We start from the raw sequence: 224732 nt of genomic DNA on the forward strand, positions 1-224732 counted from the left end.
TCTAATTTTGTTCTTCTTTTTCAAAATTCTTTTGGTGATTTGGGACAATTTGCAATTCCATATGAATTTTAGGATCAGCTTGTCATTTTCTGGAAAAAAAAATCCAGCTGGAATTTTGATAGAAATGGTATTGAATCTGTAGATCCATTTGGAGAATATTACCATCTTAACAATATTAAGTCTTTTGATCCATGAACATGGGATATGTTTCCACTTATACAGGTATTATTTAAATTTTTTCAACAATATTTTATATTGTTGAAATATAAGTTTTGCAGTTCTACAAGTTTTGTAGTTCTTTTGTTAAAGTTATTCCTAAGGATTTTATTCTTTCTGATGCTACTGTAAATGGATTTTTTAAAAATTTCATTTTGTATCATTCATTGCTAGAGTACAGAAATACAATTGATTTTTTATATTGATTTTGTATACTGCAACCTTACTGAATTCATTTGTTAGTTCTATTTTTTATTTTTTGTAGGGATGAGGTCTTGCTATGATGCTGATCTCAAACTCCTGGCCTCAGGTGATCCTCATGCCTTGGCCTCCCAAAGTGCTGGGATTACAGGTGTGAGCCACCATCCCTTGGTCCACGTATTAGTTCTAATAGGTTTTTGTTTTTGTTTGTTTTTAGATTTCTTAGGATTTTCTATATACAAGATCATGTCACCTGCAGATAGAGATAGTTTTACTTCTTCCTTTCCAGTCCAGATGCCTTTTCTTTTTCTTGATTGCTATGGCTAGGACCTCCCATACAATCTTCAACAGAAGTGATGAGAGAAACATCCTTGTCTTGTTCCTGATCTTAGGAGAAAAATGCCTTTAGTCACATTAAATATGTTGGGTGGGGTTTTTTTTTCTGAGATAGCCTTTATCAGATCGAGTAAGTGCCCTTCGTTTTTTAACTTGAGACAGAGGCTGGCTCTGTCACCCAGGTTGGAGTGCTGTGACATGATCTTGTCTCATTGCACCTCTGCCCCTCGGGTTCAAATGATTTTCCTGCCTCAGCCTCCTGAATAGCTGGGATTACAGGTGCGCACCACCATGCCTGGCTAATTTTTTAATTTTTATTAGAGAAAGTATTTCACCATGTTGGCCAGGCTGGTCTTAAACTCCTGACCTCAGGTGATCTGCCTACCTTGGCCTCCCAAAGTGCTGGAATAACAGGCATGAGCCACCGCACTCGGCCTGGAGTTCCCTTCTGTTCCTAGTTTATTGAATGTTTTTTTTTTATCATGAAAGGGTATTAAATTTTGTCAAATGCTTTTCCTGCATTTATTGAGATGATCATGGTTTTTCATCCTTTGTCCTGTTGATATGATGTATTACATTAATGGATTTTCATACATTAAGCCAACTTTGCATTCCTGGAATAAATCCCACTTGGTTATAGTGTCTTATCCTTTTTGTATGTTGCTAGATTTGTGTTGCTAGTACTTTGTTGAGGAGTTTTCCATATATATTCCATCTTTATTTCAATAAAGAAATTAGTCTGTAGTTTTCTTTCCTTGCAATGTCTTTAATCATCATTTTTATAAAGCCACATCATACTATCTTTTTTTTACAGTTGATTTTCTTTATTTTTGGAAATTTTATTTCATTTCATTTCTTTGGCTGTGAACACATCATACTGTTTATGGCAATTTTGTTTGTTATCTGCAGTTCCCTCCCGCACTGGCCAAGATGTTGGAAGACCTGGAGTGGACCTGAACCTGTGTTAACACAATTGCATGGTGCGATTTTGAATTCGTATTCTCTGGACTTCAGTCTCCTCTTCTGTAATTATGAGATTGTAAGCTCTTCAAAATTAGTCTTTTTTTTTTCTTTCTGTTCTCACAAGCTGTTCTCAATTTATAGAGTTTTATAGCTAGCATGTATTCCCAGTCCAGGGCTCTTTCCCTGGGATCAAGTCTGAAAGGGTCTTCAGTGTCCTGATAAATAAGGGAGACCAGTGCTTTTAAAACAGTGCGCACGTGAACATGTGTATGAATCAGCACGGACTCTTAAATGCAGATGCTCATTCTGTAGATCTAGATTCTGCATCTCTCACAAGCTCTTGGGTAATATTAATGCCGCTGGTCTATGGACCCACTTTGAGTAACAAGGAACCAGAATATTGTTTCCTAAGCTTCATTCACATAAGAGCCAATTTCATATTTTTTTGCCATATTCATCTTGCATCTATGCAATTAAATATTTTTTTCTTTTAATTAACTAGCAATTAAATCCCATCTTTGGGTAAAATTTAGACTAATTCTAGGCAATAATATACATCAAACCACAGGTGTTAGATACTATATATATATATATGTTTTTTTTTTTAGATGGAGTCTCGCTCTGTCATCCAGGCCGAAGTGCAGTGGTGTGATCTCAGCTTACTGAAGCTTTGCCTCCTGGGTTCAAGCAATTCTCCTGCCCCAGCCTCCCAAGTAGATGGGATTACAGGTGCCCGCCATGACACCTGGCTAACATTTTTGTAGTTACATATTTTTCATGCACATTAAAAATGTCTATTCAAATTTAAAAAGACAGTCATCTGGGTACCATCAGAAATGATCCCACGTACCACTTGACCATGCATCCCCTGTGGTAAGCGTTGCTTTATAACTTCCTAGGGTCTGAGAACGTGGTTCTTGCCCTTTAAACACCATCACACTTTAATTGGACACTTTTGACTTGCATCTCATAATTTTGCCCCCCAACCCTTTTTTTTTTTTTTTGAGACAGAGTCTCGCTGTGTCAACAGGCTGGAGTGCAGTGGCATGATCTTGGCTCACTGCAACCTCTGCCTCCTGGGTTCAAGCAATTCTCTTGCCTCAGCCTCTGGAATAGCTGGGACTACAGGCGTGCACCACCACACCCCGCTAATTTTTGTATTTTTAGTAGAGATGGGGTTTCACCATGTTGGCCAGGATGGTCTCCATCTCTTGACCTCGTGATCCGCCCGCCTCAGCCTCCCAAAGTGCTGGTATTACAGGTGTGAGCCACTGCACCTGGCTGATTTTGCCCCATTTTTCTCTGCTGCAATTTGGCCAGTGATTCCTGTCTTTCCCTCTATTATCCACTCTGATTAACTCAGCTGCACCTGTCAGCCTTTATTCCTGCAACCGAGAGCGGGTGGAGCGAGGCGTGCTGAAGAAGTCATTAAAATGCATGAGTTTGATCATATTCACTCTTTCCTGTCCGGAGCATAGGGGGCTAAGTCCCTGGGTCCCACATCTAAGCTTCATTTGGCAGGCCTGGGGCTCATGGCCTAGGGTGAGGAGGCCTATGGGAACCAGTGGTGGCAACCTGCAGGCTTCATCTAGTGGACACTACCGGGGGCTGGGTCTCCGAGATCCTGTGAGTTTCTCCTGGGGTGTCTGACATCATCCACTGCAGGAAGCAGGGATGAGGTTGTTCAGTGAATTTTCCCTGTATTCTCTGGAAGAGGTGCTTATAAAGATGGAATAATGTGAGTTTAGAGAATTTTGATTCCTCTTCCTGCTGCTTATTTCTTCCAGCCTCTTTGTCTTCATCTGTAAAATAGGGATAATAATAACTGCCCACATGAGGTGGGAGGAGCAGTAGTGAAGAATTCAGGTTTTGGGCCCGGAGCGGTGGCTCACGCCTATAGTCCCAGCACTTTGGGAGGCCAAGGCAGGCGGATCACCTGAGATCATGAGTTCGAGGCCAACCTGGCCAACATGGCGAAACCCCGTCTCTACTAAAAATACAAAATTTAGCTGGGCGTGGTGGCTCACACCTGTAGTCCCAGCTATTTGGGAGGCCGAGGCAGAAGAATTGCTTGAACCTGGGAGGTGGAGGTTGCAGTGAGCTGACATTGAACCACTGCACTCCAGCCTGGATGACAGGGCAAGACTCCATCTCAAAAAAAAAAAAAAAAAATCAGGTTTTGATGTCCAACAGGCTGGTTCTGTCATTTATAATTTATAATGTGTAGGACCTGGAGCAAATCATTTTACCTACAGGAGTCTCAGTTTCCTCCTCTGTAAAGTGGAGATAACATCTACTTTCTAGGGACAGTGCAGGAGGATGAAGGAGCGCTGAGCCAGTGGCTAACATAGGCTGAGCACTCAGTGGATGGCAGCAATTGTCATTATCATCATTATCACATCACCACATCATTACAATATAAAATATTGAGCAAATCTGGGATATTTTGGTACTTAACATTTGTTTCCTCTTCCTTTCTCCCTACCTTTCTCCCTCCTTTTCTTCCTTCCTCCTTTTTCCCTGTCTTCTCACCTTCTTTTATTCCTCTTCTTCTCACTTTCTTCTCATCCCTCCTTGGTACATCTGGTTGCAGCTGCAAGGAGTGGCAGGAGCTTACACAGGAAAAGGAGGTGTGGTCAGATCCTGGGGGGACTTGAATGTCAGAGGGAGTCTGATCTTCAGCCTAGGGGCAATAGTGAGTCACTAAAGCCTGCGGTGGAGCAGAAACAAGCTGTGGTGAAAGTGGGGAAGTGAGCCTGGCAGCAGAGATTGGGAAGGGGCTGTGAGGGCAGAAGCTGGAGCCAGAGAGGTGAGCTATCCAGGGAGCCTAAAGGTCAAGTGAGAGAGATGGGGAAGCAGAGGCTGCATCTCTGTCTAGAGCTCGCCTGGGAGAAGTAGCCTCATTCTCTACGTTCACCTTGCCCACAAAACCCAGCCGGAGCACCCACCTCTGTGTGACCTCAGACAAGTGCTTAACCTCTCTGAGCAGCAGTAAGGCCATCTTAGCTCTTGGTGACACCCCCTGGCTTCCCAGCAAAGACACTTCTGGATCCTACAGGCTTCCATCATCTTCCAGGCTGCTCTCTGCTCAGAGACTAATTTGTTTACTCCCTTGCCTGGAGATGAACCGAGGGAACTAATCGTCCATCAGCGCAGGCTCCCCCAACCTCGCCCCGCCCCGCCCCAAATGTCCATTTTCTGGCAAAATATGTCCTTGCCGCTGACAAGGCTGCTTGGGAAATGCTAATTTTATCCTCGAATTAAAATTTGTTCCCTTACCCTCGTTTTAATAAAAATGAAGCATCCGGAAACATTGCCACGGTGCAGAAGAGAAAGATCTGACATAATTTTTAAAATGCCTTCAATCACGCTGACTTCTGAACGGTCTGTCCTCTAACCCTGACCCCCTCCCTATCTCCCAACCCCCTGAGACAGCATTTACATTTCTTAATAACCCCTCATTAATATTCATGAGAAGGGGCGGGTAATAATGGCTGAGCACACCGCACTAATTCAATTTCCACCCGCCTCAGCGTGTTTACTTAATCACCAAGGGACCCGGGTTACTCAGTACAATTATTTATTCGGAATTAGATCTGGAGGCATCTGGACTGGAAACAGGGAACCAAGAGGAAAATGAAAATCGAATTCTCTTCGTCCTCCCCTCCCAGCCGCCTCTTCCTGACCGTGTGCCAACGCTCCAGGCAGCCAGCAGGGCTTAGAGGACAAGGCTCCGTGCCCGCCGGGCAGCTCCTGAAGGAACTGGCTCGTGAGGAGCTGAATGTGTTCCAGATGCTCTGGCCCCGGCAGGAATCTCTCATCAACAGTAGACTTGGAGTTATCTCAAGGCCCAGCAGTGGGCCAGTTGCACCGTCCCAGCCAAGAGCATGGCCAGCCAGAGTTAGGGTGTTCAGGAGACGCTGGGGTATTGGCCCAACCTGGACATGCAGTGAGGACAGACTTTTGATCACAGGCCCTGTGGAGGCGAGAGTTTGTGACATGGGGTCTAAATAACACCTGCTCATCCTCGAACCCCCGCTTAACTGTCACCTCCTCCAAGAAGCCTTTCCTGGTCCCCAGACAAGGTTAGCTTCTCCTATTACACACACCTTCTGTTACAACCAGGATGGGCTTGGTCATAGCACCTTGCCCACTGTGGGTGTTCACACAACGGTTTCTAATTAGTTGTTCAGGGTCTGTTTCTCCCAATAGTCAGTTCCGTGGGAGTAGGTCCCATGGCTGTCCTGGTCACGTGTCCCTAGCATCTAGCAATGCCCAGCACAGAGATGCTCAACAGTATTTGTTAACTCCTTGACTAATTGATTCTACTATTGACTCCTGATTCTCAAGCCTCTGTTTCCTTATCTGCAAAATGAAGCTAAGAACATTCATCTTGTAGGATTGCTGTGGGGACTCAGTGTTTTCCATGTAAAGAGGATGCAGAGGATGTTGGTGTAAAGTGTTGAGCTCAGTCCCTGACCCACGATAAACACCCAGTTCACATAAGATGCTATTATTATTACTGTTATTTCTGATGGTGGTGGAGCACAGGCAAGTTAACTGTGGGAGGCCTAGGTAGACCCAGAGGAGGCTGGGCTTGGAGGGAGCTCTTCTGAGTCTTGAGACTCTGAGATTCAAAGTCTTGAAATGCCTTTCCCAAGTTCACACAGCTAGTAAGGTCAAGCCTCCATCCTGCTTATCCTTTTAAGCATTGGATGACCTTAGCAAGTTGTTTAACTTTTCTGAGCCTCAGTTTCCTCCTCCGTAAAATGAAAATAATAATGGCAGCTGCCTATTGGATTGCTAGGGAAGATTCAGTAAGGTCCCTCGTGCAATTTAGCATGGAAGCTGATACATGAACTTAATGAAAAGGGGTACTGTTACGGCAGATGTGGTGAGTCCAGGCAGAGGGAATAGCATGAATGTATTTATCTATTGATTCACTTACTAATGTATTTGGTTATGCATTTAGCATGCATTCATTAGCCCTTACCAGGTGCCTGCCCCAGTGCTAGGCTCTGACAGGGAGCAGAGAGGTGCAGAAAGCACAGCTCCCTAGGACTGGAGCTCCCGGCTGATAGAAAAAGTGACTCAGGAAGGCCCTCACTGGCACATCAGCAAATGCCAAGGCTGTGAGGGTACATAGGAACCGTGGCTTCCACCTCTGAGGTTTAGGAACAGGTGACTGAAGGGGTGGCATTTGGGGCAAGAAGAAGAATTTGGGCCAGAGTGAGGGGGCGGAGCATCCTACGAAGAGGAACAAGCAAAGGTATAGACCTGGCAGTGGGGATTTTCTGTTACAGCCAAAGCATCCTCAGTTGATACACTTTGTGTATGTTACCCCTACTACTTGGACTACACCCTTCTACCTTGATGCTCAGCAAACTCCTACTCATCCTTCAAAGCCCAGCGCCAAATGACTTGATTGTCCAATATTCTGACATCTCTTGGCAAAGCCACAATTCTTTCCTTGTGTTCTCCAGCACTGTGCTCCTACCCAGTCCTCAGACTTCTCATGTAGTATCATCTGCTTACCCACCTATCCCTGGTTCTTATCCTTCTGCCCCTCTGCTCTGTATTCCAGGGGGCTGGGTTTGGCCAATGGGAGGTGCTGGTGGGGGGCTACAGGGCAGAAGGAAGGGAGAAGTCCAGGTATTTCTCCTCTCCATCTTGGGCAGCATCTCCAGCAGCGGCTGTGTCTCCTCCATGTCTCTAGCTCTCCTGGAGCTCCACCGTGGTCCCATATTCCACGAAGTGACCCTCCTCCTGGGCTGGGGTGGTGGCAGCCTCTTGCTATTACTCGTCTTTGGGCTGCTTTGCCATGTCCAGTTGTCTTCTCAGACCTTCTGCCACCTTCCATTCCCTGGATTAAAGTTCCTCTTTTGTAAATACTCAAGTGTTTCCTGGTTAGACACTGACCCATACACTTCCCTACCAGGCGACAAGCTTCCTGATGGGAAGGGCCCTGCCTTGTATCCCCAGGGCCTGGATACAGAGAAGCTGCCCAAAGGTTAATGAATGAATGAATGAATGTCTTTTGATTACATGGCTTGTCTAGCCAGATTCTACTCTCATTTAGCGAAAGAGAAGAGGCATAAGGGAATGAATTGCTCCCTGGGGTTAACAAATGTTTGTATGAAACAATATTAGGCCAGGCGCAGTGGCTCACGCCTATAATCCCAGCACTTTGGGAAGCTGAGGTGGGCGGATCACGAGGTCAGGAGTTCGAGACCAGCCTGGCCAATATAGTGACACCCCATCTCTACTAAAAATACAAAAATTAGCCAGGCGTGATGGCACGCATCTGTAGTCTCAGGAAGGCTGAGGTAGAAGAATCGCTTGAACCCGGGAGGTAGAGGTTGCAGTGGGCCGAGATCACGCCACTGCACTCTAGCCTGGGTGACACAGCAAGACTCCACCTCAAAAAAAAAAAAAAAAAAAAAAGAAAGAAAGAAAGAAAAGAAACAACATCAATAATAATAGTACTAAAGAAATGATGTGTAAATAAGAAAATACTTTCTAAATAATGCTAAGCCTGTAAGTTTCTTCGTAGACTGTAAAATTCAGCATCCACATTGGATTTTCCTGTTTCAGCCCATATCAGTGTTTCTGCTGAGGTGGCTGCAGAGTGGGAGGCCAAGAGATAAAAGAGAAGATAATGGATCGGGGGCCATGTCTCAGCCCAAGAACAAAAGGCAGAGAGGAGTGCAGGGGACAGCAGATGATTTAATCATTACAGACTCATTTAGAGAGGCCCCTTCCCTCCCTTCCTGCCTCCAAAGCACCTGGACCCTCACGTGCCCAGACAAGTTCCCAGAACTGGGGCTGTGTTGGAAGACAATGAAGGCCTGCCAGCCTGTCTGCCAGAGAAGTTCAGAGGGCTCTGGGAGGGGGCATTTCTCTAGAAGTCAAATGGGAACAGCAGGATGGGCGGATTGTGGGATTCGGAGAGGAGAATGAGTGAAAGGGAATTTTAGAGATGCAAGGAACTGGCGCAGCCTGTCTTAGGTTGGGTTCCCTGAAAAGCAGAGACTAAAACAAAGACTTGAGTACATGCTTGGGTACATATTTTATCTGGGAGATGCTCATAGGAAGTAGAAGCGAGGGAACCAAGAGAGCAAGACAAGGAAGGAGCTGGTTGCTGCAGTGGATAATTGGGATTTGATTGTGCAAATAGCCTCTGAGTATTATGCAGAAGTCATCTCAGAATTGTTCACCCAGAGGATAGAAGGCTGGGGCATTTATCCTCTAACTGCTATTCCCCCAAGGGATAAGCATTACCCCAGGTAGGTCATTAACTTTCCACACCTGAGCTGTGCCTATGGGTCACAGAACCAGGGACCAGGACTTCCAAGACAGCCTTGAGGCTGCAAAGCTGAGAGACTAGGCAGGCACTTGAGGTGGGAATCTGCCAGCATGCATGGGAGCTGTGCAGCCCAGCTGCAGTTGAGGTCAGAGGTGGGGCACAAGGTTGTAGCATGGTGGCACTCACAGCATCTACCACACTCTACTATCCCTGCTGCACACAGCCTGAGTCCTCAAGCTCCATGGCCATTCTTTCCTTCCTTTATTCACTCAACAAACACTTCCCGAGCACCTACTCTGTGCCAAGAACTGTGCTAGGTGCCAGGAAGAGTGTGTGAGCAAGACAAACATGGCCCCTAACCACACGCTGCTTGTATTCAAATTCAGAAGGCAGAAATAAATAAACGTAAGTGCAAATTAGTAAGATGCCTTCAGAGAGTGATAAGTGTTCTGAAAGAAAGAAACAGGGGTGATATGGTTTGGCTCTGTGTCCCCACCCAAATCTCACCTTGAATTGTAATAATCCCCACTTGTCAAGGATGGGACCAGGTGGAGGTAATTGAATCATGGGCATGGTTTCCCCCATGCTCTTCTCATAATAATGAGTGAATCTCATGAGATCTGATGGTTTTATAAATGTCTGGCAATTTCCCTGCTTGCTCTCATTTTCTCCTTCCTGCCACCATGTGAAGGACATGTTTGCTTCCCCTTCTGCCATGATTGTAAGTTTCCTGAGACCTCCCCAGCCATGCTGAACTGTGAGTCAATTAAACATCTTTCCTTTATAAATTACTCAGTCTAGAATATGTCTTTTACTTTTGTTTTTGTTTGAGAAGGAGTTTCGCTCTGTCGCCCAGGCTGGAGTGCAATGGTGCGATCTCGGCTCACTGCAACCTCTGCCTCCTGGGTTCAAGCAATTCTCCTGCCTCAACCTCTTGAGTAGCTGGCATTACAGGCACGTGCCACCATACCCAACTAATTTTTGTATTTTTAGTAGAGACGGAGTTTCGCCATGTTGGTTAGGGTGGTCTCGAACTCCTGACCTTGTGATTCTCCCGCCTCGGCCTCCCAAAGTGCTGGGAATACAGGAGTGAGCCATCACAACCAGCCTCGAATATGTCTTTATTAGCAGCATGACAGTGGACTAATACAAGGGAGATGGAATAGAAAGAAAACATAGGGAAAAGGAGGGGACCTGCTTTAGGCAGGGCCATCAGGGAGGGTCACTCTTGATAGGTGACCCCTGAGCACAGCCCAAATTGTTGAGAAGGAATATACACATCTTCTGCCACCAATGGCTTGTGACTCAGTGGTTCTGAAAATGTGAGGTTTCAGGGACTATACAATATAAAAGTTTTTTTTGAGAACTAATATAGGGTTGCTAACTATTTTGCCAAATAAAAACAAAAAACAATTCAACTATGAATGGCCATTTACTATCGCCATGATTTCATAAATGAAAGGACATTTAAAACACTCCCAAACTAGGAAGAACATGACCTCAGAATAAAGACAGTCTTTTAAGTGAAATAAATTTAGCTTTATTAAAAACCCTCTTCTTTTCTTCATTTTGTCCCCGAACTCTTGGAAATTTCTCTCCATCTCAAGGTCTACCTTGAGGGCTCAGGACACATTGTTATTCTCTTTGTTTTCTCGGCTTGGGGATTTTGGTAATGGGAGATAAAGTGTGAAATTGCATGTATATGCCCATGTCCATCAGTTTTTCCATTTGCAAAGTTGAGTAGTTGCTTGAATTATTTCTAAAGTATAAACTAGAAAGTCCAGAGATCTTAGCAATTCATTCATTTAACAGTCACAGAAACTGCATAGAATTCCTTTCTTCTCACCACCACCTTCTCTGCGGGGGAAACTCCTCTTCTACTCTCAAAACCCAGTTCAAATATCCTGTTCCTGGGCTTCTCTCTGCAATCAGTCAGCCATCCTCCCTGCAGAGAGTCTTGGCCTATATTGAGGACATAGCCCCTATCCATTGTGATAGGTGATTGTTTCTGGGTGGGGGAAATTGGTCCTGTGTCTCCCTTCCAGAAAATCTTTTCATTTCTCAGAACTCCTCAGTATAAATGTGGGTAACGCAGAAATGCAGGAAATAGAGATTTGTGAGCAGAAGAGAAGGGGAGGGGAAGTAGCATTTATTGAGTATCTGCAATGCACCTGTCAGGTGCTTCACGTGTGTATTATTTCATTGGAAGCTCTTACTTACTTTAATACAGTCCCTCCCACCATAACTACTGCTCCTTATCCCATTCCTACACACACACTGCTCTTTCCATCTGTGACACCTGTGCTCCTGCCATTTCTCCTGCCCAGGAAACCTCGCCTCCTAAGTCCTCCTGGATTCTTCCTGTGTGCTCTTGACTCCACGCCTGGGACCTGGCAGCCTGGGGGTTTGTCTGCCCTGTTTAGACGAAAATGGTCATTGCATCCAGGCCACATAGTTAGGGTCAGAGTTCAGGGAGACAGAAGCTCAAATGAAGAGGCTGCCTGGCCCTTTCTAGCCTGAAAACACTGAGATCCTTTAAACCAGAGACTCCCTTGATCCAAGACTCTAGAGTTGTTCGCAGTTTTGTGTTCATGGCTGGTCCTGGAATGCTGATTCTCACTTCCAAGATTCTAGAACTCTGAGATTCTACAAACAGTGGAGAGAGCCTCTGCTTCAGGACTTGAGCTGTCTCTGCTGCCTCTCCAGGGGCCACCTGGCCTCAGGACCCCAGGCAAGCACCGTGGGTTGGGAACCAACCTGGTGGAAAACTAAAATCAGCCCATCTTCAGGTCTACCGTGGCGGATGAAGCCTCACGCAGAACAGATACAGTTGCTTGGCAAGCAGGGGGCTGCAGGTGTGTGGAGGTGGAGAGGATGCCCCCCGAGAGACCTTCCTCTCCCCTCTGAGACTGGAGCTGCTGTGCCAGCCTGCAGGCCCTTTTCATGACAACAGTTGCTTAGCGCCTGCCAGTCCTCACACCAACTTCCCTCACCTGCCCCTCTTTCCTTTTTTCCTTTCCTCACTCAAGGAGCCAATTTTCACTCAGTAAACTTTCACCACTTCATCCTGCATGCCAAGTGCTGGGTTAAGCATTTGGCATCTATCACAGATTGGGCTCTCACAAGCCAAGATTGCGCCACTGCACTCCAGCCTGGGCGACAGAGTGAGACCCTGTGAGAGAGAGAGAGAGAGAGAGAGAGAGAGAGAGAGAGAGAGAATGGTCAGAGTCCTAATCCCAGGTACTTGTGAATGTGATCTTATTTGGAAATGGGGTCTTTAATGATGTGATTAAGTCGAGAATCTCAAGTTGAAATCATCCTGGATTTAGGATGAGCTCGCAATCCAATGACGGGTGTTCTTATCAGAGAAAGGAGAGAGAGTTGAGACACAGACACAGAGAAAGGCCATGTGAATATAGGGAGCAGAGGCTGAGACAAGAGAGATGTATCTGCAATCCAGGGAACACCTAGGCTTGCCCACAGCCGCTGGAAGCTGGGAAAGAGGCATGAAACTGATTCTCCCTCAGGGCCTCCAGAAAACCAACCCTGCTGATCTCTTGATTTTAGACTTCTGGCCTGTAGAACTGTGAGAGAATACACGACTGTTGTCTTAGGCCCCCAAGTTTGTGGTAATTTGTGACTGCAGCCCTGGGAAACAAGTCCAGAGGCTTAGTGTATGCTGTTCCATTGCCTGGAACATGATGCTCTTCTCTTTCCCAAACAGTTTCTCAACTTTGCCCTTTGGTGCTTGTAAGTGGACAAATCTGCAGAGAAGAAAGGAGACATTTTCAAAGAATTGCTCTTACTGCCTCCTCCTTGTCCTGTGGCTCTCAGCTCAAATGGCACCTCCTCCAAGAAGCCTTCCCTGATTTTCTACCCTTCTCTGTGCTCCCAGTTTCCTGGACTGCCCGTGCCACAGACGTGCTGGCACTGTCTGTTGACATGGCTTGCTCTCTACTTCCCCACTGGACTGGGCACTCTGCAAGGGCAAAGACTGTGTTTGGCCCCTCTTTGTGGCTGCAGCTGTGCCTTGCACAGGTTCAGGCACAGTACGGGTGTTCACTAATGTTTGCTGAATGAATCACTGAACAAATGTTCCCTTCCAGTTCTGCTCCACCTCTGGACTCCTGCCCTACAGGGGAGAAACCCTTTTTGAAAGCACCTGTGACATAGTTCAAGATCACCAATGTCGGGCGAGGGTAGGACATGCACTCTGGAGTCCAGCCATACCTCAGCACAGCCCTCCTGCCCACATCGCCAAGGCCCTGTCAGAGGCATGACAAACAGCTTGGCTGATGGCTTATAATGTCAAAGATGATGGAAACAGGGAGGCGACGGCTGAAAGAATGGGTTGGGGACGCTTGTCATAACTTTATTTGTGGGAGGTGAGTTTCTGTCGGCTGGGTGATGGATGGTGGCAGGGCAGGCACAATACAGACCCTGCCACTGCCTCTCTCCCCTGTCTCTAAGCCAAATGACTTTGGGGATGAAAGATGACTTTCTTGGGAGAAGCTGGGGGAGGGGAACTTCATTCAGGGTGAGGGGGCTGTCTGGTCAGCACCTTGGAGTGACTTTTGCTTTTTTTTTTTTTTTTTTTTTTGCTGAGAGTTGACTTTTTTCTGGGACAGTCTGATCATTTCTTTCCTTCCTTCTTGCTTCCCTCCCTCCCTTGACAATAATCACAGACACATTGTCTACCTTGATTCTCCAAACTGCCCTAAAAAGAACATATACTTTTACAGAGGAGGAAACCAAAGCTTGAAGAGGAGAAATGACATATCCAAGTGCCCCATGAAGTAAGTGGAAGACCTGGGAGTTGAACCTGGGTCCAGTTGCTCTAAAGCCTGACCTCTCTCCACAATCATGTGATAAAAAGGCCACAGGGCCGGGCATGGTGGCTCACGCCTGTAATCCCAGCACTTTGGGAGGCCAAGGCGGGCAGATCACCTGAGGTCAGAAGTTCGAGACCAGCCTGGCCAACATGGTGAAACCCCATCTCTACTAAAAATACAAAATTAGCCGGGCATGGTGGTGCACACCTGTAATCCTAGCTACTCGGGAGGCTGAGACAGGAGAATCACTTGAACCCGGGAGGTGGAGGTTTCAGTGAGCCGGAATTAATGCCATTGCACTCCAGCCTGGGCAAAAAGAGCGAAACTCTATCTCAAAAAAAAAAAAAAAAAAAAGCCACAGAAGTAGCAGCATGTGCCATGTTCCCTGGAAGCACAGTGAAGACAGCAATTAATCCGACAGGAGGAAGTCAGGGAAGGCTGCCTGTCAGAGGTGACATTTCAGTTGGTCCTGAAAGGAGGAGCAAAATGTTAAATGATAGAAAAATAAGGCAACAATTTAGGAAGAGAGGGTTTTGGGAGTGAGAAGAGAAATAGAGAGGATTTGCATACATTTTTGTTTGCTTACCCAAAACCAGACACTGTCCCCTTTCTCCTTTCTATTTTTTTTTTTTCCTGTGTGTGACAGTGTGACAGAGTTTTGCTCTTGTCACCCACGCTGGAGTGCAATGGTGCAATCTCGGCTCACTGCAACCTCTGCCTCCTAGGCTCAAGTAATTCTCCTGCCTCAGCCTCCCAAGTAGCGGGGATTACAGGCGCCCGCCACAATACCTGGCTAATTTTTGTATTTTTAGTAGAGACAGGGTTTCACCATGTGGCCAGGCTGGTCTGGAACTCTTGTCTTCAGGCGATCTGCCCTCCTCAGCCTCTCAGAATGCTGGGATTACAGGCATGAGCCACTGCACTTGGCCTCTCCTTTCTAATAGAGCCACCATTTTGGGGGAGGTGGTAATCTATCCTTCTACAAAGAGCCATGGGCTTTACCAAGCCATTCATGAGGTTCTAATTCCCTTGTGAGTGGCTGGTTTGGAAACAGGAATGAGAACAATTCTGCTGAATGAAATAAGAGGAATGTTTGCTCAGGGGCTTCTGGAAAAGACTTTTTGTTTGTTTGTTTTCTTTTTTTTAAACAGGATCTCACTCTGTCACCCAGTGCTGCAGAGGCACAATCACCGTTCACTGCAGCCTCAACTCCCAGGTGCAGGTGATGCTCCCCCCTCAGCCTCCTGAGTAGCTGGGACTAAAGGTGTGCACCTCCACACCCAGCAAATGTATTGTATTTTTTTTGTGGGGGGGGGGGGGGGTGGGGTTTGTCATATTGCCCAGGCTGGTCTCAAAATCCTAGTCTGAAGCAATCTGCCTACCTCAGCCTCCCAAAGTGCCGGGATTACAGGCATGAGCAATTGTGCCCAGCTTTTTTGGTTTGTTTTCTGAAAGAGAAAGCCCCTCCTCTTTTGCAGGACATGGTCACATGCATGCACGATGCCTGGAAGTGTGGCAGCCGTCTTGTGACTACATGATGGAACTAATACATGGGTGATGACTCAGTGGGAAGATAGGAAGGACATCATTAAACCTCTGAATGAATGACTGCTACAGCCACCGTACCACAGAACTTAATCTTTGAGTTGATACATTTTTCTCACTGTTAACCAGCTGGATTGGTGGTTTCATTTTTGCAGCCTAAAGTATTCTGGCTGATAGAAGAAATAAAGAGGGTGTCAAGCCTCCTAAAGGTCCCCACCTCTTAATACCATCACACTGGGGATAAGGTTTCAACATATGAATTTCAGGGGACACAAACATTTGGACCATAGCGGAGGGCATGTGCATCGGTCACATTGCCTTGGTCCGAAATCTGACTACACCTGGCTGTGTGACCCAGACAAGTTACTTAACTCCTCTGAGCCTTGGCTCCATCATCTGTAAAATGGAAATAGAGAGGATGTTAGGATTAAATAAGTGCTGAGCGTAGCACTAGCATGTGGAACAACCACAAAAAATTGAGATTTGAGGCCGGGCGTAGTGGCTCACACCTGTAATCCCAGCACTTTGGGAGGCCAAGGTGGGTGGATCACAAGTTCAGGAGTTCAAGACCAGCCTGGCCAAGATGGTGAAACCCCGTCTCTACTATAAATACAAAAAATTAGGCGGGTGTGGTGGCAGGCGCCTGTAATCTCAGCTACTTGGGAGGCTGAGGCAGATAATTGCTTGAACCTGGGAGGCAGAGTTTGCAGTGAGCTGAGATCAGGCCACTGCACTCCAGCCTGGGTGACAGAGTGAGACTCCATCTCAAAAAAATAAAATAATAAAATAATTAATTAATTAATTAATTAAGATTCGAGCGTCTAAGGAGTTAGTCAAGGTCACAGAGTCAACCAGTGTGGTGGAAGCAGGCTGCATCTCAGGCCTGAGCTCAGAGCTCTGTGTGTAACCGTTGCATCCTCCTGCCTCTGGAAGGCAGATTCACGGAGCCAGCACAAAGGCCAGGACCCAGAGCTCAGGGTTGGATTTCTGGCTGCTGAATTCATGCTGTACTCCCTGGCATTGTCTCAGCCAACTGTGGCTAAGAGTTGACTTTGCTTCCCTGCTCTGTGTACCTGCCTTCCACCCCCTCTCCTGAACAGTATTTCCCTGGGGCTCCCATTACCAATTTGCAGAGCAAAGGCATGCACAGGCAGTTCAGGGGTGGCGCAAGCTCAGCGACTCTGGTATTGTTTTTAATTCAATATTTTGTCCCTGTGCGCCAGCCTCCTTTATTGGATAAGAACACTGTTATTGGATCCTGCCCTGCAGGAGAAAATGCAGGCTTCCCCGGACGATGGCAGCTACCTTGTTCTAGAGTCTGATGAGTCAAGGCAGGGCGAGGAGACAGAAGAGAGTTCCAGAAAATCTGGTGGTTACAAGCTGTTCTGTGACACGCACAAAAAAATTAACATATGTATTATTGACCCTTCTTCTTCCCCTCTCTTCTAGGGAGGACAAAAGCCCAGGAGGCAGCTGTTGCATCATCCTCTTCCTTTCCCTGCACATCCGCTACATCCCTTGGTCCTACTGATTTCACCTGCCGTTTCCTCTATGTCCAATGTTACTGAGTCCAAGTCCCCAAGCATTTCCTGCCTCGACAGTTGTTCTACCCCATCCTCCCCTGCTGCTCTCAAACTCCTCCTTCTTCTTTTTTTTTTGAGACAGACTCTTGATGCCCAGGCTGGAGTGCAATGGTGCGATCTCGGCTCACTGCAACCTCCGCCTCCCAGGTTCAAGTGATTCTCTTGCCTCAGCCTCCCAAGTAGCTGGGATTACAGCGTGCGCCATCATACCCAGCTAATTTTTGTATATTTAGTAGAGATAAAGGGTTTCACCATATTGGCCAGGCTGGTCTTGAACTCTTGACCTCAGGTGATCCACCTGCCTTTGCCTCCCAAAGTGCTGGGATTACAGGCTTGAGCCACTGCGCCAGCAAACTCATTCTTCTTCTTACAGACTCTCTTATTTGAGTTCACCTAAAAGCCTGAGATAAGGAATTGGATGTACAGAATTTATTTGCATGGCCATCCCAGGAGACACTTGGAAGTAGGGGAGTGGGAAAGGAAGACAGGGAGGGGTAGGCAGCCAGGAAAAGGGTTATCGAGCAGGTTACACTGTGGATAACGGGGGCTTGATTCCACCAGACCTCTGGGAGCCCATGAATAACACCTCGGAGTTCTCCTGCCTGCGGAGTTGGGGAGCAGGGTATTTATCTACTAGGTCCTATGGGGGCAGGGGTGTTCATTCTCAGGCACCTCTGACCTGCTTCACAGGCGGGAAGAGTGTGCTCCAGAGTTGTTAAAGAAAGTCTTTAGGTAAAGAGACACAGTGGGCTGGGCACAGTGGCTCACGCCTGTAATCCCAACACTTTGGGAGGCCAAAGTGGGTGGATCACCTGAGGTCAGGAGTTCAAGACCAGCCTGACCAACATGGTGAAACCCCGTCTCTATTAAAAATACAAAAATCAGCTGGGAGTGGTGGTGAGTGCCTGTAATCCCAGCTCCTTGGGAGGCTAAGGCAGGAGAATCACCTGAACCAGGGAGGCAGAGGTTGCAGTGAGCCGAGATTGCGCCACTACACTCCAGCCTGGGTGACAGAGTGAGACTCTGTCTTAAAAAAAAAAAAAAAAGAAACAGTGCTGGCAATTGGAAGTCTGCCCAGTGCACACTTAATTGTGAGGGTCGGGGGTGTGGGTGACGAGGCGCTGGCAGCATCTCTTCTATTAGACACAGTCTTTGACTTAAAGCCCGCTGATGGCTTCCCTCTGCTCTTTGGAGTAAAGACTCAAGTTATTTGGGTGTTTGTTTTGTTTTGTTTTAGAGGGAGTTTCGCTCTTTCACCCAGTCTGGAGTGCAGTGGTGTGATCTTGGCTCACTGCAACTTCTGCCTCCCAGGTTCAAGCAATTCTCTCACCTCAGCGTCATGAGTAGCTGGGATTATAGGTGCATGCCACCACACCCGGCTAATTTTTGTATGTTTAGTAGAGATGGGGTTTCGCCATGTTGGCCAGGCTGGTCTCGAACTCCTGACCTCAGGTGTTCCACCCGTCTCGGCCTCCCAAAGTGCTGGGATTACAAGCTTGAGCCACCGTGCCCAGCCTTTTTTTCTTTTTTGATATAGTGTCTCACTCTGTCATCCAGACTGGAGTGCAGTGGCTCAATGTCAGCTCGCTGCAACCTCTGCCTCCCGGGTTCAAGCGATTCTCCTGCCTCAGCCTCCTGAGTAGCTGGGACTATAGGCACCCGCCACCACACCCAGCTAATTTTTGTATTTTTAGTAGAGATGGGGTTTCACCATGTTGGCCAGGCTGGTCTTGAACTCCTGGCCTCAGGTGATCCACTGCCTCGGCCTCCCAAGTGCTTACAGGTGTGAGGCACTGAGCCTGACCAGCTTTTCTTTTTCTTATATCTTGTTTTCATTTATGCCACCTTTTTGTGCTTTATGTATCTTTGTCAGCAATCTTAAATTCTTTCTGGAATAATGTGGTGGTATAAATAAAAACATACAACATAAATATAAATAAATATAAAATGTAACAAGCTCTATAAAAACCTGTTCCTAAAATATCAACAGTGCTTGTTTTTTTGCAGAAAGAAATAAGATGATTAGTGATGTGCTGGGGGGAAATGTGCATCCTGTGGGGGCTGATGTGTGTGATTTTACGAAACCCAAAGTGTAAGCATTACAGATCACTTTAAGAAATACCATGGAGATAAAAAAATTATTTTTTTCCTACTTTATTATTTATTTATTTATTTATCTTGAGGCAGGGTCTCACACCCATCAGTCAGGCTGGAGTGTAGTGGTGCAATCGCGGCTCACTGCAGCCTCAACTTCCTGGGCTCAGGTGATCCTCCCACCTTAGCCTCCCCAGTAGCTGGGACTACTGGTGCGTGCCATGATGCCTGGTTAATTTTTTCCATTTTTAGTAGAGACGGGGTTTTGCCATGTTGCCCAGCCTGGTGTGGAACTGCTGGGGTCAAGCAATCCACCCGCCTCGGCCTCCCAAAGTATTGGGATTACAGGCGTAAACTACCACATCTGGCCAAAAATTATTTTCATTATTTACTCTTTTATAGGTATAGATTTAATGTATTTCTTTTATTATTTATTTCTCTAATACTTGTTCATGGTAGAAATTGAGGAAATACAAATAAGCAAAAAGGAACAAAATAAAAGCCATCTATATTTCACTAGTCAGAGATCATCACCACTAACTTCTTTAGGTGAAATTTGGATAGGGGGTAAAATTTTTGTATTTTTTTGTAGAGACGGGGTTTTGCCATATTGCCCAGGATGGTAGCGATCCTCTGCCTCAGCCTCCAAAAATGCTGGGATTACAGGCATGAGCGTTCGCACCCGGCCTTTTGATTTTCTTTACTCAAGATTTGGAGAGGGGTTCCCAGCAGGGCTTGGAGCAGGGCTTGGGGTCTGATGGATTAATGCTCCCCCACTAGGTAATGGGGGATGATGAAGAAGAGGAGAAGGAAAAGGAGTACAGGAGGAAGAAGAGGAGGAGGAGGAAGGGAAGGAAGAGGGAGAAGGTAATGATGGGAACAGAAAGAATCTTTGAGGCTTGTGTGTGTGCCTTTGAGGCATATGAGGGTAAATTGGGAATTGAGAGGACCAGACAGTATCTGCTGCCTGGTCTGATTCAGGGATGAAATCTAACCATCCTAGGGTGAGATGTTGTGGACAGAAGAGGTGAGAAACAGGATAGAAGCAGAACCGCCTTGGTGCCCAGACAACTGTAACTCAGCACTGAGGATGGCTGCCTGTACCCCCTGTTTCTACAGGGCACAATACGACTCTGCTGCTAGGGGCACCCAAGTAGAAGGCCATGCCACTTCAGGGTCCTGCAGCTACTGAAGTGCCTGGGAGCAGTGCCCTAGGTAAGGCAGCAGTGGCAAGGGTGAGGCTCCCCTTTCAAGTGACATGGGGGCTGCAGATGCCAACGCAGCGCCTGAGCAGAGGGCCCCTGGAGAGGAGTATACATAAGACAGGAGTATACATGAGCTTAAGCACATGCAGAAAGAACACGGTTGTTCATGACAGCTGGGCTGAGATTATTTTACTGGTGCATGTGGAAGCTCTTGGGTCAGAGAAAGTTAATGAACATCAAGGTAGCATCATGTAAGTGCTCAGAATGTCAGGCTTGGAAAAATTTAGATCTTTTAAATATATACATAGGCATTTAATTAATTACTTTAGAGACAAGGTCTCACTCTGTTGCCCAGGCTGGAGTGCAATGGCACTGCTAGCTGTAACCTTGACTTTCAGGCTCAAGCCATCCTCCTACCTCAGCCTCCCGAGTAGCTGGGACTACATGTGTGCACCACCACACCTGGCTAATTTTTTTCTAAACAAAAACTTGTGATTTCTATGTTTTCAATGTCAGGTTTATTTTTAACAAAATGAAAGAACAGGAAAAGATGCACAATTTTCTGAAACTTCTGAGGTTGAGGTAGATGAGTTTTTCTTAAGGTGTGTCTTTCATAACACTAGTTCCACAGGATGCTAATAGGTGTTAGATGAAAAATGGCTTCTGTTATCAAATGGACTTGGAAAACATTGGGTGAACAGTTAAACAGTTTTCTTCCTACAAGACTGCACAGAGCTTCTCATATATTCATGTGCATAATGAGTCTCCATGAGAAGATGTGAGTTTAACAGCTGCCCCTCTTCCCAATCTGAGGCGCAGGAACATTCTTTGCTTTCATTGTTGCTCGTGTTAATTTCACTGATAGCTGCTGGGAATGATTCAGGGCATCTAATTGGTGTTTATCAATTGCTCTGTTTATCAATAGGTCACAGCGGCTACCAATGACAGAAATGTCACTTTTTGGTACCTAACCTGCTTGGACTTTGTATATCTCTTCCTGCACAATAAATTGCCTAAAAACATAGGAGGTTAAAAACAACAAAAAGCAGTTATTATCTCACTGTTTCTGTGGATTAGGGATTTAGGGATGGCTTAGATGGGTGATTCTGGTTTCGTATGTCTCATGAGGTTGCAGTCACCTGAAGGCTTGACTGGAGTTGAAGTCTCCACTTCCAGGATGGTCCCAGTGAATCTCACCTCCTGGTATTCATGCCCTGTGTGGTTCCCTCCCATAATGAACAGGCCTGAGTTCATTGAGTGTAATGAACACTCCATAGGATATCATAGAAATGATGGACTGTGAATTCTGAGGCTAGATCACAAAAGACACTGACTTCTGTCCTGTTCTCTCTTGGATCACCTGCTCTGGAGGAAGTCAGCCACCACGTGAGAACACTCAGCCAGCCTGGTAAGGAGACCTATGCATCAAGGAATTGAGGTCTCCAGCCAACAACCAGTACAACTTACTTGCCATGTGAATGAGCCATCCTGGAAGTGAATGACATCGTGACTACAACTTTATGAGAGACCCTGAGCCAGAACTATCCTGCTAAGCTGCTTCTAAATTCCTGATTCACCAAAATTTTGTAACATAATACATGTTCTTAGTTATTTTAAGCCACTAAATTTTGGGATAACTTGTTACACAGCAATAGATAACTAATACACATACTTAGTGCCAAGGCTGTGTAATAAACAGCCGATTCAGCTCACTAGCTAAGGAATCTGCTTACTTTCCAAGCCAAAAGTGGTCTTGACCAATGTCCTTTGACTGACCCCAAATGGTAATAGCACAAATAGTTCTCCCTATCCTTTCATACTAAAGCATCTCTGAAAGGTCTGACTCATGAGGGTCATTGGTATGGGGCATTGATGACTGACACTTCTCAGAATTAGGGGTTTATGAAATTTGTTTGATTCTTATGAGTCATTGTGAGTCTGGTTTCATGGTTTTTCCAGCTCAACATCTTTTTTTTAAATTTCTTTTTCAAAATTGGCTTTCTCGGGGTTGACAGCCCAACATTTTTTTTTTTTTTTTGAGATAGGGTCTCTATCGCCCAGGCTGTAGTGCAGTGGTACAATCACAGCTCACTGCAGCCTCCACCTCTCCTACTCAGCCTCCCAAGTAGCTGAGACTACAGGTAGGCACCACCACGTCTGGCTAATTTCGGTATTTTTTGTAGAGATGGGGTTTTGTCATGCTTCCCAGGCTGCTCTACAGCTCAACATTCTTGGCCATGGAATACTTTCTTTGTGCAATGGACATAGTTGGTCCTTACCAGCATTCCTTCTCCCTTCTTTCCAAGAGAGAGCCCCAGGAAAAGATGATCTCTCTTATTCTTCTTGCTGTTGTTGTTCTTGGAATTGCTGCTGCCATCCTATTTCCAGAAGAATAGTAAAATGAGCTCCAATGTATCTGTCACCCACCTTCAGCAATTACAACTCACCAGTAATTCTTTCATCTATACTTCCACTCAAATCCATACCTCTCCCACCTCTGGCAATTTTGAAGCAAATTCTAGTCATCACATTATTTCATACATAAATTTTAGTATGTATCTTAAAAAGATGAGGACTCTGAACACAATCATACCTCAGACTATTTTTCCCTCCCACACCAAATAATTCCTTTTCGTTGCATATCCATGACTATTGAGTTTTTACTTGGCTCACAGTCTGTCTAGGAACATAAATTCTCCTTGTGTCTAATTGAGACCTGTGCCTGCTGGGAGAGATAATTACTCGTTAGCAGTCAATAATCTCCTGTGCCTGGATCATAAGTGTCAGTACTATTTGAAAGGTTAACTGAGCCCAAATCCCTACTGTGAAACACGTAGTCAGACAGACTTGGATTAGAGTCTTGCCAGTTACTAACTATGACTGTGGGCAAGTAGCTAAACTCCAGATCTCAGTTTTCACAATTATTTAAAAATATGACAGTACAGGGGACCCATGGACCTGGATGTTGGGAATAAGAAGCAGAGGGAACAGACTCTTCCTGAGCCCCCAAAATTGCATTCTGCTCCCCAGAAAACAGGTTCCCCTTTCCATTGCTCACTCTGTAACTCTTCCCCACCCATTCAGGCACTGATTGGAAGAGTCAGGATTTCTTCAGCAGTCTCGTATGTTTCAAATCAACCCAAGGTTGTAGGGTAGGAGCTCAATATTGATGATAAATATATTTTATGAGTGTGTTTTTGAGAATATTTTCTTAAAGGCTCTTCCAATAAATAATTTACTGGGCAATGAAAAATGGAGAAGGTGACTCTGATTACACTTTGGAGCATCTAAAGCGTGAAGTTTAAGGAACCTAGGCAGCCCATGGCTATTTAAAAGCTTTCTGGAAGGGGTAATTCTTCCACATTTTTTTTAAAGGTTACAGCCCAGCAGTTGGTCTCTTGAATGGTGCTCTTCTCCTAACTCCCTCCTGGATGCCACTCTGAAATCATTATCGTCACGATTTCATTCTGCTTGGTGCATAGCACATAGCTCTTCTGAGCATTCCTTTTTTTGTCTTTAAAATTGAAATAGTCACATTGTTAGGATTTTGGGTGAGAAGTAAAAAAAAAAATTTTTTTGAGACAGGATCTTGCTCTGTTGCCCAGGCTGGAGTGCAGTGGTGTGATCTTGGCTTACTGCAGCCCCAACGTCATTGGCTCAAGCGATCCTCCCACCTCAGCCTCCTGAGTAGCTGGGATTCCAGGCACATGCCACCATACCCAGCTAATATTTTTATTTTTATTTTGTAGAGACAGGGTCTTACTTTGTTTCTCAGGCTGGTTTCAAACTTCTGGCCTTAAGGGATCCTCCTGTCTTTGTCTCCCACAGTGCTGGGATTATAGGTAGGAGGCATCACACCTGGCCTTTGGGTGAGAATTTGAAGGTATTTGAGATTGTTATGACCAGGAATTAATGAATCAATCAATCAGTAGATTAGTTGGTTCATTTATTAAATCAACAACTAGTGAGTAACAATTAAGTGCCAGGTACTGTGTTAGGTTCTGAGTTTACTGTGGTAAATGATACAGCAATCTTTGCCCTTCTGGAGCTTAGAATCTGGAAGGGAAAGCAGTCCACAAATGGGTAAAAAGCAAACAAATATAAAAACAAAAACAATATGTGTTCTGAAGATAATAATGGTCAGGAATGCTGATAGAGAATCTTGAAGGGGAGGAACTGTCTTAAATCTTGTGGTCAGGAAAGATTCCTCTGATGTGTGCAATTAAGCTGAGACCTGAAGGGTGAGCGCCCCAAGTCTCATTCCTGGGGGTTCCCAAAGAATTATTAATGGACCCTCTCATCAAGATAAAATGAAAATATCTTAATCTGGCATTCAAGTTTCTCCAAGATTAGGGTTGCCAGATAAAATAAATAATGCCCATTTAATTCTGAATTGCAGACAGAAAACATTTTTAGTATGTTATTAAATATTGCATTAGACAAATTTATAAAAAATTCATTATTTGTCTGAAATTCAGATTTAACTGGGTGTCCTGTATTTTTATTTGCTAAATCTGTTAACCCTCTTCGTGATCTTCTCCAGCCAGCCTCTCTTGCCTACTCTCCACCTTTTCTTCCACACATTTGAAGCTCTGTCCACAAGGAAGGGTCCAATTGCCTTGTCTTTGCTCATGCTGTTCCCTCTGCCTGGGTCACCATTCTCCCACTGTATCTTCTTGGTAAACTCTTCTTTCCCTTTAAACCCCTGTCCAGATGTTACCTTCTCAGGGAAACCTCTAGCAGAGCACATTAGCCCCAGTTCAGGGTGCTCACCAAACCTGGTTCTTATAGGATTTTGCCTTATAATTCTGTGTTTTAGAACTGGTCTCTACAAAAACAGACAAGACTGAATGCCTAAAAAGGAAAGGTTATAAGGAATTCTCTCATTCTTCCTGCCCTCTCCCTTGCCCCTATCCCACTCAACTCCTTTTTTTTTTCTTTTATTTTTTTTGAGAGACAAGGTCTTGCTTTGTCACCCAGGCTGGAATGCAGTGGCACAATCTTGGCTCACTGCAACCTCTGCCTCCTGGGCTCAAGTGATTCTCCAGCCTCAGCCTCCTGAGTAGCCGAGACTACAGGCGCGTGCCACCACATCTGGCTAAATTTTTTTTCTATTTTTTTGTAGAGACAGGGTCTCACTATGTTGCCCAGGCTGGTCTCGAACTCCTGGGCTCAAGGGATCCACCTTGGTCTCCCAAAGCTCTGGGATTACAGATGTGAGCCACCGTGCCCAGCTGCCCACTCCTTACAATATTAATATAAGACACACAGCACTTTTCTGTGCCAGGCACTGTGCCAAGTGCTTTGCATACAGCATTTCATGTAAACCCTCCATAACCTTATGAGGTAGATTTGGTTGAATCTCCACTTTGCAGGTGAGAAAATCAGGCATGTAGAGGTGAAGTTCATTGCCACTGTTTCCACATCTGTAAAATAAGACTCATATCAACATTTTCTCCACGAGGTTTTCTCCCAGACTAGAATGTAGGTTTCCAGAAGGCAGGAGCTTTGTTTTATAAACTTCCATATCCTCCGAGCCCAGAATTGTGCCTAGCATTGAGTAGGATCTCAGTAAATACTTGTTGAATGAATGAATGAATGAATGAATGAGTCATGTTACAGATAAGGAAAGTGTAATTTAGGGACAGAGTAAGTAACTTACCCAAGGACCCATGGCTAGATGTGGTGGAACTTCCACTAGAACCAGAATCAGGGTGTGTTGGTAGATGTTTAACAACTGGCTCGGCTGGGTGCAGCGGCTCATGCCTGTAATCCCAGCACTTTGTGAGGCCAAGGCGGGGGGATTGCTTGAGCTCATGAGTTTGAGACCAGCCTGGGCAGCATGGTGAAACTCTATTTCTACAACAACAGCAACAACAACAACAACAACAAAATAAGCCAGGCATGGTGGCGCACGCCTGTAGTCCTAGCTATTTGGGAGGCTGAGGTGGGCTTCAGCCCGGGAGGGGGAGGTTGCAGTGAGCTGAGATCCCGCCACTGCACTCCAGCCTGGGTGATAGAGCCCAAGCTTGTCTCAAAAGCAAACAAAGAAACACAAAAACCCTACAAGTAGCTCTCTGGAAAAACAACAACATTAACAACCCTGATTTGTAGCATTTGCTGATTTACATTGTATAAATACTCCTAGCATGGCTGATTTCAAGCTATCAACCTGGTGTCAATCAGCTTGCAAGTTTCCTACAAATTTAACCATGGGCTTTTGTAAACCTGTCTATGCAAGCTGGCATCAACATACCATGAACTAGAACACAGGCGTCTGGGTCCAAAGGGTACACCCTCACCATTACTCTCTCCTGTCTTCCCAAACAAGGCACAGTCTATATTCTATTTTTTTTTTTTTTTTGAGACGTAGTCTTGCTCTGTCGCCAGGCTGGAGTGCAGTGGTGCCATCTTGGCTCACTACAATCTCCACCTCCCTGGTTCAAGCGATTCCCCTGCCTCAGCCTCCCAAGTAGCTGGGACTACAGGCACGTGCCACCACACCCGGCTAATTTTTTGTATTTTAGTAGAGATGGGTTTTCACCATGTGGGCCAGGAAGATCTCAATCTCCTGACCTCGTGATCTGCCCTCCTCGGCCTCCCAAAGTGCTGGGATTACAGGCGTGGGCTACCACACCCGGCCGGGCACAGTCCATATTCTTATATAAGTAGGAGGGGGAAAGACACCCAAATAGACTGAATTCAATGCAGATTGCATAGGTGATCCTTTAAATACATAAGCCCAGTCACAAAACTACCTCGCTTAAAACTTTACTTATGCCATTAGCATAAAATCCAATCTCTCTCTTTTTTTTTTTTTTTTTTTTGAGACAGAGTCTTGCTCTGTCACCCAGGCTGGAGTGCAGTGGTGGAATCTCAGCTCACTACAGCCTCTGCCTCCTGGGTTCAAGCGATTCTCCTGCTTCAGCCTCCCAAGTAGCGGCATGTGCCACCATGCCCAGCTAATTTTTGTAATTTTTAGTAGAGACGAGGTTTCACCATGGTGGTCAGGCTGGTCTCAAACTCCTGACTTCAAGTGATCTGCCCGCCTTGGCCTCCTAAAGTGCTGGGATTACAGGCGTGAGCCACCACGCCCGGCCACGCCTAGCCAAAATCTAATCTCTTTACCATGGCACACAAGGCCCATTATGAAACCTCTCCCTCTACCAGGCACTGTACTAGGCTTGGGGGATACAGTGGTGAACATGACACACACATGTCCTGCTTGCATAGAGCTTGCAATCCAGTAAATGAGGCTGTCAAGAAACAAATAGTCAACCATTAAGCACAAAATTACAGAATGAGATATATACGTAGTGGAGCAGGTACTTGGAAAAAGAATAATGAGGAGAGAGGTTGATTACCTGGACCAGGGTGAGTTGAAGAAGCCCTTGTAAGAAAGTGACATTTGAGACCTGAAAGATGAGAGAATTGGATGAGGTATGGTGCTGATGGCCAGGCAGAAGGGGAGAGGATTTGTCATTCTGAGGAATAAGAATAATTTCTGTATAATTGGAGCCAGTGCAGATGGGATGGGGACCAAAATTATAAATATGAAGGGCATATAAATATAATACATAAATATAAATATAAAGGACAGGGGCTTATGGAAGGAGGTTTAATTTCCTTTGAAGATGGAGCCTTAAGTCCCAGGTGCATTCTGATCTTGTTTAAGATCAGATGCACTCTGAATGATTCTCTTCCAATTATGGGCAACTTTCTACTCCGGAAACCTTTTTATATCACCTGGGTAGCAACGGGATCATCTAGTGACCGTTAGACTTCGCATAGATGAGCAGACACAAGCCTAGAGAGGGACATGTGATCACCAACAGTTTCTCAGCCAGTAATAGTTGTACAGCCTTGGGACAAGTCACTTTTTGAGCCAGCACTATCTGATAGAAATTAATGGGAACCACAAATGAGAGCCGCATGTGTAATTTAACACTTTCTACTAACCACATTTAAGAAGTAAAGAGAAACAGGTAAAATTCATTTTATAATATATGAATTTGACACAGTATATCCAAAATATCATTTCAACCTGTAATCAATGCAAGTCTTAGAAATCTGGTGTGTATTTTATTTACACTTATGGCACATCTCACTTCGGAGTAGCCATATCTCAAGCGCTCGGTAGCCATATGTGGCTAGTGAGTTAAGTATTGGATGGTGCAGTTGGGAGCGTCAGTTTCCTTTTCTGTGAAATGAGGATAAATCACTGGAAGCTCGTGAGAGCGCACACGAAACACCCGGCACTCCGCCCTGGACACTAGGGACGTGCAATCAAATTTGGTTTCTTCTGGTCCCTGCTCTCCCCTCCCGCCCCTCCTCTAAGTCTCCGCCCCCTTTCCCCGCCCCCTCAGGCTCCAGGCGGAAGCAACCCTGTTCCAAATGCAGCGCGCTTTACGGCGGCGCGTCCTTTTACCGCGGTGTGGCGGGCTCGCTTGTCGCTCTCCCTTTTGCCCTATTGGCTCTGCGGCTCTGCTCGCCGCATTTTACGGCAGTGTGGCTGGAGCCGCGGCTGACGGGCCCGCGGTCTGGGCGTGAGTGCAGGGAACCGCAGTGTTTGCTGGGCCGGGTACCATGGACGTGGGCGAACTTCTGAGCTACCAGGTATGAGGGGCAGGGGGGGCCGAGCGACCGCGTTCTCACCTGGGCAGGGGTCGCAGGAGCCAGAGCCCTTTCATCTCACCTCCTCTCGTCTCACTCCCTGGCCCTCTAACTTCTCATGCCACCCGGGGTCTCAGCCCCTCGTTTTACTTTGCTCTCCGAAGCCCTCCTGGGCCCTTTCGATTCATCCCTTCTCAAGACCTGAGCCCTTCACCTCCTCTTCCTCACCCTGGGGCCTGGTTCCCTGAAACTCCTCTGAAACCCCAGACTATCCTTTTTTTCACAACCATGTCCTCTCAGCTCTCATGTCCCCCCAGTCATTGAGGTGATGGTGGTGGCGGCGGTGGGAGTGCACTGGTCTCACTTGGATTTGATCTCCAGCTTCTCCACTGACTGGCTATGTGGCTTTTGGACAAGTCATTCCCCCCCTCTTTGAACCAAGTTTTTGTATCTATATGGTGGAGACACTAATAACTGCCTTAGTAGGGTTGTTTGAGGACTGTACCAACTGATATGTATGAAAGCTGGTTTTAAAGTGTGGAAAGCTGTGCTTGTGTTTACTGCGATTTGCAGGAGATGTTGGGAATTCTAGCATGGAATGAGTTTCTAGGAATCTTGCTCAGGGTCCCCCTTGCCTAGGAAACTTGTGGGGAAACTGTATGGGACCTAGAGAGCAGAAAGGGCTTGTCCAAAGTCACTCAGAAACAAGGAGCTGGAATTTGAGCTCAGGCGTACTGACTTCCACCCCAAAGTTTTTCCCCCGCTTTGATTCCATAGGAGGGTCATTGCGAGGGGCAGTAGAGCTGCACTGCCGAATGTCGTAGCCACTAGCCACATAGGCTGTTGATTGCTTGAAATGTGACTAGTCTGAATTGAGAAATACTGTAAGTATAAAGACACATTTGGGTTGGAGACTAGTATGGAAAAAGTGAAATTTTTATATTGATTACATGATCGTACTGATTATATCAGTTACATTGGTTATTGGTCATATTGATTAAATGATCATATTTTGGATAATGGGTGAAATAAAATATAGTTAATTAATTTTTAAAATTTTATTTTATTGTTATTTAGAGACAGGATCTTGCTCTGTCGCCCATGCTGGAGTGCAGTGGCACAATCATTGCTCACAGTAGCCTTAAACTCCTAGGTCTAAGGTATCCTCCCAAGTAGCTAGGACTACAGGCAGGCATCACTGTGCTTGGCTGATTTTTAAATTTTTTCTAGAGACAGGGTCTTGCTGTGTTGCCCAAGATGGTCTCAAACTCCTAGCCTCAAGCAGTCTTCCCACTTGGCCTCCCAAAGTGCTGGGATTACAGGTATGAGCCACCACACACCACACCCAGCCAATAAAATATGTTTAAAACCAATTTTAACTGCCCCTCTTGACATTTTAATGTGTTTACTAGAAAATTTAAAATAACATATATAGTTCAGCTTATATTTTTGTTAGACAGCCCTGCAGTCAAGAATAGGTGATTAAGAGCCATGAGTCTGGACGCCTAGGTTGCTGGCAGTCTCTGTTTTGCTACTAACTGGCTGCTGTAACCTTGAACAAAATACTTAATTTCTCTGTGCCTTGGTTTCCTCATCTGTAAATGGGGGACAGTGACGGTAGCTGCCTCACAGGGCTGTTGTGAAGCTGTTGAGAAATGGAAAGTCCTTAGACAATGCTTGCCAAAGAGTAAACATTCAGTAAATATTAGCAGTTATTTTCATACCACTCCCTCAGCCAAAGTATAAGAAATTGACCCTGGACACTTAAGACATCATGGGAAAGAACAGTTCAGCAATGGGGAGCTATATAGCCAAGAGATTTTTCTTTTAAAGACAGTTTAATTGATAGTGAAAGATGAAGGGAAATAGGCAAGTTATTAAATCAGTGATTGTATGCCGGCTTGGAATTTCTAGAATGGCTAGGCCATTAAAGCTAGAAAAGTTTCATTCATTTGCTCAACAAATATATATTGAACACCTACTGTGTGCAAGGCAGTCTATCCACTGGGTATACAACACTGAATAAAAGACAAGATTCTTGCCTTTGTGGAGCATCTGGTGGGAAGTTACAAGATAATAAGTAAACAATGCATTCAGTTTGTGGTAAGTGCTGGGAAGGGAATATAGCAGAGTGTGCTATAAAATTGCACTGCTTTGTATAGTAGCCACTAGGCACATGTGATTACTGAATACTTAAAATGTGACTAGTTTCGAATTTAGATCTGCTACATGTGCAAAATACACACTGGATTTCAAAGATTTAGTATGAAAATAATGTACAATATCTTTTTTTTTTTTTTTTGAGATGGAGTTTCGCTCTTGTTGCCCAGGCTGGAGTGCAATGGTGAGATCTCAGCTGACTGCAACCTCTGCCTCTTGGGTTCAAGCGATTCTCCTGCCTTAGCCTCCTGAGTAGCTGGGATTACAGGCATGCGCCACCACGCCTGGCTAATTTTGTATTTTTAGTAGAGATGGGGTTTCTCCATGTTGGTCAGGCTGGTCTTGACTCCCAACCTCAGGTGATCTGCCAGCCTTGGCCTCCCAAAGTGCTGTGATTACAGGCGTGAGCCACCGCCCCTGGCCACTTGAAAATAATGTACAGTATCTTAACTTTTATGCTGATTACATGTTGAATAAATGATAACACTTATGATATATTGGATTAAAGAAAAAATATTATTAAAATTAATGTTGCTTTTTAAAAAACTTTTAAAATGTGGCTACTAGAAAATGTAAAGTGGGCCGGGTGCGGTAGCTCATGCCTGTAATCCCAGCACTTTGGAAGGCTGAGGCGGGTGGGTCACCTGAGATTGGGAGTTTGAGACCAGCCTGACCAACATGAAGAAACCATGTCTCTACTAAAAATATAAAAAATTAGCCGGGCATGGTGGTGCATGCCTGTAATCCCAGCTACTTGGGAGGCTGAGGCAGGAGAATTGCTTGAACCTGGGAGGTAGAGGTTGCAGTGAGCTGAGATCGTCCCATTGCACTCCAGCCTGGGCAACAAGAGCGAAACTCTCTCTCAAAGAAAAAAAAAAAAAAGAAAATGTAAAGTTAGGTGTTTTGTTTGTGGCTTTTGTTGTATTTTTATTGGACAACACTCCTGTAGAAAATAACCCCTGGGAGTTGGGGACAGGACCTTTTACTTTACGTAATGTGGTCGAGGAAGGACACAGAGGAATGGGCATTAAAGGACTGAAGGTTGAGAGGGAGCCAGTCATGTGAAGGGAGCAGAATGATGGAGGCAGCAAGAACAGCAAGTATGGACATAGGCTATTGGTAGAAGCTGGTGCAGCCTCACAGGGGACCAGAAAGAGGATCTATGTAGCTGAAACGGGAAGTGAGCAGGGGAATGGTAAGTGACAAAGCTGAAGATGTAGGCACATGACAAGACTATGTAGGCCTTCCTTGTGGGCCATGATAAAGACCTTGACTTTGAGAGATACAGTAGATACCTTCATTCAACCGACTTGTTCACGGATGAAAGTGAACCTTAGTCTGATAAAGGGACTCACCTGAGGTTGTGGGCCAAGGTGGTGGCCAGAGTTGAAACTAGAATCCTGGTCTCCTTATTATTATTTTTTAATGTTTACACATCTTACCACATTTAATCTTAATGGCAGTACTTAATATGTTAATATAGGAACCTTCATTTTAAAGATGAGGGAATAGGTATAGAGAATAAAAAACGTGTCCAGATTCACACAGGTGAAATGTACCTCAAGGATTCCAATCTAGGTAGCTTTGCTTTGTGATCATAAACATTTGTTTATTGTGTCATTCCAAAAGTATTTCATTTTGTCAATCTGACCCCTTTCCCCCTCACCAAGAGCAAATATGCCTAGTGCCTACAGGTAGATTGGGGTTGCCACAGGCTAATTTTCCTGAACTACAAAATATTACTTGCCTTCCTTATCCTGGATCTTGGCCTTTACATTTTCTATTATATCTGAGGGTTCAACCTAAGAGTTTTAAAATGCAAACATGTTGGTTGCACAATAAGGAACTACAATAGTAGAACTCATTTAATTCAGGTTGACAACACTGAACTGAACCGGCAACAGGGCTGAAACCTCCTAAGTCTGCTACTGGAGAGCACTTTGATCTCGCCAGCCTAGGGCGGGCATGCTCATGTCCAGCTGGCTAGCCAGGAGCATCACCTTCCCCATCGCAGGTTCCCCACTTTGGTTAATTGGCCGGCTAGAACCATTCGAGAGGTGAGAGGCCCACCCGTTAGGCACCAAAAACCAGCTCTAGGCCTTTGCTCAGCGAAATATCCTCAATTCAAGGCTAAGTTTCAGAACCCAAATTCAGAATCATGGTCTAAGGCTTGGAAAGCAGCACCGGTCCCAAAATCCACCTCACGACCTTATTCAGGCCCTGGCTTCCTTACACCACCTGGCCCTTATCTCAGAATCCTGGTCTCCTTATTTCCAGCTCTGTACATTCCCCATGTGTTCTGTTCATTCAGTTTTCTTTTGGTAAGATCCATGTTCACTCTTCCTGTTCCTAAAAGATGGTAAAGGCTGGAATGTAGTTCATAATCGGTTGCAGCCATCCTCTTGCAGAAAGTCATGAGTTTATGGATGCAAAAGTTCTTTGAGGCCAAGCGTGGTTGTTCACCCCTGTAATCCCAGCACTTTGGGAGGCCAAGGCAAGCGGATCTCTTGAGTCCAGGAGTTCCAGACCAGCCTGGGCAACATGGTGAAAACCTGTCTCTACAAAAAGTATAAAAATCAGCTGGGCATGGTGGTGTGTGTCTGTGGTCCCAGCTACTTAGGAGGCTGAGGAGGGAGGATTACTTGAGCCTGGGAAGCAGAAGTTACACTGAGCCAAGATCGTGCCACTGTGCTCTAGCCTGGGTGACAGAGCGAGACCCTGTCTCGAAAACAAAAAACAAACAAACAAAAAAACTCCTTGAAAACAGTAACATTTTATAGACATGAAAGATGCTTTACTAACCAGCATGATCGATCTAAATCCTCATAACAACCGTATGAGGAAGGTACTGTTGTTAATCCCTGTTGTACAGATAAGGAAACTGAGGTACAGAAAAGAGCACCTACCTTAAGGCATCTAGCTAGGTAGAGGCAAGGCCAGGGTACCCGGGCAGTCTTACTTCATAGTTGGAGCTCCTAACCACTGTGCCATACTGCCTGCCTGCTAATATGCCAGATGCAGAACCAAAGTGTTTTCAGACAAGTTATCACATTTAATTCTCAACATGCCTTCTGAGGTTGGCAGCATGTCTGTATTATAGGAAAGGAAACTCAACCTAGGGAGGTCAAGCTACCTGCCGAAAGCCAGACAACCAGTAAGGAGCAGGGCCAGAACTGAAACCAGCTGAACACTCAGAGGTAGTTTTCCATTTTGTTTTCAGATTTGAAAACTTTTTAAAGTTGAGGTATAGTCCACATGTCGAATAATACACACATCTTATGAGCCTTTGGTTATAGTTATCATTTACAAAGTAGACTCAGTACGACCACTGAAGTTTGCTTCTCGGGGACATAAGGGAACAAAATTGTCTGATTTGAACATCCCCATCCCTAGAGTTTGATTCAGTCTCCTGTGGGACTTTAGATTCTGCATTTCTAACCAGATCCCAGGTGATGCTGATGCTGTACTTTGTGATCCCCTGGTCTAAAATGATCTCCCTTCCTTGAAAAATTTTCCCCAGCTGAGACATTCTCTTCCTCTCTTGTGGGCACTGGTTTGCAGATTTTTGAGCTTAAGTTGTACTTTTTCCCTGCCATTCAAGATATTGAGAGCAAATCACTTAATCTTCCTGGGCCTCAGTTTCCTCATATGCCTAATGAGGGGATTAAGTACGCGACTCTCTCTGAGGCCCCTTCTAGCTTTAAAATTCTGTGGTACTAATTATTTAGACCGGGGCTCCAGAGATTTCAAGGGATAAAAACGCTTCATGTGGTAGACTGAGTGGGGCTGAGAATCTGGGAGATTTGGGTTTTAATCCCACTTTTATCATTACTTATCTGGGTGACTCAGGACAAGTCACTTTCCCTTTCTATACATCATTTTTTTTCAATCGCTTGTAAAATGAGGAGACTGAGCGATATGACTTCTGGTTCTTTTCATTTCCAAAACTCAGAGACTAAGATGGATGCCGTTTCTAAAATTCAGAGACTAAGCCAGGAAAAATATCATGCAGTGTCAAGAAATGTTTATTAAAAGTATTTAACATTTTTTGGGTGCTTACTACATTTCATTTTTGGGGCAACTTGGTGGGAAGATTCCAATTTTCTGCTGAGATTGGTTCTTCTACAAGTAATAGAGATAGGCACTAAGCGCCTCAGTATATGCCGTATATCCTTGACATATGTTAACTATTCATTTGAGAAGACAGGAGAATTACAATATGGGCAGGAGGTGGTGGAAAAAGTCTTCAAGAGGGAACCAGTTATGTTCCCAATATGTAAATGTACTTTTTTGATGCCTTCAGGCTTAGACATCTCATCAAGAAGTGTGCCCAGCAGTGCCTTGGCTGAGAAGTTTCTGCTGGCATAGGCGCGTATATGAACTCCAGGGCACTCTCATTAAATCTGATTCCACAAGATGTCTGGAAAAAGTTCTTACCTCTGAAGTTTTCCAATAAAGAATTCACATTTAGTATGGCTTGTGACATGAGAGGTATTCTTTTTGAGGCAAATTGGGGTCAGGGACCCTTGGTTTTGGTGATATTGCAGACACCCACTCCTCTTGTCCTCTATTAGTAATATCTTAGCATATCTCTTGGATTGCAGGAGCTTACAGAAATATCTAAACTTGCTCCTTTTCCCCTCTTAGTTTTTTCTTTTGAAATAAAATTTTAAATGATAATAAAGTGATAGAAATAGTATTAAAGAAAATGCTTGAGAAGAGGAAAACTATTATCCTAATTCAATCAATATTTTTCTGTTCCCACAGTCCTTATGTATTTTGTGAGGCTGGAACCATTGCATATATACTACTTTATGTTCTATGTTTTTAATTTAACATTGCCAGGAATATTTTCTGTGTTTCTACATCTCCTTCATGTTATTTTTAATATTTGCATACTTTTTGCTTGAGTGATAGACCATTTTCCCTAAATTGTTCTTCTACAATTGGATGTTTAGGTGGTTTTCCGGTTTTTGTTCTTGGAGATAACATTGTAGTGAAGTGCTTTGTTCATGTAGCATTTTTTTCCTTCCCATCTGTCATTAGTAATTACCATGTGCCATCTCCTGTGCCAAGTATTGCATGCACTAAAATTATTATGACATGGACCATGGACATTAGAGAAGAATTCATAATGTAAGGAGCAAGACAGACATTTAGAAAACTAACTCTATGAATAAAAGTATTATGGGAGCACAGTGGAAGGAACGGTTGGATATGGAAAGGGGATATATCGATGGGGATGGATTTGGTTTGGTCATTGAAGAAAAGGGAGATGACACTGGAATCCTAGCCTTGATGAATGGGTAGGGATTCTGTGGGTGGTAAAGGACACTGGGGACAGTGATTCTTGATTGGGATTATTAAGAGCAAAAGCAGGGTAGTGAAATGTTCAGAGCATAGGGTAAATGCAGCAATGGGTAAAAAGCAGGGAGTGGTCGGAGACGATGGGGGTCATCTCAGCTGCAGATGTGTGGCGTAATACATCGTACACACGTGGAATGAATCGTTGGTTGTTTTACAGTGCTAACAGTATACTGTTTGTGTGTGTTCCAATTTTATTACAACCTTTTTTTAAAAAAATAGAATCAGGGTCTCCCTATGTTGTCCAGGCTGGTCTTGAACTCTTGGACTTGAGCTATCCTCCTGCCTCAGTCTCCCAAAGTGCTGGGATTACAAGCGTGAGCCACTGTGGCTGGCCCCAGTTTTATTACAATCTTGATAGTACTAGTTCATAATTTATTTTTTCCACTAATCTACTAGGTATATTAAAGACTAGTTCAAGGTTGCTTTAATAAGCGTTATTTTTTTCTTGTGTGAGTTTATCATTTGTATTATTATGTGCCTCATAAGGTAGTCGTTGTAATTTCGTAATTGAGTTTTTCTGTTTTATGGGTTTTTTGGTTGTTGTTGTGTGTATAAGAAACATTACTGAAAATCTGAAAACTGGTGCTCAGATACATCCTTCATTCCGTGAAGGCCTCATCCCAGTAGCCCTAAGAATATGATTCTAATCATGAAGTCATTTTATATAGGCTCTTTTTGCATGTCAGTTTAGTACATTTTGAAGTTACTTTTTGTTGGAAGTGTGACTATAACAGATAAGGAGGACCAGAACAGATACAGAGCTATTCTCATTGATAACATTTCAGACTGTTTTTCTCTTTCATCTCATGAGTGATTTTTTTCCTTAAGTTCACTTCCTCCCTCTGCATTCTTCTCATCATCTCTTTCTTCTGGACCGTTCTTCTCACACTTACAAAACACATTCTATTTATATGCCTCCTTACACACATTTTTTACTAAACTGTAGACTTAGAGGCAAGGACCAGCACCTAGCAGAGCATCTCAACTGTAGTTAATGTCTAATACATGGTTGTTTAATGATTGAATGAACTGGGACATGCCTTTGTATATGCCCTGGTTGTTTCCCCTTCTGGAAAGCTCTTGCTCTACTATCTTGTTAGCTTGTTGGCCTACATCTCTGTGCTTTCATGTCAGACTTCAAGAAAATTGGGTTCACACCTGATACTTCAGTTGCTTAATCATTTTCCTCTTCTTTATTATCATATCTTGCCACTCTTGCTACAAAACCTATATTCTTTGCTTTTTAACTTTTTATTTTGAATTTTAAACTTAGAAAAAATTATAAAAATAGTAGAGTTTCCATATATTCCTCATCCAGCTTCCCCTAAAGCTAACATCTCATATAACCATTATGTAAAGATCAAAACTAGGGAATTAACATTCGTGTAATACTAGTAACTAAACTGCACACTTAGTTCAGATGCCATCAGAGATGTCTGGTCATTTTTCTGTTCCAGGTTTCTATCCAGGATCCCACATAATGTTTGACATATTTCCTTAGTCTTCCGTTATCTTTCATGTTGAAGAGTACTGGTCAGCTATTTTGTAGAATGTCCAAAACCTACATTCTTGAACTTGTCAGTGCTGTCTTTTGCCAAAGATTTTCTTGGGCCTCATTATTCTGGAATCTTCACTAGAATTTGACTCTGTAACCCTCTTCTTCATCATTTTAGAAGAACTCATTCATTCTTTTCCTTTCAGCATCTTTTTGCAGACAGCTCTTAGTTCACCGTCCCTGATTAACGTTTCATGTGTGTACTGAACATTCTGGCCAGATGTTCAGATATCACATAATTCTCTGCTTCCTCCCCTGCCTATCCCCATGGCCAGCTTTGCATTTTAGTCAGGGGTGTTGATGTTCAGCAGACTTGAGAGGAGCCTTGAAGCTGTTTCTCAAAGATGAAAGGGCTCAAAGATGAAAGACAAGGTTCTTTACTTTTTTTTTTTTTTTTTTTTTTGAGACAGAGTTTTGCTCTTGTTGCCCAGTGCAATGGCATGATCTCGGCTCACTGCAACATCTGCCTCCTGGGTTCAAGTGACTCTCCTGCCTCAGCCTCCCGAGTCGCTGGGATTACAGGCATGCACCACCACGCCTGGCTAATTTTGTATTTTTAGTAGAAACGGGGTTTCTCCGTGTTGGTCAGGTTGGTCTCGAACTCCCAACCTCAGGTGATCTGCCTGTCTCGACCTCCCAAAGTGCTGGGATTACAGGCATGAGCCACCGCCCCCAGCCATGGTTCTTTTCTTCATGGGTGGTACAGGCTCATGAGCACAGAGCCTGCCTCTCTCTCAGAGTAAAGAAGGTGTTAGGATGTGAAAATGATTAACTCACAGTTTTTGCTCTCCTGGAGCTTGCAGTCTAATGGGGTATACCCCAGATTTGAAATCCAAGTACAGAGTGTCAGTGCTGTCAGGGCTGTTATGGTGCCATGAACAAGATGTGGTGGCACAAAGACACAAGCAGCTCTACTGCTGGGAAGTTGGAAAAGGCTTTATGAGGGAGCGCTGCACCTTCAGGAGTCTTCTCTCCATCCCTTCCTTTCTGTTCCAACCGCCACCACCTTAGTTTAGACTCTTAAAACTTTGTTGACAGGGTGTAGTGCTTCACACCTGTAATCCCAGCACTTTGGGAGGCTGAGGTGGGAGGATCTCTTGAGCTCAGGAGTTTGAGACCAGCCTGGGCAACACAGTGAGACATCGTCTCAAAAAAAAAAAAAAATTTGCTGGGTTTGGAGGTGCGCGCTTATAATCCCAGCTACTGGGGATGCTGAAGTGGGAGGATTGCTTGAGACCAGGAGATTGATGTTGCAATGAGCGGTGATCACACCACTGCCCTCCAGCCTGGGTGACAGAGCTAGATCCTGTCTCAAAAAAAAAAAGGGAAGACTGTCAAATAAGTAGCCTCCTGGGTGGTCTTACTTTTATCATTGTGGATCTCATATTGGCATGGTGAGATCCAACAGAGGCCAACAGAGAACACCGTTCTTCAGTCATAGACTTCAGTCCTACCTAGTTCAGCTTCCTTGGAGACAGGTCTTCTTACTAAGTTGCCTTGCTAATTTTGAAGGTGAATTTGATGAAGACAGCCATGCCTTTCTGCAGTCTCAGTAGTTGTCATTGTTTAAATTGAGGGATTGAATTTATAAGGTTTAACCAATTAGAGAAGTTTTCCTGTATAAAAATGACTTCATTGGAGAATGTGGATGGTTCACAATAGCTTGTCAGCACTGTGGGAGAAAATACGTCAAAGCCTGTTAGGCATCCCTTAATGTTTAGCTTAGTGCATGAACATGAACTCTGGGTCAGATGGCCTGCATTGGAATCTCAGCTCTGCTACTTGCTAGCTATGTGACCTTGGGTCCGTTAATTAAGCTCTTTAAGCCTCAGGTCTTCATCTTTAAAAATAGAGATTGTATGATAGTGTCTATCTCTGCCCAACCATCTTTAAAAAAATTTCTGCTTTACCATCTTTCTTAAAAATAAAGGATTAAATGAGACAATTTGGATAGTGCTAAGTAGTACGGTGCCTGACACATAGTGAGTGCCCAGTAAGTGTTAATCATTAATTTTCGTTATTTATCTCATTACTAACAACACACATGCTACAGCAACATGGCAAAAAAAAAATTTTTTTTTAATTCTACAAAACTGCCTCAGTATTCCCAAGGTCATTGGTCCCTTGGAGATTAAGGTTCAGAATCCTATATAAAGAAATGAGAACAGTTTGTTACCCACACATGCCACCGTATAGAAATGTTCACCGTAGGTTAAAATACAACCTTATTCCACCACAGTTAGCAGTCATTGATATCAAGAATTATGTCATCACCATAGTAATTATTTTCCTGCAGTCTCTTTAATATTACTAAGATATCTTAGTTTTCCTATTTTCTAGCGCCAAGAATCTCGTTTACAAATTACTCCTTCCTTTGTCTTTTTTTCCACTTAGTGTCCTAAAGGAAGTGGTTGGGTTTGGTCTGAGTCTTGTGTAGCTGTAGAGAAATTGGAATCAGGAGAAGATGTAGTAGGAATTCTGATACTGCTTTTACCTTCTCCAAGGTCAGCCATTTAGCTCTTTAGTATTTCAGCTGAATATTGGCATCCGTTGGAGATATTAAGGGTTTGGTTCCAAACCACTCCAGTAAAGCAAGTCATACAAATCTTTTGGTGTCCCAGTGCATATTAAAGTTCTGTTTATACTATACTGCAGCCTAATAAGTGTGCAATAGTATTGTGTCTAAACAATGCACATACTTTAATTAAACATGCTTTGTTGTTAAAAGCTGCTAACCATCATCTGAGCCTTCAGCAAGTTATCTTTTTGCTGGTGGATGGAGGGTCTTGCCTCCTTTTGCTGGCTGCTGACTGATTAGGGTGGTGTTTGCTGAAGGTTGGGGTGGCTGTGGCAATTTCTTAAGACAACGATGAAGTCTGCTCCATCTGTTGGCTCTTCCTTTCATGAAAGATTTCTCTGTAGCAAGCTGTGCTGTTTCATAGCGTTTTACCCACAGTAGAACTTTTTTCAGAATTAGAGTCAGTTGTCTTAAACTGTGCTGCCAATTTATCATCTAAGTTCATGTAATATTCTAAATCCTTTGTTGTCATTTCAACAATGTCCACAGCGTCTTCACTAGGAGTAGAGTTTATCTCTAGAAGCCACTTTGCTCATCCTTAGGAAACATTCCATTCAAGTCTGATCATGAGATTGCAGCAATTCAGTCACATCTTCAGACTCTGCTTCGAATTCTAGTTATTTTACTGTTTCCACCACATCTGCAGTTAGTTCTTCCACTGAAATCTTGAACCCCTCAAAGACATCCACGAGGATTGGAATCAATTTCTTCTAAACTCCTGTTAATGTTAACATATTGTCCTCCTCCCATGAATTATGAATGTTCTTGATGGCATCTAGAATGATAAATCTTTTCCAGAAAGTTTTCAATTTATTTTGCCCAGATCCATCAGAAGAATCACTATCCATGGCAGCTATAGACTTATGAATGCATTTCTTAAATATTAAATAATAATACTTGAAAGTTGAAATTACTCTTTGATCCATGGGCTGCAGAATGGATGCTGTGTGTGCAGGCATATAATTAACATTCATCTCCTTGTACATCTCCATCAGAGCTCTTGGGTGACCAGATGCATTGGCAATGAACAGTAATATTTTGGAAGAAATTTTTTTTTTTTTCTGAGCAGTAGGTCTTAACAGTGGGCTTAAAATATTCAGTAAACAATGCTGTAAACAGATATGCTGTCATCCAGGCTTTGTTATTCCATTTCTAGAACACAGGCAGGGTAGATTTAGCATAATTCCCAAGGGCCCTAGGATTTCAAAATGCTAAATGAGCATTGGCTTCAATTTAAAAGTCACCTGCTGCATTAGCCCCTAACAAGAGCATCAGCCTGTCCTTTGAAGCTTTGAGGCCAGGCATTGACTTCTCTCTAGCTGTGAAAATCCTAGATGGCCTCTTCTTCCAACAGAAGGCTGTTTTGTCTACATTGAAAATCTGTTGTTTAGTGTAGCCACCTTCATCAATGATCTTAGCTAATTCTTCTGATTAACTTGCTGCAGCTTCTACATCAGCACTTCTGGGTTCACCTTGCGCTTTCATGTTATGGAAGTGGCTTCTTTCCATAAGCCTTATGAATAAGCCTCTGCTAGCTTCGAACTTCATGTGCAGCTTCCTCACCTCTCTTAGCCTTCATAGAACTGAAGAGAGTTAGGGCCTTGCTCTGGATTAGGCTTGGCTCAAGAGAATGTTGTGACTGGTTTGATCTTCTGTCCAGAGCACTAAGACTTTCTCCATATAAGTAGTAAGGCTCTTTAGCTCTTTTACTATTCATATGTTTACTGGAGTAGCACTTTTAATCCTTGAAGAGCTTTTCCTGTGCATTCACGCTTTTCTGTCTGGTATAACAGGCCTCGCTTTCGGCCCATTGCCGCTTTCAACATCCTTTCCTCACTAAAGCTTAATCATGTATAGCTTTTGATTTAAAGTGAGAGATGTGAGACTCTTTCTTTCACTTGAACACTTAGGGCCATTGTAGGGTTGTTAATTACTTAATTGCAGTATTGTTGTGTCTCAGAGAATAGGGAGACCTGAGGAGAGAGAGAGAGAGAGAAAGAAAGAGGAAAGGCTGGTTGAGGCACTCAGAACACACACATTTATTCAATAGGTTCGCTGTCTCACATGGGCGTGTTTGTAGTGCCTGAAAACAAAGTAGTAATATTAAAGATCACCCATCACGGATTACCATAGCAGATATGATAATAATGAAAAAGTTTGAAACATTGCAATAATTATCAAAATGTGACACAGACATGAAGTGAACACATGATTTTGGAAAAATGGCAGCAATAGACTTTCTTTTTTTTTTTTTTTGGAGGTAGAGTCTGGCTCTATTGCCCAGGCTGGAGTACAGCAGCAGGATCATGGCTCCCTGCAGCCTTGACCTCATGGGCTCGAGCAATCCCAGATTAGCTGGGACTGCAGGTGTGTGCCACCATGCCCAGCTAATTTTTGTATTTTTCGTAGAGATGGGGTTTTGGCATGTTGCCCAGTCTGGTCTGAAACTCTTGGGCTCAAGTGATCTGCCCGCCTCAGCCTCCCAAAGTGTTGGGATTACAGGTGTGAGCCACCGTGCCCGGCTGATAGACTTTCTTGATGCGGGGTTTCTATAAATCTTCAATTTGTAAAAAGCACAGTATCTGCAAAGGGGGAAAAAAATGAGGTATGCTTGTAGTTCAGAACTAGTTTCTTTTCCATAGAATTCCAGCAGTGACTGATCTGAAAATGTTTTAGCCTAAACTTTAGAATTCCAGCTCCATTGTGGGTTGGTAAATGGAAATTAGCTTTTCTTCATCCTGGAGTTCAGTGAAGGATCTAGTGAGACTACTGCAGTGCCTTTCTATCTTTTAACTCACTTTGGATTATCAGCTGCTTGTAAGCAGATTATGTGCACTGGCTCTTTGGACTTCCTTTCAACAGCTACCCAGCAATATCTAGAGTCACTGAACTAAGAAGGAGTTGAAACTGGCCGGGCGCAGTGGCTCACACCTGTAATCCCAGCACTTTGGGAGGCCGAGGTGGGCGAATTATGAGGTCAAGAGATCGAGACCATCCTGGCCAACATGGTGAAACCCCGTCTCTACTGAAAATACAAAAATTAGCTGGGCATGGTAGCATGCACCTGTAGTGCCAGCTACTCAGGAGGCTGAGGCAGGAGAATTGCTTGAACCCAGGAGGTGGAGGGTGCAGTGAGCCGAGATCGCGCCACTGCACTCCAGCCTGGCAACAGAGCGAGACTCCGTCTAAAAAAACAAACAAACAAACAAAAAAAAAGAGGGAGTTGAAACCAAGCAGAGTATCATGATGCTTCTCTCTGAATATATCTGACTTTATTCCAAAAGCAGGCATGATTGATTCTTGAACAGTTTTGCTGGCATTATTTTTAGTGCAGATTTTAGCTTCATGTTTGGCATTATTCATGTGCTCATTCTGTTAATACATAAAATTGAGGGTTGATGACATTTCTTTATTTGAATCCCCTATTTCCAGTTAAGAGCATCTCAGTTTAAATTTTCTTTTGGGATCCTTGATAGAGTTAAACAGCAGCACATCAGTCCTCTGCTGGTATATAATGTTGGAATGCGATTTTCTTTGCAGCTTTGCATAAAAAGAAACAAATTGTAGCTATAGTTTGTCATGTTATCTTTTAGCAGACGCTCTCAACATCAATGCTTCCATAATAGGATTAATGATGGGGGAAACTTTTGAGCATCTCAAGCTTGCATAGTTATTCACAGAGAAGCTGAAACATGGAATGGGGGCTCTGGCCAGGAGTATCTCTATTGGGCAAGGGAAGGTAGAGATGCCGAAGGACTAACAGAATAGTGAAACTCGCAATAAAGGAGGACACGAAAAAGACATTGCGATTGATTGAGGGTTGTAGCTGAAAGAAACCCATAATGAGATTCCTTTTTTAAAAAAGGTGGCACAGATTGTATTGAATTGTACTAACTTCTTGTTTCTCTGGTGTCTTTGGAAAATGTGATGCCCTTCAGAAACAGACTTTCCAGGTAACTGAAGCTTTTAAGTGGTGAGACGATCTATTCCAGCTTCTTCTTTGTACACATGGGTAAACCAGAGAGCCCAGAGAGGGAAATAACTTTAGCACCCCAACGACTTGGTGACAAAATCGGGGTCAGGCAGTGCTGTGTCCATGATTATGCGTCCTCTTTTCCATGTGCAAAACATGTATTTTTCATCATTTTGTATGGAGAGCTTTCTAAAACATGAACATTCTTGCCTTTCTCAGTAGGACACACTGTGATCTCAGGAGCATCATTATGAATACATGTTAGTTGTGCCTGAATTCTCTCATGACCTTTTGAAATCTGGAAAGCTTTTACTTCTGCACTGTGGAATAGTAGGGATTTTGAGTTCTTGTGCCTACTTTGTGTAGTTTACATTCTTTTCCTTGGTGTCAGCTGTCACTCCTTAGTGTTATTGTTTGTTTGATATGATATCTAACCTCTAAGGCCTTTTTTGCCCATTCTTTTAATGGTGTTTTGAAAAGTTGAGGTTGTTGGATGAATGAAGCATTAGTATTCTTGGTCATTTTTGGATGAACTGCAAAACTTTTTAGAGCTCTGTTGCTAGATTCCGAAGTCTGTGAGATACTAGAAATCATTTTAGCCTGAATAGTTTATATTTTCCGTGTAGCTTTTCCTCTAGCATCTGTTTGCCCCCCCACTGCCATCCTGGGAACTAGAGAACATCTGAGCAATTACTGTTGTCCACTAATCATGAGTCTTTCAAGAGAAACTACCACTCACAAATAGGGGCTTAACCTGGCCTTCTGTGGGGTGCTCCTTTCTTTCATGATTGCTTATCTTTCTGGAAGGTAGCCATTTACCTGTCTGATTGCCTTAACCCTGTATCTTTTAGTCAGCCTTATATCCAAATACATACACCCACAGGCCCGTGAAATCTAATTGTATCGATCACCTGAGACCCTGTATGCTTGTTCTTCACCAGTTTATGCCTCTGCTCACTTCTTGTCTTGTGCCTGACTCTTGGCTCTCTGTCATACCCTACCTCTCCTTTCGTCTCCTCTCCAACACACACACCAGTTTCTTTAGGCTTGGTATGTACATGTGCTCTGTGGCTCCCAACCCAGAGTCTATTATTAAGGGCTCTGCATGGTTGGGATGGGAGCTGCCATATACAGTGTGCCTCATATGGTGTGCCCTACCCTAGCTGGACCTTTAAGACCCAACCTTTGGCCCTAGCCCATTATCTGGCCCATCTGATCCTCCTGTGAAAGGACAGTTTGAGCAAAACCCTGCTTGAGAAGCTTACAGACTTTCCAGTTCTGCAACTCTGACAGTCTGTGAGTTCTCGTCTTATCTCCCTTTGCCGTAGTTTCCTAGTCATTCACCAGGGGTTGGTAAGGAAATAGGATGTTGTTTACCATTGTTTCTAGGGCATTGTAACATATGCTGCTAGTCAGGCTGTGAGACAATCCAGATTTTGGGGGGTTAGCAAATTTCATTTGGATTAGTGCACCGTATTGAACCTGTCATTCTTTAATCATTCCATACATATTTATTAAATGCCTACTAAATGTAAGGTATTATATTAGACATTGGGAATAAAGTGCTAAACAGGACAGTTGTAGTCCCTGTCTTTATGGAACTTACATCCAGGGAGGCAAGACAGACAATAAATAACAATACCTAAACAAGCAAACATATACTAGATAAATAAAAACAAGATAATTTCAAATAGGAATATGAAGGAAAAAAATAGGCTGATGTAATAGAGTGTTGGGGGAGCAGTGGCTGTTTATTTTGGAAGGTTCTAGAAGGCCTCTTTGAGAAGTGACATTTGAGCTGTGAACTAAATGATGAGAAAGATCCAGACATATGAAGAGCTGTGGGACTGGCAGTAAAGATCAAGGGAAAAGCCAAAACAAAAACTCTGAGGTGGGAACAGACTTGTCATGTATGGCCAGAGCTTGGTGAGTGAAGAGGGGACAGTTGATAAGGACAGAGGGGTCAGCTTCAGGGAGGAGGGAGAATCCTAACATTTTTTAACTTTATTCCTAGCACCACGGGAAGGCATTAGGGGTTTTAAGCTGTGGAGTGACACAATTTGGTTTACGTTTTAAAAGATGGCTTCATCTACAGAATGGAGAATTGTAGAGGAGCATTCTGGCCAGCTTAGCTGTTGAAGGGTGTGGAATTCACCTTTGTGCTGCAGAGGGCCTCAGCTGAAGCCGTGCTGTCCCCGGGATAATTGCTTTCCCGCCTAGGTTGTTTTCACAATCTCCACTTCTAAACATTTAATCTGTGTTCTGGCTTAATCAAGAAGCAGCGCTCTCCTTGTGCCAGGCTTGGCTCAGAAAATGTGGGCATGGTGCCTTTCGTTGAGCGCCCTGGCCTGGAGAGAATGAAGAAAGCATCCCCTCATGGCCTGAGGACAATGCAGCTGACCCTCAGCACCTGGTAACTTGTAGGAAGCTTTAGAATCTATAACTTGATGTGCTTCTGCAAAACAGTTGCAGATGGTCTGAAGTGATGATTAAATATCACTGCCACTTTGCCCAGATCTGCTATGGCCATTCTCTCCATGTCTGGTTTTACATTACAGTGGGTAATTAAGGGGGCACAACCATTTCTAGTTACTTCCAGGCCATCTTTTTCAGTTGGCTTATGGGGAAATTACAGTTGCTGTCAGTTGTGTAAGTGACTGCATTGAGCAGCGATTGTGAATGGCTACTTTTTGTGTTCAAAATAATACTAATACAAAACACCCAAACTTAAAAAGAACTGTCCCTAATGAAAGGGAATAATTGCCTGCCTCTGCTGTCTCTGCTGGATCTCCACTGGGAGTTCTGCCATCAGACTTGTCAGAGTTGGTTGGCAGGGACTTTTTCTCCTGAGTTAGCACATAGAGATATGAACGGGCAGAGATAACACAAATTAGCAAAGATACAAGCATATCTGCAGAAGAACAGATTTCCTTCCGACCAGAAGTGCCGTTGGTGGGCACCACCCTAATTTTCAATGCATCTCTTAGTGCTGATGACAGGACTTTTCAGCAAATTTTAAAAAAAATGGCTTAAGCACCACCGGAGCTGGGCAGTTTTTATAAGATTTTAGAGTTTCAAAGGGCTGCTAAGCTTGCCAGTGTAAAGTCACTGAATATTATCTCCCTGGCTGCTCACTGGGGATCCTTACACCTCACTCAGCATGATGAACTTGGAGACAAATTCGTAAGCTTCTGCCCCATTTTTTTTGACTGAAGATTTCTTTTTCCATTCCCACAAAACTTGCAAGGACACAGAAGGCTCAGTGGGGGAAAAAGATGGCATGTGCCTCTGGCTGACATGACTTGTGCCAGTGGTCGCGTGGGGATTCCATAATGAAGACTGCAAATCACTTCCCATCCTCTTGGAGCCTGTCCCATAATTAGAAGATTAAACATTTTGTTTAAATTGGTAATTTTTTTCCCCTCCCCTCTCTGAGTGCTTAAAACCACCATTAGAGCAGAATGGAGACTGGTTAACTGATTCTGGGCTCCATGTTCTAGTTGTGATTGTCAGCAGGCGGTTGAGGAAGTCTTATTTTAATTAAAAAAGCAATTTTTAGCTGTGCTTCACCTTGTGTGAGGCAGAGGCACCTCTGACCGTGTGAACTTTCTGATTGCTGAATGTACTGAGCATAGCTTTTCTCAGGGGCATGACACCAAGCCTAGCCAGATAATATCATGGGGTGGGTGTGCAGCTGGCCTTGAGGTATTGCCTCTGCACTAATGGCAGATTTGCCCTTCATTTGGCAGATTGACTTTGTGTTTATGGGAAGGGTGTCACTTACAGGGATGGCGTGTTCCTGAATTTAAGTGAATGCAAAGCAGCTCATAGAGGAGCATGGAAATTTTCCTACTTTTAATGAAATAAAAGAATATACGTTTTCTCCTTCCCATGAAACCAAGCCAAAAGAACAAAACAAAGGGCTGGGGACTACTCGGTATCAAAGCCCACTGAGAGCCAGGCTTTGTGCTGTTCGACTTATGTGTGTTATCCCATCTCATCCTAAAGGCAACCCTGGGAAGTCAATATTCTTAGTTCCATTTTGCAGACGAGAAAAGGAAGCTCACAGAGGTTTGGTAACTTGCCCAAAGATACCCAGTAAGTAGATGGTGGAATCTTCTTCCTAGAAGAGGGCTCCAATGGATGAAGTACGTTAAAAAAAAAAACAAGAAGAAAGACCTTCGAGAATAAACTGCCGCAGAATCCTGCCATTCCTCTACCTTGTGCTTTCCTCCAAGTCTACTCTGCCTGCCACTCTCTATTGCAATTTCTTGATTACATACTTTTCTTATTGGACTGTGAGTTGCTCAAGGACAGTGACCAGATCAGCGCCTGCCATTGAGTAAATGCTCAATAAATATCTCTTGACTAAAGAAAGGAAAGGATGAGGATGAATGAATGAAGCAGTGAATCAATGATTAGGTGATTGAATTTGAGTCTTCTCTAGGTATCTTTTTATATTGAGGCTTAGCACCTCCCCAGTTGCCTTTTTTCTTGCCTTTTCCTTGATGGGAACAGATTAAGGTGTTTTTGTGAATGATAGTAGCCCTAGTCATAGATAACTCGGGGTTGAGTGAATCTTGCTTTAAGTAATAGTAGATGATCTTCATAAAAGCCTGATTCTATTATTTTGTAATCTGACAGTTGACTGGCATTTCTTTTAAAGGCTATTGCTGTCTCTGACTCTAAAGCAGGAGATTGATTGATTCATTTATTTGCCAAAGATTTGTTGCAAGTCTACTGTGGGCCATGATTGCTGTTTTCTCTTTACCCAGCCTATAGGCAAAAAATAAGAGGTTGTACAGAACAACCAAATTAGGTTTTATTTTGTGTTGGTTGGATCTGGCCTATCCATTTCCATTTGATATTTTTCTTTCTTTCTTTAAACATTTATTGAGTGCTTTTTTTGGGTTAGGTACTTCCACAACACTGCTACCCCACATCAGTAGGATGGCTTTTTCCAAGGGTGAAACTAAGGCTGAAATGGTGGTTATTTGTCCAGGGTCACACACTAGTGACAACAAACCCAGAGATTTTTACTACCAAAGTCCATTCTCTTCACCGCACCTCACCCCCCCGTTCATGTAACTAGTTTAGCATCAATTTCTTATGTGTTTTATGTTTCTTACAGACCTAGGACAAACATGGGTTTCTAAAACAGAAAGTACTAGAGCCGCTAACAGTTCACTTGAGTTAAAGGAGCCTCAGGAAACAGATCTGTAATAATCACAGAAACCAGTTACAGCAAGATGATTTCTCAGTCTCACGGTGGTAGTATGATGTCGCAGAAAGAGCCTTAGGCATAGACTGACGGGCAGCATTTGAGTCCCATCTCCACTATTTTCTAGCTCTTTGGTCTTTGGCAGTTCACTAAGCAAGCCACCGCACTTTGGCTTCCTTACTTGTAGAAATGAAGAATGATATCACCTACCTAGAAGAGTTGTGTGAAGGTTAAAAAGATAATGAAAATGTTAAGTTCCTGGTACAGAGTAGGCACATAGTTAATGGTAACTGTTGAATAGTTTGGATAATCGTTTGGTGAGGAAGCTGTAGGAGGAATTCTTTATGGTTTCTGTAAACCCCACAATGCTGTGACCTCGGTGCCTCGTAAGAAGTTATTTGTGAGATTTATATCTGACTTTGCCTTTTGAGGCCCATTCTGGCTCACTTATGCAGTTTTATTTAAAAGAAGTGGCCGAATTCCCTTGTGTACAGGGTTTTTCAGGCCGTGCATCTTTGTGTTTTTTTGGTATGTTTACTGGAATTCTCAGGTTTCTAAGTAATTTCAGTCTGAGACAAGTGAGTAGAATTGATGTCAGGCTGCTTTAACACAGGTGTTATAAACAAGATTAAGAGGTTGTTGAAAAGATATCAGTGGAGCTCTGAGGCTAGCTCTCTGAAGCCATTCTAAATTGACAGCTAATGGGTAGTTTGCCTTGATGGCTCTCTTTGAGTTGGTTGTAACTGACTGGAGATTCACCCACAGAGGAAACTTGCTTATGAAAATTCACTTTACATTCCTTTATCAGAAAGTAAAGCTATAGTAATATGTAGTGTTGTCTGTGCACTGTTTTTGGGTATTTTTTTTTTAAAGGCAACCAGTTCTTAAGTATTTTTGATACCCTAAGCCTGCCAAGCTTCAAAAAAAACTTTAGGGGAAGATGGGTCAAAATAATTGTTCTATTCTACTGTTTATTTTTATGTATAAGACACTTATTTTTCTTATTTGTATTACCTTTGGTAGAGCTTCTTCCTGCCCAGCAAGGTATGCATTTTGCCTATTTGGTCTACTAAATGTGCTTGCTAGGAAATTGAGTAGCTTAAAATGTTCTTGAAGTGAACAAGTATTAATTAAAAATCAATTTGAAATCAACTTTATAGGTTCCTTGAGAGAATGTTGTGATGGTGTGGATAGAGCTTGTAGGGAGAATTTGTGGGTGGCCAAGATGCATTTGCCCAGGCTGCCAGAGGATTTCTTTTGATGATCCACATGGCCAGGAGGTCAGGGTTCTCTGTTTTTTTCCAGGTGGGGAAGTATTTCTAACACTGAATTGTCTTATCTAAGAATAACTCATTCACCATCCTTGTCTTTATTGGAAATGGAGGTATTTTGCTAACTTTAGTGGTTTGTAAAGCTTCTAGAAATATTTTACTATTTCCTTTGAGTTGAGGAAATAAAGTGCATCTTACACAAAAGCAGACATGAAACCATATCTTTTCATTGTCTTTGATGGACCCATCAACAGGCATGTTTTGAGGCCATAACACCAGACACTTCATTCAAGCTGAGAGGGATAGGTAAATCAGCAGTCAAGTGCTGGAAAGTATGTTATATAATCTTGCTACATTTTCAGACTCTAAAGTATTGCCCATAATGTTGAAAAATATTCTTCTTTAACAAGATACTCAAGGGAAAGTTCCATGTGCGTTCTATCTTCCTTGAAATAAATGTGGCAGCTATTGAATAACAGACTTATATGGATACATTTTAAGCTTTTGAAGAAACAATGGCAATGTCTAAGGTCCTAAGCCTTCTGAGACCAAAATCATATAAGAAGTCTTAAGGAATGAATGAGCAGGTGTTTGTAAGTGAATAAAATGGTTAGTTTCTCACACATGATCCGGTTCTCACTTATTCAGTCCTGGATCATTCATTCCCCCCTTCCCATTTTTCCAAAACATCTTTTCTCTTTTTTTCCTGTCTCTATTCCTGGTAGTATACACTCTTTTCCCCCAGCCACTCCTATTTGAAAAGGAATGCAGTTTTACGTTTTTAGTCTTGGCAGTGACCTGAGAGATAACTTGTAGAAAAAATAATTAAATATTTATTTGCCCACTTTGGTCTTAATAAAATCATGCATTGCTAGAGGCAGTATTCCACTGGCTGGAGACTTCTCTGTTAACAGGTATGTCTTGTAACGTGCAGAACCATTGTGTGAGTTCGCTGGTTGCAGAATGCATACTCCACTCTCCTCTCTTAGAAACTTATAAAGTATCAGCATTTGTGTCATCCTAAATAGCAAAGTAAATTTATTGTATCTGAGCCTTGGTTTAAACCTATAAATAATTTTAAATGGCTTTCCCATATTAATTTGTTATTTAAAGGTTCAGAGTGGACTGGTGTCAATGGCAGGTGACCCAGTGCTCAGTGTGGGTTCCTCCAAGTGATATGAGGGAGGAATTTCTTACTGAAATTTCCATTTAGACAGATGACACTAGACTCTTCTGGATAGCAAAATTGCAGATAGGCAAGGAACAACTGCAGAAGGAACTCACCTGACTAAAAGCATGGGCAGAAAAGCAGCACAGGGATTTTAGTGTTGGCTGAAAGATGATGGCAGCAGGGAGAGCTGATGCAAAGTATGCCTTGAAGATGATAATTTCTGAGGTCTTGACTGAGGAAAGGAGTCTTGAGGTTGTGTAATACTGCTCCTCCTAAGATGAGAGTTAGATTCCAGGCCCAGTTCTATGGCTTCGGGCTCAAGTATTGTCACTAATTTGAGTCTCAGTTTACTCATCTGTAAATTACAGGGTTAGACTAGTATTCTTTGTCTGAATCTGAGTTTTACTATACTTAGCCTCTGAATATCCTTGATGCCACCATTGGAAAATTTACCAGATTATATATAGATATGGCCCAGTGTGGTATAAAGTAAGTAGACAGGTAGATTCAGAAGAGATGAATTCTGCTTGGAGAATTTGCCCTAATGGCCCAAGGAACTTGGATGAATTCTGCTTGGCTGCAGTCACCCTAATGGCCCAAGGAACTTGGAGAATTTGCATACATTTGCTAATAGTAAATTATGATTCCTGGTGAGTTCATTGGTTTAACTTGTCCTCTTCCCTTGAATTATGCCACCTTCCTTGATCTCCAGTCTGATACAGATGCCCCATCCATGGTCCCTTTGTTCTCTATGCCTACTCAGCCACAGCGCTAACCAGAAGGTTCAATAATCCTCCATTGACTTGTCAATATTGTGGTTCTCACAAGATTGAAAGTGCCTTGAAGGAAAGAACATGCCTTTTTTGTTTCTTTGTTTCTTAAACCTTGTACTCTTGGCATGGAGCTAGGTAGCTGCTTAGTAAGGGTGCCCTGTAAAGCTCAATGAGGACAGTTCCTTTCTCATCTCCCCTTCATGTTCACAAGGGCCCATATACGTGACACTCATTGGCTATCAAGTGGGATTTATCTTACTTTTTAAATGTAATAACCTTAGAAAAATGTTAGAAGATATTTTATTTTATTTGAAATGAGATATAATCTGTAGGCAGAAAGATTTTGTTTTGTTTTCATCCTGCATTTGTTCATGGCTGACATTTATACAACTTGTTTTTCTCTTTTTCTTTTTCTTTTTTTTTTTTTGAGACAGGGTCTTGCTCTGTTGCCCAGGCTGGAGTGCAGTGATGTGATCTCGGCTCACTGCTGCCTTGATCTCCTGGGCTCTAGCAGTCCTCCCATCTCAGCCTTCTGAGTAGCTGGGACTACAGGCATGTGTGTGTATCACTGCGCCTGGCTAATTTTTTTAGAATTTATTTATTTATTTATTTTTGAGACGGAGTCTCGCTCTGTTGCCCAGGCTGGAGTGCAGTGGCACAATCTCGGCTCACTACAAGCTCCACCTCCCAGGTTCACGCCATTCTTCTGCCTCAGCCTCCCTAGTAGCTGGGACCACAGGCGCCTGCCACCATGCCCGGCTAATTTTTTTGTATTTTTAGTAGAGAGGGGGTTTCACTGTGTTAGCCAGGATAGTCTCAATCTCCTGACCTCGTGATCCGCCCATCTCAGCCTCCCAAAGTGCTGGGATTACAGGCGTGAGCCACTGTGCGTGGCCTGAATTTATTTTTTGTAGACACAGGGTCTCACTGTTTCCCAGGCTGGTCTTGAACTCCTAGGCTATTGCAATCCTCTTGCTTTGGCCTCCCAGATTGCTAAGATTACTGGTGTGAGCCACATTGCATGGCCTATACAACTTAAAAACCTTTTCAACAGGATAAATTAAATAAATTATTTTTTAAATTAAAAAAAAGTGGTGGTAAATTATTGTTTTGAAAAACAGAAAAATAGTTTTCATTTAAGCTAGATTAAGGCCCAGACATTGACTACGAGAATCTTAGAGGTCTAAATAGTCCAGCCAGGAGGGTCTGTTGACAGCAGCATGACATATAATTTGGACTCTGTTGGGACACTTTCAGTGAATGTGTCTTTTTCTTTTTCACTTTAGTGAGTATATATATGCTAATATATATAGAGCCAAAAATCTGTCTCTCGTTGATTTAAGTGCCAGCTATGAACAAGGCACTCTTAGGTGCTGAGATATTTGTTAGAAGCAAGGGTCAAATCCTAGGATCCCTACTCTTGAAGACCTAGCTCATGATTTAGTAGAGGAAATAGAGACTTATTCACACATACATTGTGTGCTGGGAGAGATCTGATACAGTGCCGAGGAAGCTCACAAGTCTTACTGGAGTATGTGGAGGACTCTCAAGGGAGGTGACATTTGAGTGGGGGCTTAAGACTGAGTAGCACTTCTCTAGCTGCAGTGAAGGAGGATGGAAGGTGATCTGCCATTTTTTGTAGCACTGTTTGCACGTACTCTATTCTAAGGCATCCGTTAATAACTGATGGTGATTCACTCCTGGGTCTCTCCCTGAATCTTCTTGGATTCCATTATTGATTTTTCCTATAGCAAGGCTTCCAGACCCTCTGCTATCCCGCTCATATATTCCCCTGTTGGTAGTGTCTCTTTTAATGCACAGTAGCTAACTCACGACTGTGGAGCTAGGGTGAATTGGGTTTTATACTTCTAAAAAGTGCACCCTTAATATGCATTAGCTTTAAAAATAATTAAAGCTGGTTATCCTGTTGACTCATTGAATAACTCTGTGAGAGATCTTGTTGACTTTAAGGTACCCTGTAAGTGTTATAAACCCTTAATCAACAGTAACAATATCAAAGCAGCACAACCAGTTGGGCATGACTTGGTCTGCATGATCCCTACTAGCTTCTGGTGGTACCCCCCAACCTTTTTTCTCTTCAGTGTGTGCATAATCACACCATTTTGCCAAATTTACTTCAGATCTTACTTTAAGAAATAAAACATTGTAAATACAGATAAAGTCTCCTTTGCACTCTTCCCTAATCTCATTTCATCACATACTCCTCTCTAATCCAGTTTCTCTCTTAGCCTCCTTTAGAAGCAATCAGTATCCTGAATTTGGTGATTATTCTCATGTACTTTTTTCTTACTGTTACTATTTATGCATGCATCGATGGATCATTTAACTTTGTTTCTTATTGTCCAGTGATCATTCTTTAAATAACTCCTTGTGTATATGTGTGAGCATTTCTCTAGTGTCTATGTCCCTAGGAGTAGAACTACTGGGATAGTCGTAGAATATATGCATCAGTGGTATCAGGCCTCACCAGTTTGCTCTGTATTCATTTATACTCCTCTGTCAGCAAGTATCAACAGTTCTTGTTTCCCCATATCCTCACCAACACTTGGTATTACCAGATTTTTTATTTTTTCATTTTTGTCAATCCAATGATAACTAATGGTTTTTATGTACATTTCCCTGATTTCTAATAAGGTTGGGCTACTTTTTATATGCTTATGGGCTACTCATTATTTTTTCTTCTACGATCATCTTATTGTGTTCTTTGTCAAAAGCTGGCTTTAAGTTATTTAAAGTCTGGTCAGGCATGGTTGCTCATGCCTGTAATCCCAGCACTTTTGGAGGCCAAGGCAGGCGGATCATTTGAGGTCAGGAGTTTGAGACCAGCCTGGCCAACGTGGCAAAACCCCATCTCTACTAAAAATACAAAAATTAGCCAGGTGTGGTAGTGCACGCCTGTAGTCCCAGCCACTTGGGAGGGTGAGGCAGGAGAATTGCTTGAACCTGGGAGGTGGAGGTTTCAGTGAGCCAAGATCACGCCACTGCACTCCATCCAGGAAGACAGAGTGAGGCTTCGTCTAAAATAAATAAATAAATAAATAAAGTCTGTTGTATATACAGGGCTTTGCAGTTTGCAGTCATTAAGAGAAATTGAATTCCGTGCTTTCTTTTCAAAGTCCTGTATTTTTATCTCATTTTAATCTTCCTATCCCTTAGCTTACTAAAGTAAAGTTAGTCCTGTGAGATAGCGAAGCAAGGGCTGAGCATTTTTTATAAATGCAGCATTGATAAGTCTAATGACTTATGCAAGGTCATGTGGCTCTTAAGTGATTTACCACTAGAACCCAGATTTTTCTGATTTTTGGTTTGCTGCTGTTTGAATTGTACCACCTTAACTTCTTTTAGATCAGTGCTGTTTTGTTGTTAAATTGATGTCTAATTGTCCCTCCAGCACCTAATAGAGTGATGTTCAGGTTCTTTTAGCTCAGTAAATACTTCCTTAATGAATGAATGGATGCTGATGGTTCTGGTGTAGCTGACAAAACAGATTCATAAGTGTGCTAAATTGGAGATAGTTTGCCTTCCAGTAACTTTACAAGTAATCTTCCTATGTTAGTTTTGATAAAGAAACCGAATCAACATTCAGCTTTCTGATGTAGCTGTAGAATCAATCAGAGCAGATGTCAAAGTAAACCATGGACATTAAAGTATAGTTTGTACTTCTAAAAAAGAAATCTATACACCCTTTGGTGGTGAGATGAATATATATTCAGGCTTTAACAAGGAATAAGAATTTTTTGGTAGGAAAAATGGATTAAGTAGTCTTTATGACTAGTGATTTAAATCGTAAATCACATCCATCTTAGCTGTCAGCCAATCAGATTACAGATCATAAGTGAGACTGTTTGTAATTTTGATTTTTGATACATTGATATTTTCCCCTTCATTGTGAACATTGATAAAGACCATATTCTCCAGTAATTACTGTGGTCTTGTTGCCTGTAATTTGTTTTTAATTGGGAATAAATGGTGCTTCTCTTTTATATTTTGCAAAGACTCTGCTTTGGGATTTTGAGGAGCTCTTGATATCTTTTTTTTCCTCCAGAAAAAAAGGTAGTAGGTTGACATAATTCATTGATCTTTTTTTGAAGCTAGTCTTGCAAATTTGCAGAGGTGTAATATGTACTTATATTTGAATATCTGGCATTTTCACTCAGACATTTCCTAAAAATATGGTGATGATAACACCTTTCATTGGTATAGTGATTTATAGTTTACCTAGGGCACCTTTGTAAGGTGTATTGTTTAATCATCACAACAACCCTTTGAGGTGGGTGGAATTTTCTGTCTCTGATTACTTTGATCTCTAATTATGAACTTTGGCTGATGATAGTTGCAGCATTAGAGTGTGAGCTGTTTCATTTGTGGTGCCTTAAGCAAATTTGCAAGGGAGCCCTGATGTTAACTTTGGCAGGTTTCATGCCTGCAAATATTGATTGAGCCAGAAGTTCTAGTTGTAAAATGTCACCAGTGAATGTGCAGCCAGTAAAGGCAAGGGAAAACTCATTACTGCAACTCATCTGTAACTTCTGGGTCAGGCCACTCACTACCATCTGGTAAAAATGAATGTTTGAAAACTCCCTTTTATTCTGTCAAAAGGTAATAAGAAGAGGTTAACAGCAGATGATTTCTGAGCATTTCAATTTGGTTAGACCAATGCATCCACAAGCGGGTTTGCGACATTCCACATGTCTAATTATTCCAAGAGGTATTAGAATGCTTTAAAATTATGAAATTCCAAAATAATGGTAGGAAGGAATGTAACTATGTGTATACCCCCCTCTTCTTCTCTGTTGCCCCCTGTCTGACCTTCTTATTGAAAGTGTTTATTCTCGAAAAGGCATTGGGAAGGAAGAAATAAGAAGGATTGCTGTCTTGAAAAATGTAATTTTTTTTTTTAAATGTGAGCGAGACTAGAAATGTTTTACATTTCCTTAAGGGGGGAAGTATTAGAAGTATTAGGAACCACGGAAGGAGAGTGTAAGTGGAAAGGTTTCTCCTCAATTGAATGAGCTTCCTAACTGAGTGATTCAAAGGTGGAGGGGGCACAGTTTAGGGAGGAGGTGAGTGTCTGGTCACTGGAGGTGTTAGGAAAGCCCTGGCATATGCCTGGGGAGAGATATGTTAAAAAGGATTCAAACTTAAGAGAGATGACTGGGTGAGATCAAGGGTGTCTGATGCCTGAACTGTCTCTAGAGCCTCAGAATTATTGCAAGAAGTTGTGGATCCAGATGTACGCAAGCATTTTCCGAGAAATGAGTACATAATCTCTCTCTCCCCTCTCTTTCTTTGTCAATGTGGACATTAAAACACAAATTCAATGAAAAGTATTACCAAATAATAGATAGTAATTTATTTGTTTGTTGTCATTGTGTCTTAATCATTGGGTACCAAAAAATGAAAGTCTGAGGGCGGGTGGTCCTGTCAATTTTTTTTTTTTGAGACAGGGTCTCTCTGTGTCACCCAGACTGGAATACAGTGGCACGACCTTGGCTTACTGCAGCCTCCTGGGCTCAAGTGATCCTCTCACCTCAGCCTCCTGAGTAGTTGGGACTACAGGTGCGTGCCATTATGCTCGGCTAATTTTTTAAATTTTTTATAGAGACAGGTTCTCACTATGTTGCTCAGGCTGGTCTCGAACTCCTGGGCTCAAGTGAGCCTCCTGCCTCTGCCTCCCAAATTGTTGAGATTACAGGCGTGTGTCACTGCACCCGGTTGGTCTTGTCAAATATTTTGACATTAAAAAGGGACCCCCATTTAAAAACCTAACTATTAATGGTCAGAGTTCTTTCCAACCTTGAGCCTCTTTGATTTTTTGTTTTTTTGAGACGGAGTTTCACTCTTGTTTTCCCAGGCAGGAGTGCAATGGCGCAATCTCGGCTCACCGCAACCTCTGCCTCCCCAGTTCTAGCAACTCTCCTGCCTCAGGCACCCCAGTAGCTGGGATTACAGGCACCCACCACCACACCTGGCTAATTTTTAATTTTCATAGAGATGGGGTTTCATCGGGTTAGTCAAGATGGTCTCGAACTCCTGAACTCAGGTGATCTGCCTGCCTCGGCCTCCCAAAGTGCTGGCATTACAGGCATGAGCCACTGCGCCCAGCCCGCCTCTTTGATTTCTTAATCAAGTATGTCAGGAGAAATAGGGAGCTCAGTGTGTTGTTTTCTATGGGCCAAACTGCTCTGTACTTTAGGAACACAGGCCTTTAGGCTGGGCGCAGTGGCTCATGCCTGTAATTTCAGCACTTTGGGAGGCTGAGGCAGGCTGATCATTTGAGGTCAGACGTTCGAGACCAGCCTCGTCAACATGGTGTAAACCCATCCCTACCAGAAATGAAAAAATGAGCTGGGTGTGCTGGCACGTGCCTGTAGTCCCAGCTACTTAGGAGGTTGAGACAGGAGAATCGCTTGAACCCTGGAGGAGGAGATTGCAGTGAGCCGAGATCGCACCACTGCATTCCAGCCTGGGTGATGGAGTGAGGCTCCGTCTCAAAAAAAGAAAAGAAAAGAAACATAGGCCTTTATGTACATGCATACATATGTGCATAAATGTCTGTGTGAAAGAGGTTATTGTTCCCAGCTTATAGACAGAAAACTGAAGCAAAGAGGGAGTAACTTACTTTCCAGGACTGCTGAGTAGAGGTGCTAGGATTTGAATTTAGGAAAAATTGACTTCAAAACTCATTCTCCATACAGGATATCACCATTGCAAACAGGTTAGGAATCATTAACTCTAGCAATAATGAATTGAAAGCCTCTTCCTGTTGATGGTGTTTTCTAGTTATAGCCTGTCTAAAATAGCCACTAGTCTGTGTTCTTATATTTTAATGGTAGCTTTGTTTACTTATTTACTAGTGACTTCTTCAGGGTCCTCTTATTTTCTTTCCAACCAGTTTTAAGTTAACATGGAGAAAAAGGAAAAGCATTATATTGGGATTTAGAAGCCTTGTGGTCTTGCTCACCATAGGCAAGTTGCTTAAACTCACTGGCCTCAGATTTCCCTATTCTATTAATATAAAGAGAGAGAGAGACTAGATTATCTCTTTCTCCTAGCTCAAATTACTAAGTCTTTCCTGTTGTTTGATATCTAGAAAACAGTACTTCATGCCCCATTTGGAAGATCATTTTCTGAAGTTAGCCAAGCTCCTAAGTTCTAGATGAAGAATTCTTGGTTTATTACAATGTTTAGAAGGTTTCCTTTGACTTTTTCCATTTTCTCATTAGAATTGGACATCTTTTTTCATAAAAGTACCTTTTACGAATTATCCCCTTTCTTAGCCAGGGAACTTGGAATGTTGAGCTATATTTAGACACACACACATGCACACATTTACACTTTTATATTCTGATACAAATGTGCTCTTCACATTAATACTTGCATTATGTGTTTTCATAATTTATCATAATGATACCATTATTGCTCATTATAGAAGTTCTCTTTTTTCCCCACTGCCCCCAAGCCTAATTGAGGTCGAGACAGCCCATAAATGTGATAATATAGATTGCGTGCTCAGAGGAAATGGGGTTGCTTTCATAGTGGAGTTTTAATTTAGGATTCGTTGTGGTGATGTAGCCTCTTCCTATGGTACATTACTTTGAGCTCAATATAACTGCATGTTCCCACAGCCCCTCATTATAGCTACAGCTTCTCACTGCTTTTTAATTAAAAAAAGAGAGGGAAAAATGAAACCCAAAGCTTAGGTTGGATATTGTCTGGGTACGCAGGGAGTATCCTAGGCAGATTGCTTATTTAATTTTTTTAACTCCTTCAAAGCTTTCATGAAGATGTCTTGATTTCTGTTTTCAGGGGCATGGATGGAGACACACACACACACAGGCAATAGGCCTCAAGATTATTGGCGAGTAAAGGCATCTATCTATTATCGTGAAGCCTACTCTGAGCTTTGAGTGAGTGGGAATCCTTTATCCTAGAAAGGCTACCAGCTGTGTGGTTGGATGGTGGGAAATGCTTAGCTTTTATACCACTCACCACCTATTGGGAGTAAGGCAGGGAATTGTAGAAGATTGTAAAAACCCTTAAAGGCTGATGTTCAGAAGTTAAGAGTTAATCATTTTTTCTCTAGTCCTGTGGGCAGCAGAGGCAGAGAAATGACTTTATTAAGAACAGTTGCTTTTGTCATTCCTTCATCTTGAGGGATTCCAAATACCTTTCGGATACCAAAACAAATTAATCTCCAAAGGTGACTGGTAAGAATGGCTTAAGCCTCTGGGGATTGGTTGTGTAAGACACAGGGAGAGCTCGGCCTGAGCTGTTGACCTCTGTGACAGGCTGTGAGTGTTGCATTCTTTTTGTGGATCAAGAGCCCTTTGGCTTCCCTTTGGTGAAATCAGTTTGACAGCTCTGAGCTTCTTCCCTGCTTACAATTCTTGTTTTGTTTTGTATAAGCAGTCGCTCTCTCAGTGGTGACTATTGGGTAAATATGAATTAGGAAGTTTATTTCTTGGTCAGGGTGTCGAGTTAGCTTCATAATTTTTAGTGTGACTCACGAACAGACAGGACTTCAACTTTTTGAGTCCATATTTCATTCAATGTTGCTGGAAAGGCAAATCCATTTTAGCTTGTATCAGGGAGCTGGAACCCTTCAGATGGAAATCCCCTAGGCCTGTGCTGTTCAGTACCATAGCCACTGGCCTCATATGGCTGTTGAGCACATGAAATTGGGCCAGTCTGTATTGAGAAACACCATAAGTGTAAAATACATACCAGATTCCAAGGACCTAGTGTGAAAAAAAGAATGTAAAATAACAAATGAGTAATTTTTTAATATAGATTACATGTTGAAATGATACTATTTTGGGTATGTTAGATTAAATAAACATATTATTACCTGTTTCTTTTTAAATGTGGCTACTAAAAAATTTAAATTACATCTGTGGCCTGTACTATATTTCGATTGAACACTGTTCTAGATTGTTAAGCTCTGATAACAAGGCAGTGTTTGTCTTGTTCACACTTATGTGCCCAGTACTCATCACAGTACCTCATATGGTTGGCACTTTGTTGAAGAAATGAATCCTAACTTTTATTATTCAGAGTGGTCAAATCTCAGGAATGATTCAAAACTTCCCTATTTGCAGTGTTAGTGTTTGAAAAAGAGACGTTTGAGGGTTAAGAAGAGAAATGAAGAGAAGTTCTTACAATTTTTGCCTTTAGAAGAGAATGTGGAAGTAAAACATATCAGGGCTTTTGCATGGCTTACTCTCTGTTGGAGAGGGAGGTGGGAGCTGCTGTGTTGCTGAAGGAGCTGTAGCAGAGCATTGTAATGGGTTCGGCTCTGCCATAGAGTCGTCATGAGGAGCTAAAGATAAAGCTGAATACTGTGTGTGAGGCAGAAGGTTGGAGAAACAGTTGGTGAACTTAAAGGTAACCCTCTTAGGGATGGTATACTTACACTATTGATAAAAGTTAACAGTTATTCTTGTCTCAAGAATCCACACTGGCCCTGTTTATCCCTGTGTCCCTATTTATACACAACCCTGTTGGAAGCCTGGGACTGGCAGCTGATTACTTGAAGACCCTTCAAACCTTATAACTCTTTAGTAAGTTATTTGTTGAATTAATGATTTAAAAAGTATTGTTTTAACTGAACCAGGGTCTTATATGACATATTTATAGGTGGATGTTTTTGCCTGAAATTTCCTCAGATCTGTCTCAGTTAGGGTCCTGGAATCTTGGTAGATTAGCAGTTTTCCAGAGATCAGATTCAACTTTGAGAAGGGACCAGGTTGTCTTTGCAAGAGTTTATTAAAAGATCTTAGGTATCCTGTCTCCCTGCTTATGAAATAGAGCTGTTGACTACTTCTCATTGCCAGAGATGTGGTGAAGATTGAAGTTCTGCAGAAGGAAAGTGCTATTTTAATGGGAATTTAATAAATGAAACTCCTCCCCTGACTTCTGAAATGTTTATTTTAAAGAAGAGGATTGGAAGATGTGTTCAAAAGAGACATAGCAGTGTTTTTTTTTTTTTTTCTATTTTGCATTTCTTAACTGTGGCAATATTTAGCTTTCTCCTTTTAATTGTGGCCCACTGCCTTTTCTTTCTCCCCTCGGAGATAAACAATCTAGAAATCTCCTTTCCGTGGAGAACTATGGAGCTCATGCCTTAACTTGGCTGCTGCAGCAGGCTCACGCTAATCAGAATCGCAGCAGGACTTATTTTATGAGCTTGAAAGAATTAGTGTTCCCAGAGGGCTGAAGTTCCTTACCTGCTGAGGAGCTACAGATTTCCAGTTGGAAGCCTGCCCTCCTTTAGGATGAATCTACCTTCCCTTCCTCTTCTTACGTGAAAGCCACCACCTCCTTTTTTATTGTAGCCTGTCTGTGGTTACTGGCATGTTGCTTTCCTTTTTATTTTTCTTTTTTAGGGTAGAACAGTAATGATGATAGTACATTTTTGTAGTTTTTGTCCTTATGGAAAATAAAGTGTGTTCATACGAAATTATCATCTAGCTCAGGGAGACTAGGGAGAGAGTGAAAAATAGCAGGTGGTACCCTACAAACTAAATTGTCGAGTGTGAGTTTTCTAAACAATGTCATATGCTCAGACTTACTAAAGCACCTGGTATGTGGAGCAAGCAGGAAACATGAATAAAGAGGGGAATGACTTTCTACCACTGGCAGAGTACTGTTCAATACAAGTCAAAAGGGGAGATGTGTAACATGTATAATAGAAAATTTTCTCTTATTACCAAACAACTTAGCAGGCTGGCAGTGAAAGTGGCATTTTCTTTTGTTTGGTAGTAACATACCACATTGCACCAAGCATATCGCTGGTGGGTGTGATTACTATATCAGATAAAGAAATCTCATTGAAGAATCTAACACAAATGTTTTGTTGGAGAAGACAGAATCATGTGGATTACCTCACAGTGATGATTTTATGTATTTGTTTAGTACCATTATGGTTTAGAGTTCTTTCACTTGAAGTTCACAGAGAAAAGAATTATAATGTCCATTTACAGATGAGGAAACTAAGGTTTAGAGAGGTAGGTGATGGGCCCAAAGTTGAACCAGGAGTAAGTTGAGCTGAATGGAGACACTGGGCTGTTTGGTGTCTGGGCAGTGCTGTGTCTCTTCAGCTCTGAAGCCCCTTTCACTACTGCTCTGTTTTATTCTAATTTAATGGAAAACAGCAGTAAGACCTTCTTCATGGATTGCATTGTAAAAGGCAAAATGAGCTGGCTGCAGTGGCACACACCTGTAGTCTCAGCTATTCAGAGGGCTGAGGCAGGAGGATTGCTGGAGCCCAGAAGTTCAGGTCCAGCCTAGGCAACATAGTGAAACCTCATCTCTAAAAAGTAAACAACAACAAAAGGCAACATGAGGTCCTAACAGAGTATGGTAGAAAGGTCCTTGGACTAGGAGTCTGGAAGTGCCAGTTCTATTTTCAGTGGTGCATGAGTGGTTTTGTGATCTTACATAATACTTGGCTTCTGGGCCTTTATTATTATTATTATATTTGATTTAAAAAACTTTTATTTTTAATTAGCAAATAATTGTATGTATTTATAGGGTACAAGGTGATATTTTGATATATGTTTACAGTGTGGAATGATTACATCAGGCTAATTAACAAATCTATCACCTTTAAAACTTTTTCTTTAGTGAAAATATTTAAAATCTGTTTTATCAATTTTTAAATGTACAGTGCATTATTATTTATTATATTCAGCATTCAGTGCAGTAGATCACTAAAGCTTATCTTCCTGTTTAACTGAAACTTTCTTTTTTTTTTGAGACGGAGTTTCACTCTTGTTGCCCAGGCTGGAGTGCAATGGCACGATCTCGGCTCACCGCAACCTCTGCCTCCCGGGTTCAAGCGATTCTCCTGCCTCAGCCTCCCAAGTAGCTGGGATTACAGGCATGCACTACCACGCCTGGCTAATTTTGTGTTTTTAGCAGAGATGGGGTTTCTCCATGTTGATCAGGCTGGTCTTGAACTCCTGACCTCAGGTGATCTGCCCGCCTCAGCCTCCCAAAGTGCTGGGATTACAGGTGTGAGCCACCACACCCGGCCTTACTGAAACTTATACTCTTTAGTCAACATTTCCCTCCGTCTCCCTTCCTCCCCAGCCTCTGGTGACGATCATTCTACTCTCTACTTCTATGAGTTCAGCTTTTTTAGATTCCACATACAAGTGAGATTACGAGGTATTTGTCTTTCTGTGCCTGGCTTATTTCACTTAGCTTAATGTCTTCCAGGTTTATCCAGGTTGTCTCAAATGACAGAATTTCCCCACTTTTTAGGGCTGAGTAGAATTCTATTGTGTATGTATACATTTTTTTTATCCATTCATCTAGTGACGGACACATAGGTTGCTTCCATATCTTAGCTATTGTGAATAATGCTACAATGAACAGGGCAGATATCTTCTCAGCATACTGAATTCAATTCTGTTGGTTACATACCCAAAAGTGGGATTGCTGGATCATATGATAATTCTATTTTTGATTTTTTGAGGAACCTCCATCTGTTTTCCATCATGGCTGTATTAATTTGTGTTTCCACCAACAGTGCACAGGGTTCTCTTTTCTCTACACCCTCAACAACACTTTATCTTCTGTCTTTTTCATGATAGCCATTCTGATAGGTGTGACATGATAACTCATTGTGATTTTTATTTGCATTTCCCTGATGATTAGTGATGGTAAGCATTTTTTTCATATATCTTCTGGCCATTTGTACATCTTCTTTTGAGAAGTGTCTATTTAGGTCCTTTGCCCAGGCTCTGGGCCTTACTCAACTCTTCTATAAAATAGAATTGGGAGTACAGTAGACATTCAGAAGTTACATATGTAATATTTTATGTTTGTACTATTTGTGAGTAACTGTAAAAAAGGCTTTGTAATCTTACGTAGATGTGAATTAAAACCAGGTGCTAAGAGGCTGGCATTGGGAGTTATATCTTGACTAGTATGTGAGCCTAACCCGGTGTCCCCATCTTAAGATAGCTTTGTTGCTATTTCCGTATACATAGGAACTTTTGTGAAATGGCAAAACTGCGTATAAAAAATTCCCACTGACTTTCATGGTATATTTATAGAATCATTAAGGATCTGAAAAATGACCACATAGAGCTTTACCCCATGTGGTGGGAGAAGTTGTATGCTGGATGCTTTTGAGTCAGAGAATTCTTGAAAGCTTTTAGGATATTTGCTGTCTATGCCTTGCAAAGTCTTTTTTTATATTTTTTGTAGAGTCAGGGTTTTACCATGTTGCCTCAGGCTGGTCTCAAACTCCTGGGCTCAAGAGATCTGCCTGCCTTGGCCTCCCAAAGTGCTGGGATTATAGGCATGAGCCACCACGCCTGGCTTCTATGTTGTATCCAGCTCTAAAATCCTATGTTTCTTTTCTCTCAGCCCAATAGGGGCACAAAACGTCCCCGGGATGATGAAGAGGAGGAGCAGAAGATGCGTCGGAAACAAACTGGTACTCGAGAACGCGGCCGCTATCGGGAAGAAGAAATGACTGTGGTGGAGGAAGCGGATGATGACAAAAAAAGGCTGCTTCAGATTATTGACAGAGATGGGGAAGAGGAAGAGGAAGAGGTAACGTGGCAGCGCTGGGTGGGAGCTGGGATGGCTGGCCCTGTAAAACGTAATTTTGGGCCAAATACTCAGCTTGTCTGAGCTTCCCATCTTCATCTGTAAAACGGGGTTAAGAATTCATATTTCATCGCGTTAACGTGAAGGTTAAGTGGGCTAGTGCAGTTGGGAAAGCATCTTATGAGATGTAAAGAATGTGACAGAGTTTTAAAATTATTCCATATTATGTACTGTAGGGGAGGGTCAGGGCAGGCTTCCTGGATCTCACTGAGGACACATAGAAGGCACTTGCATTATTATCTTTGAAAGAGGGGTCAAATTTCACCAAGTGGAAGGAAGGGCTTTTTGGGCAGAGAAAATGGTATTAGCAAAGCAACAAAAGTGGAGAAGTTTAATGGGTTCCACAGTATTAGGTATTTAGGTGTGACTGCAAAAGTACAGCTTAGGGAAGGAGATTCCTCAGGGCCTTTCCCTTTGCTGTTCCTCAAGATGCGTTGGGGCCTTTCCACTCATTCCTGCCTCTGGACCTTTGGACTTCTGTGTCCTCTGTTGGAATGCTCGTCTCCCTTAATGCTTTGTATGACTGGTTTCTTCACATTCAGGTCTCAGTTCAGATGTTTCCTCCTCCAAGAAGTCTTTCCTATGCAGCCCTGCAAGCCATTCTCTTATTTCCTCATTACTGTATTTTGTATATTGTCTGCATAGCATGTATCATGATTTGAAATTCTAATTGTTTATTTTGCTCATTGCTGTCCTCCTCCCAGCCTCCCATGAAAACAGAGACTGGCTCTGTTCTGTTCACAGCTCTATCTTTGGCACCCAGAGCAATACCTAGCTCTTGGTAGGCCCTTAATAAATATTTATTGAATGAATAAATGAATGAAGCTGGGAAGAGTACAGGTAAAATATCAGTGATTAAAAACAAAATGACCTTACCTCTGTGTCTTTTTAAATCTTTAAGTGTTAACTTGTGTGTTATTTCACTCTGGCATTTTGTTCAATATGAATTATGGAAATAAGAGTCTTAAGAGCCAGCTGTTTTTTGGTTCTCTCAAAGACACGATGCTAAGTTTGGATTAAAAAATGAGGCTGGCTGTGAATCTGAGAGGAAGAAAAAATGGATTCATATTCCAAAAAGGTCTTTACTGTGTTGTGACAATAGCTCTGTCTTTATTAGGATTTGTACTAGTGCTAATTTGGGGGTCTGCCGCTAAAAGATGATGGCACTTTAGAAATACGTGGTGGGAGACATTCCTGAATTTTTTAATTTCCTCTCTGAGGGCAACAGCCTTGCTAGGGCTTAGACAAACAGTGTGTGTAGCACATCCTCCCTCCCTTCCCTCCTCACCAGCTTCTGCTCAATCTGTTAGCCCTGCAGCAGCAGTTAATTGGCAGGTATAATTCCCATGTAGGGCAAGGCTGGTACTGGAGGATTAGGATAGTAGCTGTCATGGGTAAGTGGTTTCTAGCCTGGGAGACAGAAATGTAATGTGGGACCAACCCTTCTGTTAAGGGACAGGGAAAAAGAGATCGCTTTGTAAAAATGACACATGGAAGGCTACAAGTCCAGGAGTTATTTTCTCACTGCCACCGAAGTCCCATTTGATGAAAAACAAGTGATGTTTGCCCCTGTAAAGTCACGTGAACTTGTAAAATATTATTGTCCTTTTTGTGCTACATCATCAGCATTCATCTTTCTGAAATCTCCCTCTGGTTTCTGACGTTGAGCTATTGGAGATACTGCTGTGGCTGATGACTAAGACTGATAATTCAGTTTTCCCCCAGTGTTGGAGAGAAATTAAAGGAGGGAAGGCCAAACCCCGGAGAGGCTAGGACTTCGGAAATCCCGTGAGAGCTGTGTTAACACTAGTGTGGTTTTTCTCCAGAGTGGGGCAAGATGTTAGCTAAGAAAAAAAAAGTAGCAGATATTGAGCTTACTTGAAAGTGATTTAACCCTTTCCTAGAAATGTTTCGATTATTTTAGTTAAATTCTAGTGGTATGTTGGGTACATTGTGCCTGTTGCTGATAATAACCATAACAGCTTGCATTCATGTAGTTTACAAAGTAGTTTTATGTACATCCTTTCTTTAGGTCATCTCTATGACCTTGAGAGATAACAGGTAACATTTTCATTCGTCCCCTCCCCTCCCCTCCCCTCCCCTCCTCCCTTCCTCCATTCCTCAGATCTTCACTGAGTACCTGCTGTGTGCCAGACACTGGAGAGTCTACTTATGCCAGAGAACAAGTAGACATGGGCTAGCAATGGGAGTCTTTGCACTGGTTTGGGGTTGGAGAGATTATCTGGGCAGATCCTGCCAGATCCTTACGTAGATCATGTGAGGGATTTGGGATTTTATTCTAAGTGTGTAGTGGATGAGTTCAGGAAAGACTTAGGAGATAGAATTAGCTGGACTTGATGAAGCTTTGAGAAATATATTCAGCAAAGTAACATTGTCCCATGGCTAGTAAGTAGTGAAGCTAGGCTCTGAGTCTTGACTGAGCCAGGACTCTGACTTGTTTTTACTGTGTCAGGGAACCTGTCTTTAAGCTGTAGACCCTAGGGAGGAGGTAGGGGTTCAATAGAGAACCTTGGGATCTAGGAGTCATTGGTATAATCTAAGAAATGTGTCATGCTGAAAATGAATTTATGGGTAGCTCCCACTTAAAACCCCATATGTGGAAATAGAAATTTAATAATAGAATAATAGCTAACATTTTTGAGTACTTATAAAATTATGGGATGATTCAGTGCTTTCCAAAAGGATCTATTTCAGGTTCTCTTAATAGCAGTTTCTTTATTGCTTTTAGATGTGAGTTATGGTCAATGACTACAAAGCTGTGAAGCTTTGAGTTGGGATAGTATGAAGAGAAGCAGGGTGCATTGCAGCACATTAATTTAAACTGGAAGGAAACTGAAGATAAAACGTGTGAAATTTCAGTGTAGATTTTTTGGAGAAAAAATGATTTAGTTTTCAAATATTCATTTTATTTGCTTTCATAGGTATTATTCCAATGTATGAAGCCAGAAAATTCTGTACAGTCTACTAGCTTTTTTTTGCATTCTCTAGGCAAGGTTACTAAATTCTTGATGCTACTTCAGGGTTCAGAGTACCTGTCTGAATTCCTTCTCAGCATCTAGTAAGTACCAGGCAAAGTAATATATAAGAAATGCTAAGCAGTGACTATAGCTAATTAACAACTGTTCTTAGTTTATGCACTGTGCAAAAACAGGCAGTAGGTTGGATTTGGCTCATGGGCTGCAGTTTGCCAACTTCTGCTGTAGGAAAAGATTAAGGGTCACTGTCACTGACTCAGAGTTTGACCTTAAACAATTCTTTTAAACCTGTCAGTCTTATCTTACATGTATAGCAAAGGATGACAAGGTAAATGTATAATAATATTATCTAATATTGTTGCTTATTCTCTGCCATACAGTGTGCTCAAGAAATATTTGTTGAATGAATGAGTCTTTAACACCTTTTCTTTTTTTTTTGAGACAGAGTCTCCCTCTCTCACCCAGGCTGGAGTGCAGTGGCACAGTCTCAGCTCACTGCAACCTCTGCTTCCCAGGTTCAAGTGATTCTCATGCCTCAACCTCCCGAGTAGCTGGGACTACAGGCATGTGCCTGTATTTTTAGTAGAGACGGGGTTTTGCCATGTTGGCCAGGCTGGTCTTGAACTCCTGACCTCAAGTGATCTGCCCACCTTGGCCTCCTGAAGTGCTGAAGTGCCCAGTCTTTAACACCTCAAACTGAATTTCCTGTGTTACAGAGAGTGGGCATTGTGTGAGACACCCAATGTGATATACCCGAAAAGAAGCATGTGATTACAGGCCCTTACTCCTCATTGTAATTGGAGAGATAAAGTGTGTACTGTGGCCGGGCACAGTGGCTCACACCTGTAATCCCAGCACTTTGGGAGGCCAAGGTGGGCAGATCACAAGGTCAGGAGATCGAGACCATCCTGGCTAACACGATGAAACCCTGTCTCTACTAAAAATACAAAAAAATTAGCCGGGCATGGGGGCATGTGCCTGTAGTCCCAGCTACTCGGTAAGCTGAGGCAGGAGAATCGCTTGAACCTGAGAGGCAGAGATTGCAGTGAGCTGAGATCATACCACTGTACTTCCAGCCTGGGCGACAGAGCAAGACTCCATCTCAAAAAACAAAACAAAACAAAACAAAAAAAGTGTACTGTACATTTAACCCAGAAAGGTCAATGGCAGAGTGAGGTGGGGTATAAGAGCCACAGGAAAGTAGTGACAATGAATGTGAAACCCCTGTGGACTGAAGTTTTTGCATTTGTCTCTTTGTACCAGGAGGAGCCATTGGATGAAAGCTCAGTGAAGAAAATGATCCTCACATTTGAAAAGAGATCATATAAAAACCAAGAATTGCGGATTAAGTTTCCAGACAATCCAGAGAAGTAAGGTTCTGTTCTACTGATACCATGTCTCCTCTGTGGCATTTCGTTGGCTAATTTTGTTTTGGTTTTGGTTTGTTTTGGCTTTTGTGATTTGGGCCAGGAATCCCAGGATGACCCCCATGTTTGGGAATTCACTAGAAGGACTCCCAGGACTCAAAGTCAGTGATACTCAGGGCTGTGGTTTATTACACAGGGCACACAACAGGATCAGCAAGGGAAAAAGACACATCAGGTGGCATCTGGAGAAATTCAGATACAGACTTCCTATGTTTTCTCCTTCCCAGTGGGTGGGATTATACAAACATGCTTCTTTCTTCAGCAATGAAATGCATCAACATGTGTGCAGTGATGCTGTCCAGGGAAGCCCATTTCAGACTCTGAGTTCAGGGTTTTTATGGAGGACTGGTCATGTAGGCATTCTCTGCCTGTAATAACAACCAAAATTGTAGGCTCCTGGAAGGAAAGCAGCTGTTCAGTGCCCCGGGCTGACAAAGCAGCAACCTTATCACTTAGGGAACATTTCGAAAGCCAAATTCCTGGCTGCCAGCCTAGGGCCAGCCTTGTAAGCTAGCCCTTTTCAAGATCAGCCCTGCAGTTAACATATTAACTCTCCTGCATTATTCTTTTCAGTGCCCAAAGAAGACTGATCGTGCCTGCCGTTAGTGACAGCTTTACTGTGGAGATCATGTCAGAGGCTCTGAAGTTAGACAGATATTGGTGTGATACACACATCCCTTTGAATAAGTTACTTCCCCTTTCTTAGCCTTGGGTGTCTCATCTGTATAAGGAAATAATGCCTTCCTCACAGGGTTGTATGAAGATTAAAGGAGAATAATGTAAGTGTTTAGCTTAGTACCTGGCACATAGTAGGTGCCCATGAGATGATAGTTAACGTGAGTTTTACTACACTGGCACCTTGGTGCACTATGAAGTGCTATGTGAGGAATCTGGCATCTTTCAGTCAGTCTTGAATCCTAACCAAGGGGACTTTCACATTTATACGATTTTAATGTTCTAAACCTCTCTTTCTTTCCCTATCTTTGTCCCTCCCAGGACATGCAATTTTAATGAATCTTAATATGCCCAAGGCCCCCAGGCAATTAACAATTGAGTAGTACAGGCTTTGCACTCAAGTTTTTAGGTTACTAGGGAGACTGACTATAAAGGCAAGGTAGAAGGAAACAGACACTTTAAAAGAGATATAATAGGAGAAGAAACAGTAAATACCAAGTTGGGGGCTATTGAGGGTGTCACAGAAAAGATAGTAGTTGAGCTGGGCCTTGAAGATTCATTTTTATTAGGCGGAAAAGAACACAGGAAGGCATGCCAGGCAATATGAGGAGCATGAACAAAGGCACAGAGGTGTCAGCGGGCACAGAGTCTTCATGGCAACCTAGAGAGGCCAGCGTGGTCAACTATGTTGTCCCTGTGCTGTGGATGAGAAGGCAGAGTGGGGAGAATGTGATTACTGGGCCTAGTGCCACAGCCCTCTTTGATAGTAGGAGTAGCTATTAATAGATCAGGGCCCAGCTTATCCAGCATCAGAGTCCTATCAGGTTTTGTACTGATCTCCACCATACAGGAGCACTGTGTGTGTGTGTGTGTGTGTGTGTGTGTGTGTGTGTGTAATTACACAAGTAATGCATGAATAGATTGTCATTCTGAAAATACCAGTGGTACATGAGTAGAGTGAAAAATGAAAGTTTTCCTTCACTACTCTGATCCCTTTCCATTCCTCTGCCTAGAGGAACCTTGTGAACAGTTAATTATGCAAATGTATTTGTTTCTACTTAAATCATACTGTGCATATTCTGCACCTTGATTTTTTGGGTCATCTAACAGATCTAACAGATCTGTCCAGGTGGTACATGCATATCTACCTTGTGTTTTTTTAATTGGTGCATAGTATTTCATGGTTTGGAAATACCATTACTTATTTAATTATTTTCTATTAATGGACATTTGATTATTTTAAAATCGGCTTTTATGAAAAATGCTATAGTGAACCTACTTGTACATGTGTCTTTGTGTGCATATATTTCCATAGGATAGATACCTAAATTTTGAATTCCCAGATTGAAGGGTATGTACATTTTAATGATAGCTACTGCCAATTTTCTCACTGTATTTTTAAATTCTCCCCCCAGCAGCAGCATCTCTTTTCTTGTGTTCTTGCCCACAATGCATGTGATCAGTCTTTAACATCTTTGCCATTTGTTTTGTTGTTATTTCTGTACTCAGTGGTTCCTGCATTAGACTCTGTTCCTTTTAGGAGATGGACTGTGTCTTGTTTGTCTCTAGTGCCTACCACAGTACTTGCCTTGCTGTAGGTGTTCAGTAAACATGAGAGAGCTTATGTAGTCCCTGTCGTCTTTATTACATCCCCATTGCTTGAACCTAAGGATACATTATGAGGAAGCTATGCTGCGGGCTAATGACACTGGAAATTTAAGAAATTCAGTTTACTTCTTTGAACACCAGTATTTCCTTTGCCCGCTTGGTAGATACACATCTCTCAATTTGGAGCAGAGTTTCTGCAGGTTATGTTCACCATCTACATCTTAGGTACCTTAGTGTTACAGTTCATTAACTGGTTTTAAGACAGTGTGATTTTATTTTAAAAAGTCGGTAGTGTTTTCCATTCAGACAAAATGTATATACTATTTTAGTTTTAAAATCTGAGCATATGAAAATTGAAATTGTGCATAAAGAACTTTTTTTTTTTCATGTCAAAAAGCAGTTAGGAAACTACATTGTGTTTTAACCTTGAGTTCTTGAATTCTCACTGGTGCAGTGTCTTTCGTAATTCTCTAGATCAGCGAGGTGAAATTAAGATGAAAATTGCTAGAGTGTATTCGGATGAAACTTTCCGGTTGAGATCAGAAATATTCAAATTTATTTTCCCATATATCCACTTGTCATTTTGATTGCATACCCAAAAATGCCTCTCTTCATTTGACTGCATTTGAGATTCAGTTGACAGTTCTCCTTTTGCACCCTCCAACTGGCACTGCGTGATCTTTCTCCTAAACCACATTGACTAGAGTGTGCTGTTTCCCTAGAAAGTCCTTTAATAGTTCTTCTCTTCATTTTTGCAGGGACAGAATTACTTAGTTTACTGATTTTCAACCTTTTTGGTCTCAGGATCTCCTTGTACTCTTAAATTATTGAATATCCCAAAGTGCTTAGAAAATTCTGGCAAATACAAGAATAGACAAGCACACATTTCATTAGCCATCAGGGCAATGATGTCATCATGTCATGGAGCCCTTCAGAAAACTCCATTGTACATTCCTGAAAGAATGAGAGTGAAAAAGGCAAATGGTGTCTTAGATTTATTATAAAATAGTTTTGATCTTATAGTTCCCTGAAAGGATCTCCAGCCACCCCGCTACCCCATCCTGGGGTCCTAGGACTACACTTTGAGAACTGCTGATTTACTTGGATGGAGGGAGCATCATGTTCCCCCAGCAGTGATTACATTTAGGACTTACCAATTTCTGTGGCTTTCCCAGTGTTTTTGAGCTTTGCTGGTCATTTGCTGATATTCACCCTTGTGGTTGAAGGAGAATATCCTGCTGGTCTGAAGCAAATGCACATGGGCAGCCTAGGAAAATATTCTCTGTCATATTAGATGGAATCGATGACCCCATCTCAGCCTGGGTTACTGTTTTAATATGTTGCTCTATAGCTTTCCCGTCACCTCTAACTTGATCCTTTCCCCCAGCTGTGAGTCATCTATTGCTGAAGGTATGCCTAATTCCTAAAGACAGTTCTCTGCAAATAGTAATGTGTGCTTTAAATGAGTAGGCTCATGAGTAGGCTGTGCTTGGTCAGGCAAAACAGAAGACGACTGTTATAGCATAACAAACTTGAGGGTACATAGATTCATTGAGTACTTGTATGTGCCAGCTATTATTAGGCACTGTATATATATTATCTCTTTTAATCCTCACTGTAGGAAGATAAGGACATCAGGGTCTAGCAATAAGTTAGTTAATATTCTGTGTCTTCCTTGATCGGGTTGGGACACCACGCTCTGTGTTCCAGTGACACTTCTTTTGGTAGTACCAGGCACGCTTATAATTAATGGTTTGTAATAGATTATTTATATTTAATGGAGGCCAGAAACTGGGATTATTTTATCTGTTATATCCTCAGTGCCTAACACAGTGACTGGCACCTAGTATGTGCCTAGTAAATATTTGTCAATTCACTGTTCATGGCCATACCTCTAGTAAATAGCATGGCTGGGAGTATGACCCAGGTCAGTCTCATTCCCAAGTCCAGCATTTCTCACGGTATCTTGTTACTCACATAACACTGGACCCAGTATATTTTTGTAATATTTCCCTGCTTGTAGTTTTATTCTCTGCTTGTTTGTTTTGTTTTGATAATTCTCTGACTTCCTAAACTTAAAAGCACTGGATTAAGACCATATTTGGAAGAAGAATTTCAAAGTTGGAAGGAACTGAGAAGCACAGTCTATTCTACCATCTAACTCTTGGTATTTTTTTTTTTAATGTCATCCTTTATTAACTATCCCAGTGAGAAGGATCTAACTTTCCAAAGAAAGCTATTCCATCATTTGGCAGCTTTGACTCTTAAAATTTTAACTCAGAATGAGAAAGCATTTCAACAAATTCTTATATGAGATGTATCTAGACTCCTTAGAATCTCGGTTGTTTCCCTGAATTTGTTTCCACATCCCTCCTAAAAGATGGTTCCTTGAACAGATGTCACAAAGTTTTAGGGTCATTGAATCAGCATAACTCTGTATTGTCCTCTTTTAAGTACCCTAAAACCACCGTAGCACTTGTGGCAGCTGTTTTCATCTGTGCCCCCATTTACAGGCATCTCCCAAGTTTCTGTGTTGGACCAAGGCCTGCGTCAGGTGCTGGATGTCCAGAGATGAATAAGAAATTGTCTCTGGCAGAACTGGCTCATGTTCTGATTTGTATTACAGTTATGGTTCAATAAAGCCATCAAGTTCAGAAAGAAACACATGTGCCCTTATGAAACTGTATCTCTCCCAGCCTTTACATTTGTACTTGACTTTTTGGTTCACTGCAGTTTTCTGTGTGGATCCCAGGTATTTTTCCTTTGGTTAGATTTGGCACATCATTATTGCCTGTCAGGAACTTTTGAATTGATTCTGTCAGCTGCTGTGCTTACTGTCTCTTTAAGCTTTGTGTCATATAACATTTTTTCATTTTGCCCTTTATGTATCTTTGCTCATGTTATTGATTAAAAAAAATAATAAAATACTTGATCTAAACAGGCCTAAGGACAGACCCCTCCAGGTGACTAACAATCGTTCAATTACTTTATTTATTTATTTTTTGAGACAGAGTCTCGCTGCATTGCCGAGGCTGGAGTGCAGTGGCACGATCTTAGCTCGCTGCAACCTCCACCTCCCAGGTTCAAGCAATTCTCCTGCCTCAGCTTCTCGAGTAGCTGGGATTACAAGTGTGCGCCACCACACCTAGTTAATTTTTGTGTTTTTAGTAGAGACGGGGTTTCACTCTGTTGGCCAGGCAGGTCTCAAACTCCCGACCTCAAGTGACCCGCCCACTTCAGCCTCCCAAAGTGCTGGGATTACAGGCATGAACCACCACGTTCGCTGTCGATCACCCAAATCACCAGATCTTATACTGCACTCAGCACAATTTTTTTTTTTTTTTTTTTTTTTTTTACTGTTTAGTGCCCAGTCTCCCTTGCCAGTTCTTCCAGGTGAACTGGAAAAACCTTTTGTCAGGTTGTTCTCCAGAAATCTTGTATACACACACTCACATAAGGCAAATAAGCCTTAGAGGTTTGTTGAGGCGTTTGGGTTCAAGGATTATGTAGATCTCCTGGCCCATGGAATATTTGAATCCTTCTGCACCAGCCTTACTGAGTCATGATTCTGATTTAGCTTCCACACTTCAAGTGATCTAAAAAAATAATCTATTTGCAAGCAGAGAAGGAAGCCTTTTAAAAAAAAGGTATTGGGGGAAAATCTTGCTAAAATAGTTATGAAATTTACTTGGAATAATAAGTGAGAACAGGCAAGGAAACACTGAAAAATAAAAACAACAAGGGAGTTGTTTGCAGTAACACACATAAAACATACTATAAAGCTATAACAATGTGGAAGTGTGGTCCTGACTCAGGAATTTACAGATGAATCAATGAAATGGAGTGAAAAACCCAGAAACAGAATAAAGTACACATTAAAATTTAGTGTATGATAGATGACATTTCTTTAAATCTCTGGGGAAAGATAGATTATAGTATTGGAGCACTTGTCCAAACATTTGCAGAAAATAAAGTTAGATTTGTGCCCTATATCAATACATTAAAATAAATTTCAGATAGATTAAATATTTAAATATATAAACATAAAAATACATCATAAAATATATCTTCTTTTAGCACAGAAAATATTTTGCTCAGGATACATGTAAAATAGAGTTCATAAAGGCAAAGATTTTGCTACTTGAACTTTTTAAAACCTTTATGTCAAAAGGAAAAAAAAAACCTTTATGTCAAAAAGCACAATGTACAAATTAAAGGGCAAACACTTTTCTCTGATTAATTTTTTTGCAGTGTAGGATAGAGATTAATTTCCTTAATATACGGTGTTTATAAATCTATAAACAAAATGAGCATCCTAATAAGAATGGGCAAAGAAGAAATACAAATAGTAAACATTAGAAGAATGTTAACCATCTTACTATCAGAAATGCCAAATACAAAATGAGTTGTCTTTTCTATCTCAAATTGGAGGAGATACTGTTTGTGAAGAGGGTAAGGGGAAATAGGCACTTCATGCACTATTGGTACTTTTCTGGCAAAATATATCAAAATCTATTTAAGTCATGCGTACTCTTTGACTTGTCCCTTTCCTTCCTGGGAATTTATCCTAACACAGTAATTAGGAATGCATACATCTTAGTGTCATTTGTTAAAGGGAAAAAAAATGGAAATTATCTGAATGCCTGACAAAGGGGGATTGGTTAATTAAATCACAGTACGTTTACTCAAGGGAATATTGTGTGGCCATTAATCTATGACTTAGAACAGGGATTGTAGATAAGCTTAATCTGCCACACCCAGCCTGTGATTGACTCATAGTCTCTTCTTGGAACACTGTGTTGAGAAGGATTCTGAGGCTAGCCATCTTGGCTCAGCAGGGAAGAGTGCTGTGGTGAGTGAGGGATTTTGCCACGGAGAAGGAGAAGGACCCATAACAGTTTGTCAGGTATTGGCTTCTCCTATTGTAGTAGAATAATGATAAGGGGAATTATTTAGCCTATATTAACAACAACAGCAAAATGAATATAGAACTATATACTATATAGGCTTACTTTTTGGGGGGAAAGTCTGTGAGTTGAGAAGAATGACTTAAACATACAGGCAAACATACATGGTATTGAAGCAGTTGGTCAAACATTCACAGAAAATAAAGTTAGATCTTTGCCTTATATCATACACTGAAATAGAATTTAAGAGTCTGTGAGTTGAGAAAAAGGCTTAAACATACAGAGTATTATCAATGGTTATTTTTGGTTAGTAGGCTTATGGATAATTTGTTTACATTTTTGAGGGCTTGCTTTTCTTTCCCCGGTTTTCTACAAAAAGTATACTGTAATTGGGAAAAAATATATAAGCATATGCTTAAAAATATTAATGGAGAAAAACAGTAATAGATATTGTCTAAAATATGGGCATGTTTTAAAGAATTCTAAGTCTCTAGATTTTGTTGCTTACCGACTCCAGATTTTTGGAGAAGCTGTATCTACCCAGCCCCACAGCATCTGGAAGTTGATGAGTCCTGTGTGACTTCAAGAGTCCCTGCTTGTGTTCCTTTTCTTTGTGCCCTCAATTTAATTCAGTAGGCATCTGTGGATATGAGACAAAGATACATTGCCTGTCTTTAAGAAGTTTACTTTCTAGAAGAGAAGACAGACATATTACAGTAATAGTAGCAGCAATAGTAATGAAAACAAATACTTACATAGTGCTTTTTATATGGTAGACATTGTTCTCAGTGCTTTATATGTCCTTACTCATTTACTCTTTACAGTGGCCCTGTGAGACGGATAACCTTATTGTCCCTATTTACAGAAGAAACTGAGGCATAGAGAGGCTAAGTAGGTGGCTAAGCCAGGTTCAAACCCAGGTAGTCTGACTCCAGAGTCAGTTTAACCACTGCTTCCTCTCAGTCACTCTCAGTCAGGTATTGTTCAATTGCCTTACACCAGATTAGCTCATTTCCATCTCAGAACAAACCTTCCTGTCTTGTTCATCCAAGGCTTAATCGGCATTTCTTGTATGTCAAACACCGGGGGAGGGCATGCAGCGTGAATGCAAAGTAGTTCTGTTCTTAGTGCCTGGGCATAGGTTTGTTGAAAGGTTCAGGTATAGAAATGTGAATAAAGTATCATGCTGTGTAAAGTTGGTGGTGATTGTAGGATGCCAGAGACTAGGTCTGCTTTTCTTTGGTATCTGCCTCTGAATCAGCTCCAAAGAGGAGGAAGAGGGAGGGCATTTTTGGATACAGAAAATCTTATCTTCTTTGGTAAGGGGAATAACTGGCCCTTGATCTGAAGTGGGAAGTAAGAGAAACCCTTTTTGGATGGGTAGTAGGATAACTATGTTCAGGGCAACAGAGTGAATTGCCACACCAAGGGGTAATGGTAGCTAATCTATGGGACTGGTAGACAGATCGTTTAGTGCTACAAAATGCTTCGGGAGCCTCTGAAAGGCAGCTTGTGACTGCAAGAGTAAGGGAACCCTGTTATGAGATCTGAATCCAAGATTGATTTTTGTAATGAGGAAATCGATTTCCCAAGGAAATTGTGTGACAGTATGATGTTTGGATGAGTGTACTTCTTGGTTGGTCTGTTGTAGACACTTTGACAGATTGTCTTGTTGTCTAGATTGTTGCTGTTTGCTCCTCATTGCTGATAGTGCCCCTTTCCTTCTAATGATGTCTTGTTTTCCCTCCTAGGTTCATGGAATCCGAGCTGGACCTAAATGACATCATTCAGGAGATGCACGTGGTGGCCACCATGCCAGACCTGTACCACCTTCTGGTGGAGCTGAATGCTGTACAGTCGCTTCTCGGCTTGCTCGGACACGATAATACAGATATCCTTTCAGATCTGACCTCAGTAGGAGAGCTGACATGGTGGGGAAGTGCTGTTACTCTCTCTCCTGTCTCTCTTTGTAGATGTGTGCTATAAAATCTGATGTTCTGTTTCCATTCTAATTATCTTCTGTCTTGAAACACACAATGCTTTTTACTCATTTGAAAACCTGGTTTTTCTCTATTAACAAATCTTGCAAATCTTGGGCAATCCTTAAAATTGTCCTATTTGCTCTTATTAGTACTAGAATTCATCGTGATATATCTGTTCATACATTAACAGCTTTACTTTTCAGGATCTGGATTGGAAGGCCCCTTATGGGGGCAAAGCCAGACAGATTTGAATGTGTAAATCTAGGCATCTTTCTGCTGACTGATGGTCCAGTGGATTTGAGACTAGAGGACATAGTGAACCATGGTAGAAAGCACATTTGGATGTCCAAGAGGACAGGGAAGCTGTTCTGTTTTGTTCATTCCTATATTTCCAGTTCCTAAAAACAAGGCTGAGTGTGGTGGCTTGTGCCTGTAATCCCAAGACTTTGGGAGGCCAAGGTGGTTGGATTACTTAAGGTCAGCAGTTTGAGACCACCCTGGCCAACATGGCGAAACCCTATCTCTAAAAATATAAAAATTAACTGGATGTGGTGGTGCACGCCTGTAGTTCCAGCTACTCGGGAGGCTGAGGCAGGAAAAGCTCTTGAACCTAGGAGGCAGAGGTTGCAGTGAGCCGAGATCATGCCACTGTATGCTACTCTGGGTAACAGAGTGAGTGGGACTCCATCTCAAAAAGAAAAAAAAAAAAAAAGACTGAGTACACAATAAATAGCATTTAATATTTGTTGAGTGCATGTTGGACCTAAACAGACAATCTAGGTTTGACTCTCAGCCACATTTTTGTGTGAAAGATGGTGCCCCTCCACAATTTGTATTCTTTTTCGCACAGGTAGAGTTAATAACTTTTGTCTTTCAGTGTTATTTTTATTTTTATTTGTTTTTAGAGACAGGGTCTTGCTTTGTCACCCTGACTGAAGTGCAGTGGCATAATCATAGCTCACTACAGCCTCAAACTCCTAAGCCTAAGTGATCCTACTCCTTAGCCTCCTGAGGAGGGACTACAGGTGCATACCACCATGCCTAGCTAATTTTTTTTTTTATTTAATTTTTTGGAGATGGATCTTGCAATGTTCCCCAGGCTGGACTCAATCTCCTGGCCTCAAGTGATTTTGCCTCAGCCTCTGGAGTAGCTTTCCATGTTACTGAGAGGATCAAAGGAGTGTATAAGTGCTGAGCACAGTTCCTGATACATAGTAGGCACTTGGTAAATGTTACTTGTCACTGAATCTGATTCGTGACTTCCAAAACCATTTTATACTTTATCTTGGCTATCAGGTGTGCAGTAGCTTTATTGCAAAGGCTTTTGATGTGCCTGTGGACAAGGTTATGTTCATTAAACCAAATTCTCTTCTAGTAGTTGTTCTGTTTGAATCCAGATTTCCAAAGGTAAGAGACAAATGTAGTTAGTCTGCTTGAGTGATATTCACCGGGAATCTGCTGTTGCTTCATGTTATTTTCATCTTTCTGGTAATCTCTCCTGAGAGCGTGTCTGACTAAGTTCTTGCCTGGCTGATAATTCTCATAGAAATAAATCAGTGAATAATTTTAATGCAGGCTCCTTGAAGGGCAGTCTTAAGACATTTCTGATGCTTCATGTAATGTTAGATAGCATCAAGAATTGATCTGTTAGCTCCCAGATTTATGACTTTGTTCACCAGGGTTTGCTGTGGGGTTCTGGGTTGTATAAGAACCCTAGTTAGCTTGTTGCTGAGTGAGCTCAGTGTATGGTCTCATGAAATTCATTCAGTAGACCTGCTGTGAGTGCTCATGATGTACCAGGCACTGTGCTAGGCCCTTAGGAACCATAAGCTGTGCTGGTTGCTCAAGCAGCATCAGTCAGTAAGTATATATTGGGTATTGTCTTGGTCTATTTGGGCTGCTATAACAAAATACCGTAAACTGGGTGGCTCATAAACAACAAAAATTTATTTCTCACAGTTCTAGAGTCTGGGAAGTTCAAGACCAAGGCACCAGCAGTTTTGGTGTCTGGTGAGGGTCTGCTTCCAGGTTTGTAGATAGCTGTTTTCTCCCTGCGTCCTCACGTGGTGGAAGGAGTGAGGGAGCTCGCTGTGTCTCTTTTTAGAAGGACACTAATCCCAAGGGCCCCACCTCCAAGTACCATCACATTCAACATATGAATCTGTGGGGGGATATAAACATTCCATCTTTGGCAGGTAACTGCCATATGCCTAGCTCTATTCTGGGCACTAATGGTGTTCACAGACTCAGTGACTACGAGTTCTAGTTGTTACTTCACATTTCAGTTCACCTACAGAAGGGTAGATTTCAGAATCTGATCAGACCTTAGAGAGGACTTAGCTCAGTACCTTGTTTGTTTCTACTTAGTGACAAGTGTGAGGTCCAGATGTTGGACAGCTAACTTGAAGTTAAGACAGGCACTCCAGGTCTGTGATTTTCAGTCCAGTGTTCCTCCAGTGCACCTCGGGTCTTCCTGTGGGATTTACGACATTGCTGACAGAGTCGCATGGTCACCTGTTACCCTGTATATTAGTACAGAAATGACTTATTTTCTTTCTGGAAACACCACTGTCATTCTTTTTTCTATTCCTGCTAACTCAAAATAATAGCAGCTTTTGGAAGATACTGACATTTTGCTGATTCACCAGCCTGGCTCCTGCTGGGGAGAAGACTGACACAAAAAACGCTGCTCGACATCGGCATATTTGGGAAAGGCAAGGGCACAGATGTTCCAAGTTGTTAAGTTCTGGTCTTTAAAAAGGGAAAAAACACATCCCCCTATAATAACTTTGACAGATTGCCATTTCCCTCCTGTTTTCTGAGAGCTAAACTGTTTTTTTTCCCTCTTGTATGCCAACCTGCACCCAACTGCCCTAATGATATTTTTTAAAATCTGATTTTTAATTATGTCTTACATCAAATTTAAAGTGCATTTGAAATTTTTTTAATTACCTTAATTTTAATTAGAGGCAGCAAATAGGGGTAAATGTCATCCTCCTCAAAGTATGATTTTTCTTGAAAGTGATTTCAGGAAAGGGTAGGTCCTCTTGACTTGCATCTACCATATCCTCTGTTGGTCGGAATGTTGCTCTCCCTGCAACATTGCACTCTGCTGCTTGTCTTATCTGTGATCTATAATAGAAATTTTCTTCAGGAAACGGTTGTTAACAATTTGCTGTTGTACAGCTGTAACTGCCCAAAACACCTTACCATGAATAAACAATTTCATGGCAGTCATGACTTAAATTTTTAATCTTTTTTAACTCTTCATTTATCAACCAAGACCATATATGGCTGGTTATGTTCCCAGCAAGCACAGGTCATCTTTGCTTCATCCTCCTCTGCGAAAACATAAACTGTAGGGATTTTAATTGGATCAGAGCCTGGTTTGTTGTAACCTTAAGAGGCAGAGGATGTGAGAAAACAGCTTGTGCCTCATCCTTTCAACCGTGAGAAGCAGCTTCAGAGTTTATTCTGGCGCTCTGCATCACTGCTGCTGGTGAGGGCTTGTCAGCGCTTCTGTGCCTCATCTGCCCCCTTGAGAGGCTGGAGCCCAGCTATCGGTTGGCTGCAGAATGGATTCTGATCTGTGGAGAGCATATTCCTGGGGGTGGGGAGCACACACCTCACATGGTTTTGGAGGGTTACTCTAAATGCAGTTGGAGGCAGCAGAAGGTGGAATCCAGCAGCTGCTGCCTTTTCAAAATAATGCTTTTTAAACACTTTTTCCTTTAAAGTAATTCATTAAACGTGTTTAGAGCTCCTTTCTTGTGAACCTTTTAGAGTGTTTCTATGGAAAAATAAAACCAAAGGTACATTTAAAGATATTTTCTTAAGGTATTGCTAAAAAATCCATTTTTGTGGACTGCTTTAAGCCAGATTTACTCAGTTGGCCCAAAGGAACAAGGAGGAATAAAAGGGAAAAAAACAAACCACAACAACAATGACATGGCACCAAATTGATAAATATTCTGTTTTTGTATGTCTTTTGCCATGTTCTTAATTTGAGTGGTCAGTTGAGTCCCTTCTAAAGTTTTTTTGGTAGATCACTGTTATTTACTGGGTTCCTCCTTTGTATGTTAAGTGTGTTGGATGCTAATAAAAAATAATAACTCCAGTTTAAAGCAAAAACTCTCAAATTACCACCCTCCCCCACCATGGTGTGCGTGGAAAGTGCCTTGGGAACAGTATGCTCAGGAAACACCACCGATTGGAACCCTGAGAAGGTGTGGGTCATCTCTGGCTTGGGGGTGTGGGGAGTGGAGATGGGTAAGCTTTTGACAGACATGGAGATTAGCATGCATTTCAGGTTTATTTTTGTAGTCTCTCCCTTTGCAATGGAAATTGCCATTCCTCATACTCCAGATGGAAGCTGATGTGGTCTTGCTGGCTGCCCATGTAGTCACTACAAATTTATCAAGGTATCGGGTCCATGGCTTAATTAAAAAAAAAAAATCATGACTACTGCTTCCCAGCTAAATGCCTTTATTCTTTAATAATAATAATAATAATCCAGTAATCTAAACCCAGTTTATTCAAAGTCAGCTTTCTCTCCACCCGTTTGTGAGACAGAAAAATGAGGTCTCATTGTGATGTTAACTTAAGGCACCAATACATTGGGTTGCATGCTAATATTTAAGCAGGGAAAAATTTTTAAGTGGCAGAGTAGATCATTGTGCTGATGGGGCAGCTCTTTTTGGTGTGGAATAATTTAGGGAGTGGTCATTAACACTGTTCTTTTCCAAATGACTGTTTAGTTTTCTTCTGATTCTAGAAAACCAGGAGAACTTACAGAGTTGTCAAGTGAGTTTTGTGAAGAATTACCGTGGGAATTTGGAAAATAAGGAGGAGACAGGTTTTTTAGACCAACAGGGATCAACTGAACTTGAGTAGTCTGGGTCTGAGAATACTAAAGTGGAACAAACTGACTGAGACTTACCGTGTTATCCCAGAAAGTGCGTACAATAGTCAAGGGTGCCTTGTGTTACAGACCCAGTGCTAATGAGCAAGAATAGAGCTGGGAAGGATTTGAGCCCCCTAAGGGGCTTTCTTCTAATTGGACTGGGAGGAAGTTGGTATTTGCTCCATTGCTTTCCCGTAAGCACTGTCTAACAAGACTTACATATTTTGAGCTGTTATTTTGCTAGGAGCTATATTTGTCTTGATATTTCCAGGATTAAAATTACATTTAGAAGAATTTACTTCTTTTTCTCATCTGTCATCTGACTTCCTTGATATGTATTGATAAGCCACTTATTTTTTGGAACCAATTAAATGTGCTCTGAAGATAAACATCTTAGGTTAAAAGTGCCAAAATGGCAATGTAGAAGAAGGATCTTTTAATGTAACTTGAAACAAACAGACAAACAAACAAAACCTGGTACCACATTAATGTAACTTTTGGTCTTGTTTATGGGTTTTAGGTGAAATCTATGTCCCTGGAAGATTAGGGTGGTTGTAGCCTGCCTTGGACATTTCCCCTGTGGCATGTTACTCCCCACTGGCATTTAATAAGGACTTAATAAATGTTGAATGAGTACATTTTCTCCTTCATATTAGTTTGATCTAGGATTGGGATAAGAGTCCAGGTTCATTCTAGGTAGCTTTGTGCCAGCTGCTTTAAAAGGAGAAAAAGACCATTTTGTCTGTTTTGAAATTCATCTGCATTAATTGAGCTATATCTAATTACTGTCCTAGTCTAGAAATTAAAGAAAAGATATTTTTTAACTCACATTTATTGCATTAATCAGTTATATTCTCTGAATCTATACTGGTTTATTTGTCTTAAGAAAGCCTTTTTGAAATGACTTTTAAAAAGCCATCTGCTTAATACATCTTATTTCTCTTTGTTTTTTTTTGTTTTTAATAACTTTGTTCCTTGTGGAGTCATCTCATTGGAGATTAATGAGATTAATGCTTAATTTCTGTACCAAGACTCTAAGTGGGATATGGCTCCAAAACAAATATCCACAGCCAAAAAATAGAAGTAAACACCACTCTTTTTTTCCAAGAGCCATTGTGTTATGGACCATTTCGTACCCAGCTGGTCTTTTCTGGTTTACCTATTATTACACTAACTTATTGCCCCAGTAGTGGACAGGTACAGAGGGAGTGCGTGGGTGGCCTTTCTACTCGACATGACAAAATGGGCTATCAAAAACTGTGTTTTAGTAATTCGCAGGGAGACAGGCTCTCTCTTTTCCTATTATACTTGGACAGAAGAGCCTTTTACCTTGTGAAATGAAATTGTAACTACAGTGGAAAAACCTATCACCCATGCCCAGAGTCTGCTTGTGAAGAAATGCTGGAGGGATGGCCAACCATGCTGAATTTTCTCATCAAGATTGAGAGTTTGTCTGTCTTTAGTTTTGATTCTCATTCCTCTTTCTGGTCTTCAAATGACCTCTGTCTCCTGGGTCATATTATATTACTCAGGAGTTGATGATGACAATTACAGACTTATTACTGCCTTGCTGAAATGCTATTTTGTGAAAGTTGGGAATTTATATAAAATCAGTTAGTGGTAGGATTGATGAGATGTTTACCAGGCCTGGTAGGTAGCTGATTTCTTGTTTGACTTCTCAACTGAGGCAGGAAAGTAGGCAAGGAGATACCACTGAAATATGATAAGAAACAAGTTTTCCTGGAAAAGCCATTTATGCACTTCTATAACATCACTTTTGTCTAAAATGTGTCTTATTTTTTAAGTTTCTAGGTTTCATGTGACACATTTGTGAACATGGTATAAGACTACTCAAAGAAAAATGTGATATCTGGCCCACAAGACCTTAGAGGCTGAAAAAGGACTTGATCAATCTGAATCTCTGTGGCATAGCTGAAATATGAAATTAGATCTTCCAACCCATTGTGACCCAGAAAGGGGGGACCATGCTCTTGTTAGCTTAAACTTCAGATTTTAGAGGCTTTTGGGAAAATGAAGGCAATAGTGAGGGCTTTGGGCATTCTGTGGGAAGACAATCTGTATTATAGTGCTTTCATAGTTCTTGAGTATTTTAACTTCCTTGGCCTTTGACATACCTGATCTCATTTATTCCTTATAGCTACTCAGTGGAAGAGGCTGGGCAGAGACTATTACCCTAGTTTTACAGATGAGGAAATTAAGCTGTAGGGAAATAAAGGAGCTTGCACAAGATTACATGGCTGGTGATAATTTTGGGACCATTCAGGTCACTAAAGATGTGAGGCAAAGATGAATATGACACGACCCCAGTTTTACAGATGAGGAAATTAAGCTGTAAGGAAATAAAGGGGCTTGCACAAGATTACATGGCTGGTGATAATTTTGGGACCATGTGAGGCAAAGATGAATATGACATGACCCTTGTCCTCAAGCTTGCATTGACTCTTCATCTGTTGGTCTTTCAGATATACTCCACTTGTCTTTTTGAGGCTATTGTTTAATAATCATCACATACTAGTTAATAAGTATTTAATCACGCATGGTGTTATTCAAGAGATGTAATGATAACACTACTTATTGCATTATTGCATGCTGATTTCGATCCTTGTTCTATAGACATCTTATTTATGTATTTATTTATTTGCTTTTTTTTTTTTTTTTTTTTTTTGAGAGACTGGGTCTCACTATGTTGCCCAGGCTGGTTTCAAACTCCTGGACTCAGGCAATCCTCCTGCCTTGGCCTCCCAAAGTGCTGGGATTACAGGTGTAAGCCACCGTGCCCAGCCCAGTTGTCCTGTAGACATCTGACTCCACAGTGGGTGGATGGGTGGATGGATGGATTTAGGTGAATGTTGCTATGCATATTAAATAAGCATTTGAATGGATTATGAACTTTTCAAGAGAATAAATATGGGAGTTTCTTGGAAGAGTGGGGAGGTGTTAACATTTTATTCTTTTCCTTGAGTCTTTTACTAATTTATGGTGGAATTAAATGATAGTTCTTTTCTCTGTGGTTACAGCAGGGTCAATAGCTAGAATTAACCTGAATGTAGCCGTGTTTAAACTGAGTGTATATCCCCTTATGCATTAATATGAAGTATAGTTGGCAATAGCATTGTTATTGAAATCAGATGGACCTAACATTCTCCCTTACTATTGCAGTGACCTTTAGATAACTTTTTTTTTTTTTTTTTTTGAGACAGGGTCTCGCTTTATCACCCAGGCTGGAGTGCAGTGGCACAATCTCGGCTCATTGCAGCCTCCACCTCCTGGGTTCAAACAATTCTCCTGCCTCAGCCTCCTGAGTAGCTGGGATTACAGGCATGTGCCACCACACCTGTCTGATTTTTGTATTTTTAGTAGAGACAGGTTTCACCATATTGGCCAGGCTGGTCTTGAACTCCTGACCTCAAGTAATCCGCCCACCTCGGCCTCCCAAAGTGCTAGAATTATAGGCGTGAGCCACCACAGGCCAGAGATCTTAACCACTACTAGCTTTACCTTTCTTATCTGTTAAATAGTGCTTACACTGAATCTTATAATGCTGCTGAAAGAATTCCAGTAGCATAGCACCAGACATGATGCTGTGACTTTTAAAAATTGTGGCTATTATTATGGCAACTATTTTAATTTTAGAGAGGGAGAACTACTAATTCCTACTAGTCAAGGGTAGCTCTAGGGTTTCTAGGGGTTAGTTTGCTAACCTGGTTATTTTTGCTGTTTTTTATTATAGTTGATTCAAATAATTTGTGTGTTTCAGTTTACTCTGTATCAGGCATATATGTTGACTCTGTCAACAGCTTTCTGATTATTTTTTAGATGAAGATGCTAAGCATGAAGGACTTTTGTCCAAAGACCTTTAAGCTCTTTACTCATATTAAGTTTTGGGTAAATATCACCTTTAAGAGTGAAGGAGTAAGACACAGAAAGCATAGTTACTTATTCGTGATGGTCAGCTGGTCAGTTAGAGATGAGTAAAGCAAACCTTCAAGTAATTTTTCTTTCAGCAAAAGACCTGCATGTAATACCCAGAACATCAGTCATCAGCTAGCAAGTCCGGTCATTCTTGTTCTTATATTCTGCATCTTTTATTTTTTCTTTTGAGTGAAACTGCCCTGATTCTGACCTTTGTTGAATCTTCTGGATTCTGTTGTATGTAGTAGCTTTGGAATAGGTCTTTCTCCTTCAGGCCTGGCTCCCACAACTACCCACACATGCTGTCCACATGGTGGCTCCTGTGTGCCACCCCTGTCCCTCATGCTCACCGTGCTCTAGTGCATCCTGCACACAGCTTTTAGCTTATTCTTTCAAAATACTATTTTCTTCAGCTAGTTACCATTTTCTCTCCCTTTTCCACTTCCTTCCCCTCTCCTCCAATCCTTTCTTCTCTTCAAATGCCTTTGTACATTCCAGTCTCTCTGCTTTTATTCCTTTGGTTTTGCTTTCTAGTCTCCCTGTCCTCATATTTTTAGTTGCCTGCTTTCTGAGCAGTCTTCTTCTAGCAAGTCATAACTAATTCCCCAGCTCCATCTGATTGCTCCTTTTCAGGACGCCTGCAGTTCATATTGTCTGTGTGTATTCTTCATTTGTTACATGTCGGTTATGTCCTGTGGTGTATGGTTTTTAAAATTGTTTTAGATTATCTATCTTTCTCATTTTACAGATGAGGAAACTGAGGCCCAGAATGAAGAATGGATTGGCCTTTATCATGTTCAGTACTTTAGTCATCATGGGCATTCAATAAATGCAGTTTGCTGGAGCAAGGTGTCTGTTTCTCTCTCTCTCTCTCTCTCTCTCTCCCCCGTTGTGTGTGTGTGCACCCGTGTGTGTGTGTGTGTGTGTGTGTGTGTGTGTGCGTGTGTGTGAGAGAGAGAGAGAGAGAGGGAGTTTTAAGGTGAGGGAAAGGAAACTTAGTTATAAGTTTAGTTCTGCCACCCAGTTTCCAAATATATCTCTTTCTCTCCTTCATGTTTTCTTTATACTTCCCTTTCTTTTCTTTTCTCTCTCTCTCTCTTTCTTTTTTTTTTTTTTCTTTCTTTGAGACAGGGTCTCACTCTGTTTCCCAGGCTGGAGTGCAGTGACACGATCATAGCTCACTGCAGCCTCGATCTCCTGAACTCAAGCAAGCCTCCCACCTTAGCCTCCCAAGTTTCTGGGACTACAGGCATGTGCCACCATGCCTGGCTGATTTTTTTTTTTTCTAAATGTTTAGTAGAGACAAGGTCTCACTATGTTGCCCAGGCTGGTTTCAAACTCCTGAGCTCAAGCAGTCCTCCTGCCTTGGCCTTCCAAAGTGCTGGGTGTTATTACAGGCATGAGCCTCTGTGCCTGGCCCTGTACTTCCCTTTCCTTTTCCTATTTTTGCACAATTTTAAATTCTGTATTCTTCCTTTTATATTCACAGCAGTGTGACATTTGAAGGGACAGAGGTTGGTGGGGACTAGCCCAATTCCATATAAATTTTTCCCTTTGTTTTCAACCAATTATATCATGTCCTGATCTCCGAAGACTCCTTGGTGAACATCAGCCACCTCTTCTCAGAAATTATTACTGCCTTCAAAGGTGAACTGTACAAGGTAGTTAAGATTATACTGAGTTTCAAGAATTTAAGTTATGAGATGAGGTTGAGGGTGTTGGCCTATTTCTCACTGGAAAAGTGACTTCCCAGGTGATCTATTTAAAATTTTGAAATCTGTGAAAATTCAGTGAACCTGTGGACTAAGCAGCCAGGAAGGCAGCATAAGGCAAGAGACTGAGTGAGTCAGTTAACATTTAATGAACACCCACTGTGGGTAGACCCTTGTTGAAGAGATGTTAATAAAACCGGAGTCTATTAAAGGTAGATGGTGATAAAGCAATTGATGAGGAAACGGAAGGGAATCAAGGATTAAGAAAAATACCGGTACCGTTTCAGTGTGTGTGTTATACCCTTAACATTTTTCACATGTGTCCATAGCCGTGGTCGATTTGCTTCAGGAATTAACAGATATAGACACCCTCCATGAGAGTGAAGAGGGAGCAGAAGTGCTCATCGATGCTTTGGTAAGTTGCACATCCTGTGGGGTTTTGCAGGTTTGTATAAGTTGTTGGCATTGCCACCACCATCGTCTCGGAGAGTGGCCACCAGGTGGAACTCCACGGCAAGGCTGGAGTGTGGTGAGGCTGGAGTGAATAAGGAGAGTAAAAAAGTAGAGATGTGACTGGGGCAGTGCTTTATGCTTTGGGACTGTGTCAGGTAGAGGCCTCGCCCTTATTACGTCTCTGCTGTGGGCAGGGCCATTTCTCATTCTTCTCACCACATCCTCTCACATGGGCATTATTGCTATTATTTCCATTTACAGCCATGAAGCTGTGACTTAGGCCAAACAAATGGCCCATGGTCACACAGCCAGGATTTGAACCTGTGGTCTCCTAGACTCTATATTTTCTGCCCCTTTCTTCCCTCCTCTCTTTTGTTGCTACTGACCTTTTTACAAACAGCTTTCACAAATGTTTTTCTCATCTGGACTTTCTAATCCCAAGTGCCAGTGAGAACAGGTATTATTATTATTACTTATTTTACAGATAGGTCATCAGAGAGGAATTGGAGAATGTTAAAAATGAGAACAAACTTTATAGCTCATTGAGGCCAGAATGGCATTCCCTGCCTGTAGACGACAAGGCAGTTGATTTCTGCCGTCTTTTGAGGAGCCTAGGCAAGGCCTCAGAATGTTCCTCAGCTATTGATCCACACAGCAGCTAACCCAGAGGAGTTGGTCTGTGAGGTGCAGCTGTGACCAGGTGCCAGCTAGGCAAACTGCCTTACATGTGAGGAAACCCAGCTGCAGAAGTGAAGCCTCCCGCTGGGTCGCTCAGCCCGTCCTGTGACAGCTGATAAAAGAGCCTGCATGTTCTGATCCCCAACACAATTCTGTTTCCACTGCCCCAGATTCCCTAGTTCACTGGTGATCAGAAGGGGCCACAAAGCTGCAAAGGCACCCCAGCTGGCCAGCGGCAGAAGTGCATCTAGTCCAGCCCCTACCCTGATACCACCTGTGGAGCTCTGTCCACCTGCAGAGCTGTATCCCTCCTCAAGGCTTTGTGGATTGTTCTTCTTCTGTTGTTTCTCTTGTCTTTTCTCTCTGGTAAGAATGTTAGTATTGGTTTTGACTCAGTTAGCAGTTGATCAAAGATCACTCCAGCCACTTGTATTAGAAGCACCTGGGCTGCTTGTTTGGCTACTTTCTAGTCCTACCCAAAACCCACTGAATCAGAATGGCTGGGCCTGGGGTCCCAGATGATCCCGAAACCCCACTGCTACACTGCCCACCCCCTCGTCACCCTTTCTCATAATGTTCTTGACACTAGAAATTTCCCTTGTGCCGTGCTTGCTGCTGGCATTTGGTGTGAATGAAGGGGTTGTGAACCCACTGGTTATGAAGAACTGGCTCTTACAGAGAGTGAGGCTAGTGTCCAGCAGGGCCATTTATGACCGAATATAATGAAAATTTCTATGGCCATTTTTCTTTCAGGCTCCTTTAGAGAGCAAACTGCTACTTTTGTAGAATTCAGGGCATTTATTTTTCCTTTGAACCACTGTGCAGAAAGAAAAGGATGATGTTCAGATGTCCTTTTGTTGAGGGGCGTCTGAGGAAAGGCTGTGGCACTTGCTCCTACTCTGTGTCCCTGCAGTGTCGTTTGTGCAGTCTTACCTTCCAGAGGTTAATTACATGGCCCTGAATGAGCCTTCCTGCTTGGTCCCTGGGCTGATTTTAATTACCTTCCTTTGCCTGTCTGAATAGGGAAGACGAGAGAGGAACAGCTAGCCTGGCTGTTGCATGTAAAACGTACCCAGAAACAGCAATGCACACAAAAGCCCCCTTTGTTTTTTCCGTGTTGCCAAGCCCACTGACAAAAGCTGCATCTTGGCAGATTTTATTGTTTGTTTGGAAAGAAACAGTTCACCTCAGTCTGGGGAGCCACTAGGTAACTGCTATACAGGATGTTCTGTTTGTTTAGTTTAGTTTTTATTTTTATTATTATTATATTAGTTTAAGATTTTGACTCTTACAGGTTTATCCTGGTGGGGCTGGTAGGAATCACAAGCATTGAACATTCCTGGACTCCAGTAGATTATTTGCTTGTCTGCAACCAGTCAGAAGTCATCAGTAAATATCAGAGAACAGAACCAGTGGTGGTCTTCCATTTACTTTTTTTACTTTTGGCTGCATTCAGGAAGAAATTTGATAAGTACTCTCATATTACAAGGGTTGAGTTGTCTTTGTAGTTTTAATTTGGGGCCAATATCTGAGGCCTAGAATTGCATGAGCAGAGGCTAGAGGGCATGTGGCAGAATTTATTGTGGTGTGCAGTTTGCAGTTATTGCTTTGGTCTTTTTCCCAGTTGGAAGTCCTAAGCAATAGGATAGCACATTTGTGGGGAAAGAACGCTGTCCTGGCATTCTCAGGGATCTTCGGGGTTTTAAAATTTGGTTAATATCCACTGCTGTTACTTACGCAAACGGCAAATATTTGTGCTTTGTAACAAGTTGATCTGGTAGCCTGGAAAATGGACTATTTTCTGAAGAGTGGTAAGCGAGAGGGTATATTGCTTTGATGGCAATTCTCTGGCTTACCTCTCCAAAGATGACTTTGGACTTCTTGAGAATGATGATTAAATTACAGTCATTTTTCTACTTGCCAGTCCCCAAACTTGCCATGTGCTAGGTAGTCCCATGCCTTCGCTCATGCTTTGCCTTCCACTTGCCTAGCCTTGCTTCTCTGGGGCTACCTGGAATACTACCTCTCATCCCTTTATCTCTTCCCTTTTGAGTTTTTTCCAGACTCATCACCTCAGCAGGATGTGTTGTTCTAGCACTTTGTACATTCTGGCACTTGTCACATTGGATTATAGATGTCTGTTTATAAGTTTGTCCTTCCTGAGGTGTGATCCCCGTAAGGGGAGTGGTCAGAGCAGTGACTTTGTCATTTACCAATTCTGTGTCCTTGGGAAAGTTACTAACCTCTCCATACTGTTTCTTTCTCTGTAAAATGGAGATAACAGTAGTGCCTGTCATACAGTACCAAAGTGATGAACAAGTGAGATATTTAATAAGTCTTTAGAACAGTCTGGCACAGAGTAGACACCTGATAAATGTTGGCCATTATCATTATAAAGGTACTATGCCTGGCAGATATTAAGCACTTAGCAAATGTCAGGTTAAAATTGTATGTGTCATCTACCACACAGTAAGATGTCTGTGAATATTGAGTTCACAAACATTTTTTTCAGTTTAAAAAATATTTCAAAAACATTTTGAACAAACACTCAATAAAACCACATTTGGATGGGGTGGGCCTAAATAAGAAATGAGAGGATAGAGCTTTAGTTTAAAAAAAAAAAAAAGGAAGAAGTAAGTAATGATAATACAAGGCAGGACATTGAAAACAGCTATGAGAGGGGCAGGCTTCTGTGGACATGAAGAGAGAGCGCTCGCTTCTGATAGAATAATCAGGAAGGGCTGCAGAGATGCAGGCATCGGCGATGGCCTCTGAAAGGGGGCTTTAATATGAGAGCATATGGAGGTGTCCCAGCCAACAGAGATGGAAGTGTGGCTGGGTGGTGTAGCTAGCCAGTGTCTAGGAGCCAGCATTTGCTTTATAGAAACGCTTTATAGAGTTCCACAAAAAGTGGCTTTGATGTGGACTTCCAGGGGACTACCCTCCATACCCATTCCTGCACTAAATTAACTCTACTGAAATGTTAAACTTTGAAGCCCTATCTCGGTTTGCCTTGGACTTGGTTGGCAATGGATTTGTGCTGCCCAGGTGAGGCTGAGGTTGGCCAGGTTTATGTTGCTGTAAGGGTACTTAACTACGAAAATTCCTGGATTCTATTCCTTCCCATTTCCATTCATGTTCTCACCTTCATCTGTATTTGTTCCAAAGCAAAATTCATTTGTTCATTTGTTCACTAAATGTTTGTTGAGTGCTTGATGTGTTCCTGATTGTAGGAACCAGCTATATAGCTGTGAGCAAGCCTGACAAAGCCTCTGCTTTTGTGGAGCTCACAAGGTATGAGTGTAGGGAGAGACAGTAGATACATAAACAAGAAAACTATCAGAGAGTGGTTCTCTGTTTAAGAGAATTAAAGTAGAGTGATGTGATGTAGAGTAGCTGGGAAGTCAGGTTGGATTAAATAGTCAGGCAAGGCCTGAGTTCTGGAAGAAACCAGCCATTCAGAATGATGAAGAGCAGGATGGGAAAAGGGCAAAAGACCTAAGGCAAGACTGAGGTTGACATATTCAAGGAACAGAGAAGGGGCCAGTCTTGTTAATATGCAGCTGGGGCGAGGGGAGAAAGCAGAGTCAGGGCCAGACCACGCTGGGCTCTGTGGGCCTTGGTGAAGAGGTTGGGTGGCATTGCCAGGGTGAAGGGAAGTAATTAGAAGATATAAGCAGGGGAGTGGTGTCATAGCCTGACCAGGATTTTAAACAGAGCATCTAGCTGCTCTGTGGATAATGGACTGGAGGGGCAAGAATGGAAGCTAAAAGGTTACAGCTAGGATACAACAGGCCTGAGTTTTGCATTATGACCATGTTACCATATTATTCTCAAAACTTGTTTGATCAAGATTCAGTGGGTGTGGGGTTTTATTGTTATTACTGTTTTTTAAATATGAAATTCCTGAAACTCCTAGTAGGCAGAAAAATCCCAATCTCACTCTTGAGAAAGCTTATTGGCAGATCGTACCAGATAGAAAAAGAAGCCTCCTTCAAACCCTCTCATCTGTCTCTTTTTTATTTCCTCCTCTTCTCTTATATCCATCCTCTTTGGTCAAGTGGAAGATGATGTGTGATCATGCCCTTGAACTTTAACTCCCGGAATATTGTTTGGGATGCCTGCTAACAATCAGAAATAACAAATGACTTAGCAGAAAACATCACACCCAAGACAGTCCTGATTTCCAAGGCAAGGGTTGCCCTGGCTGATGCTTTAATCCCTAAGCAGGATTTGTTTTTAGTTTCAGACTTTATCACAGGTCCAGAAAATTGAAGGTAGACCCAAGGGGTTAGAGGGAATAGAATAGAATGCTAATATGTACTTTTACTGAGTGATATCCAGAGCTATGCATAATATAAATATTTTTCGAAGGGTTTTCTGAGCTACATGTATTTTGACTGCTTTTGGCCTTCCTGCAATCAGATAAAATTGCATTTAACCCAACTAAACATAAAGTTTCACAGTTTGCAAGCTTAAAAAGGCTGCCTGTTAGAAGTTGGATTTCCGTAGCAAGAAAAAAGATTTTCCTCCAGCCAGAGGCCCATTATCCATAACCATTCAGCTCTAGGACTTAAATGCATTGCTCACTGACAGTGTCCCCACTAGCTTCTAGACAGCAGAGATGGGAAACATAACTAAGAATCAAAGAAAGGAGGGAAAATAATGCAGGTAAAGTGGCAATAAGCAATTGAAATTGGTGTAGCAGTTTGCAGAACTGGCAAGCAGTGTGATACCCAGTGGAGTGGCGGTGTCTGCTGCTTTAGGATTCAGGGAGATTATAAGTCAATCAGGGTGATTTAGGGAAAAACATACTGTGACATGGTTCATATTTTCCCCCCAGATGTTTTTCTGTTTTCTCTCACGTACTCAAAATGTCCAGTTAATTAAGGAAAACACTGTAGTGGATTTCTTTAGTGAAGCTTTTGCTGGCTGTGAGATTTGAGAGCAAGATTGTATAGCTCTTGGCACAAGATGGGAAAACAGCACTTTCCTGTATTTACAGGCTCCCAAATCTGGCATCAGAGTTTCTTCAAATAGCATCCCCTCCTTTTTCATACCAGGGCATAAAGGAGAGCCTAGAAAAATCTAATTCATTTGTGATTCAGGTATCACAAATTAGTCAATAATTTCACCTTTCGCTTGTCCCTGTATTTCCCTTAAGCCTCACCCAGACAGAGTAAAGAGTCCATGTTTCAAGATCTGTGCCACCTCCCATTGCCTGCCTCCTCAAGCTCGGTTTGAATTGTGTCTATAGAATACCTTACACGCAAGGACTCTGGAAGTATTGGTTGGATGAGATCGTTTCCTTCTTTTTTCTCCCTCCATTCTCTCCCGTCATTGAATTAATGGGGGATTATGGGAAAAAGTAGAGTTGGAGTTGGGCACTTCTGCCACCAGCTTTGTGACTTCAGTCAGGCTAATTAACCTCTCAGAGCCTTTACTTTCTCACCTGTGAAAGATGTGAGAATTACATGAGGATAAATGGAGCAATTACAGTGCACAAACTATGTGTTCCATCAGTTTATTTAAATCTAGCAAGATTTACTGAGTATCTGCCGTATATGGCATTGTAGTAGACTTGGGGTATACAAAGATGAATGAAGCAAGGTGCCTGCCTTTCAGGAACTTGGCTTTTTCTTAGCCAGTGGAAGAGAGGAACTGTGAATAATCAGGCATCAACAGGGTAAAGGGCTAGATCCAAACCTTCTGCTTGATTCTTTGAGCAGCTGCCATGAACTAGACCTAGGGTAAGGCCTCTTACATATTTTCATCTACTCTTTAGCACTTATCCCCATTTCATAAGTGAGGAAACCGAAACACTGAGAGGGAGGATAATGCAAATATGCAGCAGACCATGTCTTCAGATGTGGCTTTACTTATTGGCTGTGCCTAAGAATCCATTACCAGATGGATCATCCCTTCTTGATGATAGAAAACTAGGTGTTTCCTTAGTTATCTTCCTTGGTGTGCCTCAGGGCTACCTAAGGGCAGTCTCCTTAGGACACAGATTGTGCACAGGAGGTAGCATGAAGTAGTAAAAGCATTATTTCACCTAAGGAGAAGGAAGCCTGGTTTTTGCCTTTGCCTCCACTGCTCCATAGCTGTGTAGTCTTGGCTGAGTCACTAATGTCTTGAACATCAGCTGTATGATGTGGCTACTGAAAGTTTCCTATCTGTTTCAACATGTGTGACTCCATTAAGAGAAATACAGTAGCTTTCTGTGCATTCAATGTCATACAAATAGAAGATATTTTATTGTGTTGATTATTCCTTTTAAGAGGGAACTATAAATTCTTCATAAGTAGTAGTTTCATAAAAGCTTAGCAAGGAAACAGGAATGTTTTGAGGTCAACATAGAATGTGGCTGGTGCACATTCTAGTGAAACATCTTTTGGTGCATTGGCCTAAAGACGTGTTTTGGCTTGAATGAACCGTTGACCTGACTTAAGATGGCATTCTCGTAAGGTAGTACCACAGAGAAGGAGAACGAGCACTAGGCTTGGTTTCAGATGGTCTGTGTTCAAGTGCTAACACTGTCACTCACCAACCTTTTAACCTTGAATTTTACTTTGTCTCCTTGAGCTCCAGTTGACTCATCTGAAGTTAGAGATAATGATGCCTGCCTTTTACTTACCTCAGGGTCACTTTAAGACTTAAAAGAGATAATGGGATGGGAGAGCACCTTGTGAACCATAGATTGCTGCTTATTTACTTACTTTGTTCATTCAAATAGTGGAGAAGTAAGTATGGGAACGGGAACATTTTGGGGACCATTTTGTGACATCCCTCTCTCCTTTTGTTTCGCTATTCTTGCAGGTGGATGGGCAGGTGGTAGCACTGCTGGTACAGAATCTGGAGCGCCTGGATGAGTCTGTGAAAGAGGAGGCAGATGGCGTCCACAACACTCTGGGTGAGAGGAAGGGTGCTTGCCATTGCCTGAGTTGCTTTGTGTTTGTTTTGGGACTCTGTGCTCATTTCCCTTCCTTCTTCATAATAGAGTCAATAGCAGGAGTGTTTTCCTTCCTTCTGCTCCCAAACTGCCTTCTCAGAAATGAAGACCTTTGTGTAAATTTCATATAACTGCAGCTTTGGTTTGGCTTGTAGGTAATGAAAGCAGAAATCCACTAAGTAGGTAACCTTCCTAAACAAAAAACCAGTGGCTCTGGTTAGCAGGCCTTTGCCTCCAAAAGTTAGGATGAAACCTATGCTGGTTAATTTTGTTTCCTTTGGAATGTGTATATTTAAACATTTTAAATCCTTTTAAGTCATTTTTTCTTATCACTTTTCTTTAATGGAACTGCAAACTTTTGGACCATTCTGTACCTTTGTAGGACATTTTATTTGAAAAAGAGTTTTTCTTTCTCTTCTTAGGTGTAGACTACCACGTAAACTGTGTTGTGAAATATTGCTACTACTTGGCTGTCCCTACATCAGATTTTCATTTAAGTGGATTCCTCTGTAGTATTTCTCCTCTTCCTTCTCCTCCTTGAATCTCCCCAGTCTTTCCTTTTGTAAAGTTGTTGAACCAATATCCTATTTAAAATTGTGTTTTGGGGGTAGCTCTCTTTATTACTGGTCACTGTCTTATAAAACCAGAGATGACATATCTGTAAACAGAGCTTGAGAAATGAACAAGGCCCAGTGGAAGCAGAAAATTTGATGAGATTAGATTTTTTTTTTTTTAGCTTGTGTACCACAGATTTCTATTGTAGTTCTGGACTCTGTTCCATGAGGATTATCATAAAGAAGGGGAAACATGGGCACCTGTGGGGAAGAGGAGGAACACAACCCTCTGTAATTTGGGTTGGCTGTAGTCTAGAGCCAGAATTTGGCATTGCCACTTGTTAGCAGAGTGCTGGATTTTGCGGTATCAAAAGTCTGTTAACTGACTGCTAACTGTTAATAAAAAGTACCAGCCTGCCAGTCTACAGAGATCTATTTGCAGCTCGGTCAGCTACTAACAGCTCAGGAGAGTCTTCCCTCTCTCTCGCTTATTGAGTGCCTGATGTTTGTCAGGCACTGTGCTAGGTACTAGGGTAGATTATGGTGAAGTAGGCATGGTTCTGCTCCTGACAGGGCAGACAGATAGGTGAGTCTTGAAAAGAAAGGAAAGACAATGCTGGGTGACAGACGGTATCATAGGAGTTAGTGAAAAGCACTGTGGGAATGAAGAGGAAGAGCCTCCAAATTGCTGGATAGGAGCAGCTAGCTCCTGTGCATGACTGTGGCTGAATATGAAGACAGGTGCATTTTGACAGGTGGAGGAGTGGGAGAAGGGCCTTCATGAGGGGAGTATCATTTGCAAAGTCATGAATGGGGCTGGGATTTGAGGAAAGACTAGAAATGGCCTGTGACAGTCAGAGGTGGGAGATGGAACTGGAGGAGTAAGTTTGTCCAGATAATGGAAGACCTTGTAAACCATGGCAGGAAGCTTGGATTTTGTTCGAGTGAACAATAGGAAGCCATCTAAAATATAAGAAGAAGAATAGGATAAAGTCATGGAAGATTAAAACGAATGAGTTGATTTTTGTAGGAAATGGCAGAAAGTAATTCAGGGTGTCGTAGTGCTCTTCATCTCTCAGGGTTTCCTTGGTCCTCTGCTCCCACAGCTTCGTGCTTCCCCTGCCTGGTCATCCTTTAACTTGCCACTGGGGAGGCTGATGTGGGCAAAGGAGTGAGAAAGAAGACAGGAGGTGTGGTGATTTCTTCAGCCCTTTCTCCTTCAAAATTCACACCCAGTGTGTTCTGGGTATTGTGTTTAGGGAACACAGAAGTGTATCTGTTTCATGCTAGTAACATATTCCAGGATACGGATTGGAAGGGGGGCTGAAAGAAATGAAACCATTTGATATTAAGGACTCTAGGTGATTAAAAAAAAAGAGATCTCCTTTTTCGTATCATAGTCATGCAATAACTTTTTTTTCCTCCTAATTTTTAATTTTTCTATTAAGCAACACTTTGGCTGTTGTAGGAGATAGCAGGACCAATTATATTTGCTTCCTAGTACCTGGGAGTTACCTCTGCCAGCATGGCCTTTCCCCTCTGTGCATGTTATTTTGTTCAATTAAAAAGACCATGCTTGCCTGCTTTGCAATATTCTTGCTTCCACCCGATGCAGGGAAATAGAACTGCAAATGGATGAATCAGGAAAGGAAGCGACTCTTGAGTTCACCAGACCCTGATTTTTCCCTAAGGCTTTTGCTTAGCTCCCTATATCTTTGGTTATGTGTTTCTGGGACTCATTAGGGACTGGGTGGGACTTCTTAGGCAGATACCCACCCTTTTGTGTGTTCTGCTCTAGTATTGTTCCCTATTAGCATGGAAAATCTATCACTTAGCTCTTTTGTGAGTTCCATCATTTTCAGTTATGAGTTTTACCTGTAGCATAACTGGAAGAAGAAAACCACAGCAACTCCCTGGTTAATCTGAAAATGACAACCCAGCATCTGGCTGGGAGTAGTGCAGGGAAGTGGGGAGAGGAATAACATGCCTGTCATGGGAAGCAAGCTTGTTGCAGATGGAAACAAAGTTGTCCTCCCAAATGACTGATGTCTGTCTCCCTTCAGCTATTGTGGAAAACATGGCTGAGTTCCGGCCTGAGATGTGTACAGAGGGTGCCCAGCAGGGTCTTCTACAGTGGCTGTTGAAGAGGCTGAAGGTGAGTTTGGCTGTGGGGAACTGCAGCTCACACCTGTCTTTGCTCTGGGCTTGATTGATGCTGGATTATTGGCATAGACTGTTATGCTGGGCCATATGATCTAGTTTGGGAAGCTTCTGGTACCTCTTGCTTCTTTCTTCTCCATTTTTGTTCGTTTTAAAACAAGAGTCTTTAAAAATAGTCTTTAGTACCTCTGAAAATACAAACGTTATAAATACAAATTCATGTGATACAAAAGGTATAAAACTGAAAAGATCCCCTCTGCTGATCCCTTGTAGTTCCACTTCCCAGAGGCAGTCACTGTTAACAATATTATATCCATTCTCTCAGAAATTTTCTGTGTATATGAGAGAGTGTGTGTTTCACAAACAGAATTATATAATATTTTCTTATGCAAGTTGATTTTCTCACTGAACTAATTATTGCCTAGTTAGTATTCCACTATGCTGATGTACCAAAATTAATCTCATCATTCCCACTGGTAAGTTTGTACTGTTATAAACAGTGTGGCTGTGAATACAGTAGTCCCTTCTTATCTGTGGTTTTGCTTTCTGCGTTTTAGTTACTCACAGTTAACCACGGTCTGAAAACAGGTAAATATAGTACTAAAAGGTATTTTGAGAGAGAGACCACATTCACAAAACTTTTATTACAGTATATTGTTATAATAGTTCTATTTTATTATTGTTGTTAATTTCTTACTGTGCCTAATTTATAAACTTTTTTTTGTTTCTTTGTTTTTTCTTTTGAAACTGAGTCTCACTCACTCTGTTGCCCAGGATGGAGTACAGTGGCATGATCTTGGCTCACTGCAACCTCCGCCTCCCGGGTTAAGGTGATTCTCCTGCCTCAGCTTCCCGAGTAGCTGGGATTACAGGTGTGCGCCACCACGCCTGGCTAATTTTTGTATTTTTAGTAGAGACGGGGTTTCACCATGTTGGCCAGGCTAGTCTCGAACTCTTGATCTCAAGTGATCCACCCGCCTCGGTCTCCCAGAGTGCTGGGATTACAGGCGTGAAACACCGTGCCTGGCCTATAAATTAAACTTTATTATAGGTACATATATAGGAAAAAAACATAGTAAATACAGAATTTATCTGTAGTTTCAGGCATCCACTGGGGGCCTTGGATCCTATCCCCCACAGATAAGGGAGGGACTGCTGTATAAAGACTTTTTAAAATATACATTTGTCTCAGTTTATCTGTACGATAAATTCATAGAAGTAGAATTGATAGGCCAAAGGCTATGCACCTTAACATTTTTTGTAGTATTGCAAAATTATTCCCACTGATTTATCATATTGCACTGATAAATCAGCTGCCCCACTGATTTAGAGTTATCTGTTTCCGTCTGCTTCTAGTTAATCTAGTTAATTCACTAGTTTCTAGTGAAAACTGGTATTATTTTAATTTGTAATTTTAACATCAAGTGAAGTATGTTGGCTTCTTGTTGATTAGCCATTTGTATTCATGTCTTTTAGCTTCATATTTATATTCTTTGTCCATATTTCTATTGAATTGTTCATTCTCTTAGCATAGTCCTTGTGATTGTCTTTTTAACAGTTAGTATTGTCTAATAGAGTAAATGAGAAAAAGAAGAGGCAAGAGCTCCTCTCAGAACAGTTTGAACCAAAGGTGTGATGGGAGGCAGTTTGGAACTGCTTATATGCTATCGAAATGGCCCTCGGGCAGGCAAGGATCCTAACTTTTTGGTGAGAAGGAGGCACTTGTTTGTAACTAAAGTAATGCTCTAAGTAATGGCCTTGCTCTGCTTCAGAATGTCACAAGCATCCAGAAAGTCTGGGGTGTATCAGGTCAGATTTGTCCTCCACTGTCTTGGCAGGGCTAAAGGAGAAGGTTCTGCCTAAGATATCATATGCTGCATGGTTTTCTCCGTTTCTGACACTCTAGTCTTCTCCAATCCTACTTATTCAGCCATTTGTTCCCATTAAATCTGTAACCTTGATTTACGTAACATATTGGCCCAAGGATGCTCAGCTAGCCCAGCTGCTACCATCAGTATGAGCACATTTGCCTAGCAGAGGTCAGTAAACTCTAACTCCCTCCAAACCCCATCCCTCTTGCCTTTCAGTCTTGCATCCAGCAAGTAGTTAATTCAGGCATTGTCATTTGCAACTTCCTTTTGACCTCCTCTCTTGAGTCTAAATATCCTTTGGTTTTAGAACTAGACTTGTTTCTCATTTAATTTCCTTTACATCTCTCTAAACTCAGTTTCTTCTTTCCTCAGTATTCAACACATTTTTATTCTCTAAAGCCTTGAGACATTTTGGGAACAACGAGTGGAGGAGAGGAAAGTAGAGCACCGAGTTTTAAGGGGATGGCATAGATGTCAGGGACCTGAGTTGTTGGGGGAGTAGCCACACGTTAGGGACGCAACCTTGAAATATACAAAATAATTCAATAGTTTTTTTGTCTCTATTATGTCGGGACAGATTTTTCCAAGTTACTTGAGACTTAATACTGATTCAGGGATCTTCATTAAACTAGAATGTCTTCTGCCAGAGTCTTTTATTTTTTAATTGGTAACATAGGAAGGGAAATTGACTTTTGAGTGTTTGGCTTGGATGCCGTTACCCTTATGATCATGATGAAGGGGCCCATTTGATAGTTTAGCAAGCTATTGACTCTTGCCACATAGGCACTGCATTGATGTAATCCTCGGGGCATAAATAGCCATGTTGCTGTCTCTGAAACAGTTTTCAGGCTTTTAGTGATATTTAAACATCAAAATGCTATTTGGGTTTTTTACTGGTAAGCAAGTGCTTTTAGAAGAAAACTGTGCTGCCCAGGCTTAATTAATTCTTTCATTAATGAGTTAATGAAATAAAGTCCTGCTTAAGGGTGAGGCCAGCAAGAGGGCATGTCCTTCGCAGCAATGCCTTGCTCTTATTTCTCATAATCTGGGGAATGTTATAATCTTCATTCTCTTCAACATCGTGGTGACTCTTAGTGAGTACTGGACCCAGATCCTGACTTTCCCTTATTAGCTGTGTAATTGTGGGTAACGGCCTCTTAACTTTTCTGGCCTGTTTTCTCCTTTGAAAAATGGGGATCATACTCCCTGCCCTTCCAATCTCACAGGGTTATTGCGAAATCAAATATGATAATGCTTTTAAATTGTAAAGATGTTATAGCAGTGGGTTTCAGCTGGGGGTTTGTATTAAGATCACCAATGGAACTGAACAAATACAGATTGCCACACTGTACCCTAGACCTACTGTCTCAGTCTCTGTCTTTGGTATATTTTAGAAAGGTTTCAAACACATGTGATTCTAATGTACAACTCTCACTAAGATCCACTTGTCTCTGGAAATGTGGACCTTCTTGTTAACCATTTTACTCTGGAGACTAATTTAAGAACTCCATTTTCACTATGCTATTACCCATTCAGAAACTTACCTGGAGTGATGCTGTGCCTTCTACATCGGATCCCACCTTCTCTGCCTCTTACCCTGGCCCAGTTTGACCTTTTCATTTTCCAGTTTTGAAACATTGGCCTTTGTTACCTTTTAGATACCTTTTTTTTTTTTAAACCTATCTCCTGCTCTGCAAAGGTCAAAATTATCTTGACCTCTGTGTCTGGCTTTGTTCATACTCCCAACTCTACCAGGAATGACTGGCTCCTCTCTTCCATTCGTATTTCTAAATTTTACACACCCTTTGTGAAACAGCTTAAATCCCTAATCTTCTGTATAGCCTCCATCACTTTTAGAACTGAAAGGAAATCTGTAAGTTCTGTTGTAGATAAAAAATTTAAAATTGAGACCTATCGATATTAAGTGCCTTGCCCAAAACCCTGTAGCTATTTAGAGATAGAGCTAGGATTAAGACCCAAGCCTCCAGAATTTTCTTCATGCCCCCTTTCCATAGTACTTTGCCCCCGGCCTATACTGCCCACTTTCTTTTATAAAAAATCAACCCCTTCATCTTTTTCCAATGGGTTCTCTTGCAAGAGTTGGCCTATCTGGGTTCTAGCATCTACCCGTAACTGTGTGACGCTCGCCCTCATGGAGCATCTTCTCTCCATCTGTAAAGTGGAGATGACTCCATCACCTGGCCAACTTGAATATTCTTATGTGTGCTGATTTTCTTTCTCCAAATATCTCTAAATTTTATAATTACAAGGAGCATGTCTCTGTCATATCTGTACCTCCTCCCAGCTGTTCTCAAACTGTGGTTCCCAGCCAGGAGCATCAGCATCACCTAGTGCCTTGTTAGGCAAATTCTTGGGTCCACCCAGACCCACTGAGTCTGCAAAGTTGGAGTGGAGCCTGGTAGTCTGTGTTTGTTGCTGTTGTTGTTGTTTTTGTTGTTTTTGAGACGGAGTCTCGCTCTGTCGCCCAGGCTGGAGTGCAGTGGCGATCTTGGCTCACTGCAAGCTCCGTCTCCCGGGTTCACGCCATTCTCCTGCCTCAACCTCCTGAGTAGCTGGGACTACAGGCGCCCGCCACCACATCCGGCTAATTTTTTGTATTTTTAGTAGAGATGGGGTTTCACCGTATTAGCCAGGATGGTGTCGATCTCCTGACCTTGTGATCCGCCCGCCTTGGCCTCCCAAAGTGCTGGGATTACAGGTGTGAGCCACTGCGCCCGGCCCAGTCTGAGTTTTAATAAGCCCTCAAGATGATTCTGATGTAAGCTGAAGTCTGAGAACCAAGGTTCTAGAGTAATTATGTCTAGATTGCTTGATAAAACCTTACGATTTGACTGGTCATCTCATATTTATTCAGTAATCCTTGAGTGATTCTTAAGTGAGTGGCACACTGGTGACAGCATTCTAGTGTTGGATTTCTCCTTTTTGTACTGGTAGCCTAGCAGTATATAGAGATATTCATGGATCTCTTCATCCAACAAATCAACCCCCCGCTAATTTATTCTTATGAGGATAAAAACCACTGCAGATGATTGCATTAAATGGATTAACAGGTAAGTAGATAACAGTAGTGTGAGAGATGCTGCATCACAATTAATGTTTTTAATGGGGAATACAAGCTTATTAAGATATTACATACTATTGAAAATAACAGCAAAACCAAGTATAAGATTTCCTCTTGTTACCCAGTTAAATCAATGCTTCAGAAACAGTTGCAGCGTTCAGTTAAGTTATATTACATGTACAACTGGTTGATGCTAAAGTTCTTAGCCTCTATGACCAGAGGTTGGGATTTTGTAGGGTACAATCTGCTTTGACAATTGTACAGAGCTGTAGATATGTCTGAACCTGCCCCATGTGTTCCAGGTAGCAGAGGTGAGCTACAGATATAACCTGCAGCTTCTGGCTGTGAGTGGTAGCATAATTGTTTTGTACTTTCCAGAAAAGCAGCAGCTCCCAAAAAGGTGAAGTGTAATTTTATTCAAGGCTAGTACATGCTGAGTACAAACCTATGCATGACTCTATAATTACTCTGACAGCTGAAAGATTTAAGAGAGCCAGGCTCCTGGATAGAAGAGAGCCCTGCAAGTTCCAAGTCCCGCTGATTAACTTTGCAAAATCCAAGAGACTATACCTGCTAAGTAAAATCTCCTTTCTCCTGATTTTGAATAAATATCTTTGAAATTTGGCAGTTTGGTATTGTGCAATCTCTGGCTGAGATTTAAACAGAAATAAAATATGCTTTGTAAGTTTTGTCTTTGGCTAGACATGAAAGATTACTTTCCTTTCTTCCCACCTGGCCTAATTTCTTCTATTTCTTTTCTACCAGATTAAAACATCATCATCATCATCATCACTAAGTTTTCATCATCTGATATGAGTTTCATGTATTGACTGCTCACTACATGCTAAAGTATTTTTCTAGAACCTTCTTCTTTCTTTCCTGTCTTTTTCTTCTTTTTCTTTCTTTCTTTCTTTTTTTTTCTTTTTTTTTTTTTTTTTTGAGGCAGGGTCTCATGCTGTTAGCCAGGCTGGAGTGTTGGTGCCATCACTACTCACTGCAGCCTTAACCTCCCAGGCTCAAGTGATTTTCCAACCTCAGCCTCCCAAGTAGCTGGGACTTCAGGTGCACACCACCACACCCGGCTAATGTTTGCAGTTTTTTGTAGAGATGAGGTCTCACTATGTTGCTCAGGCTGGTCTTGAACTCCTGGGCTCAAGTGATCCTCCCGCCTCAGCTTCCCAAAGTGCTGGGAGTGCAGGTGTGAGCCACTGCGCCTGGCCACATACATTATTTCTAATCCTCACAAACAGCCCTGCCAAGAGGGTGCAGCTATCCTCAATTTACAGATAAAGAAATCCCAGAGAGAGAGGAAATGGTGTTGCCCAAACCACATGGGAACCACATGGGAGAGCCTGTGAGCATTGGGCCTTGGCATCTTTGAAGCCACCTCCTCTTGCCAAGCTGCTTCCCAGCTGGCACTGCTTTTAGGTTCTGAAGCACTGCAGAGCTCAGCGTTGGGGAGTTATCGGGCCTCATCATTTTGGTTTCCTGATTAGAGTCTTCCTTCATGCCAATTTCTCAGTCAGAACTTATATTTTAATTTAAAAATGATGAAGTTATCAGTCTGGTTTTTAAAAACTTACTTTGGTTAAATTGGAAACTCTTAGTAGTGTCTTACAGCAAAAGGTGGAGATTTCCTGTGGAACCAAGAATTCTCAGCAGCAAGAAACTCAGCTGGTCGGTCCCTGTTATGTATACACCAGTTCCCTTAGTACAGCCACTTCATGAGGAAGATATTAATTTGGCCAGTCTCATAGCTGGTAACTGTTAGAGCTGAGATTCTAATGCAGATATTTCTGGTTATGGTTGTCAGAAAAACTTGTGGTACCTACTGTGTGTTAGGTACTTTCATATTATGTTTTTAAATTCTCATAGTAACTCTCCAAGTAAGTGGGATTTTTTTCTATTTCTTTTTTTCATGTCAGTGCCCTTAATCAAAAAAGTGCTATTTTTTATTTTCATTTTACAGATGAGGAAAGAGAGACTGAGAATGTTTCTTGGATCATAGATTCCCATTGTCAGCTCACGGCATTCTTAGTGTCTCAGTAATTCTGTTTTTACAGCACCGCTATGCCAAAAAGTACCTAATAGTCTCATTTATTAAGTAGTTATGTCCAAACCATTTAATATATATTTATGTCCTTACAATTTATTAGCCATTTGAGAAGATAATACACACAAATTGAAAGAAAAAATATTTTTATTTCATTCTTAAATATCATAGTTACTTCCTAATGGTATGTGTGCCTTTTGGTACTGCTCAAATCCTTAAACCTTAGGATCAGATTGAACGCCACGACCATCATTCTGATTTCACATCGATTTTCACAGTTATTTTTGTCAGAGCAGCTTTCCAAACGCAGCTCCACAAAGATATGATGTCACCAGAAGAAATGTAACTTGAGCTCCTGGTTAATGCAGTGTTCAACAGATGTCACATTTCACTGTGTTCTCCTTGAAAATTTAACATATCCTGTGGTGAATTCAATATGGCACCCCAGTTGCCACAGCGCAAAGTTGGAGAACTGCAGATTTGAGTCAACCTTAGGTGTGTCTAATGCCAGATCCGTGTTTTATTTTCCTTTTTTAAAATTTGATGTTTCTACAAAATTAATTTTAATTCAGTGTAAGGTTTTTAAATGCCACAACAGTGGACAGAGTTCAGATCTAAGTTACCCCTGTTTGTTCTCTTGCTTAATTCTGTGTCTTCCCTATAGCAGGTGCCTAATAAGTATTTACTGAAAGGAAGAAAAACTCCCCCCAACTTGAAAACAGGAGCTTACAAAATTGAATAAAGGACAAGAGGCATTAGATCCACAGAAAGGCCATGGCTCTAGTGACCTACTGTCTTTTGGCTTCTTTCAGTTAAGTGTCTTGTTTTAAACAAGAACCATGGCCCTTGCAATGCTAATGTATAAGTTGGTGTGGCTTAAGTCTTTTAAAATATAATAGCAGTACTTGGAACTTACATAATTTGAGTGGGAAATTTTATTCGCAAGTCCTTGATTTTGATAGAGATGCTTACTCCTTGGCTTTTCACCTTCATGTTTTGATTTTTGTTAATATGAAACCATTTTTCTTAAAGTGAAACATACCATAGGTTGCATTTAAGCCCTGACTATTATGCTGAATTTCTTGAAACAAGGCTTGAAGCTTGCCCAGGGAGCATACCTTACATTTAGCACATGTAAGACCTTGCATTTATAGATCTTTTAACCTAAGATGGTCATACTTGGTTGACCTCCTGAAACCCTGTAGGCTGCACTTAGCTTGATGAGGAAGATGTGCACAGAAAACTGAAATGATACTGAATATTGCTTGATTAGGTACAACTCTTCCTCTTTAAGTATAAAACCAATATCTAAACAGATCTGTGAATGGCGGTAAGGTGACGGAAGTGTTAGTTCCAAGATAAACACTTCCCTTGTCTTTTCCAAGTACAGAAATTCTTTGTCATTTCAAAAACACAGATAGGTAGCAAAGGTTGCTGCTGATTAATAGTCATTGTTTACATGCCTGCATTTTAAGGATCATGGGCACCATAAATAAAAACACATCACTGAGACTCGCTCCTCTCTATGCACCTTTATCCAAGGGGCAGTGATAATGGTGAGATATTTAAGTCTCACTACCGAAGCAACACTGAGGACAGCCATGAAAGATAGTCTGTGCAGTAGATGTGTCCCCTCTGAAACTTCCAAATAGCAGAGCATGCAGCGGGGAAAGAATTGTGGGTAGTAATTTGGGTGTTAAAATATTAACACATTTTTGCATATTTAATGTGGTTTCCGTTTTAAATAGTAGGCAGATTATGGCATGCAAGCAGATAAGTTTATGATTTCAAATTAAATTTTAAGCATTAAAAAAATCCAGAAGGAACTACTTTGTGATAAATACATTCAGTTAATCAAGAATTGCTTTCTTCTCTGCTCATATATTAACTAATTTATAGCCTAATTTCATGATTGTAACTTGTGAATTAAGCTTCATGGTGAGTTTTAATCTTAAAAGTTCAAAACTCTCATTCATCTAGTTCACATTTGGGTACTATGGGCTAGACATATATAATCTCTGGACTCAGAATGGGAAATCTTGGAAGTCTTCACCGAGGAGGTAACCTTAATACCTGGGCATTAAGAGTGTGAGAGCCATTGTTTCAATCTGTCACTTTACTTGGTTCTGGTCTCTCGAGAGCAGAGGCAGACGTTTTTACCCTTAAGTGCCTTTTCCTTTTCTAACTTCTGCTTCTCTCTAACTCAGATCGTAGTACTTGTGAAAAATTTGTCCTGGGGAAGGAAGCAAGATCCCTTAACATTTTTCTCATTTCTCCTATTTCCCCATAGGCAAAGATGCCTTTCGATGCCAACAAACTGTATTGCAGTGAAGTGCTGGCCATATTGCTCCAGGACAATGATGGTGAGGCGCCCTCTCAGTATTGATATTCTGTTAGGATAGGAGCCAGGCTTGTTTCAGATCATGACAGCAAGCTCTCTTGCCTTTGGCATCCCCTTGCTCTCCCTCTCACTCCCTGTGCTGCTTTTGTACTCTGTCAAGCTGTATTGATTTTGTTTGCTGATGTATCAGTGTTAGACGGCTGTAAAATCTGACAGTTAGGTTCATTTTTTTCTTCCTCTATTTTTTTCCCCTTTTAGAAAACAGGGAATTGCTTGGGGAGCTGGATGGAATCGATGTGCTTCTTCAGCAGTTATCCGTGAGTAATTCTTATGCTTCCTGTCTGCTGTAAGATACATGGTCTGCTTTGAATGGGAGGTGGAGCTGGAAACTGTGGGAAGGAATAAGCCATGTGCTGCAAGCCATATGGAGCATGTTGGCAGGTTTGAGGGTTATACGGAGGGACATGGTTTGCCTCCTTTTCATAGTCATTTGCTCTTTATGACCAGACATCACTGTGTATCAGATCTGAACTTTCTTCATCTTCTGATATGATATTGTCAACTCAAAAAAGATGTGCCTCATGCTTAAGTGTGTATGTTCTGGACCAAGCATACCAAATTATTTTCATTTGACCCACTCCCAAGATTATTCACCAACCTTCCTTTCAATATGCTGTGAAAATGGAGTATGTTCATTTAGGATCTGAATAAGCTCAAGGAGTACAAGTTCCACTGCAGTGGGATGGGGGTCAAGGGGAGGATAGGGGAGGACGTGGTGCTGAAGGCTGGAGTGAGAACTTGGAAACTGCCATTTTCTCACTGTAAGAAATGTAAATCCAGTTGAAATGTTATTCTGCTGGCATTCTGAAAATGCTGTTAAGATTTCCTCTTACAAGTTTTAGCTGTGTTATTCTAAAAACAGGACTGAAAATAGATCATTTGGATAAAATCTTAAGAGTGTTGGGAGAGTCTGAGATGTCAGTTTGCATACAGCTTCCATCTTGGTGCCAGCAGCCTGAGTGTCTTGGCCTCCACCCCAAAAATAGAGCTTTGAAATGTGAATCTGTTTCCAGTTCTGGGAAGGTGCTTAGTCCTTTTCCTGTGAGATTATTGATCTTCTTGTAGTAGACTGTATGGGTATGCATATACAGTTTAAAGGCTTCTCTTAACATGCCTTACATCTCTGGCAAAGAGAAAACTAATGCTGTAAGCCCTTTCCATGAATTAAAGCCCCAGCTCCCCTGTGAGGGAATTCAGTAGCCTTGGTTGTCAGGAAATGCTTCCTTATATTGAGCCATGATTCAGCCCTCTGGATTGTGGTTGCTTTTAGAAGGGAAAGAAATGAGATATGGTTGGGTTGGGCAAGTGGAGGGCTTTGAGGGGAGTTGGCAAAGTTGTTTCTCATCCTGGATAATGATTTCAGGGGTGTTCACTTCATTCATTTAGTTTTATACGTCCTTTATGGAGTTTTTCTGTATCTGTGTTATATTTCACGATAAAAAGATTTTGTTTTTTATTGGGTTTTGGTTTTTAAAAAAATCTGCTTGCCTGGAATTGTCAATTACTGATGGACCCAGTGGTCAGTTGAGTGTTTTGGCTTTTCTTTTTTGCATGTATTTAATATATGTGAATCATTTAGTTTCTCTAAAATGGAAACTGATGAGAATTTTGTTTGGTGAGCTTCTGTTTCCTCAGTCATAGAGTTATGACCCACAGGTTTTAGGAATTGTTGGATGGAGGCTCATGAAAAGACGTTCTCTTACGGCTCTGTGCTTTGTGCTGTTTTTGCTTGACAGGTATTTAAAAGGCACAATCCCAGCACGGCTGAGGAGCAGGAGATGATGGAGAATCTGTTTGATTCCCTCTGCTCCTGTCTAATGCTTAGTTCCAATCGTGAGCGCTTCCTGAAGGGCGAGGGTCTTCAGCTGATGAATCTCATGCTCAGGTATGTTTCGAATGCCCCAGTTCTCCCATCTTTTTTGCCTGACTTTTCACTGTTAGCCTGAATTCAAGAGCATGTAGCTATGATCATTTATTCTGTTGGGTTTCCTAGACTTTACCCTGAAGAGTAAAGTCTTCAGGCATGGGGATGTGTTTGTGTAGGTATGTGGTCTTTCCTAAAGTTAGAGTAGATGAATAAAAAGTATATTGTGTTCTGTTTGTGCCCTATTGTGGTGGTTGCTAATATGTCCACTCCACTGAAGGACATTGGTGTTTTTCCTCTCCTTCCCATAGTGTGTTAGTTTTGGGGAAATCTAGCCATTACTTCTAAACTTGAACTAATTTTCTGTATATATCACATAGATCTATCTATGCCATATGTTTGTATTTTTATTGAAAGCAGCGTATCATTCGTATTTTTCACTCCTCATTCAGTAATGAGTTGTACATGTGCTGTATGCCTAGCTTAGGAAATATGAAAATGTGCAAGACAGTTCTAGAAACTTTTATTTATAGTACTTTCCTTGTGTGTCTTATTATTTATACGCTAATTCCTGAAAGTGGATCTTATATTAGTTTCACAGTTATTTTATGGAATCCTAAAGTTAGAAGCAAAAAGGGGAGAGGAAGCTTATGTTGATAACTCTTGAGACCCTGTCTAGGAAGGGGAGTAGAGAAGTGTGTGGGGGAAGGCTGAGGGGATAACCAGACTGTGGTATAGGGTCAAGGGACTTTAAAAAAAAAAATCGAGCATGTTTATGTGGTTGGAAGATTCTAGTCATTATGAATTGTGCCCTACAGAAGGAGCAAGTTGAGATTTAAAAAAAAAAAAACAAGAAAAAAAGAAATGGAGCCAGAGTCTGCTGTCTTAAAACTTCAAGTTTACTGAAAGTTCTGATGAACTAAGATATTTCTTTGGAAAGGTTTTTCATAAATGTGATATATATTTGTTAAATAGAATTTAGAATACTAACATATAAAACTGCTATTAAAACATTGACAAGGTGCTATGTTAAGTACTGGGCATACACAGAAATAACCTAAGACAGAATTTCTGTTTCCACAAAGTTAGGAAAACAGTTCTGTGAGCTAAACACAGCCTGTCTTTGGGTGTATATTTTCTTCTAGTCTTTTTTTCTATAATTTTTAACAACTTTTTAAGCCTGCCACACATACGATTTTCTGTATTGCTACATTTCAAACATAAGATGCTGTTTCCCATGCTGTGAATAATCTTCATGAGAGTTTTCAGTAACTGCATCATGGCCTCTAAGGGACTGTAGCTTACTTAGTATTCTTCTGTTGTTGGCATTGAGGATATTTCCAATGTTTTGCCGTTATAACAATGGTCACTGTGGAATCACAGTGACCATTTTTGTGTTTAAAATGATGTTAGGATTATCCAGGTACAGTAAGTCCTCACTTAACATCATCAGTAACATTCTTGGAAACCACAACTTTAAGCGAAATGATGTATAATGAAACCAGTTTTTCTGATCATTGTTAAAACAGTGTTATTTGAGGATCTGACCTCCTATATCCCGTTTTACTTAAAGTTGCCATTTCCAAGTCTATCTATGATGTTAAGTGATGACTTACTGTGTATATTTCTAAAATATCTTATCTTTAAAAGGCTTCTGGAGGGCTGGAGGCACAGTAGACCTCTTCATTTGTCCAGTGTGTACCAGACCTTGCGTTGACCAAAAGTCTTCCTTTGAGGAATTGCTTTTAAAAACAATTAAAAAAAAAATGCAGAGAGGAGCATGAGAAATTACTCAGAGGCCTTTTGTGTTTAGCTGATTTTTGCTAGCTTTACTCTCTTGAGTCTTTTGTTTATCTCCCTTACCCTTCTAATTTCTTGTCCTTTTGTTGAAATGACCCACCTTCTCTCAAGTAAATAGCATAAATAGAAGATGCATTTGGCTTCTTGGATCTTCTAACCTTAACACAATGTTCTGAAGGGACTTTTCCTTAAGCTTCTTAAAGGTCTGAATTGCCAGTGTCTTTGGTTGGTTGAGTGCAAATATGAAGTGATATATTTCTGCAGCATATGGCTTGGTATTGCATAGCAGTGGGGAGCTGAATAAATAACCAGAAATATGGATTATTCAAACAGGAATGCTGAGATTCAGGGAGGCTAATTAAAAGAGAGCTCCAAAAAACTTAGAAACTGTACCTCTCTAGATCTCCTAACTTTTCATTTTTGAATGCTGAAGTTGCTGTTACATTCATTCTTTGGCATTAATTAGCTATATTAGCAGATTCAGCATTTCCTTTTTTCTCTTTCCCATACTCTTTGTTCTGTGTTATTTTTCTTCAGACTCCCAAATGGAAAGTTTAATTGGGATGGAATTTTTTTTCCATACTGTAGTCACCCTTTCTGATCTTCTAGTAAGAGCTGCCAGGTGGCTCTTTGTCTAGAGAGAGTCTATTCAAGACTATGAAGCTGTAACACTAGAAGTTCAGGAAAGTTTCTGTGGTTCCATTGCCCCTAAATATAGATCTTTACTTTGACTCAGTCATTCATCAGACAGTTGTGAAATGCCCACGTGGAGAGGTGGCAGTATGGAGCAGGGTGGAAGAATGGGCCTGGGACTTGTAAGTGTGGGTTTGGAACATGCTCTTTTACTTACTAGCTCTGGATATTTGGTGGGTTACTTTAACCTTTGTGACCTTCTCACCCTCAGTTTTTCATCTGAAAACTGGCACTAATAATACCAAATTTACAGGTATTTTGGCAGAATTAAACTATATAAAGTATCTGAGAGAATTCTACAGTTGCAAAACACTGCTAAGGTACTATGTTAACTTTCTACGTTAAGTGCTAGGTTTATACAGAGATGAACAAAACAGGGTTCCTGCCTCCAAGAAGCTCAAAGGCTAGTGAGGGATGCACACACTAAATAACTATAATATAATTTAATATGGTGACGCTTCAGGAGAACAGTTACTTTTGCATGTATATACTCAGTGAATTTTTTTCCTTTCTGATTATTGATGAAGAAAGATCACAAACAAGATACTCATTGATACATACTCCCTCCTTCCCACACATATGTGCAGACACACACAAGCATATATTCACTACCAATTTAATATTTTTATCTACTTTATTGAGGCATAATTTTTATACAGCAAAATGTACGCATTTTAAGTGTACAGTTTTGACAGATGTTTCCACCACCACAGTGAAGATGTAGAACAGCACTATCAAGTCGAAATGTAATGTGAGATAGGTAATTTTACATTTTGTAGTAGCTACCACATTTAAAGGGTTAAAAAAAACAAAAATAATTTTAATAATGTATTTTGTTTAACATAGTAAGTCAAAAATTATTTCAACATGTAATCAATATGACAAAATTATTAGTAAGCCATTTCACATTCATTTTTTGAGACTAAGTTTTCAAAATCCAGTGAACATTTTACATTTACATCCCAATTCAGATGCCAAATTTTCATCAGAATGCTTGATTTGTATTTAGATTTCATAAAATTTAGAGTTGAAAACATAGATTCTCATACTTAAGTTTGTCCAAAGATACTTAAATGTTTTCCAATAAGTCCAGTATCAATTTTTAAATTTTAAACTGAAATTTATTTAAATTGTATTTAAAATTTAGTTTCTCAGTTACAATAGCCACATTTCAGATGCTCAGTAGCTACACAGTGTCTACCATATAGGATGATGTATATACAGATTCTTTTTATCACTCCCAAAGGTTCCCTTGCATGCCGCCAGGCCTGGCTAATTTTTTAAAAATATTTTTGGCAGAGACAGGATTTCACCATGTTGCCCAGGCTGATCTTGAACTCCTGAGCTCAAGCTATCCACCTTTCTTGGCCTCCCAAAGTGCTGGAATTACATGTGTGAGCCATTGCACCTGGCCAAATGCCTCCTTTTTCATTTCCGTTTTTTATTTATTTGATCCTCTCTCTTTTTTTCTTAATCTGGCTAAAGGTTTATTGATTTTGTTTATCTTTTGAAACCTAACTTTTCATTTTGTTGATCTTTTGTATCTTTTTTTGTTTGTTTCATTTATTTCTGCTCTGATCTTTATTATTTCTCTTCGTCTACTAATTATGGGTTTGGTTGGCTCTTACTTTTCTAATTCTTTAAGATGTATTGTTAGGTTGTGTATTTGAAGTTTTTCTACTTTTTTGTTGTAGGTGCTTATTGCTATAAACTTTCCTCTTAATACTGCTTTTGTTGTATCCCATAAATTTTAGTATGTTGTGTTTCCATTTTCATTTGCTTCAGACTGTTTTAATTTCTTTCTTAATTTCTTCATTGGCCCACTGGTTATTCAAGAGCATATTGTTTAATTTCTGTTTGAATAGTTTCTGGAATTCCTCTTGTTATTGATTTCTAGTTTTTTTCCATTGTGATCAGAGAAGATACTTGACAGAATTTCAATTTTCTTGAATTTTTAAAGAATTGTTTTGTGGCCTAACACATGAACTATTCTTGAGAATGACCCATGTGCTAAGGAGAAGAATGTATATTCTGCAGCTTTTGGATGATATGGTTTGTCAGTATCTATTAAGTCCATTTAGTCTATACTGCATATGAAGTTTGATGTTTGTTGATTTTCTGTCTGGATGTTTGATCCAGTGCTGAAAGTGGGGTGTTGAAGTCTCCAGCTTTTATTGGGATCTATCTCTCCCTTTAGCTCTAATAATATTTGCTTTATCTATCTGGGTGCTCCAGTGCTGGGTGCATATATATTTACAATTGTTATATTCTTTTGCTGAATGGGCCCCTTTACCGTTATGTAATGACCTTCTTTGTCTCTTGGTCTGATTTTTGTCTTGCTATCTATTTTGTCTGATTTAAGTCCAGTTCCTCTTGCTCTTTTTTGGTTTTCATTTGCATAGAGTATCTTTTTCCATCCTTTTATTTTCAGCCTATATGTGTCTTTATAGGTGAAGTGTGTTTCTTGTAGGCAATGGATTGTTGAGTCCCATTTTTTTAATCCATTCAGCCACTCTGTATCTTGTGATTGGAGAGTTTCGTCCATTTATATTCCATATTATTATTGATAAGTAAGGACTTAATCCTGCCATTTTGTTATTTGTTTTCTGGTTGTTTTGTGGTCTTTCCTTCTCTTTGTGAAGGTGATTTTCTCATATGGTATGTTTTAGTTTCTTGCATTTTATTGTTTGTGTATCTGTTGCATGTCTCTTGACATTACCATGAGGCTTGCAAATACTATTTAATAACCCATTATTTTAAACTGATGACAGGCTTAACACTGATTGCAGAAACAAACTGACAAGCAAAGAGAAAACTAATAAAAACTTTACACTTTAACTTCACTCTTCCACTTTTTAACTTTTTGTTGTTTCTGTTTATATCTTATTATACGGTCTATGTCTTGAAAAGTTGTTGTAATTATTTTAATAGGTTCATCTTTTAGTCTTTCTGCTCAAGGTATGCGTAGTTTATATGCCACAATTACAGTGTTATAATATTCTGTGTTTTTCTGTGTACTTATGGTTACCAGTGGGTTTTGTACCTTCAGATGATTTCTTATTGCTCATTGGCATCCTTTTCTTTCAGATTGAAGAACTACCTTTAGCATTTCTTGTAGGATGGGTCTGGTGTTGATGAAATCCCTCAGCTTTTGTTTGCCTGGGAAAGTCTTTATTTCTCCCTCATGTTTGAAGGATATTTTCACTAGATATACCATTCTAGGGTAAAATATAGTTCCTTCAGCACTTTAAATATGTCATACCACTCTTCCCCTTTAAATATGTCATGCCACTCTTCCCTGGCCTGTAAGGTTTCCACTGAGAAGTCTGCTGCCAGACATATTGGAACTCCATTGTATATATTATTTCTTTTCTCTTGCTGCTTTTAGGATCCTTTGTTTATCCTCGACATTTGGGAGTTTGGTTATTAAATGCCTTGAGGTAATCTTCTTTGGGTTAAATCTGCTTGATGGGGTTTTGTAACCTTTTGTTCTTGCATATTGATATCTTTCTCTAAGTTTGGGAAGTTCTCTCTGATGATCCCTTGGAATAGACTTTCTACCCCAATATCTCTATCTCCCCTTTAAGGCCAGTAACTATTTGATTTGCCCTTTTGAGGCTATTGTCTAGATCTTGTAGGTGTGCTTCATTCTTTCTTATTCTTTTTTTTCTTTTGTCTTTGACTGTATTTTCAAATAGCCTGTCTTCAAGCTTACTAATTCTTTCTTCTCCTTTTTCAGTTCTGCTGTTAAGAGACTCTGATGCATTCTTCAGTATGTTGCATTTTTCTGCTTGATTCATTTTAACTATTTCAATATCCGTAAAATGTAATAGGATTCTGCGTTCCTTCTGTGTTATCTCAAATTTCATAAAGCTTCCTCAAAACGCTATTTTGAATTTTTTATCTGAAAGCTCACATATCTCTGTCTTGCTGGCATTGTCACTGGTCTCTTATTTAGTTCATTTGGTGAGGTCATGTTTTCTTGGACGGTCTTGATGCTTATGGATCTTTGTCGGTGTCTGGGCATTGAAGAGTTAGGTATTTATTGTAGTCTTTGCAGTCTGGGCTTGTTTGTATTCATCCTTCTTGGGAAGGCTTTCCAGGTATTTAGAGAGTCTTGGGTGTTGTGATTTAAGTCTTTGGTCACTGCAGCTGTGTCTGCATTAGGGGGCACCCCAAGCTCAGTAACGCTCTGGCTCTTGTAGACTTGTAGAGGTACCACCTTGGTGGTGTTGGGTAAAATCGAAGAGAATTCCCTGGATTACTAGGCAGAAACTCTTGTTCTCTTCCCTCACTTTTCCCCAAACACGTGGAGTCTCTCTCTCTCTCTGTGCTGAGCTGCCTGGTGCTGGGGGAGGGGTGAGACAAGCAAGCACCACTGTGGCCACCACTGGGACTGTGCTGGGTCATTCCTGAAGCCAGCACAGCACTTGGTTTCACCCAAGGCTCACATTGACCACTGCCTGGCTGCTGCCTGTGTTCATTCATGGCCCAAAGGCTCTACAGTCAACAGGTGGCAAGTCCAGCCAGGCTTGTGTCCTTCCCTTCAGGACAGCAAGTTCCCCCCAGCCCCAGGCAGCTCTAGAGATGCCATCTGAGAGCCAGAGCCTGGAGTTGGGAACCTTAGAAATCTACCTGATGCTTTACTCTATTGCGACTGAGCTGGTGCCAATTGGATTTGTTTTTTTGGAGGGCATCTTTTTTTAGAGAACCAACTCTTGATGTTGATATAAATATGCATATGTGTGTGTGTACATATATATATATGCATATATGTGTGATATAAATATGCATGTGTGTGTGTATATATATGGTCTACAATGCTTGTAGCATTTTGTATATTTGTATACCTTTCCCCCTCCTTTAATTCTTTTTTTCTACTTTTTTATTTATTCTGTTGCCCTTTTTCCAAGTTTGTGAGTTAAATGCTTAATGCTTTAAAAAATAATTCTGTTATTTAAAAATAAAAACATTTCAGGTTAAAAAATCTCCTTTTAATATTGCTTAGTTGTATTCTCTATTCCCAAGTGATTAAGTCTTATTTTCTTACTACATTAACAGAAAATAGAGGCTATAAAATACATTTCTGAATTTGAGATTTTGTTTGTGGCCTTATACTTGGGTAGTTTTTATAAATATTCCGTGAACATTTGAATAGAATTTGTGTTTCTAGGGTGTAAAGTACTATAATTATAACATAAATCAACTTTGTAAACATATTCCGTTCTTTTCTGTCCTTTTTATCCCCTAATTTGTTTAGTCTCTAACTATGGTTGTGGATTTTTTTTTTTCTGTTTCTCCTGATACTTCCCATATCTTTAGCATTTTTTTTTTTTTTAAGAGACAGGATTCCACTATGTTGCCCAGGCTGAAGTGCAGTGGCTGTTCACAGGAGGCAATCACAGTGCACTGCAGCGTTGAAGTCTTGGGATATGATGATCCTTCCAAGTAGCTGAGACTATAGGCACCTGCTACCACACACCTTTACTTTTTATGTCATTTTGTGTTACATGTAACTCTTGTTAAAGACACATAACTGTGTTTTTTAATCCAGCGTGAAAGTTTGTCTTTCAGTAGATGAATTTAACTATTTGATTTTATAGTAATTATGTTTAGCCCTTTTCCTGTTTGTTTTATGGTTTCCTTGGTTGTTTTATTGTTTTGTCTTATCTTTTTTTCACTTCCATTATTTTCCTTCTTCTTTGGAGATTTGGAAAATACTATTCTTTCTATTAGTGATTACCTTTAGTTTTTTAGAAATGTGGCTTTATTTCTTTGTCTATGAACGTTTGAAATTGTTTCTAGTCCCTTCAAGATGTGGCCTCTGCCTCATCCTCCTACTGCCATCTCTCTTATTCTTTCCTTTCTGCACATTTACATTCTACTCTCTAAACCAAACTATTTTAGATCCCTTGACACATTTTGTTATTATTATTATTTTGATGACTCACTTTTGATGTTTAGGCTTAAACTTCTCTAAGCAGCCGTTTTCTTCCATGTCTCTTCCCCCACGTCTGTCCTCACATCCCCACCCCTAAGTTTTGAAGGTTGGGTGCTAGCATCCTTTGCTGCCTCTGTCGGAGCACTTTCTGCACCATGCATGGTAAGTTGTACGGCTGTGTCTTCAGTTGTACTGTAATACTTTTCAGAGTAGAGACAGAGTCTTCTTCCTCTTTGTATCTCCAGTATCTAGCAAAAGATACACCTTTGGTTTTCTGAGTTTGGTTTCTTAATTTTCTAAATTAATGAGAAACATTTTGCTGTTTAGGATCATTGGCCCAAGGAATTTTTGGCAAACTGTGTTCATAGACCCAAAGAAAGAGGAGTTAAAAAGCCTGTTGCCGAGAACTCTGTCTCTTGCCTGAACATATTTAGTTCTGTTTTCCCTGTCAAATTTTTCAGTGCACGGAAAGCACAAAACGGGGCCATAGTGTGTTGTAATCCTGATCTTGAGGCTCAGGGGAGGCTAGGAGTCCACTCGAGTCCTGGGCTCGCTGCCCTGTTTGGCCTGTGCCCATGCTGGGCTTCAGAACAGAAGCTGCACAAGCTCCCCAAATGAGCTTATTCTCCTTTGCCTTTCAACTCTCTTCTTCCGTTATCCTCCCAGGTATTTAGGGTTATATTAGGTTTTCAGTTCTTATCACCTTTCTTCTCAAGGTTCTAAGAAGTCCTTCATGCAGATTTGTAGTCTCTGAGCTTTCATTTCCAGGAGCTGTTTGTGAAGCACTATTACCTACTCGCCCTTACCTCACAGCCCTCTCTCCTCTAGTTTTCCCTGTCACACAGGTGACTTTTCTCCATTCCTGTGTTCAAACTCTCTGGATTTCACAGTGCTTGACAGAATCAATAAGAAGAAAAGCTTTCTTGTTTTTCTCTCTTTGCCAAAGGACAGATGAAGACATCTTGGAAAAGAAGAAAAGATTGTTGAGGTGATGTTTAAAAGTGGAACTCGTGCTGTGAAGAAAGCAGCGGGTAGCCATCCTAGAGTACAGGAACCAAAAAAAAAGAAAAGGAATTTCTCATTTGCTCACATTAGTGTCTTGATAAATGAAAAGAAAAGATGAGGTAAGGGTGGAAGACGCAGAACCTCTCAAACAGTGGACAACTGTGTACTGAAAGGCGGAGAGGACCAGAGTCTCTGATGTAGAAGGAAATGCTCCTTTGTGCATCGGGCAGCTCAGCCTGCTTCTTTCAGTTGGATAGTCAACAGTTAGGTTACAGTAAGGATGTTTGGATGGTCTTTGGTGAGCAGCAGAAGAATTAACATATGAACATGAACGAAGTGGTAATTTTATAGTCTGTGATGTTTGGGAGTCACAGAAAAGTCACAATTTATTGTGCTATTTAACAAAGTGATCAGATTCAGAGGTTCCAATCCACAAAAATAAGACAAAATTATACTTACCTGGGGTGGCTATTTTAGAATTAGTCAGGAAATGAGGATGGAACTGTAACAGTGCCCTCATTGTCCCTGGAGGGAGACTGGTTTGCCACTTCCGTTTCTTTGTTACAGATACCTCTCTTTGGTAAGATGGTTGCTACAAATAGAAGATTCCAATATATCAGGTTTAATTATAGCCTGCACTCTAAATCATTTGCTTCTTGCCACCACAAAGCACTTTTTAACAGTATGTCCTTGTATCAGAATACTTCAGTGTTCTGTAAGGAGCAACAGAGCCAGTGGGAGACAAAAGAATTATATTGTCAGTTTCCTTGAAAATGTTGACATGAAGCTTATTACTTCTGCTGTAAAACCCTGTTCCAGTTAGAAAGAGAAGAGACCACTGTGATCCCAGGGGATGTGTACAAATGGAGCTTTGGGTTATGTAGCATAAATACAGTGAACCCATCTTGGTTATTAACTGTAAAGGCAAAAAGAGAAATAGGAGAATACACAGCCACATGTGTTCCAGGAACCACCAGGTTTTTTTTGTTGTTGTTGTTGTTGTTGTAAGGTTTTCAATAAGATTTTCCTTACCCTAAAGAAAAATGTCTCTGATAAAGAAAACAAATAAAATGGCAATGGTATAATATGTGCAGAGTAAGTTTTTGCAGGCCCAATTCTGGACTGTGAGCTTGTGGCAAAGCATATAGATAGGCCAGCCTGGGGAACTTTGGATTTTTATTCCCTTGTTCTTTTCCTTACTCTACTTTGCTTTTGTTCCTAATGAACATCTGAAGGTCCAAACAATATTGCATTTTATTCTTGTCATCCTTTACATTTTTTAAGAACTAGAGTCTTTTCTTCTAACCTCCCGTCTCCCAGGATTCAAGTGCAAAAGCAAAATTATAATGGAAATCTTTTAGAAGTCAGCTGTGCTTCTTGATGGGGCCGTATACAGGTTGTGTTCCAAGCTGCACACGCAGATCTTGCTTGTTTGTCTAACAAGGAGCATTCTCTTTCCTCTTCAAGCTTAATATTACCATTCTCCCTTAGATGGATAATGGTAGTTTGCACCTGTTCTCTAGGAACCAGAAAAATACTCCAAAACACAAAGTAATCCTTCCAACAGTCCTCCAGGCTGGCATTACCTTTTAATAAATGGGAAAGTGCTGTGGCAGAGAAGGTAGATAAACTGAATCAAGATTACCTGGCAGGAAGTGGTGTAAGGCCTGTCTGAGCCCTGCCATCAGACCTCATAGCTATTCATCATTCCAGTGCAGTTTAAATCGCACATATTTAAAGTATACAATTTGGCGAATTTTGCAATATGTATAGACCCATCATACCCCCACTGCAAGCATGACAGTGAACATATTTGTCACACCCAAATGTTTCTTTGTGCCCCTTTGTAATTCTCTCCCCCTACCTCAGTGTCAGGCAACCATTGATTTGCCTTCTGTCCATTATGTATTAGTTTGCATTTTCTAGAATTTTATGTAAATGGAGTCATACAGTGTGTTCCTTTTTTTGGTCTGACCTATTTCACTCACTGTAATTATTTTGAGATTCGTCCATGCTGTGTATCAATAATTAGTGCCTTTTTCACTGCTGAGTAGCACTCCATTATATGGATATATTGCAGTTTGTTTATTCACTTGTTGAAGGATATTTGGGTTTTCAGTGTTTTGCTCTTATGAATAATTCTGCAGTGAGCTTTCATGTGCAAATCTTTGGGCAGACATTTTAAATTGCTCTTAGGTAAATACTTAGTTAATTGCTGGGTCATATGTTAGGCATACAGTTAACTTTTTAAGGCACTGCCATACTGTTTACAAAATGGTTATAGCATTTTAAAATTCCACAGCGGTGTGTGAGAGTTCCAGTTGCTCCACATGGAGCAGTATAGTCAGTCTTTTTTTGTCTTAGCCATAGTTTTAATTTGCTTTTCCCTCATGACTAATGATGTCAGGTGTCCTTCATGTCCAAATTTGCCATCCATATATCTTTTTTGGTGATATCTCTTCAAATCTTTTGTCCATTTTGGGGGTAAGGGGTTATTTGTCTTATTGAATTTTAATAGTTCTTTATATATTATATGGTTTATATCAGAGGTTACCCCCTCACCCCCAGAATGCACAGCAGAAGGTGAGCGGCAGGTGAGTGAGCGTTACTGCCTGAGCTCTGCCTCCTATAAGGTCAGCAGTGGCATTAGATTCTCATAGGAGTACAGATCCCATTGTGAACTGCACGTGCGAGGGATCTAAGTTGTGCACCCCTTATGAGAATCTAATGCCTTATGATCTGAGATGGAACAGTTTCATCCTGAAATCATCCCCCGCCCCGTGGAAAAACTGTCTTCCACTAAACTGGTCCCTGGTGCCAAAACGGTTGGGGAACACTGATTTATATCATGTAAGACCTACACGTTTTACAGATATTTTCTCCCAGTTCATGTCTTGCTTTTCATAACAGTCTTTTGAAAATTTTTCAGTTTTGATGGAGTATAATTTTTTATTTGTTCCAGTAGTCTTTTTCTGTTGGTGTCATTGAAGACATTTATTCATTTTGTCTGTTGTCAAACTTACTGGCAAAAAGATGTTCATAAATATTCTGTTATTATCCTTTTAAAATCAGTAGAATCTGTATTTGATGTGCTCTTATTTTTGATGTTAGTAATCTGTGCCTATTTTTTTCTGATCAGTGTGGCTAGAGGCTTATCAGTTTTATTGATCTCAAAATAACAGTTTTTGTTTTCATTGTTTTTCTGTTTCCTATTTCGGTGACTTCTGCTCTGGTCAGTATTTTTTTTCTCTCTCTTTCTCTCTGTGTGTTTGTGCGTGTATTAGTGTGTGTGTGTTTGAGATCGGTTCTCGCTACATTGCCCAGGCTGACCTCTAACTCCCGGGCTCAAAAGATCCTCCTGCCTCAGCCTCCTAAGTAGCTGGGACTATAGGAATGTACCATGATGCTGGGCTTTTAATCTTCATTATTTATTTTCTTTACATTACTCAGTGTTTAATTTGCTATTCTTTTTCCTACAAACTGCTCTAAAATCTGAAACTTTTTGAACATCAACATGAACTTCAAAGGAAATGCTCGTTGGAGCATTTTGAATTTTAGATTTTCTGATTAGGGATGCTCAACCAGTATAATACAAATATTGCAAAACTGGAAAAAAAAATCAAAATTTGGAACACTACTTGTTCCAAGCATTTTGAAGGGATACTCAAAGGATACACCTAAGGGATACCCCTAAGGGATACTCAACCTGTAGTTGTTTACTGCTATAAATTTCCCTCTAATTGCTACTTTAGCTGTGTCATATAGATTTTGATATGCTGTATTTTTATCTTTATTCAATTCAAAATATTAGTTTCTTTTCGGATTCATCTTTGACCAATGAGTTATTTAGAAGTATGTTGTTTAGTTTCCCAGTATTTGGGAATTTTCTGAGTATCTTTCTGTTACTGATTTCTACTTTCATACCATTCATTGTGGTCAGAGAACATACTTTGATTTCAACCTTTCAAAATCTATTAAGACTTGTTTTTGGCCCAGAATACATTCTTATGTTGCTAAATATTGTATACTTGAATATGTATTTGCTGTTGTTGGGTGGAATGCTTTATAAATGTCAAATAGGTTAAGTTGCTGATCATGTTGTTCAAATCGTCTATATTCGTACAGATTTCCTGTCTTATTCTATCGAATATTGAGAGAAGAATATTGAAACCTCTGACTGTAATTCGGGATATGTCTATTTTTCCTTTCAGTTCTATCAGCTTTTGCTTCATATATTTTGAGTTCTTTTAGCCGCTTAAACTTTTAGAATTATATGTTCTTTTGTTTAATCGAGCCTTTTATTATTATGAAAATAACTTTCTTTATCCCTGGTAATGTTCTTTGATCTGAAATCTACTTTGTTTTATATTAATATAGCCACTACAGCTTTCTCTTAATTAGTGCTAACGCATGGTATCTTTTACCTTCTGTTATGAACTAAACTGTGACCCTCTCCCCACCAAAATTCATTTGTTGAATTTGGAGATAGGGCCTTTAAGAAGGTAATTAAGGTTAAATGAGGCCGTAAGAGTGGGACCCTAATCCAAAAAGAGGCACCAGAAGTGCATGCACACACCTGTGGGGTAAAACCTTATAGGAGTGAACTTCTATTTCTCTCTCCAGGTTTTTATGCTTCTATTGTCATACATTTTTATTTCAAAATCTTATTAGCCCTGTTATACATTGTTATTTTTGTTTAAGTGGTCAAGTGGTCAGTTATCTTTTTTTCCTTTTTCTTTGAGACAGAGTCTCACTCTGTTGCCCAGGCTGGAGTGCAGTGGCGTGATCTCAGCGCACTGCAACCTCTGCCTTCAGGGTTCAAGCAATTCTCTTGCCTCAGCCTCCCGAGTAGCTGGGACTACAGGCATGCGCCACCACGCCCAGCTAATTTTTGTATTTTTAGTAGAGACGGGGTTTCACCATGTTGGCCAGGCTGGTCTTTGAACTCCTGACCTTGTGATCCACCTGCCTTGGCCTCCCAAACTGCTGGGATTATAGGCATGAGCCACCGCACCCGGCCAAATGGTCAGTTATCTTTTTAAAAGAGATTTTTGAAAATAAAGAGAAAAAGTCTTTTATATTCACCCACTTATTTGCCATTTTCCTTGCTCTTCATTCCTTTGTGTAGATCCATATTTCCATCCGGGGTCAGTTTCCTTCTGCCTAAATGACTTCCTTTAACATCTCTGGTAGTGCTAGTCTACTGGTGATGACTTCTGTCAGCTGTGTATGACTGAAAAAATATTTGCCTTCATCTTTTTCTTTTCTTTTCGTTTGAGACACAGTCTTGCTCTGTCACCCAGGCTGGAGTGCAGTGGCACAATCTCAGCTCACTGCAACTTCCACTTCCCGGGTTCAAGTGATTCCTGGGCCTCAGCCTCCTGAGTAGCTGGGATTACAGGCATGCACCACCACCCCTGGGTATTTGTTTTTGATTTTTGTTTGTGTTTTTTTGAGATAGTCTCGCTCTGTCACTCAAGCTGGAGTGCGGTGGTGCGATCTTGGCTCACTACAACCTCTTCCTCCCAGGTTCAAGCGATTCTTCTACCTCACCTTCTTGAGTAGCTGGGATTACAGGTACCCACCACCACGCCTGGCTAATTTTTTTTTTTTTTTTTTTTTTGTACTTTAAGTAGAGACGGGGTCTCACCATGTTGGCCAGGGCGGTCTTGAACTCCTGGCCTCAAGTGATCTTCCTGCCTCAGTCTCCCAAAGTGCTGGGATTACAGACGTGAGCCACCCTGCCTGACTGCCTTCATCTTTGAAATATATTTTCACCAGGTATAGCTTTCTAAGTTGATAGGGTTTTTCTGGGAGTTTTTTTGTTTTTTTCCTTTCAGTACTCTTAGTTGCTCCACTGGCATCTGGCTTTCTTGGTTTTCGATGAGAAGTCTCCCATCATTCATATATGTGTTACTCTATTTGTAATTTGTCCCTTTTTTCTGGCTGTCTTTAGGATATTCTCTTTTTCATTGGTTTTGAGTTTATGTAGTTTTTTTCACGTCTCTGGTGTTTGAGGTTCATTGAGCTTCTTGGGTCTCTGGATTTATAGTTTTCATCACACGTGGAAATTTTTCAGTTATAATTTTTTTTTTTTTTTTTTGAGACAAGGTCCCTCTCTGTTGCCCAGGCTGGCATGCAGTGATGCAGTCTCAGCTCACTGAAGCCTCTGCCTCCTCCTCTACCTCTTGGGTGCAAATGATCCTCCCACCTCAGCCTTCCAAGTAGCTGGGACTACACAGGCATGCACCACTGTGCCCAGCTAATTTTAAAAATATATTTTTAGTAGAAATACAGTTTTGCCATGTTGCCCAGTTGGACAGTTATAGTTTTCAAACATTTTTCCTGCCCCCATCAACCTTTAAGGGAGTATAATGATATGTATATGATATAATTATAAATTGTATATTATAAAATATGATTCCATGTATATTAGGCTATTTGAAATTTTCCAACCACAGTTCACTGATGATTTGTTCATTTTTTCCTGTATTCTTTTTCCTTTGTGTTTTATTTTAGACAGTTTCTGTCATTATGTCCTCAAGCTCAGTCTTTCGTTTCTTCTGCAGTGTTAATCTCATCTACTGTATTTTTCCTCTGTAGCTGCTCAGTTTGGTCTTTTCTTCTATGTTTTTAGTTAACATGCTGACGCTTTTCTCGACTTTCTTCATTTTACGTATCAATTGTAGTTATAATTATGCTTTTACTGTCTTTGTCTTCTAATTCTGTCACCTGTGTTATTTTTACTGATGATTTTTTTTCTCCCCTCTGTGGGTCATATGTTCCTTCTTTGAATCCCTAGTAATTTTTTATGGAAATTCAAATATTGTGAATTTTACCTTGTTAGATGTTGAATTTTTTTTTTTTTTTTTTTTGGAGGGGTATTTCTGTAAATGTTCTGGAGCTTTGTTCTAAGATATAAAGTTACTTGGAAATAGTTTGGTCCTTTTGAGACTTACTTTTAAGCTCTGTTAGGCAGGACCAGATTAGTCTATGGCTAATAATGCCTCGCTACTGAAGCACTACCCATCTTAATACTCCGCCAGGTGCACTGTGAATTAATAAGATTTTTCTACCGTAACTGGTGGGAATACAAACTATTCCTGGCCCTCTGTGAGCTCTGGGATTGTCTTTTCTTACTTCTCTTAGGCAGCTTCTCTCTGCAGCAGTGATTAGTTTCCTCATATGCTTGCGCTTGTCAGTACTGGAGACTGGAAGGGGCCCTCTGCAGATCTCCGTGCAGCTCTCTGCTGTGAACTCTAGCTGCATTGGTCTGCCGGACTCCTAGCTCTGTCTCCTCCCTTCTCCGAGGCCTGGAAACTCTCCAGGCAGTCATTTGGGCTCATTGCATGTGTTACCCTCCTGATGTCAAGTGTCTAAAAACCATTGTTTTGTTCATCTTTTTTTTTTTTTTTTTTTTTTAACTTTCAGGGTTAGGGAGGGTGTAAATCCAGTCCTTGTTACCCCATTTTGGCCCAGAGTGGAAGTCCAGCAGTATATGACACTTTTCAAGCTACATTTTCTTATTCTTTATTCCTGGTGGATAGTAATGCAATTAATTTGTATATTGATCTTATATTTAGCAACTTTGCTCTATCACATATCAGGCGTCAGTCATAGCATGGTTATTTGTTGGAATAACAAGCCCAAAATTTCAAGGACTTTCAATGACAGGTGTTTATTTTTCACTTATGGTTCATTCATCACTGGCCGTCAGAAGCTCAGCTCTACACCTTCTTTATTTCAGGACTCAGGCTGAAGGAGCAGTGCTTCATGGTACATGCCTGTCTCATGGTAGAGGGAAGAGACTGCATAATGCAATAAATCTTAAAACTTCTCCTCTGAAGTGCACATGTTACTTACATTCACGGTTTATTGGCTGTGCACAGTCACATGGCCAAGTGTGAGGTCTGTGGTGGGCGGTGGGGGTGATGTGAGTAGTGATGTGCTGGAGCCGGCTCATGTAGGTTCATGAGAGCTGATGGTGCACATCTCTTCCTATCACTGCATTTAGTGATACCATATTAGTAACTTGAAATTGCCTGTGGTCGTATTTATTATTTATTTATTTTTTGTTTCTGTTTTTCTTTTTCCACCCACCCCACCCTCTGGCTGTGGTCTTATTGATCTTACTGTCTAATTCATAGAAATCCTGGATCCTGTAAAGTGATCTTGTATTTCAGACTCTAATGTAAGTGAACTTCATCATGCACATTGTAAAGCAAAGAAAATACGATCTCATGTGGCATTATCTGTATTTCTTGCCAGGATTAGTTTATGGTTCACAGAATATTTTAAAAAACACCTTGTTGCTTTTTTTTCTTTTTTTTTTTTAATTATTCAGTCTCCCTTGTCCAGGAAAGGAGAGGATTTTACCTCTTTCATTTGTCCTTCAAATAAGTTTCCTTCAAGGTCCTAGTCTTCTGTTCTGAATACTTTCTGTACCCTCCCAGGGTAATCTTACTCACACCATGGATTAATTACTGCATATAGATTTGATGACTCTTTCAAAATTTTCCCTATTGGTGACTTCATTATTGGGCTTCAGACATAAAAGTTCAAGCTGGACATCACTGCCGTGTTCCACAGGCATCTCAGGTTCAATCAGAACTCAACCCTTTGCACCCCTGCCTTTCTTACCAGTCTTTCTGCCTCTAATATTGTTTCTCTCTTCCTTCTGCTCCCCCATCCCCGTTACTGTCCAACACACTGTGGCAAGCATAATCTTTCTTATACACAAAAGTCAGCCTGTCTTCTGTTTTGTTGCTGCCCCTCTTGTTACTCTTTATATTCTAGCAGTACCATGCTCCACTTCCCTAAATGTCCCATGCTTAACGCCTGTCTTTGCATGTGCTCTTGTTTCCTTCTGCATGAAATACCTTCTCCCTCTTTGCGTATCCAAGAAAAACATCCCCTGAAGCTTGGTTCAGGCATCATCTCCTTTTTAAGTCCTCCCTGACTCAGACATGGTCAGCCCTCCTTCCTGCGTTCACTCTGCTTTGTATATACTTCCACCGTAGGACTTAGCTTTTCTCAGTCTGCCCATTCTCTGCATGTCTGTCTCCCCTGTGGACCAGACTCCTTGGAAGCAATGAGCTGTGCCTTGTCTCTGCATCCTGGACTTAATATCTGGCACCTGCTAGGTACCTCATAAATATTTGATGAGGGAACAAATGAACAAAGAAAATCATACTCAGAATCTGTGTTTATAGCAAAAGTGTTTTTGCATAATAAAGAAGAATAAGCTAATTAAAACTACAACAGAAAACGTTTTCTCCCACATCAGAAGGCTCACTGTTAACAGAATAGGGAGCAGTGGATGACTCTCCACCATTTCCCACAACCCCCCAGTTTTATAGAGGCTAGCATTCACATTGGTTCTGGCGTGATCGACAGCCTGATGAACCTAGACAAGACTAAGATAAACTACTTGTCCTCCAGTAGAATAAATATTTCAAATAAAGTCAACCCAAGAAAGGCAGGCCAAACAGCTATTGATTGCTAAAAGCCTGAACTCAAGCCCAGTGAATATTCCAAAGTTCACCTCCATGCTGCTTGCCTAAATGGTGATCAATATGCAATTACTGCCCCCTCTAAACGTGTCTTACACTGCCTACCTCAAGAAGGATTTTACTTTTAAAATCTTTTGTTTGTTGAATTTGCTTAGGCAGGAAAAAAAAAGAGAGGCTTGGCTACACCGGAGTCTTTTGAATTGTATTTCAAACAGTTCTGTGTTATTTGTGAAATGGTTTGAGCGTATGCTGAATGGTAACTGAAGGTGCCCTATTTTATGACTGCCATTCATTTCAAGAGGCCTTTTCCTGAGTGACTAAACAATACAGATATTATATCTCAATTTCCTAAATTTTGCTCACATGGTTATCTGTCCTAGTCATGACTTTTATAAATTCAAGCTTGTAAGATGCTGAAGTCCAGCTGCAGTGAAAACAAGTCTCTGTTAGAATTTTCATCTTAATACAAAAAATCCCTCCCTACTGAATTTGGAGCCTTGTTTACCTGGCTCCTCATATTTAAGATTTCATGCTTCTCTCAAATAGGCCTTTTTCATACCATTGCTGTAGTCAGAACCTTTGGTCATTTCTCATTTTTGTTGTTGCCAGAGTCTCCTAACTGTCCTCCCTTACCCCCAAGCGCTGTCATTCCCGTCCCTTCTTCACATTGCTGCCAGATTAAGCCTTCTAAAATGTATCTGTCCAGGGCCCTCCCTTGTTTGAAATTCTCACGCCTTCTCGACATCTACAGGATGGAGCCTGGGTTCCCTGACAGCACGTGTGGAGCCTGTCATGACCGTGTTCCTTGCCGCCTCTCCTCAGTCATCTTCCACCACTGGCCATTCGGAACTACCTCTAGTTCCCTGGCTGGCGCACTCCTACAGGCTGCACACACCTTTGCACATGCTGTACAGCCACCACTCCCAACAGTGTCCTTGCTCTTCCTTCTCTGCCTGGCAAATACTCATTCCTTAGACTCGGTGCAGAAGTCACCTGCCATTTGACACCTTCACTGACTTCTCCCAAGGCAAATTATCTCCTCTTCTCATCATCTTGGACTTAATTTCCATTGTTTCAGACTTTCGAAAGCATTTTTATTTACCTCTTCTTACATTGCTTAAAGACAAGGACCTTATAACTCCTAGCGGCTAGCATAATGTCTGCTGCGTAAAGACATATGCTCAATAGTATATGCTTTTTTTTCTTTGAAACTCAGTAGTTGGATTGATGGGCATTTGTGAATCTTTGTATTGTTTGATTGATCCACAAGGGAAATAAAGATAGGAATAGGTTAGCATGAAGTAGGATGGCCAACGCTCTCTCTTTGCCCAGGATTGAGAAGTCTGGGATGTGTTACTTTCAGTGGAACAGTCCTAAGTAAACCAGGATGGCCTGTAGCTCCAAGGGGCACTGTCAGCAAGCTTTGTACCTACTCTCCTTTCCTCCACTATTGGGACCCAGTCCTGGCTGGCTAGTCTGACCCAGGATAGCACTCTTTGTGACCAGTAGCACTTTAATAGTGCAGTGTTTTAATAGTGTTGTGTCTACAAAAGACTGTCCAAAGGGGATATTATTTCTGATTCCTTTTCTTTGGCTTTCACACGAGAAATTGGATGAAAGGCTCTGGGTTGTTACCCTGTTTTTGATGAATACTGCCTTCTCTTGCAAGACCAGTCACCTCTCTCCAGCTGTTTATTTCTCCCTTGTTTATCTTTGGTCTCCACATCACCATTAGCTTTTCTTAAAAATAGTAGTTTAAAAAAATCTTGACCCGGCTTCCCTCTCTTGGGGTTCCTCCTCCAGGCTTTACTAAGGCATAACCTACACTCACCCTTCTTACTTTCTCACCTCCTTTTACTTTTCGCTCCACTTCTGCCCTACCACTGCTTTCTGGAAGGTTGCTAGTGTCTTCCTGATGGTGAAATCTGGTGGCCGTTTATTTTGCTTTTTTGACAGACTGGAATCTCTTCAGAAACTGTCTCCTTCCTCTAACTAAAGTATTCCCTGCTTGTGTGCCCACTGTACTTAACTTATTATTTTGTTACCTAGTTTTTTGTTCATTTATTTTAAATATTTACATGTATATTATTCTTTTCCCACACTCTCCCAAATACACGTAATTTGTCTCTCTCACTTTAATGTAACACATGGCAATCTCAGAACCAACATGTTGAATTGCATCCACTTTACTCCTGGAATCACTTCTTCACTTGGATGCCTTGTGGCCTTTGATACAGCCCATGTTTCCCTCCCTGATCGAAGCTAGGAACACTCTGCTCCTTGGCGTACCTCAGACACACCAGTCGCCTGTCTACAGTTCATTTCTATTTCAGGACCTCTGTGCTTGCTGTTCCTCCTGTCTTGAATGTTGTTTTGCCCCTAAAATTTACATGACTGATTCATCTTATCACTCAGTTCTCAACACAATGTTACTCCTTAGGAGGCTTTCCTTAATAACTGAATCTAAGAGATCCACGCCAGTCATTCCTTCACATGGCCTTGTTTTACTTCCTTGACACTAACCATTATCAGGTATCTCAATTTCTCTTTGTCTCCTGCCTTGAGAATGTAAATTGCTTGAGAACTGGGACGCAATCTTTCCCAATCATGTGAGAGTTATCCAGTAAATATTTGTAGATTGAATAATACATGGGGAAAATTATATGCTGATTTATACTTTTCTCTGATCCTTTCATATTACTTTGGTCTCCCCAGATTTAGCTTTTTTTCTGGAAGCAGAACCCATTTCTTACTGTTTTCTCTTGTGTCTACCACAGTGCTAAGTAGGTGCCCAGTAAATATTGCATATTGGTTTGGTTGATTAATTTACCAGCTGTAGCAAGATAGGAAATGACTGACTTACTTCTGTCTACTTCAGAGTATTTAAAAGAATAATTTAAGATTGTAGAAAAATTATGCTCCCTAGGGAAGTATCTGCAAGAATAGCAGCCAGTGGCACTATTATTCTATGACCTTTTGCTTCAAGAGGGAAAAACACCTTTATTTTTTTTCTTGAAAATAGTTTATGTTTTTTAATTCTATATGTTCATTATGGAAAAATGAGAAACTGAGATATAGAAAAAGGAAAAATAAGATGCAGAAAAAGCATCTGACACAACCCAACATTCTTTCATACCAATAGTTCAACTAGGAATAGAAGAGAACTTCTTCAGCCATTGATAAAGAGCTTCTACAAAAAACCCATAACTAATGTCATACTTCATGGTGAAAGAGTGGATGTTTCCCCCCTAAGACAAGGACTAGGATTTTCACTCTCATCACTGCTATTGGGCATTGTCCTAGAGGTTCTAGCCAGGGCGATTAGGCAATAAAATGAAATAAGAAGCATCTATATTATAAAGGAAGAAGTAAAACTATCTGTTTGCAGATAACATAGTTTATATAGAAAATCCTAAGGAATCTACTAGAAGATTATTAGAACTAGCAAACGAGTTTAGCAAGGTTGCAGGAAATAAAACCAATTGTATTTCTATACGCTTGCAATGAGCAATCCAAAAATGAAACTAAGGAAACAATGTTGATAGCAGCATTATTCATAATAGCCAAAGGGTGGAAACGAACCAAATGTCCTTCAACTGATAAATGGACCAATTGTGGCATGTGTTATTCAGCAATAAAAAGGAATGAAGTACTGATATGTGCTACAACGTGGATGAACCTTGAAAACATTGCCAAGTGAAAGAAGCCAGTCATAAGAGAACACATAATATATGGTATCTACTTACATGAAATGTCTAGAATAGGCAAATCTATAAGACAGAACGTAGATCAGTGGTTGCTTAGGGCCAGGATGGGATGAAGAGGGTAGGGGGTGTTAAGAGTATGTAGTTTCTTCTCAGGGCAATGAAAATGTTTTATAATTGACTGTGGTGGTAGCTGACATATCTGTGAATATTCTAAAACCCATTGAGTTGTACATTTTAAATGGTAGAAATTGTATAGTATGCGAATTGTCTCAATAAAGCTGTTAAAAAGAAAGAAAAATGAATAATGAAATGTCTGTAATCTCAACACCCCGAAATAATCTCTTATAATTTTAGTCTCTTTCTTTCCAGTCACTTTTAATGTACATTTTTCATGTGTAATTGTGGTAATGCTTCATAAAGAATTTTGAGTATTGCCTTTTGTGTTTATCATTCTGACTGTAAGAATTTGTCCACCCTATTGTAGACGTCTTCTCCTAATTGTTAACAAGTATGTAATATTTCCATTTAGATATATAATGTGTACGGCAGCAAATAACCCTTTTTTTTTTAAGCACTATAATTTCACCATGAAATACCTTATCTGAAACCTCTTTTGTTCACAGGGAAAAGAAGATCTCCCGGAGCAGTGCCCTGAAAGTGCTGGACCATGCCATGATTGGCCCCGAAGGCACAGACAACTGCCATAAGTTTGTTGACATTCTTGGCTTACGAACCATCTTTCCCCTCTTTATGAAATCTCCCAGGAAGATCAAGAAAGTGGGAACCACTGAGAAGGAACATGAAGGTAGGGTTCACTGGAGGAGTCAGCCTAATTTAGGTGCATTAGGAGAAATAGGGAAATGTGAACTACTTTGAAAAATTCTGACGTGTTTGGGGGATAGAGGGGAAGAGTGCTACCTTTTTCTTACTATTTTCTTATTTTTCATGAATGAAAAAGAGACCCCAGGTCACTGATAGCCTTTGTTGCACCAGTTCTCTGCTTGTTTGAATCCTGGTCATTCCATTTCCTTCTGGACTGTTAATAAGTCCGTGTGTGAGGGTTTTGTTTTCTTCACTATAATTTGTAGCGAGGTGTCTCTCTGATGGAAGACCCTTTTGAAAAGAGTAATGAGGTGGCAACACATGTCACCTCCAGAGTGGTGCTTTCATGTATTTCTGTACTAAAGTATGATTCAGCCAACATCAGGAATTGCCGAAATAAACTATTTATAGCCCAAATTCCCCTTTTATGTTTCTCCTCCCTGATGGTGCACACTCCCAGCAAAATGCTGCCATGAATTGCGACGCTATAACCAGAGTAGTTACTGCTAGGCCAGTCTCTTCCTGCTGTTGTCTAGTGGCCTGCTGCAGCCCTCTCCCCAATAAATAGCCACAGTGCAATCTGGAAGGCCAGGGATTTATGAGCATTGACAGTTCTGCTGGAGGCTGGCAGACACTTGCACCAGGGAATTTACATGGTTGGATGGTTATTTTAAAGTGTGGGGAGCGGGTGGAGAGGAGTGGGGAGGTAGTGTGTTGAGAGAGGAGGAGAAGCTGAGCTGACTGGCTCATTTGGCTGTTTTCTCAGAAGCAATGTTCGTCCCATGGTTTAGGAGGCTTTTTTTTTTGTCAGTGTTTGGTGGAATTGGCATGGGTATCTGCAGGATCTTTTGCATTCCTCATCCTCATAGACGAAAGTTTGAGAACTCCCGCCTCTCTCTTTTCCAATTGACTTGGCTTAGTCTCTCCCAACTTGGAGTGGCTAAAGGGAAGGTGGTGTGACCTACCTTCAGTGGTTATCTTCAGTGATATCTTCTCTATCAAATCAGCTCTCCAGAGACAACAGGAAATCTGGCTGGAGCAAAAGAGGAACTGGCCTTGCAAATACTGTGGCCTAGAGACCTGAGAACAAGTAGAGACTTCAGTTTAACTCATTTTGACCAAACACTAGCTATAAATATGTTAACCCTGTGCTAGATTTTCCCCACTGAAAATTCAGCAAAATGAGTCCCTGGGAGAGGGAATGGAGGGGGTCCTGGAGGTCTAGGAGATAAACTTTTCAGACAGTCACCATTTAGTGAAAGCCTGCCACTTTCCTGGCCCGGCTGCACTATCCGCTGTCATATTTAAAACTCACAACCTATGAAGTATTGGTGGCATCCTTATTTTTTTTTTTAGAGGAGATGAACTGGGAAGGCAGCCGAGCTGTGGGTTCTATAGCTAACTAGGTGTGCGACTTTGGAACCTTGGCTTAACTTCCCTTCACTGCATTTTCCTTTCTGGTCTGTAAGATGAGGGAAGTGGACTAGTGAACTAGAAGCTCTGATAGCCACACCTTCAGATTCTCAGGAACAAGCCCTGGTTGTCAGGGTTGCCTGTGAGCCAGGAAGCTCCTCAGGGTGGATGCTGTGGCTGACCTTCTGGGTTCCACTGAGAGACCTGAGGCTGCATCTTGAGTGTGCTGGAACAGAGTGTGAAGGAAAACAGCCCTTAGCAGGCTCCTGCTCTGTGGTCATGGCACTGAGAAGAGGAGGAAGTGACAGATTCAGTGAGCAGCTGCTTTTCTTCTGAAAAATGTGCCCGGTGGCATGCTGGTAACAGTACATTTGCTTTAGAGTACCCGCATTAGGAATGTGATAACATTATGTTAGTGAGGGCAATGGCTTGGTAAGACGTCTCCTAGAAGGCATGTTCGGGCTGTAATGGCTGGGGAGGATGAGCTCTGCATCCTGAGCGGACCAGTACCCAGAGAGCAGAAGTGAACCCCAAGGAGAAAGCACAGCCCTCCACTCCTGCCACCCCTGCCAGCTGCTGCCACTCCTACAAACTGGCCTTCGGCCATGAATGGCAGAGTGAGAATGGAGGCAGAGCAGAGCAGTGCGCACTGTGCAGGGTTTCTTTGTCCTGTCCTCTGGGTAAGACTGTGCTCTTTGTTGGCCTCCGTGTGCCAGCCCTTCTCACGTAAGTGGGCCAGATTTGTGTGCTAAGCTAGAGCACAGTGGCCTCAGACCATCAGGAATACTGGTGGGCATGCCCAGCTCATTCCTGCCCCCGGGCTTCCAGCATGCTCTTCCCTCCATGTGCAGTGATTTTTCTCCAACCTGTCTGCCTGGCTATCTTTTAGTTGTCCTTAGTCCTTAGTTTTGTTTTTTGTTTTTTTTCCTTTTTTTTTTTTTTTTTCCTGGCCTGTTGACCAGGCTAGAGTGCAGTGATGCAATCTCGGCTCACTGCAGCCTCTGCCTCCCAGGTTTAACCGATTCTCCTGCCTCAGCCTCATGAGTAGCTGGGACTACAGGCACCCACCACCACACCCAGCTACTTTTTGTATTTTTAGTAGAGATGGGGTTTCACCATGTTGGCCAGGCTGGTCTCGAACTCCTGACCTCAAGTGATCCGCCCGCCTTGGCCTCCCAAAATGCTGAGATTATAGACATGAACCGCTGTGTCCGGCCTGGTCCTTAGTTTTGATGTCTCTTTCTCAGGGAAGCATGTCATGAACCCGTAGACTAGGATAGAATCTTCTGTTCAGTGGACTCTTGGTCTCAGGACTCTGCCTTCATAGCCCTTGAAATTATGGAACCAATGGCCTTGTCCCCTCTAGATCCCATTGCCTGGTCCCGTGGTGCTTAGCATGTGATAGATGCACAGTAAATGTTTCTTGACTGTGTGAATGAACAACCATTTCCCTGAAAGGCTCATTGAGGACAAACATGGGTTTGGGGCTTTCCTCAGAAACCTACAAGGTTGAAGTCAATACAGTTGATTTCAGTTCAGATTGATAGTTGTCAGTCAGTCATACACCTAGAGTGAAGGGTCTTTCACCCAGCTTGTTTGGATGCTAAAATGAGTGGGTTGCTAGCCCTAAGTTTTAACTCTGTCACATTGGCTTGGAGATTATGGCAGAACCCCCACTTTAGAGCCACACCCTTAAGAGCTTTGCTGTACACAGACTTTCCCTATAGGCAAGGCCACCCTGTGACAAGCACCTAGGGGTAGCCCAGCTCCTAGGTGGAACACCGAGGCCTGGGAATCAGCTCGCCAGTCCAGAAGCTCTAGAGAGCTACCCCATACTCTTCCCTTTCTTTCTTGTGAAGCTTCAGGGGCTTGTCACTGTTGTCCACAAGAGCAACAGGATGGCTAACTAGTAGAAAGGAGAGGTTTGTTGATGATACAAGTTTGTAAACTAGAAAGAGACAGTCTGTGGCGTGTACCAAAGGTGATCTGTCTTCAAAAAACGAAAGGGCAGGTTGGGTTTTAGGCCTCACAAGGTCTGTATTAGACAAAAGAGTCATACACATTCAGCAGGTTTTGGGGGAAAGCTACATATATTTATGAGCGGAGTCAAGTGCATGCGCAATGGGTAAACATATGTAACACATTCCATGTTCACTCTGGGGCAGGGTTTTAGCATTAAAATGAGGTAGGATTTGGCTCTTTATATCAAAAGGTGAACTGTAAGACACAAAGTTTGTGTACAGTCTCTCTGAGCTTGTTGAAACTGGCTGGAAGTCTGCAGTTGCTTATCAAAAAATAATGTTTGCAAGGCCAATCCTCTGTCCAATCAGAGTTAGGAGGGGTCTGATAATTTGCCTGATATTGTTAGGGAGTTTCACAAGAGTGTGTTTTTTTCTTGTAGCCATGGGAATTCAGGGAGTTGCTATGCCAGCTGAGCCCTGAACCCTCCACCTGTAGGTGACATTTATTTCCTTAACCTTAGGGTCCATCTTATTTGATAAAGGGGCATCTATTTTGGTCCCTCAGATGATATCACACATCCTGGTTTGCCTCTTTAAGTCCATCCTGGTCCCGTCATAGCTCCTGTCACCTCTTAGGGCCTTCCCCTGACTCCCAAAGTTGCAGTGCAGCCTGAGGTGGTACAGATGGATCTGCTGCTTATCAGTTGTGCCATTTTGGGCAAGTTCCTAAGCTCCCTGGGCCACACTTGTCCTATCTGTAAAATAATGAGGCTAGAATCTACCATGAAGGGTGTTTCCGAGAGTCAGATGAGATGACATGTAGATGCTTAGTACAGACCCCAGAATAAAGCAGGCACCATAAGAGACCTTAAACTGTCTCCACCTCTGCCCACCCTGGCTTTAGTCACACATATGCCTACACCTCTACTGTGGGAGGGCCAGGAGAGGGTAGGTTGGTTTTACTGGCCTGTGGTCTAATTGCTCCATGATAACTGTGGGCAAATGGGCAAATCCATTCTTGATGGGAATGTCAGGAGTCAAGCTATGCTAAGTAGTGAGTGACATAAAAACAGCTGTGTTCCCAAGTCAACAGAAGGGCTTGAGAGATGGGAGTTTCTAGATTAAGGTGACTCTAAAGAGGGGAGTAAAAGCAAAACTGCCCTTACAACCTAGAATGCTGGTAATTTAGTTCCTCTTTTGTGACTTGGGGTGGGGAAGGAAAAGAATTATTATAATTGAAATCCATTTAGGTTTGCATAATAAAACCTTCAGAAATAGATCAGGGGAGGCACTAAGCTTGGGGGATGGGTTGGAAAGAAATGATTTGCCCTTGGGTGCACTAGCATGATTGGCTGCCTCCTTGGGTTTAAAAGAATAGCACAGTATATATTGTCTCCTTGGTATTAACTGCTTCAGAATAGGAGGGAAGAAGAAAAGAGGTGGGATCCAGAAATGGCATCTGACCTTTACTTCTTATCTCTTTTAAAAATTCTTATTAATAAAGGTCTGGTTTTCCTCGTATTGCTTCATTAGGTATGTGAGTTATTGAGTTTGTAGCAGTTCTAGTTAATTGCGCTGTTTTAACACAGTTCCCCTGGAGGCTGTTAAGAGCTTTAAGAGGGTGAGCCACTGAGCAGCATGTAGGTGTGTGGTGTGCACACTAGGTATATACACGCATTTTTACCTTTTCAGCAGTGACAGCAGTTGATAATAGGTCAGTGCTTTAAAGAATACTTTTCTGTCATCAGCAAAGAATTGTAAGTGATTCCAGTGGACTCCACATATCAGGAAGCATACAGCTGCCTTGTGTATCTTCCTAACAGTGAGGAAATCGGGTCAGAGCTCCCACGCCGCCTCCTAGGATTAGAAGAAGGAAATGGCAGAACCTTTCCTGCAGTCAGAAAAGAAAGGAGTTTAGCCAACACAGACAAAAAGAAACATTTTTAAAAGTCTTCGTGCTGGGCTGTAATGACATGGCATTGTTTGAGGCCAGCTTTTGCTGGGGCTCCTGCTATGTTCAAAATATAACAAAGACCTAGTATGTGACAGATCCAGTGGAGACAAGGAACAGAATACAATGCTTGTCCTGGGGGAGACTGCTCTTCCTAGTATTCCATCTCCAGATCCTTTTCCTCTGCCTGGCCCTCAGGCATTCGTTTTTGAATAGATTGGCAGTGTCTTCCCCTAGTTCCCCTTTTTTCCTTCCATGCATTCTCCTTGGGTGATCTCATCTACTCCTGCAGCTTTAACCTTCATCTATCTGTGGTTGACTCCCAGATCTTCAGTCTAGTTCTCACTCCCTACCTCTGGTTGACACAGCTAATAATCAGCAGACAGCACCAGATATTCAAACTCAGCTTGTTCAAAACCATATCCATTCCTTCACTGCTGCCATCTTTTCTGCTTGGTAAATGGCACCAGCCTCCTGCCCACCACCCACTGTGGAAATCAACATGCCATGCTTAACTCTAATATTCCCCACGTGTAATTGATCATCAGCCCTATGAATTCACCTTAGAAAATCTCTTGAACCAGTCCTTTTCGTTGCCACTGTCTCTGCCCTCATCATCTCTCCTGAACTTCACTGCAACCTTAATAAGTCTCTGCTTTAGTCTCCCAATTCTCATGTCCTCTCAAAGTTACCACCAAGGTAGGAGAGACTCCCAGCCCTCAGCAAATTTACAGTTTGAAGAAGTAGGAAAATAGACATGGGGGGAAAAGCAATTTTATAGATATTTACGACAAAACTATACTACAATTACAAAGACATACTAGACAAGAATATTTCATTGTTAAAGGGAACACAAGAACAGAAATGCTTACAGAGGAAGACACTTCTGGTGGGAGGGAGATTATGGTACAGACTGAAACAAAAGGCATTAGAATTTCAGCCAGTATGTTCATTTGTTACTCCCTATATTCAGCACCTGTAGGAGAGTCTTTACACATCCAATCATGTTTGAGTCTTACAACAGCCCCTCAAGCTTGGTGTTATTTCTCATTCTGAAGATGGGGTCATTGTGAGGCTCATTGAAATCATGGCTTTAGGTCATACAGTGGGTAAGTGGCTAAATTGAGAGTCAGACCCTTCCTCAGCTCCTGATCACAAATGTCACACTCATTTCACAAAGTCATTGCTGTTGTTATTTGTTGTCCTGGGTCCAGACTAGCCTGCTCTTCTCTGAATTGCTGATAGTCAAGAGTTCTTGATCAGAAGACCTTGGTGCTTTGACAAGTCATCATAGTGGTAGGGACTCTTACCATTTCAAATTATAGAAGTTATTAGGGAAAGATGGCAAAATAACTTGATGAAATTGTTGTTTGGCATTTGTACTGCCTATCATAGTGCTTGGTGCATGGTAGTCACTCAGTAAATATTGAGTGAATGAATAAATGAATTTATTTAACATCTTTATATCATGTACTGGCTATAATCAACATGAGACACATGCTGGTCATTAAGAGCATTATGAAAGAGTGTTGTTAATGAGTTAACCAATTTATGGTTGTACCATAAGGCTGCTCAGCATCTGTCCTGTAGTAGTTTTCAATACATGGTTTTTTTTTTATCTTTAAGATCAAAATTAATACCTACCTTCTTGGGTAAGAATTAATTGAAGTAACTTATGCAAATCTAACACAATGTCGGGAGTATCTTAGTCCATTTTGTGTTGCTATAACAGAATACCTGAGACTACATAATGTATAAAGAAAAGTAGTTCATTTGGCTCACAGTTCTGGAGGCTGAGAAGTCCAAGATCAGGCAGCCCATCTGGTGAGGGCCTCATGCTGTGTCAACTCACGGTGGAAGGCAAAAAAGGAAGAGATCGTGTGCAGAGAGAAAACACAAGAGACAGCCTTGCTTTATAACAACCTTCTCGCGGTAACTAATCTAGTCCAGCAAGAGCAAGACTTGCTTCATTCCCACCAGACTACATTAATCCCTTTGTGAGGGTGGATCTCGCATAGCCCAGGTGCCTCTTAAAGGTCTCACCACCTCTCAACACCATAACATTGTCAGTTAAATTTCAACATGAGTTTTGGTGGGGATAAACCACATCTAGACCATAACAGGTGGGTTGATAAATGTTGGTTTAGATCATTTTAATACTGACTCCAGACTTCACACTATAATAAATATTCCATTAGTGGTTGAAGAAGCCCAGAGAAAGGAGTATCCTTAGGGATTCTGGGAAGGCTTAAGAGATGAGATAACATTTGAGTACTCTTCAAAGGATACATAGTATTTCATTATTATGCCAGTGAAGGAAATGGCAGAGGGGACAGTGGGCACTAGGCATGTATAGCTAGTTATTGTGATATGGATGATGAAGAACATGAGTTTTGGATTAAGACAGGACTTAGGTTGGTCTCCTGGTTCTGTCATTTACCAGCTTTGTGACTTTAGAAAAGTTGCTTAGCCTCTTTGAGCCTGTAATTTCTTCTGTTGTAAAATTGAGATACTCTTAGAATCTATCTCATAAGGGTAACAAGTGAAGATTAAATGAAATAATACAGAAATCAAGTGCTTAGCACAGACCCTGTTTCATTAGTATTAGTGGCTGGAATGAGGATGAGTTTCCAGTTTGTATTCCTCCTCCTTCTATGTTGGTAATTTTAGAGGTACTTGCCAGAAGAACTTCTTTTCCTTCCTGAATCTACCAGTCCTAGAGGCGGGCTGTAAATATGCCAGTTCTATGTGGAATACAAGATAAAAACCTTCCCCGAGAGAATGTACCAAGGAACCTCAGGTCCCTATTTCTCCTCTGTCTAAGCTATAAACACAGGATTCAGAGGCTGCTGCCACCACCCCGTGCCCATATTTGTATTCTCCAAGCTTGACAATCACAGAGTTGGTTATAGTGGTCAGAACAATAAGCCAGTAAAGAGTGAACAGTATTTAAGAATGGCATTAAGCCATGTACTAGCAGCAGTTTATGTTAAATAAGGATGAAAATGTCTTGCTGTTGTTTTTTGTTGCTATTTGAAAATCTTATAATTGAATAGTTTCTGGATCAATTCCTTTTCTTTCCCTCCAGCTGCTTGTCTCATTCCTGACCTCGGATGACAAAATGTAGGGATGCTGAAATAAACAATGTGTTTGGATTTGGGGTTCCTTTCATCAGGCTTGAGGGGATGATTTTGAGTGGTGCACATCTGGTTTGTTAACTGGTTCAAGTCATATTAAGGATTTACCCAGCTCCCAAGTAGATCACAGCATAGCTGTTTGCCATTGAAGAAGACAGTGAGACAGGATGAATTTGCCATTCTGGAAGCAACTGTTCTCTTTCGAGGGAGTGGGGAAAACTGATGAATGGTCACCTCACATTTATCGGGCATCTGTCTACTAAGCCTCAGGGCTTTACAGGTGCACATAAAGTACCTTTATGAATTAGGCATTTCTGTCGTCTTTTCACAGGTGAGTTTCAGAGAGTTTGTCAGTTACCAAAATACCGTTTAGCACATTAGTGACAAAGCAAAATTTGAGCCTAAGTCTACTTCTAAAGCTTCTTCCAACACCAGGGTGACTCCAGTGGTCTTCTGGTTGGTAATCCAGAGGCAGCACAGAGTCATAGAAGGCAGATTGCTTTTGTAGGCAGATAGGCCTGATTTCAAACCCAGCAGTATCTGCAAGCTAGCTAGTGGCCTTGGGCAAGTTATTTCTTCTCTCTGGACCTTGAATTCCTCCTCAGTCAAATAAGCCTGATAAAACCTTTCTTAGAATGTTTTGTGACAAATAATGATCATGAGTGTCTGACGTAGTCTCTAGCAGGTAGCATTCAATATGGTAATATAGTTATTGCACATTTGCCTTCTTTCAAAAAAGAATGGGTCCCTACCTCTTCCAGTTTTCATGTTTATATATAGGATATAAACCTCTTGCCTTTTGTGGTTGTGAAGCCCAGCTGTGACCCAGGACTTTATATGTGGATAGGCTGGGTCATAACAGGAGCTTCCTGGGAAATGGGACAGCCACTGTTTTTCATGATGGCATATTACCCTGGACCCTCAGTTACGATCCTGGTTATGCTAGCACTTTTCAAATTCATTACATCTTCAAATAGGTACCAGACTCTTCTGTTTCAGTTTGAAGCTCCCATTCTAGACTGCCCTTGCAGAGGGTCTATTTCTATGGATAGATGTCCCAAAGGTAGGTCAGTGAGGCTTCATTCATTCTTATATTAAACAAACCACCAGTCCCTGCTTTGTGTCAGGCTTGGTGCTGTAGCTAGAAGCTGAACAGGTTCACACAGCCCAGCCAGGGAGACATAGAAACCTGCATTTCTATTATGAGATAAAAATGTAAGGTGAATGAACTGACAGCTCAGCTAGGGAGACAGACACAGAAACCTGCATTTATGTTACAAGGTAAAGATGTAGAAGGAAGTATGAGGCGCTGTGGGAGCACAGGAGGGGCTCCCTGTCCAACCTGGGTAGTGAGAGAACTGGTGATTAGAAACAGCCCCCCCGCAGGAATGTGGCCCCCAAGCCAAACCTTTGGTAAAAGTTAGCCAGGTAAAGGAAAGTCAATGGAAAAAGCAGCATGTATTAAAAAAAAAAAAAGTTGGAAGGGACAAACTGCAGTGAGCCTTAAACCTAGCTGACCATCAGAATCATCTGGAATCTCATTGAAAATGTTGGGGACGTGTTCTCAGAGTTTCTGATTCCAGCAGTCTGCATAAAGTCAATGGATCTGTATTTTTACCAAGTTCCACAGGAGTGTCCTCTGAGACCAGTCTGGTACCAGTCCTTGCTGAGGAGAGTATGGAGATTAGATAGTTAAGCAGAAGCCAGACCTGGAAGGACCTGTAGAGCTGTTGCAAGGATTGACTTAGTTAATCTCTGGACAGTGTTGAGGACGGTACTGGTGCCCTGGTACCTAGTAAGTATTCATTAGGTGTTAGTAGCCATTGCTGTTAGGCTAGTTATTTTAACTCTGCTCTGCTGACAGAGGACTCTTCCAAAGTTTTACAGGTCATAGGTGTAGTACTAATTTCAGTTATTTTGATAGTTTCCGCTAATTAGCCCAAATTCAGTTTTGATATTGAGGGCTTGGTTGGGGAGGATGAAGGAGAAACACTTATCACTCCTGTTTTTCTTTTGTGTTTTTCATTTTGCCAGGTAGAAACTTGGCTCTTTAGGGGCAGCATTACCAGAATTCTTATTTTAGAAATAGAATTTTCCATTGATGCTCTGTTATTGTGTCAGTAGGACTCTGTTAGTTTTCATTTATAATCTTAAGTTGTATAGAAATAGTTTAGGGTGTAGTATATCTCTTTTATAGATAAAACAAATGCCAGCAATGTAGAAACAAAAGTAGAGAAATAGCCAGACTCCTTTAGTTATTTCTCCAGCATTTGTAGGTGGTGCCAAAATGGGGAAATAACTTAGGAACTAGGCAATAATTAACTGTGGGATCTGGTTTATTAAAATTGAACACTTAATCTTTACTGAGATATGCTTCCTAATGTTGCCATTTGGGGGCCTTTTTTGTTCTTTGTCCGCTGATAGGCTTTTAAATATATTAGCTCATTTCACCTAATCCTCACAATAACCCTGTGAGTTGTGTATTATTACCCATAGTTTATAGATGAGAACACTGAGGCCCAGATAACTTGTCATTTTCTGAAGGTCACACAGCTAGTACCTGGCCTTCCTAGGAACTGAACCTAGGATTTTCCTGCAGCTTCCAAAAACTGAATCACAAGCAGTGCTCTTCTGCTTTGGTTTTTTTAGATCATAAATTAAGGTTGCTAACCTGTAGTGGGACTAATTTAAACTGTTTGGTGTCTTTTCTCTTCAGTCCCTTAAGGTGTCAGTAGTCCTGGCCCCAGTACTGCATAAATAACCTTCATCTCTCAATCCCAAACATTTCTCCCTGGCTCACTTTGTGTGCCTCTTGTTGGCCTTCAGACCTATCTATCTACCCACTGTATCCACTCTTCTCATGGTCTTCCATACCTGATGCCCAGCACTGCTCAACCTTCAGTTTCTATTCCTAACCATTCCCTACATGGTTACCTTGCAAAGTTACGTGCCTTTAGGTAAACACTTCCTTAGCATTCTGGCCTTTCTCCCTGTTGTCCCCCTCTTGAGAATGAGACATAAATATGTAGTTTCTACCTTGACTGATCAATATCAGCTAAACAGCTTTGACAAAATACATGTCCCTCCTCCAGCAATTCTGAGGACTGGGGCTCCAAGCATCTATATTTTTAAAAAGCTCCAGATCCTTCTATAAAAAGACAATAATGAAAGAAAAAAAACGGAGTAGGGGCTCTGGATTCTGTTGCCCAGCTAGTGTTGAGAGCTACTGGCCAGAATTCTCACAGTACAAGCCTTGGTAAGCAGCCCTTTTACTTTCTCTCTGTGCCACTAGAAGATTTTTGAATGGTGGGTCTTTGGGGAAGGCTTGTTCAACACAGCCTTATTGCTTTATCTGAGTATGAATAAAATAAACTCATGTAGAAAATTTTTAAATTGTGAAAAAAGATGAAAGGAAAGTAAAAATCACCCCCAATCCTACTAGCCAGAGTTAATTACTGAAAACATCATGGACACCATCCATTCAAACACTATGTTAGGGACTCTGTGTGTGTGTGTGTGTGTGTGTGTGTGTGTGTGTGTGTAATTTTGTATAAAGGGAATCATGATGGATATACTGTTTTTACTCACTGCATCTTGGGCATTTTTTAGCAAGGGTGGGCCTTTTAATACAGTTAGGAGCTAGACTATATTTTTAGAAGGCAGGGTAAATTTCAGGTGAAATGATTAGGATGTGGAGGTAATAGCAGTTTGGAGAGGTGAGCTGGGCTTAGATGGTGACATTGGCTCCTCCTTTTTTTTTTTTTTTTTTTTTTCTGAGACAGAGTTGCGCAGTTGTTGCCCAGGCTGGAGTACAATGGCGCCATCTCGGCTCACTGCAACCTCCGCCTCCTGGGTTCAAGCGATTCTCCTGCCTCAGCCTCCCAAGTAGCTGGGATTACAGGCATGCGCCACCATGCCCTGCTAATTTTTGTATTTTTAGTAGAGATGGGGTTTCACCATGTTGGTCAGGCTGCTCTCGAACTCCTGACTTCAGGTGATCTGCCCCCCTTGGCCTCCCAAAGTGCTGGGATTACAGGCATGAGCCACCATGCCTGGCCCACACTGGCTCTTCTAAGTGTTGTGAATGTGTTGGGACTTCAGGGTAGTAAGACAGTGAGTCGTAGACTGAAGACTAATGCATCTAGGTTCATTTGGGTTATAGCATAAGAAGGGGAAGTGAAGATGCCTTTCAAATGGTATTTTTTTAAAATGTGTGAATACTTGAATGTGTTAGACATGTTGGCATCTAACAGAAGATATAATGTGAAAGGGAGTAAACTGAAAATAAACTTGTATACATTTCACTGCTCATAAAGAATACAATTACGTGTGTGAGGTGTTTGTTAGTGTCTACCTTCCTGGACTCTTGTAATATTGGATGTGATTTTTATACGCAGCAGCCTGCAGGTTGCTGGGGAAATGCTCTGTGTATTTAATCATCTTGCAGTCTTACTTGTTTGTTTTTTTTATGGTAAGAAAATGTTGTTGGTTTGCTTTTGTAGCCAGATTGATTTTGCTTGTGGGTGTCCAGATGCTGATGAGCCGTAATTAGCATAAGAAGGAGGTTGAAAAGATGTTGAACATTGTTTCCAGGTAGCCAAACAAAGGATCCCCAAACAGAAATTATTCTCAAGTATCAGGTTCAAGAGAAGCAGCCCTTTTAGGAGCAGTGTATTAAAGGACGTGTGTGTTAGGCTGGGTAGGTCACCACTATGGATGGGGCTGTAGAAACTTGCTGGGAACTGGTCCTGGGGGTGATTTTCTGACGCTGAACATCTCCCTTTGTGAGAGTAGTAAATTTAAATCACTTGGGTAGTCTAGTAGAAAGTAGCCCTGGGCTGGGTTCAGAAGACTTGGGTTTGTGTTTCTGCCATAACTGTTGTGCTTAGGTTCTGTGACTTGAATGTCGTTTGTTCTCTGAACCTCAGTTTCCTCACCTTTAAAATGGAGACAATGTTTCACAGTATGTGAGAACTGGATAAGATAATATACGAGAAAGTGATTTATATACTATAAAATTATGCACATATATGACATGGTAGTGTTGTGGTGTGTATTACATTCATTGTTTTTCCCCTGTCTCTTCTACATTTCTTATACTTTTTCTAAGTAACACTTTCCTTCCTTGTCCCTGGCTCCAAAGCAGAAAGAAAAGTATGGTTAATTTGGTCCCTGTTTGCTGCAGGGTTATCATAAAATACATTAAGCATGTCATTTTGATAATCACTAAAAAAAAAAGCCTACAACTTTCTTAAATGTATTGATTACTAATAAATCATGTCTATGTTAAGTATGCCTGCTGGCTCGCAAACTTCTGGAATAACAATGTTTGCTAGCCTAGTTAACTGGGTGATTTTCCTGATGATGTGTCATCTGGTCTGAGGCTACTGTAGATATTGATGATGGCGATAGTGTGATAGTGTCTCACATTACTGAGTATTTGCTGTGTTCCAGGGTATACATGATGTCATTATCCCTAACATCAACTCCATGTGGGTTATCGTTAGCCTGCTTTATTACTGAGAAAACAGCCCCAAATAAGTTAAGTACTTTTTCAAATTGTGCAGACAGTTTAATGTCTGCTAGGGCCCCCCAAAGCCTGTATTCTTGATCCCGGGCTTCAGTCTCTTAAGGAGACGTCAGAGAACCAAGAAGTTACATGAATTTTAATCACCAAGGCAACAATCCAGTACCTTTAGCTGTTTTAGAAATAAACTAGAAAGATTTTTCATTCTGACATGCCAAAGCAGGAAACCTCTATGACCAGGATTTTTTGTATTTGGTAATGTGGGATGTGAACTTTTAAAAATAACTTTATTCTTCAATTTTGAAATAATGAACCATGCTATAATAAAGTTTTTAAAATATATTTCATACAAAGTTAGATGTGTTTTTCTAAGCTACAAGCTTGGCATGAATTTCAGTAGCAGTGTGGTGGGAAATACACAGCCTTTTAGAAAATGCAGACTTGAGTTCAAATCCCAGCTCACACCAGCTGTGTAACTTTTGGCATGTTAATTACCTTCATTGATCCCAGATTCCTCATCTATAACAGTGCTTCTTAAAGTTTATATCACAGACGAATCACCTGGAGATCTTGTTAAAATGCAGATTGTGCTTCAGTAGGTCTGGGGTGAGGCCTAACATTGTGTATTTCTAACCAGCCCCCAGGTAACGCTGAGGCTGCTGCTTCTCTGACCACACTTTAAGTAGCAAGAATCTATAAAATGGGATATTGATATCTGCCTCACAAGTTTATTGTGGCATGTAGTAGATGCTTAACAAATGTAAGTCCTCTTCCCTTCTCACATACCTGGGAGTCTCTTGGGGATGGCCTTTATTTAAGAAGTGGATCTGGAAATATCTATTCCTAGCATGTCTTATCTCTGTCAAAAGTCCCAGATGACAGAAAGCATTTGGAAAGTAATGAGCTCAGGATTAAGCTTTAAGATGAAAGAAGCCCACATCTGATTTAGAGGCTCATCTTAAGGAGTTAGCCCAGAACTGGAGTCATTTAGGAAGTCTCTGTGCAAACCTTTGTAAGGTGGCTCAAAGGAAACCTCAACTGACTTCTTCCATGAGTTCATCATTCTTCAGTTCTTCAGACAATACCTGTTGAACATTTAATGATTCCAGGCAAGGTTTAGATCCTGGGAGACAGTGACCCACCTCAGACCCACCCTAGAGGCACTTACCTTTCTGTGGGGAGACAGCATGCAAATAATGATTACAATACATACATTAGAGGTTATGAAGTTGTCATTGGAAGCACTGAAGGAGGAAATAGACTTCCAGTCAACTTTGGGAGATCCTCCAGTCTCCCTGAGGAGATTAGAAAGATTGAAAGTAGGTAGAAATTTCCCAAGTGGACAAGAAACAGAAGAGCTTTTAGGCCAGGGAATAGCGTATACAAAGGCACAGAGAATGTGTTGGGACTCTGGGAAAGGCAAGTATTCCAGCCTCATGGTCTTGGGGTTTGACCTAAAAGCTCAGTGAGCCAGACTACTGTCTTTGTCAAGACTTAATAGACGTAAACAGGCAGGCAGAGGACCTGGACCAGGACAGCCTTCTCCTAAATGGGTTGGGTCATAATCCCGAAAGATACAGTCCCAAATGCCATAATCCTGAATGTTGAAATCCTTGAACTCTAAAATCCTCAAAATCAGAATCACAGGAATCAGAATAACTTTAAAAAGAGCAGCACCAGAGAAAACGAATGTGAATATATTCTCCAAGGAGAGCTATGTCCCAAAAGAAAAAAAGTAGCAATTTATTGTGACACAAGACTTGAAAATATAGTTAATGATCGTGAAAGTCGACCACCTCTTATGGACTAGCTTTGTGTAACTGCCCATAATCTGTCTCTGTAATATACTTTTCATATGTCAAATTTTCTTTCTGTTGTTCTTTTCCTTTTTTAGGCTCCCCCCACCACTATTTTAAATTGTTAGCATTATTTCTTACAATTCACTTTGCTGTATATTTCATCTTTGCATCATTTCCAATACTGCAGGTATAAATTGTGTAGGGGCTTTTAGAGAGTTCTACTTCATTTTATGCATTTTTTGCAATTTGACTTGACAAAAGTGCATTGTCACATCGCCTTTGTGTATAAGCATTGTGTGTGTATGTAAGAATGTTGAAACTTCCCCCCGTAAATGAAGAGATGTCTTTTTGTGTATCTGCATTTGTTCAATGTAAAATTTCTCAAGATCTAGGCTCTTTGGGTGACTGCATATGTACAGTGGTGACCCATCATTATTTTTGATTGATCTCATCAAGACTTAGGTTATTCATCACAATATTTCAGATGACTGAAATTATAAAGTTGGGTGCACACCATCACCAACCCTAGTGATATTCACCTGTACATTTTCCTTTTTACTTACCTGCCTCATTATGAATAGGGTTTGTCTGCTCATAACTGTCATACCTGTACCACTGTCATTGGTATACCTGAGTGTTTATGCTTTCAAAAATACATATGTAATTATTGCCTATTTTATTGTGGAAAGTGGCCTATGAAGTATTCTGTCATGTTTTTATATGTTTCTCAAATAAACCCCTTTTTAAAATGTAAATAAGTATCTTTTAAGAATTTTTTAAAGTATTTTTTTTCCAGAATTACATTTTTGGGATTTTAACATTCAGAATTATGATTGGCTTCCCTCCTACACCAGCCTGAGCAGACACTTCTAGCCCCAGTGTCATAGCTTTTGTATAAGCCTAAAATCTTCAGAAATGGAGAGTCAAGAAGGAGCCATAGCCCACATATTATTGTCTTCCTTGAGTGTCATCTTTAAAATCTACTAAATTCATTTTATCTTTTAATATCTTTTTTTTTTTTTTTTTGAGACATAGTTTCGCTCTGTCGCCCAGGCTGGAGTGCACTGGCATGATCTTGGCTCACTGCAACCTCTGCATCCCGGGTTCAAGCAATTCTCCTGCTTCAGCTTCCTGAGTAGCTGGGACTATAGGCACGCACCATCACAGCCGGTTAATTTTTTTGTATTTTTAGTAGAGTCAGGGTTTCAGCATATTGGCCAGGCTGGTCTTGAACTCTTGACCTCAGGTGATCCACCCGTCTCGGCCTCCCAAAGTGCTGGGATTACAGGCATGAGCCACCGCACCCTGCCCTTTTAAGATCTTTTGTAGATTCTTCTGTGTTGATCCTGGTTTTGGTCTCCTTAAGGCAAATGTTTCCTTCTGTCTGCTTTGGAGTTCATTTAATGACATCAGTTAGGAATAACATAATAACATAAGTAAGGTACATAAGTACCTCTTGAATTTAATCTCCTTGCAATTCATACCATCTCCAGTAGGAACTCTGCTCCCCTTAGTTCCTCTCTCAGATAACGACAACCTTCTTCTCCTTACTACTGGAATTCTTGCCACTCTACAGTCTATCCTATGCTCCTTCCAGTGTCCCAGAAGACACAGATTGATATGGTTTGGCTCCGTGTCTCAACCCAAATCTCATCTCAAATTGTAATTCTCACATATCCAGAAAGGGACTTGGTGGAAGGTGATTAGATCTTGGGGCCAGTTTCCCCCAATCTCTTCTCGTGATAATGAGGGAGTTCCCACGAAATCCAATGGTTTAAAAGTGGCGGTTTCCCCCATGCGCTCTCTCTGTCTCTCCTGCCACCTTGTGAAGAAGGTGCTTGCTTCCCCTTCACCTTCTGCCGTGATTGTAAGTTTCCTGAGGCCTCCCCAGCCAGGCAGAACTGTCCGTCAGTTAAACCTCCTTTCTTTGTAAATTGCCCAGTCTCAGGTAGTATCTTTATAGTAGTGTGAATGTGAATTAATACACAAATGAACTGCCTCTGGTGGCAGTAAAGTATGAATAAGATCACGTGATTTTGCTGCATAATCCTTTCAGGTCTTCTTAATACAGATCTAGGGTAAAATCTAGACTTTTGCATGACAGAAGACCTGCCCCTTTGGCCTTCTCTTGCCGGTACCACCTTGCTCATCCCCTGCCCTGTTTCCACCTAGCCTAAACTAGGGAAGCCCCTCCCGGTGTTACTCTTTTCTCTCCTCCACATCTTGACATTGGATGCATCCCCTGACTGAGATGCTCTTTTACCCACGTCTCTGTAAGACTGATTACTTACTCTTTGAAATCTCCCTCATCCTACTTCCTCCTTGAAGCCTCTCCTGATTTTCCATTTCTATTCTGAGACTGCTTCCTTTCTTATGCTCCCGACAGCATCCGTTTTGTACAGTGGTGGTTGGCTTGCTTGTTTCCACTCAGCTGTGAGCTCCGCTAGGCAAGGACTATGCGTTACGCGTGGGGTGGATAGGAATCCCTTTTGTGCTTTATATCCCTTTAAATAGACTTAATCAAAAGGAAAAAATAAGTCTTTTTATTAGGGAAAATTTCAGAAATATACAAAGGTAGAGAAAATTATATATTGAATCCTTATGTACCCATCACTCAGCTTCAGTGAATAACATTTTGCCAGTCTTGTTTGTTCCCCTCCTCTCTTTTTTTCTTGTAATATTTTAAGGCAACCTTAGACATCATGTAATTTTACCTTATGTGGAATTTTTAATTTATAAAATCAATGACTGATATGAGCAAGAGCCTTGGATTTAGGCATTTTCCTAGCTGGAATATGTATGTTAGCAATAGACTCTATTGATAGTTCAGCTGTATACCGTTAGATGCCAGAAGTAACTTAGATCAGATTTTCTCACCCTTGGCACTATTGACACTTTGAACCAGATAATTTTTTGTTGTGGGGGGCTCTCCTTCGTATTGTAGAGTGTTCAGCAGCATCCCTGGCCTCTTGCCACAGCTGGATGCCAGTAGCAACCCCCAGTCAGTCATCACAAACACACACATAAAAATTGCAGAATATCTCAAACAGTGGAATCCTCCCACCCCTCCCCCTGCACAACCCCAAACTGAGAACCACTGTCATAGAGAAAGGGAAGAATTTTATAGCTGTTGAGATCTTCCAGATCTCAGGACTGTTCAATAGACAGTTGGGGAAACTAAGTCCCAGAAAGGAATTGTGCCTTTCCGATTATTACTGTGCTTATTAGTATCATGCTGGAGAATAAATCTGTATTTTCTGCTTCCTGTGCCAGCGTGTGTCTAACTCTACCACACGTAGTTTCTAGGGGCTACCAGGGTGATGTCAGAGGCTGCCTAGGAGCAGGAAGAATTCCTGTGGCCCTGGTGTGGGTGTCTTCCCTGAACAGAGAAGATGACATGGCCAGGCTGAGGGGAGTTATGGAATACTGCTGCCAGCAAGGACGCACTGCTGCTGATTTGCAGCCGTGCCCAGCATCTGCCTTGGCTGCCCGTCATTCCCTTTTACCAAATATTTATGATGAAGCGGGCTGGAGAGCTCTTTCCTTGGGAATGCATCTTGGATTCCATAGTGGTAGACAAGTAGAATTTGTTTCACAGAAATTACTTTGAAGTTAGTTTTTGCCAGAAACCATCTGTTTTGTATAAAGCAAAGGGACATTGGAGTTTCAGTTTATAGCTTTGTTCAAAATGGACTCTCTGCTTATTTCTCACAACTCATTCTGCTAAGCAGCACCCTGGAAAGTTGGGTGCTAGTAAATTTAGTTTACCACTAGGAAGGCAGATTTAGGGTGGTAGGGAGAAAGCTGGCTCATGAAGTGGGATCAAAGACTCTCTGGCTCTCAGTAGCTCTGAAAACTTGGGTAAGGCTCATAACCTCTCTGGGCCTTATTTTTTCACATCTGTACAATGGGGAGAATAATTCACTCCAGGGGTGGTCATGAATATTAAGTGAGAAAGAGTATATGAAGCACCCAGCATGTGAATCCAGCACACAGTACTAATAAATGGTTTTTCGCTCCTCAGAAAGACCTGTCTGGAAAGGCACGCAGATTTTGCAGGCCCTTAGTTCTTTATTTGTACAATTCTAAAATGGTTGCACTGGGTGTATAGAAAGATTAACTTTGGAGAAAATGACGATGGCAACAAAGTACTTAATATATTTGCCAATATATATTGTTGATTGTACCCGGTTAATAAAACAGCATGGACTCATTCTTCACAAATGCCGTGTGTTCTTTAGGATTAACTGGGTTATTTTATCTCCTCTCTGTGATGAGTCTGATCCCTGTTAGAATGTGATCCTGAAGCATTTTCACTACAGAGATGACTGCCTGTTTTTCCAGTAGTCTCTGAGCATGAAAGATTATAGGATGGTTTCATTTGTTAGTCTGAGACTAGAAAAGAAAGAGCTATGTCAGTGCAGCGCTGAAATTCCTCCTGTCCTCTTAACTGCCGCCTGACTGGCTGAAGGAAGAAGGGTCAAGAAATCAGACTTCAAGAAAGTGAACATAAGGCCGCCTTGGGTCTGCAGCAAGTTTTTCTGGTTTCTGTGGAAATCAGCTGAAGCCCTGGAGCCTGGAGGGAGTGTGAGTGTGTGTGGAGCTCAACAGTTGGTGAGGCTGCAGTAGCTTCAAGGAGGACTTTGCTGCTTAATGTGGGAAGAATAGGAGGAGGAGGGAGCGGCTGTTTGAAGAGCAGAAAGGCAGGACTGTCGAGTAAGATGAAAGCAGTGAAGAGGTAGGTTTAGATCATTGCTGGAAGGCCCTGGAAACAGGCCCCCTCCCCCACCAACTGAATTTCTGTCTAAAGCAGGCATCCAGGGAGGATTTTCAGAGGAGTGTGAACACCTTCTTTGCATTGGGACTGTGGTGTTCGGCTCTCCTGCACCAGGGTAGGTTGATGCTTGGACAGTGGGGAAATGGAAGAACAAAGACATTGCTGATGAGGGAGAATGTAGGGAAATTCCCAGCTGAGCCTTCGTGCTCAGCCTTGGGTGTGTGGCTCCAGGCCCTTGCATGCTATCCAGGGCTAGTTGAGAAGACAGTGAGCAAACCACTGAAAAGGACTCCTTACAAAAGACCAAAGTCTCATTTTAGGATCTAAAGATTTTTTTATGTGTTTAGTTGGGTGGGGGTAGGGAGAGGAGTGGTAACTATATAATATACTTTTCAAATCCTGAAAGAGCTTCCAGGGCACAAAGTCAGTTTAAATTACTTTAGATGAGCTATTGCTAAAAGTGATGCGCTGCAGGAAACCAGAGGGAACCAGCTGCACTGACGTATAGCTATCTTCATTAGAAGACTCGGGCTGAAGCTCAGAAGCCAGCCTCATAGCACTTCTTCAGCATACTGCCAGGTGTAGGTGCTGCTAAGGTGAGTAAATGTGGAATACAAAGATAAAATAAAGGTGCTGAAACTCCAGGCATTTATTAATATTTCTGCCATTACAAGGATGTGAGTTAATAAGAAAAAACTGTGTCGCTGCTTCCAGCAAGGTTCTTCGGAGTCCATGTGTAATAATGGGAAAGTGTTCTGAGGAGACCCTTGACAGTGAGGCGAAAAGAAGGGAATGCACCTTTTCACCAATGCTTGCATTTGGCACTAGGACCTTCCTCACTGGATTGTGTGGCTGCTTCCAAAAATGAGTGTGATCGTGCACTCAGCTTTGCTTGGGGTAAACACCTGAATTCTCAGGACTCTCAGGCTCTCTTTTGGCCCTACTTAGGACTTCCTAGAAAAGAACCTACTGGATTAGTGTATCAGGAATTGCAATTGACTGTTAGTAACAGAGACTAGAAATAACAATGATTTAAACAAAATAGATCACATAAAGGTTTATTTCTCTCTCAGGTAAAAAGAAGTCCAGAGGTCAGCAGGACTGGAATGGCAGCTTCGTGGTGTCATTGGGAGCCCAGGTTCCTTCTGTCATTCTATTCTGCCATTTTTATCACAGGGCCAGGGATGTTTGTTTGCTTTTTAATATGCCCCAAGCACCTATAAAAGTGCCTGGCTTCTATTTTCAAGATTGCCTCATGGTCCCAGATGGCTACTAGAGCTCCAGTTATTACGTCTATATTCCAAACAGCAGGAAAGCAAAAAGGGGAGAAGGAAGGGCAGAAGGACACGTGTCCCCTCTGGGAAGTCCCAAATACCAGTTCAACCCGAATCTCTGACCTGACATTAATCACATGATCATACCTAACTATAAGGGAGGTTGTTGTGTATGTGCTTTTTAAGCTGGTCACAGTATCCCTCCAAATAAAATGGGTTCTATGACTAAGAAATAAGAGAATGGACTGGGCGTGGTGGCTCATGCCTATAATCCCAGCACTTTTAGAGACCAAGGCGGGCAGATCACCTGAGGTCGGGAGTTTGAGACCAGCCTGGTCAACATGGTGAAACCCCATCCCTACTAAAAATAAAAAAATTAGTCGGGCATGGTGGCAGGCAGCTGTAATCCCAGCTACTAGGGAGGCTGAGACAGGATAATCGCTTGAACCTGGGAGGTGGAAGTTGTAGTGAGCTGAGATTGCATCACTGTACTCCAGCCTGGGCGGCAGAATGAGACTCCGTCTCAAAAAATAAAAATAAGAAATAAAATAAATAAAAAGAGAAACTGAGGCCGGGCATGACGGCTCACGCCTGTAATCCCAGCACTTTGGGAGGCCGAGGTGGGTGAATCACTTGAAGTCAGGAGTTCAAGACAAGCCTGCCCAACGTGGTGAAACCCCATCCCTACTAAAAATACAAAAATTAGCTGGGCGTGGTGGTGGGCGCCTGTAATCTCAGTTGCTTGGGAGGCTGAGGCAGGAGAATTGCTTGAACCCAAGAAGTGGAGATTGCAGGGAGCCGAGATCGTGCCATTGCACTCCAGTCTGGGCAACAAGAGCAAAACCCCATCTCAAAAAAAAAAGTAGTAAGAGAATGGATATTAGGCAACTGGCAGTCTCAGCCAGTCTGATTGCTGCCCCTTGGTATATACAGCATCTCTCTTGGGCAGAGTTTAGCCAGGCCTTCTCTGAGTTCCTCAAGTCGCTGGTGCCCAGCTCATACTTCATGGTGCTCCCCAGAATTAGCATTTTTCCTCAGTCCACACTGCTGCCACTGTAGCGATGGGGTTGGTTTCACTGACAAAGCCTGTTGTAGGAGCCATAGAAAATGAGATAGGAAACTACAGGCTGGAGTCTCCTTTTCCACAGGAGGTGGCGGTGTACACACATCGCAAGCACTGAAGGCTTCGTGGACCTCTCCTTCAACCCATCTGAGATATGGGCCTTCCCTAATATACAAACACTTGATCTAGGAAACTTCATGCCTTCTGCCCAAGCTCTGAAAGGTGATGTCAGATGCCACATCATTCCGGTCTGTTCCCTCTGCATTCATAGAGAGAAGTAATGTAGCACAGAAAAGCATTTCCTAAGCATACGTACTCACTTCTTGCTGCAAGGCACATTTTCCCACAGATACAGTGCTGTAAATTAGTTAAGGTAACACTTAAACACTTTTAAAATCCATAATGCGCTGGAATATTCTGAAAGAAGAGAATGGAATACCATGGGAACAGTGAAAACAAGTGAGTTAACCAAAGGCAACAGCTATCATGTTGCTTTGCACCCAGTAGGTGCTTAGACAATGCTTGTGGAGCCTCATCACAACTGAAAGATGAGACTACTGAGTTAATTTTGGCAATATTTCACATTAAATGGGTTTCAGTGGACCTATTTCAATGGAAAAGGCATTCAAAATTTCAAACAACAGACATAAAAACTGCTTTCTGGAAAAATAGCCTTTGGGTATCTCATCATTCATATTCCAAGTGCACACTTTTTCTTGCCTCCTTCTCAACATTTTCTTAAGATAATTTTCAAACATACAGAAAAGTTGGATGAGCTGTATGGCAAATACTCATGTACCTGCCACCCAGATTCTACAATTAACATTTTGCTGTATTTCCCTCACCAAATGTTTATCCATGTCTGTCTCAGTCATCCATCCATGTTATTTTTGATGCAGAAAGTAAGTTGCAGACAGCATTACACTTCATCCTTAGACACTTTAGCATGAATATGAATTAACTGAGTGTCATATGTATAATACGTATTTTTAAATAAAAGTAAAAGGCATGGATCTTGAGTGCACCATTTGAGTGATGATAAATACAAACCATGTTAAGATACAGAACGTTCCCACCACCCCAGAGCATTCTCTCATGCCCCTTCCTGGGCAGATCCCTCCCTGTGCCTCACAGAGGTGACCACTATTCTGAGTTTTTACCATAGATTAGGTTAACCTCATGTAGAACCTCCTATCAATGGACTCATACAGTGTATATTCTTTTTGGGTTAGGCTTTCACTCAGCATACTATTTTTGAGATTCATCATAGGTTGTTACATCCATTGGTAATTTGTTCCTTTTTACTGCTGGGTAGTATTCCAGTGTGTGGATTTATTTTTCCATTCTTCCTATTGACAGGCCATTATGAACAGGGCTGCTATAAACATTTTTTGTACAAGTTTTATTGTGGTAATATGTTTTCGTGATCTCTTGGGTAAATATCTAGGAATGGAATTGCCAGGTCATTGGGTAGCTATTCACATCTCTTTTGATAACTAAGATCTTATAATTGAACTGAGAGAGGATGTTATAAATCATCCAGGCCACCTCATTTTATAGACAAAGATGTTGAGACCCAGAGAATAGGTGGAAAAGAGAACTGTTCAAAGTTACAGAGAAGATTTTTCTCAAAGTATGGACTAGAAACCCTTGTCTCCTAACTCTAGCGTTCTCTACAGCAGACTTCCCTTTTTCCCCTGAGAAAGAAGGAAATCAGGATTCTTTCCAGAAGATCATTAACTCTTTCCGTTGTTGCTTGGGGAGAATTAACTGTTAGATATACCTGGGTGCAGGAGATTGTGCTTGATGCCTGTGCTTCTGTAGTATCTGGATCTGAGCCTGCTTCTCCTCCAGTGTGCGTCCCTGCAGCTGTTCCAGGATGGTCTTTGTGGAATGTAGACCTGGTCATGCAGCTTATCTCCATCAATCATCATGCAGGGCCTGTGGGAGAAAGTCCAGACTCTGTAGTTGAGTGTGCAGGCCTCTTGCTTCTCTTGCCTCACCTTCCACCTTATTGCCCATCCCCGGCAGCCCACCCCATGCCATGTTCCTTCATATCTCTGGGCCTCTAAATCTCTTGTGTTTGGTCTGGAATGCGTTTCCCCCTTTGTTGCCCTGATAAATTCCATACTGTTTCTTCATGATTTGGTTCATCCAGACCCTCTCAGGGAGTCAGTTACACCTTTTTATACATACGTACCTCTTCAAGCTAACTTACCATGGTGGTTTGTTATGATATCACATTCAGCATTCGTTGAACTCAGCACAGGACTAGACACTGAAGGTACAGATACGACTGAGACGCGGGCCTGGCCTTTGAGTTTACCATCTATTGAGATTCCTGTAACAGGATAGTTTCAGTACAACACAGTAAGCTCTCATATGTGTTGCAGAGAACGAGAGCTCATCTCCGCACATCCTTCCAAGCATTAGGTGTTTGAAAGCTTCACCACAAGAAACTATCTCATGACTTTACTTGCATTACTAGTGAGGTTGAATGCTTTTTTTTTTTTTTAATATGCCTATTGGGTATATTTTAACTCTTGAGGAAAACAATCAAGTTGTATTATGGTGGAACTAACTAGGTCACCTCCTAGCTGTGAGACCCTGGAAGGCAAATTTCTTTTGCCAACTGAGTCTCTAGTTCCTTGTCTGTAAAATGGGGAGACTAATAAAATGTGTTTCATAGGATTGTTGTGAGAATTAAATGAGATAACGTGTAAAGCACACACAGGCACATAGTAGGTTTGCAATCGATGTGGCCTCTTGGAGTTCCTGGCCCCTAGCCCAGTGCCTGCCACCTATGCACTATTCAGTGTTTGTGAAGAATAGGAATGTATGTACCCTGTGTATGTGTTAAAAGGGGCTATATATAGATGCTCACACAGATCCATCTGTCTTGAGAAGGGTATCAATATTCAGCCGGAGTGGCTGAGCACACACGCGTGACTCTTCTTGGGTTGCCACATCCCCTGCTAGGCAGATGTCCATTATAATGAAATGTAAGAAGGGAAAAAAATAATAATAAAGGCAGAGGAGTGTAATGTTATGACTTGATTTGACAGGGCCTCCTGCTACTTCAGCTGCCAGTGCCAGACATGGAACAGATTAATCTGTATTCCAACACACCACTGCTGAAGTCAAGATCGATCTAATTAGGGTATTTTAAACATCCTGTTTGCATCTAGAGTCTTATCAGAAACCAGGACGTCTGTCCATCTGGGGGGCAGGGGGCAGGGGGCAGGTGGGTGGCAAGGTTCAGCAATAAAAGAGACCACAGGCTGTAATTTTGGAAGTGAGAGAAGAACACTGCTGTTTGATTTCCTTAAAACAAAAGAGCTAATGGCCTTAGATGTTCTGTGGAAACAAAGGCAGCTCTGCAGCATGGCCTTGAATTTTAAAGTGGCCCTGCAAGATCTTGCCAAGATGTGGGCCTGATGGTTGGAGTGCAGGGACCATCTCCATCCTAAGAATAGAACTCTGGCTGACCCATGTGTGTCTTTCTTAACCATTTGAGCTGTGGAAGGCAGGTGCAGGTTCTGAAGCCGAGTGGGCAGAGCGACCAACCAGGCTGGGCCAGTAGGTAAATGCCAGGCCATTGGGATGATGGTGAGGGTCTGCTTTTCATAGTCAAACATTCATATTTATCTCTGATCTGCACCCCATCTTTCCAACCTCATTACTTTTCATCCTTCCTTCCCTCCTGCGACATTGATCTCTTTCCAGTTCTTTGTCCGTATCCTGTGCTTTCTAATTTAATTCTTTACTTCATGTTGGTCTGTCCGCTTGGCATATTCTTGCTGTCATTTCCCCCTCTCCCCTGTACCTGTCCTTCAAGTCTTAACTCTGATGCTACCTTTCCTACCATTCTTAGCTCCTCTGGCTGGGAGAGCATTTTCTCCATCATTAGTTTCTGCCCCTGTCCCATTTGCTATCATTTTCTATAATGTAATTTTATGTATTTATTTAGGAGACAGGGTCTTGCCCTGTCACCCAGGCTGGAGTGCAGTAGTGCGATCATGGCTCATTGCAGCCTTGACCTCCTGGGCTCACATGATCCTCCCACTTTAGCCCCCCAAGTAGTTGGGACCACAGGAGTGTACCACCATGCCCAGCTAATTTTGGTATTTTTAGTAGGAGACAGAGTTTCACTCTGTTGCCTAGGCTGGTCTCAAACTCCTAGGCTCAAGCAATCTAACCAGCTTTGACCTCCCAAAGTGCTGGGATTACAAGCGTGAGCCAATTGTAATTTTTTTTTTTAATTTTAACAGCTTTTTTGAGACTGACATGTGAAAAATTTGTATATTTAAGGTATACCACTTTTTGTTTTGATATATGAATAGTATATCTTATAAAACGATGACCACAATCAAGCAAATTAACATATCCATCATCTCGCATAGCATTTTCTGTCATGAATCTTAACACATTGTAGGATTCTTATACCTATTTTGTCAGTAAATGAACGAGTCCTGTACCAAAGATTCCTAAAAGCCTCCTCCTGTGACCCAGCTCCACTTGCTAGGGCCTCCTTTTCCTTTCTGGTGAACGGAGCCTTCCCCTGCCCTGCCATTTTAAAACTTCAACAGAGGTTCCAGCAGGACCCCTCTAGAATCTGGAGGCACCACTCTTGGTACAGAAGGTTGAGAAAGTCAAATTTAGGGATTGTTACTGTGCACCTTGTCACTTTTTTCCTTCTATTCTCCCACTTCCACCTTGGGAGACTTGTTAATATACATAGGACTCATGCTCCTCAACGTACCATGGGGTTATGTCCCAAAAAACCCATCGTGAGTTGAAAATATGGTAAGTCAGAAATACATTTAACATACCTAACCTACCAAACATCATAGCTCAGCCTCACCTACCTTAAACATGCACAGAACCCTTACATTAGCCTACAGCTGGGCAAAATCATTTAACACAAAACCTATTTTATTTTTTTAAAAAAGTGTTGACTGTATCACATAATATATTGAATATTGTACTGAAAGTGAAAGAATGGTTGCATGGGTACTTGATGTACGGTTTCTACTGAGTGCATATTGCATTTGCACCATCGTAAAGACAAAAAATAAGTCAAGCCATTATAAATCAGGAACCATCTGTATTCCATTTATCCCTGACTCCAAGAATGTGGCCCAGTTCTAGGCTTCAAAAACTAAGTGTGCCCATAGAACCCCAAATCCTGGTTTCTGTCCACCAACTTTACCACTGAAAACATGAAGCTGCTAGCGCATAGCCATTCACCTGCCAGTGTAATACATCCAGCCCTGCATCTCTCCCAGAGTCTTGGAGGAAAATGTTTTTCTTCTGTCTCAGTTCTGACCTCTTAACTTCCAGTTTGTAGCCACTCCTACTTAGGCCCTCCTCTTTCCTACCCCAACTGAATTAGGGGCCCTTCACATATGCACTGAGTATTTTCCATGCATGCCAGTTAATTGTGTACTCTATTGTAATTGTTTATTTCTTTTTTCTTTTTCTTTTTTTTTTTTTTTGAGATAGAGTCCTGCTCTCACACCCAGACTGGAGTGCAGTGGTGCGATCTCGGCTCACTGCAAGCTCCACCTCCTGGGTTCACGCCATTCTCCTGCCTCAGCCTCCTGAATAGCTGGGACTACAGGTGCCCGCCACCACGCCCAGCTAATTTTTTGTATTTTTTAGTAGAGACAGGGTTTTACCATGTTAGCCCGGGTGGTCTCGATCTCCTAACCTTGTGATCTGCCCGCCTCGGCCTCCCAAAGTGCTGGGATTACAGTCATGAATGACCGCACCCAGCTGTAGTTGTTTATTTCTTAGCGTTAATCATAAAATGATGAGCTTCTCTAGAGTGGGCTAGCTTTCATCGCTGTCGTCTTAGTACTTGCTACATTGCCTGGCACATAGTTGGTACTCAGAATTTTGAGAAAAGGGAGGGCTGGTGATGTACCACTTCATGCCCTGTAATTATCGTAAGATTATGAAACTCTAGAAGGAGAAGCTAATCTTCATTTCTTTACAGATCACACATTGTATTTTCAGTTCTTGCAGGAGACCAAAAGGCAAATGATTATCATGGCCAAGTACATTTCTTTTTATTAAGAGGTAGGACCATCTCTACTTAGATGTGCTGTGTCCTTCAACTTACTAGTAAATAGTCACTATCCACCTTAGCGCTGTCTGCAGGTCTCCCAGAATCTTGTATTATTTGGCTTTATAGCCAGCGACACACAAGCACTTTATTTTAATTTATTGTGGGATTAGAGAGTCTGAGCGAAGTTGGCCTTGCTCCATTTTAGGGTTAGAACAAATCTTGAGTTAGAGAAAATAGCCCTACCAGCTGAGAGAGCCAAGCAATCTAGGTTTCTGTTTTTCTCAGCAGGAGCCAGTTAGGATGACCAGGGCTGACTGAAACATGTTCAGTGGCAGACATGTGATCAGGTTGCAGTGTGGAAGGAGTTACCTGGTGATCTAGGACAGGTGCGTAGGTGAGCGAATCCCTTGTGCTTCTCTTTTTCAGTACAACAAATCTCAAACTGCTGTCTGTTGAGTGCCTACTATACACATACCTCATTTGAAAGAATGGGTTTAATAGATGGGAGGGACAGCCCCAGCTTACAAATAAGAAGACTGAGGCTCAGAGGCTAAGCTCCATGCTTGTGGCTTAACCAGCTAGTGAGTGCCAGAGACAAGATTTGAATCCATGTCCCTGTGATCCTAAATCCCCACATAAGATTAATTAATTCACTTGTTGGCATGTCTGGAGCAGATCCCAGGAGTTAGTGTTCTCCATGTACCTGTGTGTCTTTTTCAGCAATGGAACCATAATAGGCCTACTCATAAGCAGGCCCATCTATGGATAAATAGCTCTCCTCATAGAGAATGGGTAATGTTAACCAAACACCTGCTGGAATGTGGACCATACTTTTTTTTTTTTAAGAGTAAGGATGAGAAATGCCAGTCCATCCCATTCTTCACAAAAATGGTGCACACTATAAATGGCTGGTTGGAGTGACTGCCACAGTCTGTGCTGTTCTGGAAAGACCTCTGATTTGGGTGTACTAGATCAAGGGTTCTTAACTAAAGAGCCATCACTAAGAGATGTGAATGCTCTGAAACTCCATGGAAAATGTTACATTTGTGTATGTGTTTCAGGAGGGTAGCATGCCTCCGTGTTTATCAGTCTCAAATGTCTGTCATGGTTTGGAGGGAAAAGCAGATTTAGATTCCAGTGGCCCACAAAGGTACTTTGGACCTGAGGCAAATCACATTCCTTCTCAGGGCTATTGTTTCCATACTCAGAACCCCAGAATCAGATCAGAGATTTCTAGCCCTCCTTCCAGCTCTGAAAATTATAAAACTCGAACTGCCCCCTGGAAAATCAAACTTTTAGCCCTCTCACATAGAAACAGTCATCTAACCCTTTGCTAATCATCCTTGAGAAGCCCTGAAGAGAGCTGAGCTGGGGGAAGGGTGGGCCAGAGCCTCCCTCCAGGCGGTTTCAGTAATTAGTGTCTGTCTGAGGCAGCTAGTTGTCTGACTGTTGAGCAGGGAGCCCAGCAGGCAGGGACTCTCACTGGCACAATTTCAATCCTGGCTCTGTAATGCTCCACCTAGATGCCAGGCTACCTACCTCTCTACCTAGTGATTTGAAAATGTAGATTTGCCTGGCCTTCCCCTTGGTGGAGCCTTGTTGCTTCTGTGTGTGTGTGCGTGCGTGCGTGTGTGTGTGTGTGTGTGTACATGCGTGTGTGTTTTCTGCACTTCCTGGGCCCTCCCTTAGAGGCTGTTCTCTGCAGTGGGAACTACCACATCCACCCCATCTGCATTGACAGCTCCATAACCATCCTTCACCTCCATTTTATCCTGTCGAAATGACGGAGCAGCTGAGCAGTGTTGGCCAGCAGATAAACCTGTTATCTTGCCTGCTCCCTGTGCCAGCAGCTCTCCCCGTCTCCTTGGTGCATGAAAAATTGACACCACCTTGGGCTGAAATCTGTTCTTAGGGAAGCTACATTTATTAGTAGCTAATGAAACTCGGTGTGTGTATATATGTGTAAATTTGGGATGGCTGAAGTGTTTCCCTATCTGGCCGGCACCAGTAGCCTATGGCATGCCTCAGCATCCAGATAGAGAGGTAGAAGGGCATAGGCATCAATTGGCAACCTATCCTTCACTTAAAATCCCAAATAGGTAAATGTCATTTATTCTTAGTATACCATTGCAACTGATCATGGTATACCTTGCTCCAGACTGGGGTGAGCCGTGGAAATGCATGCCAGTGTCATCTGCTGCCAAAGAAGATGGTTATTCTATTTATTACATTTTTCTCTTTGAAAATTACAGCTTCTGATAGCCTCTCTGTGCCACCAGCACCCAGCCCCCCTCCCCCATCTTGTTGAGGTATATAAAGAACATTCTCTTGCAACTCTTTCTCATCTATCTTAATCAGCAAGATTAAAAGGGAAAATTATTGAGAAGTTCTGGTTCAGTATTTTTGTGGAACTGCCTGAAACTCAAAGTCTCTTCTTTATTTAGACTGTGGTGGAAATTGCTTCTGCAAAGGCTAATTCTGTAAAATAGAGAAAGAGGGTTGTTATTCATGTCTTACTCCATATGGCCTTTTACTTCATTTTACTCTTGTTAAAACTGTTAACTTTTTAATCCACATTTACATAGTGTCTGTCTTTTGGGCACAGTGAGCCCAAATATGAGGCATATTTTCAGGCTTTGCATGGTCTCATTTACCTTCCTTCTTTAATAGCATTGATGATTGCCTTTTATATGTGGGAAGCATAACATGGTAGGAAAAGCTTACAGTTTGGAATCAGGCGACTTAGATTCAGATCTAAGATCCAGCCACCTACTCAAGCACATGACCTTAAGTCAGTTAATCCCACCGAGCCATGGGTTCCACATTTATAAAATGGAGATGTGGATAGTACCTTTTCCACAGCTTAGTTTTGAGGATTCAGTGAAAAAATTGTTTACAGACTCAAGCCTACTGGCATAGATAAACAGTAACAGTGATGACAGTTATTATTATACCCTACTTATGTTCAAATAGGAATTAGAAGGAGCTTTCACCAAAACAATATGGTGGCACTAAATCTTAGCTTTGAATAAGAATTTGTCAAAACACAAATGTTAAATTAGGGAACCTATTTGCAACATATTTGGAAAAGGGTAATATGCTTAATTTATAAAGAGTTCATAGAAGTCAAAATTGAGCAAAGGATAAGGGCAGGCAGTTCAAGAAAAAGCAGTACAAGTGGCCAGTAAACATAGTGTGATGGTTAATTTTATGTTAAGTTGACTGGGCTGTGGGATACCCAAATCGTTGGCAAAACATTATTGGTTTGGGCTTGGGTTGGTACTACTTCATTGGCTTTCCTGGGCCTTCAACCTGCAGATAACAGATCACGGGCCTTCTCAGTCTCCATAATTGCACAAGCCCATCCCTCATAATAAATCTTTTCCTGTACATTTTTATATTTCCTATTCTGTTTCTCTGGAGAACCCTAATACACATAGGAAAAGATGTTTAACCTCATTCGTAACAAGAACAAAAACATGCTAATCAAAAGAAGATCTCATTTTTCACCTACTGGGCTGTCACAATTACTAAGTTGGATAATATGCAATCTGAGTGAGGATATGAGAAGACAGATGCTCATATATATACTAATAGTGGGTATGTCATTAGTACAGCCATTTTGGAAGACAGTTTGTCAGTGTCTTTCAACATTTCATGTGTAAATTTCTTTTGATGCTTTAATTCCACTACTAGGAATATGTTTTAAGAATATTTGTGCAAAAGTAAGTCAAAATACGTGGGCTTGTATACTCATTGCAGCATTGCTTCTAATAGCAAGAATAAAATAACGCAAAACTGGAAACTACCTAAAATACCCATGAATGGGGCGCTAGTTAAAATTGTGATAAATAAGCTCAGTGGAATTCTAGATAGCCATTTTTAAAAAATGAAGTGTGGGTGCCGATATGGAAATATATATTAGGGAATACTTATTATATATATGAAATGCAAAATTTTCCCCCTGAAAATGTACACAAGGTACCTTGTAGTTTTTCTTGGGAGAGAAGAATGGGTTCGTGGAAGGAATATGGGAAAAGAAATATATTAGTATAGATGCTCAATAAATATCAAGTACACGTTGTACCTTTTCATGTAGTTTGATTTTTACCTCATACATCCATTGCTTTTATTTTAAACTCCATTGGTAGGGGGTGAAGGGAGTCAGTAACAACAAAACAGTAAAAGGAATTGCTTTCTGTGGTTGAGTATAAATTCATCTTTGAGCTTCCTAATAGCCCAGGCAAAGAAGGAACATTGATAAGGAAATACAAAAAATTTATCAGGAAAGAGAAACATTTTCTTGATCTTGATCTCTGAAAGGACTGTGTCTGCTGAGGAGATTGGTGTAAACTCAGGTCCAATGCTGTCTCTCCCCAGCTTAAAATTCGCTGGTAGGCCCTTGCCTCTGTTCTCCATGGTCAGCCTTTGCCCTCCTCACTGGCCTCCCCTCTCCCACATGGACATGGCAGTCCATTCATACTGACTTTTGCATATATTGTTCCTTCTGCCTGGAATTTTCTCTCCTTTTCTCTGCCTTGTTGTTGGCTATGGCTCTTCTTTGTTTTTTAAGATTTTCAGTTGTTGGTTCTGTCCAGTGGGAACCCTTGGAAGTCAGTTGTCCCTCATCTATGTTGCCCACGTCCCATTTGCCTCCCTCAGTAATGGAACTTGTTACACAGTGCTATAATTGTTTTGTTTTCTTCACTAAATGAGGAGCTTCTTCAGGTTAGGGAGGCTGTGTTGTTTGTTTATGGCCCTGAACACTCAGCACTTGCTAGGCACAGAGGTAAACTGGTCAGTGGATGAGGGAGTAATCTGAAGTTTGAGTTCTGCCTCTTCCACCAATTAGCTCTGTGGACAAGTCACTTCTCTCTGGCCTCGGTTTTTCCATCATACGATGAGAAATTTGGCTCAAATAATCGATGAGAACTTTGGCTCTGATTTTTTTTTCTTCCTCTGTGGTTGTCAGATTGTCATATATATAATACCAGGATGTTGTCACCAGCTGTCATACTAAGTAATTCCAAAGTTTTAGAACTGATCTTGTTAGAATTCACTGCATTTATTATGGCCTGTCCCATATCTGTTCACCAGCTGAAGAGATCACAGCTACTTCCAACTTGGTTGGCACAAGGTTACAGAGTTGATTCTGTCCCTCATTCTTCCTGCCCCTAACCTTTTCTCGTTGGCATACACAAAGGTCAGAGCACTTTCCCTGAAGTGCATCTTCACAGACGTTCCTTTCTTATCCTACTTTCTCACCCCGAGCTGAGCTCTGTTAGCTCACCATCCTTACCCTGGGTTCATGGGGTTTTTTGTCTTCCTGTGAAGGCAGGGCCCGTTCTCTCCACTACTTTCTACCCTCATCCCACCCCAGTGAGTGACTACGGCAGACGGAGGTTACACCACCTCAATCCCAGCTTTACATAAAAGTTGAAAGGAAGATACTGGGGGAGCCTGGGGTCTTGAGAAGGTATATAGTACCTCTGTCCACAGCATATTTTAAGAAAAATGTTATATTTTCAATACCTAAAAAAGTGGATTCTACCAATTAGAAATATGTTATTGAAATTGATGGCACCCTTGGAAAAAGCCGTTTACCTACTCCCACGTACAAAAACTCTTTAAGAACCATCTTGTAACTGAACAATTTGAAAGCATATTAGCAATGCAAAGGTAGTATTGCTGTGAATTTGGGATAGGCATTATATATAAAAGTGCAAAAGGTATTTGAAGGCATTTGAAACATATCCAGAATTCAAAAGTGGCCTGTTTGCCCCTATGCCCACCTCCACCACTGAAAACTTTTATATCGATAGCCTGCTTTCTTCCCATTCATTCAGCAAGTATTCCCAAAACACCTACCATGTGCCAGACATTGTTTTAGAACCGGGGATATGGCAATGAACAGAGCAGACTTAAAATATCTGCCTTCAGGGAATTTGTATTCTAATTGAAGGGAGATGGTGAACAAAACAAATAAATAAATGATACAGTATTTTGGAAGGTAACACATGACGAAGAGAAAAATAAAGCAGATAAGACTTGAGAATAGCCATGTGAGGCATTGCATTTTTCAATAGGGTGGTCAAAGGAAAGCCTCGCTGAGAGGATGACAGTGGAGTAAAACCAGATTTAAAGAGTAAGTCATGCAGATAATCTGCCGCGGAACATTTCAGGCGGAGGAAACAGCAAGTGCAGAAGCCCCGAGGCAGGAAGAGCCTGACGTTAGAAGCAGCATTTAGTCTGAGTTGGGGAGTCACTGGAGTGTTTTAAACAGACCTGACTTTAGGTGTTAACCTAAGGAATCATGCTGGCTGCTCTATGGAGATTAGGCCAAAGGGGACAAGGGTGCAAGGAGAGGGACTTACTAGTAGGCTATTGACTATTCCAAGCAAGAAATGGTGGTGATGTGAATGAGGGTAATGTAGTAGCAGTGGTGGTAGTAGTCAGAAGAGGTGGGATACTGGATATGATTTAAAGGTAAAGCTGATGAGGTTTCTCGTGGGATGTGAGAAAGAAGAGAATCAAAGGCATTTTCACTGGTTTTGGCTGGAGAAACTGGAGATTCTGGTTGCCATTAGTTAGATGGAAACAACTATGGGAAACAGGTTTAGGGAGGAAGATCAGGAGCTTGTTTTTGGACATTAAGTTTAAAAGAACCAGCCAGGCACAGTGGCTCACACCTGTAATCCCAGCACTTTGGAAGGCCAAGGCAGGTGGATTGCTTGAGGCCAGGAGTTCAACACCAGCCTGGGTAACATGGCTAAACCCCATCTCTGCAGAAAATACAAAATTAGCCAGACATGGTGTTGTGCACCTGTAGTCCCAGCTACTCAGGAGGCTGAGGCAGGAGGATTGATTGAGCCTTAGAGGTTGAGGCTGCAGTGAGCCCTGATCATGCTGCTGCAGTCCAGCCTGGGTGACAGAATCTGTCTCAAAATAAAAATTAAGGAAAAAAAAGTTGATAGGATGTTAGGCAGCCAAGTGGAGAGGGCAGGTAGACAGCTGAATATATGAGTCAGCATTCAGAGGACAGGACTGACCTATAGGTTCAAATTTGTGAGTTGTCAGCATGTAATGGTTTTCAAAGCCATAGGACAAGATGCGATTACCAGGGAAGTGAATATATATAGAAAATAGAAATCTAAGGACTGAATAACTCTAACATTAAGAAATTAGGGAAACGAGGGGGTGGGGAATGCTTATTAAGTGAAGAAAAACACACTGGCACAAAATTATATCCGTGCTATAATCAGAGAAGTAAGAATGCTTCCTTGTGGCCTCAGTAGTCAGGTGACATTCTTGGGAATCCAAGGTAACTTTGGCATAGGAAGATGCTCATCAGTTTTCAAATAAACTGTTTGTTGTTCACACTGTGAGCATTTTATTTCAAAATAAACTTTGTTCTGCCATTTCTCCATGAGTAGACTTTTGTCACCTGCTTTTCAAGGTCATTATTCTTGATTTTTTGAAAGTTCTTTTTAAAGAAAAGAATCTCTTTCACCCGAAGCCTATAATATACCCTTGAATTACCCTCTTCTTCCAAGAGTAGAAGAATAGTATTTCATAATAGAAGCCGCTGGGTTGTTGAACTCAGAAAGCCCTGTTAACTGTTTTGAAGTGCTTATAGTACAGCCACCTTTAAACTTGAAGCGGGGATGTTAGCTGCACCAGAATGTAAGTGATAGCACTGGGTCCCTATCATATTTCATATTTAATTCCAGGCTGTTTACTTGGGAAAGTTATAAGGTAATTTGAGAATTCGATACAGCATGTCTATCTCCATTATTTGTTCATGCCATGGCTGGTGTTCATATTCTATTCACAGGTTATTTCTGTAAAGGTGGGATTAGTTTGAGATTCTGTTGTGGACAATAAAAATCAATTAATTCCAGACAGAAAAGGAATTCTAACTTAGTTTTGATTCACTTACTCAAGTTGTCCTTGAGGATCTCATCCCTTTTGAATATGTTTTTTGTGCAATGTGAAGTTTGGTTCGGTTTTTTAGTGGCACAATTTAGGTTCTTGTCTTATTAATCAATAGCAGCAGTCAGAAAGGCCTACTTATTCTGCCCTCAATAGAACCAGACGAGGCTTGAAGAGAGGTAATAATTACTGCTCTGATCTCAGCATGTTCTCTTTTCTCTTTCCCAACCCAGAGCATGTCTGTTCGATCCTGGCTTCCCTCCTGCGGAACCTGAGAGGGCAGCAGCGGACCCGGCTTCTGAATAAATTCACTGAAAATGACAGTGAGAAGGTGGGTGACTGTTGGACTGTAAAGCTGGGACTGGGACTGATAGAAAGGCTCTTTACCTGATGTGATCTGAGGGATACTGGGTTGAGTGGTCCTACCCTAAAATTCTCTTTTCTGGCACCTGGGCCCTGTTGCTTTGCGTGTCAAAGGCTCTTCTGGTTATTCTGCTTTTCATCTCCAAATGCATTCTCCTGGGAGTAGTAACAACTGAGGACGATACCACTAGTACTTGAGGGGATTTTTAGACCCAAAGAGCATGGATTAGACTAGGATTTTTGTTGAGGGCTGCTGCACAGGATAGCAAAGTGATTAAGAGCATTGGCTTTGGATACAGACTTGAGATTTGAACCTGTTTTCGCTGCTTTTGAGATGTGTGCCACTCTGAACCTCAGTTTCACCAGCTTCAACATGGGGACATCAATACTCATCTTGAAGGGTCAGTGGGAGGTGAATTAGATAAGGTCTTACTAAGGTGGTGGTAATAAAATGAAGATAATGATAAGGAAATGGTAGAGCCTGCCCTAAATGGGCTGTGGAAGCTGGGAACGCAATTACATGAAATTAGATGGATTGGGCTGTGGAAGCTGGGAACCCAATTACATGAGATTAGATGGATTCGGCTATGGAAGCTGGGAACACAGTTACATGAGATTAGATGGATCGGGCTATGGAAGCTGGGAACACAATTACATGACATTAGATGGATTGGGCTATGGAAGCTGGGAACGCAGTGACATGAGATTAGATGGATATTTTATATCTTTAGTATGCCAGATGATAGGATTTTTAACAGTAATAAGAGCTACCATTTATTGAGTGACTACTATGGATTGGATAATAGAGAAGATGACTTTCATCGTTGCATATATTCTTACAACACTGTGGTTTATTTATCCTTGTATAGTTATTATTTGCATTGACAGGCAAAGCAGTTGAAGCTTAGAGACATTATGTAACTTACCCAAGAAAGGCTTAAGACTGTCTCTTTGAGCTACCTCTGACCATTTTTTCTACCCTCACCAGGAGTATAGCATGATGAAGAGGTCATCAAGTTAGGACACGGAGATCTTAGTAGTCACGTCACCCTAGTGACATCAGTTAACATCTGTGCTTCAATTTCCTCATCTTTGAAATGGGGTTTGCTACCTTTCTTCCCTGCACACCTTGTCAGGTTTTTTTTAAGGTTTAAGGAAATAATGGTCATGAAAATACTTTATAAGCTGCAACATTAAGGTCTTAGGGTCATCAGTGTTGGCTAAAGAAGGTTTGACCACAGTCTTCTCAGACTGTCTGATGGCATGTTGCAGGAACATCACCTATTAAGCAATCAGTATCAGCTCCTGGGTAAATGAATGCCAGAGTTGCCAAGGGCTGTGGTGGTGCCAACCTGATAAAAAGATAAGTCAGGAGTCTGGGCTGGCTTCACAGTGTTTCTTCAGTCATTTTGGAGTCTTGGGGAAAAAACAAAACTTTTTCAAATCCACTGAGTGTTCCTCAAGCCATGTTTGAAGCATGACTTTGCTCAACTTAAAACTGATTTTTAAGTTATTGCCAAGCAAAAGTCAGGGCCTTTTTTAAAGTTGCTGAAGGAGGTTTTCTTGCTCTCTTCTGACTCAAAAGCAACTAAAAAGATTTTACTCAGGCATTTTTAAAAAAAGATCAGCTCTGGGGCAGAATCTGAACATGAAAGGTTTCAGTTTGAAAAAAGAAATTTCTGTAAAGTTCTAAGTGAATATCAAGTGTGTAACTTCAAGCTCCTTCTCTTGGCAAGAAGGGACTTGAATTTTTATTTATTTATTTGTTTTTAACAACGTGCATTCCTGGGAGTTCTAGAAGGGCTGAGAATGCATAGCCTCCTTTCGGGAATGGGCCTGGTTCAAACTGCATTCATCCTAAGTGTTTGCTTTGTTCTGCCCCAGCCCTTTGATCCATTCCTGATGTGTCCCTAAGCAAAGCTTCTCTCATCTGCTGTAAGGAGTGCCAGAGCGGGTCTCCCTTTGTAAGGGAGCGACAGTGAGATGAATAGGAGTGCCACTGTTCTCTTGCTGTGCGTTGTCTTTCCTTCTCACTCAAGCCTGTGAAATCTCTCTTTCAGGTTGACAGACTAATGGAGTTGCATTTTAAATATCTGGGTGCAATGCAGGTGGCGGACAAGAAGATTGAAGGGGAAAAACACGTACGTATCCCTGCCTCACTTTTGCCTCACTTGCCCTCCATTTGGGTCCCTTGTGTTCCTCCCATCACCCCACAGGATAGGTAAGGGCAGCAGTGCCATCTAACATGTTGTAGAAGTAGAGCAGATGATGGTCTGCCAAGTGGTTATGACTGCTCTTCTGACACGAGTGACACCCTTTCAGGAAGAAGTATGTGTAGCATCCATCCAGGTCTGACCTGGGAGTCTGGGTGGACAGCACAGGCACCCTTGACAAGAGCTTCTCTTCGAAAATCTGGCCAAAGTACAAGGCTGTGACCTGGTACCATGTTGGCAGAGCATGTCTTAGTACTCACACTTGCTGGCTTCTGAAATCCTGAAGGAGGCATGCTGAGGAAGGGTGATCACAGCATAGAGGAGCTGGAAGGAAACTGAATGGTCCTGGAATCCAGTTACTCCATTTACAGATGGAAAACTGGAGACCTAGAGAACGGAAGCTCAGACGCATTGCAGCCAAGCCAAACCGCAGGTTCTGAAGGGCTGACCCTTGTTTTCTCATATTGATGGTTGCTAAGAGAAGTGACACCTGCTGGATGTTTTTTCTTGAGGGGCTGTGCTTACTATGGTGTTATCCCACCCTCTGTGTTTTTCACCTCCTTCCATTTTGTTCTCCACCATCTCTGGCCACTGTAGCTTTCCATCTGTATTCCTTAATCAGGGTAAGTTTTCCTATCACTGTTCAATGTCCAATTTGTATTCGCTCCCCTACAAGACACTTCTCAAGTCTTCAGTCACATTATAAAATGACGCCTGGCTTACTTTTTTCCAAGTCTACAGGAGACCTCATTTTCCTTGTGATCTTGTTTTGCCGCATCACTCCATCCTTTTCAGTCTTTTCTTAAAGATACACTTGAGGCTTTTGAGCTTCACTGGTGGAAGGACTGATTTTAGCATAGCCCTCCCCTCCTTCCCGTGTTGGGACCATCCAGCTAAGGCTACTGTGTTGCATTGGGAATTACACCAGCATTTTCCCTCGGGGCATGCCTCAGGCCAGAGTGAGAGACCAGGGCTGTGGGGATGTGGGGAGACAGTGACCTTGTTATCTGTCCTGTTTCTCTTTGCCACTTCTTATCCACCTCTTCCCTTTCATAAAAGGTACCTTCATTCATGAACACCAGCAGATAGGTAGCTGTGCTTTTCATTCTTGTGATTTCCCTATGATCCCTAAACTGAGTAAGTCCTCAGAAGTTTGTGGATTGATTGAATTGATTAACTGGGGCTCTCTTCTTTTATACAGTGATACTACTGCAAGATAAAAGGCAGAGACTCTAAATTCTGAGGCTGCACTTTAGATACTAGCATGTTCCACCACAATTCTTTCATTCCAATTCACCCCAACCCCTTTGTTCTTTAATTAAAATTTCCATTTCCATCTTTTCTACCCTATACAGTAACTTGGACATGAAGGACACTCAGTGGTTGTTAAATTGTGGGAATAATGTACTCCTTCTCTTTATCTGAATGATAATTAGAAACAACTTGAAATTCCCTGGACTTTTGTAAGGAAACAGCCATGAGACAGTTAGAACTCCAGCCCTGACGGAATCCCCGATGTTATCTGCTAGGGAGGTTTTGAGGGGTGGCAAAGGGAAGACCTGGGAGTCAGGGGACCTAGGATTTAAGAGCAAGCACCACCTTTAAATCACTGCTTGTCACTATGCCTCATGTAGCCTCAGTTTCTGGGCTATAAAGTGATACTAGCCAAGGTGATCCAACCCCTCAAGCTTCATGTTTTCCCTCATTCCCTCAGGTTAAGTTAAACAACCTTTGGTAACTGCCATTTTTGGACGATGGAATGAATTAAAGGCGCAGTGACAGGTTGGTCAGTGACAGACTGGTCTTCTAGATAGAGGTGCAGCAGTCTAGTAGAAAAGGTAATCTTGCCACTTCTAGCTCTGAGATTTTGGATAATCGAGGTGACCTTCCTAAGCTTTGTTTTCTCATCTGTAAAATTAGAATAAAAACACCTCCCTTTTGGGCCAGACACAGTGGCTCACGCCTGAACTTTGGGAGGCCAGACATCCCTACCTTTTTAGGGTAGGCCAAAAATTTTGGGAGGCCAAGGCGGGCAGATCACTTGAGGTCAGAAATTTGAGACCAGCCTGGCCGACAAAGCAAAACCCCCATTTCTACTAAAAATACAAAAATTAGCTGGGCATGATGGCGCACGCGTGTAATCCCAGTTACTCGGGAGGCTGAGGCACGAGAGTCACTTGAGCCTGAGAGGTAAGAGTTGCAACAAGCCGAGATTGTGCCACTGCACTCCAGCTTGGGTGACAGAACGAGACCCTGTCTCAAAAAATAAAAACAAAACACCTCGCGTTAAAGGTTATTATGAAGACTAAGCATAAAGTATAGAAAGTACTTTGCTCAGTAAGTAGAAGCTGCCGCTGCTGCTGCTGCTAGAATTTCCTAGCTTCCTTTGGAATTCTTGTGTAATTTTTTAGTAAGCCTTTTAGTAAGCCTTTTTAGTAAGCAGTCCTTTTCCTGAGAGCATCCTCCTTGCCAGAAGGAGTCGCCTAGCAGAAGAGAGCGTTGGCACCATCAGATGCTTTATTTGAGGTGCAGCTTAGACTTTTTTTGAGGGAGACCGAGTAAGTGGCTGGGTGTCAGGGAGCAGTTTGCACATAGCTGTTAGGAAACTTGGCCTGCTTCCCAAAAGATTATCTATTATCAGCATTGAAGAGGGTGTGAAATTGATTAGCACTGACGGAGAGTAATCGCTGCAGCCACTCTCCCAGCATTCACAGAGCTGCTGTGTGCCACGGGCACCAAGGCCGTGCTGTTCCCTGACAAACATCTGTCTCCTTGATGCCAAGGCCGTTTTGCTGGGCACTGGCAAACATTCCAAGGCCATTAGTGCTCAGCAGCCTCAATGTTACGCAGAGAGCCAGGGCGGGTAGGGGTGAGGGATGCGTTTGTGAGCAGTGTTTGCTGCCAGCACTCAGGCGCCATCCTAGCAGATGAAGCCGCCTCACAGGTGTAAAGTGACTTAGAACAATACGACCTCCTTTTCACCTCTGCCTCATGCCGTCTTCTCTCTGAAGTTGCAGACAGTTTGTCTCCTTGCCCCCATTAAATTTGAATGTCCTACACCAATTGGGAGCTTAGCAAATATTTGTCGACTTGAATTGAATGCTTATTTTTTCAGGCATTTTGAAGACATTGACTATCAAATCAGTAGTGAATAATCTCTCACATACCTCACCAAGTCTGCAACCAAAAAACCTAAGATAACAAGCTCAAGTATTGGTATTTTTATTGTCTCAGCCATCACCTTCCCTGTGAACTTCAGACTTCTCTGGGCACAGTGCAAGTGCCCATGGTTTGCAGTTGACCAGGTCACTAGAGAGAATCTAGTCATCTGGCAAATGTTGATGAGGTGCCCGCTCTGGGAATGTGCAAGGCCAGGCACCAGCTGGGGGTGAGAAGCAAAAGTGCCAAGAAAAGAATGGGCCTAGGGGTGGTGCCGCAGACGAGGGCTGGAGGATCCGGGGAGTGGGGAGAGGTCATCTAAGGCTAGAGTCATCCTAAACTCTAGGGGGGCTAGTTTTGTGGCTGAGCATTCGTGCTGAACCTAAAAAGGTAGGGATATCTAGGGCATTTCCAGCCTGGAGTGAAACAGCAAAGGAGCAGCAGTGGGAAGCCAAGTGAAGCGGGAGAGAAGAGGGTACCTTCCACGAGTGGAGGGTGTGAGAGGAAGAGCATGGGCTTTGTAGCCAGGCTTTATCCTGGTTCTCCGACTGTGGGCAAACAGTTGAACTGCCCTATCCTTATTTTCTTCCTGGATGGTGTTTTGTGTTTAAGGTGTATGTCCCAGTTTGTGTACTTTGAGAAGTTATGTATGTAGGAATATGGTGTCAGTGAATGTATTATGCATGAAAGCTGCTTGCACAGGGCCTGGCACACAGAAGGTGGTCAGAGAAGCTTTAGCTTTCTTTTCTCTACAAGGACTGTTTGTGTCCCCCCGCCCCGCCCCTGCACACGTGTACATACCCACTGTCCTGATTCCCTGCTGCTGCAAGGTTTTGCATGACTTGACTCTTCCCTGCTTCTCCAACCCCTTCTCCTGCCACTAGGCCCCTCCTGCCAGACAGCCTTTGTTTCCTTCTTTACATTTGCCACTCCCTTCTGCCCTGAGCCTCCTCTCTGCTATCAGGTCTCAGTAAAATGTCGCCTCCTCAGAGAGACTTTCAGTGATTACCATTTGTAAGAGAGCCCTCTCTCCCTAGCTGCTTCAGAACCTGTAATTATTTCATTTATTTGTTTACTCTCTGTCTCTGGGACTGTAATCTCTCTTGTTCATCGTTTTCTCAGGACAGCATGCCTGACATTCAGTAAATGAAAGACCACTGCTCATTAGGTGAAATTAATATCTGTCTGTGAGTATTAAGGAAGATACGGCGAGTCACCCTGCGCTTTCCGCATTATTCCTTAACACGAATTTTTAACCCTGATTTTTGTTTTCTCTGTGATTAGACCTGCCACCAAAAATATTTAAGTGCAGTTCTGTGGATTCTGTGGCATAACTATAGCAATATTTCATAAGGAAAAATACTACTTCGAAGAATCAACAGGACTGATAGATAATTCTATACACATTCAGTTCAAATCACATATTACAATAATCTCTAACTAGCAAAGAGTTCCATGTCTTGGGCAGTGGCCTTCTGCTTTTATGTTGTATTCAAAGTCTGTGAGATTCCAGGGCCATAATGTCTCTGGACATACCCTAGGGGTTTCTGGTGAGCAAGATTTGACCTGAACTTTTCAAGGGCATGTAATTCTTGAGACCCATCTAGTGAGCAGCAGTTCTTGTGATCTGTAAATATCCAGGGTTCTTGTCTCAGCAGATTTCACCTGACTCTCCAAACGACTTGAAGCCCAGAAAATACTAAGATGCCTGTTGTTGGGAAGGCATCCTGACTTCTTGTTGATTCCTTCCTGTTTCCATTGGCTAAGTGTACAGAGCATGCCTGGCTTTTGACTGTCAGAAAGAAGACATGATTATATAGGTACTAGCAGGAATTTTTCTAAAAGAGGGAGGAGAGCCTTGGAGAGAGGTTTTCTCTTTTTTAGTTCCTGGGAAAATTGTACTCAGCAGGTTTGTTCAATAAAGTGTTCTTACCACCTACTTTGCACCATAATGACTTACAAATTGCATGCTAATTTTGTCACAGTTAAATCATTCCAGGCTTTACCTGAAAAGAAAAAGATGGACTCCTTGTAATGAAACAGTATCCACAGGACTTGATGTCTTAAACAGACTTTGTCCTTTGCATTCGAAGCTCATTTAAAGATTTATATGGAAGGGGGTGAAGTGCAGGAGTGAATGTGGGGGGTACATGCACCTAACACACTGGGTGAGATGGTAGGCAGTGAAAGTGTGAGGCTGCCATCAATTCTTCTGCTAACTTGCTGGAAGATTCTGGGGCAAGCTTTGAAAAAGAATCCTGCTGAGAGTTCCTCCCAGCTCCCTTCCCACTGCCAGCTTTTTTTTTTTTTTTTTTTTGAGACAGGATCTCATTCTGTCACCCAGGCTAGAGTGCAGTGGCATGGCGTGATCACAGCTCACTGCAGCCTCAAACTCCTGGGCTCAAGTAATCCTCCTGCCCCAGCCTCCCGAGTAGCTGAGACCTCAGGTGCGTGCCACCACGCCCAGCTAATGTTTGCATTTTTTTGTAGAGACGAGGTCTTGCTTTGTTGCCCAGGGTGTTCTCAAACTCCTGTGCTCAAGCAAACCTCATGCCTCAGCCTCCCAAAGTGCTGGAGTTACAGACCTGAGCCACTGCGCCTAGCCTAGGCTCTTCTTTAAACCTGTGGTTCCCAAACTTTCTCAGTCCATAGATTTGCCAAAACACAGCTTACAGCCAGTAAAAGCTTGTGATGGGGGGCTGGGGGCAGAGGACGTCGTGCTTTTACCTCTCTAATACCCAGTTTCAACCATTTGCTCATTCACCCTCTACTGCCTCCCTGCCTGCCCCCTTGCCAATCACAATCATCCTTTTTACTCTTGGAAGAGAAGTCAGAGGACCTGAATTCTGGTCCCACACCTCTGCCACTTACCTTGCAGTATGACCTTGGGCACTGTTTTGCCTTCCTGATCCTCTCTGTCCTCATTCAGTGGTGCTAATAGGCTCTCCCCGTACCAAGCTCATAGGCTGGTTGCAAGATCTGATGAGATCGGGGCTAAGTGCCAGGGCCTCCCAAATCTCTGCAGACTCACGTAGCCAGCTGCCACCCGGACGTCACCCATAGGCTCTTCTGACTTAGCGAGTCCAAAACCAGGCTTGCGGCCCTAGCCCTGTATAATCTCTTCCCCTACTGCCCATATTAGGGCAGTTTACCAGTTTGACCAGATCAAAAATAGGCATCATCTGTTTACTCCTCTCCCTCCACCTCCCACCTCTCATAATCTGGTCAGCTTTACCTCTCATATCTCTGCAGCCTATCCACTTTTCTCTCTCTTTACTACCAACACTTACATTCAGGCTACCATCATTTGTTTTCTTCCATTAGTGCAGCACCCGCCTAACTAACTAGTCTGCCTATCTGTAGGTTTGGGCCCTCCAGTTCATTTTCTACACAGCAACCAGAGATTTTTCTAAAATGTAAATTCATGTATGCACTTCTCCACCCAAACATAGTAAACAGTGGCCTTGCATCGCCCTCAGGATGCAGTCTAACCTCCTGCGCTGGCCTCATGGTGCCTCGCCCAGTTTGGCCCCTGCTGGCTGCTCTAGATACATCCCTCACCCTTGTGATGTGCAAAAGCCATTCTGTACCACTCACACTTCCTGACCTTGTGCTTTCTCAAACCTTCTAGACATTGGCCCATTGCTCTGAACTCTGCCCAGAATACCTCTCTGTGCCATCTTTTCCACATCCCTTTCGTGAAGCTGGCTAATGTATTACTATGTATCCTTCAGAATTTTGGCAAACAAATTAGTCAATAAACATGTATTGAGTGTCTGTCATATACTAAGCATTCTGCTTAGCGTTTCCCTGACAGTTTCTGCAGAAAATCTTCCCTGAGACCACCTGGAGCCCCTCCTGTGTGCCCCAAGTGCACCCTTGCACTGCAGCCTCAGGCTGAAGATCAGGGACGCTGGAGCCAGGCTGTGTAGACATAAATCCTGGCTCTGACTCCTACCAGCTGGGTGATTACAAGCAAGTTACTTGAACTCTCTGCTTCAGTTTCTTCATCAGTGAAAGGATGAGAATAATAGTACCTATCATGTAGGATTGTGGGGCGGATTAAGTAAATGCAGTATATGTAAATCACTTGGAATATTTCCTGGCACAGGGAAGTATGCCCTAAGTGGTAGCTATTATTACAAGTATTTTGGGCCTGCATGCTTATCTGTCTCTCCCTCTAAACTAACTCTCAGTCTTCACAAATAGGGACTAATCTTACTTACTTTCTCCTTTTCTCCAGTAGGGTTGTCGTTTTCAGCCTTGTATTATTGCATCGCTATCACAGAAGTACTGATTCTCTCAAGACCAGAGTATAAGTTGTCAAAATTCAAGTGAGCGCTCTGGGGTTTTTTTTTAGCGGGGGATGTAAATTTAGAAATTGACTGAATTTAAGTAAATTTAGAATTTGCATCACACTTGCGATGGCGGCATCATGGTAATATGGAAGGAACATGAGTATGGCGTCATGCAAGCCCAAGGTTAAATCCCAGCTCTGCCACACGTGATCTCTGTTCCCTTGGGAAATGCCTTGCCCTGTGTGTGTGTGTCCATTTTCATGATAGCTTTATTATAGGGTCATTTTGAAGATTAATGAGATTGTTTGTAAAAGCCTGCAACGTGCATGTGTGCTGAGACAGAACTAACATGTAGCCAGTCACTTGTTTGTGGGCAAAGCTGTGGCCTGAGAGCCTTGGATTCTTACCAAAACTGCCATCAGTTAGCAGTGCATTTTTGAAAGAATTTTCTTTTACTGATTCTTCAGCCTCAGTTTCCCCAGCTAAAAGACTTGCAGTTTCCAGGATTCTTCTCTAATAGTCTGCCCTATTTTAGAAGCTTTTGGAGGAAGATTTGTTTTGCTGGTGTTGATGCTTCTCCCATCTCTAGTTACTTCCCTCTCCCGTGGTTCAAGTTTCTCCTCTTGCTTTGGAAGAAAGCAACTAGCATTTTCCAAATGGTGAGGCAATTCCCACCCATGACTAGAGACCCGAGTGGAGGCTTCAGGTTTCGGCTCTGAGTCATGTCCCGTGTTATTAAGGCAAGAGAGGTTCATGTTGGCTTCATAGCAGCCTCTTTTATGACTGTCTGCTTTTATCAGCAAGGGGCAGCTCACTGCCTGTCAGCGGTAGATTAGAAATTACATCCGCATGCTTATTTGGAGGGCTTGCGACTTGACTGCTGAAAGAGATGGAGGCATGTGGAAAGATGGTGATTTAGTAGTGCTCCCAAGGACAGATTAACATTTAAAGTGAGTATGTGGCTGGAAGAGGGGGAAATACACACACACAACCCTGCGGAAATGGCACCTTGGCGCTACACATACCACCTCCTTGTGTATCTTTGGAGATGAATCTGTTTATTTTAGCAGCCCCTAAACAGGCTTATGCTGCTGTGAATTGCAATCTGTTCTACTTAATGCACCATTCACTGAATTACCATCTAAGTTTTTATTCTAGCCCTCTCTTATGGAATTAACAGAACAAAACCTATCAGAGTATCTCTCTTTTTTTTTTTTTTTAAGCTGTCTCAGATTGCATGTGGAATTTGCTGATGTAGCTATAGATTTTTGTTTCCCTTTTAAAAGTTTCTTGAATTTATAGGGAAACTATAGGCCAAGAAGCTAGGTGACCTTACATTTTAATGCTACTGGTTTGCGTTAGTCTCCAGATATGGCATAAAGAAAAATATCCCATCTATTTGTTTATATGCTAATACTATGAAAAGTCCATAAAACATAGACTTTTTCCTTTTTTGAACTATGAAAGTGAACACAGCCTTGGAGCCAAATTTGCATGGGTTTCTGTCCTGTTTCTGTTCTGTTTCCTGTTCCCCGTGAGCTTTTTGGCCTTAGGAGAGATTCATCTCTTTAAGCCTCAGTTTCCCATTTGAAAAGTAGAAATAGTAATAGTTTTTACTCTTGGAATTCTTGCGAGGAAAAATGAGAAATCCGTGAAAGTGCTTAGCACGGTGCCTGGCGCTGAGTAAGGACTCGAGAAATTTCACTGTTGTTAGGATTCAGTTTTTGCTGTCATCTCTTGCCAGCGTGAAAGAACTAATAGAGAAGGCCTGGGACTATGGAATCACATTCCACTCAATTCTCCAACTGAAACCCAGTGGTAGTCATTTGGTATCTGTCTCAATTTTTCCATCTGTGAAATCTGAAAATGGTATTTGTTGTACATACCCAACACAGGGCATGTACAGCAGGTAAGATTAATGCAGGTGCCCTGCTTTGCACAGTAAAAAATGCTGCATGGATGCTGAGTTGTCACTGCTTCACAAAGAAGGCAGTCACCTTCAGGCTCTTCAAAGGTGAGAGTTGAGTGAATTGATTTGTGGAAGACTCCCTTTAAATCTTAACTCTCCTGTCTTGTTCAGATACAGTCCAACGTACATATAGATTTTCACTCTGAAGTTTTGTAAAGTGAGAAATATTTATGACACTTAAGGAAGTTACTGGATTCTTGGAACGTCCCTTAAATCTCTGTTCATCATATTCCCATTTGAAGTGTACGTGATTTGCATGCCCCTGTTGTCTTAAAATGGCCTAATGTCACAGCAGATCCAGGGATTGTGTCTTTGTCCCAGGGAAGATGGATTTATTGATGAAAGGATGAGCTAATCATCAGTGTTGGCCATCATGTCCTGTTGCGGTGGTGAAGTGTCTCCAGCTTGAGGCATTTCTCATAGCGGCTCCTCTCTCTGGGAACGCCATCAGCCAACATCCTGAATCCATCCACATACCCATATGCAGGTAGAAATCCGTTACAACTGGCTAGACATGCCACAGATTATCAAAGCCAAAAGGACCTTCAAGAGCACCGGATCAGGGAAACAGGGGTGAGGCACACTGCCACCCTCCCCTCCTGCAGTCAGGGCGGGCATTGCTAGTGATTTCTGGGCTATTTCCCACTGAGCTTCGCCTCGGCTTCACGACGGTTTTTTGTATCATACTCTGTACTCACTGCAGTGGGTTGAGTTGGCACTTGGGATGAACCCTGTTTGCCTTCCCTGATCTAGTGCAGTCTTCCTGTTTCCAAGCGAAGAAGCTGAGGCCAAGAAAAGTTAAATGACTCGCCTAAGGACACTAGTAAATTCGTATTTGAGCTGGGATCTGATCCCATCTTCTTAGTACTCTGTTCCACCTTGGCAGAGGAACTTATTTGTAGAATGTATAATATATATCATAGTTTAGAGGAGTTCCAGTATCTAATTTGAATGCTTCCTGCACTCACACAAGGTCTCTTGAGGGGGAAAGGAGGCAAGGGGAAGCTGGGTGCCTTCTTTAGAATGGGATATTTGTAACCTGTTAGTTCAGTCCCCATGTGCTGAGGAGGTTGGGCTGCAGGTATGATCTCCACACGGGCCAGCTAACTTCCCTCAGTTCTTTGTCTAGCCATTTTTAAAACATGTCTCATTGGTCAGTGGGGCATAATTCAGTTTTTCCCTACCACTAGAGAAACAAGTCCACTTACATATCTTTAGTGCATAACGGTCAGAGTATTATAGATCAGACTCTTTCACTTCCTCCAGGACCTTTGATGAGGGAAGGTATAAGGCAGGGAGAAGCTTGTGATGATAATTTTTTTCTAGAACTTTTACATTGCTTCTCCAGAGACTGAATCCTAGCCATCCGATCATGAGTGGAGTTGATAACAGCCATTTTGGAGTTTCAGGCACCCTTCGAAGTTCTTTCAGATGGCCAGCTCTACCTCATCCACACAGATAGCCAAGGAATCATCTCGAGTCCTTATCTCAAGATCAGCTTTCTATGTGGCATCTTGGGGACCCATAAAAGGAGTCAGAAGTGTATTAATCCATTTAGAAGTTGACACTGTCTGTATGGAGTAAGATGGGCAGAGAATAAAGGTGATGCCATCTTCTTTTTAAAACAGACCAAAACTTGAGAAGATAGAGAACTGCCCACACTTTCTCACTTTCTTGTTTTCCATAATCATTCTGCTTATTTTATTTCCTTTTAAACACTGAGTACACATTTATATTTGGCTTCCCTGAATCCATTCAGCAGTAAATATTCCATGCCACAGAGTTGTAACAGGCTAGATAAGGTGCTATTCTGACAACAGTCAACTTCACTGCATGCTGGTTTCTATGGCACTTCTAAAACTGTCAGGGCAGAAACTTCGTCTTCAGAAGCCAATCTCTATTTCATCTCTGTGCATGTTCAATGCAGCAATGATGATGCCTTTCTTGGAGATGAGCTATAGTCGTATCTCAGATCTACATTTGAAAATTTCACTTTCAAATCATGTGGCCATATGGCTAAAAGTAGAATGTCGCATTGAACATTGTCAGAGTCTTGAAGTTCTGAGGAAAGAGAAGAAAGTGGAGTTTGGCATTGCTCTCTTGAGTTTGTCCTTTCTAAATGACAATATAGAGAAACTAGAAGGTGCAGGGTGTACCTGCCTGGTTAAAAGAAGATCAGATGATGGAGAAAAGTATGAAAATGGAAAAAATCACCAGGGGTACTTCTGACCTAATTAGAGAAACTTAATTTTGCTAAGCTCCATTCTTGAGCCTCCCTATCACTCTAATATTTAATGTCTTCCTTTGTTCTCCAGACAGCTCTGAAATCTATACCCACACAAACATGGTAGCATGAAAAGAGCATGGACTAGGGTTTGAGTCCCAGTTCTGCCACCCACTAGCCTTGAGGAGCTTGTTCTGCCTGAGCCAGCTTCCTCATCTAAAATGGGGGTAAGAATCCCTGCCTCTCAATATTATTATTATTATTATTATTATTATTATTATTATTTGAGACGGAGTTTTGCTCTGTCCCCCAGGCTGAGTGCAGTGGCGCGATCTTGGCTCCCTGCAACTTCTGCCTCCAAGGTTCAAGTGATTCTCCTGCCTCAGCCTCCCAAGTACCTGGGGTTACAGGTGTGCACCACCACTCCTGGTTAATTTTTGTATTTTTAGTAGAAACAGGGTTTCGCCATGTTGGCCAGGCTGCTGTCAAACTCCTGGCCTCAAGTGATTCGCCCACCTCAGCCTCCCAAAGTGCTAGGATTACACGTGTGAGCCACAGCGCCTGGCCCCTGCTTCTCAATATTTCTGAGAAGTAAAGGAGTTAATATACAGAAGGCCCTTGGCACTATCCTGACACATAGTAAGTCCCCAGTAACACTAGCTGCTCCTCTCTAGTAGGTGGGTAATGATAGCAGTAGTTATTATCCAGACTGCCTCACACAATGCCTAGTATGTAGTAATCAATCAAAAATAATATGATCTACCGAAAGCTGTGATCTAATAAGCCAAAAAAAAAAAAAAAAAAGCCTCCCCTTACCCTTTTCTAATGTTTCCATTAGTGATACTGATGTCCCACTGTTGTTCTCTCCAAGTTGACTTTTCTGTGCCTTTGTGCATGCTCTTATCTCCTCTGCTTGGAATGTCCTTTTCAGCCTGTCAAACTCCTTCAAAATTCAGCTCAGATGTTACATTTTCTTTAAGCACTCCTGACCCCACCCCCCCAAATAGACTTAGTCCAGCCTTCTTCTGGGTTCCCACAGCACTCAGTACAGTTTGAAAGGTCCTTTATAATAGTCATTATTACATTTTTCAAAAATAATTTCATATTCATTAACCTCATTAGATTATAAGCACCTCGATTATGTAGACTGTTTTATCGTTGCTGTCCCAGCACAGCACCTGGCACAGTTAGCTGTTCAAGACATCTCTATTGAGTGGGTAAATGAATGAGTTCCACTCCAGGTTCCTGTGTTTGTGACCTCCAGGGGCCTCTTCTCTTCCCTTCCCCTTCTCACGTAGGCTGATGCCCTGGTCTTCCAGCTATGCACTCTACCTGCCTCTCGATGCTCTAAGCCGATGTGTCCATCATTTGGCTGTTTGCATATTCTGATTCATGACATTTTCCTGCACAGTGCTGGCTCACACTCTGTAGCCCATCATATCTGACTTCTCTGGCCAGCCTGTATGCCTACCATCAGCTCGCCCTCCAAGGCACAGTCCTTCCCCATTTCCTGATGTTTTCACTTCTGCCCCAGCCATGCAAATCTCAGCACACACCGCTCATTAAATAGCTTTGAACCTCTCACTTCTTTTTTTTCAATACTGTTTGGCAAATGCTTTCCAAGAGCCTACTAAGGGCTGGGCACAGCGCCTCATGCCTGTAATCCCAGCACTTTGGGAGGCCAAGGCGGTAGATCACCTGAGGTCAGAGGTTGGAGACCAGCCTGGACAACATGGTGAAACCACATCTCTACTAAAAATACAAAAATTAGCTGGGTGTGGTGGCAGGCACCTGTAATCTCAGCTACTTGGGAGGCTGAGGCAGGAGAGTCGCTTGAACCCGGCACTCCAGCCTGGGTGACAAGAGCAAAACTCCTTCTCAAAAAAAAAAAAAAAGAGCCTACTAAGCAAAAAAATGCTGCACAAGGTGCTTCCTAAGGTACAAAGATGAGCACAGTACAGCTCTTCCTTTCAAGGAACGCACACAAGGAAGAGGCACAGATCTGAATGGCTAGTTCAAGGCAGGCCGTGGGAGGTACCACAACAGAGGTACAAATCCAGGGTGTAGGGGGTTGAAGGACTGAAAAATCATATCTGCTCGGGGTTCTCAGGGAACATTCTGTGAGGCACATCACGTTGTAGACTTTCAATATATGATGATAGAGACTGAGGAGTGGGCAGTACCAACATGAGGAGCAAGGCGAGACCAGGAAGGGAACGCAGGCCTGTCTGGGCTGGGCTGGGGTGAGGGGGAGTGAGCAGAGAGTATGGCCAACACAAGTCGTTTCTTGTAGGGCCCTCACACAACGCGAAGACCATACCTCTAAGGTGCTCCATTCTGCTGTCTCTGCCCATCACTCGCCCTGAAACCTTACCCAAAAGTCACTTCTTCCAGGACGCCCTTACATTTCACCCAACCCCAATCAGCACCTATCACTTACAATTTTTTTAACATGTGGGCACGCTATACTTACTTTCTGGCCATTGCCTAGAAGTTTGTGACTTCCACCGACCTCTTCAGTGGTTAAAACCAGGGCTTCCCTTACCTCCATTTTCCTTATTTTCCTGCCCTAATTCAGTGCTTAGGGTAGTGTTCTTGCCATTAGGCACTTAGTAGGGCCCGAGTTCTCAACACTGTACCAAGTTACTCATTTCCACATCAAAGATGAATCAGACACGATTCCTATCCCTGGGGAATCCGTTTTCTAGCAACTGGTAATTATGAGCAACTTAACCTCTGTGTGCTTTGGTTTGTAATTCATACAATGGGATGAATAATCCCTTCTCTGCCCTTTTAAAATTTGGTAGTAACTGCTGAACACTTCAGAGTTCTCGAGCAGGAAGTCATGATTATGAGCAAATGAGAAACTAAAGAGAACGTTCTATTTTTAAACCCGTTGGACATGAGTCCAGTGCTCCATGACTACCTCGTGAACATTAATGCTATTACCAGATTACCAATGAATTTGCTACTAAATGAAGCTAGGAATTAGTGTTAGTGATTTGCCAGGCAGTGCAGGGCCTAGCAGTCTGCAGGCTAAAGAGGGTTCAGGTTTTGTCAGGGGCGCATGCTGCATTTCACACATCCAACACCCCCCAGGCCAAAGCTCTAATAAGTCACAGGAGTTTCCTTTGTAACCCTAGACCTCTCAGACTTGCTGTCCTCATATCCAGTCCTCCCAAGTAGATTCACTCATTTCCACATCAAAGATAGAGGCCTCATAGGAGCCGAGATGAAAAGTAGCCTTGTGTTGCTACAGGCTGGCCCCCCGGGCAAATAAAGAAGTGCATTATCTGTGTCTAAATAGTCTCTGAAGGATTCTTGGTGGAGATTGATGACCATAGTGGTGAGTTCTTTGAATGTGGAAGAGTGGAAAGCAGGATCCCAAGGGCTTCCATCAGTGACAGGAGCCCAAGTTGTCAGAAGGAACGGTGGCCATAAAGCTACCAACAGAATTATGAAATGGATTGTTGCCATCAGAAGCATGTATTGAGCACCTGCCTTCTTAGGCCCATGGGCTAGTCACGCCGAACAAGTCCCCACACCGAGTTCTCACTCCTGAGAGCTCATAGCCCAAACCAGATGTCTGACTGGATGCAATCGTTCACACCTGTAATCCCATCACTTTGGGAGGCCAAGGCGGGAGGATCACTTGAACCTAGGAGCTCAAAGAACAGCCGAGGCAACATAGTGAGACCCTGTCTCTACACATACAAAAAAGTTTTAATTAGCTGAGTGTGGTGGCATGCACCTGTAGTCCTAGCTATTTGAGAGGCTAAGGTGGGAGGATCAGTGTAGCCCAGAAAGTCGAGACTGCAATGAGCTGTCATTACGCCACTGCACTCCAGACTGGATGACAGTAAGACCCTGTCTCAAACAAACAAAACAAAAAAACAGAGATGTCTTTTTTCCTCTCATTGTCTCATTGGCTGCATAGATGTGTACTGAGCTAGGGCCCTACCTTCACAGAGCTCACAGTCCACTCTCATGAAATAAAGGCTGCAGACAGAGATTGCTGGTGGGGACTGAAGTCAGTGTGAAGATGATGGGGAGGAGAGGAGGTCATGTTGCAGAGTGGTTTGTCAAGGTGCTCCCAGCAATTTTAGAAAGGAGCAGTTGTTAGCTTTAAAATCAGGAAAGCCTTTGTTATGGACGTAGCTGAAAAATGATGTGAACTTGAACCATACCCCAGAATCCCAAGGAGGGAAAGCAGTAGGGCCCTGAGCTGTCTTGGCAGAAGTGTTCACAGCGCCCAGGATGAGGGGTGAGAGGATTGGGGTTGGGGGATGGTAAAGATGTTAAAAATTGATTGCACAACTCAACATATAAAAGCTGTTAGATTGTACACTTTCAGTGGATGAATTGTATAGTATGTGAATTATATCTCAATAAAGCTGGGTTTTTTGTTTTTGTTTTTGTTTTTTTAAAGGAATCTACTAGGGAGGACTGGATATGAGGACAGCAAGTCTGAGAGGTCTAGGTTACAAAGGAGACTCCTGTGACTGAATTAGGGCTTTGGCCTGGGGAGTGTTGGACGTGTGAAATGCAGCATGCCCTCTGACAAAACACCTAAGCCAGAGGGCATATGTATGCAAGTTGGGTGCCTGTGCCATTGGTTTCAGAGTTGTGGAGAAAGGGGACCTTTCTCCCTTGTGTTTAACCTGATTTGGAAGGGAGATTTAAGTATACAGATGCTCCTTGGCTTCCGATAACGCTGCATCCTGATAAACCCACCATAAATTGAAAATATCATGAGTTGAAAATGTGTGGCTGCCAGGCGTGGTGTCTCACACCTGTAATCCTAGCACTTTGGGAGGCCAAGGTCAGGAGTTCAAGACCAGCCTGGCCAACATGGAGAAATCTCGTCTCTACTAAAAATACAAAAATTAGCTGGGCATGGTGGCACGTGCCTGTAATCCCAGCTACTCAGGAGGCTGAGGCAGGAGAATCGCATGAACCAGGGAGGCGGAGGTTGCAGTGTGCCGAGATCGCGCCTTTGCACTCCAGCCTGGGGGACAAGAGCAAAACTGCATCTCAAAAAAAAAAAAAAAAGAAAGAAAATGCATGACTGACTGGGACCTGAGGCTCGTTGCCACTACCAGCCTTGCAGGAGAAGTACAGTTTCTACTGCATGCCTGTCACTCTTACCTCATCATAAAGTCGATCCATGGTAGGTCAGGGGCCAACTGTATCTTACAGAGAGATTATTTATGGAGGCACAAACCAAAGAGTGAAAAATGAGTGGAAGCAGATAAATAGCTTGGATTTGGTCCCTTCAGCTTGTTTTTTTTTTTTTTAGCTTTTTTTATATGTGGATGAGATCATATTGGCCCTGATTCGTCAGATAGGAAAAAATAGGCTTTAAGCTTGCCTCCTGGGGCCTCTATAGTCCATTAAGAATGAAGAACATGAAAGATACTTTAGAGTAAAGGGAGATGTAGACAAATCAAAAAGATGAGGTGGTTTTCTTTTGCTGTTGTTATAGTTGCTATTGTTGTGTGTATTATGGCCAGACTAGGAGTCCATTCTTTCCTCCCATTCACTGTCCAGCTTTTATTCCTAAACGTTCATTTGTTTCTAGGACATGGTCCGGCGAGGAGAGATCATCGACAATGACACCGAGGAGGAGTTCTACCTCCGGCGCCTGGATGCGGGGCTCTTTGTTCTCCAGCACATCTGCTACATCATGGCCGAGATCTGCAATGCCAATGTCCCCCAGGTAGGAGGGTCTTCCCCTGGATGGGCTTATCCATCCCTGCCTCCTTCCTCGCCAGCTGCTTAGGTGGACTCTCAGGGAAAGAAGGGGGTCACGCTCTCCTTGAATTCGTTTACTCTACATCAGCCTTTTGTTTCAGGGATGGGGTGAAGTAAATCATTTCAAGGTGATACATTCTGGTGTGTCAGGACAAATGGTTGTCTTTCTTTCTCTACCCATTTTTTCCCTTATTAGATTCGCCAGAGGGTTCACCAGATCCTAAACATGCGAGGAAGCTCCATCAAAATTGTCAGGCATATCATCAAGGGTGAGTTGGATGCTACTCATGTCTGGGGCTCCAGAGGATTAGATGATGCTTACTTTCTGAGCCTCTGTCAGTATCCCTGGTATTTGATGTGGAGCGTTTTCTGCACTGAAAGCTTAAGTTGTTGTCCATTTCACTGTGTGTCCAGGTCGTCTTTGTCAGAATACTGAAGACTAGCCTCGTTGTTCTCTGCCTCTTACCCTCCAGTTCCAGAACTTACACCCATAAACAAGAGGCACAAAGGCTTGAAACAGTTGTTAAATTTTTTTTAAAAAGCAAAACAAAAAATTCAACTCCAAACTACACATAGTGGAAGGAAATTGCTTTCTTAGGGAAAAAAGCAAGGAAATGACAAGAAATACAAACGTCCTTTCTTATCCACAGTTTTGCTTTCAGTTACACACAGTCAACTGTCCAGAAATAGATGAGTACAGTACAATAAGATATTTTGAGAGAGGCCACATTCATATAACTTTTTTATAGTATATTGTTATAATTGTTCTGTTTTATTTAGTTATTGTTGTTAATCTCTTACTGTGCCTAATTTATAAATTAACCTTTATCATAGTTGTGTAGTTATCATAGGTGTGTATCTATAGGGAAAAACATAGTGTACATAGGTTTCAGTACTGTGTGCAGTTTCAGGCATCCATCGGGGGTCTTGGAACATCCGTCGGGATGCAGGGCACTACTGTAACGGGAATTCTGTAGTGAATTGAAGCAATGTGGAGTGGTGGAGAGTATGCCTGCCTTCTGGGCCTAGCTCTGCCTCCTCTAGCTGCGAGCCTGTCACAGCTAGGAGAAATTTTGCAAAGGTTACGGGAGGTACTACAGCATCCAGTCTATACCTGGCACACAGCGGGTGCTCAGTCAGTGTGGGTTTCCCTCCTCCTCACCCACCCCATGGAGTTCCCCAAATGCTGCTGGATCTTTGACTGGACCTGACTCAGCTGGAGAGGCCTCCAGTCAGTGAGCAAGCCCCCAGTCACAAGGCGGGGCCCCTGTTCTGAGCTCTGAATGCAGCCCCACCGTCAGCCACCTAGGCACTAACTGGAGAGCGCTGGCTGGTACGTGTGGCAGTGGAGGCCCATGTGGGAATTTCCAGTACTGACGATGCCGGAGTTCAGGGAGTGTCCAGATGGACTGGGTAACTGCAGACAAATCAATGTTCACCTCGGGCCCTCATTCTGCCCATTTCTAAGATGAAGGACTAGGCTAGATTTACTCAGAGAGCTTACCTTTCAGTTGCTTTTAGCTCCCATTCCAGGTGGCAGATGAAATGTGAAGATAAACATAGTCTACACAGTGAAGTGAAGCATGGTTAAGAGCGTGGGCTCTAGGGTCAGAGGCTTGTGGATCCAAATCTTGGCTCTGTTGTTTACTCTGTTACCTCAAGCAAGATACCAGTTGCTCTGTGACCTCCTAGAAAGGGCAAGGGGATTGAATGAGGTGACACAAGTTAACAGTGAGCATTAGTGTGAGTGTTACAAAATACCAGGAAGATCATTGTCATCATTATTTTAAGTGAGGCATGGCCAAAATCCTGTGGGAAGCCTTGTGAGAGAGGTGGCATTGAGCTGGTCTGAGAGGCTAGGACAGAGACAGTCCAGAAAGAAACAGCAGTGTGAGTGAAGGCATAGAGGCTGGAAATCTCGTGTCTGCTCAGCCCTCCCCATCAGGGAATGGTAAATCCATTGCACCCGTTTTGTAGATGGAGAGTATGAGGCATTGGAATCTGTTGTTTTCTCCTCAGAGAGAAAGAGAGTAAAGGGGTCTGATGGACACACTTAGCCCCACTCATGCCTGCCGGGGTGACACCCTGGGGGCTTCTCATTCTCAGTGTCAGATTCGCGTGAATTACTGCTCAGAGCCTCATTTCGCCTCCTCCCTAAGGTGTAGCTGTGGTGATTTGCAACTCCAGCCTTTAAATGGCATTTACTTCTAATGCCCACATGTTCAATTAGAACTTCTTATTACCCTCAGCTCTACTATCTTGCATTGAGCCTTCTCCCTGCACCTCCCTCCTTGTAATCAAAACATGATCTTCCAAGAAAGGAAAAGTATTTTTAATGGGTGCTGACATGTAGTAGTAGTAGTTGGATGTTTTTCTTTCTCAAACCCTGCCACACACACCCTAAGTGATTCACAATTTTCCATTGTTGTGAGCCCTAGCCTCTGTCTCCCTCGGATCCTGGTTTATTTCCCTAGTGCCTTTTAAGGTGCTGACCCCATACTGGATACTGAGTGGATGATTGTTGAGTGAGTGCCTGGGCAAGCGAGCAGGTGAGCGAACCGGTGAAGGGTCTGCACAGACGCCATCTTCATTCCCACCCCTCTGTTTTTCTCCCCCGCTGCTTTCTGCCCACCCTCACCTCCTCCACCTCCATGCAGACCCTCGCAGCCATCCTTCCAGGCCTGGGCTCAGCCCTTCATTTCTCTCCCCATCACCCTTCATAGGCAGCTCCTTAGTCCATCCCACCTCTTCTGTCTCCAAACTCAACCTTGAATCCATCCACTTCTCTGCATCCATTATTCCCACGATAGCACCCTTTTTCTTTCCATCCGAGCCCTTATCACAACCTATGATTGTTTTTATTTATGTGTTTGTTTACTCCTTTTGTCTGTCTCATACATTAAAATATAAGCTCCATGACGGACATTGTCTGCCTTGTTCACTGTGTCTCCTCAGCACCCAGAGCAATGCCAAGCAAATAATGGGAACCAGTAACAATTTCAGACATTGCAGAATGAAACCCTACCCTTGTGTGAATTTAACGTAGCAAACATTGACTGTGACTCTCCTCGGGACTAGCTGGGCACAGTGCTAAGTGCTGTGCTATGGAGGTGTCACACGGCAGCTGCCCTCATGGAGTTTACAGCCTTCCAGGGACATAGAGTATAAATGATTGACCATAATCCAATCCCAGTGAAATGCACGCTCCAGGAACTACTCAGCTGGCCCTGCTCAGTGCCAGGCTCTGTGTCCAGTCCTAGAGATACTAAAGGAATAAGCGAGATCCCTATCCTTGATGCGTTCACAGTCTAGGGGGAGAGGCTCAAAACTAATTAGAACGTGCTAAGCACCCGTCAAGTTGTGAACAGTGTGCTGAGGGAGGGAGTGGCACAGAGGCAGTTATGTAAGCAGGGAGGGAGCCACTTCTCCTCCTCAGGACTAGGACTGGTACCCAAACCAGGCAGAGGGAGCAGAGGCCTGGAGGAGGACAGGGCAGGATGCAGTGGCCTTGGGGAGGACTATAGCCCCTTCAAGGGAGGCCAAGAAGAGGTGCAGGAGGCTGTAGTGTTGGGTGGGGTGTGGCTGGGCAGGGCCTCTGAGTTCTCCTAGGTGCACAGTGAATTTGGGGTACAAGGGGTGACTGCATCCCTTGATTGGCCAGCAGACAGCGGACATTCTCATTGGTGCCCGGGGAATCGTTTGGGAAATTTGAGGTCATCAGTATGGAGGTGTTATTTAGAGCCTGGGAATTGAACGCCATTGCTCAGGTTGAAGAGGCCCCAAACATCACGCTGGCAATTAAAAGAGTTCTCTCTAGGTGGAAGGTTGTCATAAAGAGTTCTCAGCCCTCCCGCTGGTGTGCCCCTGTCCTGCCTCACCCACGGCAGGGGAAGCCAGTCTGCAGCAGGGTGTGGAGCCTGTGCAGTGTGGCCTGCCTCTGGGAGTATCCCCTGAACAGGGTGCTGCAAGGACCCTGAGGAGCCCTCACTTGGGTGGAGAGGGTGGTGCTGAGGTTGACAAGGTTGAGACTCCCATGGAGGTGGGAGGGGTGGGAGGCTGGGCTCTTCTGGGACCCCCGTCCAAAAAGCCCATCTGGTTCTCCTTTTCATACCACCCCACCCCCCACCCCACCCTTCCTTCAATCAAAAGCCCAAGAAAACAAAGCCTCATAAAGAAAACCAGCTCATCAGTCTGTCCTCTTTGATTTTAATTTTGTTTTTCAGTTTGGGTTGCTTCCTTTTTTTCTTTAACATACTAATTAGATGCAAGCTTTTTTCTTTGATTTTATGGCCTACATATTTCCTAAGTTTTGCTGGCAGGATGACAGCTGATGTATCCCTTGAGGTCTCAGGAAAACGCTGATGAGGCAAGCCCAGTGGGGGACTTTTCCCGTTATTTTTCAGCCCCCACTCTCACAATTTTCTCCCTCCTCTGTTGGGGGTGCCAAGAGCGCAGGGAATAATTGATGGCTCATTACAGCCCCTGTCTCTGCACACTGCTTACTCAGTGCTCCCGACGTCCAGCCTTCCCCAGAACCAGCAGCAGCTCTGGCCTGAGGACTGTGGGCCCTCCTAGGGAACCGTGGTCTGAGGACTGAGATGCCCACAAAGAGAAGGGCAGATGGAGCCGTGTGCTCCATGAGAACAGCAGCAGACTTACTGCCATTTATTTCTGTGGTGCTCGGCACCCTGACTGGCAGAGAGGAGGAGTCAGTTACTGCTGACTGGGGTGCGTGCTGAGGTGGTGCCGTAGGCTTCTTTGTTCTATTCCAGAAATCCAGGACCACGGTAGGTAGAGTAGTCACTTACCGAGCTCCTACCTCCTCTGGGTCAGGCCTTTGGGGTACAGTGTCATTACCTCTGGTCCTCACAACAGGCTTAGAAAGTGGGGTAACAAGGAAACTGAGACTCACTGAGCTTAGTGGGGGTACCTGGGTCTCTGGTGATGTAAACTGGATCCAGACTCAGAAGGAGCTATGCACAGCGGTAAGGAATGTGCCAACTGCTGATTGGCCCATATGCTCCTATGGGCTTTTAGGAGAGGAGAAAAATGCAGGGCACTCACCTTTAGAGAGCACCAATTTGACATCACAGGGTGCTAGGCAGGCTTCTAAGATAAGTGAGACACTCAGGAGACCCTGTCCCCAACAGGCATACGTCCCTCACAAGTGAGGTGACTGACCATAGCGCAAAGCAGAATGGAGCCAGTGCTGGGATGCAGAGGTACAAGGGGAATGAAGACGGCACAGTTAACTCACAGTTAATCCGGCTGGACATGAAAAGGAGCCCAAAGATCCAGGGAAGCTGTACGGAAGGCATGGCTTCTTTTTTATTTTTTATTATTGTAGTAATAATTTATCGTTTTGACCATTACTACCATCACTACCATCTATCCACAGGCCTTTTTTTCATCTTGCAAAACGGGAATTGCCCGTTCCTCCCTCCCCCCAGCCCCTGGCAGCCACCATTCTGCATTCTGTCTCTGTGGCTGCCTGCATGGGAAGGGTTTCCATAGGCAGCTATGCATGGGCATTGTTGAGCAGTCATCACCTTGGCTGTGGCGTAGGAGCTGTGACCCAAGAATGCTTCGAAATACAAATATTTGTGCCAAGGGTTGCAGTGGAAGCCACTGGCCAGTCTTGTCGATGTTTTAGTCTCCTGGTGAAAGTTGTTGGAGGACCACACAGATGCCCGGGAGCAGCCACGGCTACTGCACAGCGGCTGGTTTGCAGAGAAAATCTTAGAGGATTACTGACTCAAAACTCTCTCACTGCTGGGCAAAAAGAATGAGCCAGAAACTTAAATGCTTTTAGAATTTGGCCCATGGCCCTTTGATTTGTGAGTATTCTTTATGGTTTAAAATCTCCTCCTAGTAGCTCATAAACATGTATTTCCATATTGATTTGGGGCTCTTGGTAACCCAATTTGTCTGTGTGATTTTAAAGCTGCAGAGGCTGATAGGATTTATCTTTGGATGACATGTTGGCGTGTGTGTGGCTTGCACCTGGTCATGGATACGGTGTCCCACAGGGTATTTGGAGGCAGGAAAGGATCATGGAGAGAGGCCTGTATGTTAGCCCTGTAGCCAGCGGCCTTGACAGGGCTCAGAGGCATCTTAAGGACACCTCAAGAGCTTTTCAGCAAAGATGTCACATTTGCCTTAGGATTGCTGCCCCCGGGCCTCACACCCAGTTCACCCAAGAGGGCTCTCGGGAAGTGCTGCCCGGGGTAGTGTGGTGGTGGTATGCAGGGGTCGGGGGGAACCACTCTTGGAGAACCAACTGTGCTAAGACCATGGAGCCTGCAGTGAGTTGCCCAGGTTCACAAGCAAGCTCTGTCGCTTTCTAGTGTCTGACCTCAGGCAGCTCTTCCCCTCCCCAAGCCATAGCTCCTGCATCTGTAAGATGGGGAGAACCTGTCTCAGAAGGCTGCTGTGAGAATGAGGTGAAGTGCTGTATGTACAGTGCTCACATGGTGGCTGGCACTGAAAGTGCCTGTTACATGTTAGCTGTCTTTATTGTTATAATTAGTGTCCAGGCTCACCCAGGAACAGAGATGCTCAGACCAACATAAATTCTGGATCTCCATGTAACTCTGGGCAAGTTAGTAGGTAACATATTTAAGTCTTGGTTTCCTCCTCTGTAAAAAACACAAACAAAAAAACACCTAAAATAAATATTGCCTCTCTCAGGAAGCCTCCAAAGTTAAAATGCAGTTGGGTGCCTGGGACCAAGTTACATACTCAGTGAATGGAAGTTCCTTCCTTCCTTGACCTAATCCTTTCGCCTGGAGTTAGCAGCAGCTTGGACTGAGATGCCACCAGGAAAAGCAGGGACCAGCACACAGGCTCGACTTCCCTGGGGCCTTATGGGGGTGGGTGGGTGTCAGTGGGTGCTTTTCCAACCGTGTAAAACATCCATGGGACTCTGAGAACATGACCATTGGCATTGTAAGCAAGAGCAAGGGTCTTTCTCTGTAAGTGGGTTTCATTTGAATGGCATCCCTGATGAAATGAGAACCTACTGCCTAGCAAAATATTCTACTTCTGGAGAAGCGCAACTTTCAACCTTCCAAGTTCATTGTTGTTGTCAAGGAATCTGTTAGACCTGAAGGATTTTCCTTTCTCAGTTTCTATTTTGTGGTTATATGTACATCTTCAGGGGTTTTCAATGTGAAAATATTGGGCATTCCTCTTCTCTCCTCCCTCTTCCTCCTGCATTTTTAAAAAGGTGAACATGTAAGGCTTAAGGTTCATGGATCTGAACCAGGCTTGTGAATACTCGTCCAGGTCTCCGCCCTGGAAGACGACTTTTCCCCATCCACCAGCCCCAGTGCCCCCTCCCTCTCCCTCTCAACATAAACAGAACAGCTTGTATTCCATGTCTGAATAGTAAACCTGCTGTCTAAAGTTTGCTTTAATATTTATGCATTCAGCACTGCTGCCTGTTTCTGAGTTCCATCAAAGCCTTTATTATAAGAGCATTTGAAAATGTGGGGGAAGTAGAGAAAGGAGTTGACGTGTATGCCGTCTTTCTCACTGTCCACTGACTTAGCCTCTTCCCTCTCTCCCCTCATCCTTTTCTCCCTCTCCCCTCATCCTGCAGTCTCTTTTCCTCTTACATACACATGCACACACGCACACACACATGCAGCAGAGAGAACTCTTTCCCAAGACCTCTGGGAGGACTCTGTTCAATATTTATAAACTGCTGCAGCAGCTGTAATAACCAGAGGTAGCTGGCACCACCAAGATTTGCTCTAAATAGGACTCTGCCATAGAAACAAAGAATGAGCAAGGGCAAAGGGTGAGGGTGAGGTGCCTGAGGGTGCAGCTTCCCCGGGCAGTGGATGAGCACTAGGCCAGTGGATGAGTACTAGGCCGGATCGTCGGACCTGGTTCTGGGCCTGGCTCCGTGGCCGGCTCGCTGGGGGACCCTGGCCATCCACGTGCCCCCTCAGGGCTGCAGTAAATTTCTGAGAACCCTTCCAACTCTGATATTTGGTAACTTGGCATAAGAGAGGGTGACCCCAGCCACACCCACATCTGTCCTGGCCACCGAGGCCCCTGTACCATAAGACATTCCTGTTTTGGAATGCTCACAGAGCAGAGTTTTTTTTCCCAAAGACCAGGGGCCAGGCAGGGTAGCCTGTTGCTTAGGTAACAGGATGCTGCTGTGAGGACCGGCCCCCTCCCAGTGGTTTTTTAGGGGCCTTTTTTTTTTTTACTATCCACACATTTCAAGGTTTGAATTCCGGCTCCTCTACATCCTAGACTTGGGCGGGTTGCTTCAGTTCTCTGATAGCCTCTGTTTCCCCCTGGGTAAGTAGGGATGGTGTTCTTTATCTTGTGAGATTGATGCAAAGGTTACATATGAGACAACCTAGAAAATGCAGGCACATAGCAGTGCACAGCACATGTTAGTTCCACTCCGCTCTGTATGGGACAGGCCCTCTTCCAGGGGACACTAAGCCATTCACTGCCTGTGGGCCAGTCGGATATCCCCTTTCCAGAGAATGGGTGATGTGACTGTTTGCTTCTTAGCACAGTTGGAGTGACACAGGAGACTTGCGCATAGGATGGGTGCTCTGTGTACCGTCGGCATGTGTAAGCGAGGCCTCGGCACAGGTGATTCGGCAAAGGGATTGATGCAGGTGTGGGTTCCCTCTGCTTCGTACATCCCTAGAAAGAACTCAGGGAAGCCGGCTTTACTGTTGGAAAATCACTGCCTCACAGCATCGGACTGTTTCTCCACTTCCCTCCCTCCTGGGTCTGAGAAGACATTAGGAGAGCAAAGTGTTAGCTCCATCCATTAAGACTCCTGCTTCCAGACCATGCCTCCGGGGATATTAGATGCCATAATGGTCATTTCTCTCTCTCCTGGGGCAGCAACTATATCATTCACATGTGAGTAAGAGATACCACTTACACACAGCCCCAGAGCCTTCTGCCGAAGCTCAGTTCCTGTCTCCATCACCCCGGCCCTCTCTCTAAGGGGCCTTAATAGGAGGCATCACAACCACTTGCTGTTGGAGGTGATGGATGGGCCTAACAGAAGAGGATTTCTGGGGGAGACACACAGCTGGCACATGCCTGAATCCCAAATCCCATTTTCTGGCACACGTCCAAAGTAATAAAGAGGAACGGGGCAAAATAAAGAGGTAGCAGGAGCAAAATTACTTCCCCAGCATTGGCAGGGGTGGGGCTGACAGGGGAGGGGTGAGAGGTCACATGCTTTGTTTTGTCTCCCCAGTCTTTGTCTGGTTTGGATCAGCAGGTGTTTTATTATGCAAAAGCCTCTTTAGTACTAGAGAGTTCTCTCCATTTTCTTTCTCAAGCCAGGCCCCAGTAAGGGACCAGGGGGCAGAAGTGCAGGCAGCCATCCTAGTCACCCACTGCAGGAGATCCTTCAGCACGACACTCTGCTGGGGGGCCCTCGGCCAGGCTTAGCTGGGAGGAAGGTGAAAGCCCCTGCCTTCATGCAGCTCTCCGTCTAGGGAGAGAGGGGCTGGGTGGAGGATGGTCTAGCAGTCAGGCCCACATGTGCTGGAGGCAGTGGCCTGGGGCCGGGCGTGGGAGTGAGAGGTGACCAGGCAGGCTTTCACAGAGAAGACATCTCAGGAGGGGACCTGGAGGGGGTGTGGGACTTCCCCAGTGCCATTACTGGCCTGAGCAAAGGAGGCTCAGGGAGGGAACTAATGTTCCCTGGAAGTTTGTTATTTGAACATTTTCAGAGGGAACCACCCAAGGGCACAGTTGTGAGTCAGAGCTAGGATTTGATCGCCTTTTCCTCTCTGGCTGTGGGCAGGGGACAGTCAGAGGGCAGTGAGGGGTTGGACCACCCCATCCTCCCCCTTCCCCTCCCACCAGATCCCCTACACTTGCTCTAGGAGCCACCGCAGGAAGTCCAGAGTCACCAAATCACCCCTCGCCATCTCCTAAAAAAAAAACCAGGGTGACCATGTTATTTTAGGGGACGAGGACACTAAAAAAAAAGAAATGGCGTCTTAAGGATCACTGTGCTGGGACAACAGGGGAGACAAGAACACAAGCCTGCCCACCATGACACTCTCTGATGGCATCCTTTGCCGATCTGTTGCCAGAACTGTGCCCAGAGCCTCACCCTCCTCAGGAATATTTCCTTTCTCTTCCTGGTCTCACTGAACCTGGCGCTCCCACACCCCTCCTGCCACTGGAGACATGGGAGGGGTCTTCCATGCTCCAGTACTTCTAGACTATTCTCTCTCCCTCCCTTCCCCGAATACACCCAGCTGTCGAAGTTTGTGTCGGGGGACTGCACCCCCCCCGACAGCCCCTCCCTGTTGTTGGCACCAGCACCTGTGCCCCCAGTCCTTGTGGGGATTCTGGGCTCACTGTCAGCCTCCTCAATGCTCTTGTCATATTTCTTGGTGATTGCAACATCCATATCTCTTTCTCACACCCCATTTCCGGTCTATCTGTAAATCCTATTGGAGCCACCCTCAGAAAACATCAAGAAGCTGAAGACGTCGCCTCACCTCCACCACTACCTACCTGCCCAATCCAGGCCACTGTCACGTCGCATCTCCTTTCCCTGCCTTTGCTTCCCCCATGGTGTCCCCCACACAGCATTGAGAGGGATCTGGCAAAAGTCAAATCACGTCATTCCTTTCTGCAGAAAGGCCCACCCCACAGAAAGGCCACAGCCCTTACCGTGGTGCACAGACCCACGCCATCTGGGTATGGCCCCCTCCCATGGCTCCAGGCTGTGGCCACGCTGACCTCTTCGCTGACCCTCAGATACACCAAAGAAGTGCCTCCCCTTACATCCTCTGCCCTGGCTGCCCTGCCACTCGCTTCCAGACCTTTCCACACTCAACTCCTTCTGATCTTTAAGCAGATATTCCCTGCTGACAGCCACCTGTGTATTTTGTTCACTTTTTGGTTTGTGACCCTCACTAGAAAGTAGGCTCCACACAAGCAGAAATTTGCATCTGTTTCTATCACTGCTTTATTCCCATTCCCAAAAAAAAGGTTCTCAAACTGGAGCATACATGAGCATCACCTGGAGACTCAATAAAACCCAGATCACTGGGCCCCACCCGTTTCCTGTTAAGTGGGTCTAGGGTGGTCCCAAGAATTTGTGTTTCTAGTAAGTTTCCATGCAGTGCTGCTGCTGCTGCTGCTGCTCGGGTCCACACTCAGAACCACTCGCCCAGAGCGGTGCCCGCCCAGCGGGTGTCTGCCTTAGTCTGTTCGTGCTGCTGTAACAAAATCCCTGAGACTGGGTAATTTATGAAGAACAGAAATGTACTTCCTCACAATTCTGGAGGCGGGGGGTCCAAGAGCACTGCGCCAACCTTTGATGTCTGCTGAGGGCCGTCCTGTTGCATCCTCACATTGCAGAAGGGGGAAGGGCAAAGGGTCTTGAGAGTTCCCTGGAGTCCTTTTGCAAGGGTCTAATCCCCCTAGATTAGACCTAATCTAATCTTATAATTAGATGGTAAGAACCTAATCACCCCATAAAGGCCTTCGCGGCGTTGAGGATGAGGTTTCAGCATGAGTTTTGGAGGAGACACAAACATTCAGACCTTAGTAGCATCCACGCCGTGCGTGTTGAGTGAATAAATACATGAGGGCGGAAGTGAAGGGTGTGGCTAGGAGGGGAATCCAAGCATGGAAAGGTAAGTTGGGACCTTTCCACTGAGGCCTCAAAGGCAAGACCCCAAGGAATTTGGCTACAGTGGGGGCATTAGGGCGACTTGCACCTCTGTGGGAGCTGGGGTTCTGGGAAAGGTATGAAGCGACGCAGCCATGGTGGACGCCATGCCTGGGATCCACTCCTGATTCTATCTTTGTCCCCCTAGAGTATGCAGAGAACATCGGGGACGGCCGGAGCCCGGAGTTCCGGGAGAACGAGCAAAAGCGCATCCTGGGCTTGCTGGAGAACTTCTAGAGGCACCTTGGCCCTGCGCATCATGGACTCTCTCAGCTTCCCTCCCAGGATCAGTTTCTACACAACTCTGTGTGGCTTTTGGACAAATTAAAGCTAGTTTTGGTATCCCCGGGCCAGTTTTCTTTGTAGTTAAGCTTCGCCTGCTGACCCTCCCTGCCCCCCTCCCCACAGCAGCTACTTCAGGACTCCCCCAGGGAAGGCATGTGGGCAGCCTCACTCCGCCTGCAAGAAAGCTGAGGCTCAGAGGGTGTAGCAGTGACAACTTCGCCACTGTGGCTACGCAGGTGGTGCTGCTGTGAGGCTGGACTGGGGACCCACCTAGAGTCTAGATGTGGGACCCAAGGCCCTGGCCTCATGCTCCAGTTCCCTGGGGAGGCCAGCCACACAGCACAGCCCTCAGAGCATGCAGAGCCTTGCCGCGTGTCAGACCACTCGGGTGGGGGCTGCATGGAGGATTACCAGATCCCAACGTGGTCCCCACCGCAAAAATTGCATCCAATCTCTCAGTGAGGCCCTGGCATTTGGGCTGTTTAAAGCTCACGGTGGTTCCGTGCATCAGGGTGAGAGCCACTGCTTTAGAGTGGACAGGTTTGGGTCCATATCCCCACTGCATCATTACCAGCTGTACATTTTGTTTTGGTTTGGGTTTTGTGTTTTTTTTTTTTTTTTGAGACGGAGTCTCCCTCTGTCGCCCAGGCTGGAGTGCAGTGGCGCAATCTCGACTCACTGCAAGTTCCACGTCCTAGGTTCACGCCATTCTTCCGCCTCAGCCTCCCGAGTAGCTAGGACTACAGGCGCCCGCCACCATGCCCGGCTAATTTTTTTGTATTTTTAGTAGAGACGGGAGTTCACCGTGTTAGCCAGGATGGTCTCGATCTCCTGACCTCATGATCCGCCTGCCTCGGCCTCCCAAAGTACTGGGATTACAGGCGTGGGCCACTGCACCTGGCCGGTTTTGTTTTGTGTTTTTTTAAGACACAGGGTCTTACTCTGTGGCCCAGGCTGGAGTGCAGTGGTGCAACCACAGCTCACCGCAGCCTTGACTTCCTGGGCTCAGGCGATCCTCCCACCTCAGCCTCCTGAGTAGCTGAGAGGGAGGTGCCACCACATCTGGCTGATTTAGCTGTACATTTGGATAAGTGACTTTCACCTTTCTGAATCTCACTTCTTAAACATGCACAGTGGGGCCAATAATACCCATTTGCTGCTGAGGATGGCATGCTCAGCGAGCCTGCAGCGCAGTGATGAAGGCACAGTCGTGGCTTGGTAGCTGCTGCTTCCTTTGGTTCTTCCCACACACATTTGTGACTTCAGAATTGTGATTTCAGGCCGGATGTGATGGCTCTCGCCTGTAATCCCAGCACTTTGGGAGGCCAAGGCGGGGAGGACCTTTGAGCTCAGGAGTTCGAGACCAGCCTGGGCAACATGGTGAAACCCCATCTCTACAAAAAATAGAAAAATTAGCCAGGCATGGTGGCACATACCTATGATCTCGGCTACACGGGAGGCTGAGGTAGGAGGATTGCTTGAGCCCAGGAGGTCAAGGCTGCAGTGAGCTATGATCATTCCACTGTACTACAGCCTGGGCGACAGAGCAAGACCCTGTCTCAAAAAATAAAAAAGAACTGTGATTCTACTCATTCGACATAGGTGATGAGAAGGTTGCTTTCCCCCTCAGAAGTCAGCAGTGCTTTAGCATGTTTTTAATCAATCCTCAAAGAACAGAGTCCCCATGAGTGAGGAGGCAGAAGAGTGGCCAGATGAAGAAAGCAGCATTTCATTCCAATGCATTGTGCAGCCCAGGGTCACAGACAGGCTGCTGGGGATGCTACACGCCTCGCACTGTGTCCCTGCCCCTCTTGCTGCTCCCTAGACCCTGAGGGACAGGGCTCCAAGCGGCCACTGCCATCAGGCCAGAGTTGACATGCTGGGTGAAACCTGTTTGCCATCCCAGGAAGCCACCAAGAGGTCCCTGAAGAAGATGGCACCTGCTCTGTGTCCAGCCTTGGGCTGGTGACGGAACAGAGAGTAAGGCAGGCCCTGCCCGCTGGTGCTCACTTGCAGCCTGGCGGGAGAACGATGCGTAACTGTAAGCGTCCCCACAGAGAGGGGCAGGAGAGCGCGACAGGGCCTGTCACAGGATCAGATGGCGGTGCCGTCACTTTGGTTCTAATTCTTCCTTGACTTTTCTGTAACTGTAGTAGCTGGCACATATCGAATGCCCAGTGGCATTGTTATCCCCGATTTATGCAAGATGAGGCTGAGGGCTCAGAGAGGGTAAGTAGCTGCACAAGGCCCTGTGGCCAACAAGCATCAGAACGCACATTCTAGCCAGGCCTGTCCAACGGCGCAGTTCACACCCTGTCCCACCGAGCTCCTCTACCTGGAAGAGTCACACCGTACCGGCTGACGCCGTGCTCCGATCCTTTCATCTGTTGTGTGGTTTAATGAATTCACAAAAAATAGAGCATGTCCAGGTGTAACTTAGAGAAGCAGACTTCTAGAGCTAAGATCGGTACTTTAGACATCATCAATCCTTCACCTTGATTTTCTTTTTCAATTTTAATTTTAACCAGGTAATGCTTGCAAACGGTATAGGAGTTCAAAATTTAACAAAAAGCGAGGCAGTGAAGAGTCCACCCACTCCTCTCCCATCGCCTAGGACTTCCTGCCCCTGGAGGCAGCCGCTGCCATCTGATTCTCCTCCAGAGTTCTGTCCAGCATTTTGCCAGCCGTGTTCGGAAGCCCAGGCCTCCCCACCAGCTCCCAGAGGCCAGCATAGGAAGGAAAGGCCGGGGCGGCTCAGGCACTCCATGGTTGCCGCACCTTGCCCTGCTTCGCATGTGGCAGCCTCCTGAGATTCTGTCCCTTTGCTAAAAGCAAGTTGGAACTTTTCTCTTGACAACTGAGGAAGCGGTCCCCTTTTCCATTAGTTTTGTGTGGGGAGGGTTAGGGGCAATGTAAGGTGTAGTCCCTTTGGGTGCAGGAAGGGAATATGGTTCCAGGGCCTGAGGGACCAAGGAGACAGGGTAAGGAGAAAGCAGCCACCACCACTCCCTGATTTCAACGACCCAAGGCCCCGCAAAGCTTTTCAGGGCGAGGTAGAGCTCCTCATTGCTCACCCTGGGCTCTTGGGGCGTGGTCCCAGCTTTCAGGCAGCTCGCTGTCTGCCTAAAAAACCCTCTGACTCACAAAGCAGCATCTCTCCTCTGGGGGAGCTTCTTGGGCTTCCAGGAAAGGCTGCCCTTGGCCTGTGGCTCTGAACCTGACTTCTTTGCCCACTGAAAGGGTTCAGTCTAAATTTGCCCCTTCAAACAAAGCTTCTTCATGTTCATCCTCATGTCCATAGCTGAGTGGGACCAGACCATAGCATCCAGAGAGGCAGTATTCCTTTTCCAACCCAAACATGGCAATCAGATTGCCTTTTAGCAATATTCGCCAGGGTTTCTTCACAGGGGAAATAGGATTCCACCCTCATTTTCCGTGGTGGCTTGCTGCTCCGTTTGTGGTGGTCGCACGCCTGGAATCAGCAGCAGCAAGATGGGCCGTCTCTAATTCACAGAGATTTGCATGCAGGCTGCGTGCCTTCCTTATCTAGGGAAACGCATTGTCAGGGCCGCTGGAAGGCATCCTTCAGTCACCCCCACGGTAGCAGCAGTGCGCAGGTGGCATCTTCTGCCATTACTGAGGGCGTCAATTTAGTGTCAACAGGGAGACGAGACTCGCTTTCCTAAAGGCAAGGCTTCTTGATTAGATTTCCTTACCCAACAGTAGAGGTAAAAGCAGACCCACATTTTTCAATCTGTCTTGCTCTTTGGCACACATGGAAAGTGGCTGGTAGCACAGCGGTGGGCCTTCGTTATCTGTGCTGGGGAAAATGGCAGGCGCTTCTCAGTCACCTTCTTGGTTAGGCAACATGTGCCCTTGGTGTAAACCTCAGAGGGTGCGTAAGGGCACACAGTGCGTGCATCTCCCTGCCAGGTGTGTCTCCTGGCCGCCCAGCACCCCTCCTCAGAAGCCACCACGGCTCATGAGCGGAAGTACCCTTTCCCTTTCAGAGAGACTCCTATGTGTTTTCAAGTGAATAAAAATATTTTTTAACACAAATGGTGGCATCGTGTCCTCTGTCGTGCACCTTGCTTCTCATTCCCCGTCACCACACACAGCTGCCCCCACTCCTTTAATAGGCTCACTCCATCACAGAGCTGTACCCTGATGTTGTTAATTGCGTTAATGGACATTCAGACTGTTTCTGATCTTTGGCTATTACGATGCTGCAGTGATCATCCTTGTGTAGGGCGTCATTTCACACATGTGTGAGTTTAAACTCCCAAGGAGCATTGCCAAGTCAAAGACAGTGTGCCTTTTTCATTGTGATATGTATTGCCACATTGCCCTTCTTTTGTCAACTGCGTGCACAAGTGTCCTCTGCCCACACGCACCCTCACCAGCGCGCTGTTAGCTCAGTGCTTCGCCTCGGTGGGTGAACAGTGTGGCCTGCTTGTTGCTTTAATCTGCGTTTCTCCTATAAGTGAGGTCATTTAGTGCGCTAGAATCGAATTACGCGTGCACCATATTAGCTAATATTCATTGAGCTCTTGACTCATTGAGCTAAGTACTTTCCTCAGATTAGCTCGTTTAACCCTCGTTCCTGAAGTGTAGGTACTTCCTTTTGTTGTTGTTGCCCAGGCTGGTCCCCAACTCCTGGGCTCAAGGAGTCCTCCTGCCTCAGCCTCCTAAGGTGCTGGGATTGCAGGCGTGAGCGCGCAGCCTGACGTGTAGGTACTTGCCTCATCAAGTCCATTCCACAGATGAGGACACCAGACTGAGGGGGTCAGTGGTTTAGAGTGACAGCTGGGAATGGAATCCAAGCAGACCCCTGCTCCTAATCTCAGGGCCACCCTGTTTTCCAGCTGGTTGCTAGAGAGGGCCTGGTGAGGCTGGAGAAGGTGGCGCAGAATACACTGGGAGCAGAAGCCCCAGCAAGGCAGCCCTTCCCCCACCCCGTGACTGACGCCCGTGCGGCTCTGCAGAGGCCCAGCGCCCTTCAGCCTGTCCCTGCCACATCTCGGTGCCTGGCTGTCATCCTCACCTGCATGGAGGCCCCAGCCCAGGTTTCCTGGCTAGGGATGGGCAGTCACACGGATGTGGCCCTGGCTGCTCTCCCATGGGAAAGGGAGGAAATCTGAGAAACATCTGGAAGGTGGGGCTTTCCATCTGCAGCAGTGAGGAGAGCCACTGTTTGGCACTGCTGCAGTGAGGATTGTTGCCTGTCCCCCCACCCCATCCACCCACCCCTGCCTGCGCACAGAGCCCAGATTCCTTCTCGTCCAGATCATCCCACCAGTCTGCTCTCCTCACCCCATGTTGTGCCTCCTTCCATAAACCTCCCAGGAAGCACTTGCTGAGCATCTACTGTGTGCCAGGCCCAGGCTGGGTGCTGAGGGGTACACCGAAGTTTGAGATGCGGTTTGAGCTCTCAGCATAGTCAAACGGCATCACCGTAGAGTGACAGGGGGCTTCATAGAGGTAAGCAAAGGCTGTAGGACAGAGGAGGGCCCCATGCCTGGGGGACCACGCACCCTGTGTCTTGAGCAACTTTCACCAGAGTCTTAATGATGGCCGTGAGCCTCGAAAGCTAGAGGTGGAAAGTCTTTTGAGGCAGAGGGAACTGCCCAGGCAGAGGGCTAGGGCACAATAAGACACAGGGCTCTGGGGACTTTGGGGCTTTCAGCTGCCTCATTGGAGGCCCCAACTACCTTGACGTTGGCACGGCATGGGGGTTCAATGAGCTCCCGGCCATGGCAGAAGCTGACAGGCTCTGGGGTTGTGCTGGTCCAGAGTCACAGAGCTTCTTCCCGGACAAGTCCTGTGTCTACTTCCCCTAGGCTCTTTCAGTCCCTGAATGAGGGGGAAGCAGATTCCACTGCAGGGTGACAAGCAGGGCCATCCGGGCAGCACCGAGGAGCCACAGGAAGTCTACAGCCCCTGGGGAGCAGCTGGGGAAAAGCCACCAGGGGACTGACTGACAGAGGCCAGGGCCAGGGAAAAGGCTGGAAAAGGCTCCAATCTGCCTGCAGCTCCTGGAGCCTGCTTGAGCCAGCCCCATCCAGGAAACCCCCAGGAGTGTAGGGGTGGGCACCTGCCCTCAGCCCAGCTGCTGTGAGCCATGAGCATGACCCTCACACTCAGTCTCGGTTCTCCTTCACTCAAGGACAGCGAGTGTCCAGCCTGGGGAGTCCCACGTAGACCAGTACCTGTGGCTGGGTCACGGTACCCAGCCGATCCTCCACCACTCATGGCTCCATCAGTTACTAAACACCCCTCATAAGCCACATAGGGGAACAAAACAGACATTGTCCCTGGCCTCCGGGAGCGTGCATCCTCAAGCGACAGACCAAAAGACAAACATGCAAACAGTTACATCAAGTGACAACTGAGTGTTATGAAGGAGCAACCAAGGTGCAGCGGGATGCAACAAGGAACGGGGGACCTCAGGCTGAGTGGCCTGGAAAGCCCTCTTTGATAAGGGCCTTTGAGCTTGAGCTAAGCTCCGAATGACGTCAAGGAGTAGGGCAGCCAAAGAGCCGGGGAATGAGGGGGCCAATGCAGAGGCACAGGTGCAAAGGTCCTGAGCTGAGGCAGAGCATCGTCCTCTGGAAAAGAGTCCAAAGAGGCCACTGTGGCTGGACCCAAGAGTGAGGCAGAGGACGGATCTTACAGGGCCTTGAGGGCTTCAGGGGAGTTTTGAGCCTGGAAGGGACGTGATTTGATTTTGGAAAGATGCCTGTGGCTGCTCTACAGAGGACACTGTGGAGACCAGCGTGGAAGCAGAGATCCAAGAAGTGTCTGGTGCACGCTGGACCAGGAGGAGACAGACACTGGTGCTTCAGACCAGGAATGGGCATGGGTTGGAGATAGGGGATTTGGGATGTATTGAGGCGGAGCCAACCAGTCACTGCAGAGAGGGGTCCCTGGCTGGCCCTGGGAGCCTTCCCCCAGCACAGAGGGCTGGGAGCAACTTCACTGGCCCCGCAGGAGTGGGGTGGAGCCAGCAGAGAGAGCTGCTCCGTATATAAATATCTTTAATGAATAAATAGAAGTGCTTTTAGGGCTGGCGGAGTCGTATCATTTCCACCTGCCGTAAAATTTCATTAGAAGCAGGCGCTGCAGGGGAGAGGAATGGCTGCAATAAATCTGCCCGCCCACCCTCAGCCCTGCCTCCACTCTGAGTCGGCTCAGCCCCACTCGCTGGAGAGTCCAGACCCAGACCCTTCTCCCCAGGCCTTCCTGGGGCCCAGGAGAGCCTGGGCCTTCCCTGCCCACATTGAACAGGCAAGAGGCGGCAGAGAGCTGTGGCTTGTCACTGAAAACCAGGAGCCTCACTCCCCTCAGCTGGGAAATGGGCATGACAGTTTCTGCCCCCACCTAATGCAGATGAGTTTCAGGGGAAGCAGTGTTCAACACAGGGATTCCTGGAACAGCAGAGCTGGGGCAAAGCATACCTTGCAGGTATCCAGTTTTACAAATGAGCAGAGGCCCCAAGAGAGTAGATGACTGTCCTGGGCCAGGCACAGTGGCTCACGCCTGTAATCCCAACACTTTGGGAGACAGGCGGATCACCTGAGGTCAGGAGTTCAAGACCAGCCTAGCCAACATAGCGAAACGCCATCTCTACTAAAAATACAAAAATTAGCTGGGCATGGTGGCATATGCCTGTAATTCCAGTTACTCGGGATGCTGAGGCAGGAGAATCACTTGAACCCAGGAGGCAGAGGTTGCAGTGAGCTGAGATCGCACCATTGCACTCCAGCCTGGGTGATAGAGTGAGACTCTGTCTCAAAAAAAAAAAAAAAAAAAAAAAAAAGAGTAGGTGACTGTCCTAAGATCACACAGGGTCTGCAGGTCTGGCACTCAGAAACTACCAAAGTGACAGCTCCAGTCTTTAGCATTAATCAAATGCTTGGCTCTATACTAAGCATTTGGCATGTACCATCTCACTGAGTCTTATTACTAGCCCATTTTGCAGATAAGAACACTGAGGCTCAGAGAGAACTAGGACCCACACCTTCCCATCAGTTAGTGACAGACACAGATGAGTATTCAGGTCTCTGCCCTGCCACAGAAGCCTTTTTCTGTTTTTTTCAAGTATGGCGGGGCTGGGATTATGTTTTCCTGGACCTACAAATTGTCAAAGTGAGAGTCTTTGGAAGGACTTGGGGTAGAAAGTTCACTGAGTGCTGGCCAGGCACAGTGGCTCACACCTGTAATCCTAGCACTTTGGGAGGCTGAGGCGGGTGGACGACTTCAGGTCAGAAGTCCGAAACCAACCTGGCCAACATGGTGAAACCCTGTCGCTACTGAAAATACAAAATTAGCTGGGTGTGGTGGCGGGCGCCTGTAATCCCAGCTACTCGGGAGGCTGAGGCAGGAGAATCCCTTGAACCTGGGAGACGGAGTTTGCAGTAAGCCGAGATTGCGCCATTGCAGTCCAGCCTAGACCCCATCTCAAAAAAAAAAAAGCTGACCAAGTGCCTACTGTGTGCCAGGTAGTCTCTGAACTGAATGAAGGATGCTGTCCCTAGCACTTCATTGCATCCCTGTAGCTTCTTCCAAGGTAGCCATGCTCACTTCCATCTTACGGATAAGAAAAGGAAGCACAGAGAAATCAAGGAATTTGCCCAAGGTCACACAGCTTTGCCTCTGACTTTGGCCATAGCTGCCAGCACTCAAAAGAATTGGAGACCCTTAGACCCCTCCCTCGGCCCCATGGCTACCTCCCCCAGCCCGTGAGTGTGAGGCCAGGAACACTGGCCAAATGGACAGGCCCAGCTGGCAACATGCCAGGGCCCATGGTTATCACTTAAGCTCATTAAGTAGCTGTGACAAGACATGGCCTGGGCCAGCTGTCTTTCCTCCCCACCCCACTCCAGCCCTCCTGGGAATAGGGCCTGATGACAGGCACTTGCTTTCAGCAGCTGCAAGCAGAAGTCTCTCTGTCATGGGGGAAGATCCAAAGATACACGGACCGAACTTCCCAGGCTGGCCTGTGGGCCCACCTGCTGCCTGACCTCCTCCGGGCTGGGCACGTGGACCCGTGTGGTGAGTGAGCACAGGACGTAGATGCTGGAGTCAGCCTGCCTGGGCTCAAATCCCAGCCCTGCTGCTCCCCAGCTGTGTGAGTTGCTTCACTCCCTGAGCCTCAGTCTCCTCATCTGTGATGGGGGGGGACCCCTCACTTTGGACACCTGCCACAAGCTGATGCACACAAAGGGCTTGACCAACTATAAAGTGCTGATCCAGGCTCATGTCGTCATTACTGATATTCTTGAAATACTGTAAGATGAGACTAGACTGTTCCCCACTGGACTACAAGGCGATTCATCATTACTTATACCAGAACAACTGAGCAAACCTGTAAAACATCAATCATCAGTAACCACCCAAGGCAAAGTCCCTTAGGAGCAAAGAGTGAGCAGTATGCCTATATATACAACAAGTGCTCTTTAAACCGAAGTGCTGTGGGCCTGAGCCGCTAGTGGATTCCAGCCACGGCTTCCAGCCCCCATGGATGCTCCCTCATCTGTCGGCTCACAAGGCCACCCACCTCCGTTTCTACTCCCCGGCCCCGCTACTTCCCATTTCCCCTTGGCCAATTCTGTTCCTTGCTCAGGACTAGCTCTGGGCTGGATGCAGCCCTCTCTGGGAAACAGGAGCACAAGTCCTGCCCTGGCGAGGGAGACAGATGCAGACACAACCCGCCATCAGCCAGGTCATGATGAGTACAGGCCCTGCTGCCTGAGGACGGGGCTGATTTTTATCCGTTTCTGCACTTGGTGCCCAGCACAGAGCATGCCACCCTGGAGGTGTGCCTCCAACACGCCTGCAGCAGGTCGCTTCTGAGCACTTAGCGTGTGAGCCAGCCCTGGGCAGGGCTATGGGGATTTCACAGCAAACGAGGCAGAACGCTCCCAGCCCTGCTGCCTTTGAGGAGCAGGAGACCCAGAGTAAATAGGCAGGCAGACACACAGCCAGGCAGCTTGAAAATAACAGAGTGACTGGAAGGGAGGGTGGCCACTCGGGCTGGACAGTCAGGGAAGGTCCTCGAAGGAGACGATGTCGGATTGAGAGTGGACTGACGCGCGCAGCAGCCGCCGGGTGAAGCTGGGGATAATATTCTAGGCAGAGGAAATAGTGAGGCAAAGCCTCGAGTGTGCCTCACATATTCCAGGAGCAGCCAGATGGGTGTGTGAGTGAGGGGGAGACGAGGGGGCTCAAAGCAGAGGTGGGATCCTTGAGACAGCTCAGTCACCTCACCTGGCCAGAGATGAAGGCCACTCCTGAGTTCATTCACCCACCTCTCCCATCAGCCTTTCGTCTAGCCGTTCATCCATCCAGCATGTACTGGTCCCCTCTCGGGGCAGCTCCTCCCTGGTTTGGAGGATTTGAGAGTGACTGAACTGACCCCTGCTCTCTGGAGCAGCTCATGGTCTCATGGGAGAGACCTTCATGCTAAGAGACGATCCCAACCCAGTGACGAGCACACGCGACCGGGGACACAGAGTCAGGAGGGAGGAAGAGCGGGAGGTGAGAGGAGGGAGGGGTCAGCGCAGCCCGGCTCCACCTCGGGACAGTGGGTCTGCAATGTCATCCTCCCAGACAAAGGACAGTACATTATTAGTGTTATTCATTATCATTAATCTATTTAAATGGTAATTACAATTAAGAACACAGTGACAAAAATGGCACCTTGGATTTAAATGCCTCTTCTCTGGCACCGGAGTGAGTGATTTTTTCCTGAGCTCAGCCCCACACCCTGTCACAGCACAGCACATGTAGCAGGTGCTCGGCCAACCTTTAAGTTCAAATTCACAGCTCAGGCATCACAAGGCCCAACTCCCCTGTCTTACAGATGGGCAAACTGAGGCCCCAGAAGGGGAAGGGACAGGCACCAGGTCACCCGCAAGTCTATGGTGAAGGTGGAGTGAAGCCAAGAAACCCGATTCCCAAATGCCTCCCAACTCACTCCATCTCTAGCTGCCTTAATTTTTTTCCAGGAAAAAACAGCTGTCAGAGGCAGCCACCCTGTTACCGATTAAACAAGGCAAATTCTATCGGAACAGAATCGGAGGCACTCCGGACACCTAATTACACAGTCTGGAAGAGAAACACAGGCAGGGAAATAGAAATATGAACAAACAGCACCGCCAGACAACGGGGCGCCCTCCCCACCAGCAGAGCTGCCACCCCTCCCCCTCAAGCCTCTGCGACAAGATGTGTCTCCCAGTCCTCAAATAAGATCCCCGCTCCCCAGGCGGAGGCTCACACACAGACCTCCCCTCTTCCCCACAGCACTGATCCAGGGCTCCCAGAGATGAATGGGGAGGCGTGGAAGTCATTTCAGGTGTCATTTCAGGTTGACAGCCAGGGCAGCCCAGCTGGGGCCCAGCGAGATTGGGCAGAGCTGGGCTTGAGCCCACACCTGCTGACCCTGGAGACGGGGCTCTGCCTGGGGTGCCTCCTGTGGGTGCTGCCTCTCTTCTGGCCAGCACACCTGGAGGTCTGTCCCCAGGAGGGTTAGTCCCATCCAGTAGCATCACGGGCAGGAAGCTGGACTTGGCCGTCCCTGCCTGCTGCGAGATTCTGCTATTGTATCTCAGGAGGATGCGAGCAGGTGAGGGCAGAGCCCCTGTCTGATTCCATTTCCGTGTTCCCCACATTGGCCGGCACCAGGGCAGACAGGAAGGAATGTGCCAGTAATGACGCTGGGCTCTAGGGAGACAGAAATGAGCAAAACAGACAAAGATCTCTGCTTTCAAAGAACTCATGAAGAGGAGATGGACACTAAACAACCTAACCAACCAACCAAAGGGAGGGAATCCAATGATACGATTTCTGATAGGAATAAATGGTAGGGTCAGACGCGGTGCTTCATGTCTGTAATCCCAGCACTGGGAAGCCAAGGTGGGCAGATAGCTTGAGCCCAGGAGTTCAAGACCAGCATGGGCAACAAAGTGAGACCTCATCTCTACAAAAATTTAAAAATTAGCCAGGCATGGTGGTGCGTGCCTGTGGTCCCAGCTACTTAGGAGGCTGAGGCAGGAGGATTGCTTGAGCCAAGGAGTTCGAGGCTGTAGTGAGCCATGATGGCACTACTGTACTCCAGCCTGGGCAAGAGAGTAAGACCCTCTCTTACAAAAAATAATAAATAAATAAATGATAGGAGGCCAGGCGTGGCAATTCATGCCTGTAATCCCAGCACTTTGGGAGGCCAAGGTGGATCACCTGAGGTCGGGAGTTCGAGACCAGCCTAGCCAACATAGTGAAACCCCATCTCTACTAAAAATACAAACTTAGCCGGGCATGGTGGCGTGTGCCTGTAATCCCAGCTACTCAGGAGTCTGAGGCAGGAGAATTGCTTGAACCCAGGAGGTGGAGGTTGCAGTAAGCTGAGATCACGCCATTGCACTCTAGCCTGGGCAAAAAGGAGCAAAACTCTGCCTTAAAAATAAATAAATAAATAAATAAAATGATAGGAAGCAAATGCACAAGCTAATGAGATCGAGCAAATTGGAGTGTGGGTGTAGGAAGGTCTGTGCAAGGCCAGATGGTCCTGGAAGACCTCTCTGAGGAGGCGAGGTGTGAGCTGAGACCTGAACGGTGAGTGGGAACAGCTGTGGGATGAGCTGGAGGAATGTTCCAGAAAGAGGGAAGAGTGCATGCAAACCAAATAAGCCAGTGGACGGATGTATCAGCCAGCGAGTAGATAGATGGAAATGCGGGCAGAAGGGGTCTCCTTCAAAGACAGGCCAGGGCCACAGCCAAGTCAGCAGGTCTTGCCCCCCTCTGCCGGGGTCCTTCACTTTGATGGGCCACAGGCCCCTCTGAGGGTCCCCAGCGTTGGGGCTGTCCTCCCTCCAGTCCCTCCACGAGTGACCTCCTCCGAGGTGCTCATTCCCTCCTCCTGGTGTTATTAGTGCACCATGAATAATCTTTATCCTCCTTCCTCCATGCTTTTTCCCTTCTTACCACCTCCTGACTCCCTGCTCACAGGCCGAGGCCTGAGAAAAAAAAGTCCATGGGCTTTCTGAGCCCGGGTTCCCTCTCTCTGAATGGAGAACGTGCCCGCCACGCCTGCCAGGTTCTGCCTCTTCTGGGCCATGGGCTCTGACTCCAGCCTTCCTGTGTGTGACCTGCAACAAGTGGTCACTCTCCCTGAGCCTCTGTTTGTTTTTGTTTTTGTTTTTTTGAGATGGAGTCTCACTCTGTCACCCAGTCTGGAATGCAATGGTGTGATCTCAGCTCACTGCAACCTCTGCCTTCTGGGTTCAAGCAATTCAACTGCCTCTCAGCCTCCCAAGTAGCTGGGATTACAGGCATGCACCACCACACCCGGCTAATTTTTGTATTTTTAGTAGAGATGGGCTTTCACCATGCTGGCCAGGCTGGTCTCAAACTCCTGACCTCAGGTGATCTGCCCACCCCGGCCTCCCAAAGTGCTGGGATTACAGGCATGAGCCACCGGGCTTGGCCCTGAGCCTCTGTTTCTGCACCTGAGAGGAAGAGAGTAACTACGCCTCCCACTCCATGCTGCTTCCCAGGCATTGGCTCACAATTCTCACAACTCCCTGCCGATGGGGGCATTACCTGGACCACCCTTCACAGATGCGGAGACCAGGCCTAGGAGGGACACTGTGGCTTGACCAAGGTCACGTGTCCAGCAAGTGCTGCAGTGGGATTAAAAACAACTCGGGCTTTCGCTGGGTTAGACGCTAGGGGTATTTCAACACGAGTTTCCCAGTTCTGGTCCCTGTCTTCTGGTTATGTAAGAGCATGTCTTTGTTGTAGAAAATACACAGTAAAATATTCAGGGATGAGAATGTATCACGAACTGTACCTGCAACTTTTCTATAGGTTTGAGATTCATTGGAAATTAAAAAAAATTAAAACATCCAAAATATAAAAGTAAACAAGGACCAGCGCTCCATCCATGCCGGGTCAGTGCCCAGGCCAGGCACGGAGCTGGCCGGGCTGCCGATGGACACACGTTTTGTATTCACTGGCTCCTGAGGGGCGGGTGATGTGATTTTACTCCTCACTTTGCCAACGAGGAAACAAAAGCTTAGAGTTGTTCAGCCATTTTCCGAGTCCACACAGCCAGCGAGAGACAGGATGCGTGTTCCTGAGGAGCTTTCCCTAGAGAGGTGGGAGGGTCAGGAGAGAAAAAAACACGAAACGAGCTGGGGAGGGCTGGGGCCAGCGACTTGGCGCTGGGGGGCTGGGCAGGGGAGGCCTCTGGGCTGGGAGGCGGGATGGAGATGCTGGCTGCCAGTCTGCCACGGACCAGGGCACTGAGCCACATGAACCCTCTCCCCTGCCCTGCAGTGCCCTCAGCCCTCACTGGGAAGGGAGGGGAGCAGAGCCCCGTGGCTCCCACCCCGGTCAAGGGCTGATTGATCCTCCATGGTCCCCGGAGCTGGTCCTCTCGTCCGTACCTTGGGCTGCTGCGTGTTTTCTTGTCTCTGATTGTAAACAGATTTGACTAAAGAGGTAAATTAGAAGTTAATTAGAGAGAACATGATTGATGAGGCAGTTTGCCGTGATTGGGAGGCGTGGAAAGGATGGGGCTCCCCAGGTGGAGGCGAGGGATGAGGAAGAGAGGGGGTAGAATTCATAGGCCGGTGGATCTGCAGGGGTGCCCAGCACCTTGAGGGGCCAACTCAAGGCTGCCCTTTCTTCTGGACTCCATGGTCAAGGCCAGGCCCCCAGGTACGAAGCCCCAAGTGGGGCACTCATGAAACCCCATAATTAGCGACCAGACCCCTGCTAGACTCTGGGGACAAAGCATCAACCTGTCCCTGATATGGCCAGAACGTTCATCTTAGAGCTGCAGGCTGGGCCGGGGAAGGCTCTGGTGCTTATTAAACATTGATGCTGCTCCAGGCCCCGTGCATGTTCCCAAAACCCTGCAAGGCTGATGCTGTATCACCATTTTTCAGATTAGGTAATCAAGATTCAGAAAGCTGAACCAGCTTACCAAGGTCACACAGCTAACAGGAACAGAGAGACTGACCTCTAGAGCAGAGCCTCTGCCTTTCTGAGTTCCAGGCTGTGTGCCAGGTCACGTGGTCCAACCTCAGGAGCCCTCTCAACAGCACCCCTGCTTACATACCTCCAGCAGTGGTGAGCTCACTTCTGCCCAAAGAGGCAGGATAGCTCATTATGGGAGCTTTGTCCTTGTGTGGACCTGGTCTAACTCCCTCCAGAGCCACCTCCAGGGCCCCTGCTTTGCCACTCCCCTACCTCCCTCACATGTCAGAACACAGACCTCCAGGGTGAGGAGGAGCCTCAGAGGTCATCCTACCCAACTCTCTCATTCTCCTGGGGAAACTGAGGCTGAGAGGGATACAAAACACCAGAGGGACACAGCGTGCCGGTGTCACTAATGGGTGGGCCTTCCCTGTGGCTGGAGTGCAGGCATCAGCCTCACTGTGCATCACGTCTCACCCAGGCCGAACTTGCTGCTCTCCATTCACTCATCCATTACTTCCCTCCATTCATTCTGCAAGATTTACTGAGACCCGACTGTGCACTAGGGCTGGAGAGGACAGAAAGAGAAAAGCAGAAGGACCCCTTGCAGTGCTCACAGCTCAGTCAGGGGCGGATGGCCAGGCCTGCCAAGAAGGAGGCCAAGGGGAAGGAGGCCAAGGGTTAAGAGACCTGTGAGAGGGAGAGACAGCCCCTCCAGGAAGCAGCACTGAAGCCAACTCTGGAGGAGATGCGAGGGTGTTCTTAGCGGAGGGAACTGTGGTGGGAGGGAGGATGGAACATTCTAGAACTGCCAGAAGACCAAGTAGCTGGAAGAGAGCGTGAGGGGGAGCTGGTGGGAGGTGAGGTCACAGGAGGAAGCCCAGATCGTCATGGAAGAAGTTGTTTGGATTTTATTCTACGCCATGGGAGAGAGTCATTGAGAATTTGCAGCAAGGGAGGGTGGTCGGTTTTGCATCTGTGGAAGAAGACCCTCTGGCTTTGGGAGCAGAACAGACCACGGGGTGTGGGTTCCCATGCAGAGGGCAGGCAGGAGGTTCCTGCGGTTGCTGAGAGACATGGGGCTGCGCCCCAAGAAGTGCACAGATGAGAAAGAAGTTCCGGGTTCAATGGGCAGGGCTTGGAGGGATTAGATCTGGGGATGTGGGTGGGTGATGGATGGGGGTGCCCCTCGTGAGATGGGAAAGGTCAGGAATTTGGTTGGGGGCATGTCAGGAGAGGATGTGCGATAGACAGGGTGGTGCATGGGTCAGGGCTGAGAGTGGGACATAGCCTTGTGCTTCACTGTGGCCCCAGCTGCTGATGCGCTCACCCAGGTGAACATGCCTGGTCTGCCGGCCCCTCCCAGCCTGGTGCCACCTTTCCAGGTCAGTGCAGCAGTGTCCCTCTTAAATGGGGAGACAGAAGACAGTGGAGCAGGAGAGACCGCTCCCCTGTTCCAGGCTGTGTGCTCCTGTCAGCACCACCAGGGTCCACATGTCCTGGCCAGGGGCCTTGTCCCTACTGTCAGTGGAGCTGGAGTCCTCCCGAGGGCCCGAGGCCCAGCATCTTGACTTCCCTCACTCCTCAGACACCTCCATCCCTGAGCTGGAGTCCAGCAGGAGAACGTCCACCAAATCAGGCCCGTGGCACAGGAAGCCGGGTTCTGATCAGGCCTGGCTGGTAGTGGTCACTGCTCCCGTTTACCGAGCCGGGTGCTATATGTAGTAAGTGATGATGTTTAACTTGTCCAACAACCCTCTGCAATAAGCACTGTTATTATTCCCATTTTACAGATGAAGCAATAGAGGCTCAGAGAAGGAAGAGGCCCAAGGTCACACAGCCTGGACGAGGCAGTAGGCACTCAAACCTGCTTACACTAGGGGGGTCCTCCAGCTGCCTCTTGACGACCGAATGGGCCTTTCCAGCCTCACTGGGGTGGGAGTGAGGAGTGGGAGAGAGCCCCTGTTCAGGGGCCAGTGAGGCCTTACACATCCCATCCAGTGGAGGGGGACAGGAGCGCAGAACAAAGGAATGGTGACCTCAGGAACTGCCCGGCTGGCTCCTGCTCTGGAAACACCAGGGACCAGGGAAGCACAGGTTTGGTGACTGAATAGTGGACGCAGGACATGCTGAGGCCAGGGCCGAGCTGGGGCTCAGAGGATGAACACTGGACCTTTGGCCAGAGGTGGCCTCCTTGGGACACAGGCCTTCCAGCCTCTTCCCCTGGCCAGTGCTGGGCTCCTAGTTCCTTTGGCTGCTAGTGGCACAGGATGGAGGACTGATGGAGTGGAATGGAGCCCCAGGATCCAGGCCTGTCTCTGCGTAAATTAGGAGACATGTGACCTCAGAAATCCCTGCCCTTCCCTGGGCCTTAGTTACCCCTCCTATACAATGAGGTGGCGCATCAAGATGATGCCCAGATTCCTCACAGCTATAGATTATCCGAGACAGAGAGGACAAACAAGTCAATAGCGAACCTTTATTGAGCCTCTACTCTGTGCCAGGTGCTGAATGCATGCTTCTCATGTGTATCTCGTTTAATTTTTATGAAGTTGGCCAGGCACTGTGGCTCATGCCTGTAATCCCAACACTTTGGGAGGCCAAGGCAAGTGGATCGCTTGAGGCCAGCAGTTCAAGACCAGCCTGGCCAACATGGTGAAACCCCGTCTCTACTATACAAAAATTAGCTGGGTGTGGTGGTGCGTGCCTGTAATCCCAGCTACTCAGGAGGCCGAGGCAGGAGAATCACTTGAACCTGGCGGAAGCAGAGGTTGCAGTGAGCCAAGATCACACCACTGCGCCCCAGCCTGGGCAACAGAGCAAGACTCTGTTTAAAAAAAAAAAGAAAAAAAAGAATAATTTTCATGAATTAGTCAAATAAGGATCATAAGCTTCACTTTAGAGGTGAGGAAACTGAGGCTTAGAAAGGATGAGTCACTTAGAAAGGATTCTCAGGATCACGCAGCTGGGATGCAGTGAGGCTGGACTCATGCCCATCTCTCCCTGGCTTCAGATGAGGCCATCCACAGCTCACTGCACACGTGTGTGACGGTGTGTATGCCCGGGTCAGAGCTGCACCCTGCAAGGTGTGTGAGAAGTGGGGTTTGAGGGAAAAGGGTGCACCAGAGCATGGGAGGAACAGCGCAGTGAATGTGGGTGGAAGGAAGCGAGACTAAGCAAACATGCAACTCTGGCCAAGTTTCTTTATCACCTCCAGTCTCAGTTTGCCCATCAGTAAAATGGGGATAGTCACAGCCCCCACTTCAGGCAGTTTAAATGAGAGGAGAGAAAGTCATGGGCACAGTGCCCGTTTGCCAAATGGTGCGAAGATTCTATCTCATCTGCTCTTTGCAACAGCCCTGGGGTTGGGGAAGGGGAGGTGCACATCTCTCAGATGGGGAAACTGAGGCTTAGAGAGAAGTGAGCTGCACAAGGCCACATGGGGTTGGGATTTGAACCCAGTGGGGAGCTGTCACCACTACCCCACACTAGCAAAGAGCAGATATCAAACAGATTATCAATATCGGATGGATGGATGGATGGATGGATGGATGGATGGATGGATGGGTGAGTGGATGGCCAGAAAAATGAAAATGTGCACACCGTCCCGGGAAATCTCTTCCTGCCAAAGCTGCCCTGGGGCCCTCTACCTGGTTTCTCATGGAGGGAGGGCAGGGCGGGTGGGAGGCCTGCAGCTCCAGGCGCTTGGGCCTGTTGCCACCTGCTCACCCACTTCTGCTCCTGGACGGCTGTTGTACCCTGGGCGGGTGAAGAGGCTCGGAAAGCCCCTGATGCTGCGCTGATTTCGGGATCACAGCTGGAGATGTTCCCAGATTAGAGAGGAATTTATCCCCTCCGTGAGCTGCTGTGGCGTGATTTACAGGCCTTGGCGAGTTCCGTGAAAGACCGGAGCAGGTTCCAGCCATTTAAATATAATTACCCGGTGCCTCCATCCAGATTCTGCCAGTAGATCATGAATACAGGGGGCCCGGGATGCCCACTGAAGCCTCAGAAGACAGCTCGGCCCCCACCCAGGCCCAGCAATCTGGGGTCAAGTGGGTCAAGCCTGTCCGAACCCCCACCCTTGCCTGAACTTTCACCATTAGAATGTCATTCCTTTGGTTTAATGCCCCAGCCCTGGGTTTAAAGAGCCTTTGCTTCAGTGGGGAGAACATTAGCCTGGGTCTCTGAAGACCCCTGTTGGAACCCTGGGCACTTTGGTCAAGTCACTACCCCTCTTCTCCTTCTTGCACCTTAGAGCACTGAGCTGGAAATGCTCCCCGGTGATGAGGAAGCTGTGCCCTCCCATTCTAGAGATGGAGAAGCAGCCGCATGGAGAGGATGCCGCCAGAGGTGACCTGGAACGCAGAGGAAGCAGAGACCGGCTAGGGCTCAGTGTGCCTGGTTCCCAGCCCACATGATGGAGGAAACTGAATCCCAGCATCAGAAGTTGGTCAAGCCGGGCGTGGTGGCTCACACCTGTTATCTCAGCACTTTTGGAGGCTGAGGTGGGAGAATAGCTCAGGCCCAGGAGGTCGAGGCTGCAGTGAGTTATGATCATGCCACTGCACTCCAGCCT

General features: G+C 43.5%; 1 protein-coding gene and 1 long non-coding RNA gene across 4 annotated transcripts; one reads left to right on the forward strand and one right to left on the reverse strand.

Moving 5' to 3' along the window:
• Positions 1–20792: 20792 nt before the first annotated feature.
• Positions 20793–26109, reverse strand: LOC129529191 (uncharacterized). Its single transcript, XR_008674654.2, has 3 exons — positions 25944–26109; positions 22561–22659; positions 20793–20916 (listed from the first exon to the last, which is right to left on the reverse strand). It is a non-coding gene; the product is annotated as an uncharacterized lncRNA (long non-coding RNA).
• A 2528-nt stretch (positions 26110–28637) lies between these two features.
• On the forward strand, positions 28638–205228 carry CTNNBL1 (catenin beta like 1). 3 transcript variants are annotated; one of them, XM_055373497.2, is made up of 17 exons: positions 28812–28897; positions 30125–30216; positions 66368–66556; positions 70873–70979; positions 79978–80117; positions 91074–91171; positions 98707–98800; positions 101457–101548; positions 110850–110922; positions 111159–111217; positions 112697–112845; positions 136106–136287; positions 173445–173542; positions 175635–175715; positions 193019–193156; positions 193388–193460; positions 205035–205228. In XM_055373497.2, the coding sequence occupies exons 3-17, from the start codon at positions 66419–66421 to the stop codon at positions 205121–205123; spliced, it is 1611 nt and encodes a 536-aa protein (XP_055229472.1). In that variant the 5' UTR covers positions 28812–28897; positions 30125–30216; positions 66368–66418; the 3' UTR covers positions 205124–205228. The 3 variants fall into 3 exon arrangements, with proteins under 3 accessions (XP_004062170.1, XP_055229472.1, XP_063558353.1); XM_004062122.5 differs by lacking the exon at positions 30125–30216 and having other exon boundaries at positions 28638–28897; XM_063702283.1 differs by lacking the exons at positions 28812–28897; positions 30125–30216; positions 66368–66556; positions 70873–70979 and adding an exon at positions 78207–78225.
• Positions 205229–224732: the final 19504 nt, after the last annotated feature.

The sequence above is a fragment of the Gorilla gorilla genome, chromosome 21 (genome assembly GCF_029281585.2).
Source record: "Gorilla gorilla gorilla isolate KB3781 chromosome 21, NHGRI_mGorGor1-v2.1_pri, whole genome shotgun sequence".
Lineage (NCBI taxonomy): Eukaryota > Metazoa > Chordata > Mammalia > Primates > Hominidae > Gorilla > Gorilla gorilla.

Bases quoted from the DNA above. Each gene is read 5' to 3' on its own strand.
- CTNNBL1 (XM_004062122.5), top strand. From the start codon at position 28,868: ATGGACGTGGGCGAACTTCTGAGCTACCAG. The intron at 28,898-66,367 runs GTATGAGGGGCA...CTTTTCTCTCAG, and splicing joins GCGAACTTCTGAGCTACCAG to CCCAATAGGGGCACAAAACG. The intron at 110,923-111,158 runs GTGAGGCGCCCT...TTCCCCTTTTAG, and splicing joins ATTGCTCCAGGACAATGATG to AAAACAGGGAATTGCTTGGG.